The sequence below is a fragment of the Taudactylus pleione genome, unplaced genomic scaffold (genome assembly GCF_031769625.1).
Source record: "Taudactylus pleione unplaced genomic scaffold, aTauple2 ptg000122l, whole genome shotgun sequence".
Classification (NCBI taxonomy): Eukaryota; Metazoa; Chordata; class Amphibia; order Anura; family Myobatrachidae; genus Taudactylus; species Taudactylus pleione.
In genome coordinates this window covers 12693987-12969752 of record NW_028284524.1, presented here as the reverse complement: position 1 = coordinate 12969752, position 275766 = coordinate 12693987, and the positions used below count along the sequence as shown (strand labels likewise).

General features: G+C 45.2%; 1 protein-coding gene across 1 annotated transcript; it reads right to left on the bottom strand.

The window, feature by feature from the left end:
* Window positions 1-46589: 46589 nt before the first annotated feature.
* Window positions 46590-169422, bottom strand: LOC148524073 (sterol 26-hydroxylase, mitochondrial-like). Its single transcript, XM_088472355.1, has 9 exons — window positions 169118-169422; window positions 155715-155905; window positions 143159-143358; window positions 88202-88399; window positions 83881-84044; window positions 61945-62111; window positions 60943-61024; window positions 60307-60507; window positions 46590-50255 (listed from the first exon to the last, which is right to left on the bottom strand). Exons 1-9 carry the CDS (start codon window positions 169352-169354, stop codon window positions 50124-50126), a joined length of 1572 nt encoding a protein of 523 aa, XP_088328481.1. The 5' UTR covers window positions 169355-169422; the 3' UTR covers window positions 46590-50123.
* Window positions 169423-275766: the final 106344 nt, after the last annotated feature.

The following is a 275766-nucleotide window of genomic DNA, read 5'->3' as shown; positions in this document are numbered from 1 at the left end:
TATAGCTCTGTGGCTGATTAAAACCAGGTGAAATGGTGACTTGAAGTCAGCCATCCACAGAATCTGTGTAACTCATATGTGTCCCGAATTAAAGGGATGACATGGCAAGCCTATGGTAGTTCCGAAGGAATCCTCTCTTGGTAAATTTTGTGAAGTATAGCCTATAGGCTACAATGGCTAATGCTATCTTCAGATGAGGTTAGCTGCGGGGGCCAAACTCGGGAATGCTCCATGTTATGTTCCGGAGCTTGGTGAATCTGACAGCTTTGCAACCATGGGGTTGCGACTGCTGTCGGAAATGGAAGGACCACATCAGACATCTCTGATATCCGCTACAATCCCTCCTTAGTACATCTGGGGGTTACTTAATATTTGTAGGTATTCCCCGAAAATGGGTGTTTTCTGGGAATATGCTGCAGATATTTAATGATAAATAGATACCACAATGTGATATAACTGTTAACTGCAATTAATCCATTGTTACCAATTAATTAGGGTTGCTATACGTACCGGGTTTTCGGGTGCCCCGGCATCCCAAAGACAGTTTTTGGGGCACCCATTTATCCCAGTTTCATGTGGAGGGTGGCTGGAGGCTGTCAATGTCACTGGAAGGGCAGCCGCTGTCATAGTGAGGGCGGAAGAGACCACGTAGGAGCTTAGGATGCTATTGCCAAGTCAGATGTTGTGCTCTTGGTCCCTGGCGGCCGGCTGCATGTTATGATGTCATGACGTCAATGGTAGCCATTTGTCTTTTCCTTCCCACCAGCTACAAGCCATAGGGGATGCACCGATGAACTGACCAATTCCGAGAGGAACCAACGAATTACAGGACCAGCCAGGAGAGGATAGACTCACTGCAGAGAGAATACTCCAGTCAACAGGAAGCATTGTTTTCAAGGCAGATCAGTTAAGGTATGTTTGCCATTTTGTATTTTTATAGGGGCACTGGCATGTGGAGCATTATTGTGGGGGCATATCTATGTGCACTACAATATGGGGGCCATACAAGGTGCCACAATGCTTTACTGGCATTTGTGGCACTATTTGTAGAACATATCTATGTGGCGCTAGACAATGGGGCTCTTATGGGGTATTTATGTGGGGCACTATTGTGGAGGCATATCTAAAGTGGCACTACAGTATGGGGCCCATAAAGGGCTTTTCTATAGGGTCATGTGGGGACTAATGGTGGGACATATCTATGTGGCACTGCACAATGGGGTCCTTATGGGGTATTTATGTTGGGCACTATTGTGGGGACAAATGTATGTGGTACTACAGTATGGAACACATATGGGGTAGTACTGTAGGGGAGAGAAGGAGGGAGACTCACAGTGATACTAATGAATATGCCGCTGATATTTAACATAACTTACTTGTCCAGCGACATCCCCCTACTCAGCAGCATCCCCTCCTTCTATTACTGGCCGCCGTCGGACTTCCAGTGGGAACTCAGCATTGCCATCTATAGATAGCATAATAAATGGTACAGTCACAAAGAGTGGTAAGCTAAGCATACTGTGTTTGTTCGATACTCAACAATGAACAGATCTCCCTCAATCTGGCTACTAATAATTAAGGGACACCCATTTTAGAAAGAGGGTGTCTGGTCAAATTTATTTATTTATTATTTATTTATTACCAGTTATTTATATAGCGCACACATATTCCGCAGCGCTTTACAGAGAATAGTTGGCCATTCACATCAGTCCCTGCCCCAGTGGAGCTTACAATCTATGGGCCTGATTCAGAGCCGGACACTCTGAACGAGCGCCCGCTCTGAATCAGGGCGTTTTTGGGTTTTTTTGTGAGTCCTCCTGGATGCTCGTATAGCTGTGGGTTACCACCCACAGCTTATGCGAGCGTCCATGATGATGGACGCTCGCATAAGTGATGTCAGTGGGGCCGGACCCACTAGTGATGTCAGTGGGGCCGGACCCAGACGGTAGGCGTTCCCATGGGAACGCGTCTGTCTGGGCAGCCACGCCCCCGGCACGCCCACCAAAGGGGACGTGCTGTCACTCACCATCGACAGCATGCCCCCTTTGGTGCGAGACCTGGAGCGACGGCTTCCCCGTCACTCGCCGGGTCTCGCGCATGCGCACGATGTAGCTCCCTCCGTCGTGCGCATGTGCACTTGGGCACCATCGACCCGCTTGTGAGCGTACAGCGCTCGCGAGCGGGTCTGAATGAGACCCTATGTTCCCTATCACATGCTCACACACATACACACTAGGGTTATTTTTTGTTGGGAGCCAATCGTCCTACCAGTATATTTTTTTGGAGTGTGGGAGGAAACTGGAGCACCCAGAGGAAACCCACGCAGGCACAGGGAGAATATACAAACGTCCGGCGTCGGATTCTCGCGAGAGCCGGGTGACGTTCGGCCTCTATAAAAAGGAGCGGCGCCCGGCAGTCGGCGCCATTTCGCGTGTGACGCCGCGTAGTTAGGTAGTTAGGTAGTGCGCTGTCTGTGCTAGTGTTAGATAGATTAGAGTAGGCAGTGTTCTTGCCGCTGTGACTTTACTGGGCATAAGCCCTTTGTGTGTGCTCCGTGACTGGGCATAATAAGCCCACTGTGTGTATGTGTAGTGTACTCACTGTATTATACAAGCTCCGTGACAACTGACAGGGCATAGCCCACTGAGTGTATTATTATACAAGCTCCATGACTGGGCTTAGCCCACTGAGTGTATACAAGCTCCGTGACAGGGCATAGCCCACTGAGTGTATTATACAAGCTCCGTGACAGGGCATAAGCCCACTGAGTATTATACAAGCTCCATGACAGGGCATAGCCCACTGTGTCTGTTATACAAGCTCCGTGACAGGACATAAGCCCACTGTGTCTATTATACAAGCTCTGTGACAGGGCATAGCCCACTGAGTATTATACAAGCTCCGTGACAGGGCATAGCCCACTGAGTGTATTATACAAGCTCCATGACAGGGCATAGCCCACTGAGTGTATTATACAAGCTCCGTGACAGGGCATAAGCCCACTGTGTCTATTATACAAGCTCCGTGACAGGGCATAAGCCCACTGTGTCTATTATACAAGCTCTGTGACAGGGCATAAGCCCACTGAGTATTATACAAGCTCCGTGACAGGGCATAAGCCCACTGTGTCTATTATACAAGCTCCATGAAAGGGCATAAGCCCACTGAGTATTATACAAGCACCGTGACAGGGCATAGCCCACTGTGTGTATTATACAAGCTCCGTGACAGGGCATAGCCCACTGAGTGTATACAAGCTCCGTGACAGGGCATAACCCACTGAGTGTATACAAGCTCCGTGACAGGGCATAAGCCCACTGAGTATTATACAAGCTCCGTGACAGGGCATAGCCCACTGTGTCTATTATACAAGCTCCGTGACAGGGCATAGCCCACTGAGTGTATTATACAAGCTCCGTGACAGGGCATAAGGCCACTGAGTATTATACAAGCTCCGTGACAGGGCATAGCCCACTGTGTCTATTATACAAGCTCCGTGACAGGGCATAAGCCCACTGTGTCTATTATACAAGCTCCGTGACAGGGCATAAGTCCACTGAGTATTATACAAGCTCCGTGACAGGGCATAGCCCACTGAGTGTATTATACAAGCTCCGTGACAGGGCATAGCCCACTGAGTGTATTATACAAGCTCCGTGACAGGGCATAAGCTCACTGTGTCTATTATACAAGCTCTGTGACAGGGCATAAGCCCACTGTGTCTATTATACAAGCTCTGTGACAGGGCATAAGCCCACTGAGTATTATACAAGCTCCGTGACAGGGCATAAGCCCACTGTGTCTATTATACAAGCTCTGTGAAAGGGCATAAGCCCACTGAGTATTATACAAGCACGTGACAGGGCATAGCCCACTGTGTGTATTATACAAGCTCCGTGACAGGGCATAGCCCACTGAGTGTATACAAGCTCCGTGACAGGGCATAAGCCACTGAGTGTATACAAGCTCCGTGACAGGGCATAAGCCCACTGTGTCTATTATACAAGCTCCGTGACAGGGCATAAGCCCACTGAGTATTATACAAGCTCCGTGACAGGGCATAGCCCACTGTGTCTATTATACAAGCTCCGTGACAGGGCATAGCCCACTGAGTGTATTATACAAGCTCCGTGACAGGGCATAAGCCCACTGAGTATTATACAAGCTCCGTGACAGGGCATAGCCCACTGTGTCTATTATACAAGCTCCGTGACAGGGCATAGCCCACTGAGTGTATTATACAAGCTCCGTGACAGGGCATAAGCCCACTGTGTCTATTATACAAGCTCCGTGACAGGGCATAAGCCCACTGTGTCTATTATACAAGCTCCGTGACAGGGCATAGCCCACTGTGTCTATTATACAAGCTCCGTGATAGGGCATAAGCCCACTGTGTCTATTATACAAGCTCCGTGAAAGGGCATAGCCCACTTTGTGTATACAAGCTCCGTGACTCCAGTTCATAGTGATAAAGTAATATGGATCACGAGAATGAACCGAGAGGAGAGCAGAAACAACATGTAAATGCTAGCATTGCAGCGGCTGGAAGTCCATCACTTTCATCTAAAGCTGATGCTCAAGGGCATAGAGGCTTTAAAAACTTAGGGAACCTGAAATCAAAAAATGTAGATTTCACAGGGGTAAAGACAAAAAAAAAACCTCTAAAGACTACTACAATTACAGAGAAACAGAAAATTGGCAACATACCATTCACCACACGTAGCGGCAAGGAAAGACTCAGGCTTTGCCCTTTATTTCTGAGTGGTGGTTCTGCAACTGTCAGTGAGGCATCTTGTGCCTCTCGTGATGATAAAAGACCTTTTCAATCAGACTATAGAAGTGTGAAAAAATTTAAAACCAATAAGGCAGTAGAACAAACTGTGTTTTTTGAAACACAAATGTCAGAAATCCCTGAGGAGAGTCTAAGTGGGTCCTCGAGTGGCATTTCTATGTGTAAGCCTGACCTTTCAGAGAAGCAGCCCTCCACAGTTTCTTTTCCATCTGTAGTTGTGGGGATGAGTAGTATTGCCGAGGACATAGAAATTGAGGATGCCACCGTGGAATTGCAAGAGGATGAGAGGAATATATGTGCAGCTGACGCTGGCACTAATGAGGATGTTGAGGATGAGGATATTATTTGTATAAGTCAGGCACCAGTGGAAGCAGCTCTTGGCCAAGATAAGAAGGCCATTGCCATGCCTGGGCATAGAACCAACAAATCCACATCTTTTGTGTGGAATTACTTTTACCCAAACCCTGACAACGTTTGTCAAGCCATTTGTAGCCTCTGTGAGACCACAGTTAGTAGAGGTAGGGACATTAAGCATCTAGGAACCTCTACGCTATTACGTCATCTGCAGCGAGCTCATGACAGGTGTTTGATAACAGAAACTACTGCAAAAAAAATAACAACAAGCAGTCCAGCATTAGCTAGATGCCTTCTCTCTACTAAATCCCAGCACCTGCAATCTCTGCCGACAACACCTTCCTCCTCAATATCCTCAGGAATGATCAGTGGTAGTACAACATCCAATTTGTTAGTGCTAAGTCACGGTGACTCCTCCAATTTCCAGGACACCTCAGAAGAAACTGAATCTTTGAGCACTAGGCCTGCTGCTGCTGCTGCTGGTGGATCTTCATCCCAGAAGTGGACCAAGAAGACTACTAGTAGTATACCAAAAAAACAATTGACTGTTAAAGAATCTCTTGCAAGGGGAAGCAAGTATGACAGCTCTCACCCTGTCGCACAGCGGATCACTGATGCCATGACAGCTATGCTAATATTAGATCTGCGTCCAATAGCCTCAATTAATGCAGTGGGATTTACACAGCTTATTGAGGTCATGTGTCCCCGGTACCAAATTCCATCTCGGTTTCATTTTACCCGAAAAGCCATTCCTCGGCTGTACCAGGACGTTAAACAGAACCTAATTATTGGTCTGCAAAATGCTATTGTACCCACTGTCCACTTAACCACAGATATGTGGACAAGCGGTAGTGGACAAACTAAAGATTACATGACTGTGACGGCCCACTGGGTGGGTGAATCGCCTTCAGCAGCAGCAGTATCTAACAAACAACACCAGCTCATTCAGAGGCAGGCAACTCTGTGCATCACCGGATTCAATAAGAGGCATACCGCTGACAACCTCTTAGAAAAACTAAGAGATGTCATAGAAACATGGCTTACCCCACTTGGACTCTCCTCAGGATTTGTGATTTCTGACAATGCTACAAATATAGTGAAAGCATTACAGCTGGGTGAATTAAAACACATCCCCTGTGCTGACACTGCTAGCTTGAGTAAGGTGATTCCCCTGATTTCGCTTTTGGAAAAGCAGCTGGAGAAATTGAAGGATGAGATTAAACAAAGTGATTCCGCAAAGTATGCTGGACTGATAGATCAAGTCCTTTGTTCGCTTCGCCAGGATCCACGGGTGGCCAAGATCTTGAAATCTGATCATTATATTTTAGCAACCATTCTTGATCCTAGGTTCAAGTCATATGCTGTGTCTTTCTTTACAACTGACCCAGATCTTAAAAGAACCAAAGCGCTCCTGGTGAGCAAGTTGGCAGCTGAAGTGACACATGGCACTACGATGACGTCTCCTCCTTCGGTTTCTCCAGCAGCAGCCAGAAAAAAATGCACCTTTTCTAAAAGACCCAGTGGTGATACAGATAAGTCAAGTCAACATTTTGACATCTGGTCGGGTCTAAAAGATTTGCCCAACACCAGTGACACCTCTACCGCAACTCCATCTAATACGATTACCATCCAAAGAATGGTGGAGGATTATTTTCAGGACACCATACACATAGACATGTCACAGAGTCCCTTCGAATATTGGAAGAAAAAAAAGGCAATTTGGAGACCCTTGTATAAACTGGCTTTGCATTATTTAAGCTGCCCACCCTCCAGTGTGTACGCGGAGAGAGTTTTCAGTACAGCCGGGAACCTTGTGAGCGAACGACGAAGGAGGCTACTTCCACAAAATGTAGAAAAAATGATGTTCATTAAAATGAACTGGAAATTTCACGAGGAAAACCTTTCCCACCCATCACGTCACAGTACAGATACTTCTGTAATGGTGGATTCCAGCGGGGATGAACTGATATTGTGTGAGGAATCGGATGATGTACACTCTGATGAGGGTGAGGATGGCAATGATGGTGACATCATGCCACTGTAGACCTGTTGCCTTTAGTAGATTGGAAGATTTTTTTGTGGGGGCCCAAACAAACCAAGCACTTCAGCCACAAAGTGGCAGTACCTGTCGCTGAAATGCTTCGTTTGTTAAAGTGTGCATGTCCTTTTTAAGAGCCAACATAAAGGGTGGGTGGGAGGGCCCAAGGACAATTCCATCTAGCACTACCTTTCATTTCTGCCACTGCTGTGTGGCATAGTTTCATAGATGTGCTTTAAACTGTGGTGTCTGTGCCACTGCGCCGCTGCTCTGACGCTTGGTCACCAGTCAGCTCACTGCAACCTTTGGCCAATAATGGTGAAAACAATAATTGAAGCTGTGAGGTGGTCTAAATTGACTGTAAATGACTGGAAATTAATGTTATTGAGGTAAATAACACTCTAGGAAGAAAAAAAAGCCCAATTTATGTAATTTTAGCTTTTTTTGCCAATTTTGGCAAAAAATCCAAATCCGAATCCAAAGCCAGTCACCGCAGTTTGGCAAATCCAAATCCAAAGCCGGACGACGAATTAGAACCAAATCCGGCAAAAATGGTCCGGCGCACATCCCTACTTGTATATACACAGTGGGCTACGGCCCAAGGAGTCACAGTGCTTGTATACACAGTCGGGTATGGCCAGCAGAGTCACAGTACTAGTTTAGACAGTGGGCTACAGCCCAAGGAGTCGTGGTGCTTTTAATTTATACACAGAGGGCTACTGTCCAAGGAGTCATGATGCTTTTATACACAGAGGGCTAAGGACCTGATTCAGACCCGGACGCTAAGCCGCGGGCGCTCGCTATGTGTGATTGTCGCTCGTCTGTGTCACAGTGCGCATGCACAAGCCAGTCACTGAGATCAGGAATCGTGCGCTCGTTGTACACAGACTGGACACTACTTTGAGTGACAGAATGAGCCGTTTGTGGGTGGTAACAGGGGAAGGTGCTTGTGAACGGGGGAGTGGTGGTGCGAACGCTGGCGTGTCTGGGCATCAAAACAGAGTTTAATTGGCATCCATAATTAGCATGAGGGCGTCATTGTAAACGTCACTTGGTTGTATTTCAGCCTGCAGTGAACACAGTGCTTGCGGCGAAATTTGCATACCCGGCCCCTGACTGCTGCGAGAGAGCGCAGCTTTGCATCCGGGTCTGAATCGACCCCTAAGGCCCAAGGAGTCACGGTGCTTGTATACACAGAGGGCTACAGCCCAAGGAGTCGCAGTACTTACATACGCAGTGGGCTACGTCCAACAGAGTCACAATACTTGTATACACAGTGGGGTACAGCCCAAGGAGTCACGGTGCCTGTATACACAGCACCAAAAAACAAGTGTTTTTTTATTTATTTTTTACTTTTTAAACTTTTGACTTTCCTGAAAGTTTTTTTTACTTTTTGAAACTTTTTTTTTTTTGTACACACAGCCACTTGTGAGTTTCGACACTTTAATTGGCAGAGTATAGCGCAGCATATGGCAGTGTGCCCCCTATACACAGTCACTTTACAAATACAGCCACTTGTGAGTCTCTGGACACAGCCACTTAGGCCCTGTTTCAGACCCGGACGCAAGTGGGCGTACGTACGTTCGGCGTACGTAAAAAAATATTTAAATTCAAGCACTCGCTCGTATTTTTGTACGCAGATAAAAATCCGCCCCAAACTCAACAGACCCCTCCTCTAACTAACGAGCGTGCCAAATAGCGAGCGTACATCCCCGAAATGGCTTGAAGGGAACGCACGCACAAGTACAAACCGGAAGTGGGCCTGTCAGATTCCGATTACCTGCTCGTTTATTCTGCCTACCTCCCTCAATCGTATCCTGACAATCAATGTATCAATTAGCTTAATTTTTATTTTTTTTTCAACACAATGCAATAAACTTTAATCTTGTCCGTGTTTGTGTTTACCCGCAGAATACGTACGGCTTAAACATTCGCTTTTATTGGTCAAAATACATGTTAGCCCCAATTAAACAATTGTTCTATTTGTTTGGATCCCCGCATATTTTCCGGGGTTCATTTCTTTATTTAAATTTGCTTACGCATGTCACTGCATCAAGCCTATCATAACTCTCAAGAGATTTCTGGCCCTGTCGAACACATGACTCATACACTAACCTATAGAATTGGTCCTGTTAATTTCCAAAATACATTAGCCAATCAAATTTTTTTTTGGTGCTTTATTAAAATTAATTTTTAAAAAATACACCATTGCCATCATGAGAGCCGCCGCATTCACCAGGCGCGAGCTGCTGGTGCTCACGGAGGTGATGGACAGGCGGATCACCAGGCAGCCTCCACCCATCACAAATCGCAGAAAGCGTTCCGCATATGCGGAGGTACATCGCCGCCTGCGCTCCTTCGGCTCACGCCGACATATCGGCCAGCTGGAGCGCAGGTGGTCGGACCTGCACCAGCGGACGCCCCGCTTGCTGGCATGCTTTCGCATGCAGATCGCGGAAAGTAAGTTTTATGGACTGTGGTTTTCATGTTTATCTTGTGGGCCCTAACTGCGTGTGCATGTTTTCATGTATGTCCTATTTATTCATTGTACTCATATCTGCATGTGCATGTTTTCATGTCTGTCCGATTTATTCATTGTACTCATATCTGCATGTGCATGTTTTCATGTCTGTCCAATTTATTCATTGTACTCATATCTGCATGTGCATGTTTTCATGTCTGTCCAATTTATTCATTGTACTCATATCTGCATGTGCATGTTTTCATGTCTGTCCAATTTATTCATTGTACTCATATCTGCATGTGCATGTTTTCATGTCTGTCCAATTTATTCATTGTACTCATATCTGCATGTGCATGTTTTCATGTCTGTCCTATTTATTCATTGTACTCATATCTGCATGGCCATGTTTTCATGTCTGTCCGATTTATTCATTGTACTCATATCTGCATGGCCATGTTTTCCTATTTGTGTTGTCTTAAATTTTTTATTTTTTTTGATTCATGTTGAAACTAACCACAATTTTCTTAACATCTTTTAGGGGCACAGCAAAGACTACGGCATCATCGGCAGACAAGACGCCGGTCACGGCCCCTCTCGCCAACCCCCAATTCCTCAATTACCCCCTCCTCCCCAGACCCTGTGGCCGAGATTTCGGGGCTACTTCCCCTCCAGCCCAATTCCCCCTCTCCTCCAACCGCCCCTCCTCCAAATACCCCCTCCCAGGATTCAGCCAACACCCTGCCCCTAGGTTTGGGGAATGTAGCAACCTCCGAGGAGGTCGAGGGAGTGGCTTCTCGCTCTGGCGTTTTGGCGAACGGTATGGTTTTTTGGGGTTTTTTTTGGCACCACAAACTGTTTGTATGTAATCATGTGTCGTCCCCTTTTTTGTGGGCTTTTTGTCGCCTTTTTGTATTTTTTGGGGTTGTCTTAACCTGTTCCTGCTGATTTCATCATACACATATCACACCTGTGGGCATTTTTTTTGGGCCCTTGTATTTTTGGCCGACAACATTTTGGGGTGCTGGGTTTTATCCGTGTAATGATGGTTTTTTTCACAAGCTTTTAAGTTTTGGTTTGCTTGTTTTTTGTTGTTTTTGAATGTGGCTTCATTATTGATGTATTAATCCCCAAACTTTTGTCACCCACAGAGGAACAGAGGCGTCGGGCTGAAATATGTCAGTGTATGGCCCGTATGCGGGAGCAAGTCACCGGGCTGCTGCAGGGCCTTGACCATCTGGCGGTCCTCCTTAGGAATTAGTTTTTTTTTGTTTTTTTTTTAAATTTGTTTAAAAATAAATCAGTTTTAATTAACGCTCTGTCTCATGCGTTTTTTGTAAATCAAAGATTCTTTACACTGACATAAGTAGACTCTTCAAGCAAGGATTGCAAATTATTCTCACTAAAGATTGTGTGTTGTATTTTGAAGGCAAACAGGCACAAGAAACACCTACCAGTACCAATGTCATTTTCCTTTTTTGGGGTGGGCAACATTATAGTTTACAACATTTTTACAGGTTCCTATTTGGTGTGCAAGCTGCTTAGGCCAATCTTACGAAGCCAACTGATTGTACAGGATTCCTTGGTGTGTTGGTTTGTACCCCGAAAACATATTACATTTTAGCTCAACTTGCTTCATTACTGGGTTACCCCTTAGGCAAATGTAACGTTTGTGAGCCTGGTTACACTTGCTTCTAACGTGCCCAAAAAGGAACCAAATTACACTCTCAAAAAATTTATTCACAACATAAAGCAAAAAACAAAGTGGTCACTCACAAACAAAACACACAGTGATAATCAGAAATACACCACATACCAAAAACAGGAAAGAAACACACAACAAATCAAGAACTGGTTGACGAAGGTCCATGCCCACATGATTCCACAAATATGGCGTTGCAATATGGGTTACATAATATATTCCACAAGTTTCCACATAAAGGTTTTTGAAGGGTAGCAAGAAGTAGTCATCGTGGGAGTGCCAAAGATTATGCAAACAAACAGAAGATGGGGAAAAAATGAATAAAAAAAAAGATGAACGCAAACAAATCGTAACACATTGGGTATAAACACTGTTGTTTAGTCAATAATTACCTAAAAATCTGGCCACCACATCATCGCGTGTGGCCCCCCCACATACTGACCTCCGACCAACCTCGGGGGGGCCATCCTCAGGTAAGGCATCCTCTGGCTGCATTGGGACACCACTCCTTATGGCGATGTTGTGAAATATCCCACACAGGACCACAATTTTCGGAACCATATCCGGCAAATACATGAGCTCGCCACCAGAGCGGTGGAGGCATCTGAATCGGCCTTTTAAAAGGCCGATACAGCGCTCCACCACTTGCCTGGTGGCTGTAAGTGCGGTATTAAACTCACTTTGTGGGCCTGGTGTGGGAGCCAAATAAGGAGTGAGCAGCCAGGGCATGCAAGGGTATCCACTGTCTCCTGTGAAAAAGAATAGACAACATCAGGATCACTGTGTATCAAGCTTAACATTGTTATGTACTAAAGGTCTCCACTTACCCAGAAGCCACACATCACCAGCTTGTAGGTTGGTTAATTTGTGCCATATCCCTGAATGCCGGATGACGAAGGAGTCATGTGCACTTCCTGGTAATTTTGCATTCAGGGACAGGATCTGGAGGGAGGCATCACATACCACCATTACATTCAGGGAGTGATAGTGTTTACGGTTGCGAAATATGGCCTCCAGCCGTGCTGGAGGCTGAAGTGGTATGTGAGTACCATCCACAACCCCTATGATGTGTGGGAAGCCAGCTATTTGGTAAAAATTGGCCTTGGCCACACTAAGGGCACCCATATCCAAAGGCATTTTAATAAAATGATGGAGGTGCTTGAAAAGTGCCTCCATCACTGCCCTCAGGATCCTGGAAAAGGAGGATTGTGAGATGCCCGCCACTATTCCCACCGTTGTTTGAAACGATCCTGAGGCACAGAAATGTAACACCGCCATAAATTGCGTAAGTGGTGGTATTGCTGTAGGACTGTCAATTTGCCGCTCAAGATCACTCTCTATTAATGAGAGAGTGTCTATGATGAATTTGGGAGGAAGACGGTAGCGTCTTAAAACCTCATCATTGGGCATTCCAAAAAGGGTGACACGTGTTCAAAATATCTGGGGCCTTGCACGCCTACGATGCCTACGCCTGGGACGAGATTGAGGTTGGTCGGCTTCCGGGAGCATGGCCAGAACAATCCGACCCAGATCAACCTGAAATGGCAAGATTTGAATGTAAGGCTTTTTACCCACCCCAAAATAATATTAAAACAACTTAGCTTGATGATACCATCCATTGCTGCTTACATGCCGGGGTATTGTCATGATACGTCCAAACTGTAAATATTCCCAAAATTTTAAAAAATCTGTTTAGTCTGTGCATTTATGTTTGTAAATTTGGTGCAAGACAAAACATAAAATAGGCGAAACACACATTTGGCCAACGAGCAAAACGACATTGCACACAGTACGTCAAATTGGGTTCAAATGTAAGCAAAAAATGCTAAAGGGAAAACACAAACAAATTTACAGGATGAATAAGCATTTAAAAATGCGCTAATTAGTTCGCCAATACAAGTCACTATACAAACAGATAAAAATGCGCTAATTAGTTCGCAAATACAAGTCACTATACAAACAGATAAAAATGCGCTAATTAGTTCGCAAATACAAGTCCCTATACAAACAGATAAAAATGCGCTAATTAGTTCGCAAATACAAGTTAAAAAATGGACTTACCAAGAGCTAATATATAAGATTCCCGATCAAAAGGTCTTTGGGGCCGAAACAAATAAAAACCTAACAGAGAGGAAATTAGGAAAAAAAAACTCTAGAAAAATATGAAAAAGAAGGAGACACAAATTGAACCAAAGTTAGACTTCCCAAAACTTACCAAATCAAGAAACGAGGCCAAAAAAAACACCAACAAAAAAGCGTCTGGAAAATAAAAACGCAACTATAGCAAACAAAATAAACTCCCAAAAACGCCAACTCCAAAATCCGCAAACAAGAAACTCCGACCAAGGTAACCTCCAACAATCCAAAAACGCCACCTCGACTCGAGACACACCAAGCCATAAATAGTGTTTAGTTTCCCGCACAAATTAAGGAGGGATCATAGGAACGCACAATCAATGATGCGGCCGCAAAATAAGGGCGCATGTATAAATACGTCACGAAACACAATTAAAATTCTGGTGTATTTCTTGTTTGGAGCTCAGACATGGCTACAGACCAGGGAAACAATGGCCAACAGTCAGGCGGTAAGTATTTCATGCATTTTGTCTCAATGATTAATTTGAAACATAATATTGGGCAAGTTGTGAAGTAGAAAATTCTGCATATTTACACAAATAGGTGAGGAGGATGACATGGAAGAGGCTGCTGGGCCCAGTATTCCGGGCAAAGCTGCCAAAAAGAAAAGGCAGCCACAATTCACAAGAAAGGAGATGGAGGTTTTGATACAGAAGTGTGTGGACATCCTGCCACAGGCAGACAGGAATATGAGTACAAGCCAGAAGTGGAGAATGTGGGAAGAGGTAGCCGTTGCTGTCAATAGGGTGGGTGATTATGTCCGTCTAGCCCGGGATGTCAAACGGCGGTAAGTAAACACTTGCCCCCCCTAAAAACAAACCCCATTTTAAACAAAAGGATAATGGTTCCAATTTTATCCCACAGATGGGGCGACTTCAAATATCGCCTAAAGCAAAAACTGGCGGACAGGGCTAGGCATGCAAGGGGGACAGGTGGGGGTCCCACCCCTGTGTCATTGGAGTTGAACGATTTAGAAGAGCTGGCACAGGTGTGTGTGCAGCCTGTGGAGGTGTTTGGCGTGTCCAACATGGATACGGACATGCCAGACTTTGCGGCTCCTCATGTTGTCCCAGGTAAATATTGTGATGTCACCAACTCTGAAATGTTATTGTGCCAATATGTAGATTATAATGTGAGTCTTTTCTCATTTTTCCAACAGAGACACAGGCGGATGAGTCTGCTCCAGAGGGGAGCCTTGGCCGCAGAATTTCTGCTGGCTCTGCAGGGGAGGAACCAGTACATCCAGCTGAGGACCCTGCAGAAGCCAGTCCAGGGCAATCCCCCTCGCAGGCAGTGGCCCTCCTCACAGAACTCAATTTCAAATCGGATTTCCATACGGAGATTCTGCAGAGGATGGACGCCAGTCTGATACGGGTGGCTGAGGCCCTGGAGCAAAATGCGGCGGCCAACGTGACCATTGGTCAGGCCCTGGCGGAAAATACCAGGGCCAACATCCGCATCGCCAATGCCCTGGAGCAGCTCATTCGCCAGCACATGGTGGAGCCGACCTCCCTTCCTGCCGGAACATCAGGATCCTCCACCTCTGGCACAACATCAGCCAATCCTCCAAATGTGCCTAGCCCTGTGCCTAGTCCAGAGGCCACAACATCTGCCTCTGGACAGGCCAGCCCGATGACATCCCGAACCCGGTCTGGCGCCCTCCCTCCCCCAGCCAAACGGGTGAAAAAACGGTGACAGCAATGGCTACTTTTCCCACACTCCTTCTGTGCTTGGCTCATATTCCTTTCTGGACAAAACTTCCCTCTCCTTTCTTGTGAATTGTTTTTAATTTTGTGTTTTACGTTTCATCAAACTTTTCTGTTGGCCCAATTATTGTAACTTTGGGAATGAACCCTGCAAAAAATCTTTTTCTACAATCTGTTTTTTATTTTAGTTTTTGCTTGAGCAATAAAATAAAAAAAAAAGTCTGAAATTGTATTCTCACATTATTGTCAAAATGGGTTACATTTAATCCTGGGCCAAAAGGCAAAAACGTGCAAAAGCCACATTTTACATGAATTAATAAAAAGGGCTCTTTAAGGAACGTTTAAAAATTTACATAACGATGCAAATTCACCAGGCCAAAAGAAAAAGGTAAAAACAAAAAAAACATGATGACATTATTGTTACAATAGGCCCAAACCAACAAATTGAGGCCAAAATAAACCCCCCAAAATGTACGCAAATTGATTGTGTAATCCTGACATTAGCAGCTATGATTTCCACCTGCGTACGCTTTGTGCTAACCCAAAAAACTGCTTTCAAAACACATACCAAGCCGGTTTTCAATCCAACACTAATTGCTGTTCTGACCACCCGCGATTAATCGCTGCAACATCGTGGAGTGCCGGGACGGAGGAGAAGGCCATCGTCAATGTGGTCGAGTAATCCAGATCCGGATCATCCAGTGACGTATGAGTCGGTCCGAACACATTTTACGTTCGCATCTGCTAATGTATGTACGCCCCAAAAACGCCTCGCCACGCCTGCGTTTTTCCATCTCCACCCCCGTCAACACCCAAAAACGCCCTGTTCTGTCAATCACATTGGACATGTCACTTCCTGGATGCTATTGTACGAACGAGTCAAAATAAGCTCGCAATCTGCCGTACGCACATGCGCAGTGTTACATCGACGCATGCGCGGTTAGTCAACATCGGAACGCAACGAGCGTACTGCTGTTAACGAGCGGCTCTGAATGAGGGCCTTAATCAGCAGAGTATAGCGCAGCATACATCAGCGTGCAGTGTGCCCCCTATACAGCCACTTTACCAGCACAGCCACTTGTGAGTCTCTGGAGACAGCCACTTAATCAGCAGAGTATAACGCAGCATACATCAGCATGCAGTGTGCCCCCTTACACAGTCACTTTGCCAGCACAGCCACTTGTGAGTCTCTGTACACAGCCACTTTCAGTAGAGCAGTGCGCAGTGGACCTGATTCAGACCTGCTCGCTAGCAAGCGGCTGCTCGCTGCAGACGATCTTCACTAATGTGCTCGTGACAGGAGAGGCCGTTTGTGGGTGGTAACAGGGGCAGGCCAGTAGTAACGGGGAAGTGGAGTTGCGGATGCAGGAGTGCCAGAGTGTTTTCACGCCATTTCTGGGGCGTGCATACTTAACAGGCAGCGTCCTAGTAGAGATGAGCGGTTCAGATTCTGTGGAATCCGAACCACTCCGAACATAGGGGATCGGAGTCCACCCGAACGCTGTTCGGGTGTTCCCCGCCTCACTCGGATCCCCGTTTGGGGCCGAACGGTGGCCGCCTGATGTCGGATTCTCGCTAGAGAATCCAACATCAGGGCTCCTATTGTGTAGGGCAGAACGCTGTGAGAGCGGTCTGCCCTACACAGATACAAACACACAGCCGCCAGCGGCAGCTGTGTGTTTGTTACAGCAGCCAATGAGAGTCACACAGACTCTCATTGGCTGCTGCACGGAGGATGCCGGCTGGAGCTCACTCATGAGCTCCATCTTCTGGCTCCCTCCTCGGCGCGTGGATGCAGAGCGGACGGCGCAGGAGCGGGGATTTACGTAAGTTTTTTATTTTTTTTATGTGTGTAAGGGTCGGGGGCACAGCTACTGGGGGGCACAACTACTGGGGGGCATACTAATGGGGGGCCTGCTACTGGGGGGCATACTACTGGGGGGGCCTGCTACTGGGGGGGGCCATACTACTGGGGGGCCTACTACTGGGGGGCCATACTACTGGGGGGGCCTGCTACTGGTGGGGGGGCATACTACTGGGGGGCCTGCTACTGGGGAAGGTCTGCTACTTGGGGGGGGCATACTACTGGGGGGGGCCTAATACTGGGGGCCTGCTACTGGGGAGCCTCTACTGAGGGGCCTACTACTGGGAGCCATACTCCTGGGGGGCCATACTACTGGGGGGCCATACAACTGGGGGGGCATACTACTGGGGGGGCATACTACTGTGGGCATTGTGTAAAAGGGGCACTACTGTGTGTCGTAACATAAATAAGAGACACTACTTTATGATGTAATGTGAATCAGGGGTACTATGTGTGGTGTAATGTGAATAAGATTGTGCACTGTGACTCCTAGGGCCGTAGCCCACTTTGTAAACAAGTACTCTGATTCTGCTGGCCATACCCCACTGGGTGGGTGCACTACTTTTCATTTCTGCCACTGCTGTGTGGCAATGTGTCATAGATGTGCTTTATACTGTGGTGTCTGTGTCGTTGTGCCGCTGCTCTGTCACTTGGTAACCAGTCAGCTCACTGCAACCTTTGGCCAATAATGTTGAAAACAATATTATAAGTTGTGAGGTGGTCTAAATTGACTGGAAATTAATGTTATTGAGGTTAATAATACTCTAGGAAGAAAAAAAAGACCAATTTATGTGATTTTAGCTTTTATTGTCAATTTTTGTAAAAAAATCCAAATCCGCATCCAAATCCAAAGCCAGTCACCGCAGTTTGGCAAATCCAAATCCAAAGTCGGACGACGAATTAGAACCAAATCCAAATCCGGCAAAAATGGTCCGGCGCACATCCCTACGTCATAGTACACGTCACCTTGTTTTAAAAAAAACACTGAAGTACTCGCAGTGCTTGCGGTAGGGTACAGTCAAGCACTGTGGTCAGATCCAATGGAACCCGATGTTTCGATGGTTGTATATACTTCCAGGAGATGACGTACGCTAGTGGGCGGCTAAAGACAGGCTGGTGGGCGTCTATAAACACAAAGTGATCGCTCGCCAAGACATAGTGGGCGTGCTTATGCGTTGCTGTGTGAGCAGCTGCCTTGACGTCAATTAACTCCCATACGCTGGGAGCGAGCAGCCGCAGCTAGCGAACGGGTCTGAATCAGGTCCAGTGTGCGGAGTGAAATGGCGCCGAGTCCCAATCTCGGTGCCTTATGTAGAGGCGAAATCTCGCGAGAATCCGACATCAGGAGAATGGCATTCGGCCTCGAAGTGGGATCCGAGTCAGGTGGGAACACCCGAGCCGCAGCTTGGGTGGATTCGGATCCCCGCTATTCGGAGTGGTTCGGATGCCACAGAATCCGAACTGCTTATCCCTACTTAATGTTAGTGCCACTTTCATTTTTAACTAAAACCCGCCTAGAAGCAGCAGCTTATAAAAGTCTCTGCTTCGTAAATGTAGCTCTACATGCCATATCATGTCCATATTTACATCTGTAGACATGGAAGCACCCACATATGAAAGCAGATGGTTCATAGACCCGTAAATCCCTCATTTGCAAAATACAGTTCTTATCGAGAGTGCTGTCCTTTATGATTTTCTGCATACATACCAGCGTTAATTAAACACCGGCATGCGAAGAATGGTGGGATGCATTGCATCCCAAATGCGATGCGTCGTGCATCCCACCCAGTGTCTGGGTAAGTGATGATGGTCTGAAGATCACGGGTCCCTATAGTAACTTGCTCGATATCGAGCAAGTTGATCGGCATGCACGGACGATATCGCTATCGTCCATACGTGACCGCACATCGCTGGTCGATGGTGAGTTGGTAGGGTCATTTTAAATGAGAAATTTTAACACTATCGTTAACGTTCAAATCATTCTTTAAAATCGCTACGTGCGTACGTACCATAACATCTAGATCAGTGGTTCTCAAACTCTGTCCTCAGTTCACGTTTTCCAGGTCACCCAGCAGGTGCACAGGTGCATTAATTATTCAATGACACATTTTAAAAGATCCACAAATGGAGCTAATTATTTCACTTGTGTTTCTTTGAAGACACCTGGAAAACATGTAGGGGTAAATTTACTAAAGTGAGAGTTTTAGAAGTGAGTTTTAGAAGAGATGTTGCCCATAGCAACCAACCAGATTCTACTTAACATTTAACTAGCACCTTCTAGAAGATAATACCTGGAATCTGATTGGTTGCTATGGACAACATCACTTTTAAAACTCAGTTCTAAAAACTCTCACTTTAGTAAATTTACCCCGTAATGGTTGGGATCCTCAGGACTGAGTTTGAGAACCTGTGATCTGATAATCAAGGCTGGCCATTAGTGACAGTAACAGGCTATAGTTCAATCTTACATTTTGGCTTAAAGAAACAGAGTATTAGTACCCATGGTCAGTGATGTCAAATGTGTTTCATGTGCTTAGATTAACCGTATTAATTATATAAATATTCAATTTGTTATTTAATGTTGTCTAATCCATCTGTATTATTGTAGATTGATTCTAATGGCACAATCTCCGCTGAATGAATGAGGGATGTAAGTACAGGTTGAGTCTCCCATATCCAAATATTTCAAAATACAGAATATTCCGAAATACGGAATATTTTTAGCATGACTGAGATATACAGTAGATACCTTTGCTTTTTGATGGTTCAATGTACACAACCGTTGTTTAAGGCACAAAATTATAAAATTATTAAAAATATTGTATAAAATGACCTTTAGGCTTTGTGTATAAGGTGTATATGAAACATAAATTAATTTCATGTATGTACACAAACTTTGAGCAACAAAATTATTGAAAATATTATATAAAATTACCTGCAGGCTGTGTGTATAAGGTGTATATAAAACATAAATGCATTCTGTGTTCAGATTTGGGTCCCATTCCCAAGATATCTCATTATGGTATGCATATATTCCAAAATATGGAATATTCCGATATCCAAAATACCCCTGGCCCCAAGCATTTTGGATATGGGAGACTCTACCTGTAGTGGGGTAAATATCTTCCCAGTGCTCAAAGTATCCCACTAGAGCACTGTGCATGTATATTCCAACCAATCAACTAGTTGGATGGTTGGATGAAAGTTGGTCTACTATATGGCCAGCTTTACAGTACCTCTGTCTGTGCTGCCGGCCATTAGAGTCAACTGAGGACAATGACAATGCGCTGCACACAACCTGACCTGTGTGCACCATCAGGGTGAAAGTTACTGTGATCAACTGATGATCTGCGTGGGAGAGGGTTGTTGTACCATTGATGTTTCCGTTTCGATGGAAGTACTTTTTCCATCGAATACCGGGAATTCAATGGTTGCCAGCCATCGGATGCTGCTTTCCGATGCCCATCCGATGGCTGGCTGTTGGGGGAGCACAAACCGCTGCTCTGCATAGCAGCGGATGAGCATCAGGAGAATAGATGCTGTGCGCATGCACACAGCATCTATTCTCTGTGTAGGGGGAGCCTGGGGCAGCCCAGCATCTTGAAGAGTCTGGGCACGTCCCCACAGTGACGTGGAAGGAGGTGTCACGAGGCTCTGCTCCCTTTTCGTCTGCGAGTATATCCATTGCGATGGTTATACTATCTAATGGTTGCCATTGCACTGTAGGATTTAATGTTGAAACAATGCCTCGCTTCCAATGTCCATCTCTACTGCCTAGTGGTCTGCTTAACTGGTAATCCAAATTCTGGCAGCCCCTATGGACAACAGCAGCACAACACAGCCCAGCCAGCCCTAGCTCCCACCCTCCCTCTTCACTGTCCACAGCCGGAGTGAGAAATGGCGCAGATGCGGGGACCTTTTATAGAATCCAAAACCTGCGAGATCCGGAAGGCGGGATGATGATGTTTTGCCTCGATTTCAGTTCCGAGTCAGACGGGAAAACCCGAGCCGGACTCGGTTCCCGACTCGGATCGGGGGGGTTCGGATTTCAGAAATCCGAACCCGCTCATCCCTAATATATAAATATACACACACATAGATCCGATTACGGAGATGATGGCACTCTCAAGACTAGTTTGTAAAGCATAAACACAGTGCATTTAATATCCAAAAGAATAGAAACCAAAAGTAAGCATATACATATCAGCAATGTTTCAGTCCCACCTGGCAGTAACATCTAGGCACATCAACAAAGCTGCATAAATTCAGCACAAGATTAGCACAAAGAAAATAAACAAAGCACTGGAAATTGTTATTTTCTTTGTGTTAAGCTTATGCTGGGCATATGCAGCATGTCGATGTGCCTAGATGTCACTGCCTTGATAAAGGTCCCGTGTGGGACCGAAATGGTGGTATGTATACAGTATGCTTAGTTTTGGTTTGTATTCTATTGGACATTAAATGCACTGTGTTTATGCTTTACAAACTATTCTGGAGAGTTCTATCATTTCCATAATAGGATCTATGGGCCTAATTAAGCGGCCGCTCGTTCGCTGTGAGCGATGTTCGCACAACTGCGCATGCGTAAACCAGTCATTGCGGTCGGAAATTGAGCGCTCGCAAAACAGCGAGGGGCTGCTAATTTGATTGACAGAATGTACCGTTTGTGGGTGGTAACGGGAAGGTGCTTGAAAACGGGGGAGTGGAGATCCGAATGCAGGTGTGCCTAATGGTAAAAAGGTCGTTTAATGGGAGTGCATAATTAGTAAAGGAGCGTCATCGACCACGTCACTTGGTTGTCTTTTAGTCTGAACTGCTCGCAGTGATTGCGGTAGGATAAACCTACCACAAGCACTGCGAGCAGTTCAGATGCCTTTCGATGTACCCGATTAAGCAAATAAATACCGGAGATGACGTGTGATGCGAACGGCAAAGGGGCGTCTTTACAAAATAGTGAGTGCATTTTTCGTTCGCTCGCTCGCTCAGACATAGAGGCGTCAACAAACTGCAATGAGCGAGCGCTCAATTTAAATAGCTGGCCCCTATTTAGGAACGACCGTCTGCAAATAGCGTCCGGCTCTGAATTAGGCCCAATGTGTGTACATTTTGGGTCTGTTTTATACACTAGAACACTAGCCCCTCATGAGCACCCCAGCAGATGTCTGTATTTGAGATGTGAGTGCATGACCTTTTTCTATTATATATAAGGAACGCATGGCCCTGCATTGTCAGACATAAGTATGGCAATAGAGGGCAAAGACATTGATCAGCCAGTGGCCAGACATTTCAAATCCACCAGTCATACACTAGCCACATTAATATAAGATCATAGATCATGTCCCTCCTAAACCCAGAGGTGGTGACAGAAACTTGGGACTAGCGAGATTAGAGACCCATTGGATTCCCTCCAAACGAAAGTGCTCAATGAGAACATTTATTGGAGAACATTATAAATACATCAAGGACATATTTTAGACCCGTGCTCCTACCCTTCTATACTCATAATATGGTCATATACAGTATAACAGCTTCATGAACTTTTATTACAGAATTTAGTGTCTGTTTTCTTTTCTCTTATCATGCTCCGTAGTATGTCTTTGTATTAGACTATTGCTATCTGTTATATGGCTCCAACTCTGAGTAGCATTTTTTGAAATACTGTAGGTTTAAGCTATCATTTACCATTCTCATGTTAGAGTGACTTTATATACTATAGTCAGTTTTCACTTAGTGATCAGTGCTGCTGCAAGAATAAATCCTTTTTACTCTGTTCGCACATGGGACTTATGTATGTTTTGTTTCCTTTCAGCTTGTGGCTGGAGAAGGGGAAAGCGTCCCGGGTTGGCTTGGCAACAGCAGGACGCGCGGTAGTGACGCCATCGGGGAGCGCTTTCTGGATGGACAGACACACCGCTCGCATCTCCGGCTCCAGCTGACATGAATCAAGCAGGGGATTTAAGGTAAGCATGTTTAGTGTTTCTGTATCTTGCTGTATTCCTGAGAACAGGGCTCTGTGCAGCCCAGAAACATCGATATAACCCAGCTTATGAGCTTCTAAAAGCCTGGTATTGATTCCTACAAGTCGCTATTCGCTATTTAGCGCTGCAAGTCGCTTAAGAAAGAATTGCTTTCCAGTCCAATTGTGTGGTTCCAAAGCACAAAAAGTTATTTATGTAATGAAAAAGTAACACGATGAAAGATTTAACACTTAGAGTAAGAAGCGATAAAATAGTACAAGCCGATACATACGCGTGCGCACTGGTCCCAGTATACAGTCATCAATCCAGAAACCTGTGGTCATCCAAGAGAATGGCTGCCCACTGGGACCGGGACACCGCTTATATACCTTACAGAGTTCGATGTTAACAAAAGAACTAGTTTACAGGTTTCCATTGGTTCTTGCTTCTGGATACTCTGGACCTGATTCAGAGCCGCTCGTAAGCGGCCGCTCGTTCACTCCGAGCGATGTTCGCACATCTGCACATGTGTATGGGTTTTAGTTAGGGGTGTGCACCGGCCACTTTTCGTGTTTTGTGTTTTGGTTTTGGATCTGGATCTTTCTTCGTGTTTTGGATCTGGATTGGTTTTGCCAAAACCACCCTTCCGTGTTTTGGGTTCTGGGTTTTGTGTTTTGGATCTGTATTTTTTTTAAAAAAAGCATAAAAACAGCTAAAATCACAGAATTTGTTGGTTTCTCTGCTCCTATGCTATTATTAACCTCAATAACCTTAATTTCCACTCATTTCCAGTCTATTCTGAACACCTCACACCTCACAATAGTGTTTTCATGTCCAAAAGGTTGCACCGAGGTAGCTGGATGACTATGCTAAGCGACACGAGTGGGCGGCACAAACACGTGACCCATCTAGGAGTGACACTGCAGTGGCAGACAGGATGGCAGTTAGAAAAACTAGGCCCCAAACTGTACATAATGCAAAGAAAAAAAAGAAGTGCAAGATGGAATTGTCCTTGGGCCCTCCCACCCACCCTTATGTTGTATAAACAGGACATGCACACTTTAACAAATCAATCATTTCAGCGCCAGGGTCTGCCACACAACTGTGGCTGAAATGATTGGTTCGTTTGGGCCCCCACAAAACAAGCTGGCAATTAATGTGTCCCTGCACAAACTGGCTCTACGGAGGCAAGATGTCATCCTCATCCTCCTCATCCACCGATTCCTCACCCTCTTCAGTGTGTACATCCTCATCCTCACAAAGTATTAACTCGTCCCCACTTGAATCCACCACCACAGGTCCCTCTGTACCTTCTGGAGGCTGGTCTCCCTGGAAGAGCTGATAATTCATTTTGATGAACATCATCTTCTCCACATTCTGTGGAAGCAACCTCCTACGCCTTTCGCTGACAAGGTTCCCGGCTGCACTAAACACTCTTTCGGAGTACACACTGGAGGGGGGGCAACTCAGGTAAAATAGAGCCAGCTTGTACAGGGGCCTCCAAATTGCCTCTTTTTCCTGCCAGTACAGGTATGGACTGTCTGACATGCCTACTTGGATGCTGTCACCGATGTAATCCTCCACCATTCTGTCAATGGTGACAGTATCATATGCAGTGACAGTAGACATGTCAGAAATTGTTGCCAGGTCCTTCAGTCCGGACCAGATGTCCAAACTTGGTCCTGCCTGCCCTGCATCACCGCCAGCGGGTTGCTTAGGATACCTAAGTTTTTTCCTGGCAGCCCCAGTTGCGGGAGAAAATGAAGAAGGAGCCGTTGACGTGTCACGTTCCGCTTCAGCTGACAGTGTGTTCACCAGCAGGTCTTTGCACCTCTGCAGGCTTGTGTCGGCCGGAAAGAGAGACACCACATAGGCTTTAAACCTAGGATCAAGCACGGTGGCCAAAATGTAGTGGTCTGATTTCAACAGATTGACCACCCTGGAATCCTGGCAAAGCGAATGAAGGGCTTCATCCACAAGTCCCACATGCCGAGCGGAATCGCTCCGTCTTAGCTCCTCCTTCACTTTCTCCAGCTGCTTCTGCAAAAGCCTGATGAGGGGAATGACCTGACTCAAGCTGGCTGTGTCTGAACTGACTTCACGTGTGGCAAGTTCGAAGGGCTGGAGAACCTTGCACAACACGGAAATCATTCTCCACTGCGCTTGAGTCAGGTGCATACCCCCTCCTTTGCCTATGTCATAGGTGGATGTATAGGCTTGTATGGCCTTTTGCTGCTCCTCCATCCTCTGAAGCATATAGAGGGTTGAGTTCCACCGCGTCACAACCTCTTGCTTCAGGTGATGGCGGGGTAGGTTCAAGAGTGTTTGCTGGCGCTCCAGTCTTCGGCACGCAGTCGCTGAATGGCGAAAGTGGCCAGAAATTTTTCGGGCCACCCAAAGCGTCTCCTGCACGCCCCTGTCGCTTTTCAGAAAATTCTGCACCACCAAGTTTATTGTGTGAGCAAAACATGGGACGTGCTGGAATTTGCCCAGATGTAATGCCCACACAATATTGGTGGCGTTGTCAGATATCACAAATCCCCAGGAGAGTCTAAGTGGGGTAAGCCACTGGGCGATGATTTCCCTCAGTTTCTCTAAGAGGTTGTCGGCGGTGTGCCTCTTACTGAAACCGGTGATACACAGCGTAGCCTGCCTTGTAACGAGCTGGCGTTTCTGAGATGCTGCTACTGGTGACGCTGCTGCTGTTGCTGCGTAAGGTGATACATCTACCCAGTGGGCTGTCACAGTCATATAGTCCTTAGTCTGCCCTGTTCCACTTGTCCACATGTCCGTGGTTAAGTGGACATTGTGTACAACGGCATTTTTCAGGACACTGAGGACACTTTTTCTGACGTTTCTGTACAGTCTCGGTATCGCCTGCCTAGTGAAGTGGAATCTAGACGGGATTTGGAACCGGGGACACACTACCTCCATCAATTGTCTAAATCCCACTGCACTAATGGCGGATACCGGACGCACGTCTAACACCAACATAGCAGTCAAGGCCTCAGTTATACGTTTTGCTTCAGGATGACTGCTGTCGTACTTCATCCTCCTCGCTAAGGACTGTTGGAGGGTCAATTGTTTAGTAAAAGTAGTGGTGTTCCTACTTCCTCTCTGGGATGATGAACGACTCCCAGCAGCAGCAACAGCAGCAGCGGCAGCAGTAGGCGTAGCAATGCAGGATCCTCCAGAGGAATCCCGGATAGGAGAGTCAGTCATGCCAGTGACATGGCCTGCAGGACTACTTCCAATCCTGACTAAGGAGGAAATTGACGAGGAGGGAGTTGACGGTGTGGTTTGCAGGCGCTTGGATACAACAGGACAACGGGATTTAGGTGTCCCTGGACTGCTTACGGTCTTAGCCAAAGTTTCTGAACTTGACAGTAACTTTTTATGAACGCGCTGCAGGTGCCGTATAAGGGAGGATGTTCCTAGGTGGTTGACGTCCCTACCCCTACTTATTTCACCTTTACATATGGTACATATGGCAAGACAGTTGTTGTCCGGATTTGGATAGAAATATTGCCAGACCAAAGAGGTGGAATGTTTGGTCTTCTGCCCAGGCATGACCGTGATGGGCTTTTTCATCCCACGGACAACAACTGTCTCCCCCGGAGCCTGATTTAAACAAACCACATCACCATCAGAATCCTCCTCGCCAACTTCCTCCTCAGCGCCAGCTACACCAGTATCCTCATCCTGTTGTACTTCAACAGTGACATCTTCAATTTGCATATCAGCAAGTGGACTGTGGGTGCTCCTTTCAGCACTTGCAGGGGGCGTGCAAATGGTGGAAAGAGCCACCTCTTCCCGTCCAGTGCTGGGAAGGTCAGGCATCGCAACCACCACCACACTTGGACTCTCCTTGGGGATTTGTGATATCTTCTTAGAAAGCACAGTTCTTCGCTGTGCTTTTGCCAGCTTAACTCTTTTGATTTTTTTAGTGGGAGGAGGGCTTCCATCGTCATGTGAAGCTGAACCACTAGTCATGAACATACTAGGGATCGACCTTAACCGTTCCTTGCCACTCCGTGTCGTAAATGGCATATTGGCAAGTTTACGTTTCTCTTCAGCTGATTTAAATGTCTTTTTCAAGGTCATTTTCCTGAACTTTGCCATTTGGGATTGTATGTGCCCTCTACTATGACATTGGGCATCGGCCTTGGCAGACGACGTTGATGGCATGTTATCGTCTATGTCATGACTAGTGGCAGCAGCTTCAGCACTAGGAGGAAGTGGTTCTTGATCTTTCTCTATTTTATTTTTATCGGAGAAAGTTTGGTCCTCCATTTATGTTATATCGATTTGATATATACGTGCGGCTAAACACAGAAAATAATTTTTTTTTTGGTTTGGACTGGAGTGTACTTTCGGGGGTTACAGCACCCTTAACGGTCAAGCCAGCCGGCCCTTTACTTATGACACAGGCGCACGCTTGGCACTACTTTGTTGATGCACGTGCGGCTACTGCGCACACAATTCACAAACACAGAAAATAATTTTTTTTTTGGTTTGGACTGGAGTGTACTTTCGGGGGTTACAGCACCCTTAACGGTCAAGCCAGCCGGCCCTTTACTTATGACACAGGCGCACGCTTGGCACTACTTTGTTGATGCACGTGCGGCTACTGCGCACACAATTCACAAACACAGAAAATAATTTTTTTTTTGGTTTGGACTGGAGTGTACTTTCGGGGGTTACAGCACCCTTAACGGTCAAGCCAGCCGGCCCTTTACTTATGACACAGGCGCACGCTTGGCACTACTTTGTTGATGCACGTGCGGCTACTGCGCACACAATTCACAAACACAGAAAATAATTTTTTTTTTGGTTTGGACTGGAGTGTACTTTCGGGGGTTACAGCACCCTTAACGGTCAAGCCAGCCGGCCCTTTACTTATGACACAGGCGCACGCTTGGCACTACTTTGTTGATGCACGTGCGGCTACTGCGCACACAATTCACAAACACAGAAAATAATTTTTTTTTTGGTTTGGACTGGAGTGTACTTTCGGGGGTTACAGCACCCTTAACGGTCAAGCCAGCCGGCCCTTTACTTATGACACAGGCGCACGCTTGGCACTACTTTGTTGATGCACGTGCGGCTACTGCGCACACAATTCACAAACACAGAAAATAATTTTTTTTTTGGTTTGGACTGGAGTGTACTTTCGGGGGTTACAGCACCCTTAACGGTCAAGCCAGCCGGCCCTTTACTTATGACACAGGCGCACGCTTGGCACTACTTTGTTGATGCACGTGCGGCTACTGCGCACACAATTCACAAACACAGAAAATAATTTTTTTTTTGGTTTGGACTGGAGTGTACTTTCGGGGGTTACAGCACCCTTAACGGTCAAGCCAGCCGGCCCTTTACTTATGACACAGGCGCACGCTTGGCACTACTTTGTTGATGCACGTGCGGCTACTGCGCACACAATTCACAAACACAGAAAATAATTTTTTTTTTGGTTTGGACTGGAGTGTACTTTCGGGGGTTACAGCACCCTTAACGGTCAAGCCAGCCGGCCCTTTACTTATGACACAGGCGCACGCTTGGCACTACTTTGTTGATGCACGTGCGGCTACTGCGCACACAATTCACAAACACAGAAAATAATTTTTTTTTGGTTTGGACTGGAGTGTACTTTCGGGGGTTACAGCACCCTTAACGGTCAAGCCAGCCGGCCCTTTACTTATGACACAGGCGCACGCTTGGCACTACTTTGTTGATGCACGTGCGGCTACTGCGCACACAATTCACAAACACAGAAAATAATTTTTTTTTTGGTTTGGACTGGAGTGTACTTTCGGGGGTTACAGCACCCTTAACGGTCAAGCCAGCCGGCCCTTTACTTATGACACAGGCGCACGCTTGGCACTACTTTGTTGATGCACGTGCGGCTACTGCGCACACAATTCACAAACACAGAAAATAATTTTTTTTTTGGTTTGGACTGGAGTGTACTTTCGGGGGTTACAGCACCCTTAACGGTCAAGCCAGCCGGCCCTTTACTTATGACACAGGCGCACGCTTGGCACTACTTTGTTGATGCACGTGCGGCTACTGCGCACACAATTCACAAACACAGAAAATGATTTTTTTTGGGGTTTGGACTGGAGTGTACTTTCGGGGGTTACAGCACCCTTAACGGTCAAGCCAGCCGGCCCTTTACTTATGACACAGGCGCACGCTTGGCACTACTTTGTTGATGCACGTGCGGCTACTGCGCACACAATTCACAAACACAGAAAATAATTTTTTTTTGGTTTGGACTGGAGTGTACTTTCGGGGGTTACAGCACCCTTTAACGGTCAAGCCAGCCGGCCCTTTACTTATGACACAGGCGCACGCTTGGCACTACTTTGTTGATGCACGTGCGGCTACTGCGCACACAATTCACAAACACAGAAAATATATTATTTTTTTAGCACTTGGGGGGAGCACCCCTGATGGACAGAGCACCCCCTGGACAACACTACAGCACTCCTTTAGGACTGGGACACTGCACAGGACTTTGGAGTGGACACAGCCCCTATGGAGAACTGACTGCACAACACAGTCCAGCCAGCCCCTATGGACTTTGAAGTAGTGGACACAGCCCCTATTAACAACAGCAGCACAGCACAACACAGCCAGCCCCTATGGACTTTGAAGTAGTGGACAACAGCAGCACTACACTACACTACACTACACAGCCCTAACTCCCACCCTCCCTCTTCACTGTCCACAGCCGAGTGAGAAAATGGCGCCGACGCGGGTACCTTATATAGGATCCAAAACCCGCGAGACTCGGAAGGCGGGATGATGACGTTTTGCCTCGATTTCAGATCCGAGTCAGACGGGAAAAGTCGAGCCTGACTCGGATCAGACTCGGATCGGGGGGGTTCGGGGGGGTTTGGATTTCAGAAATCCGAACCCGCTCACCCCTAGTTTTAGTACGCATGCGCAAACCAGTCAGTGCGGTCCAAAATCGTGTGCTCGCAAAATAGCGAATGCCTGCTAATTTGAGTGACAGAATGAGGCGTTTGTGGGTGGTAACAGGGGAAGGTGCTTGAAAACGGGGAGTGGAGATCCGAACGCAGGCGTGCCAAACGGTCAAAACGGGCGTTTAATGGGAGTGCATAATTAACAAAGCAGCGTCATTGACCACGTCACTTGGTTGTCTTTTAGCCTGAACTGCTCGCATGATTGCGGTAGGAAAATCCAACCACAAGCACTGCGAGCAGTTCATACGCCTTACGATGTACTCGATTAATCAAATAAATAGCGGAGATGACGTATGATGCAAGCGGCCAGGGGCCGTTTTTTCAAAAATAGTGAGCGCATGTTTTGTTCGCTCGTTCAGACATAGAGGCGTCAACAGACCGCAAAGAGCGAGCGCTTAATTTAAATAGCCAGCCCCTTTTTCTGAACGAGCGTCCGCAAATAGCGTCCGGCTCTGAATCAGGTCCTCTGGTCATTGGTCGATTCATACGGTGTCATCAGGGGCATGGCTCAGTCCTCAAACGGTTACATTGTGTAGTTTCCCGCCGATCAACTGGTTAACTCTAGCTACAACACTGCATATAGATTATAACATTCTATGCAATAACTCCCTATCATCCATAACTAGCGGACGCAAGATGCGACTTCTTTGCCGATAGGAACGGAAGTCTGCAAATAAACAGGGATTTAGTATGATACCAAACATGACTTGTCTACTACATTCTAAACCTTAGATCTTATTTACGTACATATTTCATCATAATTACTTGTTAAAAAGACCCTTAATAACTCTAGTTATTACCTATTGTGGATAGGAACCATTTTATACATATGCGTTCGCATATGTGCGTCTGTGAATTGAGATAGGAAATGTTCGTATGTATGTATGTGATTGTGAATACACATGTGAGCGTCTATGTGTACGCATGTGCATACACATACGAACATCTATGTGAATGCATATAAGTCTATGTGTGAGCGTTATGTGCATCAGTGTATGTGTGTGATGGGTTCGCATCTGTGCGCATTGGATTGCGCCAACACAGAGTAGCGTACGATTTACTCTTTATCAGACCATAGACTAGATCGTCAGATAATAATTGCAAGCGATCATATCCAATTATTTGACTTCGACACTGGGTTGTACATTGTAGATACCACAGGATTATATATATATATATATATATATATATATATATATATATATATATATATATATCTCTCTATACCACTATTCATTATGACTCCCTATATGCTGCTAATCCCCCACCACCGCTTCGACCTGGGGCTGGAATTATGTTATCTGGGTTGGCAATACTGAGTGTCTGAATTAAGACGCAGGTACTGCGAGTCCATCTACCTCCACTGAGCCGCAACACCCGTAACAGGGCTGGTGATTTCGGTGGATCTCGGCTGAGCTTGCTACCAGCGACGCTGAGACCTGGACTGCAACCGGACACATGGAGATGTTAGGTAAGGCGATTCCTCACTTACGGGGAATCGCGCGGAAGCTGTCTCAGGAGGGTTTGGGTCAGTTTCCCTGTATTACTCTCCCTTGGTTAAGGTATATGGTGCTCTAATATCCTACCATTCCTTTGTGTTTTGTGTAGTTGATTTAGAGTCTATTGTAATTATATTACATATGCATTGTATGTGACTGTTTGCTATCTGCTGTATTGATATCTTTTATTTCTGTCTGTCAATTATAACTATCACTGTTTTTTCTCTCCATACCTATGGGGTGGAGGTTTCTCTTTGGGTACTTCACATTCACTAAGTATTTGTGAAGGCTGTCACATAAAATTGCGTTTATTGCCTTTATTTTAAACATGTCAAAAGATAAAGGGACACAGGAGGGGGAGACACCTGTGCTGGTTTCATGTAAATCCTGTATGGCATGTGTGTCTCCTCAGGACATAAGGGATGGTTTGTGTGTTGTCTGTTATAAATAACCACATCACCAGTCCAGTTTACCTGTCCCTGGACAAGACCCATCGTGGCTGTCTTCTTTGTCCAAGGTAATGAAACAGTTTGTGGATCATATGGCTGCTCCCACTATGCCTCCTTTGGATGAGGTGTCCACAGCATGCCATATTTACACCTCCTATGCAACGTTCATGGAAGGATGTTTATTGACATTCTAGTCAGAGTATGGCACAATTTAATGTTAAAAGCAGACCGGTAGTTACTAAGGCGCCTAAGCGCAAGTTATCTTTTATTAGCCCAAGAAAAACCAACAAGTAAGGGCGCTAACTTCTAAAGAGGGTGTGAAGACCTTACACAAAATCAAATTGTGTTATAGACACATATATGACAGCAGCCTCTATATTGATGGGAAATTAGCTGGATTCCCGTAAAATACAAAACAATATAAGAACAAAAATATATAGGCCCTCATCAAATGAATGTATCAATAAGTAGTTAGAGTACAGTAATGACAAATGTTCAAATAAAAAACAATATTGCTAAAGAACTTAAAACCATTGATATCGGTGTGGAAAAATGCCTTTGGGATGTTAAACCCACATCAGGGATTGCTTACGTTGTTATAAAAGACCGTTAAGACAAAATATCCAGCAAGTTGTGCTGAGAACCACAGATATTATTAACGTTTCATAAAATTTAGTTAGAACGTTTTTCTTAGTCCAGAAAAAATTGTGTAAAAACAAATATATACATATGGTCCAGTGTATATAGTTCCAGCATTCGTCACAATTAATATTGTGATTCCATATTACACAGAAAAAAGATTATACCCCATATGTTTTTTGGGGATATTGGTATGGTGAATGGTGATTATATTCCAATAGTGGAGAAAAGGAGCAACATGCATACATGCAATAAGAAGGTTATAACCTGTGTCCTTCTCTTGATTTAGTTTGAAGGCTTACGTGATCCAAAGTGCATCCACCTTGTCAGCGTGCAACTCATAGGTTGGCTCGCGGCTCTGCTCCTTGCCATATCTAGCGGCTTCTTGACCTCAGTGCTTGGGGTGTTTATCAATAGTAGTAAATCCACCTCACCTCACTCAGCAGGCAGCAGATGTCTGTCTATTCCTGCGTGTCACCTCCTATGCCGCGATCATAAGTTATAATGTTGCAGTGATATTATTGAATATATATACAGAGTAACTCCTTTTCCTGGCTTGTTTTGCTCACCACACCGATAAAGTTTGTTAACGCGTTTCTCTGCCTCTTTCAATCCTTCAGCGGCTTCCTCAGAACAGTGTATGATACATTCACAGTCTTTATGTCATTGTCATTGTAATTTATGTTTTTTAATTTTATATATTTTTATACATACCATATTTTTTCTTTTTTTTCTATTTTATCTCTGTGTATTATGTTATATTAAATTTATTTATCTTTTATTAGTCTACTCATCATATGGATTCAGACGCATCATCAGGAATCAGATGATGTGCAAGGGTTCCTCTCCTGGGTCTAGTTTGGGGGAGGAAGACCATCCGTCCACAGTGGATGTTCCTTCTTTGGTGATGGCGGTTAAATCTATTCTAAATATTCAGGATGATGAACCAGCTCATAGTAAGAAGGCTCCAGTGTTTAAACACCACCAGAAGATGGCTAAAATGGAGTTCCCTATATCTGAACAGCTCACTGAACTTATGGATGAGGCATGGGGTAACCTGGACAAACTGTTTTATGTGAAGCCTTTCCCAGCTTCTGAATGTACTAATTGGGAGGTACGGCCTACTGTGGATGCTCATGTGACACATTTGGTTGGAAATTCTACATTGCCTATTCCGTCAGCATCTTCTCTGAAGAATTCCACAGATAAAAAAATTAAAGCATGTCTTAATGCAATATTTTCATCATCTGGATCTGTTACTCGTCCAGTTATGGCTGGAGCCTGGGTAGCCAAAGCTGTGGAAGAATGGATAGGGGCATTGGAAGACTCTCTACCAGATGCTACCAGAGAACAGATGATATACATATCCCACATACAGGAAGCGGCTTCCTATCTGGGAGGGCTGCAGTAGATGCTGGAATTTTAGCTTCTAAGGCCTCAGCAGCTTCAATAGTGGCACGCAGGGCCATTGGGTTAAGATCCTGGAAAGCTGATACAGGATCAGATAAGGCTCTGGAAGTCTTACCTTTTGATGGAAGAGTACTTTTTGGAGCAGAGTTACATAAGATAATAGCTACTTTGGCGGCTTCAAAGTCAGCAGGTCTGCCATCTACAGCTACAATAAAGTCTAGGCAGGTTTCTTTTTGGTCCTTCCGTTCTCAGGGACGAGCAAGGGAACAGTCTTCCTCTAAGCCGTCTACTTTTCGCAGGAAAGCAAAGCGACAAACTATGAAGTCTGGGCTGGCTAAATGTTCAGCTTCTAGACCGGACGGCAAACCCTCGGCCTGATGGGGCGGCCTCCTCCTGGGGATCCCAGGGTGGGAGGCTGACTTCTTTAGTTTGCGGATTATTGCCATCAAACAACAACAGATGCCTGGGTCCAAGAAATGGTCTCTCAGGTGTATGCCCTTACTTTCAGGGGGCATCCTCTACAGAAGTTTTTTTGCAACAGGTTTATCCATGTACTGAAGTTTCGTATCGAAACTCTCCGGTCAATTATATTGGCAATGGAGCCTGGTGACTATATGGTTTCCATGGACATTCCAGATGCATGTCTGCATGTTCCCATTACACCATCCCACCAACAAGTTTTACGGTTTGCTGTCCATCAGCAACATTACCAATATCAGGCACTACCCTTTGGCCTATCTACGGCTCCCAGGGTATTTACCAAAATAATGGCAGTAATGACGGCCTATTTCAGGCATCAGGGAGTCAGAATGCTACCATATCTGGACGACCTTCTGATATTGGCGCAGACTCCAGTTGTTGTTTTACAGAACCATCTTCAGCTGACCATAACCTGCCTACAAAAGCACGGCTGGATCATCAATTGGAAGAAATCATCGCTTTCTTCATCACAGCAGATGGTACATCTGGGAGTTCTACTAGATTCTCGGGCACAAAGGGTGTTTCTGCCAGAGGACAAGATTGCGGCCCTATCATTGCGAATACGCAAGCTGCTACACAAGAGAAGGGTATCCATTCTATCAGCGATGCGGGTCCTGGGATTAATGGTATCCACCTTCGACATAGTGGAGTATGCTCAGTTACATTCCAGGCCTCTGCAAAAATTGATTCTCTCCAGGTGGAAAGGACAGTATCATCTAATAAGGTCCCAGAGGATCCTTCTAACTCCAGAGGTTCGTCACTCCCTTCTGTGGTGGCTGAGAAAGGATCATCTGAACAAAGCACGACCATTCTGGATTCCAAGTAGGGCGCTTCTCACCACATACGCAAGTGTTTGCGGATGGGGGGCAGTGACAGGTCATCACACCTTTCAGGGAAGATGGACAAATTCGAGAAGGTAATCTGCCAATAAACATTCTGGAACTATGAGCAGAGTACAAAGCACTTGTCATGGCACAGGACCTGCTCCAGGGCAGGCCGGTCCAGATCCAGTCCATCAATGCAGCTACAGTGGCCTACCTCAAACATCAGGGAGGCACGAAAAGTTATGCAGCCATAAAAGAAGTGACAAAGGTTCTGATATGGGCAGAACGTCATCTTCAGCCCATCTTGGCAATATTCATACCGGGAGTACTCAATTGGGAAGCAGACTTCCTAAGTCTCCAGAACATACATGCCGGAGAGTGGTCTCTACATCCCAGAGTGTTTCAGCTCCTGGTAAATAAATAGGGTCTACCAGAAATAGATCTCATGGCATCACGTCACAACCACAAGGTCCCCAGGTATGGGTCCAGCTCCAGAGACCCATCAAAAATTATTAAAAAACAGAGCGCTATCGACACAGTCCAAATCAATGGATATGTATGCACAGTATTACGTATTCCTAGCGCTGCAAGGTCAAAAAGAACCTACTGTGAGGGTTCTATATCAAAACAGAAAAAACACACAAAGGTCTTGCGCTGCTAGAAATAGTATTCAAAATTTAACATGAAAAATATATATGATAAAAAAATAATTAAATGTAAAAAACGGGTAAGGCATACATATAAATGAAATAAAATATAGTAAGGATATCGATATCATTAATCTAAAAAATACTTCAGAACATATAAAAAACACAATAACATGACATTAAATTTTGAATACTATTTTGAGCAGCGCAAGACCTTTGTGTGTTTTTTCCAGAGACCCATCAGCAGCCTTTGTGGATGCACTGGCAGTAAGATGGGACTTCAAGCTGTCAAATCTTTTTCCTCTGATTTCCCTCCTCCCAAGAGTTCTCAGGAAATTCAAGCAGGAAGGCGGAACAGTAATACTGGTTGCTCCGGCTTGGCCCAGACGTCATTGGTTCACCGACAAACAGAGTCTATTCATAGACAGTCTGTATCCTCTTCCTCTATGGCAGGATTTGCTAATGCAGGGTCCCTGTTGGCATCCGGACTTACCTCATCTGGCTTTGATGGCGTGGCTCTTGAATTTTCCATCTTAAGAGTGATGGAGAAGAATTCTTAGACCATCAGTTTGTGATAAAACAGATATATGTTTTATTAAAGCGATACCTCAACTATTCTGAGCAGAGTAACGTGGAGCATAGCTTAAGGAGAATCAGTCAGATCTCTCTGGCAATCTACCAGAGAGTAAGGGATTTTATACACAATAGTTACATAAATTACAAAATCATTGACAAGAGGGTGTTTACATGTGTATTACAATTGAGATATTTGATTGGTTGATGCATAGGAAAGGATTGTGACATATACAATAATGCATGAAACGGGGTTGAGTTTGTTAGTGAATAAGTAATTAATATCAGATGATGCGTCAAAGATCTTTGACATCGTATGCCCTGGTCATCATGACATCATGTGATATTGGCGTCCCACTTGATAGAAAGTTAGATAGTTACTAAACTTCGAAATGGCGCCAAAATCATGCAAAACCCCGTAAGCATACTGGGGGTCAGTATAAATGTTAACAACCTTGTCTGCAGCTAACTGACATGCCTTGCCTAATGCTACAAGTTCTGCTTTATGTGCTGAGTGTGTTAGAATTTTTTTGCAAGGAGTTCTGCAAGTTCCGCCTCCTTTCATTCCACCGGTAGCACCTTGGGATTTGTCTTTGGGTCTTAAGGGGCTAAGGTTTCCCCCATTTGAACCGCTGAACTCTGTAGATTTGAAATGGTTGACAGCGAAGACACTTTTTCTCCTCGCTATCTCCTCTGCACGCAGAGTCTCGGATTTGGCAGCGCTTTCTTTGTCGCTCCCCATTTTTGATTTTTCACAGGATAGAGCTGTTCTTCGTACAAGGGAGGGTTACCTTCCTAAGGTAGTGTCCTGTTTTCATGTAAATGAAGAAATTGTAGTTCCAGCTTTTCAGGTTCCAGACCTCTCTGTAGGTGAAGCCTCCCTGTGTGTGGTTCGTGCTCTCCCTGTATCTATGTGGTGCGTACAAACGCTGTTAGAAAATCAGATGCTCTTTTTGTATTATATGGTTTTCACAAACAAGGATGGCCTGCTAACAAGCAAACTCTGGCTAGATGGCTATGCATGACATTCTCTCAGGTGTACACACAGGCTGATCTCCCTGTCCCAAACACGGTGACAGCACATTCTACTCGGTCTGTAGGGCCATCGTGGGCGTTTAGTCATGGTGCCTCTACTGAACAGTTGTGCAAGGCAACCACCCCCCTTTTTTTCGAGGTCCATAGGGTCCACAGGACACCCATCTTGACGCACCTGGCTGCATGGGTAATTTTTCTTTTGGTCACGGATTCCCTCATTTTGTGTGACAGTGTTTCTGATGTATGATTGCTCTTCCTTCTCCTCTTTCCTTCCCGTGCCTTGAGGTTTGTTAACACAACTGAAGGCCTGTGGCTAGAGGCGGGGTATATATGGAGGACCCAAGGCAACCTGGGAGCTGGAAGCTTTAACTGTTTGGTGCCTGGATCTCTCCAACCACATTATCCCTGTGGACCTTATGGACCTTGAACAAAAGGAGTTATCTAGGTAAGTGTTACAAGTCGCGTTCACGACTCATTTTCTGCTAGCAGTTTACCTCTTACTGATGCTGATGTTTCGGCACCGTCGGTTGCCAGGTGATCAGCACGCCTCAAGAAGTCACAAGCTATCCATAGCACAGCACGATTGGATAGTATTCTTATTTCTTCACACTGGACTTTTTCCGCCTCGCCGACTATAGCGTTCCTGTAGGTTCTCCCGGCTCGGCTGCATGGTCAGCGTTCTGAACCTCCTCGTGGTAAAGATTCTGATATTCCCGCAGTAGTTCCATATTGTCTCGGGCAATCCAACGTCTCCAAGGGTTCCCTAGCCGCACCAGTACTTCCGTGCTGCCTTCGGCTCTCAAGGCCGCAGCACTTGCTACCAGCATTCTACCATTGGCTCTTGCCGCATCATTGTCACCCAAGCCGCACCAGCAGCTTCCGTTTTGTCTCCGGCTCTCCAGCTTCTGCAACGGCTTCCTAGCTGCACCAACACTGCCGAGCTGCCATCGCTCTCAAAGCCGCAGCACTTACTACAAACTTTCTACTATCAGGATCCCTAGCTGCATCAATAGTTTCCGTGCTGTAATTGGCTCTCAAAGCCGCAGCACTTGTTTCCAGCTTTTTACCATCGGTTCTTGCCACACCATCTCTACTCAAGCCGCACCATTGGCACATTAGCCGCACCTTCGGCTCTCAAAGCCGCATTACTGCTACCAGTTTTGTGTCATCGGCTATTGCCACACCATCGGCACACAAGCTGCATCATCGGCATATTTACTGCACCATCGGCTCTCAAAGCCGCAGCACTTTTTACCAGCTTTTTACCATCTGCATACAAGCTGTAACATCGGCTCTCAAAGCCATACACCGGTTTCTAAGCCAATTCTCAAACTGTTTTTTTCTTGTTGTCCCACTCACCACTAGATTCCATTGTACCTTCGCGTGAACCACTACCACCCCGAGTATTAAGACCAGATGGCCGCCTAAGTACTGCTGAATATGACCAGTTCTAAGGGAACAGCGGGCTATTGTTATTGGCGGAAGACCTTGTCAGCTGGGTTCTAGTTGGTTCACACGGGGCAGGCTTTGGCAATCATAACAGTAACTGTACCATTGTGTTTAGAAACAAAAGTTTTCTCTAGTACATAAATAACTTTTATTCCATTTTTGATAATTTTATTAGGATATGTCACCCAATCATTCTGTCCTGTCCATCTATTCATTGATTGCAGGGTATGAAAATTGTTCTAAAGTTCTTTAAAACGCTGTTCCTGAAAATAATTTGTTAGAGAGTCCGGCGCTCCCTGGCCAAAACAGGTTCCTTGAAAAAGACATTATTTGTTGAAACGTGTTGGAGCCATATGCAGCATCTTACCACCACTCTCTCTGCATTCACTGTTCCAGTGATGGCAGGAGGTCGATGCTCTGCATGCCCGCTGAAGCACTTTCCCTGCCTCGGCTACAGGAGTGAGCTGTTTTGGCCATGCCAGACTTGGTGCTTCTTAGCACAGGGAGTTATTCCCATATATCTACGATGACTACACTCTGATGACTGGCTGGAGACAAGCAGAGGTAAGTGGAGGACTGCACAGAACATGTTAGGGAGCGGGTTGCATGATGTAACGCATTCAGGATGTGTTGCATTCGGCCTCCCTTCGAATTCATGTTGCCGTTTATTACCTCGGTATGCATGAACAAAAATGCAAATGACTGTTCTCTCGGTAAAAGCCATCCTTTTCGAATGAGGGAGCTCCAGGTCTATGACCCAGAAGTCCCTTTGGCGTACTTCACGAGCCGTGGGAGGTGCTGGGAGGGATCCAATTGGATCCCTCTCACAGCATTCTGCGGAGAGAAGCCCATAGGCTTCTATAGGGTAACGCCATCACTAGATGGCATTACCCACCGCATCCAAGCCCCGGAATGCATCGCATTCCCAGGCTTGGTGCATATGGGAAATGCGGTCAAACACGCATTTTCGGGGTTGACCGCATTTCTCACGTTGCTGCATCCCTCATGGCGCAACACATTCCGGAAGTGATGCATCCCGCCACTCTTTGCATGCAGGCAGACGTTTTTTATGCATTAACAAAATCACAAAAGACAGCTTTCTCGTTAAGATCTGTCCTTTGTGAATGAGGGACTTCCATATTCCGAATGCGATGTGTCATGTATCCCGCCCATGGTTAAGATGGGGAAAGTAAAGTTCCATTGTCCTGCAACAAGTAGCAGGACTAATCACATACCCTAAAAAGATCTCTAAACATTGTGTTTGGAGCAGACACACTGCTACATGTCGGGACTGACATTGTTTAACATTTTTATGATTGTCACATATTTCATTCACAAATTTTGAACACTTTGCCACTTAACAGAAAATACTCCATTACACAACTAGCTTTTTCATTATACTGTATATATTTTTTATACAATGTATATTAAATAAAGAGCAGCCCATAACCTGATTGCCATGCAAAGTAATTAGGAATTGTGGCAGACTTTTTGTTCATCCTGTCCAATCTGGTGTAGTGTTAATATCCCAACCACCATGGAAAAAATTTTGTCTGCTAGTTTTCAACTTTTCTTTTAAAACAACAGTCTATTCAGTTCATTTAATCTCTAAAAACATAAATTGTAATAGAAAGTACACTAAGGGCCATATTCAATATGGGGCGAAACGTCCATTATCGGCGATAATTCATCGCCGATGACGTCATTTTCGCCTATTTCCAATATCCCAGTATTCAATTTAATTGTCTTTCGCCGGTGTCGAAAAGTCAATGTAAAAAAAACGGGAATCATTTTTCGCTTGCATTTAGCAGGCGAAAAAAAGTGCAGAATTGGGGTTTAGGGGTGCAGGCTTAAAAAAAAATATAGCCTGCACCCTTGGGAATGCCCCCTTAAAACGATCAGTGTTAAAAAAAAGTAAGAAAAAAAAAATTTATTACAATTTTTGGGTTTAAAAAAAAGAAATAAATTAGGGAACACACTTCTAAATTAGCGGAATTGAGTCTAGAGGGGTTCCCTTTTATGCGGCAGGTGTCTTCTTCATTGCAGGAGTAGCGGCAGGTGCATGTTTGCTGAATTTTTATAAATCATTTCTGGGACTTAAAAATATGCTTGCACCCATTTTCAAGTACCCCAAATTTAATGGCCATAGTTATTTTCCCCCCAAAAAACGAAATGCTCTTCTGCATCACCTTCTTCAAAGCCGCATTTATGCACCTGCCGCGGCTATTTAAAAACCTGAATTTCTTCTGCAGGCAAAAACGGGGGTACCCATAGTGACCCACCATGTCTGGACATCTTTAGGTGGGTCCTAGGATTTCCCAAAAATTGCAAAATTTTTTGGCCAATCCAAGTTTCGCCGGTTCCCGATTTCCCTACTTTGGAATTGAATACGTGGGATAGCGGCACGCGCGCGATACTTTTCCTCCTGGAAAACAGGCGAAGGAGGTGAAAAGTCCAGCTGCGAAAAGTCTGGATTTCTCGCCTCAAATTGAATATGGGCCTAAACCCTCTACCCATCTGACTTTTCCATTGAAGTTTACTCTTCCTTATACTACATGAACATTGGCTGGACAAAATATAATTTTATATTTATATTTGCAAACATACACTGCTTAATTTAAACAGAATGTAGACAAACACACATTATATGGAAAATATTTTATTGTTCTTATGTATGTCATTTTTAACGGGAACATTTACATTAAATTGAAACATAATCACAATGGACACACCAAATCACATGACCATGCATTATCTACCAGTGTGACCGCATGCCTGAACTACTTCCCACTGTTACCAAAACCTAATCACAAAGGGCTCTATTTATCAACATTATTTTTACTAAAATAATGTGAAAAAGGGTGTTTTCACACCCTTTTCACATTATTTTAGTATCACCTATAGTTATTACAGGGCAATTGGAGTAGAATTCGTAAAATTCTACTCCAACCCCTAAGTATCACTTATTTTTAGTAAAGCAGATCGCATTTCCCATAACTGTAATGGGAAATGTGATCCGACCAAAGTTACTAAAAATAAATGTGAAAAAATACCTGAGAAAGCCCTATGATAATAACGCCACCTGGAGGTGGCGTTATCCAGGGTCTCCCCCGGTTACCGGACTCCTGCTCTGCTCTAACGGGGAGAGCAGAGCCGGGAGTCGGTCCCTGTAATCAGCTGTGTGGTCTAAACAGACCGCAAGCTGATTACTGTAAAAAAAAGAAAAAAAAAATAGAAAAAAAAAAAATTACTTACCTGACTCCAGGGACCGGTGATCGGGCCTCCGGTGATGTCTCCCCTCCGGTCAGCTGGTCTCCCACAGTGCACTGCGACCCGGTCATCAGGTGATCGGGCCCCAGTGCAGTATGGGAGATCACCTGACCGGAGGAATGGAGACCATCACCGGAGGCCCGGAGCATGCAGGTAAGTGTAATTAAGGGAGGGGGGGTTGCGGGCAGTGGGGGTCCGTGATCGCGGGGGGCGGGGCTTAGCGGCGGGGGGTGGGGCTTAGCGCCGGAGGAGGGGTAGCAGTTTGTGAAAATACCGTGATAAGGCTCCGAGGGGGATTTGCAGGAACAGAGCTTTATCGCAAGCTCTGTCCCTGCAAGGGATTTGTAGTAAATCCCTGTGATATTGCCTGAATTTGCAATGCGAATTCAGTCGGTAATATCACACTACAATCTGCATTACAAATGCGGATTGTAGTAAATAGAGCCCTTTGTCACAGCTGTAACACTCCACAAGTGTAAACAATGCCATCACTCACGGAGAGACTACTCAAAGAAAAGCAGCACATACTGTAACGACTTTATTCTGACAGAAATACTGTACAAATATATGTCAGAAAAATTTAAAAAATTGGCAGAATTACCACACACCTCAAAAGATCTGACATTAATCCTCACCAAAGATGACTGGTACAATGATGATCTCTTCAAAGAACTTGAACATGACTATTTTTTAAGATAGCTATACCACTCTTGGCTGTGCGTCGTGCTCTGATTTATGCACACCTTGGGTGGTTGAATGCACACCAAGGTGTTTGTATAAAAGAGCATGACCGAACACCCAAGAGTGATATATCTATTACATAATCAAACCTTCAGAGGAAAGATGTAGCAGCTCTTAATGGGTGGTGGGGATGGGTACATTGCATCATTAGGCCATGCCCCTCACAGCATAATGCTGTGATTCACGGGTGTATGGGAGGGGCTGGAGCCAAAATTAAAAGTATTGCATTATATTGGCCCTGCAATCATTACGCTGCAAAGGGGTGAGGCTCCAATTGTGGTCAGCCAGGGGGAGTTCCTGCATGCGCTACAGTCCTTCCCAGTAGGGGCCCCCTGTCAGTGTAGGTACTCAGAGCATGAATTCCTCATTGAGAGTCTGTGACTGCTGCTCTGCCGGCTGCCTGTGGATGCTGCTGGTGAGCACACTGTGTGGGGACTAGAGGTGGCATAATGTGTGGGGACTACAGGTGGCATAATGTGTGGGCACTACAGTGTAGCATTATGTGTGGGCACAACAGGTGGCATAATGTACTACAGTGTGATATAATGTGGGGGGTACTACAGTGTGGAATAATGTGTCGGGCACCCACTGCATCTCCCTGTCACTCAGTGCCTCTCCTCTCTCCTTGTCACCCTCTCCCTCTCACCCACTGCTTTTCCCTGTCACCTCTACCTATCACTCTCTCCCTGTCACACATTGCCCATCAACTATCCCTGTCACCCTCTCCCCCTCTGTCACTCACTGCTTCTCCCTGTCACCTCTCACCCTCTCCCCTGTCACCCACTGCCTCTTCCCTCTCCCTGTCATCCACTGCTTCTCCCTGTAACCCATGGCCTGTCATCTCCCTCTATCACCCTCTCCCTGTGACCCACTGAATCTTCCCTCTGCCTGTTATCTCTCCCTGTCACCCTCTCCTGGTCACTCTCTTTGTCTAACTCTTGCCTCTCTCTGTCAACCACTGCACTTTGAACTTGGATTAGGGCAGAGGAGGGGGGCCCATGGCAAATTTTTGCACCTGGGCCCACCACAAGTTCCGCCACTGGCGTGTCACATTAAATATTTTGTTTTCTCATACTGTTTATCATACGTTGAGAAATGTTTTTGCTCTTATTGTCTTCTCCCAGGCAACCAACCGTAAAGCATCTTGAGACCATTCATGTGTGGGGTTGCTTCCCAGCCAAGGGAGTGGGCTCACTCACCATTTTGCCTAAGAACAAAGCCATGAATAAAGAATGGTACCAAACATCCTCCAAGAGCAACTTCTCCCAACCATCCAAGAACAGTTTGGTGATGAACAATGCCTTTTCCAGCGTGATGGAGCACCTTGCCATGAAGCAAAAGTGATAACTAAGTGGCTCGGGGAACAAACCATCGAAATTTTGGGTCCATGGCCAGGAAACTCCTCAGACCTTAATCCCATTGAGAACTTGTGGTCAAACCTTAAGAGGCAGGTGGACAAACAAAAACCAACAAATTCTGACAAACTCCCAGCATTGATTAGGCAAGAATGGGCGGTCATCATTCAGTATGTGGCCCAGAAGTTGATTGACAGCATGCCAGAGCGAATTGCAGAGGTCTTGAATAAGAAGGGTCAACACTGCAAATATTGACTCTTTGCATAAACTTAATGTAATTGTCAATAAAAGCCTTTCACACTTATGAAATGCTTGTAATATTACTTCAGTATACCATAGTAACATCTTACAAAAAGGTCTAAAAACACTGAAGCAGAAAACTTTGTGAAAACCAAAACATTTGGCCATATCTGTACAAAGTGCGAACTCAAGGAAAATGTAAAATGTGAGCTTGGATACAATTTTTAACCGTATAAGTAGCTTTTTTATATCAAACAGATTTTATTGTAGGTGTAGTAGTCCTTTAAGTTAAATATCCAATTTACTTCTACAGGTTGAGTATCCCATATCCAAATATTCCGAAATACGGAATATTCCGAAATACGGAATATTTTTAGCATGACTGATATAGTGAAAACTTTGATTTTTGATGGTTCAATGTACACAAACTTTGTTTAAGGCACAAAATTATTAAAAATAAAGTATAAAATGACCTATAAGCTGTGTGTATAAGGTGTATATGACACATAAATAAATTTCATGTATGTACACAAACTTTGTTTGAGCCACAAAATTATTGAAAATATTGTATAAAATTACCTGCAGGCTGTGTGTATAAGGTGTATATAAATCATAAATGCATTCTGTGTTTAGATTTGGGCCCTATACCTTAGACATTTTAATATAATATGCAATTATTCCAAAATACGGAATATTCCGATATCCAAAATACCCCTGGTCCCAAGCATTTTGGATATGGGAGACTCAACCTGTATTTGGCGTCAATGCAAAGTGCTAAGCAAAGTGTGGTATATCAGTGACATAATATGATCTGTAAGTACTGTTTAATATTATTCTGCAATGTTTTCACCCAAGTGAAGCAAAGTGAATCCATGTTACAAATAACACCTGTAGCCTACTCCACCTGAAGATCGCTATTATAGGTCGAACCAATCTTTTAGAGAATGCAATGATATCACTGAGAATTGAGCTTAGAGATTCACTAGAGACCAGTGCCATCACTTATGGCGTGAATAGGCTGTATTCTGATTAATATTGGTTCAGCACTCAAAATAGTTTGTTTTAAAAATACAGAAATTTCCACCCAGGGCCATAACTAGGGCTGTGCGACTGGTGCCACCACACAGAGCGCAGGGCTCTGTGAGCACGGGCTGTGTCACCGACATCAGGGAATAGTCATGATGAGTCCCCCCTCTGAAGGTACTGTCAGGCGAGTACCAAGAGACTGTTATGAAATTTTGGGGCCAGTGTTGTTGGGACTGATATCAATGCGTAAAAAGATCTATCAGATCTTTGTTGCCTATTGCTTAAACGGCAGTGTTCAGTGTATTATGGGCACTGCCTGAACAGGGGGCGGAGCGACTAATGAGGGGGCAGATTGAACTGCTGTCAGAGAAGGGGGCGGGGAGAGCAGGTTGACAGCTGTCTTCCCTGCATTCTCCCCTCCAGAGACACATCATGCCATGCTGAGATGGAGAAAAAAATGTTAGAAGCGAAACGGAAAGCTGAGCTTTCCGTGCTTGTATGAATCACTCTCCCCATACTACTGTATGGGGAAATTATGTCTATACTAATCAGGGGCAACGCTAGTGAAATCTGAGATTTCTCTATGGTGACCCCTTCTGTGAATGGGGTGTAGCAGTAAAAAGCCCTTTTATCACTGTTAAAGGACTTTTCACTGCTACATGAATAGACCCCTTAGCGACTTTTAATATCTCCTCTCCGGGAGATGCCCAGGGAGGAGAGACAGCTGGACACTTCAGGGGGTGAAGCTGGGTTCTTATGTCATTAGGCCCCATTATAATCAGGTGATTATAAGAAATATGGTTAGGTAAATCATACTTTAGAAAAACTACTGTTTAAACATTAGCTGTATAAATAAAGGTAGACCCTGATTTCACTACGGGGAAACGGGGATATAATTACTATGATAATCTTTGGTTAAATACTTGGATAAAGAAACAGAAATCTTATAGTCAACTAGCATTATTTTATTGGATTCAACAATACAGTATGCTTATACACTTTTTATTGCAATATATTTATTTTACACGTGGACTTATATATTGATATTCATCTGTACACTTAAATTTTGAATTTCTACACAAGCTCTATTATGGTTAGGGCAAATCTGTCATTTAACCTTAGTAAATATTAATATTATAAGAAGGGTTTATGACCATATATTTGTAAGGTTGTGCATAATGAACTACTAACACACCAATCAAATAACTATTACATTTTAACAATATTTTGCCCAGAAACCGAACATATTATTTTAATGAAATAATTAATAAAGATTTAAGATTTTTTTATTATTTTTCCAGGGAATGAGAGACAATGGATAGATTAACCCAATAAGTACACCAGATTAAATCATTTTCTTGTCTTTTTGTGCTGTGAACTGAAGAGTTGGTGTTCAAGAATTAACGGTAGCGCCTCTATGAAAAACTATTGATAATAGATACAGTAAATATCTATATTCTTCTACCATATACAAGAGTTTGGGTCAATAATAGTTATTTCTCTGGATGGCAAAGTCAATTTACATTATTACTGGTGCAGGACCACAATTGCTTTATTAAGGACTGAAGGGGTGTGCACTTTATACTGGGCTTGGAGAAGTGACAGTATTATGGTTGGATCAGAGAAGTTGAGGAGTGTGGATTTTACAGGTGTCTTGAAAGAGATGAAGTAGTGAGGAAATAACAGTTGGCTTGCAGAAGTGGGGTTTAGTTTTATAAAGTGGGTTTAACAAGACTGGGATATTAGTGGGCTGAAAAATTTTGCTGGAATGGGTAGGGTGGGATATTGCAGTGGGATGAAAGCAGTGCAGAAGAGGGCTATATCAGTGGGTATATTACTATGCACTAAGAGCAATGAGAATGTTGCACTTGACTAAGAGATGGGGACATTACAGTGGGCTGGGGGAGTGGAGTTTTACAGTGGACTAAAAGTTGTGGATCCATGGGGATATTACAGTGGGCTTGGAAAAGATGGAGCGGTAAGTGTACCTTTAAAATAGGTAACATGAAGTATAGAAACTCTTAGAAACAAGCAGTGGTGCTGTATATAGGTTCAAGCTGTCTGCAACTTTTTGAATGGTATCAATTTTATGTCTGGGGTGGCTGCAGGTAGGATGGTCTATTTATACATAACATAGGTGCTATTGCTTTAACATAGGTGCTGGTTTTGAGGAGAAAGACTCATAGTCGTCCTTGCTAGAATTTCTATATTTTGTTGGAATATATGTGTACAGGTAGCGGTGGTTTGACATAGTGAGTGTACACACCAGCTGATATCCTGAGACGAACAAACAGCCCAGTACTAAACCATTGGGGTGGTTTATTTAGTAGAAATGTGATTGTACAGCCATATTCACAGTTATGCATACATATCACTTGTTGCATGGAGCAGATCTTGAGCTGAGTATATGTATCACCAGTCGGTGACTGTATCAGCAGCAGGTAGTGAAAACTGTAGGAACAGGTAGGAGAGAGCAGGGCAGTCTGCCAACTGTCCTGATTTTGCTGAGGCAGTCTCAGTTTTGGGTGATTGCTCTGCTCATTTAGGACTTTGTTCTCACTGCAAGTACAGTTGGAAGGTATAATCCACTTACACTGCTATTCTTGTGAAGGGCAAGCTGCATGCACCTAGCAGTAGTGCATAGAGCATTGCTGATGTATTTCTAGTGAATGGGAAGGGGTCAGAGAGCAGCCACTCACTGGCTAAATGATACCAATGGCCCTTTTACTGTGCCAAAAGGAAAATAAATGTACTCAAGTGAGGAGACCAGGGCAGTTATTCTTCTCTCCTTTTACCCCTCTAGTGGTTGGCCACACCTCCTCAAGTGGTTGGCCACACCCCTTCAGAATTCATATTATCAAAAACCTTAAAACTTCTGGGTCCTAGACAGCCACCAGCCATTCACTTAATTCTATGTTGCATAGGCCGGAATGTACTAAAGGAAAAAGCAGTCTTTACCACATTTTCGTATGTACTAAGGGCCTGATTCAGACCCACTCGCGAGCGGCTGTCCGCTCGCAAGTGGGTCGATGGTCTGCACTGCGCATGCGCACGACGGAGGGAGCTCCGTCGTGCGCATGCGCGAGACGCGACAAGCGAAGGACTTTCCTTCGCTCGGTGTGTCTGATCAAAGGGGGCGTGCTGTCAAAGTTGATTGACAGCACACCCCCTTTGGTGGGCGTGCCGGGGGAGTGCCTCCCAGACGGGGGCGTTCCCAAGGGAACGCCTACCGTCAGAAGCCGGCCCCACTGACATCACTAGTGATGTCAGTGGGAGTGATTTTGAGCCAAAATCACTCCGGGCCTTGCGGTTGAGAAACTCAACCGCAGGCTTCGGCTCGCAGTGGTGATGGTCGCGATGGCCAAGACCATCGCGACCATCATCCTGCACGCTCGTATATGCTGTGGGTGGTGACCCACAGCTATACGAGCGTCCAGGAGGACGCTCCATAATTATGGAGGTGGGCCCTGATTTAGAGCGAGCGCTCTGGTCAGAGCGTCCGGCTCTGAATCAGGGCCTAAGCCCCGGCCGCCCTATTATCGGTGCGGAGGGTAATGGCAGAAAAACCCGGCATTACCCTATAGAAGCCTTTGGGCTCCTTACCGCATCCTGCACCTGACACTTCGCCGCCGCCTCACCGCCCCGCAGACGCCCAGCACTGGCCCCCACTCATCTTAGTCTCTTGGTCGCTGGCCCGTGCTCCTCCTGGGTCCTCTGTGTCCTTCTCCTCCTAATCTTCCGGGTGCAAGGAGGAGGAGGAGCCTGGGACATCCTGCACAGGTCACCAGCAGGAAGTTCCCGGGGCTTGGAGGGGGTGGAGTCCCATGGAGACCCCCACACCCGGCGTCTGCTGCTTCGCAAAGGGCACCTCTTATCGCAAAAGCTGGCCTTTGCGATACTAAGCGCATATGTAAGTACATATGCGATTAGTATGGTTGCGGTGACTGGCAGAATGTACACCGCAACCTAAGTACACCCCGCCCATAATTTGAACTAACTCAGGTTGGAAAAAAAAAACATTAGCCAGAAATCATGACCTGAGTATACAGATAAAGATATAAAGGTTTACTATGTAACTAACTGTCCTGAGTAGCAAACTGTCAATGTGACACATGTTCTGGTGAGGTATTTAAAATTGGGACCACCAACTACCAAATGAGTAGTTTTGCCTATACTTGGACCATTCTCAAGCCATGTACAGAGTGGCACCTGGTTCCACATAGTAAGCTACAATGAGCAAACAAGCGTTCGAGGTGAAATTGAATACTTTCAAAGGACTGTGAAAGGCAGCAGAGGTACGTACTGTTTTTTGCTACAAACTGTAGTAAGGTAGTGTGTAAATGTTTTTAGGTGGAGGAATAAAAAAAGTTTTTTTTTCTTTTAAAGTTGTCAAAATACACGATACAGTAGTGTGTTCATTTTGCTGGCTTTCAGTTGATTTACAGTATGCCACAACACTCTATTGCTGGGGAGTTTGCTACAAATCAAATCGTCTTGGCAGAATTTCTTTCCACAAACTCGAGATTTATCGGGCGGCTGGGAGCCAAAACAATTCTGGCCATTGAAGTAACTTCTCCACCTTGAGGATCTGGTCTGACATTGTACTTCCTAATTATCTGAGGACAGAAGTGGACATCAAAGAGGAGACAGAGATGTATGCAAAATCATTATTTACATTTTCTTCCTAAATAAAATAAAATAAATAAATATATGTATATATATATATATATATATATATATATATATATATATCGATTTAGGTTACAAAAGTATTTCATCATAAAAATAACATTTACATAACCTACAGTAAAATTAAAACAATTTGCTCTTTTATGCTGTTTTTTTTTTTTTAAATGTAAATTAAGTATAAAAAAAGGTGATATTTAAAGGAAAACTTATCTTGAGAGTGAATTTTGCTAAGGACAGCATTGCTGTATCTGCCACTAAAACCAAATTTTGATATCCAGCTCCACCAAAACTGTTTTTTTATTTTGTCTCCTTCATATCCTAGTTACCTGCATGTTGGTTGTTTCCTGAAATCTGCAGAACAATGCCCAAAGCAATCCTTCACCATGCTTATCATACCTAAAGTGTTGGTGAATGCTGCAATAGCCTCCTATTTAGGGAGACATCCTCACCTACAGCTTCTCCTTATTCCAGCTGCAGTCTACCTGCATTCAACTAGGCAAGGAGCGATCTTGCAGAGGATATGGGAAGGGACAGTAAAACACCTACATTATGGGGATGGTGCAGAATTGAATGCAGGTCAGCTAACTGTTCAGTGTTTTTGTGCTGCGCATGTTCCAGAGCCGAGTGCATGCATATCTGGGCGATGATGAGTTGTACGCAACTCGTCACATCTCCGCTTGTGGTTGAAATGGCATAAAGGTGCGTTTTCATGATGTAGGTTCAGTGACGGTGTGTCCACACAACTTTGGGCTATGTTCAAATGGGTAAATCAATCTGTTTAAGATGCATAATTTATACCAAGATAGGGTTAATGCAAGTGCGCTATGATGATGACTGGTATCACACTAGGTGTATGGAGAGGGGCAGTGCGGGTGCATAGATGCATACAGTCAAATAAACGCATTTTGTTCCATGCATACATGCAAAAGCAAGTGCAGCTGGCATGTGTTCATCTCTGCATAGGCCCTTATGTATTTAGAGAAAACAGCTCTTGAACAGAAGCCATAGGTAATTGAGGAGCTTCGTATTCTATTCTTCCTATTCTCGTACAATAACTAAGAGGGGTGGTGCCCTGTCCTCCCGTAAATGTCTGCACTAGTGATGTATGGCTGCAATCCCATAGCAACTGACCTGACTCATAACTTAAATGAAGGATAGGATTTCTACACTATGGGGCATATTCAATTGGGCGCAAGGTTTAACGAGGAAAAAAACTTGCGCCCAATTTTGGATTACCACGGGTATGCGTGCTCCCGCTAACCGCGGTATTCAATTAAAAGTGGTTATGGTGTTTTCAGAGCTGTGAAAACCCTGCACCACGTAAAAAAAACAAAACACCTGCCCGTTGGTTTCTGTGGCCTCCCCTCCATCTTCTCACTGGAGAGGAGGCTGCTGGGAGGCTCCAGGGGCTGGAGGGAGGCACAAGGCCTGCTGGGAGATGCAGTTCTCCCAGCACCAATTACGGGGGGGCACACTGGGACACACACTCCCCGGGGGTCACACACACACACTCAAACACTCAACACTCACAAACACTCACACACACAGACATATCGCTGCTGCAGGAGACCGGGTCCTGACACTGGATGCAGAAGACAGCACTTCGGAAGGTATTACTGACTAAGCTAATTGGAAACTTCCATTAAGAGGGGTGCCGCTGGGGTCCCAGAGCATTTCCCGATCTTATTTCCTAAAATTGTGAATTTTAGGAAAAATCGGTCCTGCTCTGGATGTGTGCAAAAAAAATAAAAAAACCTCCCGGCGCTCAAAATAGGAAAAAACACGCACCTAATTGAATAGCAAAACACCTGCACCTGCAGGAAAAACGTCGCAGGTGCGGGATTTTTGCTATTCTCGCCCCCAATTGACTATGCCCCTATATGTAGCTGATGCAGAGTTGTACAAAAGAGAGCTGCACTCATCCATGTGGCAGCATTGCCCCTATGAATCCGCTTCTTAAAATAACCATCATTATTATCAGCACACATTTGCTCCAGCCCTATACCTGGTGCAAGAGATCCATCTGCCTACATGCCCTCAGCAATCTTAGCCAACGTACAAATGTCCCTCTACCACCCAGTTACACCCATTCAACCGCAAGTGGAGTCCCGATTGCGATGTCGACAACTCTGAATCACCGGTAGATACATGCACTCAGCTTTCGGATCATGGGGGTCATTCAGACCCGCTCGTGAGTGGCAGTACGCTCGCAAGCGGGTCGATGTTCCCCCACTGCGCATGCGCACGACGGAGGGAGCGGCGAGCGACGGGCTCTCCATCGCTCCGGGTCTCGGACCAAAGGGGGCGTGCTGTCGATGTTGATTGACAGCACGCCCCCTTTGGTGGGCGTGCCGGGGGCGTGGCTGCCAGACGGAGGCGTTCCCATGGGAACGCCTACCGTCTGAAGCCGGCCCCACTGACATCAGTAATGATGTCGGTGGGAGTGATTTTGGCTCTGATAGAGCCAAAATCATTCCTGGGCTTGCGGCAGCGAGACCCTACCGCAGGGTCTCATCGCAAGCCCGATGGTCGCGATGGTCAAAGACCATCGCGACCATCATCATGGACGCTCGCTATAGCTGTGGGTGGTCACCCACAGCTATACGAGCGTCCAGGGGGACGCTCCATTTTCATGGAGGAGGGCCCTGATTCAGAGCGAGCGCTCTGGTCAGAGCGTTCAGCTCTGAATCAGGCCCCATGTTCAGTGCTAAAATTCACAAGATCCATCTGCAAAATGGACTGGGATGTAAGCAGAGGCATAGCAAGACCTATAAGGGTCCCATAGCAAAATTTCCAAAGACCCCCCCACTCCTCAGGGCAGGACCTGCACTCACCTTCCTGAGCCCAGTGGACAGCTTTTCATTTCTTACCAGTGTGCTGCTGTAGGGCAGCTCCTTCTCGCTCGCTCCTCACTGATGCTTCCCCCTGCAGCAGCACACTGGTAAGAAATGAAAAGACCCCCATGGGGCTCAAGAAGTGAATGCCCGTCCGCCGGCAGCATAACTGGGTAGCAGCCGCGGGAAGCAATTGGGAAGCCGACTGCCTAAGTACCGGCAGCCGGCTTCCCGACTGTCTTATCCCGGTAAGGGTGAAATGCCGGGCGTCTAGATGTAGACGCCCGCATTTCCCCGACGCCGGGAGACCGGCGCCCGGCATCACGATCATAGTGATGCCGGGCGCCGCGAGCGGACAGCCGCAGGGGGGGAGGGTTAGGTTTAGGGCTCCCGGGGGGGACTTAGGGTTAGGCTAGGGGGAGGGAGGGTTAGGGTTAGGCACCCCCGGGGGGGACTTAGGGTTAGGCACCCCCCCGGGGGACTTAGGTTTAGGCAGCGGGGAAGGGGGTGGTTAGGGTTAGGCACTTAGAGGGGGGATTAGGGTTAGGCACTTGGGGGGGAAGTTAGGGTTAGGCACCCCTAAGGAGGGTTAGGGTTAGGGGGGTTAGGTTAGTGGATACATACCTATCCACGATCGGGATTTTCAGCGCTGTCGGTCTTCCGCTGCTTCGCACTCTGCTCCTGTCGGGCTGACGCTGACGGGAATCGAACCGCCGGCCAAGCGGCCGGTGGTATTTCATACCCATTCCGCAGCCGCACCCCTGCACCTACTATAGCTACATCCTTGGAAGTAACTGTATATTAGGGCCTATGGGGCTGATTCTGAGTTGGGAGTAAAGCAAGAAAAAAGCAAGAAACTTTGCACCTTGGCAATACTATGTTGCATTACAAGTAGGACAGATTTAAAATGTGCTGAGCGATTTTGAGAGGGGGGTGTTCAAAGTTAAATCTACAGTAAATTGCAGGGTAAAAATAAATCTATCTGGTATTTGTGCGTTATAGATACTGTATGTCCTTCCTCATCTATCATCCGAGGGTTATAAGACACATTACACAGTGCGCATGATATTCGCCGGCTCCCATGTGACTGGGTTTGCAATGCGATGTGAATAAGACGCACAAGGAGACTACGCTGATTAATATGATATGCAACATGTGTATGTACGTGATGTGGAAACAGCCACTGACACTGTAACGCAGCATCTTGTATGCAGATACAGCTGCAGTCGCACACAGAACGTACACATGCCGCATATCATTTTAATCAGCATAGTCTGCTTGTGCATAAAAAAGACTCACGAAAAGACGCTTGGCACTACCGTAGTAAACTCGCATGGGACTTGTTTAACGTGACAGCAGCAACAACGGCAGAAGACACATCTGTACCATACTTGGTCGGGAGCCTCCCGAAAATCGGGTGCCGCTCCCGACCTCCCGGGAAGGCAGGCTATCCTCCAGGCCCCGGCGATGTGCCCGCACCCCCCTGCACTTTTAAGTAAAAACACCGGCAGCAGGGGGGCCGGCTGCACGATGCCATTAATCACGGCATTGTGCAGAGGGGGCGGAGTCACGATGACGCGATCGCGCTGTCACGCCCCATGCTAAACCCCAAACGCCACGTCAGGTGCCGGGCCCTGCCCCCTTTGGCCACATCACGCCCCCAGCCCTGTAAGCCCGACAGCTCCCTCCCGGAAGGAGGGAGCTAAATGTCGGCAAGCCTGATCTGTACATGCAAAAGCAGCAAGTATTTAGCCTGCAAGCAAAAATAATACATTAATGGCCCTTTCACATCGCCAAAATAACCCGGGTTATTCCCGTGTCGATGTGATTTCTAAATGCACCAAAATGAATAACCCGGGTCGACCGACCTGGTATTTCAACTCGGGTTAAAACTTAAAAGGAGGGTTAAACACGGGTCTGACTCTGGTTATTTGGCTCTTAAATGGTACAGACTCGGGATATTCGACACGGGTCTGAGAAAATAGTGCTGATTGGCTTTTTACAGTCAGCTGACCAGCCTGCACACAGAGCACATGTCTCTGTATTTACATTACTGTCCTGCACTGCGCACTTTGGGGAAAAGGCAGCTAATAATAAGCTATATACAGACAGCACAGTGTACTATACTGTACTTTACTTTCACTGGAGGAATCATGGCAAACTGGAGTGATGAAGAAGTAATGGAGTTACTGTGGATCAGGCATGAGTAAGAAATATGTAGATACTGTAATTGGCACTGTCAAGGATGTGATAACTTATCGCCACATCAGCAAAATGTAGGCTGCATCTGTGACATGTGCTCTGTCGGCCATGATTGCTGCACTGCAAGCATTCCCCAGCCCCTCCTTTTTCTTTATTGAAAACGTCATCATAATTGTGAGCCAATAAAATCCTTTAAAAATTACATCACACTTTTTTAACATGGGCAACCCGGGTTGTGTTAAAAGGCACCAAATCTGCAATAACCCGGGAATAACCTGGGTTATTAAGGCGATGTGAAAGGCCCTGACCTGGGTCCGACCCGTGTTTGCGATGTGAAAGGGGTATTATATTGTAACCCTGGTTAAGAGTTGAAGACCATGCTATAGTAATAAGTACATCTATGAGGTAAATATATATGTATTGTAGTCACAATTCATGAGGTAAAATGTATAAATGTGTCATGTATTTATAATGGTGTATTGTAGTTCATGATATGTATATATTTGATGCATTTAAAAATCGGCTTATGCTGTACTTTTTTCTCTGTCAAAAAGATGTGCCCCAGTGTGGGCTGCACATGCACAGGAGAAGAAGGGGGTAGAGTGATATGGATGGGCAGGGGCGTATCTAGGTGTCTGAGCGGTCCTGGCACGCTAAGGGACAGCGCCCCCCCCTCTCTTTTGCATTTTCCCCTACCACACAGTAGGGCCGGGGGTGGCTTAAGAATGAACCCTGACTCCTCCCATCTCTACTTATTACTCCTTCTCCATACATACACACAAAACATACACGCACAACATACTTACAAACAAACACACATTACCAATTGACTGACCTGTTAACACACACACACACATACTAACAAGAGACTGACCTGTTAACACACACACATACTAACAAGAGACTGACCTGTTAACACACACACATACTAACAAGAGACTGACCAGTTAACACACACACATACTAACAAGAGACTGACCTGTTAACACACACTAACAGGAGACTGACCAGTTAACACACACACACACATACTAACAAGAGACTGACCTGACACACACACACAAACCCCACCCCCTACCCGGCCAACACTAACAAGAGACTTAACTATTAACCTCTCAGTGCCGTGCCGCCTTCCCGTGCCACGCCGAACAGCTCCGAACAGCTCCTCGATCCCTTGCACTGGGAGTTCTATCACTGAAGTGACGTCATGACATCTCAAGCCAGTGCGCCATGTGGGAGGCGGGGGAGGCAGAGCTCACAGCAGGGTTGTGGATAGATCCCCTTCCGTAGATGTACCTACTGAAGGGGATCTATACACAACCCTCACAGCAGTCAAGGAAGCAGCTAGATCCTCTTCAACCAGGTGTACCACTGATATACACAGCAGCAGGCACCCGACAAACAGAAATGGCATTCTCCGCTCTGTGTGGCCACTAGCTATGATGGCACTGCCGGGTGGTGCGCCCCAGGTGACTGGTGCCCCTGGCAAGTGCCATCCTGGCCAAAGTATAGATACGCCCCTGTGGCTGGGAGTGGTTGTGTTCCCTTCAGGGAAAGAAGGGCAGGGACAGAGAGACATATAAAAGGAGCTGCCAGCAGACTGAGAGTCTGTTGATCCCTCCCTTCAGTGCCCACCCCCTTCCGTCCCGAGTGGCAGCTTAGCGATGGAGGCTGCTGGGCGCAGGTGGGTGGAGCCGGAGAGGGAGCTTGTGGGTTTGGCGGCCGGCTTCTGCTCTCATTGGCGATGGGGCAGAGGAGTCGCCTGCGGCTGCCTGGGAGCAAGGGACTGGAGAGTGAGGCATTCAGTGAGCGGACGACTCCTGATCAGCTGTCAGCAGCCAGGGAGCTGTAAGTGTCTGCAGCAGTAGTGGCCAGCAGCGGTGGTGGGAGCCAGACATTATCTGTGTCAGCTGTAGGATGGAAGCAGAGCTGCTGTCAGACAGGCCAGTGCACAGTCGCCCTTAATGATTCAGGCAGGTGGTCAGTAATACACATTCGGGCAACAGGTCAGCACACAGACAGCGGAGGTCCCTAGCCATTCAAGGAGGTGGTGAGCATAAGAGTTGTAGTGAGTAGTACAACTGCACCACTCCACAGACGTCTCTCACCGAGGAGAGTATTACAGCTTACACTGACAGATTCAGTGAAGATAGAGGAGATGGATAAGTGCAGGTTCAGTGTAACCAGGAAGTAGGGGTGAGCGGGTTCGGTTCTACTCGGTTCTGTTCGGTTTTAAAAACCGAATCTTATTGGCTATCCAATACTCGCAACAGCTGATAGCCAATAAGATTTGGTTTTTAAATCCGAACGGAACCGAGTAGAACCGAATCCGCTCACCCCTACCAGGAAGTGGTGGGCACTAAAGGCTTATCTGAGAAGTAAGCCCCCTGCGACATGCAGTTTGAGCAGAGCTACCTCGAAGAAGCCAACTAGGGGTAATGAGACAGGCAGCTAGCTGAAGGGGCCCAGAGCTGCAGCAGTTGGCAGAATCTTATATTCAGCAGCAGCAGCGCCTGCCAGCAGATGTGAGTGACTTATTACGCTGCACATACACACAGTGTCATCCTGTAATAGGGCAGACTGTAGTCCTATACCTATTTCACAGAAGCAAACAGGAAGAAGGGACTTATAAAAGGGATTGGAATCTGGATAACCTAGGGCTGTTTAGTTTTCCATCACCCAGCTCTTTTACTAATAATAGCGAATCGGTGAAAGTTTGGGGGAGTGGGGTGTTAGACCCTCACTGTGAAGCAAGATAGATAGACCAAGCCGCTTGGAGTTTTATTTACTGAAACAAAAGTAACTTGTTAACATAGACACTTTCAGTGACCATAGTTGGTAAGAAAGTACTGTATCCGGTAACAGTTACAGAGAACTTCTTACATCCTCTCTAATTGAAGGATGTTCCCAAAATACTGTGAGAGCAAAAGAAACATTCTACAAATTGCAAATCCAGAACTTTTGTCTGATGTTGGGACTCTCTAATTAAACAGGGGACTTCGCTAGTGTACTATTGCATGACATGCGAGTTTACATTTATTTAAGTTATCGGACCGTATATATGTTTTTATCTGATATGCCTAATTTGTTCAGTTAACATATAAACACTAGGGGGGGGTATTCAATTTGGAGCGAAAAGTCCGTGCTGGACTTTTCACTCCACATCGGAGGATTGATGGAGATAAAGAATCGGGCGCGTGCCCGCTTTATCCCCGTATTCAATTAGGAATCAGCGAAAACAGGAGCCGGCGGAAAGGTAAGTATCGAAAAAAATCGGGAATTTTCGGGAAATGTTCCTGGGACCTCCCTAAAGATGTCTAGACATGGGGAATCACTATGGGTACCCCCATTTTTGTCTGCTGAAGGAAGTCGGGGTTTGTAATAGCTGCAGCAGGTGCATAAATGCGTCTTAAGAAGAAGGGGTGAAGAATAGCACTTAGATTTTTTTTTTTTTTTAACTATTTCCATCAAATTTGGGGTACATGAAAATGGGCGCAAGCATATTTTTAAGTCCCTAAAGTTACTTTTAAAATTTCTTAAAAATTGCACCTGCTGCTACTTCCCCACAATGAAGAAAACACCCGCCGCACACATGGGGACCCCTGTGGAGTCTATTTAGCTACTTTAGGATTTTGTCCCTCATATTATTTTTTTTTCCTAAAATTCAAGTTAATTTTTCAGGTGTCCCGATTTTTAAAAAAAACTTTTTTTGACACACATTAATTTTAGGGGCCATTCCCAGGAGTGCAAGCTTTTTTTTAAAGCCTGCACCCCTAAACCCCAATGCTGCACTTTTTTTCACCATGTAAAACATGGTGAAAAGTTATCCCCGTCTTTGTAATTGTATACGGGGATAATTAAAATAGGCGAAACTGACAGCTTGTCGCAGCCAAATTGAATACCTCGCTATATGTACAATGCTTGGAATGAAAAAGTTTTGAATTTGTGTTAACATATTAATTTACAACCATCTTACTAAAGTATAATTATAACTATGGCCCTCATTCAGAGCCGTTCGCTATTTGCGGTCGTTCGTTTAAAAACAAGGGGTGGCTATTCAAATGATCCGTACGCACATTGCAGTCTGTTCACACCTCTAAGTCTGAACGAACGAGCAAAACATACGCTCGTTTATTTGTTAAAAACGCCCCCTGGCCGCTCGCACCATACGTCATGTCCGCTATTTATTAGATTAATCGAGTACATCGACCAGCGTATGAACTGCTCGCTATTCTTGTGGTTGGTGTTTGCTACCACAAATTTGCGAGCAGTTCTGGCTCTAAAATAACCCAGTGACGTGGTCATTGACGCTGCTGTTTTAAATATACACACCCATAAAACGCCCGTTTTGACCTTTAAGCACGCCTGCGTTTGGATCTCCACTCCCCATTTTCAAGCACCTTCCCCTGTTACCACCCACATACGCCTCATTCTGTCACTCAAAATAGCAGGCACTTGCTATATAGCGTACAAACGATTTTCGGCCGCACTGACTGGTTCGCGCATGCGTACTAAAAAGCGTGCGCATGCGCAGATGTGCAAACATCGCTCGGAACGAGCGTACTGCCGCTAACGAGCGGCTCTGAATGAGGGCCTATATCTTGTGTGTCACTTTCCTGGAGGGGCATTGGAGGAAAGAAGTAGATAATTACTGCATTCTTGTAAAATGTATATTCATTGTGTGAAACAATGTTACATGACACATCTATAATTCAACACTTAAATTAGGGTTTTCCCAAGTAGGCCCATACTACTTACTAATACTTGGGTGGAGGGACTGATTTAAAAAGGAGTTACACCATTAGTGGGAGGTAAAGGGTGGGTACAGTAGACTATATGGGATTTAGTAACCTGGTGTTCCTTTAGAGAGTGAAGGGGGGTTACAATATGATCCCCTTGCATTGCAAAATGGTTTGGACTGAGATAGAGCAATATAACTTACCCGAGATAAGGCCAGATACATTTCTAGCTCTGCAATCCGCCGCCCAACACATGCTCGAGTGCCATACCCAAAGGGGATGGAACTAAATGGGTTGTTCTTGATCTTGTGCTCCCGAAACCATCGCCGTGGGTTGAATGTATTTGCTTCTGGGAAATTGCTCTCCTCCCGGGACATGACATAATTAGTCAATACAAACAATGTCTACATGAGAAGAGAAAAAAACAATTCACAGTAAAATTGGGGTTTCATTAACCATCAATAGGCTTATATATAAAATCCCATTATTTCGGCTCCACCTAATATATAGATCTACAGTCATGGGGCAACACAGTTTTTTGGATTTTACAGATCTCATCATTTTTTTAAATTGAGCTGAAGAACTAGCTCCCAAATGCTAAAAGTATTGTGGTTGGCCAGTACATTAATTTTAATTAGTGCCATGAAGGAAACATTTTCTAGCGCACATTAGGAGACTTACTTTCACTAACACAAGGCATGATCACAGAGACATAAAAATGGGCTTATTGTTACATGATTTTATGTTTGAAATGTTGGAAGGTAAACACGGCTAAGAAGTTATAAATTCATGGTCTGTAAGCATCTGAGCACTCCCTTTTGCGGTCCTGATCCACTTACATCTTTAGGAAAGAAAAAGTCTCCAATGACTACATCCTTCTCAGCAGCCACTCTGGCATTTGTTGGCACAACTGGGTACATCCTGAATAAAACAAGCCATGGATGGTTATAGATAAGGAGCAGGTACATATGCTATTTTCCATGATTGTATAGTGATAAATAAAATACACCAAAGACTCTTCCACCAACCAGATGAGTATTCCTTAGTAGCTTCACCCAGCGTTTCTATAGATGGCTGACAGTGCCTGAGAGTTACCTCATTTGGAAGTGACATTCCCTAAGCATACCCTCACCACCACTGGCCTCCCATGCCAGTTATGTAACTATCAAAATATTCTTTATAATATGTAAACAGAGGTGGATGCAGTTGCAGCAGCGACTGTCTTTTTATGCAGCAACGACTGCATGTTTATTCAAATGCAGCAGCCGATGGGCTTCATCCTGAGACTCTTGCTGGCTGCAGCGCTAATCCGCCACTGTGCATATTAAGACACACCATCAGTCACACCATCTGCCCTATGGAGGCGCAGAATCGCTATCTGAACATGGCTGCCTGTGTAAGTCAACTTTGTAGACACAGCCGCTGGCTGCAAAATGCCGAAAACACACCTGCATCTGGCTAGTCACCCCATGTTATCACCCAGAAATGCCCACCGAAACTGCCTATCTCTGTCTCCAAATTGGCTCTGCGTCTCCCGGGAGTAACTATCAGGACGCCTGCGCCGTGTGAATCGGACGCATTCGCAGTACTTCCAACATTGGCCAATTGCGTGAATATCGGTATTGCGAGCAGTTAGCGTGCACCTCTTAATCAGGCCCTACCTGTATATCTGTGAGCACTTATGAATACCGATCTCCAAACTAGGGTGGTTGTGTGTGTGCTACCATGCATAGGACAAAGATATGTGGACCCCTTAAATGCTGCCTGAGTGAAAATACATAAGGATATAAACTTGGTCTCCTTATACACACAATCATATGATATTACTAATAACCCCCTACCGCAGTGTTTCCTTAATCACAGCCTTCAACAGAGGCATTTTAGAGAGATCTTCTGCAATGGGAATTTTTTCTCCTGGTATAACTGTGATCACCTCCTGGTAAAGCGATTCCTGAAGGTCCGGGTCTCGTGCAAGGTGATATAAGGACCAAGATAAGGTGTTGGATGTCTAAAATGAAAGAAAGTAGGATATTATTACATGTCTTTAGAAGTGAGAGAGCCAAAATACCACCTGCTAAACTATGATTACACAATAGCTGCTTATATACCAATATAGCTCAGATAAGCCCACATAAACCATAGCACAAAAGATTAAGTACATTCCAGTAATTTAATATGCAGTCATCAGTTGCTCGACCGGTTTATGATTTGAGCACCTGCATTACTGTCAGTAAAACATTCCTGTTATTGTTTCTATAGAATACAGTAGTGCATTGCTTCACAAACATTTTTATACTATGACATGTTTTCCAACATGCTACTCCTTTTTATTTATTATTTTTTGGGGACACCATTTTTAAGTCCCCATAATGAATAAAATGTAAAACTGAAATATTAGAGGTACATTTACAAAGCGAGTGATAGATGATCCACCGCACTGATTAAATGGAACGAAAGGATCAATGCTCCCTAAGGATCAGCCGTTTGCGAGTCCCACAATGGTTGATCCTTATGGAGTATTACAGCAGCAAGTAGTTCCCAATCTACTGACTGTTTCATCTACCTTCCATTTGCTGCATTCTAACACCAGGTGTAATTGTGTGACACACTAACACCTACTTCTACTGCTTTATTTACAATTAACTTTGGGCTTGATTCATTAGCTGATGCAAATGCAATCACAACCGCAATCACTTACAGATCGCAGTTGCTAAACTGTGCTAATGCCTGTCATAGCACATCCGACATTAAGATGCACCATCGGTTGCACATTGGTCGCATCATCAAACATTGCACGTGCCCTATATCCAGCTGAATGTGGTCATCGAAATCAGTGCAACTGCGGTAAAACTCCAACTACACGCCCGTATCTGGCTAACCACATCCTTGTTACCACCCAGGAACAAAAACACCAACTGAAATTGCCTTTCTCTACATCCAAGTTTGCTCTGTGTCCCCCACCGATAATGATCAGGACACATGCGCAGACTGAAAAAATCGTCTGCTTGCGTCCAACATCGACAAGGCTTTCAACTCTGAATCAGGCCCTAAGTGTCAATTTCCATATAAATGCAGGAATTTGTTGTTTTCCAGCGGTAAACCTTTTTGTGTTTATGGGTTTCTATCGGGAGAGTGCTGTGAGCGGGATTCCAATCAAATCCTTCCAAGCACCCCCCACGATGCGTGTGTCATTCTGCGCATGCGCAGAATGACAACAGAGAGGCTTCTGGGTCATAGACGTCCCTCATTTACAAAGGACAGCTCCTACCGAGAGAGCTCTCCTTTGTGATTTTCTTCATGCATACCAGCGTAACTAACGCTAGTATGCATGCAAAGGGTTGCGGAATGCATTGCATCCCACGAAAGCGATGCGTTGTGCATCCCACTCATTGTGAGATAGGCAGATTATCTTTTCAATTAATAATTTATATTTTATATCTGACAAGCTGAAGTACCCGGGGTTGCCTGGGTTTAAATCTTCAAGTTATTAAGTTTTATTATGTGATGTCGCCCAAATCCATCCAGTGGAAGGCACAGAACAGGCTCCCAGGGTCAAAGTTCTGCCTGGTGCGCTCCACCGTGAGGTCCGACCGGGACCTTAACCACTCCATTAGGCATCCCTGAACAATTGCCACCCCTCTGTGAAGTTTTCATCCAAATCCACCAATGGAGGTCCGACCGGAACCTCCACCACCTGGTATGTCTTCTAGTATCCAGTTTTACCACTCTGTGAAATTTTCATCCAAATTATGTGATGTCGTCCACATCCATCCAGTGAAAGGCCCAGAACAGGCTCCCTGGGTCAAAGGGCATGATTCAGAGACACTCGCTAGATGCGATCGCTCGCACAGTGTGTATGCAAATTGCGTAGGCATTGCTACCGCATAGCAATGCATTAGCACGACCAGCATTTCTTAGACAGCGATCACATAGTGTATGCAGACACCCACCAGCCTGTTTTAAGACACCCACTTGTACACGTTACGTTCAGTAAGTGTATGCAACCATCGGTACATCGGATGCTATCGCAGCCCTTGAGGTTGACCATACCCTGCCTCAAGCACTGCGAGCACTTCAGTGTAAAAACAAGCCAGCTGACGTGTACTATGATGCTGTCTTATAATTATGCACACCTCTAAAACGCCGTTGAGATGCTCAGGCATGCCTGCGTTTGTACCTCCACTCCCCCGTTTTTAATGGCCAGCTCCTGTTACCACCTACAAACAGCTTCCCCTGTCACTCACTCTGCTGGGCTGTCTATGTGCAGCGAGCGAATGCATTGTGAACTTTCGCTAAGCTATGCACATGCGCACTGTGAAGCATGCGCACAATGTATACACACATACCATCAACAGCAGCGAGAGTATGCATCTTAAGGTGCCCACACATATAGCGACAGTTTACACGATCTGGCCGATTTCGACGAATCGTGACGACGAATCGGGTAAAAAAAAGTACAAATCATGAGTTTATACTCACGAGCACGATGCCGATGCGTGTCCCCGCTCGTCGTACATCGCATTTTCTGATCTGCCGTGCTGTAGGGCAGATTAGCCAACCATGAACACGATGGAAGCAGATCGTGAGGGTTTTTTCCCTCATGATGAATCGTACGATTCATCACACAATGCGGAATTTGACTGACAGAAGCCTGGACACGGCCCATCGCCATCTTGTGCAGCATCGTGTATGGAGCAAGACAGTCGCACATTGAGGAATCTGCACACTGGATTCTTGTTTTGGACAAGTTTTGGTGAGTATTGGTACAGTTTAAATACAACCACACTGCCCACCAATATGTGTCCCCCACTGCCCACCAATGTGTGCCCCCAGGTAATAAATGCATGGCCCAGCCACCGCCCGCCATATCGAGGCGGGCAGTGGCTGGGTCATGCATTAAGCTCCCACTGCCCACCAATGTGTGCCCCAGGTAATAAATGCATGACCCAGCCACCGCCCGCCGTATTGAGGCGGGCGGTGGCTGGGTCATGCATTAAGCTCCCACTGCCCACCAATGTGTGCCCCAGGTAATAAATGCATGACCCAGCCACCGCCCGCCGTATTGAGGCGGGCGGTGGCTGGGTCATGCATTAAGCTCCCACCGCCCACCAATGTGTGCCCCAGGTAATAAATGCATGACCCAGCCACCCCCCGCCGTATTGAGGCGGGCGGTGGCTGGGTCATGCATTAAGCTCCCACTGCCCACCAATGTGTGCCCCCAGGTAATAAATGCATGAACCAGCCACCGCCCGCCGTATTGAGGTGGGCGGTGGCTGGGTCATGCATTAAGCTCCCCACTGCCCACCAATGTGTGCCCCAGGTAATAAATGCATTACCCAGCCACCGCCCGCCGTATTGAGGCGGGCGGTGGCTGGGTCATGCATTATGCTCCCACTGCCCATCAATGTGTGTAATATAACAAAAAAATAAATAAATAAACACGTATTTTACAAAAAAATCACCATACATTACATTTAAAAACACACATTATTTAAAGCTGGGGGTCTTCTACCTTACGGTCTCCAGCTGTTGTGGAACTACAGATCCCAGGATGACCTGCCACCCACCTTTGAAACTGTTTTTAGGGCATCCTGGGATCTGTAGTTCTACCACAACGACAGGCCCAAAGGTGGAAAACCCCCTCTCTGAGTCCCCGCCCCTTCCTGCTTTGCCCGTCCTCCCCAGAAAGCTGAGTGTGAAACCCCGTCTCCCTGCACCCTTCAAGTCCCTATCCCGAGTCCCCGCCCCTTCCCTGAGTCCCCGCCCCTTCCTGCTCTGCCTGGACTGGCTCTCTCTCCTGCAGGCAGCATGTGAGGGAAGACACTGAAGGTGCCCACACATATAGCGACATTTTACACGATCTGGACGATTTCGACGAATCGTGATGACGAATCGGGTAAAAAAAGTACAAATCGTGAGTTTATATTATACTCACGAGCACGATGCCGATGCGCGTCCCCGCTCGTCGTACATCGCATTTTCTGATCTGCCGTGCTGTAGGGCAGATTAGCCAACCATGAACACGATGGAAGCATATCGTGAGGGTTTTTTCCCTCATGATGAATCGTACGATTCATCACACAATGCGGAATTTGACTGACAGAAGCCTAGACACGACCCATCGCCATCTTGTGCAGCATCGTGTATGGAGCAAGACAGTCGCACATTGAGGAGCCTGCACACTGGATTCTTGTTTTGGACAAGTTTTGGTGAGTATTGGTACAGTTGAAATACAACCACACTGACCACCAATATGTGCTCCCCACTGCCCACCAATGTGTGCCCCCAAGTAATAAATGCATGATCCAGCCACCGCCCGCCGTATTGAGGCGGGCGGTGGCTGGGTCATGCATTTAAGCTCCCACTGCACACCAATGTGTGTAATATAACAAAAAAATAAATAAATAAACACGTATTTTACAAAATAATCACCATACATTACATTTAAAAACACACATTATTTAAAGCTGGGAGTCTTCTACCTTTCGGTCTCCAGCTGTTGCGGAACTACAGATCCCAGGATGACCTGCCACCCACCTTTGAAACTGTTTTTAGGGCATCCTGGGATCTGTAGTTCTACCACAACGACAGGCCCAAAGGTGGAAAACCCATACTGTCAAACAAAGAAAAACAATAAACACATGACATTCCTGTAAAAGAAAGCATGATTAGAATACCATAACAAACCTTTAAAAACCTGTAAAAAAATAATATTAAAACATTAAAAATGTGAACTATAACAACATTACATTTAACAAAACTATATACACAAATATTTAAATGTCCTTTTTTTTCTTATTCATAGATAATGTCCATGGATTCTGAACGTGAATTCATTACAGGATTCATTGAAATCCTGCACTCGAAAGAGTGTCTGTGGAAGATCAGTTCTCGGAAGTACCACAATAAGTCGCACAAGTTGGCCGCACTAGAGGAACTTTTGGTGTATACGAAAAAATACATATCTGATGCAGACCTGAAAACTGTACGGCAAAAGATTCAAAATCTCAGGACAGTGTACACCAAAGAAAAAAGGTGGATGACTCAAAAAAATCAGGAGCGGGCACAGATGAAATATATACTCCTGCACTGTGGTACTGCCATATGATGTCATTCATCAGTGAACAAGAGCCTCAAAGGGAATCAATCATCTTGATGTCTGAGCGTGAGGGAGAAGAGGAGGTTGCAGAAGTCTTGGTAAGTAGTGACACAGTTTAAACCAAAATCCTTAATGTTTTTGTTGTTAAAAAATCCCAAATGTCCAATTTAGTCAGTAGTTCACAGACAGTCCTCCTGCCATGGTACAGCACCTGGTCCATTGAAATAGGTGGATGTTGTTGTAATTGGTGGTGCAGACACAGATGTCAAATGTTCAATGTCCTCCAGGGTTTCTACATCTTCTGCTCTAGCTGGGACAGGTCCTCGTTGAGTAGATTTTCTTCGCAGAAAGTTGTGCAGCACATAGCACGCCACCACGACCCAGTCTATCTTCTCCACATGTAGATTGATGGTGGTGTGGAAAATGAGGAAGCAGTTGCTCATTATTCCAAACGCATTTTCCACAATGCGCCGTGCCCGGGATAGACGGTAGTTGTAGATCCTTTTCTCTCTGGTCAGGCCCCTGTGTGCAAATGGCTTCATCACATGTTCATGTAATGCAAAAGCCTCGTCTGCAACGAAAACGTAATTTAGGCCGTGCTTTGTCTGGTCCAGTGAGGGCAAGTTGAGGGTTTTGTTGGCGACTCCCTGGTAGAAAGCCGTCTTTTTGAAGGACCCACCATCCGAAGCACGGCCATTCTTGCCGACATCCACAAACAGAAATTCGTAGTTGGCATTCACCACTGCCATGAGAACGATGCTGAAGAATCCTTTGTAGTTGTAGTAGTATGATCCGGTGTTGGCAGGTGGCTTGATGCGGATGTGTTTCCCATCGATGGCTCCTCCGCAGTTAGGGAAATTCCAACGTTGTTCAAAATCTTCCGCGATGCTGGTCCATTCCTTCACGGTGTTAGGAAACTGTAAAAATAGTAAAAAAGGGGTTAAAACATGACTATAATTTTTTTTTGTATCTTTTTTTTCTATGTAGACTCCCACCCAACACCCTGATTTAGCATCCACACCGGACCTCAGTCTGCTCGGTGGTGACAGTGATCCGGAGAATAGCACACAAGTGGAAACTCCACTTTCACCTGGACCCTCATCTTCTCAACAACCCCATAAAAAGAAAAAAAAACAATGGAGAAAGGAGAATCTTACTGAATGTGAGGACCATTTTTTACAAAACGCAGAACGGCTGCTGCAGAAACCCCCAGATGCAATAAATGATTTCACAGCTCATGTGAACAGCTCATTGAGAAATATGGATACAGATATCCAAAGAAATTTTGTAAGGTTAACCCACGACCTATTGAGTCGCTGTATGAGCAAAAATCTCACAAATTCTACATACATTGCAGATCCAATGCTATTTTCCCCTGCCCCAAATAGGTATGTCCCCCCCCCCCTGCCCAGTTAGATATTACTCCCCCACCAAGCACCCCAAGCACCAGCACGACCTTGTATAATGCTCTGCTGGATGCAGCAGATGAGTCGCCCCAATATACAGAGATGTAAATTTATTTGATATTTAAATTTGGTTGTTTTTTGTCTTGCTTTTAATGTCACCAAATTTAATGAATTCTAATAGGTGCTTGCTGCATGGGATAGGGTGGTGATGACGCCATTTGGACAAGGTCACTATGCACATGGCACAAGTACACATTGCTGGAAGCCGGGGCCACAATGTATACTTGTGCCATATGTGTATTGGCTTGTTCAAACTGGCGTCTGACCCACCCTATCACATACAGCCGGCTACCAATTGGGATTCATAAAATTTGGTGATAATGTTCTTTTGTGAACTTGTTACAAAAAAAGTATATTGCACACAGTTTAGTGCACACTTTCAGTTGCCTGCAGGTCAGTGCACATTGTACTAAATGAAGGCAATTTTTTGCTTCATGTTGAGTAAAAAATAAAAAAAATGTTTTTCTTTACACAAGAAAACAATGTGTGGTGTTTTTTTTTAACTTACCTTGCAATAATGGTACTGTAGCACTTTTACGATGGCTTTGCAATGATGACGCCCAAGGACTGAGGTGAGATGAGTGTCCCAAACTTCCTGTAGCCAGGTACCTTAGGGTAGCCACCAGTCTGTCTTCAGCAGGGATTGCCCTCCGCCACCTTGTGTCCTGTCTCTGAATGTGGGGGGTCAACAGATGCAGCAATTCTTGGAAGGTGGCGTCATCCATGCGCAGGTAGTTTCGATAGTCCTCCGGGTTGTTCTCCTTGATCTCCATCAGCAGGGACATGTGAGAGCGGGTATCCCTTTGTAGCAGCCACTCCTTGGTCCAGCATGCTCTCGTCCTTCTTCGCTGGGCCCTCTTCCTAATCTCCCGGACCCCAGCTTCAGCGACCAACACTCTATACTGATAGGGACGCATCAGTACAGAATTCAGGAACAGGATAGAATGCAGGTAGGTAGCACACACTTGCAGGTAGAATAAACTTTGTAAAAGGCAAGCCAAATACAAAGAGCACAGTAGCAATGTACAGGATTCAGCAGGAATACACCTAGCCTCATCTAATAGCAGAGCAGAATGTACACAGTTTAAAGGGTTCCTGCTGTTTATACTCCCTAGATAGCCCCTCCCATTGTTATGGCTATTTAAATTTCCCACCAATAGTCAAGAGCCTGTTTTATTTTTTTTTAAAACTCACGATTTGTTATGGCCAATCTCACGATGCGTACGATCCGATAGATCGTGAGATCGTAAGACAGATTGGGTGTCTTTTTTCCAAAATCGTGATCACGATGGCAAGGGAGCTCCCGTAAAAGTTCATGAGGAAATTGGCCATAAAATCGTATCGCGAGGACATCAGTATGTGTGTGGGCACCTTTAGCGAGCGGGTCTGAATCAGGCCTAAAGTTCTATCCTGCTCACTCCGCTGTGAGGTCTGACCGGGACCCCAAACACTCCATTAGGCATCACAGACTAATTGCCACCCCACTGCGAAGTTTTCATCCAAATCCATCCAGCGGAAGGCTCAGAACAGGCTCCCCAGTTCAAAGTTCTGCCCAGCATACATCAACTGGAGGTCCGAACAGGGCCTCAACCCCCTAGTATGTCTTCTGGGATCCAATGTTACCACTCTGTGAGGTTTTTGTCGACATTCATCCAGTGGAAGGCTCAAAAGAGGTTCTGCCCAGTGTACACCAAAGGGAGGTCCGACTGGGACCCTAACCCCCCTACAACCTGGCAATGATCCAACTGAACCACCTTGCATTGGTTTCATCCAAAACGAGACAGAAAACAAACAGACCAATTAATTTTATATATAACATATTATTTACCAGCATGATTGACCAATGTTTAATGTACAAATTAACTAAGAAGTGTGTACTGTTTGGACAATTTGGCAAGTTAGCTTTGAAATTCACAATGTTTTCACCGTATTTCAGTTACTTTGGCTGAACTAATGAATGATTTTGTAAATCTGTGAATGTACAACTCCTGGAAAAATCAACAGAAAAATAAGAGCAGGATTCTATGTACTGGTTGTATTGACCAGCTGGGCACTTCTGTTTTATCAGCATACATTTGTTTGATCTGTTTTGACTGAATGTGTTTCACATTAACAAATGCAATGTTCACTAGACACAGTAAAGGAAGTTGTTATTATTTTGGATAAACTGCATTGTGTTATTTTTCCTGGTTATCAGAACACCCTAAATTGTAACTTTTGTATCTACTGTTAAATCCCATTCTTAAGGTGCCTACACACTAGATGACTCGCAAACGATGCAATGTCGTCAGTGATTTCCCTTGAACTCCCCGGCAGCTCCCCGGCACACAATATCCAGAATAAGACAGTGAAATTTGACATACAACCTAACGATATATCGTGCGTCGTTAACTATTTCCAAATCGTTACATCTTGCATGATATACATCGTTTGCAGCCCAAAACCCCTGACGATCATCTTAAGGTGTCTGCCCAAATTTAAATAAGGGGCTGTACTATCTCGACACAGAATCATGCACAGATCAGTGAGATCCGTGCATGCATCTGTTTAGAAATTTATTAAAGTGTAAAAAAAAACATGGAGTCCCCCCCCAAAAGCACAACTAGGCCCGGACTTTTGAGAGCCAGGCCCGATTGTGAAAGTACAAGGGTCAAAAGATGTAGGGGTCCCCTGTATTTAGTACAACCAGCACTGGGCTCAGCTTGCCGGTCCTGGTTTTGGAAATACAAGGGACACAATGAGTAGGGGACCCCTGTATTTTCCATAACCAGCACTGTACTCAGGAGTGTAATGCCACAGCCAGGGGAACCCTTTCACTGGGTCCCACGCCAAAGCATCATGCCTGACTGCTAGTCAGCCCAGGCCGGGGATCCCTGGGGAGGTGGGGACCCTCCAATAAAGGGGTCCCCCTCTCCAGGGCACCCCAGGCCTGGACTGAAAGCCTGGGGCTATCCCTGGCACCACCGGGTGGTAGGTGCAGGGTTGATTGTGTAAAAACTATCACTGCTGTTGCCACAATTAACCATCCATTTTGGGCGGGGATGTCAATTAGTCTTCTACTGCAGGTTAATCAGAAAGCACTGCACTGATTTAATGGGTGGGGTACTGGGTTACACAGATGCAGCTGCAGCACAGGTAAATCAGTACAATGCGTTCTGATTGGTGCTTGGGGTGGGATTATCTGCCACACAAAATCTTGCCTAAGGCACCAAATTAGTTGGGGGCCGGCTCTGTGCACACTGATTTAAAAAATCTATACACAGAACAGAGTACTTCTTTGTCTGCAGTTTGGCCTCAAAAGTTGGCTCAGCAAGAATGTTATACTCAAGACCATGGCTTCAAGAACCATAACATCAATGTCTGATCTTATAGGCGCCGACCTCCAAAATGGAGGAGCCACAGAAGAGAAATTTGTTCAGGATAACAAATCAAGAGACGAATAACATTTGCACTAACAATGCCAGCTCCCATTTTTGTCTGACATTATTTAGAATCCAAGAAATAAGTGCTGTTGGGTAAACAAACTCAAACAGGCTCAACCATCAGCTCGTCTATGAGAAACACCCCTATGAGTGGTGATGTTGAGGGGCAGCTTATGACTTAGCAACAATGCCAATATCTATTTCTGGGGTCCCAAAGATCTGCACATAAAAAATTGGAGAGATTAATCTCTTGCATACAGGCATTGACCTCTTTGGAAGTCTCTTTGGAATGTAAGTTACTGATAACATCTGAACAAAATGTTCTGCCCACTGCAACATGCTTCCCTCAGACCTGGGGGCTATAAATGCCCACCGAATGATCCAGATAATCCACTACTGTAGTACAGTCCATCTGGACCCTGACTGCTTTGTTCTTGAGAAGTGATTAAGCCCAGTTACATAACCCAAATTCAAGAATACTGATCAGTAAGATGTACTCTTGAGGGCACAACATCTGGTGAAAACAACTTCCCATCACAGGAGACTAGTTCTCTATAGTGACAACCTTCCATAATAGAGTAGAAAATAGCAACCCTACTATGAAATGTCCACCTATAAAAAGGAAACCACCTTGTGAGATATGCTTGAGACCCCTTACAATGAAGCGCATGTTGAGTTGTGCACAATATACGCTTCCAGGGTAAAGACTTTGGTCTCATCCACCCTTGTACAGTAACAGGTAGTCTATGGGTTTGAAATAAGTATGTGAACACTCTCTGAAGTACTGTACCATGTCAAAAACTGAGGCCATGGAAGATCATGGAGGTCAACCCAGCCATGCAGTTCCAGCATCTGGTCAGTTAGCTGAAGTGAACTGCCAGTGCCCTGGCATGGGCCTTCCTTAGTGACCAACACAGAAAGTGACCAACACAGAAAGTGAATCGCTATCATAGAGGCAATGACCTTGGTAATGACCCATAGTGTTGAGACCAGGCAAAAAGTTATTACCTGTAACTGCATGTAACCTGTTTGGAAAGGAATGCTGAGGAAGCGCTGCCTATCCTGCCTTAAGAGACTATGGGCCTGATTCAGACCCACTCGCGAGCGGCTGTCCGCTCGCAAGTGGGTCGATGTTATGCACTGAGCATGCGCACGACGGAGGGAGCTCCGTCGTGCGCATGCGCCAGACGCGACGAGCGAAGGAAAGTCTTTCGCTCGTTGTGTCCGATCAAAGGGGGCGTGCTGTCAATGTTGATTGACAGCACGCCCCCTTTGGTGGGCGTGCCGGGGGCGTGCCTCCCTGATGGGGGCGTTCCCACGGGAACGCCTCCCGTCAGAAGCCGGCCCACTGACATCACTAGTGATGTCAGTGGGAGTGATTTTGGCTCTGATAGAGCCAAAATCACTCCGGAGCTTGCGGTTGAAAACCTCAACCGCAGGCTCCGGCTCGCAATTTCGATGGTCGCGATGGTCTCGACCATCGCGGCCATCACAAAGCACGCTCGTATAGCCTGTGGGTGGTGACCCACAGCTATACGAGCGTCCAGGAGGACGCTCCATGAAAATGGAGCCCGGCCCTCATTCAGAGCGTGCGCTCTGCTCAGCTGGGCCGGCTTCTGTCAGTGGGCCGGCTTCTGACGGGAGGCGTTCCCGTGGGAACGCCCCCGGCACGCCCACCAAAGGGGGCGTGCTGTCAATCAACATTGACAGCACGCCCCCTTTGATCGGACACAACGAGCGAAGGACTTTCCTTCGCTCGTCGCGTCTGGCGCATGCGCACGACGGAGCTCCCTCCGTCGTGCGCATGCTCAGTGCATAACATCGACCCACTTGCGAGCGGACAGCCGCTCGCGAGTGGGTCTGAATCAGGCCCTATGAACATAGACATCCTTGATATCCAGAACTGACACTTCCCTCATGCCCTGAATCACTAACCAAAAGCTGATTCTGAATTGCTCCTTAAGATGACACACACATACACCAGTCATTGAATGACTAACTGTAAAGGGTTTCTGCACTCTGTGCCTCTGGAAACCTGTGATGGGGAGGGGGAGGGGGGGAAGGGTAGGAGGTTGGTAGAGAGCTCAGAAAAGGTTACCTAATATCAGCAATTAAGAACTCTGAGTACCCAGATGTCAGAAGTGGTGCCATCAAAAATTGCTGAAAAATAGACATGCACCTATGTCCAAGCCAGTTACATAATTTACTACCAGCATTGGTGTGGCACCATCTAGATGTCCAGATGACTTCTTTTTTTCAGATGTGCTGCCCCTCCTTCAGGTGGCAATCTGGGGCACAGAGATACTGTACAATTTTTTTTTTTCACCCAGAGAAAAAAGAGCTACTACTGCAGAAATTAACTTATTTTAGCCGGTAAGTCCTTCCAGAAAAAGGCAGCCCTGGGGTCTAAGTATCACCAGATAAACTTAAAAAGGAGTCATCAGATTCTGGAGTGGCTATTGCATTGTCTAGTAGTCTTACATAGCTTTGCCTTCTTCAGTAATGGTCTGATTCAGAGGTGCACGCAGACGTGGCTGCATGTTTATGCTAATGCCGCAATCGATAATCTTCCATACTGAGATGCTCACTCAGTGGCGCTAATCCACCTTGGTGTGTCTTATATTCACCATTGGTGCACCATCGGTGGAAACATTGAAACTTGCACCACCCCTATGGTGTGCACAGATTCTCAGTCTTCGTCCTGCATACAAATTAGTTCTAGATTTCCAAGGGCTAACCATCAGGATGCATGCGCCGTGTGACCTGGACGTATGCGAAGCCATAAAAAATTGGCCACTTGCATGCAACATGGCCACTGCGTGCACCTATGAATCAGGCCTTAATTGACGAAAGGACAACACTTACTAGTCCAAAACATTTCCTAGGAGCCCAATTGGCAGGGAAAGAGGACCTTTGTGCACCCGAAATTCAACTTTCCTCAAAAAGTCCATAACATACTAAGGGCCTGATTCAGTTATGTATGTATGTATGGTTTACATACAAATCTGATTTCAATGGGTCTGCGCATGTGCAGAAATAGTCCTGTGTATTAGTACGCAGTGTCCCCAAGCCGTTTTCTTGGACTGGTTTTGCGTCATAGTTGGGATCGAGCCCACGTTTCTAAGATATCACCTTAAAGGTACAGGAGGTAAAGGATAGGGGCAAAACTGACATACAAATAATTTAATCTGGTATTTGACACAGAGAAGTTTGAGGGCCTAATGTTATTTTTTTTTTGGACTCAAATTCTGATGCCAGTGTGTCATTAAAAAACAAGGGCAATAGCTCTGTGCCCACCTCGTATGTAGGACGGGTTCCCGGACTGTAGATAGACAGTAATTAGATCGACAATGTCTAGGTAGACACCAGATGTTAGACAAAAGTTCGACAGGGACAACAGATCGACGCACAAAAGGTCAACATATAAGAAAGATGACAGGGTCAAAATGTCGACACAAAAATGGTCGACACATGCCTTTTTTTTTCCAGGGTCAGGGTTAGGCACTAGAAGGGATGGTTAGGATCAGGCACCTACCCCAACTGTTAGGGTTAGGCACCAGGAGGGAGAGTTAGGCTTAGGCACAGCGGGGAGGGATAGGGTGAAGATTAGGGCTAGAAAACAAGAAAATCATGCATCGACCTTTTGACCCTACCGACCATTTGTACACGTCAACCTTCTTACATGTCGACATTTTGTGTGTCAATCTTTTGTCCCTGTTGACCTATGTCTTTCTAACATCTGGTGTCTACCTAGACATTGTCTATCTAATTACTGTCTATCTCTTATACCACATCCATGCAGGGCACTAGTTAAAGTGAGACAGAAGAGGGAAGCCCACTCTGGGACTGATTCAGAAGTGGATGCAATGCGGAGTTAAGTGATTTTTGCAAATGCGTCTGAGTCACATTGCGCATGCACCGCGATCGAATTCTGATGGCGGTCGCAATGAGAAGGGAACTAGGACGCAGAGTGTTTTACAGTTAGTGTGGGTTTCTGGGAGGTAACGGGGTGGTGGCTACTGAAACGTGGGTGTGTCATGAATGTTTTCTGGGCATGTCGCAGCCAGTGACTGCATTTGTGTTTGCAGCTGCATTGGCCCCAGCGTCTTAGGGCCTGATTCAGAGCCGCTCGTAAGCGGCAGCTCATTCGCTCCAAGCGATGTTCGCACAACTGCACATGCGTATGGGTTGTAATACGCATGCGCGAACCAGTCATTGTGGTCGGAAATTGTGTGCTCGCAAAATAGCAAATGCCTGCTAAGTTGAGTGACAGAATGAGGCGTTTGTGGGTGGTAACAGGGGAAGGGCGTTTTAAGGGTGTGCATAATTAACAAAGCAGCGTCATCGACCACGTCACTTGGTTGTCTTTTAGCCGAACTGCTCGCATGATTGCGGTAGGAAAATGCTACCACAAGCACTGCGAGCAGTTCAGATGCCTTTCGATATACTCGATTAATCTAATAAATAGCGGAGATGACGTATGATGCGAGCGGCCAGGGGGCGTTTTTTTTAAAAATAGCGAGCGCATGTTTCGTTTGCTCGTTCAGACATAGAGGCGTCAACAGACCGCAAAGAGCGAGCGCTCTATTTAAATATCCGGCCCCTTTTTCTGAAAGAGCGAGCGCAAATAGCGTCCGGCTCTGAATCAGGCCCATAGTTCTGACAGAGCAACATTCAGAGGTGAACGCTAATCCATATGGTTGCTATGCATGGCCATCAGAAGTAAACCGCTGGAGCTTCTGCAACTGAGTACACAGACCAAATCACAGGCTGAGACAAGCCACCTGCAATGGTCACGACACGCCTGCATTTGTATCGCCACCCCCCGTTATCTCCCACAAATGGTCACTGACAGTCAATCACTCTGTGGCCAAATCCTCACTGTGACCGCCATCGCTAATCAAATTTGGCGTCTGCGCAGTACAAAAAAATCACTCAGCTCCGCAAACATCAGCATTACATCCACTTATGAATCAGGCCCTGTCTGTCTGGTTGCTATGAAAGTGCAATTTTGGATCTCAAATGCAATCTCATTAAATGTCTAATGCAAATAGTATATTTATAGCTTGCTCTGGTTCAGTGCAAATGTCTGTAGAACTGCTTCATAGTAAGCTATATAGGTCTGTGCTATTATTTATAACTCTGAAATGCTGAGAATGGTCATACAGCCAGGACATAAAATGTTGCGTAACAGTCATAGGACAGTATGACTTTTATGGCTTAATGTAGCTTTAATAAATATTATTACTATATTTATTTTTTTAAGCCTATCTATGAAACTTTAAGAGAAACAGCTATATTGCACATAAATTATTTTAATGAAGCTGCAACTTTTGCTATACTTTTGTTACAGCAAAGAGTAAACAAAGTAAAATTAGACTTAATTTTCTATAAAGAAAAGATTACAGTACTAAAGACAAAATCAATTTGATGTGTTTTAACTAGGGGTGTGCACCGGCCACTTTTCGTGTTTTGTGTTTTGGTTTTGGATCTGGATCTTTCTTCGTGTTTTGGATCTGGATTGGTTTTGCCAAAACCACCCTTCCGTGTTTTGGGTTCTGGGTTTTGTGTTTTGGATCTGTATTTTTTTGAAAAAAAGCATAAAAACAGCTAAAATCACAGAATTTGTAGGTTTTTCTGCTCCTATGCTATTATTAACCTCAATAACCTTAATTTCCACTCATTTCCAGTCTATTCTGAACACCTCACACCTCACAATAGTGCTTTTATGTCCAAAAGGTTGCACTGAGGTAGCTGGATGACTATGCTAAGCGACACGAGTGAGCGGTACAAACACGTGACCCATCTAGGAGTGATACTGCAGTGGCAGACAGGATGGCAGTTTGAAAAACTAGGCCCCAAACTGTACATAATGCAAAGAAAAAAAAGAGGTGCAAGATGGAATTGTCCTTGGGCCCTCCCACCCACCCTTATGTTGTATAAACAGGACATGCACACTTTAACAAACCAATCATTTCAGCGCCAGGGTCTGCCACACAACTGTGGCTGAAATGATTGGTTCGTTTGGGCCCCCACAAAACAAGCTGGCAATTAATCTGTCCCTGCACAAACTGGCTCTACGGAGGCAAGATGTCATCCTCATCCTCCTCATCCACCGATTCCTCACCCTCTTCAGTGTGTACATCCTCATCCTCACAGAGTATTAACTCGTCCCCACTGGAATCCACCACCACAGGTCCCTCTGTACGTTCTGGAGGCTGGTCTCCCTGGAAGAGCAGATAATTCATTTTGATGAACATCATCTTCTCCACATACTGTGGAAGCAACCTCCTACGCCTTTCGCTGACAAGGTTCCCGGCTGCACTAAACACTCTTTCGGAGTACACACTGGAGTGGGGGCAACTCAGGTAAAATAGAGCCAGTTTGTACAGGGGCCTCCAAATTGCCTCTTTTTCCTGCCCGTACAGGTATGGACTGTCTGACATGCCTACTTGGATGCTGTCACCGATGTAATCCTCCACCATTCTGTCAATGGTGACAGTATCATAAGCAGTGACAGTAGACATGTCAGAAATTGTTGCCAGGTCCTTCAGTCCGGACCAGATGTCCAAACTTGGTTCTGCCTGCCCTGCATCACCGCCAGCGGGTTGCTTAGGATAGCTAAGTTTTTTCCTGGCAGCCCCAGTTGCGGGAGAAAATGAAGAAGGAGCTGTTGACGTGTCACGTTCCGCTTCAGCTGACAGTGTGTTCACCAGCAGGTCTTTGCACCTCTGCAGGCTTGTGTCGGCCGGAAAGAGAGACACCACATAGGCTTTAAACCTAGGATCGAGCACGGTGGCCAAAATGTAGTGGTCTGATTTCAACAGATTGACCACCCTGGAATCCTGTCAAAGCGAATGAAGGGCTTCATCCACAAGTCCCACATGCCGAGCGGAATCGCTCCGTCTTAGCTCCTCCTTCACTTTCTCCAGCTGCTTCTGCAAAAGCCTGATGAGGGGAATGACCTGACTCAAGCTGGCAGTGTCTGAACTGGCTTCACGTGTGGCAAGTTCGAAGGGCTGGAGAACCTTGCACAACACGGAAATCATTCTCCACTGCACTTGAGTCAGGTGCATACCCCCTCCTTTGCCTATGTCATAGGTGGATGTATGGGCTTGTATGGCCTTTTGCTGCTCCTCCATCCTCTGAAGCATATAGAGGGTTGAATTCCACCGCGTCACAACCTCTTGCTTCAGGTGATGGCGGGGCAGGTTCAAGAGTGTTTGCTGGCGCTCCAGTCTTCGGCACGCAGTCGCTGAATGGCGAAAGTGGCCAGAAATTTTTCGGGCCACCCAAAGCGTCTCCGGCACGCCCCTGTCGCTTTTCAGAAAATTCTGCACCACCAAGTTTATTGTGTGAGCAAAACATGGGACGTGCTGGAATTTGCCCAGATGTAATGCCCGCACAATATTGGTGGCGTTGTCAGATATCACAAATCCCCAGGAGAGTCTAAGTGGGGTAAGCCACTGGGCGATGATATCCCTCAGTTTCTCTAAGAGGTTGTCGGCGGTGTGCCTCTTACTGAAACCGGTGATACACAGCGTAGCCTGCCTTGGAACGAGCTGGCATTTCTGAGATGCTGCTACTGGTGACGCTGCTGCTGTTGCTGCGTAAGGTGATACATCTACCCAGTGGGCTGTCACAGTCATATAGTCCTTAGTCTGCCCTGTTCCACTTGTCCACATGTCCGTGGTTAAGTGGACATTGGGTACAACGGCATTTTTCAGGACACTGAGGACACTTTTTCTGACGTTTCTGTACAGTCTCGGTATCACCTGCCTAGTGAAGTGGAATCTAGACGGGATTTGGAACCGGGGACACACTACCTCCATCAATTGTCTAAATCCCACTGCACTAATGGCGGATACCGGACGCACGTCTAACACCAACATAGCAGTCAAGGCCTCAGTTATACGTTTTGCTTCAGGATGACTGCTGTCGTACTTCGTCCTCCTCGCTAAGGACTGTTGGAGGGTCAATTGTTTAGTAAAAGTAGTGGTGATCCTACTTCCTCTCTGGGATGATGAACGACTCCCAGCAGCAGCAACAGCAGCAGCGGCAGCAGGAGGCGTAGCAATGCAGGATCCTCCGGAGGAATCCCGGATAGGAGAGTCAGTCATGCCAGTGACATGGCCTGCAGGACTACTTCCGATCCTGACTAAGGAGGAAATTGACGAGGAGGGAGTTGACGGTGTGGTTTGCAGGCGCTTGGATACAACAGGACAACAGTATTTAGGTGTCCCTGGACTGCTTACGGTCTTAGCCAAAGTTTCTGAACTTGACAGTAACTTATTATGAACGCGCTGCAGGTGCCGTATATGGGAGGATGTTCCTAGGTGGTTAATGTCCCTACCCCTACTTATTCCACCTTTACATATGGTACATATGGCAAGACAGTTGTTGTCCGGATTTGGATAGAAATATTGCCAGACCAAAGAGGTGGAATGTTTGGTCTTCTGCCCAGGCATGACCGTGATGGGCTCCCCCGGAGCCTGATTTAAACAAACCACATCACCATCAGAATCCTCCTCGCCAACTTCCTCCTCAGCGCCAGCTACATCAGTATCCTCATCCTGTTGTACTTCAACAGTGACATCTTCAATTTGCATATCAGCAAGTGGACTGTGGGTGCTCCTTTCAGCACTTGCAGGGGGTGTGCAAATGGTGGAAAGAGCCACCTCTTCCCGTCCAGTGCTGGGAAGGTCAGGCATCGCAACCGCCACCACACTTGGACTCTCCTTGGGGATTTGTGATATCTTCTTAGAAAGCACAGTTCTTCGCTGTGCTTTTGCCAGCTTAACTCTATTGATTTTTTTAGTGGGAGGAGGGCTTCCATCGTCATGTGAAGCTGAACCACTAGTCATGAACATACTAGGGATCGACCTTAGCCGTTCCTTGCCACTCCGTGTTGTAAATGGCATATTGGCAAGTTTACGTTTCTCTTCAGATGATTTAAATGTTTTTTTCAAGGTCATTTTCCTGAACTTTGTCATTTGGGATTGTATGTGCCCTCTACTATGACATTGGGCATCGGCCTTGGCAGACGACGTTGATAGCATGTTATCGTCTATGTCACGACTAGTGGCAGCAGCTTCAGCACTAGGAGGAAGTGGTTCTTGATCTTTCTCTATTTTATTTTTATCGGAGAAAGTTTGGTCCTCCATTTATGTTATATCGATTTGATATATACGTGCGGCTAAACACAGAAAATATTTTTTTATTTTTACTGGAGAGTAGTGCACTTTGTGGGTTACACCACCCTTTAAGAAATGAGCCAGCCGGCTGTTTACTTATGGGACACAGGCGCACGCTTGGCACTACTTTGTTGATGCACGTGCGGCTACTGCGCACACAATTCACAAACACAGAAAATATATATTTTTTTGGTTTGGACTGGAGTGTACTTTGGGGGTTACAGCAGCCTTTAACGGTCAAGCCAGCCGGCCCTTTACTTATGACACAGGCGCACGCTTGGTACTACTTTGTTGATGCACGTGCGGCTACTGCGCACACAATTCACAAACACAGAAAAAATATTTTGTTATTTGGTTTGGAGTGTACTTTGGGGATTACAGCACCCTTTGACGGTCAAGCCAGCTGGCCCTTTACTTATGACACAGGCGCACGCTTGGCACTACTTTGTTGATGCACGTGCGGCTACTGCGCACACAATTCACAAACACAGAAAATATTTTTTTTTTGGTTTGGACTGGAGTGTACTTTGGGGGTTACAGCACCCTTTAACAGTCAAGCCAGCCAGCCCTTTACTTATGACACAGGCGCACGCTTGGCACTACTTTGTTGATGCACGTGCGGCTACTGCGCACACAATTCACAAACACAGAAAAAATATTTTGTTATTTGGTTTGGAGTGTACTTTGGAGGTTACAGCACCCTTTAACGGTCAAGCCAGCCGGCCCTTTACTTATGACACAGGCGCACGCTTGGCACTACTTTGTTGATGCACGTGCGGCTACTGCGCACACAATTCACAAACACAGAAAATATATATTTTTTTGGTTTGGACTGGAGTGTACTTTTGGGGTTACAGCACCCTTTAACGGTCAAGCCAGCCGGCCCTTTACTTATGACACAGGTGCACGCTTGGCACTACTTTGTTGATGCACGTGCGGCTACTGCGCACACAATTCACAAACACAGAAAATATATATTTTTTGGTTTGGACTGGAGTGTACTTTGGGGGTTACAGCACCCTTTAACGGTCAAGCCAGCCGGCCCTTTACTTATGACACAGGCGCACGCTTGGCACTACTTTGTTGATGCACTTGCGGCTACTGCGCACACAATTCACAAACACAGAAAAAATATTTTGTTATTTGGTTTGGAGTGTACTTTGGGGGTTACAGCACGCTTTGACGGTCAAGCCAGCTGGCCCTTTACTTATGACACAGGCGCACACTTGGCACTACTTTGTTGATGCATGTGCGGCTACTGCGCACACAATTCACAAACACAGAAAATATTTTTTTTTTTATTTGGACTGGAGTGTACTTTGGGGGTTACAGCACCCTTTAATGGTCAAGCCAGCCGGCCCTTTACTTATGACACAGGCGCACGCTTGGCACTACTTTGTTGATGCACGTGCGGCTACTGTGCACACAATTCACAAACACAGAAAAAATATTATTATTTTAGCACTTGGGGGGAGCACCCCTGATGGACAGAGCACCCCCTGGACAACACTCCAGCACCCCTTTAGGACTGGGACACTGCACAGGACTTTGGAGTGGACACAGCCCCTATGGAGAACTGACTGCACAACACAGTCCAGCCAGCCCCTATGGACTTTGAAGTAGTGGACACAGCCCCTATTAACAACAGCAGCACAGCACAACACAGCCAGCCCCTATGGACTTTGAAGTAGTGGACAACAGCAGCACAGCACAGCACAGCACAGCACAACACTACTCTGCACTACACTACACTACACTACACAGCCCAGCCAGCCCTAACTCCCCCCCTCCCTCTTCACTGTCCACAGCCGAGTGAGAAAATGGCGCCGACGCGGGTACCTTATATAGGATCCAAAACCCGCGAGACCCGGAAGGCGGGATGATGACGTTTTGCCTCGATTTCAGATCCGAGTCAGGCGGGAAAAGTCGAGCCTGACTCGGATCTGACTCGGATCGGGGGGGTTCGGATATCAGAAATCCGAACCCGCTCACCCCTAGTTTTAACTATGTGCAATCTTTAGAGTACCGTTTGTGCTTTCTCACTACTTCGAGATCACTTTATGTTAAGCAGAGAGAGGAAACGCTACAAACAAACGTTTTTTCCAAAAATATCTAAAACTGGGCAATGGTAAGTAGGTGCATTAAACACTGAAAGCTAGTGAGATGCTGGGAGCGTGATACGGGGCTATGATCTCACAGCCAAGGGCTGCAAATAACCTGATGATATAACCATATTCCAGAGAATACAGCCTATCACTAGAAACCAGTATGAATGAAAAGCCTTATAGCACATATCGGTGGAGAGCTTATAAAATAGCTGTCTGACCTCTGTGTTGTGAATGCACCATTCACATTCTAAGCAGGACTCAATTCTACTGAATAAGAAAATGGAGCATTGCAGTTTGAAGGCGGGAAGGCCAACGCAACACACTGTTACTGTAAGTATGTTAACTGTCCATTAGAAAGCAATGCCTTGTCTTCATTTCTGTAATATTGTAGCATCTAGTAGGTGAAAACTACCAAACAAGTGGAGAGCTATGGAGGAAATGCATACATCAACAACATTTTAATGATAAGAGGTTTACTATATAATTACCGTATCCACTCCAGCCAGCAGCAGCTCAGCCACACTACCATACACCTCCTTATTGGTCAGTTTGCCACTGGACAGTAGATATGTCAGGTACTCTCCCTGTATCTCCTCACCACGCTCCAAGCGAGCTTGTATCTTCTCCATCTTTTCGTCTATCAACTTGTTTCCTAGAAGGTTCATACAAAGGTGTCCTCATTAAATAGTAAACTATCATCACCTAATAAGTAGAAACACGGGTTGATATCTGTCAGTTTTCTACAGCAGGAATTACTGTATTTTCTTATTTACCAATAAAGTCTTCAAAATCTCTGAGAGGAAAATGCTGCAACTTGTAGTGGATATTTGATGCCAACAACCAATACGTATATGCATAGACGTGTGCAGCACATTGTATTAGGGTGGGTATTGATGAAGCAGTGTCTCTAGCACCAGCTATTGGTTGTGTCTAGCACCGCCTATTGAGCATGTCTAGCACGATTGTACAATTAGAGGGAGAGAGTAAGGGGTCCATTTATCAACAAGTTTTATCATGCGTAACAAGTATTAAAACTCATTGCGTATGATAAATGGTGCTCAAACCAATCAGCTTCCAACTGTCATTTTTCAAACAGATGACAGTTGGGGAGCTGATTGATTGGAGCACCATTATCATATGCAATCAGTTTTAAAACTCATTGCGTATGATAAAACTCGACGATAAATGGGCCTCTAAGAATGAGAAAAAGAGGAAGGAGCACTGAATGGGATGGGTACGTAGGATCACCTCTATTTCAACCCCAGAATGCAGGCGCTGGCATGTGAATTAGGTTACCATGTTACTTAGAGCATGTTAACCAGATCGCCACAACAAATGTAACTGCTTGTTAGGCAGCATGTTTAAAGTAGTTCTCACAATCTGGTTAACGTGCAGTAAGTACTATATTGACATACCTTCCAACATAACTCATTCCAGGAGGGACAAAATGCTCTGTTCCTGGACTTCACTCGTAATTTAGGATTGCGTCACCTAAGTTGAAACACCTTTCTTATTAATGAATCAGTTCAACACAGGTGATGGCACCAGGAGAAGAGTATTTTGTCCCTCCTGGAATGGGTCATGTTGGGAGGTATGTGTTAATATTGTTAACAATAGGTTGTCAATAGGTACTATAAATATAAAGCTTCTAGAAAAAAGAAACACTTTAATAAAAAATAGGTACTTTAAATATAAAGCTTCTAGAAAAAATAAACTCTTTAATATTCTCAATTATACAATTATATTGGTAACTTGTTATTAATCAAAAGTCTGCGACCGCGTGTTGGTCGTGGCATCCTCCTCCTCAGTCCTGGCTGGTGGAAATGTGCGCTGCTGCTTCTCTTTCTGTTTAATGGCCCCGACATGACGCCAGGTTGCGGCTTATATTGCCCGCCAAGAGACGGACCTGCTCAGCAGCCGGTAGAACTATGATGATGATTCATAGACTGCAGCTGCCTCTCTATGAACAGTGGTACAGCTGCGAGTGCCGACCCTGCGTTTGGGGATGCACGATTGTCGCGGCCCATGCTGCCTACGGAGCAGAGTGCCAGGGTGCAGACCTGCTTGGCACTCGCAGCTGTAAATCATCTGCCTACCTGGTGTGTGGGGGGAGCATGAGATTAGGGTTTGCCTGTGCACAGAAGGCATCCCCCGTGTGCACACACCTATGCTTATGTGGAAAATTAGCTACTAAGTTTTTTTTCAAATAAGGTCTGAGAACCTTTTTATCTTAATTTTTATCTCATTTGTGTTTTTTTCTTGTCTCTTAAACCTAAAATTTGGCATCCCATGCGTCCACGTCGGTTAAGTTAAATGAAAATTGATGCTAGGACAGACTTTGCTTTGAGATCAGCCTCTGAACAGTGAAGTTGATCTCCAATGCGCCAGCTGCTGCGCTGTCTACCGTCCTGGCTAACACCCTTTAGGTATCCAGTGGCAGATCTGGGGGGAAGGGGGGATCAGTGCGATGGCTTATCCTCTTCCTGTATAGCAGGGAGAGAGAGAGGACTGCTACTACTGCCTAGCTTCTCTCACCTCTGTGGTGGGCTACGGATGGTTCAGCTGTCTCCTCTCTCTCCTTCCATGATGTGCTGCAGTTGGCAGGTTAACCGAAATGGTAATGTCTAAATCCCCTTCACCGAGAGGACCCTGACGTCATCAGCCAGTGTCCAGCGTCATTCCCTGCCATCCAAGTGGGCATAGAGGGGGAATATAACCCAGGGTTGCCTACCTTTAATATTCTCTTCCCGGGAGAAGCCCGGGTAAGAGAAGCAGCAGGGGGCCGACGGGGGCGGGGCTTGACGATTCACGTCATTAAGCCCCGCCCCCTCGCAGTAAAATTTCCGCGATTGGGCACAATTTACATAGGGGGCGGGGCCAAATGCTGTGATTCATGCAGAATCACAGCTTAAGCCCTGCCCCCTTCACGGAGACCCGCGATTGCCGCGGGTATTCTCCTAATTCTGCCCACTTCACTAGGAAGTGGGCAGAATGCGGGAGAAATGCCTACCCTTCCGGGGGTGCGGGGGGTTACCCGAAAAATCGGGAGCCTCCCGCGAAAACTGGGAGGGTAGATCATGTATGATATAACCATGTGGCGTGCGTAGTGAGCCACCGTGCCTGAAGTGTGGCGAGCGCAGCAAGCCCGCGAGAGGACAAACAAACTTGTGTAAGTGGGGACAAAGTACTTCTTTAGCTGGCTGTCATGGGCAGGAACTGTACTTCCGCCCTCATTCACGTCACTTCCAGGTCCCTAGCACGAAGGGTAAATACAGCCTACCTAACTGAAATGTTACTGGGGGGGGGGTTGCTGATCGCACCACCCTCTTCAGTAGTCCCCATCCCCTCCCATGTTATCTACCGCTCCCCATTCTCAGTCCTCTTTAGTCCCACACCTAATGTGCAGGGGGCGCAGTGATAGCCAAGGTCTGCACTGTGCACGTTTTCCACCCGCTGCATGATCAAAATTATGTTTTGGAAAAGAGAAGATGTTCTCTTCTCCATGTAAGTGATCATCCCCCACTGAGACCTATGGGGGCTGTATAATTGAGAGAAAATATAAGAATCAGTGAAATTGGAGATTTCACTGCAGTGTTCTCTTCTATAACTAAGGAGAAGAGAGAAGAGAAAAAATGTCTTCTCTCCAGCTAAATGGTGAAGAAAAGACATTGTTATGTTTACTAAATAGAGCCCAGAGTTTGATAGTAGAAGAAGCAGGGTCTTCCAACTGCACAGGGCAGTGATACAAGTGTCCTTTTCAAGCTGATAATGGAAAATTGTGACCTCATACAAAACCCAGATAATTAGCATTGTAACTTGCTGTGGAATCCGGAGCAATTCATCATTGCTCTGGCGCGGTGACAGCTGATGCGAAATTCACTGCTCCTTTTGGACCAGTGAAAGGAGTGTACATGTGCGACATATAGGTTATGTATGCGCACAAGACCCTCCACGTCTGACGGAAGGAGCCGGACAGGGGCGGAGGGATCCCTCTTCAAAACCCGGACCTCTTTCCCTTATTTCAATGTTATATTTTCGGAGCTTGGTGAATTCTGTCCCCATACTAGTGTATTGGGAGAGCGGGCAGGAGGAAGGTAAGTAGGGGATATCTGTGATACAGTAGCTCTTGTTTTACCTTCTTGATGAATGGTCCAAAAACTTAATTTTTACAATTACAGTTGAAAATATTCATTTTCATCTGCTTTTATAAAAATTAAGTGATGATGAATAGGCCCCTTAGTATTTAAAGGCCACAAACAAGGCAATATGTAGTACTTGTGCAGTTCTAAGGCATTATCCTAAATTTATCCTATATTTATAATTATGCACCCTACAATGTCTTGTTGCCTCTTACTGAAGCCTGACCAGCATCATAATCATACCCCTAAATGTGCAATTTGCCCCGGCAGCCTCTACCTATAGCTATATTTGTTGTCAGACTCCCTAAAGCCAAAAACTAATTATTATAGAAGTCACAGACAAAGGCTTAGCTTTAGTAGATGCAGGGGGTGCAGCTGCTACAGATAAGAGCATAGCTATAGTAGGTGCAGCAACTACAGGGCCCGGGCTGCCCTCCCCTGCAGCATACTACTAGTAAATGCGGGGTGGGCGCTCACCTCCTGAGCCCTGTGTCGGCTTCTCCTTAGCAGTGGCTGCAGGCACATATGCAGTCCCGGCGTGCTCTGCCTCCGTCTCTCCTCACTCACTGCTTATTAAGGAGAAGCCACTGCCCATGGGGCTGAGGAGGTAAGCGACTGCCCACTCTGTGTAGTACACATTGGTCTAGCTACGGCCCTTTTACATACTTACCAAATTCAAATATGTTGTCCCAGTTTTTAATGTAGAGGTTGTAGAAGGGTAATATATTATTGGTCCATGCAGGAAAAATGCTGACTAAAATAGAATATTTCATCATGGTACCTATTGAATCAATAAACTTTTTTGTTTCGGGTGGAATGTTCTTCTCCAAACAGCCAATACGGGTTTCAAAGAGAATGTATGAAATTCCTAAAAGATAATGAAAGAGAATATGATATAAACATGCAGGAGAAGGATTGCCATTAGTCTTGTTTGCATTATAATTGTACAACTGTCCTCTCTGTCCCAACACACACAAGTGGGCATTTACACCATCAACTGTATAAATGAAGTGTGTGTGTGTGTAATATACACTGTCATTGTCGGACTGGAGCCTGAAGGGCCCACCGGGGGAATGCAGTGGAAAGGGCCCATGCTTTGGGGTGTTGACAATTACCACAGGGGATGAGGCCAGCCCCTACAGATGCTTGGACAGACATTAGAGACCATGTAACTGACCCTATAATAGAGTAATAATGTATAAGTCGAGTGCACAGTCTGAAACCTGACATTAGAGCAAGTGGTGGGGCCCAACGGGGATTTCCCGTGTACTCCTGTGGGCCAGTCCAACCCGGCACACTGTGTAGAAAATAGGTGCACTTTATGCTGGTTACACACTGAAACAATGGAGCTATACAAATTTACCAATCGGCCACTGACCTGACATCACTACTGAGTGGGCATTTAAATTTGCCTGCCCAGTTGTGATGTCAGTGGCGATGGTCCCTGCAGCCAGGGGCAGGGCTGCCGACAGCTCTGCCAGGCCCAGGTACAGGGAGGGGCAAGGCCAATCGGGGAGGTGTGGCTAGACCCCTCCTTCCGAAAAAAAAAAAAACTATGTTCGCGGCCGCGTAAGGGGCGCTGGTGTCAGGGAGTGGTGGCGCAATCGCTCTCCCTCTCGCATATAATGCAGGGAGAGACGTCTGACTGCTGCTGCAGCAGCCTCTCTCCCTAGCCCAGCACACAGCATGACAGCAACGTCTTCTCTCCCTGCTGCCCGAACTTGACGGGGATGGCAGCAACAGGCCCGGGTAAATAGCAACATCCCGACGGATTTTGGTAAATATTCTAACCCCAATCCTAACCCACCCCTCCCACAGCCTTACTGTCCCCTCCCATAGCCTAACCCTAAACATCCCCTCCCACAGCCTAACCTTCCCCTAGTGCCTAACCTTAAACCTAACCCTAATACTCTGCATCAGAATGTCAGGATTGTGACCATTGGTATGCCGCTGTCGGTATTCTGACCATCTGTATTCTGACCATCGGGATCCTGACTACATCGCACATGAATACAAGTCCCGGATTTATTAAGCATTGTGTTAGTAAACACAATAGAAACATCACAGCTGAACAGTAAAAAAAAAAAAATCTAGGTGTGAGCAGCTTGTTTGCCCAAAGCACTGCACAGATCAGTATGATGTGTGCAGGCTTTTTTTTTTTTTCTTAAATTCCCCCCTCCCAAAAAGAACCCCAACAACTGAAAAACAGCCCCGGACTTCTCAGACTGGTCCGGTATTGGAAAATCGTGGGGAAACCATTGTGGGGTCCCCCAATTTTCCAATAACCAACACTGGGCTGAACCAGCTGGGAGACACACAGCAAGAAGTTTGTACTCTGGAGAGGTGAGCATCCACCATACACAGTAGTGAATTTTACAGTCTGCAGCAGCTCACTGTGGCAAGGGTGCCCTGACACAAGTATATAATAATACCATATATCTGTACACTGCCAAGAAAAGTAAAATCTCATATCCCTTTGTACAAAATTTTTTTTTTTTTACTAATGCTTATGCTCCTAAACACTGTAAGTCAAGTGGCTGTAGGTACAGGGAATTGCTGTTTCCTTTATTCTTTACTGGCTAAAGGGTAAGTGTGTGCACTTTGAAAGGGAACCCTTCAAAATATAGCTATGGGCCCCAAGATGGTAGTTACACCCAGGGGCGGTTTAAGGGAGTAGTTGGCTGTGTGCCCCCCCCCCCCCTTCTTCAACGGCACAGTAGTCCCTGCTTTGAGCCAGAGTCTATTGTACACACGCAGCTCTCTGGTTATATAGCACCCCCACTATGTTCCTGGAGACTTCTCTATTGCTCATGTGCAAGTCTCTGGGAAAATGGCTGCAGTGCATTTTTCTGGTGATTTCTGTCTTCAGGGCCGACCGATGCATGACTACAGAGAGGTAAGTATAATATAATATGGGTGCAGGGTGTGTGGTGTGGACCCACACACACAGTGGGCACAGCCAGGGAGCGGTGCTGACAAGAGGGGGGGGGGCTCTCTGTCTTAAGTGCCCCGGGTACCCCTAAGCTCTAACCGTCCATGACTCTCCTACAGGTAAGAGCAGTCTCTACATACACCCTGTACTTCTGTCTGAGTGTGACTGCCTATCTCTCTTCTGGTTTGCGTGTAACTGACCCACAAGGGGACTAATAGGGGCTGAGCCATCTGCATATTAATCTATTATTATAAAATCTATTATTTCAGGTGACAAAATGTATTCTTCAATTGCTCTTTTGACCATTTCAGGTACTTCTATTTAGAGTATAGTGTATAACAATGCCTAAGGCTAGGATTATACAGTTGCTGACATGGAAGTGTAAGGTATGTGTACATTGTGTCATAAAGATGATAAAACTTTTTTTTCTATTATTTTTTTTAGCAATAAACTCATTGTTGTCAGGTCAGTGTCCACTCCATGTACTCCCAAAACAAGTTTTCATTTTGATTTGAGGCCCTGCAATGCAGAGAAAGGAAGAGACAGCAGGGTGGGGAAGACAAATAACATGGAGTGGGCAGGACTCATGTTATTAATTATTACTGAGAGACAGGTGAACCAGACCCACTTGAACTTCGTGATACGAGGCGAAATCCGAGTCCGGCTCGGGTTTCTCACGTGACTCGGATCTGAAAACGAGGCAAAACGTCATCCTGTCGGATTCCCGCGGGATTTGGATTCTATAAAGGTCCCGGTGATCTGTGCTATTTTCACTCCAGCTGTAGAGAGTGTGCAGAACAGACGTGCTCTGTCTGTGCTGCTGTTGTTCAAGGGTGCAGTGTTGTCGGGCTGGGGGTCTGTGCTGCTGTTGTTCAAGGGTGCAGTGTTGTCGAGCTGGGGATGCAGTACATAAAGGGGGCTGCAGTACATAAAGGGGTGCTGCTGTGTTGTCCATAAAGGGGCTGAGGCTGCCGTACATAAAGGGGGGCTGCTGTATTGTCCTGTCCATCAAGGGGCTAGGGCTGCAGTACATAAAGGGGTGCTGTGTCGTCCAGGGGTGCTCTGTCAATCCAGGGGTGCTCCTCCCCAGTTTAAAAAAAATACAAGTTAAAATTAAAATCTTATTTTTTTATTTTTTTTGTGTGTTTGCTAGGTAGTTACTAGTCAGTAACTAGTTATGCTATTATTGTTCAGTGACAATGCCAACCAGACTGCAGTTTATCATCCACGTATTTGTGACTCTGCAGGTGGTCAGTCCGCACTCTGTAGGGGTGCTTTGTTGTCCATAAAAGGGTGCTATGTTGTTCATCAAGGGGCTGCTGCCTCGTCCAGGGGTGCTTTTCCCCAGTGTATAAAAAATAAAAGTGAAATAAAATCATTCCTCAAAATATTAAAAAAAATATATTTTTTTCCTTTTTTTTGTGTGTGTGTTAGCAACTTAGCTGCACTATTGTTCAGTGACACTGCCAGCCAGACCGCATTTTATCATCCACGTATTGTGACACTATAAGTCGTAGCGCAGTGTATTATTATTCTTATTCATAAATATCTTGTAACACTGTAAGTACTAGCGCAGTGTTTTACTCATAAAAAATCTTGTTACATTGTAAGTTGTGGAGCTTCATCTGTCATACTCCTGAGATATGATATAAAAATAATTGGAATAATGCAAAGAATATATTTATAACTTACAAACATTTTCTTCGTGTATTGTAATCATTTTTATAGTTAACACTCACCAGCTTTGTGAAGCTCCCTGGGACTGCAGGGAGATGAGAGATGAGGCAGCAACAGCTCAGCCTCACTTCTGTATAGTCAGACTCAGAACTTGCAGAGCTAGCGGTGGTGCCACACCACAGGCTGCAAGCTGCACAGAAAGAAAGCTAATAGAGACATGCCTCTGAGTATGGGGGGGGGGGTGCCTTGAGCACTGATAGACACCTTGGATGTGTCATGTGACCAGGAAGTGCACTGCAGCATTTAGAGATTGGAGATCAGTCAGCAGCAGCAAGAGAACACACAGTGATTCAGGTACGAGAATCAATGGACACTGAAGCTTAGTGTGATGATAGGAGTGTTACAGTCACTAGGGGGTGAGACAGGTTCCCAGCACTCAGACCCAACTCCATGTGTGCCTACCCAGCCATTGACCTCACCACACGTCACTGTAGTGCAGTGTTTTACTCATAAAAAATCTTGTGACACTAAGTGGTAGCGCAGTGTTATTCTTTTCTTATTCATAAAAAATCTTGTGATACTGTAAGTGGTAGCACAGTATGTTATTCTTTTCTTATTCATGAAAAATCTTGTGACACTGTGGTTCATTGATACCACAGTATGATATTTAAAATTGGTACACATTGACGTGTGTGCTGTACCCCACTTCATTCGTGTTTGTTGATATGGAGAACGATCAGTTGAGAGGAGAGAACCACATACTAGTGCTGGAGCTGCTGCCAGTGCCACCAGTCATGATGATACTAGTCCATCTACATCATCTACTAAAGCCAATGCGCATGGGCATACAGGGCTTAAGTCAGGGCATCTAAAATCAAAGAACCAATCTTTTAAGTGGTAAAGAAGAAAAATCAAAGGGAAAGTTAGTTGCAGAAAGTCATAAAATTGACAATATGCCTTTCACCACACAAAGTGGCAAGGAAAAGCTAAGGCCTTGGCCTTTATTTTTGACTGATGGTTCTGCCTCTTATGATGATGTAAGCCCTTCTACCAGTAGACTGTTCAAACAGATGAAACTAGTTAAGGCAGAGGAACCAACTGTGTGCTCAGAAATGTCACAAATCCCTGAGGAGAGTCTAAGTTTGTCGACGGGTGCCATGTGTGAGCAAGGCCTTTCCCAAACTGTACTTGAAGATGAGCCTCCTTCCACCACTTATGCATCCTCTGCAAATGTGGGGAATGAGCAGCACAAGTCAACATGCTGACATAGAAATCGAGGATGCTTCTGTGGTAGTGCACCAGGATGGGGAGGATATTTGTGTACCTGACACTAATAAGAATGTTGTTGATGAGGATGTTGTTGATGAGGATGTTGTTTGTGTAAATCAGGCACCAGTGGAAACAGTTGTTGCCCATGATAAGGGAAAGCCCATTGTCATGCCTGGGCATAAGACAAAAAAAATCCACTTCTTATGTGTGGAATAATTTCTACCCAAATCTGGACAACAATTGTCAAGCCATCTGTAACGTTTGCAAAGCAAGAGTGAGTAGAGGTAAGGACCTTAACCATCTAGGAACCTCCTCCCTGTTATGTCACTTGCAGCGTATTCATCAAATTCAAAAGTGTTTTTCAAATTCAGAAAATTTGGCTAAAAAAACAGTAACAATCAGTCGAGCATCACCTAGCTCCTCCCTTTTCTCTGTTAGATCTAAGAGCCTGCAATCTCCACCACCAACACCTGCATCATCAACATCCTCAATCATGATCAGAAGTAGTCCTGCCGCATCCAATTTCATAAGCATGACTGACTCCTCTCCTATCTGTGATTCATCAGAAGGATCCTTGAGTGCTACACCTGTTGTTGCTGCTCCTGCTGCTGTGAGTATCTCTTCATCCCAGAAGGGGACCTAGAAGAAGACAACTTTTAGTAGTTTAACAAAACAATTGACTGTCAAACAATCCTTTGCAAGGGCTAACAAGTATGACAGCAGTCACCCAGTTGCACAGCGAATTACTGATGCCATAACAGCTATGCTGGTAGCAGATGTGCGTCCAGTATCTGCCATTAATGCAGTGAGTTTCAGACAGTTAATTGAGGTCCTGTGTCCCTGTTACCATGTCCCTGCTAGATTTCACTTCACTAGAACAGCAATTCCCAGTCTGTACAATGACATTAAGAAAAATCTCACTAGTGTACTCCGAAATGCCATTATTCCCACTGTCCACGTAACCACAGATATGTGGAACAGCGGGATTACATGACTGTGACAGCCCACTGGGTAGTTGTATTGTCTCCAACTGTGCAAATATCAACAGCATCAGCATCTAACAAATGCCAGCTCATTCAGAGGCAGTCTACTCTGTGTATCACCGGTTTCACTGAGAGGCATACCACTGAGAACCTCAAGGAAATCATTGCAAAATGGCTTACCCCGCTTGGACTCTCCTCGGGAATTCGAACATGCCCCATGTTTTGCTCACACAATTAATTTGGTGGTGCAACATTTTTTTTAAATGACATTAAAAGATTGCAGCACCAACAAGTACTGTTGAATTTGCCCTGTCATCATCTGAAGCAAGAGGTAGTAACTAAGTGGAATTCTACCCTCTATATGCTTCAACGGATGGAGGAGCAGCAAAAGGCCACCCAAGGCTACACAACGGCCTATGACATAGGGAAAGGAGCGGGAATGCACCTTATTCAAGCGCAGTGGAGAATCATTTCCATATTGTGCAAGATTCATATGGAGCGTACACACGGTCAGATTTGTCAGACTTGTCAGATTTGTCAGATGAACGACTGAACGATTAAACGATTTGAACGATTTGGACGATTTGACCAAAGTTTTGAACGATTTGAACGATTTTTAACTGCATTAAAATGAATGGAATCGTCCAAGTCTGACTGCAAACCCATCAGATGTCAGATATCGTTATCTGACAAACGGGAACGCGCATCGTTGATCGTCCATCGTTCAGGCATGTCAGATATGAACGATTTTTCATCAGATATGAACGACTGAACGATTTTTAAATCGTTATCGTCCATATCTGAAGAAAAAATCTGATCGTGTGTATGCACCATTAGACCTTTTGAAATTGCCACATGTGAAGTTAGTTCAGACACTGACAGCTTGAGTCAGGTCATTCCCCTAATCAGACTTTTGCAAAAGCAGCTGGAGAAACTGAAGGAGGAGCTGAAACGGAGCGATTCTGCTAAGTATGTCGGACTTGTAGATCAAGCCCTTCATTCGCTTCCCCAGGATCCAATGGTCGTCAATTTCTTAAAATCATATCACTTTATTGTGGTGACTATACTTGATCCTATGTTTAAGTCATACATTGTGTCTGTCTTTCCAATGGACACAAATTTGAAAAGATGCATAGAGCTGACGGTGAAAAAATTGTCAGCTCAAACAGCATCTCAAACAGCATGTGACATGGCCATTAGTTGGCAGTTGAGCTTTAAACCAGTTAACATTTTTTCAGTTTAAACTCTGTGATAGCAGCTACCAGGTTTCCATAAGTATGACAGATAGTGTAGGACCTGCAGAGAAGTGGGGCCCCCATTATGTGGGCTGCAGGCTTTAATGCATTGATCAATCCATGAACCAAAACGCCATTATTTATTTATATATTACTGTGAGTGATTTAACAATGGTGAGTGCTGAGTTTTCTGTTTTTATTTATTTAAGCAATGTGGTCACAAGCCACTTGCACCCCATGCCTGGGAATGGCGAGTGCAGGTCTGCACCCCAAATATTTTTTATATTTTTCTTACTTGATGTTGTACCATTACACACTTGTCCTTATTCTGGATTTCGGGGACTCCCCACCCCATTACGGTTTTATTTACATGCTGTTGGAATATCATATCGCCATGAATATCTTTTCCTAGTTCTAACTATGTTGCCCTCTAGTTGACTACATCTCAGATACTTAATTTACAAATGTTCTAAATATTATATTACTTACCTATGTTGGTTTACGTAGTTTGTCGGTAGACACAAACTTAAAGAATTCATGCTTTCTGTGCCAACCTTTATTGCACAATTACTGTTGTAATCTTGAAATAAATTGTATACCCTTTTTTAGTAATATCAGCACGTCATTATGATTTTTATATATGCAGTTATGCACCAATGACACTTTAAATGCATCAGAACACTTTATATTGCTATTAGTATTAATTCTTATTTTTAATATGTGTTTTATGAAACTTCCACGGATTATTGCACATATACACTGCAACTTGCATTGTGAGAGTGTTTGAAATATACCCTCAATTACTTAATTAATTATTTGCACAAGGCACTCAGCACTTTCAGGCGCTCCATATCAAATCCATTTAATGATATAGGGCCTGATTCAGAGCCGCTCGTAAGCGGCAGTACGCTCGTTCCGAGCGATGTTCGCACTTCTGCGCATGCGTACGGTTTATAATACGCATGCGCGAACCAGTCAGTGTGGCCGTAAATCGTTTGTTCGCTATATAGCGAATGCCTGCTACTTTGAGTGACAGGATGAGGCGTATGTGGGTCATAACAGGGGAAGGTGCTTGAAAACGGGGAGTGGAATTAAGAACGCAGGCGTGCTTAAAGGTCAAAACGGGCATTTTATGGGTGTGCATAATTACAACAGCAGCGTCATTGACCACGTCACCTGGTTGTTTTATAGTCAAAACTGCTCGCAATATAGTGGTAGGAAAAACCAACCACAACAATAGTGAGCAGTTCATACGCTGTTCGATGTATTTTTCAAATAGACGTCCGCAAGTTTTGTTCGCTCGTTCAGATATGGAGGCGTCAACAGACCGCAAAGAGCGAATGGATCATTTGAATAGCCACCCCCTTTTTCCGAACGAGCGAGCGCTAATTGCGTCCGGCTCTGAATCAGGCCCATAGTCTCTAGGTGTCAGAATCCAACTGACACCATTTTTCTGATAGAGCTGACACCCTTTTGAAAGAAGGGGAGTGCATCAAGTTCATTATTGATTCATCTCTGTTCAAAAGTGTCTTTCTTACCTATCTCCTATATATCCTGTTGTGGTTTTTAATTGGCGCCGAATTTTCATCTATTTATATATATATACTCTAATGGAATGTTATATATGAGTGCCGGTCTAAACGTTGTTTTTATATATATACGGTATATATATATATATATATATATATATATTGTGACACAGTTAGGTTAGGGGGTCCCTCTCCTGGGTAGAGGACTCCTTCCTTACACACACACACAGCAGCAGGGAAGCAGCACACCAGTCTGGATGCAAGTACAAGCTGGTCGGCGCCAGTCTTTATTGTAAAATGTCAGAAACATAAAGAAAACATAAATATAAATCCTAGCCCTGTTGGGGCACTAACTTCACAGGTAGTTCCCTCACTACCAGAACCTGGCAGGGCCTAATGCCCTCGCCAGCAACAAAAGCACAGCACACACTCACAGTTAGGTATCCAAGTGTCTCTGAGCAAACTCCCTGTCTGCTCTTCCAGGTGAGACAATCAGCCCTAAACAAACTAGGCTTATATTGGCCACTCTCAGGTGGAAAACTAACAATCCTGTTACCAGGCTGCGAGAACCAAAACCTGGAGTGGCTGTGGGTGGAGCCCTCCCTCTCCTTTCACCCACAACCCCCAGGTCCCAAACCAGCTTTTCAAAAAGCCGAAACTCAAGCCTGCTACACTGCAGACTTTCTCCTGGGGGTTTAAAACACAAAAGACAGGAATCTGGGACAAATGTACCTGTCACAGACCACTTTACCAGTGATCCTGTCACATATCCTCCCCCTTTGTTTCGACCTGTGAGTCGGAACAACTGAAGCCTCCAAACAATGAACGCGTGACAACGCGTCAGCATTGGCCAGCTGGCTTCCTGGCCTGTGTTCCACTGAAAATTTAAAAGTTTGTAACGCCAAGAACCATCTTGTAATTCTCGCATTACTGTCCTTATTTTCAGACATCCATTTCAGAGGGGCATGGTCAGTGATCAATTTGAACTTTCTTCCGACCAAGTAGTATCTGAGAGCCTCTAACGCCCACTTTATGGCCAACGCCTCCTTCTCCACTGTGGCATAGTTTCTCTCATGTACATTCAACTTTCTGCTAAGATAGAAAATAGGGTGTTCCTCACCCTCCTTGTTCTGGGACAGGACCGCTTCTATACCTACTTCTGATGCATCAGTTTGTACCATGAATTCCCTTTCAAAATTAGGAGTCATCACGACTGGTTGGGAACACAACGCTACTTTCAACTCCTGAAAAGCTTTCTCTGCCTCAGGACTCCATTCTACCATGACTTTTTGTTTGCCTTTGGTCAGGTCTGTCAGTGGGACTGCCATGGTGGCAAAGTTGGGTATAAACCTCCTGTAGTACCCCGTAATTCCCAAGAAGGCTCTCACCTGCTTCTTATTCAGAGGCCGTGGCCAGTTTTGTATGGCATCAACTTTATTGAGCTGAGGCTTTATCAGGCCTCTGCCATTGGTGTATCCCAGATATTTTACTTCCTCCATGCCTAGACAACACTTTTTTGGGTTGGCTGTCAAACCTGCCTTATAGATGGAGTCCAACACTGCTTGCACCCTGGGTAAGTGAGACTGCCAATCAGGACTATGAACGACCACGTCATCCAGATAAGCAGCCGCATACCGTCTATGGGGCCTTAGAATCCTGTCCATCATTCTTTGGAAGGTAGCAGGTGCCCCATGTAGCCCGAAGGGCAACATCTTGTACTGAAACAAGCCCTCTGGCGCTGAAAAAGCTGTCTTTTGTTTGGCGCTCTCGGTTAACGGTACTTGCCAATACCCTTTGGTTAGGTCAAGAGTGGTTAAATACCTTGCCGTCCCTAGTCTCTCAATCAGTTCATCCACTCTTGGCATCGGGTAGGCATCGAATTTTGAAACACTGTTCAACTTTTGGAAGTCATTGCAGAAACGCACACTCCCGTCGGGCTTTGGAATCAACACAATGGGACTTGACCATTCACTATGTGATTTTTCAATAACCCCTAACTCTAGCATATTTTTAATTTCTTTCAACACCGATTCTCTTTGTGCTTCTGGTAACCTATAGGGCTTTAGATTAACTTTAACCCCTGGGTCAGTGATGATGTCATGTTTAATGACTGAGGTTTTCCCAGGTACGTCAGAGAACAGCACCCTATTTCTAATCAGAAACTCCTTGACCTCTTGTTGTTGAATTGCCGACAGGGTTTTTGCCACTGTCACTTCAGGAACTAAGGGCCCTGGACTTACTGGAGGGTCTCGGACGGCCGACAGTACCGTTCTATCTTTCCAGGGCTTTAACAGATTTATATGGTATATCTGTTCCGGCTTTCTTTTCCCCGGCTGGTAAACTTTGTAATTGACCTGCCCCACTCTTTGTAAGATTTCAAAGGGCCCTTGCCATTTAGCCAAAAGTTTATTTTCCACAGTGGGAACCAATACTAACACTCTGTCCCCAGGAGCAAAGCTGCGTAACCGAGCATTGCTGTTGTATACCCTCTGCTGTGCCTGTTGAGCCTGTTCCAGGTGCTCTCTCACTATCGGCACTACGGCAGCAATTCTCTCTTGCATTTGAGAAACATACTCAATCACCGTTTTGTAAGGACTAGACTGCCCCTCCCATGTCTCTTTGGCAATGTCTAGTAACCCCCTTGGGTGTCTCCCATACAACAAGTCGAAGGGTGAAAACCCGGTGGAGGACTGGGGAACTTCTCTTATGGCCAACAATAAATACGGCAATAAGTAGTCCCAATCCCTACCATCCTTGTCGACCACTTTCCTAAGCATGTGTTTTAACGTCTTGTTAAACCTCTCGACCAGCCCATCGGTTTGGGGGTGATAAACCGAAGTTCTTAACTGTTCGATTTTGAACAGGCGGCATAACTCTTTCATGACTTTGGACATAAACGTTGTACCCTGGTCAGTTAGTATCTCCGTAGGTATACCCAGCCTGCTAAAGACATGAACTAGCTCTCTGGCAATGGTCTTGGTTGACGTATTGCGCAACGGGATCGCTTCCGGGTACCTGGTAGCGTAATCCATTATGACCAGAATATACTGGTGTCCCCTGGCAGACTTCATTAAGGGTCCAACCAAATCCATCGCTATTTCAAACGGCACCTCTATGATAGGCAATGGAACTAGTGGACCCTTAAAATGTGGCCTGGGAGCATGATACTAACACTCAGGGCAGGATGCGCAAAAGTCAGATACCTCTTTATGAAGCCCGGGCCAGAAAAACCTCTGCATTATTCGCTCAGTGGTTTTCTCTACCCCTAGATGGCCTGCTGTTATACGACCATGGGCCAGATCCAACACTGTTCTTCTGTAGGCTTTGGGAACTATTAGTTGTTCCACAACATCTTCCCCCTTCTTAGTCACCTGATATAACAAATCCTGACACATTGCCATGTGGGGATAGGACAAAGGACTATCAGGGTCTACGGGTTTACCATCAACTACTTTTACATTCTCCCTGGCTTTTACCAAAGTAGGGTCATTCAACTGCTCGACGGCAAAGACCTCTCTTCTGACCTCTAAATCAGGCAGACGATCACCTGGCCCAACAACACTTCCCACCTCAATGGGAGGCACATCAGTTGGCGGGCCACCGTCACGTTCCGCATTCTCTAGTTCGCCAACCATAGTAAAAAAAGGGAATAACTCTGACTCAGAAGAAACTCCCTCCTCCACTACATCGACAACCTTCTCAAATGGATCGGGGTTGTTCACCTTTGGAACAAAACGGCTTTCCCACAACTTCCAGAAGTGAGCAAAGTCTCTCCCCAATATTGCATCATACACCAGACCATGCACCAAACCCACAGAAACTATAGCAGAGCCACATGGTGTCTCGATGTTCACCTCGGCCGTAACATAATATCGAGTATCCCCATGTATGCAGGTCACACCAACAGTTTTCCCTGTATGCCTCAAGGGGTTCACCAGCTCAGCTTTTATAAGTGTCACCAAGCTACCAGAGTCTAACAGTGCCTCTACTCGGTTGCCATCTACAGTGAGTACACACATGTGCTTATCAGTCTCAGCCTGCCGGTCAGCCGTACAGGCTATCTGTGCAAAGAAAGACCCCCTGCGGTAGACATGAGCAGTATCACATTGCATAGGTTCAGTTGTAAGTGCACAATTAGCGGCAATATGGCCGAAGCCACCACATCGGAAACACTGAGTCATATTAATGTCTAGTCGTTTACGGGGCAAGAACCTTCCTGGCCTGGCAGGCCTGTCTCCAGGTTCTACACCCTCAGTCTTAGGTACATCCCACCGTCCAGCACCCTTCTCCCCTGGAACAGTCTTACCAGTGTCTGTGGGAGTTCGCCGGTGCGCCATCGGGGCTCGGTGGGGCATACTCATCAGCTCCTCTGCCGCCACGTACCTCTCCACCAGCTCGACCAACTGGTCCGCGGACTTAGGGTCTGCATGGCTCACCCACTTGCGCTGAGTCACAGGTAATGATCGCAGGTACCGGTCCATCACGACCCTTTCCACGATCTGTGGTCCCGTCAGCGTCTCGGGCTGTAGCCATTTTGAGGACAGATGGACGAGATCATGCATCTGTGAACGTGGAGGCTTGTCCTTATGGAACTCCCAGCGGTGGACCCGTTGGGCACGAACAAAGGTGGTGACTCCCAAGCGAGTTAGGATCTCCTGTTTTAGTTTTTTATAGTCCTTGGCATCAGCCAGGCATAAATCGAAATATGCTTTTTGTGGCTCCCCAGACAAAAAAGGTGCCACCAGACTTGCCCACTGCTCCTGGGGCCAACTCTCCCTTTCGGCCGTTCTTTCAAATGCGGCGAGATAGGCCTCCACATCATCGCCCGAAGTCATCTTTTGGAGGAAGTGACTGGCTCGTACGGAGTGAGTGGTGGTGGGAGGACCAGTATTAACATCTCTGGGCCGGGCGACCAGGTGCTGTACCACCTCTCTTATGGCCTGGCTGTTTTCCGCTAAGGCCTGGCGGGTTTCCTCAATGGCGACCTGTTGAAGTCTGTTAGTCTCCTGCTGAGCTCTGGTAGATTCCTGCTGAAGTTTGTTTGTCTCCTGCTGAGCTGCTGTAGCTTGAAGCAAGGCCTTAATAATGTCCTCCATTTTGTCCTGGGGTGTAGGTTGGAAGCTGAACCTTGCCTCTCTGAGCATTTGGCTGACGCCTCCTCTATGGGACTCCAAGGACACAAGGTTATTTCCACACTCACAAATTGGGTGTCTGTCCCTTTAATTTTTAAACGGAAAGTTTTCCTCTCGCTGCAACTTCAGTGTGTGTGGGTGCCCGCATTCTCCACCATATTGTGACACAGTTAGGTTAGGGGGTCCCTTTCCTGGGTAGAGGACTCCTTCCTTACACACACACAGCAGCAGGGAAGCAGCACACCAGTCTGGATGCAAGTACAAGCTTGTCGGCGCCAGTCTTTATTGTACAATGTCAGAAACATAAAGAAAACATAAATATAAATCCTAGCCCAGTCGGGGCACTAACTTCACAGGTAGTTCCCTCACTACCAGAACCTGGCAGGGCCTAATGCCCTCGCCAGCAACAAAAGCACAGCACAACACTCACAGTTAGGTATCCAAGTGTCTCTGAGCAAACTCCCTGTCTGCTCTCCCAGGTGAGACAATCAGCCCTAAACAAACTAGGCTTATATTGGCCACTCTCAGGTGGAAAACTAACAATCCTGTTACCAGGCTGCGAGAACCAAAACCTGGAGTGGCCGTGGGTGGAGCCCTCCCTCTCCTCTCACCCACAACCCCCAGGTCTCAAACCGGCTTTTCAAAAAGCCGAAACTCAAGCCTGCTACACTGCAGACTTTCTCCTGGGGGTTTAAAACACAAAAGACAGGAATCTGGGACAAATGTACCTGCCACAGACCACTTTACCAGTGATCCTATCACAATATATATATATATACACATATATATTACATAGGCAAAAAACCTTACGGTTTCACAAGTCCCTTTAAGGCTTCCTAGACATGATGAAATTTCACAATACCTATTGAATTTCTGACACTCAAACTTAAAAAAGCTATGAAATTCTGATAATTAAGGCTGATGCCTTAATGGACATGTTCCTTGCGCAATACAGATATGGTATGCCATCACATCCTGTGTTTAACTGCAGATTCAGCACTGCTAACAGAATTGTTTGCTCATTGGAATACACACATTCAGTCTATACAACTGAGGTCTGAGCAGAAGCTAGAGATGTGCAGAAGGGATAACAGTGGTGTGGATAGGTGAGGAGACAGAAAGGCTTGTAGAGGGGGGAAGATTAAGCAGTACAGGGGGGGAGCAAAAGTGATGCAGATGGGTGGAAAACAGTGGTGCGGATAGGGGGGAGGAACAAAGTGATGTACACACCAACGTTTCAGAGCACCATTGTCAAGGTAATATATATATATAGAGAGAGAGAGATATTTGTAATGTGGCAGTCCTCAAGATGTGCAAAACAAACAGCAATGAATAGTTACAGTCTGGTGCCCTCCGCACCATGCCTGTAATTCATGTGGCCTCATACAAAATTCCAAATCGGTGCTACTCAGCAGTAATGAACACACACATATACCATACTTGCCAACTTTTAAAAACTAGTTTCAGGGAGATTATATTCAATAGTAGAATGCGCTGTGCCATTCAGGGGGCGTGTCATTCTCCACCAAAAAGGAGTATCTAGCTCCACCTATGGGCATATCTTTTCACTCAAGGGTGTATCCTGCAGTGGCAGGTGAAAACTGTAGTACTAATAGCAGCACGGGCAGGGTAAAGGAGTATGGAGGGGCAGGATAATGCTTGGTGGGAAGGGGGAATAGGGGTGCAGTCACACACATACAGTCCACACATATACACATACATGCAGTCCCACATATACACCCATAGATGCAGTCCCACACATATACATAGTCCCACATATATACACATAGATACAGTCCCACATATATACACATACATACAGTCCCACACCCACACAGTCGTATACATACAATATAGCACACATACACTGTCACACACATACAGTCACACACTTATACACATAGATATAGTCATACACATAATTACAGTCTCACGTTTATACACAGTCACACATACACACACATACATACTGTCACATACAAATGCACAAACATATGTACAGATGTGTCCACTGAGCCTGCCAAGACCATTCATGGCATCAGATAACCAGCCCTGCCAAGATATACATGTCAGGACATGTGCAAGGAGGCTGAAATATAGTGTAGTACCACTTTTCAGATAGCAGGTGGCATTTTTAGAAAAGTATACTGTGGCTGCCTAAGTAAAAAGCTGGAGAGGAAGATCCAATACAGTAAGCTGCTTCCCATTGCAGTGCCAGACAGGCTTACAAAATTTCCTGCATACTTTGGCTACATATACAGTAAAAAGTCCTACAGAATAGAAAATAGCACTTGGAAATATAGCACCATATTTCATATACTAAAAAAAAAAACTATTGCTATATTTCTAGCTGGATATAGAACAGAAGCTGTCAGTTTCAGTTCATTTTCACTTTGTAAGAGGTAAAAGACTTCAGTATTTGCCTGTAGGTGTTATAGCGTAGTGGTAAGGTGACTGCACATCACACCAGGTTTAGGGTTTGAATCTCAGTGTAAACCTATTTTTTTATCCAAAAATAAATTTTTATGATTCAATATATATAGTATAATTCAAAAACTGACCATCAGTAATATACTATATGTTTATGTCCTTCTCCAGGTAAACCCTTTGCTTTTCTCAACACAGAGGGGAGGGGGGAGGAATTCATTTTGTAAAGGCTGCATATTTTCCACAGACAGACAACAAACCACATTTTCATGAGACACTTTTGTACATTGACACAGAAGCACGGATGGGATCAGTGAGACCCCTCTGTGTGGCTATGTATTTCAATGACATAGATGCATGTATGGACCAGGAGATCCATGCTACATGCATCTGGGTCATTGACACAGAGCATAGACGGGATCAGAGAGACCCGTCTGTGTTGCTGTGGTTAAAAAAAAAAACCTGTGAAAATAAATAAATAAATAAAAAATGGCATGCCCCCCCTCCACAAAAGGGCCCTGAGTTTTTAGTGACCCAGTGCTGGTTTTGATTAAATACAGGGGACAAATGACATAGGGGTCCCCTGTACTTAAGCACAACACGCACTGGGCTAGTCAGAACCAGCTCTGGTTGCAAAAATATGGGGGACAAACGACATAGTGACAGTGCCCAACTAGCACTGGGCACTCTTCTGATTTTGGAAATACAGGGGGAAAAAATGAGTAGGGTCTCCCTGAAAAATTCAGAACCAGCACCAGACTTTTTCTAGTGAGGGGGCTAATGCCACAGCCAGGGGAGCCCTTTCACTGGGCCCCCCAGTCAAAGCATTAAACCTGACCGCTAATCAGCCCAGGCCAGGGATCCCTTGGGAGCTAAGGACCCCTTAATCAGAGCCAACTCTTGGGATGTTCGACCAGTGTGGTCGAACAAGGGCACCGACCCATAGAGAGTGCTCGGATCTCTCTGCTTGCCCCAGATCCCTAACCCGAGGCAAAACCTCACGATCCCACTTTTGGGTCGCGAGGTTGTGGGGTCACGAGGTTTTGTATTGACTGGGCTTAACGCTGATTGGCTGAGAGAGCCTTCAATCACGGCTCTCTGCCAATCAGCGTTAAGCGCATTTAATATGCACACAGGAAGCAAAAGAAGATGGCGCCCACCATCCCCTTCTGCCCTACACCGCCTGCACCACCGCTGCCGACACTGCCAGCACCCCACTGGCAGCATCCCCCGCTGCTGACACCACCAATGCCGACACTCCTGCACTGCTGCCCCATGTACTGAGGATACAGTCAGCAACCCCCACACTGCCGACACTGCCGGCACTCCCACACTGTGGACACCACCAACAGCCCTGCACTGCCGACACTGTCAGCACTCATGCACTGAGGACACCGCTGGCACCCCTGCTCTGCCGAAATTGCCATCACCCTGCATTGAGAACACCCCTACACTGCCAACAGAGTCAGCAAACCTGCACTGAGGACACTGCTGGCACCCTTGCACTGCTGACATCGCCAGGACCCTTCACTGAGGACACTGCCAGCACCACAGCACTGCCATTCCATGTACTGAGGACATCGCCAGCAACCCCCGCACTGCCAAAACAGCCAGCAAATCTACACTGAGGACACTACTGGCACCCCCACTCTACTGACATCGTCGGCACCCTGCATTAAGAACACCCCTGTACTGCCAACACAGTCAGCAAACCTGCACTGAGGACACTGCTGACACCCCCGCACTGTCAGCATCGCTGGTACCCTACACTGAGGACACTGTCAGCACCACAGCATGGCCAAACCACATGCTGAGGACACTGTCAGCAACCCCTACAATGCTGATGCAGCCAGCAACCTGCACTAAAGACACCACTGGCACTGCCGACATCGTCAGTACCCTTCACTGAGGACACTGCCAACACCAATGCACTGCCATTCCATGTACTGAGGACACCGTCAGCAACCCTGCTATGCCAACACTGCTGTCACAGTATGTGCACTATTGGTGTATCCAACCCACACTGTATAACACACTGTATCCATGTTGGAAATTGGAAGATGAACTGCCACATGTTAGTGTCGCCCACTGTGTCACTTAGCTTAGTCAGCCAGCTAGCTGGACGCAACCTTTTGGCCTTAACAAGATGAATAATATAATATTGTGAGGTGGTCAAAATTGATTGGAAATGACTGTAAATAAATGTTATTGAGGTTAATAATACTGTAGGAACAAAAACAAGCCCATATTGTGATTTTAACTGTTTTTATGATATTTTAAGAAAATATCCAGATCCAAAACCAAAACACAAAACACCAAGGAAAAAAATCCAAAACCAGATTCGGATCCAAAACCAGGGGAGATCCAGATCCAAAACCAAAACACGATGGTGAGCGCACATCTCTCTCTCTCTCTCTCTCTCTATATATATATATATATAGCAACTGACATACTGTGTATACTTTACTGTAATAACAAAGTAGAAAACAAAACATTGTGCTTCCAGCTACATTACTGGTCTATGAATGTACTATATAACCATGGAAAGTGAGTATTGTTTTGGGAGGAAGGGAGGGACTGAAAGTACAAAAGTGTCTCTAGACACAAAGGGCAACATTAATGAGTAGTAACAACACACAGGGGGAGGGCTAATGAAAACTTGATTTGTTGTCTGTGTAAAAAGTGCAGCCTTTACAAATTAATTCCTCCTCCCTCCCACTCTGTGTTGAGGCAAACAATGGGCAGGGTTATTCTGAAAAAGGACATGAACACACTGTAAATTACTGATGGGCAGTATTTAGAATTATAATGTATATCTAGAACCAGTACTGTATATGAATACTGGGATGGCAGTGTCATCAGTGACAGGTAACGGAGGTGTCGGTAGTGTGGGGGTGCCAGCAGTATCTTCATTGCAAGTTTGCTGGCTGTGACGGCAGTGTGGGGGTTGCTGACGGTGTCCTCGGTACATGGAATGGCAGTGCTGTGGTGCTGGCAGTGTCCTCAGTGAAGGGTACTGGCGGTGTTGGCATTGCAGGGTGCCAGCGGTGTCTTCAGTGCAGGTTTTCTGGCTGTGTCGGCAGTGCAGGGGTAGCTGAGGGTGTCCTTGGTACATGGAATGGCAGTGCTGTAGTGCTGGCAGTGTCCTCAGTGACAGGTAATGGAGGTGTTGGTAGTGTGGGGGTGCCAGCAGTATCTTCAGTGCAGGTTTGCTGGCTGTGTCGGCAGTGCAGGGGTTGCTGACAGTGTCCTCGGTACATGGAATGGCAGTGCTGCAGTGCTGGCAGTGTCCTCAGTGACAGGTAATGGAGGTGTCGGTAGTTTATATTTAATTTATGAGGGCTTACAGTATGTATAGTCCCACATACTGTATATCACTACCTTGAAATGGCGCTCTTTGGGCCTGATTCAGAGATGTACACTAACCCAATGGCTAGGGCACATCTCCGATGGTGGGAGGACTGCGCATGTGCAGCCCTCTGGCTCTGAGTCCACTTGCAGTGTCTCCCGGCTGCAGCCTGATTGACAGGCTGTGGCGTTTTGGAGGCGGAGCGGGGGTGGTCCCTGGCAGTGGGATGGTAGGCATCCTCATCTAAACGAGTCTTAGTGTTTTTTATTTTCAGGACTTGTTATTAAATATAGAGGTCCTGTTTTTTATCTGTAATATTTTTAATAAAATAGCTGTTTGAAGCAGTATTATGCTACAGTGCATCCGGAAAGTATTCACAGCGCATCACTTTTTCCACATTTTGTTATGTTACAGCCTTACTTCAAAATGGAATAAATTCATTTTTGTCCTCAAAATTCTACACACAATACCCCATAATGACAACATGTAAAAAGTTTTTTTGAAATTTTTGCAAATTTAATTTAAAAAAACCCCACTAAGATATCACATGTATATAAGTATTCATGGCCTTTGTCATGAAGCTCAAAATTGAGCTCACATGCATCCTCTTTCCACTGATCATCCTTGAGATGTTCCTACAGCTTAATTGGAGTCCACCTGTTGTAAATTCATTTGATTGGACATGATTTTGAAAGGCATACACCTGTCTATATAAGGTCCCACACTTGACAGTGCATATCAGAGCACAAAACAAACATGAAGTCCAAGGAATTGTCTGTAGACCTCCGAGACAGGATTGTCTCAAGGCACAAATCTGGTGAAGAGTACAGAAAAATATCTGCTGCTTAGAAGGTCCCAATGAGCACAGTGGCCTCCATCATCCGTAAATGGAAGAAGTTCGGAACCACCAGGACTCTTCCTAGAGTTGGCCGTCCATCTAAACTGAGCGATCGAGGGAGAAGGGCCCTAGTCAGGAAGGTGACCAAGAACCCGATGGTCACTCTGTCAAAGCTACAGCATTCCTCTGTGGAGAGACAAGAACCTTCCAGAAGGACAACCATCTCTGCAGCAATCCACCAATCAGGCCTGTATGGTAGAGTGGCCAGATGGAAACCACTCCTTAGTAAAATGCACATGGCTGTCCACCTGGAATTTTCCAAAATGCACCTGAAGGACTCTCAGACCATGAGAGACAAAGATTGAACTCGCAGCGGACTCGCAGTCAGAGGGCTGCACATGCTCAGTACACCTCCTGCACATGCGCAGTCCTACCACTATCGGAGATGTGCGCTAACCATCGGGTTTCAGAACCAATGTTTAGGTCTAAACAATGTTTTGTAATTAATGTTAAAAACATTGGTGCAGTACTTTCAATGTTGTCTTTTTATGTCCTATCCATAGTGCACACACTCCAAGCAGCTCTGCACCTCCCCCCATCCCTGATAACAGCATCACTGCCTCTGTGTGCCCCCCTCCCCCACCCACAACAGTGTAACAGCAACAGCTCACCTCCTTCTCCTCCTTTCCCCTCTATGAACACCGCAGTGGTGGGTCAGTGTGCACCCTCACACGGGGCCAAATTTAGGTCTGTACTTTACTGTAATAACAAAGTGGAAAACAAAACATTGAGCTACATTGCTGGTCAATGAATGTACAATATAACCATGGAAAATTAGTACTATTTTAGGAGGATGGTAGGGATCGAAAGTACAAAAGTGTCTCAATACACAAAGGGCAACATTAATGAGTAGTAACAACACACAGGGGGAGGGCTAATGAAAACTTGATTTGTTGTCTGTGTAAAAAGTGCAGTCTTTACAAATGAATTCCTCTTCCCTCCCCCTCTGTGTTGAGACAAACAATGGGCAGGGTTATTCTGAAAAAGGACATGAACACACTGTAAATTACTGATGGTCAGTTTTTGAATTATAATGTATATCTAGAACCAGTACTGTATATGAAATATCGAGCCATATTTTCAGGGGGAAATTTCTACACTAAGAAATCACTACACACACATGCTGTCCTCACTGACTCAGATCCCCACATAGTGTACACAGTGTTCACAGCCTCTAGATGAAATATGATATTGTTCTAAAAAGTTTTATTATCATTACAATAATATTATTGAATTATACAAATTTATTTTTGGAGCAAAATAAAAATGTTTACACTGGGATTCAAACCCTAACTGCCAAGTGTGATGTACAGTGACTTTACCACTATGCCACAATACTGGTGGATGGGAAGTACAGAATCTGTCTTTTCAGGAACTGATGACAGTTTCCTAGTGACAGTTTTTGTGGTGCTAGTACAGTGTTTCAGTGGCTAGTACAGTGATATAGCCGCAAATGCATATAAGCCCATTTAATATACACACAGGAAGCAAAAGAAGATGGCGCCCGTCACCACCCGCTGCATAACACCGCCTGCACCCTCGCTGCTGACACAACCGGCACCCCACTGGCAGAATCCCCCGCTGCTGACACCACCACTGCCGACACTGCCAGCACCCCTGCACTGCTGCCTCATGTACTGAGGACACTGTTAGTGACCCCCACACTGCCGACACTGCTGGCACTCCCACACTGAGGACACCACCAGCACCCCTGCACTGCCGACACTGTCAGCACACATGCACTGAGGACACTGCTGGCTCCCCTGCTCTGCCGACACCACCGGAACCCTGCATTGAGAACACCTCTGCACTGCCAACACAGTCAGCAAACCTGCACTGAGGACACTGCAGGCACCCTTGCACTCCCGACATCGCCGGTACCCTTCACTGAGGACACTGCCAGCACCACAGCACTGCCATTCCATGTACTGAGGACATCGCCAGCAACCCCTGCACTGCCGACACAGCTAGCAAAACTACACTGAGGCCACCGCTGGCACCACTGCTCTGCCAACATTGCCAGCACCCTGCATCGAGAACACCCCTGCACTGCCAACACAGTCAGCAAACCAGCATTGAGGACACCACTGGCACCCCTGCACTGCCGACATCGCCGGTACCCTTCACTGAGGACACTGCCAGCACCACAGCACTGCCATTCCATGTACTTAGGGCACTGCCAGCAACCCCTGTACTGCCAACACAGCCAGCAAACCTGCATAAAAGACACCACTGACACTGCCTACATCGCCAGTACCCTACACTGAGGACACTGCCAGCACCGCAGCACTGCCATTCCATGTACTGAGGACACCATCAGCAACTCCTGCACTGCCGACACAGCCAGCAAAACCTGCACCGAAGATACAACTGGCACCCCAGCACTGCCAACATCGCCCGTACCCTTCACTGAGGACACTGCCAACACCGCAGCACTGCCATTCCATGTACTGAGGACACCGTCAGCAACCCCTGCACTGCCAACACAGCCAGCAAACCTGCACTGAAGATACTGCTGGCAGCCCCACACTACTGACACCTCTGTTACCTATCACTGAGGACACTGCCAGCACCGCAGCACTGCCATTCCATGTACTGACGACACCGTCAGCATCCCCTGCACTGCCGACACAACCAGCAAACCTGCACTAAAGACACCACTGGCACTGCCAACATTGCCCGTACCCTACACTGAGGACACTGCCAGCACCGCAGCACTGTCATTCCATGTACTGAGGACCATCAGCAACCCTGCACTGCCGACACAGCCAGCAAACCTGCACTAAAGACACCGCTGGCACCCCCGCTCTGCTTACAATGCCAGTACCCTACACTGAGGATACTGCCAGCACCACAGCACTGCCATTCCATATACTGAGGACACCGTCAGCAACCCTGCTCTGCCGACACTGCTGTCATAGTAAGGGCACTATTGGTGTATCCAACCCCCACTGTATAACACACTGCATCCATGTTGGAAATTGGAAGCTGAACTGCCACATGTTAGTGCCGTCCACTGTATCACTTAGCGTAGTCAGCCAGCTAGCTGGATGCAACCTTTTGGCTTTAACTAGATGAAAAAAATAATATTGTGAGGTGGTCAAAATTGATTGGAAATTACTGGAAATAAATGTTATTGAGGTTAATAATACTGTAGGAACAAAAACAGGCCCATTTTACGTGATTTTAACTGTTTTTATGAGATTTTAATAAAAAATCCAAAACCAAAACACGAGGGTCAGCACACATGAGAGAGAGAGAGAGAGAGAGAGAGAGAGAAAGAGAGAGCACAACTGACATACTGTGTATACTTCTTCTAGCTACATTATTGGTCAAATAATGTACAATATAACCATGGAAAATGAGTACTATTTTGGGAGGAAGGGATGGGCCAAAAGTACAAAAGTGTCTCAATACAAAAAGGGCAACATTAATGAGTAGTAACAAAACAAAACACAGGGGGAGGGCTAATGAAAACTTGATTTGTTGTCTGTGGAAAATGTGCAGCCTTTACAAATGAATTCCTCCTCCCCCCTGTGTTGAGACAAGCAATGGGTTAATATGAAAAAGGACATTAACATACTGTAAATTGCTGCTGGCCAGTTTTTGAATTATAATGTATATCTATAACCAGTACTGTATATGAAATATTGAGCCATATTTTCAGGAGGAAATTTCTACACTAAGAAATCACTACACACACATGTCGTCCTCACTGACTCAGATCCCCACAGCCTCTAGATGAAATATGATATTATTCTAAAAAGTTTTATTGTTATTACAATATTATTGATATTTTTCTATTATTGAATTATATAAATTTATTTTTGGAGCAAAAAAAAAAAATGTTTACACTGGGATTCAAACCCTAACTGCCAAGTGTGATGTGCAGTGACTTTACCACTACGCCACAATACTGGTTGAGGGAAGTACAGAATCAGTCTTTTGAGGAACTGATGACAGTTTCCTAGTGAGTTTTTTTAGTGCTAGTACAGTGTTTCAGCGGCTAGTACAGTGATTTAGATGCAAATGCATATTGCACCTTAACATAAACACTCCTCACAACTCCTTGTTTGCCCTCTATTAAAATCCAAAGGAGACCACTACTGTATCTTTACTACATAGGCTGAACACTATTAAGTGCTACATTACATGATACACTGGCCACCCAGTGGTGAAAGTATGAATTGCACCTTTGCTGCACCGCAGATAGCACGGCACGACAATATATGAGAATTTATGTCATGGCACAGTTTTCAGAAAGGTGTATGTGGTCACATCTGTACTGTACTGTCACATACATAGATATAGTCATAATTATACAGTGTCCCCACTCCTTGTTACTACAGTACATCTGAAGTTCCCCTCTCCCTCATGCTGATTGCATCCTGCTGTATACGGGTCCATGTAGCCCCGCCCCCTTACCCTTGCACGGACTTCTCCCTTCCTCTTCTCTTCACTGTTAGTTCCTACAGCACGCAGTGCACTTTTGCACTACACAGCTGTAAAATCAAAGGCAAGGGGCCCCGATAGAGGGGGATCCGGAGCACTTACCCCCTGTGCCCCCCTTAATTCCAGCTTTGGACCCGTTGTTACTACACTACTGCTCTCATGCCTCCTCCACATCTCTGCCCCTCCCGGTTATCTCTGCCCGCATCGCAGCTCACATCACAGGGCACCCCCACCCTGAGCAGTAAACACTCCTATGTCCTACCTACAGTATTACATACTTACTTAGGCAGGGGGGTAGAAGAAGCCGATGCTGCCGATGAAGCAAGAGAGAACAACTCTCGTCTCTGCCTGCACACTGACAACTCAGGCTCTGTTGGCTTCTGCTTCCTTCCTGGGCAAGGTGTCCGACGCAACCCACAACCCCGCGCTCCATGGCCAGCCTGTTTTACATACCAATGTCAGTCGGTGACCTGGCCTCTGTCATGTCCGGACTTGCGCATGCGCATTCCGGATTTCAAACGTGGCTGTGGGGAATGTGGGGGATTTTATAAGTGTTGTAGGGGAGCAGGAGGCTTGTAAAGAAAACGGGAGCCTCATGCAAGAATCAGGAGGGTTGACAAGTATGACATATACTACCTGAAAGGAGGCCATCTGAGCAACGTCACCCACTGCACAGTGTTAGTGTCAAACAACATATGCTCTTGCTCTCTTTCTCTTTCTCTCTATGTGTGAAGTTTGGCACTCTGGAAAAGAAACAGTATGCCCGGGTGCTCTCTTACTTTAGTACAAGCATATAGGTATCCTGTAGAAAGTAAGAGGCATCCCTCCATATAGTTTTAAATTAGTGTCTGCTGTAACAGAATCGCTGTCTGTGGATGGCATAATCTGTACGTTCCTATGTTAAAGAAGTAAGGCAGATGTGGAATCCAAGGTCACCAAATACTTCAGATGTTTGCAGATGGCCAGGGGATGTTAAAGAGAGGAGAGGACTTGTGTGCTGCCACTGTGTGGGCTCCCTCCTCTCTGGCAGCGCAGTAGACCCTGGCATGGTGCCACAGGACCATACACAGGTCTTTGGGAGAATGGTGCTCCCGCATTATTCCCTGGAACATCTCTAGTGCGCATGCGCCAATCCCCGGGAAAATGGCCTCCACTGACAGACACAGAACTCCGGAGACTGCAGAGAGATAAGTATAAATGTACGTAAGGGTTCACCCTGCACCCATTATAGATACGCCATTATGGATGGCAGAAAATGTATCACTGCCATCCACTTTTTGTTCAGGAAGTGCCTCTGTGCAGGGGCATTTTAAGAGAGGAGGGGGCCCATGTGCACTCACCGTGCGGGGCCCCCTCCTCTCACCCTAGTGGCTGGCCAGCTAGAGCGTGCCCGGACTCTACTACGCATGCGCAGAACGCTGGTAAATGGCCGTGGTGGCCATTTTCTGGTGTTCTACGCATGCGCAGTAGACTCCGGGCACACTCTACCTTGGATTCCGCGGCGGCCATTTTCCGGTGTTCTGAGCAGCGCTGAGACCTGACACGGGACCACGGACAGGTAAGTTTTAAAAAAAAATGGGTGCAGTGTGTGCGGTGCGGGGCCCCCCTGGACTCGGGGGCCCGTGTGCCCCGCAGACACTGCACCCATTATAGATACGCCACTGCCTCTGTGGCCATTGTTCAGTATGTATATAGCTAGTAAAGACACACTTCTGCAGCTCTCCTGTGTCCTGTGGTGATTTGCACACAGACCTCTATAGCTAGTAAAGACACACTTCTGCAGCTCTCCTGTGTCCTATGGTGATTTGCACACAGACCTCTATAGCTAGTAAAGACATACGTCTGCAGCTCTCCAGTGTCCTATGGTGATTTGCGCACAGACCTCTATAGCTAGTAAAGACATATGTCTGCAGCAGGCTTGCTGACTTTCTGGCTGCCCCTTCCGGGAGCGGACAGATCGGCATGACAGGGGGCGTGGCCATCGTGAGGAGGCGGGGCTGGCCAGACGATGTTATTTGTGGGCGGGGCCATATGATCGCGTCATTTTGGCTCCGCCCTGCTACACAATGCCGATATTACAAGTGTGGGCCCCCCAAATATGTTCCCAAATAGGGGTCCCCCAATATTTTTTTTTTTTATGTATGTACACATAGATATACTGCAGCCCCATTCCATATAATAGGCAGGTATAGTGAACTTTGACTGACCTTGCTCTCCCTGAACCCCACTGAGCATGTGCAGACAGGGAGGTAGAAAGTGCCCCTTGGTCAGCGACCCATTTTAGGAGGGAAAATCCTGCCCCATTGATTGGTAGCCTGGGTATCCAGGCGAGATCCCTGTAGGTGGCCTGTTGCTGGGTCCCCTCTGTCCACTCATAGATGCTGGACCGACAGGGAGGAGAGTGAGGGAAAGCTTATATAATACCTTTCTCAGGGCTGTCAGTGCTGAGTCTGGGGATAATTTCTGAAGAATGATTGTCTGTGAGGAGTCTGGGAGGAATTTCTGGAAAAGGAGTCAGGGAGGATTTGTCTGTGGAGTTCCCCTGGATTTATAAAATAGGGGTACAGAAACCCCTCTCATTTACCCTGGATTACAAATACTGCACCTGGTATACTGTCTGTAAGGAATCAGTGGACTGCCCTTGGAGCTGTAAACATAAGGATGCTATAACTTTAATGTTGCCCTGGATTACAATTACCAGACTTCATAGTAGCCCGGAAGGCTACCTAGCCAATCTGCATGGGGAGGTGCTCTGATGCTGGATGTGAGTCCCTGGAGGAAGCTTGCCTGGGGATTTGCATAGAGCACCCTGCTTTGGAAGAAGCCCCCTCTGAATAAAGGACTGCCTCCCTAAGTGCCTGTTATCAGGAGTCATTGCATATGGTAGTCTGCGCATGCTGGGGGAGAAGAAGAGCTCCCTGGGAAGGAGGTCTAATCGCTCCATCGTCGCAGATGAAGCCCCAGCTGAGGAAAAGGTCCCGCCAGTGACGAAAACCCTGCTGACACCTGCACAGGCAGAAGAAAAGACAGCCCCAGAGGAAGAGTGCTTCAGGACCCCTCCTGTTGCTGTGTGTGTTTTCTGGACAGAGCCCCTGTGGAAAAGGATTTTGCACCTGTTGCCCCTTGTAAAATACCTGCCGGAGGTCTGCAACTGGGAGCTCTGGTGCGGTGCTGTGCATCCCAGAGTTGCCCTGGACATCGGAGGAGGCTGAATAGCCACTACCAGGGGTGAGATCATACCAGAACCTCCCTATACTCTGTCCCTCCACAGCTCCTATCTTCCCTCCATTAAGGCCCTGCCCCTCTGTACACCTATCCTACCTGGGTCCCCTGGGTCTATTGCATTATCCTTTACCTTGTGGCTAACCATGATTAGATTGGGAGACTAGGTTTTGTGTTAAAGCTGGGACCAGTTAGTCTCCTACACAACTGGGTATAGAAAGGGGTCATAGTGTTTTAAATTAGGTAAAGTGTGTGTGCAATGTTGAAATAGGGGGGAAGTAAAAGATAGGTCACCCCCTCTTTTCCCCAAGTATTGTATTGGTGGTCATTTTCTTTCCTGTGAACCTCTGGCTCATGTCCAGGAGGGGACCTGCCTTATGGGTGTCGGCTCATGTCCGATGCCACTGTGGGTGATGTACAAAGTATTTTATGTCTAGCTTTAAAGTAAATGTAATGCCATGTGATATGTATTTGGCTCTGTTTACTGTTTGACTCATGTGTTAGCTAAAGTGGTTGATAGCGGTCCTCCGTGGCCCTTTATCTGTTATAGCACTCTGTAAAGCTGTTCACTGCTCGCTGTGTTATTATGGTAAATGCTGACTAATATTTTGCTTGTATGAAATGTTTAAATCTTTACTGATATTGGGGTTACTGCTGGAGAACTACAAGTACCAGCCTAACTTGCAGGTGCTTTATTGAGCTTGGGCCATTTACTCTGCATGAACTGTTAGCCATTACAGCTGGAGAACTACAAGTAGCAGCCTAACTTGCAAGTATTTTATTGAGCTTGGGCCATTTACTCTGCATGAACTGTTAGCCATTACAGCTGGAGAACTACAAGTAGCAGCCTAACTTGCAAGTATTTTATTGAGCTTGGGCCATTTACTCTGCATGAACTGTTAGCCATTACAGCTGGAGAACTACAAGTACAAGCTTGGCCTGCATGTGTTTTTTCCATGTTATTCCTCAGCAAAAAGGGAGCGTTAAAACAGACTGTATTTTTAAACTAAAGGCTGCTGGTGCACTACTGATATAAGCCTAACCTGCATGTGTTTTTCCCACGTTATTCTCAGCAAAAAGGGAGCGTTAACACAGACTGTATTTCACAGCTATAGACTGCCGGAGCACCATTGATTCAAGCTAGACCAGCAGGTTTCATATTTAGGTCTCTCATTTTTTTTGGTAAAGTAAAGTTCTGCAGGAACTGTGGTTCTTGTTGGTTTCACATGCTTGCCAGCTGGGGTCACCGGTAGATGACGGGGAGGTAATAAATAAATACCTTGTCATTGAATAGTGCAATTAATTTCATTCCATCTGTATATGGTAAATATCTCCTGTCATTTGTTGTTAAATATTAACCAATAATAAAACTGCGTTGCACCTTCCCTCCTGACTGGTCATTGTGTCTGCAAAAAGGGAATTCAGGCTTGCCTCTCTGTCACGGTGTGTCCTATCTGAACACGGGGATATCGGCCACTGAAGCAATCCGAACACACCTGAACCTGGTGCTACTGGTGCAGCACTGTACAAACCAGTCAGTACATCACACAAGCATTGTGAAGCAGGGGGCGGAGCAAAAATTGCATCACCGGCCCCCCCTGCTGCGGGGGTTTCTAAGGTAAATGCAGGAGGGATAGGAGGGGTGGACGGCAGCCGGGAGGAGGCGCCTTCCTGGGAGGTTGGGAGCGCCACCCGATTTTCAGGAAGCTCCACACCAAATCTGGAGGGTTGGCAAGTATGGTCTGCAGCTCTCCAGTGTCCTGTGGTGATTTACACACAGACCTCTATAGCTAGTAAAGACACACTTCTGCAGCTCTCCTGTGTCCTGTGGTGATTTGCACACAGACCTCTATAGCTAATAAAGACACACTTCTGCAGCTCTCCAGTGTCCTGTGGTGATTTGCACTCAGACATCTGTACAGGGTCTCAGAAGTCTGGCTGTGAAGGTCTCAGACGCATAGATCCACTGTATTTAAATGACACCATCATGGACGCATGGCTCCAGTTCAAAAAGGAATTGTGCGTAAAATTCTGTACTGGCCTCTCAGACAAATCAAAAAAGGTACAGGCATTTACCCTGCTCGACCCAGTGGGTGCGGATTTTGCTGATGAAGCAGACACATTTATCTATTCGGTGGGGAAATCAGAGAATTCGGAGGGGGAATCACGAGGATCAAGAATCACTAATAAAAAAGATTGATGAGATATGCTTACCGGTGAAAAATGTTATAATGGACAGACATGCTTTTAACACTGCTGTGCAGAGTCCCCCTGAGAGTAACCTGTCCAGTAATATGCTGCCAGATTACTAGCAAAAAATGTGATTATGGTGCAAGTGAGGTCACCAGGGACAGGATTGTTGGGTGCTACTGACACAGCCACTGCATCTTTGAATATAGCGGCTGTGCCAATAGCCTCAGGAGCCATTTTGCGTAAAAAGAAACCCACAGACGCACCATTAGATCACCACTGTGAACATTGGGCAGGCAACTGCCATCTGTGTAACCCTAGGGTTACAGAAACAGACAAAATCTCAGGTGCACAACTCCAAATCATCAATAATATATATAAATGAAATAAAATTTTGCAATCAATAGAGGTTTTTAGCATAATCATGGCCAAGCTTATGGGCCTACCCATCATATCCAGGTAACCTCTTTCGGGTAGGTCCCTAACATACTAAGGTTCAAATCCAGAGCGCAGGACCCCCCAAAACCGGCCAGGCTAAGCCGCCCCAGGGCACCACCATAGTAAGAAAAGTGCAGTGTAAAGAGATAGTTAGGAGCAGCTGCTGCTGCATATAAAGAATGAAAATAAAAAAGTGAAGTACATATATATTAGACATACAGTGAAGGGTTAAAATGTGTTATAAAGGAAAATGTGTTATACTGCAGTGCCCTGAGCCAGATCAACCAACGCAATCCAGGGGGACCCACGCCCCAAAAATGAACCAAAATTGCACTACAGTATATAACTTGTAGGACTTACCTAGAATTGTGCCTAATACAGTGTGCATATACATTACCATACTCCATGCTTTTAAACCAATAATGAAGGGTGCCAGTCCAGAATGAGGGCGTCTCCTTTCCATCAGATGTGCAACAAAGCACATTAAATGGAGTATATGGAAAAGATTTCTGGACTGCACAACCTGACTATATATACAATGGGAGGTGCTACCTGATGAGACTAATTGCAGGCACAGAAACAGACAAAATCTCAGGTGCACAACTCCAAATTATCAATAATATATATAAATGCAATAAAATTTTGCAATCAATAGAGGTTTTTAGCATAATCATGGCCAAGCTTATGGGCCTACCCACCATATCCAGGTAACCTCTTTCGGGTAGGTCCCTAGCATACTAAGGTTCAAATCCAGAGCGCAGGACCCCCCAAAACCGGCCAGGCTAAGCCGCCCCAGGGCACCACCATAGTAAGAAAAGTGCAGTGTATAGAGATAGTCAGGTTGTGCACTTTTTTATTTTCATTCTTTATATGCAGCAGCAGCTGCTCCTAACTATCTCTTTACACTGCACTTTTCTTACTATGGTGGTGCCGGTAAATCTGCATCGAAAGACGCAGTCATTGATGATACACCTCCGTTTTGTGCAGTGGTCCCATCTCCTAATCCAAATCACTGCAGTCGATCAAACAGGCTTCGGCTTCCCATACACTACGTCCGGAGGCGCAGCAGTGTCGCGATTCAGGCGCAATGTGGCTCCGCCGCAGTTAAAAAAAATCCCTGACAGCAGCAATCGAATCGGTCCAGCATCCATTTCTGAATGAGCTCCTGTGTGTGGGATTTATAATGATGTAGCTTGTGTACACTGCTATACACTTATACATGCTGTATGAGCAGTCCAATAAAGTGCAATGGCGTTTAAAGGAGAGTCTGATGTATGCAACATGTGCAGCAACAAACACACTGTGTGAATTGCAGCGGCCGCCATTTCTATTAATGCCACAAATGTCCTGCTTTCAACAAACGCTGCAAACGCAATCATTTTGCACTCTAGTACAGGTTAAAGCCAGAAGCTGATGACAGGCAACCAGACACTGCATGTCCCGGCAGCCCACCGCACCAGGGGTCTCATTCAGACCCGTTTACAAGCACCGATGCGCTTGCAAGTGGGTCGATGTAGAGGCCCTGCGCACGCGCAGCACCGCACTGTGCGTGCGCAAGTCCCGGAGTGAGAGAGAAATTCTCTCGCTCCGGGGCTTACTACAAAAGGGGCGACTGTAAATGGTGATCGACAGCTCGCACCGTTTTGTAGGCGGGGCAGGGTGGCTTGCCAAATGGAGGCGTTCCCGACGGAACGCATACCGTTTGGGTGCGGCCCCACTGACATCACTCGTGATGTCAATGGTGAGCTTCCGGCTCTAATAGAGCCGAAAGCTCACTGGGGCTTGCGGCAGACGAGACCTTACCACAAGGGTCTCGTCGCAAGCCCCGTGGGTCGCGATGGTCTTGACCATCGCGACCATCAACCTGGCTGCTCGCTAAAGCTGTGGCCGCCCTCATTCAGAGCGAGCACTCGCATTTGCGAGCGCCTCTGAATGAGGTCCCAGATTCACACTGTAGTGAGAAAACACCCCAGACAGTGGTATCCACTTTGAGAGTATTGACCTCAGGGACGAAAAGGGTGAAATATTTACCACCATAGCTAAGGAGAAAAATAATGCCATCAAAATAAAAATTGACACTGGTGCCAAAAGTAACATCATGTCATGTGAACTCCTCCAGCGCACAACTCCAAAACAAATATTGACTGCACTCACACTGTGAACCTAATTGTTACGGTGTCCAGGTAATCAAGACCATGGCCGTGGCCACGCTGTAATCCAGAAACTTCCCACTGCAGTTTCATATAGTGGACAGTAATGTCATAGATGCTGACATTCTAGTTGCCCCTTCCGGGAGGGGGCAGCCAGATCAGCAAAATTGGGGTGCGTGGCTGGCGTTTGTGCGTGGAGCGGGGGGCAATAGCCATACAATGCCCCCCCACTGCGGGGGATTCTCATTCACTCGCGGGGGGACAAAAGGGGTCGGCGGCTGCCGGGAGGCTTGCCTGATTTTTGGGAGGCTCCCGGCCAAAATCCGGAGGGTAGGTAAGTATGAGTAATGTCAAACCGCTCCTAGCTTTGCCTGACAGCATAAAACTGGGGTTCGCTCCTAGCTTTGCCTGACAGCATAAAACTGGGGTTAATAACTTTAGGTGCTGATGTTCATGTAATTTAACAGAATATTCCAGAGTTAAAAGAATTTGCTGATCTATTCAATTGTATTACCATTGGGAAACCCCAGTCACCTATCACATGTGTTTAGACGGGGCTGTTTCTCGCACAGTATGTGGTCCCAGACGTGTGCCTCTGACCATGAAGGACAAAGTGACAGCGGAGTTAAATTGCATGACAACATTGGGTATTATAGCTCCTGTGGTAAAAGCCACCCCGAGGGTATCTGCTATGGTTGCTGCAGTGATGGTTCTATATGCATTTGCATTGATACTGTGCATCTGAATAAAGCTCTGATGAGAACACATCACCCCCTCAGAATTGTGAATCAAGTAATAGCCATACTTGCCTACCCTCAAAATTCGGCCAGGAGCCTCCCGATCCCCCGGAAAGGCAGGCAAGCCTCCCGGTCCACGGCGACCCCTCTGGCCCCCCTCACGATTGCCATACAAACCCCAGCAGCGGAATCGCTGAATTGCGTCATCATGGCCCCGCCCCCTGCTTCACAATGGCATTATTTTCAGCATTGTGAAGAGGGGGCAGGGCACCGATGATGCAATCACGCTGTCACACTGGAAGGAGAGAGCTAAAAGTGGGCAACCGTGATAATAGCTCATATGCCTAATGCAAATATATTTACCACCCTGGATGCCAAATATCGATTCTGGCAGATCTCATTGGACAATAAATCTTCCATGCTCATGACAACTGTGGGCAGGTACGCCTTTCTCTGAATGACCTACAGCATATGCACTGGCAGTTAAATATTTAAATGCTTAATGGAGCATCTCTTCAAGGAACCCCCTTCAAAGATCACTGATCATTGTGGATGACATCCTAGTGTTGGGCCACATCATGGAAAAACACAACAGGCACCTCCGCAAGGTTCTCCAAAGAATCTGTGAAATCAACATGCAGTTAAATCCTGATAAGTGTTGTTTCAGAGTAACTGAGGTTCCATATGGTGGCCATCTCCTAACTTCAGAAGATGTCAAGTCAGATCCTGCAAAGACACAGGCTATCCAACACATGCCTACCCCCTCAGAAAAGTTATACTGCAGCACTTTTTGGGTATGACCAACTACCATTCAAATTTTCTGTCACACTATAGTGAGGTCACAGCATGGCTTTGCCAGCTTTTGCAGAACGTCGTTGAGTAGTGTTGATTGGACTGCCATGCTGCTGCTATTTCTCGCCTCAAAGCTATGCTTACTTCCAGGCTGGTGCTGCAGTTTTTCATGTGCATGTTCTTGTTGAGATTTCTGTCGATGCCTGTTCTCTACTATGCTGTCGGCCTGCAGCATAACAAACCCATTTATTTTGCTACGGGGGCCCTCATGGAAACTCGAACAAATCATCACGGTCAAATTGAAAAGGAACTGTTTTTTGCTTGTCAAAAGTTTCAACTTCAGGCACCCAGTGCTTATTGAGACATACCTATCCCTGATTCTCCACAAACCCCTGTATACTGATAACGTTTCATGCTCAAGCTCCATAGGAACCACCTGGATGTGGTATGCAAATGTGGCAAGGGCCTCCATGTTACTGACATCTTATCACGTGCTCACCTTCCAGACTCAGGTGTCTCTGATGATGACCTGGATGTCATGGAGTGTGATGCTGTCTCCTCCAGGCACTTGGAGGAGCTCTGTGATGCAACGCTCAGGGATGACCTTTTCCTATGGTTGTCAAATGTTGTTCTGCATGGTTGGCCTTCTTCCTTCAAGAAACTGTCACATGATCTCATGTCTTGTCGCTGAACTGACCCTCTCAGATGACACCCTCCTGCGTGGTCAGCATTTGTGTTAGGGCTCACTTAGGAAAAGACAAATTCTTAGAACCACACAGAGATGTCTTCACCTATAACATCAACCATTTTCCCATAGAGAAATATGTTCTCACTTAACTCAGGATTGTAGGAATTTATGCAAGCAAGCAGGTGGATACAGGGTAAAATGCCGGAGTAGGAGACAAGTACCTAGGTAACTGGAGCCAGGTAGAATATAAGTAACTGAAAACAAAGGCTGAGGCCAGGGTAAAGCATCGGGCAGGAAGATCTGGAGCCAGGGACAAGATGCTTGGAGCACTGGACATCAGCAAGCCACAGGGGTATACCACAGTGACAGGGACTGAATCTGAAGATAACCAAAAAGCAGGAACCAACAGGAGGCTTCAGGGAGCAGGTCAGTTCATGCAGGACATGGACGCTATAACCGGAAGGGAGGCAAAGTCCTCCCTGCCTTTAATCAGATACAGGAGCCAATCAGCTAGTCCCAATCAGAGACAGGCCCCCCAAATTCAATCATGCTACGGCTGTGTGGCTGCATGTTACATAGCAGCCAGGGAAGCATCCTAGTTGCTTAGTTACAGCCAGAACCATCAGCCAGTGCGGCCGGGACCCGTCGGAGATATTTGTGCCACCACGGCTAGCGCAGTGGCTAACAACAATTTGTGATACATTACGGACTTCAAGGCATCTATGCTCAGCAATGCCAACAGGGGCAACAGGGGTGTGAGGCCACCATATAGCGAGCTAAGGATGCCCTGATTTGGCCCTCTATGGCTCCTGACATTGATCGAGCTGTTTCTGCCTGTGCTCCTGCAATGCTTTATAAGTGTGATCAAGCTATTGGCAAAACAGCCATCCACTGTTCTGGGAGCTCCCTCTGTGCACAGGGAGTCCCCCACACCTACTCACATCGTCTTTCTGGGTCCTGGCTCCACAGGTATGCCCTCAACATCACTATCATTGGTAGTCCCTGCATTGTGCTGTCCTGTGTTGCAGTAGCTTCTGTCTATTTTCTGAGAGTCATTGTGTCTGCTCTCTCACATTTCCTTTGTATAACAGGGAACAGCAGCGACTTATAAGTGATCCACTCTTTTACCTACAGTATACCACTATGTTGACACAAGGCTAAACATGCTATCTATTAAGCACTATTAAATGTGATAAGTGTTCCTTGGCCGCGATTTAATTCAAGGCAATGCTGAACAGCCCCAGGAGGGAGCTCCCAGAGCTATTCAATTCAGTGTGCTGTTAAGTCAGAGAATGCTGGTTCTGGCAACTTAACCTGGGTGTTTAGTCGCAAGAACTGGCATTCTCCGACTAAAGTGCCGGCCGTGAGGCTGTTAGCACCGCGCTAAGCTGGCAAACAGCCGCGCGGCCGGCACTTTTGTCGGATTTCTCCTTGCACCCTCAGGAAGGTGCGAGAAGAAATCCTTTAGTCAGACAAAACATTGCGCTGAATTGAATAGCCCCGGTAGCTCCCTCTTGGGGCTATTCAGCTCGCATTGAATTAAATAGCGGCCTATGGGTCTCATTCAGACCCGCTCGCGAGCGCTGTACGCTCGCAAGCGGGTCGATGTTACCCAAATGCGCATGCGCTCGACGGAGGCGCCTCCGTTGTGCACATGCGCAAGACCCGGCGAGTGACGGGGAAGCCGTCGCTCGGGGTCTCGCACCAAAGGGGGCGTGCTGTGGATGGTGATTGACAGCACGCCCCCTTTGGTGGGCGTGCCGGGGGCGTGGCTGCCCAGACGGAGGCGTTCCCATGGAAACTCCTACCGTCTGGGTCCGGCCCCACTGACATCACTAGTGATGTCAGTGGGAGTGTTTTTGGCTCTGATAGAGCCAAAAGCACTCCGGGCTTGCGGCTGACGAGACCCTACCACAAGGGTCTTGTCGCAAGCCCGATGGTCGCGATGGTCTTGACCATCGCGACCATCTTTTTGGCCGTTCGCATAAGCTGTGGGTGGTCCAATTTTAGGTAGGCCGGCCCTGATTCAGAGCGAGCGCTCTGGTCAGAGTGTCCGGCTCTGAATCAGGCCTTATGAGCCATATTCAATTTGAAGCAGCGTTTTCACCTCTACCAGCGAAATCCCGTTTTCGCCTACATCGCCAGTTTGGAGGCGAAAACTTTTTGCGCGCGTGCCCGCTATATCCCCGTATTCAATTTAAAAGTAGGCAAAATCAGTAACCGACGAAACTTGGATCGGCGAAAAAAAATGGAAATTTTCGGGAAATAATTGTAGGACCCTCCTAAAGATGTTCAGACCAGGGGGATCACTATGGGTACCCCCGTTTTTGCCTGCAAAAGAAAGTCGGGTTTTTAAATAGCCGCAGCATGTGTTTTTTTTCCCGAGATTAAAGAAGTGATGCAGAAGAGCACTTAGCTTTTTTTTTAAAAGTGGTCCCATCAAATTTGGGGTACATGAAAATGGGTACTAGCATATTTTTAAGTCCCTAAACGTATTTTTTTAAAATTCAGCAAAAATGCATCTAACCCTGACTTCCTTCAGGAGATAAAAATGGGGGTACCCATAGTGATCCCCTATGTCTACACATCTTTAGGGGGGTCCCTGTAATATTTCTCGAAAATTCCCGTTGTGTTTTACCTGTAAAAAAAGGGTTAACATTTTTTTTTTAAAATTACATAGGGTCCCCCCCCAAAAGCCAAACCAGCCCCAGGCTTGCCAGCCAGTCCTGGTTTCTAAAAATATGGGGAACAAAATGTGTAGGGTTCCACCGTATTTTAGAAACCAACACCACGCTGCAGGGACCAGTCCTGGTTTTAAATATAGGGGGGAAAAAAGACGTGGGGATCCTCCTATATTTAAGACCAGCACCAGACCCAACCGACTGGGGTGTAATGCCACAGCCCGGAGACCCAATCACTGGGGCTCCAGGTCCAAAGTATTAGCACCCCAAGTCGGTCAGCGCAAGCCGGTGATCTCGGGGGAGTCAGGGACCCCCCAAAGAAGGTAGGAACTGTCTAGTATGAACTGTCACGTGGGAACTGTCAGTAGCCGGAGCCAATCAGTGGCCGCTCTAAAGTCAGCTCGGCCGCTGATTGGCTGACGGGACGTGCAAGCCCCGTGCAGTCCCATCAGCTGCCATTTTTTTTTGACACAGACTACCTTTGGAGGACTGTCTGAAGGCTGCACGGGGCTTCCCGCAACGTTGCACCCCATAAACCCAATTCGCCACTTTTTTCCGCCTGCTATTCATAGGCGATACTTTTTTGCCTATTACATTGCATTGACTTTCCGCTTAGGCGGAAAGTCTTCCAAATTGAATACGGGGTTTCGCAGATGACGTCATCTGCGAAAACAGGCGAAAACTGACTTTTCGACTCAAATTGAAGACAGCCCTATATTTGTTAGCAAATGTAAATATACTGATTAAGCATCACTGTATAAAAAATAGATCCTGATAATAGACTACCTGGGATATACTGAATATATGCTTGTGATTTACCTCTGACTCACTATTGAAATATGGAGCCAAATGTAATAGGGTGAGAGTTTAGAAAATGTGAGAGTTTAGCAGTAAACTCTCACATTGGTTGAGTTTTATCTTTAAAATGGAAAACATCTGGATGAGAGTTTAAATCGTTAGAGTTTTTTGAGTTTAAAAACATACTAGTTAGCATGTTCTTGGACTCAATTACATTGGCCAAGGTTAAAAAGAGTGATAGTTTACTGATACACTCGCACATTTTCTAAACTCTCATCCTATTACATTTGGCCCATGGCATGCACAAACCAGGTATATACTGAACGCATGCTTTATTTGCATACATTTGGTCCTATGTGGTTTAGGAGTACCTAATAAGTACTCTATTTAGATATAGACCCTCATTACATATGCTTTGGTATGCTTAAACTTGGGATATACTGAACACATACTTGGGATATACTGAAAACATACATGTGGTTTCCTGTGATTCTCTTATGATTCACATGATGTAATATGCTATGCTTAGATCTGGGATATACTGAATACATGCCTTATGGTTTTCCTATGATTCACAGGACTAAATATGCTATTCTAAAACCTGGGATATAGTGATTACTAGAGATGTGCGCCGACTCTCGTGTTTTGGTTTTGGATCTGGATCCCCCCCCTGGTTTTGGATCTGGATTGGTTTTGCCAAAACCTCACCTACGTGTTTTGTTTTCGCGTTTTGGTTTTGGATCTGGATTTTTTCTTAAAAAATCATAAAAACAGCTAAAATCACATAAAATGGGCCTGTTTTTGTTCCTACAGTATAATTAACCTCAATAACATTTATTTCCAGTCATTTCCAATCAATTTTGACCACCTCACAATATTATTTTTGCTTCATCTAGTTAAGGCCAAAAGGTTGCATCCAGCTAGGTTAAGTGACACAGTGGGCGGCACTAACATGTGGCAGTTCAGCTTCTAATTTCCAACACGGATACAGGGCCTGATTCAGAGCCGGACGCTATTAGCGCTCGCTCGTTCAGAAAAAGGGCTGGCAATTTAAATTGAGCGCTCGCTCTTTGCGGTCTGTTGACACCTCTATTTCTGAGCGAGCGTCCGAAACATGCGCTCGCTATTTTGTAAAGACGCCCCCTGGCCGTTCGCATCATACGTCATCTCCGCTATTTATTAGATTAATCGAGTACATTGAAAGGCGTATGAACTGCTCGCTATTCTTGTGGTAACATTTTCCTACCGCAATCATGCGAGCAGTTCAGGCTAAAAGACAACCAAGTGACGTGGTCGATGACGCTGCTTTGTTAATTATGCACACCCTTAAAAACTGTTTTGACCGTTTGGCACGCCTGCGTTCGGATCTCCACTCCCCGTTTTCAAGCACCTTCCCCTGTTACCACCCACAAACGCCTCATCCTGTCACTCAAATTAGCAGGCATTTGCTATTTTGCGAGCATACGATTTCCGACCGCACTGACTGGTTGGCGCATGCGCATTACAACCCATACGCATACGCAGATGTGCGAACATCGCTCGGAGCGAACGAGCGGCCGCTTACGAGCGGCTCTGAATCAGGCCCACAGTGTGTTATACAGTTTGGGTTGGATACATCAATAGTGCACTTACTGCGACAGCAGAGTCGGCAGAGCGGTGTTGCTGATGGTGTCCTCAGTACATGGAATGGCAGTGCTGCGGTGCTGGCAGTGCCCTCAGTTAAGGGTACTGGCGGTGTTGGCATTGCAGGGTGCCAGCAGTGTCTTCAGTGCAGGTTTTCTGGCTGTGTCGGCAGTGCAGGGGTTGCTGACGGTGTCCTTGGTACATGGAATGGCAGTCGATGGTGAGTGACAGCACGCCCCCTTTGGTGGGCGTGCCGGGGGCGTGGCTGCCAGACGGAGGCGTTCCCATGGGAACGCCTACCGTCTGAGTCCGGCCCCACTGACATCAGTAGTGATGTCAGTGGGAGTGATTTTGGCTCTGATAGAGCCAAAATCACTCCTGGGCTTGCGGCAGGGTCTCATCGCAAGCCTGATGGTCGCGATGGTCTTGACCATCGCGACCATCATCATGGATGCTCGCTATAGCTGTGGGTGGTGACCCACAGCTATGCGAGCGTCCAAGAGGCCGCTCCATTTTAAGGTAGGAGGGCCCTGATTCAGAGCCAGCGCTCTGGTCAGAGCGTTCGGCTCTGAATCAGGCCCTGTGTCGGCAGTGCAGGGGTGTTCTCAATGCAAGGTATCGGCAGAGCGGGGGTGCCAGCGGTGTCCTCAGTGCATGTGTGCGACAGTGTCGGCAGTGCATTGGTGCTGGTGGTGTCCTCAGTGTGGGAGTGTCGGCAGTGTGGGGTTCCTGACAGTGTCCTCAGTACGTGGGGCAAGAGTGCCGGCAGTGTCGGCAGCGGTGGTGTCGGCAGCGGTGGATGCTGCCAGTGTGGGTGCCGGTGGTGTCGGCAGCGGGCGCCATCTTCTTTTTCTTCTGTGTGCATTTTCAATGGGCTTAACGCTGATTGGCTGAGAGCCGTGACAGACAGCTCTCTCAGCAAATCAGTGTTAAGCACGCTCAATACAAAACCTTGCGACCCGACAGCGGGGTCGCAAGGTTTTGCCTCGGGTGAGGGATATGGGGCAGGCACGGAGATCCGAAATTCGGGTGGGTTCGGATCTCTGAGATCCGAACACGCTCATCTCTACTGATTACATACTCTATTTGCAATATGTGGTTTACTGATGACCCCACACTTCCGATTAACGTTCTTATGCATATTCATTGAACAACCGAAACCTTGTAGACTCTAATGCCGCATACACACTGAGCGATATTTTGAATGACTGAACGATAATGATATCGTTATCGTTCAGTTGTTCACTATATCGGCCAGTGTATACGCTTGAATGATGAACAATAATGACCAAAGATGCGCGTTCCCACGGAACATTAGCCATTGTCGTTCATTGTCTGAACATGCAGGCCAACCTGATGATATTGTCAGGTTGTGCATGTTCAGGGGATGGAAGGGGGTCCCGGCACTGAACGATATCATTCAGTGTGTTTGCTCAACGTCGTTAACGACATTGAGCACACCCCTGCCGGGGATACACTAGACAATATTGCTCATGGAGCGAATTGTCTAGTGTGTACGCACCTTAAGGCAGTGTTTAACGCAGATATTTTGTTTTTGTTACTGCTCATTTGATACCTACAATAGTATCATTAATTTGTAAATTTATTGCACAATCATTGACCCTGAGAGACAGATTGTCAGGGTTCAGCCTAGGATCGGCCGTCTCTACCTGCGGCTGATTCGCTGCATATTCTGCCTTAGGCGCTTGCGGACTTCCATGGTCGGTCTTGTGTCTTGGGGATCGTGGTTCCCATCATGGGCGCCGCCATGACAGTCCTTCTCATGACAGTATTTCCAACCAATGGTAGCATGGTCTCTGTCAGCTGATGCAGTTCTCCTATCAACTATTACCCCTGGGTATGTATCTGGCTACAGGACTCCAGGCAGTTGCCTGAACAACATTTGTCATTCCTAGTATATGCTAGCTGTGTACTCGTTCCAGGTTCCTCTGAGATTACTTCCGTGTCTTCTCTAGTGTGTCTGACCATCTCTGCCAGAGTGCTAACTCTGTGCTATCTTCAGTGCAACAGTGCGTCATTTCATCTCAGCCTGTGTGCAACTTAGCATTATCTTCAGGAGCAGCAGTGCGTCATACTACCTCAGCCTGTGTGCAAGTTAGCTGTACCTTCCGGAGCAGCAGTTCGTCATACCACCTCTGCCTGTGTTCAATACCAAGGAACCATCTTTCAGCGCAATAGTGCATCTAAACACCTCTACCTGTGGGTACCTCAATGTAGCTGAGGCATATTCCTCGGGCCACCATCTGTGTGTATCTCTATTCCCACAGGGTTTGGATACCAGATCAAAAGACCGCGACCTGCTAGCTGGGTGCAGCTAAAACCCATATCCCGATTGGTAGGGGTCACTGGTGAATACCTCCCAGCAGGTTAGACTCCGCACCATTGTTAGGGTCTCATTAAAATCCAAACTCTGTGGATGAGGAGATCATACATTCAGGCCCCTCGCCTCCGATTTCTCCCCCAACCTCGGACCTCTGCTTTCAACCCCTCAGTGGCAAACGTGACACAGGTTACTTGCCAATTTTTATATATATTGTTCAATTCGTGAGTAGGTGTCTTTTCTTTTAATCTGAGTGTCTTTTGACTTTCTATATATTCGTATTTCATACACATATTTTCGCTGTCTTTCACATATCTCATATTGTAAGATTGCTCTGGCATTTAGATAATCTTTTTGATTTTACCAATAGGACAACTAGCCCAGGGTTTTATCTGGATTAATTGATAACCCACTAGGACTTTGTCCTTTCTTCTCTGTTTGTCTGTTATAAGTGTACTATAGGTCAGAACAATTTCTTAATGAAATGTAATGTGATAGTGTGTGCCCTGCTTTAGAGCCACTTGTCACACTTATGTGTGTTTCTGTGTAGAAAGAGAATAGATTAGAATTCCTACCAAATCTAAATTTTAAGAATGGGCTTTAGCTCAGAGGAAATGGGCAGGCTTCTAATTGACATGGCCAAATGTAGGCTCAAACAATATTTGAAATATAATTTCATAATAAAAAAAACTGAGTATTTTTTTGTAGTGGAACTGCAGGAAATTATAGGCTTCCTGCTTCTATAACCAAAGCTTTGTAGTGCTGTAGAAACCAAATAAGGATCCCAATTCCAACAGACCATGGCCGGATGTAATAGGGTGCGAGTGTTCAGGAAAAAAACAACTCGCACCTTCTCCCGTTTTTTTGAAGGTGCGAGCTGGAGCCGAGACTCGCAAATGTAATAGCCTGTGAACTTTTGAGCTCACATAGCCTTTGATGGTAACCGCAAGATTAATTGAGGTGAACCTTGCAGTTAACTTCATAGGCTACAATATAGTGGTTCCCACCATAGACTTCAATGGAGCTTTCACACCATTGAAGTCTATGAGGGACAGACTGACAGGCAGCCTGACCGCATAAAGCCAATCAGCGGGCAGCTCCTACAATGACAGTAGACATGTGGGTCCCTGTCATTCGTGCGGAGGAAGGGTATGTGTAAACACATACCCTTCCTCCTGTCCATACTGGTATCGGGTATTCGTTTTTTAGTTTTAACCCCCTGAATGCCTACATGGACCGAAGAGGACATGATCTACACAAGGTATAGGTGAGTTTTTTTGCCATGGATTTCTACTTGGCAAGTGGATGTGAATGGCTTCAGCAATACTAGGTGAATATGTGAGATTGTGAGTGTGAATATGCATGTATGTATTAATAAAATTGTACTATCACAGTGTGTGTCTTGTGTTTTTTTTACTATTTCTTTTGCAGATGAACTACAGGTTCCAGCGTGCCCATAATGCCTCAAATGCTGGTATTTGTGGTTCTCCAAGTACCAGCATGCAGGGGAGACTTGCTGGGACCTGTAGTTCACCAGACAATATTAGCTCATCTTTTTTTTAAACCACACTACACACTTATCCCGGCACCCACCGCCGCAGTGGTGCCGGGGATAGTCCCGGGCTATCAGCCCAGGCCTGGGGTGCCCTGGAGAGGGGAATCCCTTTATTGGGGGTCCCCACCTCCCTAGGGATGCCCAGCCTGGGCTGACTAGCGGTCAGGGTTAATGTTATGGCCGGGACGACCCCATGAAAGAGTTCCCCTTGCTGTGGCATTAATTCCCTCGCTAGAAAGAGCCCAATGCTGGTTATGAAAAATACAGGGGGCCCCTACTCATTTTGTCCCCTGTATTTCCACAACCAGGACCGGCTCTGCAAGTATTGACATGCACTTCCACATTTGTGGTAAATATTATTATTTGCCCATGTGGCCTTTACTACGTGGACAAAACGACAAGATCTTTCAGAGAACGCATAGCCCTGCATCAATCTTTTATCAAGAAGGCCGTTATAGAAAAAAGCGGACCAACCGGTAGCTAGACATTTTCTTCAGCAGAATCACACATTGACCTCTTTAAGACACATAGGGGCCTATTTACTAAACAGTGTTAGGAGACAGAGTGAAAAGTGATAAGAAAGTGGTAAGGTGCCAGCCAATCAGCTCCCAACTGTCATCTCACAGGCTGTGTTTGAAAAATGACAGTTGGGAGCTGATTGGCTGGCACCTTATTACTTTATCACTTTTCACTCGGTCTCCTAACACTGCTTAGTATATAGACCCCATAGTTATCGATCATGTACCACTCTCTATTAGAGGGGATGACAGAGGGGGTCGTTTGCTAAGGGTTGGGATAACCTGGATACATCAACTCAACACCATTCACCATGGACCGTAATGGACTTAATGAGAAACTTCCGTTGAATGTATTTGACTAATCCTACTTGCCACTTATCCACAATCCCCCTTGTTGAGGTATTATTACTACAAATTGTTAATTCCTAATACTAGCAGGTCAAATCTTCTTCTTATGAACAGTGTGAAACCAGCAACCATTTTGTTGTTTTTTGTATATTATTATTATTGGGGAATCACCCTCGATCTAGGTTTACCATCCTTGCAAATACAGTGTTTTATAAACCTTTTGTTTGTTTGTCTCCAGAGGTGTTGCTTACAGGTGGCCAGGTAGACAGATCACCGGCATATGCCGGTTTCCATGGAAACCGGGCGCGCTGTGTTGACGTCACCCTCTGGGGACTCCCGAGCAGCTGCTCGGTGTGGTGGCCCTTCCGGCCCAGTCTGCTGCAGCTAAGTGGACACAACACCTTATTTAAGGTAAGGACATTCATCCAACAAACTTTATTATGTATTATTTGATGTCTGTAATGCTTGCCTTGAGGAAAGGGCCAACTGGGCTCTGAAACGTCGGCTGTACTTTATGTGTTAAATATAAGCATGCAGTATATTGACATAAAAATGTATTGACTTCATTTGGGAGTGCTGCAGTTTCTTGGAATTGCTTTAGTATACATACTACACTTGTATAGATACTGTCCTAATCACTTTCAGTGCCGATCCATATCTCTTCTACATATATATATATATATATATATATATATATATATATATAATATACACACACATTATATACTGTATATATATATATATATACATATTGTGATAGGATCACTGGTAAAGTGGTCTGTGGCAGGGACATTTATCCCAGATTCCTGTCCTATGTGTTTTAAAATCCCCAGGAGAAAGTCTGCAGTGTAGCAGGCTTGAGTTTCAGCTTTTTGAAAAGCCGGTTTGGGACCTGGGTGTTGTGGGTGAGAGGAGAGGGAGGGCTCCACCACGGCCACTCTAGGTTTTGGTTCTCGCAGCCTGGTAACAGGTTGTTAGTTTTCCACCTGAGAGTGGCCAATATAAGCCTAGTGTGTTGAGGGCTGATTGTCTCACCTGGGAGAGCAGACAGGGAGTTTGCTCAGAGACACTTGGATACCTAACTGTGAGTACTGTGCTGTGCTTTGTTGCTGGCGAGGGCATTAGGCCCTGCCAGGTTCTGGTAGTGAGGGAACTACCTGTGAAGTTAGTGCCCCGACAGGGCTAGGATTTACGTTTATGTTTTCTTTGTGTTATTTCTGACATTGTACAATAAAGACTGGCGCCGACCAGCTTGTACTTGCATCCAGACTGGTGTGCTGCTTCCCTGCTGCTGTGTGTGTGAGTAAGGAAGGAGTCCTCTACCCAGGAGAGGGACCCCCTAACCTAACTGTGTCACAATATGGTGGAGAATGCGGGCAACCACACACTGAAGTTGCAGCGAGAGGAAAACTTTCCATTTAAAAATTAAAGGGACAGACACCCAATTGGTGAGTGTGGAAATAACACTGTGTCCTTGGAGTCCCATAGAGGAGGCGTCAGCCAATGCTCAGAGAGGCAAGGTTCAGCTTCCAACCTACACCCCAGGACAAAATGGAGGACATTATTAAGGCCTTGCTCCAAGCTACAGCAGCTCAGCAGGAGACAAACAAACTTCAGCAGGAATCTACCAGAGCTCAGCAGGAGATGAACAAACTTCAGCAGGAATCTACCTGGGCACAGCAGGAATCCACCAGGGTGCAACTGTTGGCCTTGGAGACAGCCCAGAGGCAACAACAGGTCGCCATCGAGGAAACCTGCCAGGCATAAAAGAGGTGCTACAGCACCTGGTCGCCCGGCCCAGAGATGTTGCTACTGGTCCTCCCACCCCCACTCACTCCGTACGAGCCAGTCACTTCCTTCAAAAGATGACTTCGGGCAATGATGTGGAGGCCAATCTCGCCGCATTTGAAAGAACGGCCGAAAGGGAGAGTTGGCCCCAGGAGCAGTGGGCAAGTCTGGTGGCACCTTTTTTGTCTGGGGAGCCACAAAAAGCATATTTCGATTTATGCCTGGCTGATGCCAAGGACTATAAAAAACTAAAACAGGAGATCCTAACTCGCTTGGGAGTCACCACCTTTGTTCGTGCCCAACGGGTCCACCGCTGGGAGTTCCATATGGACAAGCCTCCACGTTCACAGATGCATGACCTCATCCATCTGTCCTCAAAATGGCTACAGCCCGAGACGCTGACGGGACCACAGATCGTGGAAAGGGTCGTGATGGACCATTACCTGCGATCATTACCCGCGACTCTGCGCAAGTGGGTGAGCCATGCAGACCCTAAGACCGCGGACCAGTTGGTTGAGCTAGTGGAGAGGTACGTGGCGGCTGAGGAGCTGAGGAGTATGCCCCACCAAGCCCCGATGGCGCACCGGCGAACTCCCACAGACACTGGTAAGACTGTTCCAGGGGAGAAGGGTGCTGGGCGGTGGGATGTACCTAAGACTGAGGGTGTAGAACCTGGAGACAGGCCTGCCAGGCCAGGAAGGTTCTTGCCCCGTAAACGACTAGACATTAATATGATTCAGTGTTTCCGGTGTGGTGACTTCGGCCATATTTCCGGTAATTGTTCACTTACAACTGAACCTATGCAATGTGATACTGCTCACGTCTACCACAGGGGGTCTTTCTTTGCACAGACAGCCTGTACGGCTGACCGGCAGGCTGAGACTGATAAGCACATGTGTGTACTCACTGTAGATGGCAACCGAGTAGAGGCACTGTTAGACTCTGGTAGCTTGGTGACACTTATAAAAGCTGAGCTGGTGAACCCCTTGAGGCATAAGGGGAAAACTGTTGGTGTGACCTGCATACATGGGGATAATCGATATTATGTTACTGCCGAGGTGAACATCGAGACACCATGTGGCTCTGCTATAGTTTCTGTGGGTTTGTTGCCTGGTCTGATGTACGATGCATTTTTGGGGAGAGACTTTGCTCACTTCTGGAAATTGTGGGAAAGCCGTTTTGTTCCAGAAGTGAACAACCCCGGTCCACTTGAGAAGGTTGTCGATATAGTGGAGGAGGGAGTTTCTTCTGAGTCAGAGTTATTCCCTTTTTCTACTATGATTGGCGAACTAGAGAATGCAGAGCATGACGGTGGCCCGCCAACTGATGTGCCTCCCATTGAGGTGGGAAGTGTTGTTGGGCCAGTTGATCGTCTGCCTGATTTAGAGGTCAGAAGAGAGGTCTTTGCCGTGGAGCAGTTGAAAGACCCTACTTTGGTAAAAGCCAGGAAGAATGTAAAGGTAGTTGATGGTAAACCCGTAGACCCTGATAGTCCTTTGTCCTATCCCCACATGGCAATGTGTCAGGATTTATCCTGCCCTGAGTGTCAGTATCATGCTCCCAGACCACGTTTTAAGGGTCCACTAGTTCCATTGCCTATTGTAGAGGTGCCAATAGTGAGAGAGCACCTGAAACAGGCTCAACAGGCACAGCAGAGGGTATACAACAGCAATGCTCGGTTACGCAGCTTTGCTCCTGGGGACAGAGTGTTAGTGTTGGTTCCCATTGTGGAAAATAAACTTTTGGCTAAATGGCAAGGGCCCTTTGAAATCTTAGAAAGAGTGGGACAGGTCAATTACAAAGTTTACCAGCCGGGGAAAAGAAAGCCGGAACAGATATACCATATAAATCTGTTAAAGCCCTGGAAAGATAGAATGGTACTGTCGGCCGTCCGAGCCCCTCCAGTAAGTCCAGGGCCCTTAGTTCCCGAAGTGACAGTGGCAAAAACCCTGTCGGCAATTCAACAACGAGAGGTCAAGGAGTTTCTGGTTAGAAATAGGGTGCTGTTCTCTGACGTACCTGGGAAAACCTCGGTCGTTAAACATGACATCATCACTGACCCAGGGGTTAAAGTTAATCTAAAGCCCTATAGGTTACCAGAAGCACCAAGAGCATCGGTGTCGAAAGAAATTAAAAATATGCTAGAGTTAGGGGTTATTGAAGTATCACATAGTGAATGGTCAAATACCATTGTGTTGATTCCAAAGCCCGACGGGAGTGTGCGTTTCTGCAATGACTTCTGAAAGTTGAACAGTGTTTCAAAATTCGATGCCTACCCGGTGCCACAGTGGAGAAGGAGGCGTTGGCCATAAAGTGGGCATTACAAACTTTTAAATTTTTGGTGGAACACAGGCCAGGGGGCCTGTTGTTTAAAGCAGACGCGTTGTCACGCGTTCATTGTTTGGGGGCTTCAGTTGTTCCGCCCCATAGGTCGAAACAAAGAGGGGGGATATGTGATAGGATCACTGGTAAAGTGGTCTGTGGCAGGGACATTTATCCCAGATTCCTGTCCTATGTGTTTTAAAATCCCCAGGAGAAAGTCTGCAGTGTAGCAGGCTTGAGTTTCGGCATTTTGAAAAGCCGGTTTGGGACCTGGGGGTTGTGGGTGAGAGGAGAAGGAGGGCTCCACCCACGGCCACTCCAGGTTTTGGTTCTCGCAGCCTGGTAACAGGTTGTTAGTTTTCCACCTGAGAGTGGCCAATATAAGCCTAGTGTGTTGAGGGCTGATTGTCTCACCTGGGAGAGCAGACAGGGAGTTTGCTCAGAGACACTTGGAAAACCTATCTGTGAGTACTGTGCTGTGCTTTGTTGCTGGCGAGGGCATTAGGCCCTGCCAGGTTCTGGTAGTGAGGGAACTACCTGTGAAGTTAGTGCCCCGACAGGGCTAGGATTTACGTTTATGTTTTCTTTGTGTTATTTCTGACATTGTACAATAAAGACTGGCGCCGACCAGCTTGTACTTGCATCCAGACTGGTGTGCTGCTTCCCTGCTGCTGTGTGTGTGAGTAAGGAAGGAGTCCTCTACCCAGGAGAGGGACCCCCTAACCTAACTGTGTCACAATATATATATATATATATATATATATATATACACACACATATAAAATAGATGCAATAATCGGCATGCCACAAGATATGCAATGAACCAATACGATCAATAGTCGGCACTCATGCCTCTTCATATAAAGAAATCACACTGACAAACTTGACACAGTTTGTCAGTGTAATTTCTTTACATGAACACCCATGAGTGCCACAAATTGATATGCTTTTCAAAAGTCCAACCTTTGGATGAAAAGTGTCAGAAAATCTCCGACCCCATAGTGGGTATAATATAACTCGTGCAACTAACATCACCATGCCCCGGCAGTCCACGATCTAGGGAGGAATGCATGACGCAACGCATTCGGGATGCGTGCTGGAGTTAATTACACTGGTATGTATGTAGAAAATCACAAAGGACAGCTCTCTCGGTAAGAGCTGTCCTTTGCGAATGAGGGACTTCCGGGTCTATGACTCAGAAGTCTCTCTGGTGTTCTTCTGCGCATGCGAAGAATGATACACGTGCCACAGGGGGTGCTGAGAGGGCTTCTATAGGGTAACACGTCAGAAGATAGCGTTACCCAATGCATCCAAGCCCCAATTCATTGCATTCATTGCATTCTGGGGCTTGGTGCATATTAGAAATGCGGTTAAACCTGCATTTTCGGGGTTTGACCATATTTCTCACATTGCTGCATCCTGCCCCTGGAATTGAGTACCCAGGGGAAGTGAAGAGTTGGTCTCCTAACTCCTGAGTTCAGCTGGTAAAGCCGTCAAAATAACAGTTCAAGTCCATGAGAACCCGGCAGCTTCGGTTTCAATCTGGGCATTTACGAGCAGCAGCTAGCTGGTCCCTCACCTGTGTTACCAGCAGGCACCCCGGCTTCCTAGTGGGGTGTGAATACACACAGAGTCCGGCACCCTCCTACTGCCAGGTACCAGCCTTTTTCGGTCAAGCTACTAAGCAGCCAGGACATCAACCATGCGTAATCACCTGCTGCTCACTATAGCTTACTTGCATGTCTCACGGAGGATATTTTAATTCGGGATGGCCACCCTTGGAAATGGTAATCTATGCAAGTTTTATTTAATTACTAAACAGTGAAAAACTTTTACGAGCTGTCATTTTTTCCTAACGCTACTAATTCACTTAGTTGCTGCACGCATACTGTACCTGTATACTGATCAAGTTATATTTGTCTCTATACGGTATGTGAAAAATAAGATTGCTCAAATATCCATGTGTTTGCATTACATATTAACACAGGATGCCGATGGTCTAAATGCTGACAGGTGTCTAATGACCGGCGTCGAAATCCTGACGCCAGTCATTAGACCTACATCAGAAGCCTGACACCCGGTTTACCGATCGAATGTAAGCTGGGCGCCGGGTGCGAACAGCCGCGGGGGGGGGTTAGGATCAGGGTTCCCGGGGGGACTTTGGGTTAGGCACCCCCCTGGGAGGTTAGGTTTAGGCTAGGGGAAGGGTGGGTTAGGGCTAGGCACCCCCGGGGGAGGTTAGGGTTAGGCACCTCCCCGGGGGACTTAGGTTTAAGTGGTGGGGAAGGGGGGTTAGGTTTAGGCACTTAGAGGGGGGATTAGGGTTAGGCACTTGGGGGGGTTAGCGATAGGCACGCCTAAGGGAGGGTTAGGGTTAGGGGGTAAAATTAAGTTAGAAAATACTTACCTAGGACGATCTGGATTTTCACCCCTGCCGGGCTCACGCTGTTGGGATTTGAACCGCCGGCCATGCCGCCGGTGGTAAATCGTATATATTCAATTAACACTCACCTGTATCCTCAAGTGGAGTCACTTGCAAGGACTAACTCCAGATATCTTAGGCGGGTTATCTTAACTTAAATAATTTACTGCAGCCCACTTTGAGTGGATATTACTTCATTACTTATTTCCTGTTTTATACTACTTGTATGGTTGTACCACATGGGTTCTGAACTATAGATAGACAGTAAAAAGGTTGCCAGTGTCTAGATAGACACCAGATGTTAGAGAGTCAATAAGCCGACTGGGACAAAAGGTGGACAGGGACAAAATGTCGACATGTAAGAAGGTTGACAGGTACAAATGGTTGATGACAGGGTCAAAAGGACGACACAAGAATGGTCGACACGTGATTTGTTTTTTTTAAGGTTAGGCACTTATTGGAGGGTTAGGGTTAGGCACTTATCCTGACGGTTAGGGTTAGGCACCAGGAGGGAGGATTAGGGTTAGGCACTTAACGGAGGGTTAGGGTTAGGCACTAAAAGGGACGGTTAGGGTCAGGCACCTACCCCGATGGCTAGGTATAGGCACCAGGAGGGAGGGATAGGGTTAGGCACCAAGGGGAGGGTTAGGGTGAATATTAGGACTAGAAAACAAAATAATGTGTTGACCATTTTTGTGTCAACCTTTTGACCCTGTCAACCATTTGTACCTGTTGACCTTCTTATTGTCGACATTTAGTGTGTCGACCCTTTGTCCCTGTCAACCTTTTGTCCTAGTTGACCTATTGACTGTCTAACATCTGGTATCTATCTAGACACTGTCAACCTTTTCCTGTCTAACTGTTAATCCACAACCATACCACATATACTTGTTAGATTGCCCTGATGTTTTTGTGTGGGTTTTAATAAGCTGGAGTCTGTCAATTAGTGTTTGCTATTTGTTTGATTGGATAAGGCTGCAATTGCGCCCCAGTGGGGCAGTTATTTATTTTCTATTGTCCAACTGATATGGAGATTGAGCAACTACCTCCAGAATAATACTGCAGCAGGGACATAGTTGTAGTTACATTGTTCAGGAAAGAAACTATTCTTTTTAGGTATTTGTGATAGTAGCACCTCATGATCCTTTGTATTCTTTGTGTGTTCCTAATTCATTAATAAGCATTAAAAAAAAAAACATTTGGAAGACATGCATGACAATTAATAAAATCTAGACTTAGTAGAATCAAAATGTGAGTCAGGAAACTCCAGTTTTTTTTAATGATCCATAAAACCATATCAGTTCCAGTCAATGCCTCCAATTCTCAAAAGTCCATATTATGGTTAGAAGGTACAGTAGCTATACCCATTGCCATAGCTGGCTTCAGTGGGACTTTCCAGGAAAAGAAAAAACAGGGATGTAATTTATTAGAATATTGAGAACTTAGAAAGTACCACTGCATCAGGATGGATGCAGGCATAGCTAATGGCCATTCTTAAAATCCCCTAAATGCCTAGAAAGGCTACCGCGCGAAACAATCTGTAACTTTTCTTTTGTACCACTTTAGGCAACACTGTGATGGCAAAGACTATGGAAAACCTTTAATAGTTTGCAAAGCCTAGAAATCTCAATTGATTTAAAAGTACTCAACTACAATGGCCTGCACCCTTGTATACGGTATTAAAAACCCCTTTTCATAAATAATGTGCTTTAAGAAAGAAATCAGTAGAGTGAAGGCATTCCCCTGATGTAAAAACTAAATTTTATTTTACTCAGTAAAATTATTGTAGTGAGATAAGGGTGAAGAGGGTGTATTTTCTGGTGCGTTCCAAGCCATGCATGGCCATTCCCACTCTGCAAAAGAATGCCAATTCTGCACCAGCTCATAGTAGACAGAGATTGTGTTTCATCCTATACTTTTAATTAGAGATGAGTGATTTGGTTCTGCTCGGTTCTTTTTGCCAAAGTAGCACAAGTTTGGAGTTATTGGCTATCCAAAACACATGGTAGCCAGATAGCCAATAATATGCCACTTTTGAGATCTGAACATAACCAAGTAAAACATAACTGCTGATCTGTGCTTTTAATGAGATAAAATGCTTGTACTCTCTATAGTGCATAGTAAAAGAAAATGCATTTAGTGAGTCCTGACTACTTTGCTAAAGAATGTACACTGTCTTCCTGAGCACAAAAACAATTCCATTTGCACAAATCAATTTAAGTGAGGGTTATTACATTTTAGTCTAAATAACAAGATCAGATAAACAATCATTTTTGACTGAGGATAACATTAGACCTTGAACCAGATTTAGAGATGTGCGGTTCGGTTCTCCAGAAATCCTAATCCATCCGAATTTCGTGAATCCGGATAAATAAAAGTCACGGTTCTGATCTTTTCACGGTTCGGAATTTGGATTTTAAATCCGAAATTTCAGTTTTTGCATAAATTACATGATTTTGTCTCTTTTTAAAAAACTTTTTATACATTTAAAAAAAAAAAACCACCCAGATCCAAAACCAAAACACTTGAGGGTGGTTTTGCAAAATCAAAACACGAAAATGAATCCAGATTCAAACCAAAGCACGGGGATCAGCGCACATCTCTAGTTAGATCACACCCCAGATTAAGGAATTGGGCTTATAAAAGGGCAATGTGAATCTGCATTTAGATAATAAAGTTCATGCTATTATTTAGGGTTTTTAAAAAAAACAAACAAACAATAAAATTTAAACTTAGTTTCATTTGAAGAAGGGAACTTTAGCCTTTGAAACAGTCTTTCTACAAGACCTGGGGGCTAACATATGAGTTCATAATCCACAACTGGTAAGTGTAATTGTGGGCCATGTTCCTGGTAGACCTTTTTTGTCTTTTATTAAAATGGTCCTGTTTTGCTTTCAAGAATCATTTCCACCATAGAGTTGGGAGAATGTTCATGTACAGGTAAGGGAATGGATCTATTATGGAACCAAGGAAGGAAACTCCTGTAGAGGTTTGTAGAACCCAGTTTTGTGGGATTCAGCTCATTGTGAACCTTTTTATTTAACAATCCATATTAATTAGATGAAAACAGATGCTGCTTCATGGTCTAAAATATGTAATTCACTAGAAAGCAAGATCTATAACCGACTCACCTTCAAAAGCGAATCTATACAGGGTGTTTGCTACATCATTCAGCATGACTCCAGATGGTGATGCCTTTATTAAGTCATCCAGTGTGATAAAAAAATCTGTCACTACTTCATTGACCACCCCAGTGTACAGCATGGCCTCTGCTGGCTTCAGCATCCTCTTGTTGAGCACAGAACGCAGGGTATACCAGCGGTGACCATCCCTGTAGAAACAGGTTAACAGGTTTTCACAGTTTGCTGCAGAACAACAGACAGATAGACATTAAGGGCTATTCTCACTATTGTGCTATTTATTTAGACCAAAATTTATTTATTTAAACTAGGGGCCGTATTCAATCAGAAGCGAAAAGCCGAGATCCGCAAAAAAGTATCGCCGATTGCAACTTTTCGCCAGGTGGAAACTTATCTCCATATTCAATTTTATCCGCTTTTCGCATATGCGAAAACGCGATGCAATGTAATAGGCGAAAAAGATTTGCCTATGTATACAGTAGGTGGTGGAAAAAGTGCAAAGTCGCTATTTAGGGGTGCAAAGGTGGGGAAACCACTCAGCACCATTGGGACAGCCCCCCAAAGGATAACTGCGTAAAAAATAAAACTAAAAAAAAAAGTGAGGAACATCCCAAAAAAGCTCTTTGAAAAAGGGGGTGAAAAAGTGCAAAGAGGGGGTACAAACATAAAAAGTAGCAAAATAGACTTTTGGGGAGTCTGCAAGTATGGGTGAGGTGTTTTTTTGATTGCAGAAGGTGCGTTTTTTTATGTTTCAAATAACTTCACTTTAGCAACTTTTAAAAATACTAGCACCCATTTTTAAGTACCCCAAATTTGACAGGACTACTTATTTTCTCCTAAACATACTGCTTTTTGTCATTCTTCACCACTTGTGCAAAGACACTAATTAGTGGCAATTGTGCGAACTTAAGTAACCCAAACAGTTTCCTTAGGGCTAATCGGGCACTACTACATTCCGCATCTTTTTGGGGGGGTTCAGCCTGATTTCCCCGTTTTTTACACTTTTCACCTGTTCTGACATCGCATATCTCCGTTTTCGCATCTTTTGTAATTGAATATGGCGAATCGCGCGTATGCCCCTGATAAGTTTCCATGGCTAAAATACATGATGTAGACGAAAAGTCCGGCAGGCGAAAAAGCATTGCGGGTGCAAAACTAATTGAATACGGCCCTATCTCTCTCTCTTCATTTCCTGTCATCACGCAGAGTCTTTCCACAGACAATTCAAAATTCCCAGTACACGTAGTTATCTCAGTACATACACTTAACCTTTCAAAGTCCCACCTTTGGAGAAACCTAAGGTTGTGTTCCCTATTTAGCAGTTACTATAAATAACTGTATTGTGGATGTTAAAACCCACTGTTGGTGCCATCAGTCAAGAAGAGTTCTCAAGCTCTGTGGGCATTGTCTGTGGAGAAACATAGAAGCTGACTCTCCCGCAATGATCTTTATTCACCACATACAAAATGCTCTGCTTCTGATTTACACTGACTTGCTGCAATATTCTGGGCTACATTAGTTAATTGAAGAGAGAGGTGTTTGTTTTTTCAAACATCAACCAAATATCTTAGGTCATTAGAACAAAAGAACAATAAGAACTACAACATAACAATAAGTGGAAGAAACAGGAGTAGATTATTTTGTACTGGGTAAGCCATGCAGGAAGGTCAATAAAGTAATCCTCTGCTTGAGGGGGAAAGCCATGGTTAAGTTCCAAAGGAGTCACAACTCTCGGGTAGATAATGGATGCAACCCGTATTAGGGAATTGGCGTGACCTACTTCTGAGGCGCGGAGTCTAACGTGCTGGCTGTGTTCACCAGGGACCCTCGCAAGAAGGAATGGAATTGGCTGCATCCGACACACAGGTCGCGGTCCACAGAATAGGTTCCCCTATACAGGTGCTGGTGAACTCTGGATAGAGCGTAGAAGACTTTCAGCGTAGTCGACAGGCGGGTCAAAAACAAACGGTGAAGACGGTACCAGGGAGCAGATGTATGCAGGCCATGGAGGATAGCCAAGATCAGAACCAGATTACCAACGCAGTGCCAGGGGTCAGACGAGATCGGAGTCACGAACAACGCCAAGGTCAGGAACAAGTGACAAGGTAAACACAGGAACGCTGGAGTAAGGTAATGGAGCCTATACTCTGGCACCAGAGTGTCCTCAGTGGCTTACTATATATAGGAGGATGCTAATTTGGCATCCCAGTGGCGTACCTAGCCCTTTAAGACTGACACTGAGCAGTGCGTGCGGCCCTATTGGAGCTGCTGCCGCTCACTAACAGAAGGAGAGACCTCCCACAGGGACTGCACACAGCATGTTCCGATCGGTAGTCAGCATTTGGGGGAGTTAAAGGGGGGTGGTTAGAAAACACAGGCATGTTGGACCTCTTTAAACACTGTTTGCAATGCGTGCACGCACAGCAGGAGAGCCCTCTGAGTGTCTGGAGACCCGCTGTGCCTGCCGCATGTTAGACATACTCAGAAGGCTGATCTGTGTTTGATGTTTTCAAAGTTTCTGGTTTTGTGAATGAGTACCGGATGGGAGATGCTTTCAGTGGGCGTCTCTAAGCACTGGACGGTGAGTGAGTCATTAGCATATTTTCACAATTGTAATTTGCAAGAGATTGCAGCAATTGTATTAGTGACCATCTCTGAATCAGGCCCAGAGACAATATTATAATCTTGTCCTCCTGACCTCCATTTTGCCTCTTCACCCCCTCTGCTACTTAACCATGGACTGCAGGATGAAGCGCAGTGCGACACCAATCCCCTGCACTAAGGCTGAGTAAGCTGCCTTAGATGAAATATTTGGGTATTATCAGAGAGGACACATGAAAGTGCTCTTCTTAGAGGGAATTGTCAACACCTTGTTGCGATACCTACCTCCTGGTAGCCAAACAACATTAGCCCAGCTCAGGCTGGAACTATGACTGCCAACCACTGGCACTTGAGACAGATACAGGGACTACTGTCAAATGAGGGCGGCACTCTGTTAACAATCTGCCTCCCAGAGAGTCACAATTAGCGAGTCCCAAGGAGATGGGAAGATAGTACAATCCAAGTATTAAAGTTGAAAAATGGAAACACCCAGCACAAACAAATCAGGTTAACTCATCAGTAAACATAAAGAACATATAATAGAAGAAAATGTTCAATGTATAGAGTAAAACTTAAAATCTTGTTGTAACAGAGGTTTAAAATATTCTTAGGTATCCTTGCTTAAATCCCAAGTGGATATCCTATAAACGTCTTCTTCCAGTTAGAAGGATCTAACGATCTCAAAATTCATAAAGTTCCACAAATCTTAGTGGTTAGACAGAATGGATAATCCCTTGTCCTCTCCAGGTTAAAATTTCACATGTAATAAAAGAAGAGAAGGGACCAACATAGCTTAATCCAGAATATTTAATAGAATTCTTTACATCAAAATACAGAGATACTAATCAACCACCAATGAGTGGAAAACAAACGTACCAGAGAGTGTGGGTGTAAGCAGAATACGCCTAATCTTGCACAAAACATGCACTCCCTGGGGCCAGGAATCTGGAGTCCTGTGTTGGCCTGGAGTAACTCCTGCTAGTGTCCCAACCTCCAATTAGGGCAGCTTGAAGTCCTTAAAATCAACGCGTTTCAACTTATAAGAAAGTCTTCTTCAAGGTATGGTCAGTAGGTAGGACTTAAATACCAGTCACTCATCCCCCATTGGTTAATTGTTTCTCTCACATCCAAACATAACAGTAATGTATATCAGCATTAACCATCCCTTATTATACACTGATACAAGCAAGTAAATACACATCATATAAATAAAACCTTTAATAATATCCATAAAACTGATAAACGCTATCTTGGAGCGCGTAAGAGCCACTTCCGATGGCTTGATGTAACGCGCACGTCACTTCCGGAATCGATCTATCTTATAAGTTTTAGCCATCTTGGAATGTCTAGCCGGGAGTCTCATAGCTAAAAAGAGGATCACCCATATAGTAAATAAACATCCAAGAAGGTACTAGTTTGCAGTATATTTAAGAAAGGTTTCACACAATGAAATATCTGAATGAGAATTTAAAAACCACAAAACAAACTTTATAAAAACCATTTCAGCTCGAAATCCCCATTGAGTCCATTTGGTATCAGAGTCTTTAAATCATATAAATGTTTAATTTCAGTTTGTGCTAAGCGGGTCTCAACATCTTTTGTTCTCCAGTGGCTTTCTACTATCTTTATACCAATCATACTCTTAATAAAATTACTAGAATTGTTATGATGTTCTTTAAAATGGAAATATAGAGAATGTTTCTCAAAGCCTTTTTTAACATTTCTTAAATGATCGGCCCATCTGTCCTTTAATGACCTCGATGTTTGTCCAATAATTTGCAGACCACACGTGCACTCTATAAGATAAATACAGTTTTTGCTGTTGCACGTGATAAAGTCTAATATCTGGTGGCTCATCCCTATACTGAAGGACTTGTATTCTTCAGTCTTCGGGGATTGTTTAGTAAAATTCCTACAAACAAGACAGGTCCCACAACGATGGAAGCCCTTGGTCCCAGTTCTTCCTGTTCTCTTCAGGGGGATACTACTCTTGCCTATCTTATTTTTAAGATTCGGAGCCCTTCTATACACAAATTTCGGTCTTGTTGGAATAATAGATTTGAGAACAGGGTCTCTTGTTAATAAGTTCCAGTGTCTTCTAATCAGTTTTTCAACTTCTTTGTGCTGACCACTAAAAGGTGTCATAAAGGAAAGTGTGAACTCATAAGAGGGGACTTCTGAATGTAATTTTGGTTTCAAAAGATCCTCTCTTTCATGGGTAATCATTTCATTAATAGGAACATCAATATACGTTCCTGTATAACCCTTGGGGGTGAGTCTTTTTTTGAAGATTTTAACTTGTTCCTCAAAAATACCCACATCTGTACAATTCCTTCGAATATGTCTAATTTGACCTTTCGGGATATTTCTTAACCAAACGGGATGATGGTTACTAGTGATATCAATATAGGCGTTACAGTCTGTATGTTTGCAATAGTTTCTAGTTTTCAACAGATTGTTTTCTATATAGAATGTCAGATAAAGGAAATGTACCTCCTTCTTACTGGAACTATAAGTTAACTGTATGTGGAAGGGATTCTTTTCTAGGATCTTCTTAAATTCTTCGAGTGTATTCTCCCCACCTTTCCATACAAGCCAAATATCATCTATATACCTATACCAATGTATAATATTATTGCGGAATTTGTTATTGTTCAAAATGGTTGTAAATTTCCAATATCCCATAAATAAATTTGCGTAGGCCAGCGCAAATAGTGTGCCCATTGCCATTCCTCTTTGTTGAAGAAAGTATTTGCCTAAAAACCAAAAAATGGTTATTTTCTAAAATAAATTTTATTCCCTCTTATAAAAATTGTTTTTTTTCTCTTGTAAGCCACTTTCATCCAGGTAAAATTTGACCGCCTCTACACCTTTAGAGTGTTCTATAATTGTGTATAGACTACTTACGTCTGCGATCATTAGAATAAAATCCACTTTCCATTTAAGATTAACAGTTTTATTTAGAAGATCAGTGGTATCTTTAATTTAAGGCCCTACGGTTGTAGATGATGGTCCAACAAATTAGATAAATTAGCTGTTAATGAATTTGTGCCAGCCACAATGGGGCATCCAGGAGGGTTAGTGGAATCCTTATGGATTTTGGAGTATAAAAAACTGGTATAGAAGGTGAAGGATTGATAATATATTTTACCTAATTTTCTGAAAGGGTTCCTAAGTTTTTATATTTAGATAGTAGGGTAACCAAGTTCTTTTCTAATTTATCACTAGGATTACATTTTAGAGTCACATATGTATCTTTATATTCAATTGTCTCATAATTTCTATAGTATCGTTCTTAGTATCCATAATCACGATACCCCCGCCTTCATCGGCCGGTTTTGTCGTGATATCATGATTCTCCCCCAAGTTTTTTAATGCCACTCTCTTTATAGGTCAGGTTATTTTTCTGATGTATATTTCTTTGTTTATTGATCTTTTCTAAATCTGAACTGGCAGTTTTAAGGAAGCTGACAATAAAACAGCCCCTATTGAAGGTGAGATTAAAAATAGATTGTGGTTTAGACCTTCTTTTTTACAACTTAAAAAAATATTTCTTCAAAGACACATTCCTCACAAATTTCTGTAAGTCTAATAAGTGTCAAACTTATTCAGTTTATTACTTTCGTAAAACTGAACTTTCATCCTCTGTTAATAAATGGCTATTAAGATTGAAGACCTTTGTATCTTTCTCCTCGTCATCTGAATTATCTACCCTGGTTTGTATGGGATTAATTTTTAGTTTCCTTTTTCCACCCCTACAGCCCCTTCTCTTTTGCTTATTATTTATTCTTGTATTTAATTCCAGTTGTTCCTACTCCTGTTCTTGTCTAAAAAATGTTGTCCCTCATTATCTGGAATCTAAGAGGGCTGTTATAACTTCTCTCCTCATTTATATGCCATTCATCTTTAATTAGGAACATATCTCTGGATAGACTACGTGGTCGACGTCTAACATTATACATATTGGGGGGGGTTCTCCTTTCAAAATGTCTTGTTCTTGGTCCATGGTCATCTCTTCTTGGTTTCCTTGGATATTTCCATCCATCTTCCCTAAAATTACCTCTCTTATATATGTGATTATTCATTTGGTCATTTCTATGGTCTCTTCTTCTAATATACAGGGTTTCTTGAATCTCCAGATCAGTTTCCTCGCAAATCCAAGAGCAATCTTCCTCATAGGAATTGTGTCTCCTGATTGGGGTCATCACTGTACATGGACTCCTATTGATTTCAAAAGGCTTATTTCTTTCCCTTTTATCCTTTAGATCTCTTTTGAATTCTCTTTGTTTTTTTAATATTATTTCTTTCTTTTCTTTTTTCAGGATTTTACTTTCCATGTATTTTTCCATCATGTGATATTCTTCCAATTCTCTAGATGATAGTATAGTGGTGGTAAGGGTATTGATTTGTTATTTTATTTTTGTTAAATCCTTTTTACTTTGTTGGACAATTAATTCCATCAGAGATATTGGGCATTCTTGTAAGATCTTATTCCATCTCTCGTAAAATTTACTATCTTCCTCTTCTTCCTTTTCCAACTAAAAATCAATTGGTACCCAAGCACTGGTCTTGTAGTTGTAAGGACAGAAGACCGTGGGTACCACAGGAAACAATTTATCCAGCAACACAACTGTTTGGGCTTCTTATTGCAATTTATGTGACTGACAGAGTGAATGAAAGTACTAAGGATCCTTCCATTAACTCTATTCACTGTCACCACACTACTAACAAGAGGATGGGCAGATGCTCAATGACACTGCAATAAATTAATCTTTAGTCTAATGACTGGAGGAAGTGTATTTATCCTTTATTTAATTCTAAAGGAGACTCTTGCCTTGATCTCAAATTGCAAAATGTATACAGTATATTTCAGAGTACTGTACAATGGGGTCTATTTAGAAGAACATGAAGTGGCTACTGAAAAATATCACTATATGCTGCATCACATCGATACGATATATAGTGATGTTTAGTAGCCATTCATGTACACTTACCTGTCCGACGTCTTCATGCGCTATCCGGCCCCACCGTGATGCTTGGAAGCAGTGAGAAGATAAACATATCAGGTGCTCGATATATCTGCTTCTCACTGCACAAATGCGTCGGCGTCTGATAGCAGCAGGTCAGACCTGGTGCAATGGACGCTGGGTAACAGGGGTCAGAGCCAGCACCAGGTGCCAGACAGACAGCAGGGAAGTATGTAAGTTTCCTGCTCTGTTCGGTTCGCAGTACAAATTACACCACCCTGAGATGGCAAATCTGTACACAGCAGAGAAACGGAAAGCTGAGCTTTACATTCCTTTATAAATTGCATGCACCATACAAAAGTATGGTGATGCAATTCATACACGAAGCGCGGGTGCTGCTGGAGAAGGAATAACTTTCTCCACGGTAACCCCCTCTATGAATTGATGAAGGCAATGAAAGGCCCTGTTTTCAGCTAACCAGGACTTTCACATCTATGAATAGACCCCAATATATAAAGTATGATGATCTAGGAAATGTGGTACAGTATAGCATGAGAGTTATACTGTACATAGGGCCTGATTCAGATGTGGACGCTATTGTGATGTTCATGCAGTTGAGCAATTATCGGTGGACTGCGCCTGCATCTTAGACACAATGCGCACAAGTGATGATTGAGTTGCATTAAAATGTGACTATGGTTGTAGTGAGGATTTAATCGCTAGTAACTTACAGACAGGGGCTGTGTGGGAGGTAACGGAGTGGCAGCAAAACCACAGACGTGACCATTTTTGGAGCGTGTATCTGCCTATATATGCCATCCATACGCAGAAAATATGGAGCTAGCATCTCAGTTCCCTTGGCCATTCTACACGACAATAGGGTTACTCAGATGGTCGATTATCAAAGGATCTGTGACCGCCGCAGTCGCTTGGATCTGTAAAGCCGCCAGACGGCTGTAGCATTAGCATATTTGCATATAGTGTACAAAATCGCAGCTGCTAATGCACGAGTCCACATCAGAATCATGTAATTTGTCCTCCATTTGAAGGAATGTTATTTATTCCACAGTAGTATTATTTATTGACTTATATTTTTCAAAGCTGTTCTTATGTTTGTATTTTCAGGACATAGCTAAGGATGTAAGACCTTTTGCTAGCGAATACTGGTGTTTTCACCAGTGATGCTTATTTTGGTTTCACTCTGTATATTACTGGGGTCACTGCAGAAAATAACCCATGATCAGGCATCTTATTTATCAATTATCTGATAATCCAGATAGCAGTTGCTCTGTAAATCTGAGCCACATCTTCCTCTTGAAGCTTCATGGATGTAATGACGTTTTAATGCTTAGGGCCGTATACAATTAGGTGCGAAAAGCCGTTATCGACAAAAAAGTTTCGCCGGTGACGTCATTTCGCCTGCGGAAACTTATCCCCGTATTCAATCGTGGCGACTTTTCCCCGGTGCGGAAACTCAGTGCATTGAACCCGGCGAAATAGTTTTGCCTATGAATAGCAGTCGAAAAAAAAGTGCAGAATTGCGGTTTTGGAGTGCAAAGGGGGGGAAACCACCCTGCACCCTTAGGACAGGTCCCCAAAGATAAACTGCTTTAAAAAAAACCCTAAAAATGTTAAAAGTACATCCCAAAAAATTACTTTGAAAAAGGGGGTAAAAAAGTTCAAAGTTGGGGTACAAACTTAAAAACTAGCGATATAGACCTTGAGGGTGTCTACAAGTATGGGGGAGGTGTTTTTTTTTTATTGCAGGTGCTTGCTGAAGGTGCGTTTTTCACGTTTTTTAAACCTCACTTTTCCCATTTTTAACCATGCTTGCACCCATTTTCATGTACCCCAAATTTACTGGAACTAGTTATTTTCACCCCAAAAATTTCCTAAATGCTAATCTTCAAAGACACAAATTAGCAGCTAATGAGAGCATTTAAGAACTCCAAATAACTTCAGCAGGGCTATACAGGGGCATCAACAATGATCCCCAATGTTAGTGCATCTTTTGGGGGGGTGTCAGGCTGATTTCCCCAAATCTGACAGCACTTTTCGCCTGTTTACATTTCACCGGGTGCCGTTTTCAACGATTTCTAATTGAATACGGGGATAAGCAGGGATGCGCGCAATACTTTTCCGCATGGAAACCCAGCGATGACGGCGAAAAGTCCGGCATGCGAAAAGTCCGGGACTTTTTGCACCTAATTGAATATGCCCCATTAAAGTGGAAATGTTGGCTCTAAATTGCTTTTCTTTTTATTATGGTTAGTCCAAGATATTTGCATAATGCCAGCAGCACCATGGGGCCATTGGAATCACTGGAGCTGATAAGTGTCCAGTGCAGTGGGATCATCATTTAATGTGGGAGCAGCAGCGGGGCATACGCAGTATTTCCTCCTGCCTTCCCCAGCACAACCTGCCCATTCCAGGACTACAGTACTGAAGACTGTTAATTATAGCAATGTTGAATTCACTCATACATTTGTAGATGAGTTGTAAATAATCGGTACACGGTAAATAATGCGATGTGAGTGAGGGGCTTGGCATGCTGGATACTACACCTTCAATATTAAGGGGTATATTTATCATGCAGGCGATAACCCCCTTCTTCTTGCAGAAATTCTAAAAAAGGGTTATTACCACTTCTGTCCATGTATCAAAAAACATTCCATAGAGAAATCAGAGTTTTCTATAATATACACATATCTCACACAACACACTACAAACTTTAATTCATGCACTCATTATCTCCTGCATTGATAATTGCAGTAGTCTCTTTACCGATCTTCCTCGCAAAACGCTTCACTCTGTCAGCCCCTACATTGGTTGCCTGTATTTTTCCAAATTAAATATAAAATACTTCTGCTTCCATATAAGGGTATGTAGCCAGGATCCCAACGGTCCTCAGAATACCGACTCCGGAATCCAGGCGGTCAGAATCCCAACGGTGAGTATTAGGGGTAAATTTACTAAGATTCGAGATGGTCCCGATTTTCAAAGTGATTTATCTTGCTGGAATTTGCCAAAATTCTGGTGATTTAATCTTTTTTCTTTTACCAAATTTACCAACAGGCGATTTGAGGCTAAACGAGTTTGCCGATGGTGAAGCAGAACGAGATATCTCTCCCGAGTAACTCGTTTTGCAGGAGATTACTCACCCGAGATTGAAGTGTTTTCTCTCTGCAAATTTCTCCCGAGCTAGCAGCCAGCACATATCTGTGAGATATGTGCTTGCTGCTTGTGTGTTAAGCCTTGTAAAAATTAGAAAAATGTCTTAAAAAAAATGACGTGAGGTCCCCCCACCAAAACACTAACCAGCCTTGTGCTTGCCAGCCTGTCCTGGTTCTTAACATTACAGGGAAAAAAAATGTGTAGGGATCCCCTGTAATGTAATGTAGTTCCACTGTAAAGACAATGATGATAAATCTATTTTTTACACTACACCAAACACAATCAACCCGCCACCCACCACCCAGTGGTGGCGGGGATAGCCCCGGGCTTATCAGCCTAGGCCAGGGGTGCCCTGGAGAGGGTGACCCCTTTATTGGGGAGGGTCACCAACTCCCCAGGGATCCCTGGCCTGGGCTGACTAACGGTCAGAGCTGATGCTGCGGCTGGGGGGCACGGTGACCGGGCACCCCTGGCTGTGGCATCAGTCCCCCGTTAGAAAGGGTCCAGGGCTGGTTTTAAATATATGGTGGAACTCACATAATTTTTTTTTTACGTATATATGAAACCAGCTCTGTCCCTGCTGCCTTGTGCTGGTTCTTACATCACAGGGGATCCCTACACATTTTTTCCCTGTAATGTTAAGAACCTGGACAGGCTGGCAAGCCCGAGGCTGGTTAGTGTTTTAAGGGGGGTTCTCACGTTTTGTTTTTTTTACAAATTATTCTTATTTTTTCCAGTTACAGAAAGAAACATACACAAATCACAATGTTTTGTGTATGTTTCTGACCATCTCGCAGCTCAGGGGGTTGAGAGTTTGAAAAGTGATTTTGACAGAGAGTTTGCTCCTATCTCACCCGAGCTTGTCATCCTGATTTTTGGTAAATTTGAGAGATGTATGTCTTAGGTGAAAAGTACTTCCGATTTGGCCCGATGGTTATAAGATTAGAGATTGCTATCTCACCTGAGTTTTACGAGTGAGATGAGAGAAATCTCTCTCTAACTCACCCGACTTTGCCTTTAGTAAATTTGCAAGCAGGGAAAAAAATCAATAACTCACCCGAGATGGTCATCTCGACCTATCTCAATTCTTAGTAAATTTACCCCTTAGAGTTAGGGTCAGGAGTTGGGTCTAGGGTTAGAGTCAGGCAGCCAAATGGGATGGTTAGGATTAAAACTGATGCCAACATGCGTCTGAATTTTTGACCATCGGGATTCCGGAGCCAGCATTGTGTCAGTTGTGATTCTGACCACCAACCCTATATAAGTTTATCAAGCAAACTATACCAAAATACAAGCTACAAAATACAAAATACAAGCTCCTTACTTAATGACTACCAGCTCTGCTCTGTGCAACTGTATCTCTCATCCACACTCATTCCCTGCTCCCATTGTCTGTCACAGGGGCCAGGGCTTTATTTTGGCTGCACCCACTCTGTGAAATGCCCTCCCTCTCACTACAAGCCTTACTCTGATTTGATATAAAAGAACACAGATTACCACACCTCTCTGGCGACTGATATATTGATTCATTGCAACATAAAGTCATCTTGCATCGTGGCCATAGACAATGTGTCCTAGCACATATAAAAAAACAAAATATTGATAAATGTACTAAGTGCAGAAAGATGATTGTGTGGCTGACATGAAACCACTGCAATCCATGAAAATAGTGCTCCAGAATCCTATTCATGCTCCCTCTTCCCCACCACCTTCTGGTGTAATGCTACATTTCAACCTGCAGCTGACTGGTACAAGGTGAAAGAGCCATGCTGTAACAATGTACAATACTTTGTCTGACAACGCACTCTGTAAACGGGCCGTAGGCCAGGTCTCTGAGACGCCGGTGTATTTTCCAGAGTTCCATGTCACTTCTCATAGGATATTTTCCCTCCTGCCGCAGTAAAGTCTCTAAAAGATCGACATCAGCAACATACACAGTTTTGTATCGGCCAAAAGAGGATTTCCACAAGGAACCATACTTCTTCTTGTATATACCCTGAAAGACAGAAGAGAGATAGTAAATGCTCATCACTATGCGGGCTTCCTGAATATTTGTATATTGCATTCAACGGTCCCTCTCTTAACACAGCTCATAATCAGTTAGAGTTAAGAATCAGGACCATTACTCGCCCATTAACCACCTAAGTGCCATTCCTCAACCCATCACCAGGGGGAGTGCTGCAGCATTGTATTAGCAAACACTCATCTCCTTGTTTTAAATACGTTCCCCAGATGTCGTCCACCTCCATACCTGACAAGAGGAAGCAGACTACGGCAATTACTCAGCTTATCACTGCACACCTTTGCCTGTCAGAAACAATACACTGATAGAGAGAAATGGGTATGAAATGCCGGCGGCTGAATAACCGCCGGTTGAAATACCGACGCTGGAAGCTCACCTCAGTTCCCCTGTGACTAGCAGGACCCTGCACTGTGAATATTCATACCAGGTTTCTAGTCTTAGCTGCAGTAGATAACAGCAAAAACAACACACTTTACCAAATTTCCATCTGTAATGCCAGCAGCCATTCTCTCATCACTCATTCAGTTCTTTTTGCAAACAAGTGAAAGCAAAAGTGACACTGGATTACCACTACAGTTCTTTTGTATTCAAGCTGGTTAATACTAATTCTTTCTTTTAAAAACTGCATATTTTTCTCATGTTATCTAGCAGCTGTTTAATTTCAAATACATTGCATTTGTTTGCTGGGTATTCCCGGACTAGCACTTTTATAAACTATTGCATTGATGCAGTTTTGCTCCACATAATAAATTCATGTGGACTCGCAGATTGACTACAGCTTCTAAAAAACAAAAGGTGTTGTCCTTAACAAATAGCAACCGATCAGTTTCTACCTAATATTTCTCTATTGCATCCTAGAAAATGAAAGATAGAATCAGATTGGTTGCTATAGGCAACACCTACACTTGTCTGTTCTAGAAGCTGTAGCAAATCCAAAGGTGTGGATTACCCTCAAAATTACCACTACCATCACTAGGCTTTGCAATATATATATATATATATAGCAGCCATGGCCAAAAGTTTTGAGAATGACGCAGGTATTTGTTTTCACAAAGTCTGCTGCTTCAGTTTTTATGATGGCAATTTGCATAAACTCCAGAGTGTCATGAAGAGTGATCAGATGAATTTCAATTAATTGCAAAGTCCCTCTTTACCACGACAATTAACTTTATCCCAAAAACATTTCCTCTGCATTTCAGACCACAGCAAAATGTAAGCAGTACGCTAATTGAAAGATGACAACAAAAATAGTAAATAAATAATAATTAATAAATAAAAAATAGCAGCACACACCTGTAGGTTGGTGTAAACCTACTAAATACCAACTATCCGAAGATAGTCGTAAAAAAAAAAACTTATGCTAAGTGATGTTGCGGTAATGTTCATTGGAATCAAAATATAGAATTATAATAACTTGACATGTCAGAAATAAATACCAAGATGCCAATAATACAATCAAATAATAATTTATAAAAGACACAATCTCAATAACACTATAACACATATATATATATATATATATATATATATATATATATATATATATATATTATATAATCATGCATACAACGTATATCTCATCTGAAGACCACTCCAGAAATCCCTATATCCTGGAACTGTATAGATGTAATAAATCCACAATCGGGGGATTCCTTCATATGCTATCAATTAAGGTTGTAATTTTGTAACACAGTCATATAACTCTCACTGGACTTGTATATAAGGTCCTTTTTTAAGGCTTCATGAACCAGACCTCTCAAGTTGTAACAATCGGAGGCTCACTGTCCAGTAGCGGTGTTTGCCATGTATAGAGTGTGACTAAATTCTTGCCTCCAAAAGCCTCATAAGTCGAGACCATCGGGATGTTCGCTCCCCACAAGCCGGGACTCCACACTCTATTCATGGCAATCACCGCTATCGGACAGTGAGCCTCCGATTGTTATTGGATTTGAGAGGATTTCTTCTTTAGATTTCTATAATGAGACCATCATACCAGAGTCCACCCAAAAGACAGAATCAATTCTTGTATATATCATTTAAAATGATTTTATTCATAAACGTTTTAAAAGGATCTTACATAGCAAATACAGAGTTATTTCGGCGGGCCACCTTCTTAACATTAGACAAATATAGGACTCCAATTCAACTATAATTACTTATAGGTACTTACTAGATAATTAGTAGAATAATCTTCCCTTCATAAAATAGTTACTTCTTAGGATCACCTAAAATCACATTTCAATTAATATTGCTAACCCACTTTTCAGTATATAATATATAACAGTGCTCCCATAGGTACTTACTCTATCCAAATACTGCAGCTGTCTCCTATGTATGTTCTGTTTCTCAGTCAAATGATGAATGACCCATAGTGTCCAGGGTTCTCCTTTTATCCCCTAATTGTGTCACTTCCTGTTTGTGTTAATTAAATATAAAGTTCCAAAATTCTATTTTTGTTTCTACCAGTACAAACTTTACTTGCTGTCCTTAATGATGCATTCAGAACTCTAATCATAAAGTTAAAAAAAAAAAAAAATAGTTATTCTATTTCTCTGATTTTGAATATTATTTTCCGTAATTACTATTTTGATGATGATAAACTATTTCCTGGTAGTGTTTCAAGCCTCATCATGGATTAGTGCATTAGTTTATTAGGAGTGATTTCAATCACTTCCTGTTTGTGTTTCAAGCCTCTCTCCCAATTCCTGCTCTTTTACAAGAGCCATGTGTTCCAAGCCTCAATGTGAATGTGTATCAGAAGTGATTACACTTCCTGTTTGTGTTCCAAGCCTTTTTCATGTGAACCATCCATACTGTGTAATATTACACTAAATGTGTATTTTTACTCTTACCCTTAATGTGTATTTCTTTTAGTGTTTTATAATATACATTTTTTTTAATCCTAATATTTGTTGTTATTTATTTATTTTTCTCTATTCTGATAAAGATATGTATATACAATAGATGAGCTCCATGGACACCACAAAGATAATTTTAACTCTGTGTTCCCCACAGAACACCCCCCACCCCCACATTTAATTAAAACTAAAACTACTAAAAGCAACTACTGTAAAAAATATCTTAGCCCCTAGTATGTTGAGATCAGTAAACAGGGATATACAAAACAGTGTAACGACAGTTTCTTAAATAAGAAACCGGGGTGTTACCCTTGTAACAAATGTATTTGTTGTAAACACAAGGAAAGACATTCTTGCACTATAGATGAAGAGACTAAAAAAACTCTAAAACTTAAAGATACAATAACGTGTAATTCAAGCTATGTTGTATATAGGATTGCCTGTGGACTCCACTATGTGGGGAAAACAAAAATAAGTATAAAACTCTGTATACAAGAACATCTTAGAAATATTAAAAACAAGATGAGAACACATAGCCTTCCAAGGCATTTTCTAGAATATCATAATTCAGATATTAAAGATCTAAAATTTACGGTTCTAGAGCACAATAAAGCAGACCCCAGAAGGGGAAGTAGAGACTTAAAATTATCTAGACAGTAGTCCTACTGGATCTACACCCTTAATTGATTGGTTCCAAGAGATCTGAATGAAGGAATAGATATTGTATCATTTATTGATAAATAACTATCAGATTAATGTTCCTGGTGAATTGGTGATCATTTGCTGTAAAATATAATTTTGTTTTGCTATTAAACAATATACCCATATGTGTATGTGAACTATCTGTATTTAAATTCTATTTAAATTGTATATGAACAATGTAGAAAATTGTATCTTTATGTATTAATGCAAATATGTACATTTGATAGAAAAGGCCAATTTGTATTGTACATTGTACCCATATATGTTTACAAGCTGTTTATATAATAGTGCAAAATATACTTATATGTAATTATACAAATATATACACTCAAGCTTTTATTATTGTTTTTGTGAATTAATATTGTAAAATGTTGGATAATTATGGGACTCCAAAGTTGTAATTAAATGGGGGAGGGGGGAGAGTTCTGTGGGGAACACAGAGTTTAAATTATCTTTTTGGTGTCCATGGAGCTAATCTCACCTATATACATATCTTTATTAGAATAGAGCAAAAAAAAAAAAAAATAACAAATATTATGGTGCATACACATGGTCAGATATTACTGGTCAATTTGTACGATAACGATATCAATCATATCATTATCGTTAAAATCGTCCAGTTTTTGGCCCCTTCAAACGATGGTCGATGCGCTGGCATGGATGGTCGATATCGACCGTCGCCCGTGCGTGCAGGCCAACCTGGTCAATATCGACCAGGTTGGCCTGGTTACTATAGGGTCATTATAGTCGTTGGGGGGTTGGTGCATGTGCTGGATGTTCGATATCAAACATCTAGCACATGCAGGATGATCAGACAACGATCATCTGATTGAAATACACATTATTCGTAAAAGTAAAATTACACATTAAGGGTAATATTACACAGTATGGAATGGCTCACATGAAAGAGGCTTGGAACACAAACAGGAAGTGATTGTATTCACTCCTGAAACACATTCACATTGAGGCTTGGAACACATGGCTCTCATAAAAGAGCGGGAACTGGGGGAGAGGCTTGAAACACAAACAGGAAGTGATTGAAATCACTCCTAATTAGGGATGTGCAGGATCGGATAGGTTTGAGTTTGCACGTTGAGTTCGGATTTTTCCCTCCAAAAAAACGGAACTCAGAAAAGAGGCAAAATGTCATCTTGCATGGACGAACATCATCATTCCTGGACAAAAGTCCAGGAATGATGATGTTCGTCCATGCAAGATGACGTTTTGCCTCTTTCTGAGTTCTGTCAGTGAGGGGCATGCCCAGCATCTCCGAGATGCTGGGCTGCCCCCGGGCTTTCCCCCGTAATGTGAATAGATGCATGCGGACAGCATCTATTCTCCCTCTGCATACACAACTTCCCCCCCCCACCGCGGGACACTGCAGGGAGGTTGTTCCAAACATCTTGGAGAACTAACCACAGATCTTCTGTGGATGTAGGCTTGCTCATATTCTCCTGACTCTTCATGTAATCCCAGAAAGCCTCGATGTTGAGAACAGGGCTCTGTGGGGGCCATATCATCACTTCCAGGACTCCTTGTTCTTCATGCTGATGATGGTTCTTAATAAGACTGGCTGTATGTTTGGGGTCGTTGTCCTGCTTCAGAATGCCTCCCTGACGGTATTGCCTGATAGATAAGTACCTGCCTGTATTTCTCAATATTGAGAAGTACAGCATTACTCCTGACCAAATCTCCAACTCCATTTGCTGAAATGCAGTCCCAAACTTGCAAGGAACCTCCACCATGCTTCACTGTTCCCTGCAGACATTCATTATTGTACTGCAGGGGTGTATCTAGGGATCCGAGCGCCCCTGGCAATGTAATGGACTGGCGGCCCCCTCCCCCCATAATTTCTGAATAATGACACTATACATTAAATAAGTACTTAAAATGTTTCCTCCAGCTACCCCTCTTCTGTCTCCCCAGCCAGCCCACATGTTTCATCAGCCAGCGCTTCCGTCTGTCTCCCCAGCCATCCCACTATACAGTGCCCCCTGTAGTACTCCCCCCTATACAGTGCCCCCAGTAGTAGTCCCCTTTACACAGTGCCCCCAGTAGCAGCCCCCCCTATACAGTGCCCCATAGTAGCCACACACCCCCCATGTGCCATTCTTACACACATAGAAAAAAATAACAACACAACTTACCCGAATCCCCACTCCTTCCGACGACTGCCGCTATCCGCTCCTTCCAGCCTGCTCTGCACTATGGGAAAGATGTCATGAAGGCAGAGCTCATGAGTGAGCTCCAGCCGGCTCCCTCCGTGGATGCAGCAGCCATTGAGAGTCTGTCTGACTCTCATTGGCTGCGATAACAAACACACAGCCGCTGCTGGCAGCTGTGTGTTTGTAAACTGTGTAGGGCTGACCGCTACTCACTGCGGTCTGCCCTACACTTGTGGGGCCCGGGGGACTAACGGTGGCTGCACTGCCGCTAGTTCCGGTCCTGGTAATCCCAGCCTGATTCCACCTCTTGGCTGCTGGTGGCACTGCTGGACGGTGCCCCTCTTTGGCTGGCGCCCCTGGCGAGTGCCATCCTGGCAATGGGTAAATACGCCCCTATTGTACTGCTCTTCAGCCCTTCGGCGAACAAACTGCCTTCTGTTACAGCCAAATATTTCACATTTTGACTCATAGCACCTGCTGCCATTTTTATGCACCCCAGTTCCTATGCTTTGTGCATAGTTTAGTCGCTTGGCCTTGATTCCACACCGAAGGTGTGGCTTTTTTGCCGCAATTCTTACATAAGGACCACTTCTGGCAAGACTTCTCCGAACAGTAGATGGGTGTACCTGGGTCCCACTGGTATCTGCCAGTTCTGAGCTGATGGCAATGCTGGACATCTTCCAATTTCGAAGGGAAGTAAGCATGATGGGGTATATTTATCAAAGTTCGATTTTACATTCTATTTGATGTTCGATTTAGTTCACTTCAAATTGAGTCAAATTGAATGTAGAAATCCCACATTTACTAAACTTATATTTTAGAAGCCTTTGCTAGACCGAAAGTGATTTGGTTCGATTTTTAACAGTGATTTGATGATCAATTTTGCATGCCCATGTCCAAATCGAACCCCAAACCCTACTCAAAATCGAACTTCAAATACCCAAATGAATAGACCTGCTTCATGCTTTCAATTTTAGCATGAGCAGGTCTGATTGACACAGATGCATGCACAGATCAGGGAGATCCGTGCATGCAACTGTCTGTAAAAATCATCTAAAGTGTTAAAATAAAAATAACAAAATGACATGGGGTCCCCCCTAAAATCACAACCAGCCACAGGCTTTCCATAGCCAGTCCTGGTTGTGTAAATACAGGGGACAAAATAAGTAGGGGTCCCTTTCCATGACCAGCACCAGACTCTTTCTAGTTTCTGTAATGCCACAGCTAGGGGAACCCTTTCAACTGGTCCCCAAGCCAAAGCATTACACCTGACCACTAGTAAGCCCAGGCCAGAAATCCCTGGGGAGGGGGGACCCCCCAATAAAGAAGTCCCCCTCTCCAGGGCACCCCATGCCTGGGCTGCTAGCCCAGGGCTATCCCCGTAACACCCCTGGCTGGTCGGTGCTAGGCTGATAGTGTAAAGTGTGTAAGAAAAAAAAAAAGGATTATCTTTTACAGTCCAACTACAGGTCCCAGCAAGCCTCCCTTTCATGCTGGTACTTGGAGAACCACAAGTACCAGCATGCAGGGCATTAAGGGCCTGCTGGTACCAGTTCACCTGTAAAAGAAAAGTTAATATAAAGACAACACTCATACACTGAATGTATACGTTTATAACACACCCACCTACAATACCTTGACCGGTCCTCTTGTCCATGTAGGCATCCACCATTTTCTTAAATACAAAAATAAATAGTAGACACGAACTGTAGCATCCTCTAAGGATGGTACTTCCCAAATGACGGGCTCAATGCCGAGGCTGAGCGTTTATTGGCTGAGAGGTGAGCCTCTGCCTCTCTCAGCCAATGAACGGTTCCCACCATTGACTTCAATGGTGAGAACCGTAAGTTACTAAAGGTTACCTAGCAGTTCTCACCATTGAAGTCAAAGGTGGGAACCGTTCATTGGCTGAAAGGCGGAGGCTTACCTCTCTCAGCCAATAAACGCTCAACCCAGGCATTTCTAAGAGAAATGCCATGGCTGAGCCCTCTCATTCGCGATGTCCTGTCCTTAGAGGGCGGGACATGTTCGTGGATCCGGGTTGCCGTGTTTTGTTTTTTCTGAAGACATTGCCTGTTTCTTTGTGCTTCTTCAAAAGAGCTTGAATAGCACATTTTGAAACCTCAGTCTGCTTTGAAATCTCTGCCTGGGAGAGACCTTGCTGATGTAGTATAACTACTCTGTTCTTGTTTCTGTGATCACTCTTCTCATGGTGTATGACCTGTGACATGAACCTGTCTTCCTCAACCTCACCTTTGTAGCAGAGTTTGGCTGTTCCTCACCCAGTTTAAGCCTCCTACACAGCTGTGTCTGTATTAGTTAATGACTGTGTTTTCAACCTACATATAAAAACGATGATCATTATCACCTGTTTGGAATGACTGGTTAATTATACACCTGACTATATTACTACAATATACCTGACTTGTGCAAGTGTACCTACAAGAATTGATGTTGTTTTGAAGGCAAAGGGTGGTCACACCAAATATTGATTTGATTTAGATTTCTCTTCTGTTCATTCACTTTGCATCTTGTTAATTGATAGCTAATTTTTAACACCTGTTTTTTAAATAGATTTCCTGAGGAAGCCACTGAGAAAGTAGGTGGAGAAACGCGTAGAAAGACCTCACACAGTGAAGACAAACAGACCGGTCACCAGAGAACTACAGCGCTGAAGCCGCAAGAAGCAGTAAGGAATTAGCAGTGAGCGATACAACTGACCTGGCAATAGTGCTAAGGGTCTGGACTCACATACCTGGGGAAAAGTACATAATTGTACATGCTGCCGAGGGATACTGTACATATCGCTTATCTTACCTAAGCTCTCCCCCTCCTACAAAAGGATCTACGAGCGGCTTTTATATACACATATACCATAACAACTAAAGGTACCACGCTGGTGATCAGAGACTGTTAGTCTGTCTTCACAATTGTAAACCTGTGCTAATATACACTGTAAAAGGTAAGGACTTTTTATTTCTTCCAATCAAACTGTTGGGCTCAACGCTATTTCTCCTACATAGGATTATTTGTGGTTGCACATAAGTATTGTATACGGGGAAACAGAGACTGCTGTAAAACAGCTTATATCCATGTCTCTTATCTGGATATCATGTGCACTTCAATAAATGGACTTTGTTACAATTTGTATGAAATAATTCATGCTATAAAAATAAGTCTCTACAAAAAGTGAATTGCTACAAAACTCCAGAGACTGGATATTAATAAACCAAATTGCTCTTGTTGGCTGAAATCATTACATAGTAACACAAGCTATATTAGAAGGTTTTATTAGTATTATATGACCTTTGAATAAGAATTGATTTAAAAAAAAAAAAAAACACAAACCCCCCCCAAATTTTTAAAGTACATTTATAAGAAATAAAAGCACCCCCACACAACCCACTTTCTCCAATTTACTGCTCACCTAAGTCTATGTGCCAAACTTTGTAACTGCTTTGGGGCTCATGTACAGTTGGATGTAAGTCAGTTTCATGACATACCTCTCATATGGAGCCGCACACCCCCTTCAGCGTCATACGCCTCTGTTTCTTTCACAATCTCCCGGAAATGCTTTTTGAAAAGTAGGCAAGTATGATCCAGACCCAACAGGTATTATCTTGCATTAAAAGGGGACACAAGTACAATTCTGTCCCTTTATAAGGATCTCAGTTGTGGGAAAATACTGCAATGATTGTTTATTTGAACTCGCAAAGGAAAGAAACATTTAAAGGAAGAAAAACACCTCTTGACAAGAAAACAATTTGTTTAGTATGAGCACCATCTTCTGGAGAAAAAAAAAACTAAATTGAAAATGCATGGCTACTGGCATTGACTTTCACATGTTTACAGTGTGTTTTCATTCTGGGCGTACTCTGATTGTCAAGTTCTCCATTTCCTGTTTTACAGTAAACTCTAGCTAGCAGCTGAGAAATGACAGTCCTGGTATATACAATATCTTTACATCAGACGCCAGGGGTTGAATTCAGAATGCTGTAGTCACTTATTCTGGGATAGCACATCATTTAGCCAGCAATTTTTAAAGCAGCAACATCATGAACAATTAGGAATGTTATTTCATCATAAATAAATGTGGCAGGCTACAAGAATCATTTTCCATAGTTTTTATATTTTCAAGCTTCTTAATAATTTAATAGCCACTGGAAAAGTAGAAAGTACAGGGTATAGAGGTCTGTAAATACACAAATCCCACCACACACAGGTTGCATGATGCTAACAGCTCCCAGAAGTGCCATAGCATCTCCCTTTGGGTTCAATGACCCATATCCATTCCTATATTTATATAAGTAGCAGACATTGGTGTGTCTCCCATTGGTAGGGAAGGGCAGGCTCTTAGTAATTATAGTGTGCACTACTGTTTGGTGTGCAGAAACACTAGTATAATCAAAAAACATTTTGACCATAAATACAGTATTTAGGAGCCCATTTATCAACAAGTTTTATATGCAACAAGTTTTAAAACTCAATGCGTATGATAAATGGCACTCAAGCCAATCAGCTCCCAACTGTCATTTTTTAAACAGTGGACAGATGGAAGCTGATTGGCTGTAGCACCATTATCATACGCAACGAGTTTTAAAACTCGTTGCATTTAAATAAACTCGTGGATAAATGAGCCCCTTAGTTTGCAAGCAAGCATACATCATGGAACCCCCAGAGCTGATGGCCATATTATTTGGTTGATATGCTGAAATTTGTAGATTTCCCTGCGTTGCCTATAAAGGAACTTACACAGCACACAGGATTGGTTTTACATGATTTCCCTGCGTTGCCCTGTGTCGTGGATTTTCACAGCACATGGTTGGTTTACATGACACCATAAACTTTTTGAGGTGGGAATGAATGATTCTCATTAGTTCAATATGAAGGTGGTTAGTTTGTTCACTATAGAAAGTGCAGACCTAGTGGTATATAAAGTGCGGGTTTTTAGAAGTGGAGATGTTTCCTATAGCAACTAATCAGATTCAAGCTATTATCTTCTAGAAGGTGCTAGATAAATTATAAGTAGAATCTGATTGGTTGCTATGGGCAACACCTCCACTTCTAAAATCCCGCACTTTAGTAAATATACCCCTTAGTGCTGAACCAAAAGTAATTTTTAGTGTTGGTGCCTAGTGGTAGTGTTGGATGTGCAGGCAGGTGAGAATTGCACTTAGGAGTGCCTGGTGCTGGTCAGTACACATCTTCATCTACCATTGGCGCATGCACACTGCCACATTTTTCAAAGCTACTAGGAAAAGTTTCAAAAAGCGTACAGTTAAAGAATTACTTTTACACAGTTACCCCAGTAGGAGGCTCTTTTTGCAAATTTTAATGGTAATTTGTTTTCTCCCACTGCGGTATGAAACATTAGTTGCCACTGCATTAAGTTAATGTACAGAGATATACCTCTAAGAATGGGTGGCTAACTCATACAGCCAGGGGCGTTTTAAGAGAGGAGGGGGCCCGTGTGCACTCCTCATGCGGGCCCCCTCCTCTCTCCCTGGTGGCTGGCAGCCGACTGACGCGGCTGGCCAGCCATCAGAGCATTAGTAGACTCCGGGCACTAGAATGTGCCCAGAGTCTACTGCGCATGCACAGAACGCCAGAAAAATTGCCGCGGCGGCCATTTTTCCGGTGTTCTGAGCAGCAGTGACACCCGACGCGGAACCTCGGACAGGTAAGTTTTAAAAAAATAAGGGTACAGTGTGTGCAGTGCGGGGCCCCCCTGGACTCGGGGGCCCGTGTGCCCCGCACACACTGCACCCATAATAGATACACCACTGCATACAGCAGGTAACCGTATATCATTGTACCAATGTATCAATCATCTGATTTAACTAGTATGGTTTGTAGGCGCTGAAAAATTATTAAGGGTTAACCAACAACAACAACCCCTCATAAATGTTTCTTACTGATAAAAGGCAATGCAACATAGACTAAACAGCAAATAGATTATTGTACTTAAACAGGCCTATGCTTTGGCCTATATGGCAGATACAGCTCAGGCACTGAGACCTGCACAATAGGGATAGATATGGAATTTGTTTCATATTAGTTTAGTCACAGTGTGAATTTACTTACAATAAGCATTTATACAGGGGTCCAGCTCTACTGTCCGATCCCAAGGATCAACCATCGGTACATGATTATTTAACATTTAGGGGCATATGTATCAAATCTTGATGTGAAATAAAAATGTGAAATATATATCACCAACCAATCAGCTCCAGACTATCATTTCTTAAACACAGCCTGCAAAATGTAAGTTAGAAGCTCATTGGTTGGTGACATATATCTCACATCGAGCTTTGATACATATGCCCCTTATTTGGCAAAAAAAATCACTTAGTTATATGTAGAAAATGTGCTTAGCGCTGCACCTGTGTGTGATAAGCAATGAGTGACATGGGGAAAAAGAACACTGCAATCTAAGGTAGTTTTACCTACGTGTCCCTTAGTTACATACGGAAAGAGACCCCCTAAAAGGGCACTTTTATATCCCAGAGTCACCAAAGAACTGTCATATTAGAGGTTTAGTAAGGAATACGTAGGTAAAACATACACTACGGTAGGAGGCACCCTAAAGGAGCCTTCTTACCTCCCAATTAATACACATCCATCATCAACAAGACAGAGGGTTTTTACCCTAAAATATTTTTCTTATTTATTCTTTTTAAACCACAAGCATTCTACCGGTGCATTGTGTCTCCAATTTATTACACTAGAATCAATATGACTTTAGATTGCTGAGTTCTTTTGCTTTTCCCCTTTCCCCCACACATTGCATACTAGGCACAAATTCTACATATACAGTAACTACGTCTAATTGTGCAACATTGGACTACTCGTGTGCCTAGCTGTTCCCGTCCACACCCACAAATAAATCCAGTAGAACGCTACTACAGATACCCCAAACTATACAACAAATTCACTTGTCAGTAACAAAAAATCCATGTCAGTAAAACATCACACGTGTAATACAAGTCATTATCACAGAAATATCACAGTAATGATTTTGAGATTGTGTAGAATTGTGAACCCTTTTCAAGTCCTTGATAAACATTTTGTTTCTCATGTAAATAATGTTTAACAAAGCATGGTAATATGTCAGTAAAAAATAACTCTGTCATTATTTAGTAAATATAATGATAATAAAATAAAATAAAGTATCCTGGCAACACGGATGGCTATATTTAAACTCCTTTTAGTTATTTTCAATAAAATAAAGAGAGGAAATGTGTTAAACAATTTCTCAAACGCTGCACTTTATTACTGTAGGTAATACTTCTTGAATTCACATACAATGAAAATACTTCAGGAGATTAGAGGTTGAAATAATTAGTTTGGTATTTGTTGAATTGTTGTTATTAATATATTACCAGAACAAATTATTTCCTGAGTTGTTCTCCTGCAACTTTAAGTTGAAATATTCATTTTAAAGCACATATGGGACTGACCTGTAATTCATGGCTATAGAGCAAGTATCCCCTCAGGAAGACCCAGTACAGGTCAGTGAACACTGAAGGACCCGACAGATCTTCTACTGTTTTCATCTTCTTGTCACCTTCTGCTACTCCAGCTGCTGCTGTCCCTGTCACTGCTCTGCTCTGAGTTCCACCAGTTCTGCATGTCTGCAGCAGCAGGGAGCCCCTACCCACTGCCTGGAAGCAGCGCCCGAGAAAAGGGGTCACCATGGCTGGAAGGAAAGGGGCGAGATGTTTATGTGCAGTGTGTAATGCTTGAGGCCTCGGTACTGTGTTACTGTATGTACTGCTGCCTCTTACACCATGTACACCCGCCCCGGGAACACCCACCTCCAGCCCTGTCATGCTACAGGGCTGGAGACAGAGATATCTCTTTCTAGTGGGACGTACTAAAAGAAATGACAGTCTGGTCTGCAGAAAAGGAATGCCAACTGACTATAATGGGAGCAAACTGAACTTTTATGTATATTTTAAAAAATCTTAAACCTATGTACTATATCTTCAGCACACTTCTTGCTAAGATGATTTCACATATTTTACATGTGGAATGATATGGAATGACGGCCGTTTACTATGGAATGACGGCCGTTTACTACGGAATGACAACTGTTTTATTTGCCATCCCTATGCAAAAATGGCATCAAAACAGTGCATATATCCCACATTTAAACTCCGATTTTTCTATGTTCCCTTAAGCGCACACACTTTTCCCTTTCTATATGCATCCCCCTATACCTGTACCCTTCTATAAATGTCACATAATGCGAAATGACCACCGCTTACTACGGAATGACAGCTGTTTTTTTCGCCATCTCTAAGCAAAAATGGCATCAAAACAGTTGATATGTTCTATTATAGATGCCGTTTTTTCTATGTTCCCCTAAGTGCACACACTTTTCCCTTTCCATATGCATCCACCTATACCTGTACCCTACTATACATGTCACATAATGTAGAATGACGGCCATTTACTACGGAATGGCAGCTGTTTTATTCGCTATCCCTATGCAAAAATGGCATCAAAACAGTGCATGCCCCAAATTTAGATGGTGATTTTTTGATGATCCCCTAAGCGCACACACTTTTCCCTTTGCATATGCGTCCCCCTATACCTGCTCTCTACTATACATGTCGCATAATGTGGAATGACAGCCATTTACTCTGGAATGACAGCTGTTTTATTCGCCATACCCAGGCAAAAAGTAATTAAAACAGTGCATATAGTATGTCCCATATAAATATATCGATTTTTCTATGTTCCCTTAAGCGCTCACACTTTTCCCTTTCCATATGCGTCACCCTATACCTGTAAATTTAGGGAGCGGGGGCGAGTTTAGGGTTAGGCACTCCATGGTGGAGGGCTCCCGGGAGGGTTTGGTTTAGGGTGTAGTAAGGAGGGGTTAGGGTTAGACACTCCCTGGGAGAGGTTAGGGTTAGGCACTATGAGTGGAGGTTAGGGTTAAGCACCACTAAGGGAGGGTTAGGGGGGGAGAGGGGTAGGGATATCGGGCCTGATTCAGAGCCGGACGCTATTTGCGGACGGTCGTTCAGGAAAAGGGAGTGGCTATCCAAATGAACCATTCGCTCTTTGCGGTCTGTTGACGCCTCCATGTCTAAACGAGCGAACAAAACTTGCAGTCGTTTTTTGGATAACTACGCCCCCTGGCCGCTCGCATCCTACGTCATGTCCGCTATTTATTAGATTAATCGAGTACATCGACCAGCGTATGAACTGCTCGCTATTCTTGTGGTTGGTTTTTCCTACCACAATCTTGCGAGCAGTTCTGACTATAAAATAACCCAGTGACGTGGTCAATGACGCTGCTGGATTAATTATGCACACCCATAATACGCCCGTTTTGACCTTTAAGCACGCCTGCGTTCTGATCTCCACTCCCCGTTTTCAAGCACCTTCCCCTGTTACCACCCACATACGCCTCCTCCTGTCACTCAAAATAGCAGGCATTCGCTATTCAGCGAACAAACGATTTTCAGCCGCAATGACTGGTTCACGCATGCGTATTAAAATCCGTACGCATGCGCAGTTGGGCAAACATCGCTCGGAACGAACGAGCGGCCGCTTGCGAGCGGCTTTGAATCACTCCCATAGTACTACCTGCCCAGTCGGGATCTTCTCCCTTCAGTCTGCCGGCGTTGGTATATGAACCTTTTCAGCCGCCGGGACTTCATACCCATTCCAGTCACACGTGGTTAATGGTGGCCACGGCACTGAAGGGGTAACCCATGGCGCAATGCCATATTTAAAATGTATAGGAGTTAGGCCACAGAGGGCTCCATGCTTGGGTCCAGGAGCATTGCTCCCGGTGCCCCAGCTCCATAGGACTAGTTGCAGGAAGCCACTGAGAGCTCCACACTGGGGAATGGGAGCATGGCTCCCGGCACCCCAGCTCCATAGGACTAGGTGCAGGGAGCCACTGAGTTCTCCATACTGGGGACCAAGAGCTTTGCTCCTGGCTCCCCAGCACTCCGAGGGTTACAGGAAGCCATTGCATCCAGGTCCACGGTCCCGGACTGCAGGGCTGAAAGGCCACACACTGGGAGACCAGGAAAGCCAGCTCCCAATGCATCGGCCAGAAGGGACTGTGGGCCTAATTCAGACCCGCTCGCGAGCGCTGAGGTCGATGTTGCCCAAGTGCACATGCGCACGATGGAGGCGGCTCTGTCGTGCGCATGTGCGAGACCCGAATAACGACGGCCAAGCCGTCGTTATGGGTTTCACACCAAAGGGGGCATGCTGTCGATGGTGATTGACAGCACGTCCCCTTTGGTGGGCGTGCCAGGCGGCATGGCTGCCCAGATGGAGGCGTACCCATGGGAACGCCTACTGTCTGGGGCCGGCCCCACTGACATCACTAGTGATGTCAGTGGGAGTGCTTTTCGCTCTGATAGAGCCAAAAGCACTCCAGGGCTTGCGGCAGCGAGACCCTACTGCAGGGTCTCGTCGCAAGCCCGATGGTCTTGACCATCGCGACCATTATTTTGGCCGCTCGCTATAGCTGTGGGTGGTCACCCACAGCTATGCGAGTGGCCTGGAGGCCGCTCCAAAAACTAGGAGGGACGGCCCTGATTCAGAGCAAGCGCTCTGTCAGAGCGTCCGGCTCTGAATCAGGGCCTGTGACCTGACCGCTGGGGACCGGCACCCAGCACTTCAAAGTTAAATAGCCACACGCGGGGAGGGGGGGTGTCGCAAATCCGGTTCTCTGTACCCCTGTGCAGAGAAAGGGGACCATGCGGAGCACAGCACCGGGGGAGGGGGTGACCGTTGGGGCCTGGGAGCTTAGCTCCCTGTGCCCCATTATTAACAGGCAGCCGGAATGAGTGCTGCATGCATGCAGGGGGACTGAGCTAGTTAGCTCCCTGTGCTCTACATGTTAAGGGTGTGGAGAGTGTAGCTGCACACTGGGGGACAGGGAGACTTTCAATTATTTTATTTTTTTATTTCAACTCATTGAGGACACAGGCAGACAGTTAGCCAGCCGGAGGCACCTGCCGCCACTGCCTGCAGTGTGCGTCTGGGACCCAGGTCTTAGCACATCAGTGCTGAGGGAACCCGCCGCAGCTGCTCGCGGCAGGGTCTGAGTCCCCACTGACCGCCGCACAGTCCGGTGGCACAGCTGGGGAGTATGGCCAGCCTTACTGGTCACAACAAGCAGCAGGGGAAGGCTGGCACTGCGGCTTCTCAAAGCTTCGTGCTGTGTGTTACGGGCAGCCATATCTTGCTGGACGTTAATCAGAATGGGGGCGGAGATTCCCCTTCAATACGGAGATGGGGACTACATCTTGAATTACAGATTCAAGATGGAGTCCCTGCATTCAGTGATTGCAAGTCTGGAACCGGGAGAATTTCTGGTGTCCTTGGATATCAAGGACGCATATTTACACATTCCCACATCAGGCATTTCTCAGGATCACCATTCGAGAGTCTCACTATCAGTTTTGGGCTCTCCCATTCTGACTTTCTTCGGCTCCCAGAGTCTTCACGAAAGTTATGGCGGTCATGGTTGCTCTACTTCATCTTCAAGGTGTAACGATAGTACCAAACTTGGGTGATCTTCTACTCAAAGCTCTGTCTCCGGAAAAGCTCCTTCAGGATGTCTTAACCTCCTACAACCTGCTGTTAAAACACAGTTGGTTTATCAATTTCCCAAAGTCTCAGTGGGTTCCTTTTCAACACCTCCAGTTTCTGGGGATGATTTTAGACACTTCGGTACAAAGAGTGTTACTTCCAAGGGACAAATCTTCGTCAATCCAGGAGTTGGTTCGGCTTGTCCTCTGGCCTCGGTGTGTGTCAGTGCATCTTTGTATATGTCTACTGGGAAGGATAGTGGCAGCTTTCGAGGCTTTGGAGTTTGGTTATTTTCACTCCAGGACCTTTCAACTAGATCTCCAGTCCCGGTGGTCAGATTCCCATCTTCACATGCACAGCCTAGACCGACTCCAGTCATATCTTGGCGGGACAACGTTTTGGGATTTGGGACTGGGTCCTTCTAACGACAGATGACAGTCTTTGGGGTCGGGGAGCAGTGGTTCTAGATCATAATTACCAAGGACGTTGGTCAAGGCAGGAGGCTCTTCTTCTGATAAACATTCTGGAGCTTCAGGTGGTTTACAACACACTGCGGGAGTCATTCCCTCTTCCACGAGGACTGGCCATCAGGATCCACTCAGATAATGCAACTACAGTGGCCTACATCAATCATCAGGGTGGAACAGAAGCCGATGTGCCATGCAGGAGGCCTCTCTTATTCTTCATTGGGCAGAGAGACGTGGAAGCTCTGTCAGCGGTTTTCATCCCAGGAGTGGACCACTGTGAAGTGGATTACCTCAGCTGTCAGTACTTGCATCCGGGGGAATGGGCTCTTCATCCTCAGGTTTTTCAACAGTTGGTTCAGCACTGGAGCAGACCCCAGACAGATCTCATGGTGTCCAGACTCAACCATCAGCTTCTGCTCTACTGTTTCCGCATCCAGGATCCGGCAGCGGTGGCAGTGGATGCACTGACAGCACCGTGGCAGTTACAGTTTGCTTATCGGTCTCCACCTTTTTCCCCTACTGCCTTGAGTTATCAAACCATCAAGAGAGAGAAGGTTGTTTGCATTCTGATAGCTCCGAACTGGCCTCGCAAGGCTTGGTTCTCAGACCTATGATTACTCCTAGCAGACGATCCGTGGATTCTTCTGCTATGCCCAGACCTCCTCCAGGATCCTTTTCTTTATCTAGACTTACGCTGTCTGTGTTTGATGGTGTGGCTATTGAAACCATGCTGTTAAGACGTAAGGGCATCCCAAGAACTGTTATTTCTACCATACTTCGAGCTAGGAAACCAGTGACTTCAGCCCACTATCATCGGATCTGGAAGTCTTATGTGGCATGGTGTGAAAGGTGGAGTGGCCCTACTTCGTCCTTTTGTTTAGGTCATCTCTTGTGTTTTCTGCAGACAGGCTTGAATGCTAGGCTGCATCTGGGGTCTTTGAAGTTGCAGGTTATGGCCCTATGTATTTTTTTCCAATGTAAGTTGGCCTTATTTCCTGAGGTTCAGACTTTTTTGCAAGGGGTTATTTCTATTCAGCCTCCTTTTGTACCCCCAACAGCTCCTTGGGATTTCACCCTGGTACTCTCTTTTTTCCAATCTTTCAGTGTTTGAACCTTTAGAGACAGTGGACTTGAAATACCTTACCTGGAAGACAGCTCTCTTGATGGCCTTGGCTTCTGCCAGATGGGTTTCTGAGCTGGGTGCTCTATCTTGTTGCTCTCCTTACCTAGTCTTCCATGAGGATCGTGCGGTGCTCTGTACTCGCTCCATGTTTTTGCCGAAGGTGTTTTCTTCCTTCCATATTATCTAGTCTATTGTTGTACCAGTACTATCTGGGGATCAGCCATTTTCCCAAAATATTTGGACGTGGTGCATGCTTTGTGTATCTATGTGGATCGGACAGCTTCCTTGCGAAAGTCTGACTCATTATTCGTGCTTGATGTGCTAAGCGTGGTTGGCCTGCTTCTAAGCAGACCTTGTCACATTGGATCCGAATGACTGTACATCAGGCTTATTTGTTTGCTTCTCTACCTCTGCCTCTTTCCATTTTGGCGCATTCTACGCACTCGTTTGGCCCTTCCTGGGAGGCAGCCACGGGCATTTCTCTTTCCCAGCTTTGCCTAGGGGCCACCTGGTTTCTCAATTCAGCCATTCGATTCTACAGGTGTCACAGCACTCTCCCACCAGGGAGGTTAGATCTGGGACATCCCCACAGTACTGAGTTTCCAGTATTCCCTGTGGTTGTGGATGAAAACAAGATTTTGGTATTCACTGATAAATCTGTTTCTGGCACACAGGGGACACTGGACGCCCATCCTTCGCTGCTCTCTGGTTATTTTTGGTGTGACTGTCAGATTCCAGGCTATCTATTGCTGTTCCTGTTTCCATTTTCTGTTCCTCCTCCTCGCCTAGAGTTGTTTTCTTCTAACAGTCTCCTCTCGACTCAGTTCTTGACTGGGGATTAGGGGTATAGAGGGGGGAGGAGCCAGTCACACTTATTCAATTCTTAAAGTGCCAGCTCCTCTCTACACTCTGTCTATACCCCACAGTTTCCAGTGTCCCCTGTGGCCTCAAAAAAACAGATTTATCAGTGAGTACCAAAATCTTGTTATTTTCAATGTATATTTTTAAAAGTAATAATGCACTTACCTTGGTTTCCCTGGAAGTCCCAGGGGATCCAGGGCTCTGTGTGGGCTGCTGGATCCCCCAGCCTCCTTCCAGGGAAACATGCAACCTCATGCCTGAAAGTCGTTTGAGGAGTTGAATGTGAAGCTGGTCAATGCAGCAAGCGAAGTGTTTTCATGGAGCTCCAAAGGACTCCCACTCGTTGGGCAGGAGATGCTGCCAGGGGACCCATCTCTGGAGCTTGGATTCAGTCTAGAGGTGGTGAGCTGGGTCTCTGGGCAGATTTCTGGAAGTATTATTTTGGAGGGAAACTTCCCCCATGGGACCCTAGATGAGCTGACTCCTGGGTGACGACTATAACACCAAGTGGGCTCAGGCACCACTCCTCACTGTCCATAGGAAACAGGTGAGAATGCAAGGCACATGCACTTAAGTTGATTAGTTAAAAACCACAGGGCTTATTTATCCCCCATGACGACACTTTTAATAAATGGTTATATCAGCACCCCAATAGAGATGTTTAGGGGTACAAGACAGGGGTGCCCCTTTCACCCCTTTTATTCGATTTGGCCATAGACCCGTTAATAAGAATATTAGAAAAAGATAGTATTTTTAAGGGGATTAATATAGGCTCCAGAACAATAAAACTAACAGCATTCGCTGATGATATAATGCTCTATATCGCTAATCCTCATGAAAGTATGATCCACATATTTGAAGTGTTAAAAAGTTTTGAAGAAATTTCAGGATTTGCAGTTAATATAAGTAAATCGGAAGCGCTCTATCTCGGTACGCGCAATACAATACCACATTTACCAGAAAACATATCACTTAGGTGGGCTAGTGACAGGATCACATATTTGGGTATTATACTTCCTAAGAACTTAGCAAATTTATATTCCTTTAACTACAGACCCATTATAAAAAAAATCTCGGACGAGCTAGAGGGATGGAGGGACCTCTGCCTATCATATATGGGACGTGCATGTCTAATTAAAATGATCTCATTCCCGAGACTGATGTACCTGCTTCAGGCCTTGCCTTTGTTTGTTACAGCAAAAGATTTGCAACTCCTGAATAAGATTTTTCGATCTTTTGTTTGGAATGGTAAGCGACCTAAGATAAGCCTCTTAAAATTACAACAATCTAAATTAAATGGGGGAATAGGCTTTCCAGATATCAAGTTATATAATAAAGCAGTTATGTTTCGCTATTTGTCCAATTGGATAAACGAAACAGAAAACTATGCCAACACGTCACTTGAGCGGGAGTTTCTCGAACAAAGGGACCTAATTACATTTTTGCATCTTCACGATCAAGAACTTTCTGCCTCTGTGAGGGATAACCCACTATTGTGGAATACAAAACGACTATGGCATCAATTGAGACATGAGGCAGGTCTAAATTCACATAAATCATTATTTCTTCCGTTTGTAAGAAACCCCGATTTTCAAAATGGACAGGAAACATACCCATTTACACTATGGCAAGTAGGAGGTATACAGAGAATAGGATGTTTGGTAGATAGAGAGGCACATAGGACTCTGACATATTGTGAAGCCTTGGAAAAATATAATACTTTATCAGGATACCCTGTGGCCTTCCTACAGGCAAAACATTATGTTAATTCTGTGATACAGGTGTTTGCAGAGGGAGATTGGAACAATCCAATAGATAGTCTTCTTTCCAAACCACCAATTTTGAGGAAAGCCATTTCTAACTATTATATGTGTTTTAAAACAAACATGGATCATGCATCCAATACTAGGGGAATGTCACAGTGGATTCAGAAATTTCCTACGTACACAATAGAAGATTTAATGGCTGCCCTTAATTACTCTTGTAAAACTCTAACATCAACAATCTATGTGGAGATGTTCTTAAACATTTTCCACAGAGCTTATTTATCACCGCACAGAAGTTACTTAATGGGACGCACGACTTCTCATTGCTGCTATAGGTGTGGGGAAAGTAATGCCGATTTATATCATTGTTTTTGGTCGTGCCCATTGGTTAGAGGATTCTGGTTACAAATAAAAAGATATGCGGAATCATCAATGCTTAATTATGTCCCTTTAATGGCAGAGTGGGCAATCTTTGGCATTATTCCCACAGATATGAGGGCGAGTAAGGGGAGTAGGAGAATGCTCTTAGCAATCAGTGCGGCATCACGCAAGACGACACTACAAGAGTGGATCTCGTCTACTGCCCCATCTTTTGCATTATTTAAGATAAAATTATTTAATGTTTTTCGAATGGATTGGGTAGAGGTAATATAAGAAAAAGAAATCAAAGTGGAGAAAATTTTTTAACACATGGGAATCATTTATATCTACTCTGTCCCTGGAAATGTGACGGCAAATTTATAATAGTGTGAAGGATACCTCATGGTACACACTTCAAACCATTGGAAACAACCCTCCAATAGATGTCACTTCGGTTGGTCACTAAACATACTGAATATGGAGGGAATCTGGACTCTTCTGGTTTTGGTTGGGGGGGGAGGGCGAGAGAGAGTTTCTATTTATTTATTTTTCTTTATTTTCTTTAGTTAATGTTCATTATTGACTGTATTTGTATGCATATTAAGAATTTCTTATGTTATATGAAAAATTGTGATGTGACAAGATTGAACATTACAATATACTATTACGAAGTCTGTATTATGTAACATCTGACAGAGCAATACGGCTATAAGATTTATATGATCTCAAAAATTTATGAACATAGTGACAATACTATGTAATTGTGTTACATTTCTGATGTCTTTAAATGCTCTGTACCGATCTGATTGAAATTCTTGAATGTGAATATGTGCAGTGTTTCAATAAAAATTATTTTGAAAAAAAAAAAAAACCACAGGGCTGTCAGCCTGGTTTGGTGTATATCATCTTGATCATCAAGAATTGTACTGCTGTTTGACATCTGTATGCTGACCCTCCTTTAAGATGAGGGGATGAGTCATCTTAAAGATTACTGAACCATAAACATCTTTGACTTTACAACGACTGCATCTGAATCCTGCTAGTCCCCAGTCAAGCCATGGCTCCCAACCTCCTACCACATGGTAATGGTGACCGTGGCATTGAAGGGGTAAAACCCCCATGCTGCAGTGCCATTTTTAAAGAACAATATGCGCTAGGTGCCCTGGTTTAAAATGTATTAACGGTGCTAGGTGCCGGATGTTTTAAAAAATTTATTTTTTTGTATTCTGCAGCAGCCCAGACCCTCTCCAGCGGCCGCTGAAAAGTGTTATGCCACACCCAGGCTGCATCTAAGTGCTGCTGCCCCGGTTCATCTCTGGTGGCTGCGGCGAGTGCTGATGTAAGGAGCAGCTGAGTGCTCCAAGCTGGGGACTGGGAACTTGGCCCCCGGCACCCAAGTTACACAGGACTGAGTACCGCATGCAGGGTTACTGGCTAGCCGGCTCCTTGTGCAGTGGCTGCATGCAGGGAGCCGCTGCATACAGACAGCTGCCAGATGCTGGGGATTGGGAGCTTAACCCCAGCACAGCAGCGAGGTGATGCCACTGTTAACCCCCCGGTGCAAGGCACAGGGGGACGGTCCACATAGAGCTGCTGCAGTCGGGACATGGTCCTGGGCTGTGTGCTGACTGCTGGAGACTGGGAGCAGAGCTTCTGGCTCCCACTTGCTGGACCCCAGCGTTGAGAAAGACAGTAGGTTTAACCCTCGGTGTGCCACGCTGCACCGAGGGAGAGCCCAAGCAGTCCCAGACTGCAGGGCTAAGGGAGCTCGGCACTGAGCACCAGGCACTGTGTGTGCTGGGGTCCAGGAGAGCAGCTCCTGGTACCGCCAGCAGTAAAATGGGTAAAAGCCCAGCACTTAGCGAAAGCAGGTCCTGGGCTGCAGTGCTGCAGTGTGTAAAAGTCTGATACTGTGCACAGGCACAAAGATTTATTATATACATATATTTTATATATATTTAATATGATTAAAAGTGCACTTACCTTTGATTCCTCTGGAAGATCAGGGGATCCCGAGTCCTCAGTGGGCTACTGGATCCTCCAGCCCCTTCCAAAGAAATAAACTGCCCTTCTATGCAGCTTCATGCCTGAAAATGGTTTTAGGAGGTGCATATTAAGCTGGCCAATGCAGCTAGCTGATTATTTTCAGGGAGCTAAAAAGAAACCCCCTGAGTTGAAAGGCACAATATACTTTTTTTAGGGAAGGCAAATAAAACATAGTAAACAGTTACCTTTTCACATTAGGGACATAGAGGTAAATTTACTAAGATTCATGTTGGTGCCGTGTCTGTCTGTTTTTAAACACGAGTAGGAACGATCAAAATCGGCAGTTATTTTTTTAATTAAAGTGGGGTATTTGCCAAGCTCCCGAGTTTGTCAGGATCGTGTTTTCCGATGGTCTATATGATCGTTCCTACCCGTGTTTAATTCCTGAGTTACTGCCAGTGTTTCCTTCCCAAACAATGAGCCTAAAAATAGGGAAAAAAAACGCGAGGGGTTCCCTCTATTTTAAAACCACACCGGACTCAATTCTAGACAGGGTGTAATGCTATAGCCAGGGAACCCTATAAACCGATTCACCCCGGCCAAAGCTTTAACACCCTCAGCTAGTCAGTGCAAGCCGGGGATCTCAGGGGAGGTGGGGACCCCCCTCTCCCGAGCACCCCAGGTTTACGCTGAAGACCGGGGCTCTTCCCTGCACCCCTGGCTGCTGGGTGCAGGGGTAATAGTGGTGAAATTAGATGTAAACTATTGTTTTTTACAGTGGAACTACCGGTGCCAGTGTGCCTGCCCTTTGGCACTTGTGGAACTACAAGTGCTAACAGGCGGCCGGCCCCAGTGCCCCCATTGTTAAAAAGATAGTTAAAAAAAACACAGTACACACACCATTGATTGTACAAGTTTATTACACACCTAACACACACATACCTACTGACAGATGTTCACGTCCCCTAGTCCAGGTAGAATTCCCACGGTTTACCTGTGATAAAAAATCCAATACTCACCTCCTGGTGCAGGTCAGTCCTGCCACAAAATAAAATGACTACCGATCCATCGGACATGTATAGATATATGCGTTATCACATATATTTATACAACATGGAATGACAGAAGATGCGAGTCTTCTGTCATTGTCACTTTCCACCAGCCAATCAGAGGCTGCTCTACATTTGGCAGCCGCTGATTGGCTGTGACCCTTCTGGCTGTCATTCACAGCTGGCGGACTAGGACAATGACAGGAGACTTGTGTCTTCTGTCATTCCTCGGTGTACAGGTGTACGTCATCAGACATACGTCTATGAATGTCAGATGGTTTTTGTAGTAATTTTCTTTTGTTACCAAGACCCCGGGACACTGCTAGAGAAGGGGACCGATCTGCTCCAGGAGGCAGGTGAGTATTGGAATTTTTTATCACAGGCAGGGCCGTTTCTAGGGCCGGGCAACCCGTGCAATCGCACGGGGCGCGCCTCCTCCGACCCCTGCTGTAGAAAGCCTGTGAACTGCCGGGCGCCTGCTGAGATTCAGTTACCAGCGGGCGCCCGGCAGGGCAGAGCAGAGCAGCCGGAGACGGAAGCTCCGGCTTCCGACTCCCCCAGTGTGCACTATGGGAAAGACGTCATGACTCATGACGTCTTTCCCATAGTGCAGAGAAGCAGCCAAGCGGAGCGGACGCCGGAGCGGGGCTTATGGTAAGTATTAGTGTTTTGTTTTTTTTGTGTGTGCACGCGGCTTTTACTAGGGACAATACTTGGAGGGGGGGCATGTCTGCTGGGGGAGGCACTACTACTGGGGGCACCCGGGCACTACTACTGGGGACATTACTCTGGGGGCACTTCTGCTGGGGGAAACACTACCACTGGGGGCACCTGGGCACTACTACTGGGGACATTACTCTGGGGGCACTTCTGCTGGGGGAAACACTACCACTGGGGGCACCTGGGCACTACTACTGGGGACATCACTGTTGGGGACATTACTAATGTGGACATGACTACAGGGGGCACAAGACTATAGGGGGCACTACTAATGGGGTCATGGCATAGGGGGCACCACTCCGGGGGGCGCTACTACTGGGTGCACTGCACTACCACTGTGGGCACTGCATAAGGGGCATAAATACAGGGGGCACGTGTGGTTTTAAAACATAGTTTGTGGTTCTGGCTTTTCCAATATATTTTATGTGGAAGTGGTTTGTTGCAGTGTAATCCCTAAGTGGCCTTTTCAGTGTATTTTATGTGGACCTGGCTTATTACAGTGTATTGTATGTGGATCTGGCTTGTATCTTCAATGTGCTGGGCTCGACCCCCAACCTTTCTAAAAACGGGTGTGATACAAGGTCATACTTCTGCAAATGTCACACCAAAGGCATGCACACACAAGTGCGGCGTGGGTTTGTGACAGCTAGGCCACACCCCAATTCGGCGCGCGCATGATGTCTGTCTTTCTGTTAGCTACATATATTTTTCAGCGCTTTGCCTCTGACAGGTTAGCCACCCCTGGGCTCAGTAGTCACAGCAGCTGACATTCTGTGGTCTTTCAAGTCAACGCTCCCTTACTGTGGTACCACACCGCCCAAGATTAGGCCACGCCCACAATATTACTGCTTCTTGAGGGAAGGGGGGGGGTGCATTTTGACTGCTCACACTGGGAGCCTCAGACCCTAGAAACTGCCCTGATCACAGGTAAACCATGGGAATTCTACCTGGACAAGGGGACGTGAACATCCGGCAGTAGGTAAGTATGTGTGTGTTAGGTGTGTAATAAGCTTGTACAATCTACGGTGTGTTTGTACTATTTTTTTTAACAGTGGGGGTACGGGTGCCGGCTGGCACTTGCAGTTCAACAAGTGCCAAAGGACAGGCACGCTGGCACCTGTAGTTCCACTGTAAATAAAGTTTACATCTTATTTCACAACTATTAGCCCTGCACCCACTGGCCTGGAGTGCAGGAAAGAGCCCCAGGCTTCAGAGTAAGCCCGGATGCTTGGGAGAGGGGGGACCCCTTTATTGGGGGAGTCCCCACCTCCCCTGAAATCCCCGCTTGCACTGACAAGCTTGGGGTGTTAATGCTTTGGCCGGGGTGACCCCGTGAAAGGGTCCCCTGGCTGTGGCATTACATCCCAGCTAGAATTGAGTCTGGGTGCTGCTTTTAAATATAGGGGGAACCCCACATATTTTTTCCCCCTATTTTTAAAACCAGGAGTGGCTCAGGAGCTCGGGACCGGTTATGCTTTGTGGGGGGGCATCATATCATTTATTTATTTTTTTAAATCAACCACTTAAGTAGTACAAAAAAAAGCAGAAACGAACACAGACCACAAATATGTGTATGTTTCTGCTAGACAAGCTACTCAAGAGGAGGTCTATTTGAAAATTCTATTTTGACACCGAGTTTGGTTTTATTACACCCGTGATTTTAATCACAATTTCTGGTAATTTCCCATTTTGTATTCCTGTCTTTGAAAAAGTACTGCCGTGTTCAGACGATGGTGTATTCATTTCTATTTGTAATTCCGGGTGCATTTTAACTAGAGATGTGCACTGACCCCCGTGTTTTGGTTTTGGATCTGGATCTCCCCTGGTTTTGGATCTGGATTGGTTTTGTCAAAACCTCACCTCTTTGTTTAGTTTTTCGGTTTAGGTTTTGGATCTGGATTTTTTCTTAAAAAATCATAAAAACATCTAAAATCACATAAAATAGGCCTTTTTTGTTCCTACGGTATTTTTAACCTCAATAACATTTATTTCCACTCGTTTCTAGTCAATTTTGACCACCTCACAGCTCACAATATTGATTTTTTTCATCTAGTTAAGGGCCAAAAGGTTGTATCCAGCTAGCTGGCTCAAAACTGATTGATGAATAGAGTTGAGGACTGTGCAAAGATGATGGTTAGGGTACCCCTTGATGATTGAAGAATTGATAGTTGATAGTTGGCGCAGCCACTGACTGAAGTAAGAAGAGTTGATACTTGATAATTGGTGCAGCCACTGGCTGAAGAATTGATAGTTGGTGCAGACACTGGCTGAAGAATTGCTAATTGATGCAGCCCCTAGCTGAAGAATTGATAATTGGTGCAGCCCCTGGCTGAAGAATTGATAATTGGTGCAGCCCCTGGCTGAAGAATTGATAATTGGTGCAGCCACTGGCTGAATTGATAATTATTGCAGCCTCTGGCTGAAGAATTGATAATTGGTGCAGCCCCTGGCTGAAGAATTGATAATTGGTGCAGCCCCTGGCTGAAGAATTGATAATTGGTGCAGCCCCTGGCTGAAGAATTGATAATTGGTGCAGCCCCTGGCTGAAGAATTCATAGTTGATAGTTAATTGTTGATGCAGCCTCCAGGCTGAGTAGTAGTGGAATACAGAGCTATGACTAGTCCTGCAACAGCCTTGAGGCCTGGAACTCTTGGCAAGTTGCGGCCATTACAGCCTTGAGGGCTGGTGAGGAGTGACGACAGGTGGCCTTTGGGCCGTGAGCAGGATGCGGCAACCTTAAGGGCTGAGAACCCTTGTCTGAATGTCACTGTTGTGTGACTTGTGCCATCGGGTCGACACAACAAGCAGCAATTGGTTCAGAATTTTCCTTAAAAAAAATGAAAGGGGCATGCAGGAGATGCTGGCTGTGGCCATTACAATTTCTGGACATTCATAAGCCATAACATTAAAATGTCAGTGTCACAGACGAAGGATTTAGAGGCTGTGTCCCCTGCTGGGTCTTGAATCTGTTTCGTTAGATCCGGATGCTCTTTGAAGGAGACTGGGTTTAATGAAATTCCTACGCATGAAAAGAGTACTTGATAAAATAGATAGTTGAGAGAATGTAGATAGTGGAGAGAATGTGGAAGAACGATTAGTTAACCGGTTAGGACCGGGAGATAGCTGGACTCCAGATAATTGGAAGACGGCTGGTTCGCCGGTTAGGACCGGGAGGTGACTGGATTCCAGATAATTGGAGGATGGCTGGTTCACCGGTTAGGACCGGTAGGTGACTGGACTCCAGATAATTGGATGTCAGCTGCTTCACCGGTTAGATGATGTACCCCAAAAATGGAATGCTTGACACTTCAAAAAGGCATTTCTCCAGCTTGTAGAAGAGTTGGTTGGAGCGTAACCTCAAAAGGACCTCTTTGACTTGATTCTGATGACTCTCTAGGTTCTGAGAGAAAATCAAGGTATCGTCCAAATAGACGACCACACTCTTGTACAGAAGATCCCAGAAAGTCTCATTGACAAAGAATTGAAAAACAGCTGGGGCATTACAGAGACCCACTATGAACTAATAAAGATAAAGGAGACTTCTTTTTTGGGGGCACTGCTTTATATGATTAATGATTATTTTAAAAATTAGCTTTTAATAAATTGCTCCTAAAAAAGAAGATAGACTTTACATACAAACATACATAAAACACATATTTAACCTTTACAATTAAGGGGAAATGCATATAGGAAAAAATAACCTATATGAAATCAATACCCTGATTGGCATCATATTATTTACAAAGTGATCTCTCTGCGATTTAATTGACCACAAGCATAATAGCAATAATGTGTCTGATGAATGTAACACCACACAAAAAAAATCAAGGATCAAGCTGACAACAATAAATAAATAAATAATATCTTAATCTATTGTCTATTGAATTAGTGATAATCACCTGTCATAAATCAATTAATCAGCAAAAGATACATATAAATCAATGCATTAGCCATATATGTCAAAGAATGTGGTCCATCTGAACATAGGACTGTAGCTATCTCAAATCAATCTTTTAGGTATTAATTGAAAAACAGTCTCCTATCTCATTGGTAGTAGTCTCCTGCCATTGATACATTACTGAGCAAAAAATACACATTAATTAACGCCCATTGTGTGTTGCACATATAAGAAGTAACCCATTCAATCATAGGACGCTAAATGTCTCAAATATATCCCTCAATAGCTGATTAGAGAAAATACTCTCTTTATATAACCCAATATGTGATCGGTATATTACCAAATCAATACTTTTGTTGTGATATTGTTAATAATCTAGGCAATAGGAGTGCCAATTCATAAGCATAGTGTTTGAGGTATATATATATATATATATATATATATATACACACGCATCACCATACTTGTATATCTGGGATATTATAGAGGAATATAGCTAGTTCAAACATATATAGGCTGCTTCTCATCAGAGACTCAGCAACAGCAGTGTGCTACAAGTGAAGGAAAGGCATACACAGTTTAATGTATCAGACCAAAAGCGTAACTTAGCTTATGGTGAATTCATGACGATATCCCATAGACATGCTGCTGTACCCTATAGCTGAAATGTGGCTGTGTATACGCACAGAAGGCACAGATTTCGGAGTTGACGGCAGCGGGAATCCCCCTCCACGCGGCTTCACAGGATAATGCCTGGCCGTTCCAATAGCTTGCCTCATATGGGAACAGATGAGGCCGCAAGCTTCAGCAGTCACGGCAGTGTCAGCGGGAATCCCCCTCCGCAGTGCCTCACAGGATGGTACCTGACTGCTCCGACAGTCTGCCTCATTCAAAGTCAGATGATGTACGTTTCGCCGGGGGTGGGGCTTGATCACATCAGAGTCACATTACAGAGACCGAAGGGCATAACGAGATACTCGTAATGCCCATCTCTGGTGTTGAAGGCTGTTTCCTTTCATCTCCAGGGTGAATACGGATTAAATTGTAGGCCCCTCTTAAGTCCAGCTTGGTGAAAACTGTGGCTCCTTTGACCTTGTCAAACAATTCAGTTATGAGGGGAAGAGGATAGCAGTTCTTGATGGTTATGTCGTTGAAGCCTCGGTAGTCAATACATGGGCGCAAGCCACCATCTTTTTTTTGACAAAGAAAAATCCAGCCCTGGCTGGAGACGTGGAGGGTCGAATTAAACCTTTACTTAAATTTTCCTCTATATATTCTGACATGGCTTGAGTCTCAGGAAGAGATAGAGGATATGTTTGTCCTCTGGGAGGATTCTTCCCAGGGATCAGGTCTATGGGACAATCCCATTTGCGATGGGGAGGTAACAAATCTGCGTTCTGTTTGCTGAAGACGTCTAGGAATTCAGAGTAAAATTTGAGTAGGCCTGCAGGAAGCTGTAGATCAGAGGATCAAACAGGTACTACCTGATGAAGGCAGTTTTTAAAACAATCAGAACTCCAGGAGATGATCTGCATTGCTGATCAGTCAATTTGTGGAGAATGTCTCTGTAGCCAGGGTAATCCAAGAACTAGAGAGTGAGAGGCTTTGGGAATCACTAGGAAGGACAACTCCTCAGAATGGAGCACCCCTATGGTAAGTTTAAGTGGCTTGGTTCAATGAGTGACGGTACCACTGGTGATGCGACTACCATCAATGGCAGTTAAAGTGATCACTCGAGGTAAAGCTTCAACGGGAATCCGATGTTTATGGACAAAGTCCGTAGTCACAAAATTTTCTGCAGCTCCGGAGTCCAAAAGAACTAGGACAACTTTAGAACCTTGTGGAAGCTTCAACTGAGCCTGGATGGTGGAATCTGACTTCATAAGTGAGTCAATGGCAACTCCTAACTTAACCTCTCTGTCATAAGTTAGGAGGAGGCATTTCCCAGATGGATGGGACAAGTTTTGACTAGATGTTGAGATGATCCACAATACATACAGAGATTCTGTCTCTGTCTTTTCTGACGTTCTTCGGCAGATAGACAGGAGCGGTTGACCTGCATGGGTTCTTCACCCACAGGAGGTGAATGTAGTCGAGTAACTGGACGTGGACTTCCACAGTCGAATCTGCCCCTCTCCAAGGCACTCTCTCTGTGTCGTAGGTCCACTTTGTTGCAGAGAGAAATTAAATCATTCAGTCTGGAAGGAAGGTCACGGGAAGCCGGATCGTTTTTGAGTCTCTCGGAGAGCCCACTCCAAAAGGCTGCTATGAGGCCATCCTCATTCAAATTGAGTTCTGACATCAAGGTCTGGAACAAAATTACATACTGTCCTACAGTTTTGCTGCCTTGCCGAAGGCGTAGAATGTCTGCTGAGGCAGAAGTGGTTCTCCCAGGTTCATCAAAGATCCTGCGAAAGGTGGAAACAAATTCTGGGTAATTAGAAAGCAGGAGATCCGATTTTTCTCAAAGGGGTGATGCCCAATCGAGTGCTTGCTCAGAGAGCAAAGAGATTATGTAGGCTACTCGGGTCCTGGCTGTCCGGAGATTGGTTGGTTGAAGCTCAAAATTAATCTCGGTACTGGTTTAAGAAACCCATGCATAGTTTGGGATTACCATTGAACTTGCTTGGAGATGTGAGTTGGAGTCGAGCAGCGGGTGGTGCTAAGGGGAAATATGACACAGAGGAGGAAGCTGCAACTTGAGCATTTACTGGAACGGGGTTAGATAATCAAGCCTGAATGCTATCAAAGCGAGATGACATATCCTGAATGAATTGAATAAGTTGTATTTGAGAAGTCTCCTGTCTTTCCAGATGAGATAGAACATCCTGAGAAGAATCCACTCCAGAACCTTGACCACTTGCCGAGTCCATCGGGCCAGTGCAAACTGTCACAGATGAAGAATTTAGAGGCTGTGTCCCCAGGCTGGGTCGTGTATCTGTTTCATTAGACCTGGATGCTCTCTGAAGGAGACTGGGTTTAATGAAATTCCTATGCATGAAAAGAGTACTTGATAAAATAGATAGTTGAGAGAATGTAGAAGAACGATTGGTTCACTGGTTAGGACCGGTAGATAACTAAACTCCAGATAATTGGAGGACAGCTGGTTCGCCGGTTAGGACCGGGAGGTGACTGGACTCCAGATAATCGGAGGATGGCTTGTTCACCAGTTAGGACCGGGAGGTGACTGGACTCCAGGTAATTGGAGGACGGCTGGTTCACTGGTTAGGACTGGGAGGTGACTGAACTCCAGATCATTGGGGGACGGCTGGTTCACCAGTTAGGACTGGGAGGTGACTGGACTCCAGAGAATTGGAGGATGGCTAGTTCACCGGTTAGGACCAGGAGGTGAATATACTGTAACGTAGTATATATATCTTAGGGAGTGCAGTGAGGAGGCTCACTTAGACAGGCTACGGGACTTGTTGCACTGGCAATTTGAAAGTGTAGCAGAATATCTTTTTATAGAGGCTGGAGGAGTCCCATTGGCAGAGGATTGAGAAGAGATTATCCTATTGGCGGAAGAAGTGTCACATGTCCAGATCCAAGATGGGCACGCCCATGGTTCCCGGAGAGCGGCTGTCAGTACACATGGAATGCCAACCCTGCCATTGCAGAGAGAGGGCAGGCACCGGCATGAAGAGGCAAGACCAGCGAGACCTGACAGAGAGGAGAAAGCCACTGCTGCACAGCATGGGAGCCAAAGAATGCAGCGGGACAGAACCCGTAGAGGTAAGTAACGGGGTCTGATTCTGGGGTCTTGTACATGGCTTGTGACAGTCAGGCAGCAATGCCCCAACGAGCACATAATGGAAAGGAAAAAGGTGCAAGATGGAATTATCCTTGGGCCCTCCAACCCACCCTTATGTTGTGTACAGTATATGATACAAGACATTCACAGTTTAACAAACCAATCACTTCAGCGACAGGGACTGCCACTTGTGGCTGAAATGATTGGTTTGTTTGGACCCCCCACAAAATAAGTTGCCAATGTGCAGTGGACATTGGTGGCAATGATTCCATACACAAACTGGCTTTACAATACATTAGATTAGATGTCGTCATCGTCATCCCCATCAGTGTATGCATCCTCCTCTTCTTCACACAATATGAATTCGTCCCTGCTGGAATCCATCATTACAGAGTCAGACGCTTCTATATTATTTGTACGTAAGTGCTGGTAAAGGTCTTCATCGTGGAATTTGTCATTCATTTTGATGAACATCATCTTTTCCACATTTTGGGTAAGTAACCTCCTATGACGATCACTGACAAGGTTCCCGACTGCACTGAAAACTCTTTCAGAGTAAACACTGGAGGGTGGGCAACTTAAGTAGAGCAAAGCCAGTTTGTGTAAGGGACTCAAAATTGCCTCTGTTTCCTGCCAGTAGTGAAACGGACTGTCTGACATCCCTAAAATAGTCATCCACAATTCTCTGAATGGTGATCGTATCAGACAAAGTCACGGTAGACATGTCACTCTTAGGCAGTTCTTTAAGACCCAACCAGATGTCATTAGATTTTGCTGACTGATTTGCATCACCACCAGCAATGTGTCTCTTAGGAAAATTTTGTTTTTTTCTGGCAGCTGTAGAAAATGAAGGAGATGCTGCCATGTCACGTTCCGCTTAAGCTGACAATTTTTTCACCACCAGCTCTTTGCATCTTTTCAGATTTATGTCCGTTGAAAAGAAAGACACAAGGTATGCCTTAACCCTAGGATCAAGTATGGTCGCCAAAATATAGTGATCTGATTTCAAGAGATTGACGACCCTTGGATCCTGTTGAAGCGAATGAAGGGCTTGATCTACAAGTCCCACATACTTAGCGGAATCACACCATTTCAGCTCCTCCTTCAGTTTCTCCAGCTGTTTTTGCAAAAGTCTGATTAGGGGAATGACCTGACTCAAGCTGGCAGTGTTTGAACTAACTTCACGTGTGGCAAGTTCAAAGGGTTTGGACAACACGGAAATTATTCTCCACTGCGCTTGACTAAGGTGCATTCCCGCTCCCCTCCCTATGTCATAGGCCATAGTGTAGCCTTGGATGGCCTTTTTCTGCTCCTCCATCCGCTGAAACATATAGAGGGTAGATATCCACCAAGTTACTACCTCTTGCTTCAGCTGATAGCAGGGCAAATTCAACAGTTCTTGCTGGTGCTGCAATCTTCGACATGCAGTTGTTGAATGTCAAAAATGTCCAGAAATATTTTGTTCCCCCGAGAGCATCTCCTTCATGCCCCTGTCATTTTAAATAAAATGTTGCACCACCAGATTAATTGTGTAAGCAAAACATGGGATGTGATCGAATTTGCCCACATGTAATGCTCACACAATATTGCTGGCATTGTCAGAAATCACAAATCCAGAGGAGAGATCAAGTGGGGTAAGCCATTTTGCAATGATTTCCCTGTTTCTCTAAGAGGTTGTCAGTGGCATGCCTCTTACTGAAACTGGTGATACACAGAGTAGCTTTCCTCTGAATGAGCTGGCATTTGTTAGCTGCTACTGTTTGCACTGTTGGAGGCAATACACCTACCCAGTGGGCTGTCACAGTCATGTTATCTTTAGTTTGCCCTGTTCCACTTGTCCACATATCTGTGGCTAAGTGGACAGTGGGCACAACGGCAATTCGGAGGGCATTAATAAGTTTTTTTTAATGCCCTTGTACAGATTGGGAATTGCTATTCTAGAGAAGTGGAATCTAGAAAGCACATTGTAGCGGGGACACAGGACCTCCATTAACTGGGTAAAACCCACTGCATTAATGGCTGTCGCTGAATGCACATCTATTACCAGCATAGCTGTCATGGCATCAGTAATCCGCTGTGCAGCTGGGTGTTTGCTGTCATACTTGTTCGCCAATGCAAAGGACTGTGTGACAATCAATTGTTTGGTTGAACTTCCTGAACTACTAAAAGTACTCTTCTTCCTGGTCCCCTTCTGGGATGAAGATCCACTTATAGCAACAGCAGCAGCAGCAAGCGTAACACTCAAGGTTCCTTCTGTGTAACAACGGATAGGAGAGGAGCAGGGGCTGGCTGGAAACTTTCAGCCTGGGGGGAAAACACAAATCAAGTGGCACTGGATTTTCTACCAGCATATTGTAAAGCATTTAGGAGCTTGGCCCAATAGGGTAATGCCATCTCCAGACTGCACACGCTATGAGACCTCAGGAGGCGTCAGGTGTCGCAGTGGCTAATTTATGGACGCCCATGTAACGGTGTTGAAACGCACTGGCACGTCTGCGTTTGCCCGACTACCCCCCATCACCACCCACAAACGACACTTCCTGTCATCACTCTGCTCTGGGTCTGAATAGCCTCTGCAAACGCAGTTTCCATCTCAATTGCTAGTTCATGCATAGGCATGCGCAGAACGCAAAATTGACCTATTGCGTGCGTCTTTGCAAATGTGTTCCTTGCTGAATCAGGCCCATTATCCTATAGTAGCTTATGGGCTACTATTTAGCAAATTCTTCCAGAGAGGGGTGCTCTGGATCCCTCTCAGTCAGCCACCAGTGACATATGCACCGACCAACAGCCGTGCATGCACAACGTGCACCGAGGACCCAAACCAGAAAGCAGTGTAATAGCGTTATGCCTTCCGCCCATGGCTTACACTGGGGGAAGCCATACCCACCTGCTAAGGTGGTTCCCTCTGTAAAAAAGCACTACAGATCACCTGATTATGTACGTGTTCTAAGCAAGACATGGGCATCGGCAATAACTTATGGCATTGTTGACATAGCGGCGCTGATGAAATGGATCATCAGCACCAGGACAGCCAGAGTAAGGGGATAGGCACATTCCTCTGCCCCCCTCTCTCAGTTGTTCTTATTAGGCCAGTATGCAGTCACACTGCCTGTGCATTAAAGCACTCCTGAATAGAGATTTTTTTCTTTAAACAGCTCCTTTAGCAGCGGGACCGTATGTGGTTAAGGGATTCAGTTTAGTTAAGGGCACACAGTGTACATGTATATCCCTACACTACATTTATTTCAACCCTGCTTACTCTGTTTGGCTGCACCCAATCTGCAAGCAAAGGCCACAACTCCAAATAGAGAAATAGGATCTGGGGAGCACATAGATCTCAAACTCGGTCCTCAGGACCCCAAACAGTGCATGTTTTCAGGTCTCCTCACAGAATCGCAATTTAAATAATTAGCTCCACTTGTGGATCTTTTAAAATGTGTCAGTGAGTAACGACTACACCTGTGTACCTGCTGGGTGACCTGGAAAACGTGACCTGTGTGGGGTCCCGTGGGCCAAGTTTGAAAACCACTGACAGAGGAAGGAAAGGAAGAAATGGAGCAGGTAACACATTTCGGGGGTAGGGAGACTGTGGATACATAGCATTATTTTATTTTTTATATATATAATATCATCTCAGCTGATAGAGACAGAAGGGGGATAGAAATTAGAGAGACAGGAGGGAGGGAAGACACACACAGACGTGAGGAAGATGACTGCTGCTGCCAGTGCTACTGTAAGGACTTAAGCTGGCCACACACACAGTGATTTTTTTACCCGATTTGGCCGATGTCGACGAATTCTGAGGACAAATAGTGTAAAATATGCCCAAATCGTGAGTTTCTACTCACGATCACGATGCCGATGCATGTCCTCACTCGTCGTACATCGCATCTTCAGATCTGCCGTGCTGTAGGGCAGATCTGCCAATCTGGGACACAATGCACTGGATGCACGATGGATCTTAAGTCAGATTGGACATTTTTTACTCCAAATCGTGACCATGACTGCCTGGGGAGAGTTCAGGGGAAATCTTACACATCGTGGGATTGAGAACACATCACTATGTGTGTGGGCACCTTTAGTAAATGCCATGGCCTCACATGCGCAGCCCACCCCTATAGCAGCCAGCGACAACACCCTTGCCTCTCTTCCAGCTGTCCTGCTAACAGTGTTACTGCGTTCCTACCAGCATCTGACTGCTGCGCTGTGTGTCGCTGGCTGCAGCTCCTCAGCTTCCTCACCGGATCCTCTTCGCACTGGCAAACTGCGATTGCGTCATACAACATCCAACCACCGCACCCAGCTGCGTAAGTTCATCCCATTCACCCGGAGATAAGTTACAGTTTGGCATGGTGCATATACTGTATATCCATTTATATACACACACACGTGCAATATTTGCAACAAGACATTATAACCTCCCCTCAATCACTGAGATCACCTTCTCACACAGGTACAGCGCTGCACCCATACAGATCCCCCTCACTCAGATCCCCCACCTCACAAAGATCTTCCCCTTAGATTCCCCCCTCACACACTCTCCCCACACAGCTCTACCCCCACCATGCTGACACAGTGCTTCATCCACACATAGATCCCCCCCTCCCATAACACAGAACACACAGGAGGGAGGGGGGGGGAGATCACCTGCTGAGCCTGCATTACATTGAGAGATCATCACCAGTGCCTCCATACTGGGGGTGTGGTGTGGGTGTGGCGGGACTAGCGAGTGCCCACACCACGCCCCCCTGGCTGAATGCAAAGATCTCTCAATGTTTCAGGCTCAACAGGTGGTCCCCTAAGGCCCCTCCCACCCCCCGTCCCCTCCCTTTTTCCAGCAGATTCAGAGCCACTAGTGTATGTGCTGAGTCACATATGTAGTCTGCACATACCTCCGGGGGACCACCCTGTAGTTTCCCCAGTGCCCGTCTGTGTCTGCTGGGCTCCTTCTTGATCTAGTTGCACTGCTGCAGCCTGAGAGTGACAGCTGGGAGGCAGGCACAGGAGCCTCCCTGGCTGTCACTGGTATATGCTCATAGAGCGCAGTGGCGGCCCTAGTGCTGCACTATTGTACCGGCCCGGGGGGCAGATGGCACCCTGCCCCCCGGCCCAGCCCGCCACTGGAGAGGAGTCAGTCCTTATGATATTGGATGCAGGACTACTTCCAATCACGAATGAGGATGTTGATGATGATGCAGGTGTTGGTGGTGGATATTGCAGGCGCTTGGATCCAGATAGAAGGGAGCAGATTGGTGACACTGGACTGATTGTTGTTTGTTTTTTTGTCCCCAAAGTTTCAATACCCTTTCCAATTTGATGAATGCGCTGCAAGTGACGTAACAGGGAAGAGGTTCCAAGATGGTTAAGATCCTTACCTCTACTCACTGGTACTTCGCAATTGTCACAAATGGCTTGGGAAAGGTTGTCCAGATTTGGGTGGAAATGATTCCACACATGAGAAGTGGATTTTTTGGTCCTTTGCCCAGGCATGGCAACAATAGGATTTTTCCCACCATGGGCAACAACTGTTGCCTGATTTACAGTTTTTACACAAACATCCTCGCCATCAACATCCTCATCATCATCAACATCCTCATCATCTTTGTTGTTATCGCCAACTAGATAAATATCCTCCTCATCTTCCTCGTGCAATTCCACAGAAGCATCCTCAATTTCTACATCAGAAGGCACACAAATGGTGGAAGGAGTATCCTTTTCAAGTACAGTATTACTAGAATGGTCAGGCTCACACATGGCAACAGCGGACATACTTGGACTCTCCTCTGGGATTTGTGATTTTTCAGAGCACATAGTTGGTTAGGGTGTCTTACTCGTCTTAACAATTTTAATTTTTTTTGTACCTCTCCTACAAGCAGAGGGGCTTAAATTATCATAAGAACGATCAGTCATCATAAATATAGGCCAATGCCTTATCCTTTCCTTGCCACTTCATGTAGTGAATGGCATATTGCCAATGTTTTGTTTCTCTAAAGCTGACTTAGCTTTAATTTTATTTTGCTTTAAAAGTGTAAAAGTAGATTTTTTTTAGCCTGACTTTTTGGCCTGACTTAAGCCCTGGTACATCGGCCTTCATAGATGACGTTGACGGCCTTGCATCGCCATCATGACTGGTGCCGGCGGCTACAAGACTGGTATGTGGATCCTGCTCTCTGGTCATGTGACTGTCCTCCATACTCACTACGGACACAACCACACACAAAAAAATGTATCATTATTTTTTTTTTGGAACACTGGGGTGAACCCCTGAAAGAGGCAGCAACCCCTTGACAGACAGCAGCACAGCACCCCTGCGCACCTACACCGATGACAGGTGTGGCTAACATGCACACCAAAAAAAACTTTTTTTTTAACACTGGGGTGAACCCCTGAAAGAAGCAGCAGCCCCTTAACAGACAGCAGCACAGCACCCCTGTGCTGATGACAAGTGTGGCTAACATACACAAGATGTATTTGTTTATTTTCACACTGGGGGTGGGTAAAGAGCACCCCTGAAGGACGAAGGACCCCCTGGACAACACAGCACTACAATCAGCCCCTATGGACAGGACAACAGCCAGCCCCTATGGACAGGACAACAGCCAGCCAGCCCCTATGGACAGGACAACAGCCAGCCCCTCTATAGACAACAGCCAGCCAGCACTTATGGACAGGACAACAGCCAGCCCCTCTATAGACAACAGCCAGCCCTTATGGACAGGACAACAGCCAGCCCATATATGGACAACATTAGCCAGCTGCTATGCACAGCATCAGCGTGCAACAGCACAGATCCCAGATCCCTACCTCTTCATTCCCACAGCTGGAATGAAACTATGGCGGCGATCACAGGACCTTTATAGAATCCAAAACCCTCGAGAATCCGGGATGATCACATTTTGCCTCGTTTTTAGATCCGAGTCAGGCGGTAAAACTCAAGCCAACTCGGATCTGCCTCAGATCCATCTCAGAGATCCGAACCAGCTCATCCCTAATTTTAACTGTAAATCATCTGTGGTCAGCTTTAAAGATACAGAAAATACTCCTGTTTTTGCCATAGTAAATTCCTATGTTTGCAAAAATGGCAAATTTGGAACCGCTTCTGCTGCGTATGCGTCGATGAGCTGCGGCCTCACCTTCTGATTAGTGTCAGCTGATTCCTCCTGATCCCTTGCAATGGACCAGGCTCTGCAGGCTCTGGCAGAGGGCTTGAGCTTGGAGATGCTGGGCTCAATCCAGAACAGCCTAAGAACAGAATAGCGTTTTGCACAATTCTGATGTTGCAGGACTCTGATGCAGTTATTGTAAAGACAAAGATGTTTATTGCTCAATAGTCTTAAAAGGGACTCCCCCAGATTTAAGGGGGTTAGCATACAAAGATGTTATAGCAGTCCTTGATGTTCAAAAGATACATCCATAAAGGGTTCACATGCCTTCTTTTATCCTACTCCAATACACATTACCACAGGGAGTAAGTCTGCCCTGTAGTTTTCAGCCAACAAGTTAAGTGCACATGCTGTCAACATGTACATTTAACATTGTCCCCTATGGGCAGTGGGGAGTGGTCACTCCCCTGTGCCTGAGTCCACCTGGTGTTTTAGTTGCCACCCAGGAGTTGGCTCGTCTAGGGCTGGGAGAAGTTTCCCCCCAAAAGTACTTCCAGGAATCTCCTAAGGGACCAAGCCTGAATCTTAGCTTCAGTGGTCAGCAACCAAGGTGCCCGGGCAGGGTTTCCTGGCCATGGAGAGGGAGCTCCCTGAAACAACTTAGCTGGCTGCATTAGCCAGCTGTCCATGCACCTTCTCATACCACTTTCAGGCATGAGGTTGCGTAAAAAAGCAGTCCATCTCCCTGGAAGTGGCTAGGGGATCCAGCAACACACACAGAGCCTTGGATTCCCTGGGACTTCCATGGGAAACAAAGGTGAGTTCACTTTTAATTTACATTACACATTTAAGATACTATAAATCAAATATACACACTTAAAATACATGCTGTATGCCTGGTGCCCAGCTGCACATACATTTTTAAACATTTTATTTTAAACCCATGTGTTTTTATTTACTGTATATACTCGAGTATAAGCCGACTTTTTCAGCACATTTTTTGTGCTGAAAAAGTACCCCCTCGGCTTATACTCGAGTGAAGTGTAGCGCTGACCGGACGGAGTTCGGTCAGCGCTACACATCACAAACACACAGCCGCCGGATCCGGCAGCTGCGTGTTTGCTGTAATCAGCAGCCGCTGAGAGTCTGTCAGACAAGGAGCGGGAGTTTCAGGTAAGTGATTTTTTTTATTATTATCACTCTCTCTACTGGGGGGGACTACAGAGGGCACTACCAGGGGGCGATTACTACAGGGGCCACTACCAGGGGCACTAAAAGGGGGGATTACCACTGGGGGAACTACCAGGGGAGGATTACTACAGGGGGAACTACCAGGGGGGGATTACTACAGGGGGCACTAAAAGGGGGGATCACCACTGGGGGTACTACCAGGGGGGGATTACTACTGGAGGCACTGAAAGGGGGGATTACCACTGGAGGCACTGAAAGGGGGGATTACCACTGGGTGCACTACCAGGAGGGATTACTACTGGGGGCACAACCAGGGAGAATTACTACTGGGGGCACTACCAGCTGCTGCCATTTCCCACACTAGGCTTATACTCGAGTCAATAAGTTTTCCCAGTTTTTTGGGGTAAAAGTAGGTACCTTGGCTTATATTCGGGTCGGTTTATACTCGAGTATATACGGTACTTTGCCCAGTGCTCAGTGCTGGACTTGTTATCCTTGCTGGCGGCACCAGGAGCTACTCTTTTGGTCCCCAGCACTCTGCAGCACAAGCAATGCCCGGCACTCGGAGCCGGGCACCCCCTGCTGCCATCTACCTTTTTACCTCTCTGGGGTATCAGGGGAATTCACTCCTGACCCCCAGCGTGTGCCTCTGTGCACACTCTCAGTGCTGGAGGTACAGGGAGTTAGCTCGCCCTGTCCCCCACCAGGCAGCTACTCTGCCCTGCAGTCCAGAACAAGCATCCCGGCTGCAGCGTCTCCCTGCCACCCTGTAGAGCTGGGGCACCCCAGAAGTCAACCCACATACTGTCCTGCAGCCATGAAACTATGGGCCTGATTCAGACCCGCTTGCAGGCTGTTGATGTTGATTGACAGCTTGCCCCATTTTGTAGGTGGGGAGGGGGTGTGGCTGCACAAACGCAGACGTTCCCTTAGGAACGCCTGCTGTTTGTGGGCGGCCCTACTGACATCACTTGTGATGTCAGTAGTGGACTTCCTGCTCTATTAGAGCAGGAAGTCCACTCGGACTTGCGAGAGCCGAGACCCAAACCACAGGGACAATGGTATAAAATACACTTTAACGCACCCAGCGCCTAGCATGTAAAATGGGCACCTAGTACCTACTGTTCTGTTTAAAAATGGTGCTGCAGCACGAGGGGTTAACCCCTTCAGTTCCGCAGCCACCATTAGCCATGTGTGGCCAGCCTCCGGCCACAGAACATATGCACTGTTTTAATTACATTTTTGCATGGGGATGGCGAATAAAACAACTGTCATTCCATAGTAAGCGGCCATCATTCCACATTATGTTACCTGTATAGTAGGGTACAGGCATAGATGGATGCATATGGAAAGGGAAAAGTGTGTACGCTTAGGGGAACATAGAAAAATCGGTGTCTAAATGTGGGACATATGCACTGTTTTAATTACATTTTTGCCTGGGGATGGCGAATACAACAGCTGTCATTCCGTAGTAAGCGGCTGTCATTCCGCATTATGTGACATGTATAGTAGGGTACAGGTCTAGGCGGAAGCATATGGAAAGGGAAAAGTGTGTGCGCTTAGGAGAACTTAGAAAAATCTGCATTTAAATGTGGGACATATTCACTGTTTTGATGTCATTTTTGCATAGGTCTGGCAAATAAAACAGCTGTCATTCCGTAGTAAACGACCATCATTCCGCATTATGTGACATGTATAGTAGGGTACAGCAGTGTTCGCAAATACGCGCTATAGCATGTATTTTACCCGATGTCGGCACACGCTGGGGGTCAGGAGTGGATTCTCCTGATACCCCAGAGAGGTAAAAAGGTAGATGGCAGCAGGGGGTGCCCGGCTCCGAGTGCCGGGCATTGCTTGTGCTGCAGAGTGCTGGGGACCAAAAGAGTAGCTCCTGGTGCCGCCAGCAATGGGATAACAAGTCCAGCACTGAGCACTGGGCAAAGTAAATAAAAACACATGGGTTTAAAAATGTTTAAAAATGTATGTGCAGCAACTCTTTCCCTTGGTGCCTGATTTAAACAAACCACATCACCATCAGAATCCTCCTCGTCAACTTCCTCCTCAGTGCCAGCTACACCAATATCCTCATCCTGTTGTACTTCAACAGTGACATCTTCAATTTGAATATCAACAACTGGACTGTGGGTGCTCCTTCCAGCATATGCAGAGGGCGTGCAAATAGTGGAAGGAGCCACCTCTTCCCGTCCAGTGTTGGGAAGGTCAGGCATCGCAACCGCCGCCAGACTTGGACTCTCCTTGGGGATTTGTGATATCTTCTTAGAATGCATAGTCATTTGCTGTTCTTTTGCCAGCTTAAATCTTTTCATTTTTCTAGCAGGAGGAGGGCTTCCATCGTTGTTTGAAGCTGAACCACTGGGGCAGCGTACACTACACAGGACAGCCCCTGTAAAAATGATTTGGATGAAGGGCAGCGTACACCACACAGGACAGCCCCTGTAAAAATGATTTGGATGAAGGGCAGCGTACACCACACAGGACAGCCCCTGTAAAAATGATTTGGATGAAGGGCAGCGTACACCACACAGGACAGCCCCTGTAAACATTATTTGGATGAAGTAGGGCAGCTTACACCACACCACACAGGGCAGCCCCTGTAAAAATGATTTGGATGAAGGGCAGCATACACCACAAAACACAGGGCAGCCCCTGTAAACATTATTTGGATTAAGGGCAGCTTACACCACACCACACAGGGCAGCCCCTGTAAAAAATAGTTGGATGAAGGGCAATTTACACCACACAACACAGTGCAACCCCTGTAAACATTATTTGGATGAAGGGCAGAATACCAATAACACCACATAGGGCAGTCCCTGTAAATATTATTTGGACTCAGCACCACTGGACTGGACTGGACTGATACAGCAGAGCAGGTCACCTCCAGACTGATACAGCAGCACAGCACCACTGGCCTGGACTGATACAGCAGAGCAGGTCACCCCCAGCCCAGACTGATACAGCAGCACAGGACCGCTGGACTGGACTGATACAGCACAGCAGGTCACCCCCAGCCCAGACTGATACAGCAGCACAGCACCACTGGACTGGACTGATACAGCAGAGCAGGTCACCCCCAGCCCAGACTGATACAGTAGCACAGCACCACTGGACTGGACTGATACAGCAGAGCAGGTCACCCCCAGCCCAGACTGATACAGCAGCACAGCACCACTGGACTGGATTGATACAGCAGAGCAGGTTGATACAGCAGAGCCACTTTCCCACAGACACTACACTACACTAGTACACTACACGTCCTCTCACTACACTCTCCAGGAATGGAGTGAAGATGGCGGGCGGGAGTCGCGAAATGTGCAAAGGCCGGGTCTCGTGAGAATCCGACACCAGGGTGATGACGTTTTGCCTTGTTCCGGGAACCGAGTCTGGCCGGAAAACCCGAGCCGTAATCGGTTCCCAGCTCGGATCGGGGGGGTTCGGATTTCGAAAATCCGAACCCGCTCATCCCTAATATACATATATACAAAAAAAATCTATTTATGCTGCCCATTTTTTTTTCTTTTGCTGGAGATAAGGCTTAAACTGTGGGGCCTATTTTTAGAAGGGTAAAAAGCCTTTTCCTAGCTAAAATGGCATTTTGTGTTTAAGATAAAGCTTATTGTTGCCTCTCCCTAACAAATGTATTATGGGTATACTGCCTGCAATAATTTCATTTTCACTGGCAATCGTCCTCATGGAGCTGAATGGAGTGAGGCAAAAATAATAAATTCCATAGAACAGGGGCTGGAATCTGGGATGCTTGCCAGACAGGAGAGATTGTTTAGGAATACTTGGTGAAAATATCTATATTTCCTGCCAAATACAAGACAAAGTATATTCAAAGTACATTCTTTAGTGGCCTATGCAGTTCTGGTAGGCAGCACAGCACAATCTAAGAAGGAACATATAAAAAATATACCATGTTATCTTTCTTCATCTTATTTTCTTTCTTTTTTTTTAAATACATTATTAGTTCAATGATAAAGACAACATACAGCATATGTGCATGCCAGCACAATGGAAAACAAGGTACAATTGTGGTGGCAAACGAGGGGCACATAGTCAATTTTTACATAAGATAATATATTGAAAAGCAAAGTTGTATCAAAGCAAAACTTGTACGGAAACACAACAGTTAATGTAGTGAGATGGAAAGAAAGGAAAGAAGGCCTCTTCCAGTTCCAATTTGTCTGCCTACTTGTAAAAGTAATCAAGTGACAGTCCCATAAGGAAGTACCATGGGTTTTTAGAAGGGGTGTGCACCGGCCACTTTCGTGTTTTGTGTTTTGGATCTGGATCTTTCTTCGTGTTTTGGATCTGGATTGGTTTTGTCAAAACCACCCTTCCGTGTTTTGGGTTCTGGGTTTTGTGTTTTGGATCTGTATTTTTTTTTTTAAAAAGCATAAATACAGCTAAAATCACATAATTTGTGGGTTTTTCTGCTCCTATGCTATTATTAACCTCAATAACCTTCATTTCCACTCATTTCCAGTCTATTCTGAACACCTCACACCTCACAATATTGTTTTTATGGCCAAAAGGTTGCACCGAGGTAGCTGGATGACTATGCTAAGCGACACGAGTGGGCGGCACAAACACGTGGCCCATCTAGGAGTGACACTGCAGTGGCAGACAGGATGGCAGTTTGAAAAACTAGGCCCCAAACAGTACATACTGCAAAGAAAAAAAAGAGGTGCAAGATGGAATTGTCCTTGGGCCCTCCCACCCACCCTTATGTTGTATAAATAGGACATGCACACTTTAACAAACCAATTATTTCAGCGCCAGGGTCTGCCACATGACTGTGGCTGAAATGATTGGTTCGTTTGGGCCCCCACAAAACAAGCTGGCAATTAATGTGCCTGCACAAACTGGCTCTAAGGAGGCAAGATGTCGTCCTCATCCTCCTCATCCACCGATTCCTTGGAAATAACAGGAAAAAGGGATTTAGGTGTCCCTGGACTGCTTACGGTCTTACCGAAAGTTTCTGAACTTGACAGTAACTTTTTATGAATGCACTGCAGGTGACGTATAAGGGAGGATGTTCCTAGATGGTTAACGTCCCTACCCCTACTTATTTCACCTTTACATATGGTACATATGGCAAGACAGTTGTTGTCCGGATTTGGATAGAAATATTGCCAGACCAAAGAGGTGGAATGTTTGGTCTTCTGCCCAGGCATGACCGTGATGGGCTTTTACATCCCACGGACAACAACTGTCTCCCCTGGAGCCTGATTTAAACAAACCACATCACCATCAGAATCCTCCTCGCCAACTTCCTCCTCAGCGCCAGCTACACCAGTATCCTCATCCTGTTGTACTTCAACAGTGACATCTTCAATTTGCATATCAGCAAGTGGACTGTGGGTGCTCCTTTCAGCACTTGCAGAGGGCGTGCAAATGGTGGAAAGAGCCACCTCTTCCCGTCCAGTGCTGGGAAGGTCAGGCGTCGCAACCGCCACCACACTTGGACTCTCCTTGGGGATTTGTGATATCTTCTTAGAACAAAACATAGTTCTTCGCTGTGCTTTTGCCAGCTTAACTCGTTTTTTTAGCGGGAGGAGGGCTTCCATCGTCATGTGAAGCTGAACCACTAGTCATGAACATAGGGAAAGACCTTAGCCGTTCCTTGCCACTCCGTGTCGTAAATGGCATATTGGCAAGTTTACGTTTCTCTTCAGATGATTTAAATGTTTTTTTTAAGGTCATTTTCCTGAACTTTGTCATTTGGGATTGTATGTGCCCTCTACTATGACATTGGGCATCGGCCTTGGCAGATGACGTTGATGGCATGTTATCGTCTATGTCATGACTAGTGGCAGCAGCTTCAGCACTAGGAGGAAGTGGTTCTTGATCTTTCCCTATTTTATTTTTATCGGAGAAAGTTTGGTCCTCCATTTATTTTATATTGATATATACGTGCGGCTAAGGCGCACACAAAGGCGCACAGAAAATAATTTTTTATTTTTGTTGGAGACTAGTGCACTTTGTGGGTTACACCACCCTTTAAGAAATGAGCCAGCCATCTCTTTACTTATGGGACACAGGCGCACGCTTGGCGCTGCTCCTTTGTTGATGCACGTGCAGCCACAGTGCACACAATTCACAAACACAGAAAAAATATATTTTTTTTGTTTGGAGTGTACTTTGGGGGTTACAGCACCCTTTAACGGACAAGCCAGCCGGCCCTTTACTTATGGGACACAGGCGCACGCTTGGCGCTGCTCCTTTGTTGATCCACGTGCAGCCACAGTGCACACAATTCACAAACACAGAAAATATATAATTTTTTTGTTTGGAGTGTACTTTGGGGGTTACAGCACCCTTTAACGGACAAGCCAGCCGGCCCTTTACTTATGGGACACAGGCGCACGCTTGGCGCTGCTCCTTTGTTGATGCACGTGCAGCCACAGTGCACACAATTCACGAACACAGAAAATATATATTTTTTTTGTTTGGAGTGTACTTTGGGGGTTACAGCACCCTTTAACGGACAAGCCAGCCGGCCCTTTACTTATGGGACACAGGCGCACGCTTGGCGCTGCTCCTTTGTTGATGCACGTGCAGCCACAGTGCACATAATTCACAAACACAGAAAATATATATTTTTTTTGTTTGGAGTGTACTTTGGGGGTTACAGCACCTTTAACGGACAAGCCAGCCGGCCCTTTACTTATGGGACACAGGCACACGCTTGGCGCTGCTCCTTTGTTGATGCACGTGCAGCCACAGTGCACACAATTCACAAACACAGAAAAAATATTTATTTTTTTTGCACTTGGGGGGAGCACCCCTGATGGATTGAGCACCCCCTGGACAACACTACAGCACCCCTTTAGGACTGGGACACTGCACAGGACTTTGGAGTGGACACAGCCCCTATGGACAACTGACTGCACAACACAGTCCAGCCAGCCCCTATGGACTTTGGAGGAGTGGACACAGCCCCTATGGACAACAGCAGCACAGCGCAGCACAGCACAACACTACACTGCACTACACTACAGTACACTACACAGCCCAGCCAGCCCTTACTCCCACCCTCCCTCTTCACTGTCCACAGCCGAGTGAGAAAATGGCGCTGACGCGGGTACCTTATATAGGATCCAAAACCCGCGAGACCCGGAAGGCGGGATGATGACGTTTTGCCTCGATTTCAGATCCGAGTCAGGCGGGAAAAGTCGAGCCTGACTTGGATCGGCCTCGGATCGGGGAGGCTCGGGGGGGTTCGGATTTCAGAAATCTGAACCCTCTCACCACTAGTTTTTAGTAATTAGAGAATTCAATACTGTACACAAAAAGCAAGGAACCTTCTCTCATAAGGACACAAGCTTTGGATAGGTCCACAAGATGTGAAGTAAGATAAACAGGATCCCGCAGCCTCTCCAACAATATGGTAATATGGTAAGTTAGAGTCATGTATCCTATGCAATCTATTGGGAACCAGATGCCACCAATAGTACATTTTTATCAGTTCTCCTTGACTAATGTAAAGATTGAGGATTTAGCAATACTCTCCCATCCTCCTCAGGTGGATCACCCTGGTCCACCTGCCACTGGAGCTCACATCGAGGCTTTGTGCCTGAGTGTACTGCGCATTTGCAAATATCTGTGAAAATGGCTGCAGCACCATTTTGACACTGACTTCTGCTGCCTTGCAGCACCAGCCTATGTGGGACTCCGGAGAGGTAAGTCTAATTATATGGGTGCTGAATGTGTGGTGTGGGTATTTAGAGGGCAAGGTGACATTGTGCACAACAGGGAATTAACAAAGTGGCACAACTGGAGATATGTAAGTACACACCCCTGTGAAGAAGAATTTAGATTGTGTCACCTAATGAGAAGTATCACCATCCATGATATCCACCATAAACCTGACACCCTTGGAAATCCAAGATGTAGAACAAGAGAAAGACAAGCCAGGAAAAAAATTGAGAAGTGAGGGGGAAGGGTGGGTTGTCAATATAAAGCATCTGGTACAATATCCCAAATTCTGGGAAGTAACATTATCAACCAGATGGTTAGAGCCTAACAGAGGCTACATTTGAGGGGGGTTATCCACTAGTGAGGGTAAAAAAGCTACTCTACTGACTGAGGCCTCCAGGTCTATCCAGTCATAGCATGACATAAATCATTAGGGATGTAGTTGCCGACAGCCGGCTTCCTGACTGTGAAATCCCGGCATGGGACTGATGATAGGCGTCGAAATATTGACGCCTATCAGCCCCACGCCGAAATCCCGATGCCCGGCATAGGGTGCTGGAAGGGGGAGTTAGGTTTAGGCACCCCTGGGGGGAGGTTAGGGTTAGGCACCCCTAAAGGAGGGTTAGTTAAGATGGGGAAAAGGTTAGGGATAGTTAACTTACCTTCCCCGTCGGGATCTACATCTGACGGCCTTCCGGCGTCGGTATTTCATCTGCTGGGCTTAGGTCCGGTGGTGATTCATACCGTTTCCATCATTAGAACTGGTTCTTTGGAGTTTATCCCTCCATATAAACTACCAAAACCATGTATGGATCTGAGCAAGGACATTATCAGGGACCATAACCAGCAGTGTCTGGAACAGGACTGGAGCTACTCTGTTGCCGGGGACTGGAGGAGGAGCTACTACTCTGCTGCCAGGGACTGGAGCTGCTCTGCTGTTGGGACTAGGAGCTAAAGGTCACCAGCAGCAGCGGAGGAAGAAGATCAGATCACCACCTGAATAGTACACAGAACCTGCAACCCACCGCCCGGATTCAACTTGTCTGTATATGAGCTGTACTCCTGGGTGAGTGGCGCTGATGTACCTGTAACTCTCTGTCCTGTCTGATCCCAGGGGTCACTGGCTGCAATGGTCACACACAGGGTACATAATTCATACCTGGGGTATATTTGCTAAAGTGAGAGATTTTAGAACTGGAGATGTTGCCCACAGCAACCAATCAGATTTGTGTTGTTATCTTCTAGAAGGTGCTAGATAAATGTTAAGTAGAATCTAATTGGTTGCTATGGGCAACATCTCCACTTCTAAAAACTCTCACTTTAATAAATATACCCCCTAGTGTTGAAAACATTATTCATCTGAAGGAACCAGGACTGGATTTATTGTTTAAGTTAACAATATTTGCATATGAGACTTCATGGACTTTTGTGGACCAGATTGATTACCATCAGTGTGAGGAGGAACCGCTCCTCAAGTACGTGATTATTATATTATTTTATATATTCGGTTATATATTTTATATACTTTATACATTTTTATTATTGCATCCTCTTGATGATTGATCCCCTGTTACACTTGTTCAGAGGGTTGATTATAGGGAAGTACTACCCTCCTGTATCAGAATACCTCAAAAAAGTAGTGCTTACTACCATTTTTTAATTTAAAAAATACATTCTCTCCCATTTATTTGGAACTTATATACGTTTGTGGAAGAACACTTTAACCTCTATACATTATAAATAATACACAGCACTTGAGTATACTGATGATCCCATACTGGCATCACCAGGGCCGGATTAAGGTCTGTGGGGGCCCCTGGGCAACAAACTTGTGGGGCCCCTATATACCACCATTTCTCGTCACCCTAGGATTTTGTTTTCTTTCTATTCACCTTAATGCCCCTCTTGCAATGCCCACTGTAGAAGTGCCCCTTATGCAGTGTCCCCAGTAATGGTCCCCCCTATACAGTGCTCCTTATGCAGTGCCCCCTGTAGTAGTGCCCCTTATGCAGTGCCCCCAGTATTGGTCTTCCCTATGCAGTGCCCCTTATATAATGCCCACAGTAGTGGTCCCACCTATACAGTGCCCCCAGTAGTTGCCCCCACTATGCATTGCCCTCAATAATAGTTCCCCCTATGCATTGCCCTCAGTAGTAGTTCCTCCATATGCATTGCCTGAAGTAGTAGTCCACCCCTATATAGTGCCCCCAGTAGTAGTCCCTCCATGCTCTGCCCCCTGTAGTAGTCCCCCCTATACAGTGCCCCCAGTAGTAATCCCCCCTATGTAGTGTCCGTTATATGGTGCCCTCGTTAGTGTTCCCCCAAAAGCATTGCCCCCAGTAGTAGTCCCCCCTATACAGTGCCCCCAGTAGAAGCCCCCCCTATACTGTGCCCCCAGTAGTAGTCCCCCCATGCTCTGCCCCCAGTAGTAGTCCCCCCTATACAGTGCCCCCAGTAGTAGTCCCTCCATGCTCTGGCCCCAGTAGTAGTCCCCCATGCTCTGCCCCCAGTAGTAGTCCCCTCCTATACAGTGTCCCCAGTAGTAGTCCCTCCATGCTCTGCCCCCAGTAGTAGCCCCCTCTATACAGTGCCCCAGTAGTAGTCCCCCCCTATGCATTGCCCCCTGTAGCAAACACTCCCCCTATACAGTGCCCCCATGGCGTGGCCCCCCTATACAGTGACCCTTGTAGCTGCCCCCCTATACAGGGACGCCTGTAGTGCTCCCCTCCTATGCAGTGACAGTGCCCCACACACACACAAAAAATAACAAAAAAAAAACTTACCTGAATCCTCGCTCCTGATGCGAGCCCGGTTCTTCTGTTGCACAGTTGGGAGAGACGTCAGCGTTATGACGTCTCTCCTATCATCACCAGCTGCGGGGGGGGGAGCCGACTCCCTCAGTTGACGAAGCAGCCAATGAGAGTCTGTCTGACTCTCATCGGCTGCTGTAATATACACAGCTGCCGCCGGGCGGCTGTGTGTATGTCACTGTGTAGTGTGGACTGCGCTCACTGGGGGTCATTCAGACCCGCTCGTGAGCGGCAGTACGCTCGCAAGCAGGTTGATGTTCCCCCACTGCGCATGCGCACGACAGAGGGAGCTCTGTCGTGCGCATGCGCAAGACCCGGCAAGCGACGGGCTCTCCATCGCTCCGGGTCTCGCACCAAAGGGGGCGTGCTGTCGATGTTGATTGACAGCACACCCCCTTTGGTGGGCGTGCCGGGGGCGTGCCTGCCAGACTGAGGCGTTCCCATGGGAACGCCTACCGTCTGAAGCCGGCCCCACTGACATCGCTAGTGATGTCAGTGGGAGTGATTTTGGCTCTGATAGAGCCAAAATCACTCCAGGGCTTGCGGCAGCGAGACCCTACCGCAGGGTCTCCGTCGCAAGCCCGTTGGTCGCGATGGTCTTGACCATCGCGACCATCATCATGGACGCTCGCATAAGCTGTGGGAGGTAACCCACAGCTATGCGAGTGTCCATGAGGACGCTCCTAAAACAGGTAGGAGGGCCCTGATTCAGAGCGAGTGCTCTGGTCAGAGCGTTCAGCTCTGAATCAGGCCCACTACGCGGTCTACACTACACATTAGCGGAGGGGACACCAGCGGCGGGTGCAGACAGTGCACCGCTGCTAGTGGGGGCCCCTCCTGTCGCCCCCCCCTTAATCCGGCCCTGGGCATCACTAACACATAACACCTGTCTATACTGGTCACATACTGGGGACACTAATGCACAGCACCTGTCTGTACTAATCACACAGCATCTGTCTATGCTAGTCACATACTGGACTCAGTAAGACACCACACCTGTCACATACTGGAGTAATGGTGCGTAAACACGTAGCGATCTGCCAGCGATACGGTATCGCTGGCAGATCGTTATGCACCCTCCCTGGTATGCTGGATGATCAATATTGATCAACCAGCACACCACCAACTTACCGATGACTATAGCGATCGCGGGTCCCTATAGTAACTTGCTCGATATCGAGCAAGTTGACCGGCATGCATGGCCGATGGACAATATCGCTATCGTCCATACGTTGCCGCGCATCGCTGGTCGATGCTAAGTTGGTAGGGTCCATTTAAAAGAACAATGTGAAAGAACGGTAACGATAACGAAATCATTCTTTTAAGTTGCTACATGTGTATGCACCATAAGTAATACACAGCACCCATGAGTGGATTGGCCATAGATTCACAAGGATTTCTCAGAGCGTTGCTTTGTGTTTTCATTTTGTATATACTGTAAATAATATATTTACACTGCTCAGTGGCACTCCTCCCCTATGTGTAGCCATTTAAATAGACATTTAAACAGGAGATGGTGTTGGGGAGACAAAGGAGGATTGCACTGGGGAGATGCAAAAGGATGGCACTGGAGAGACACATGGGAGGAGGGAGATGATGCTGGAGACACACAGGTAGGACTACTGGTACTATTAGAAGAAAAGGCTGGGGGACAGTAATCTTCAGTAATACACCAATTCTAATTAAACCATTTTATTTATTCAAATGGTACCGTACCACATATGAGGAAATATATTTTCTTAATATAAAATTTTTGATCAGGGAAACTTGTTAGACCGCTGTTGTATAGTGATGACATCGGCTTTATTGCTACAGAAACAGACAGCTACAAGAATGGTGAATACCGACTCAAGACGCTGCTTGATCAGGGAGGATAAGTTTCTTCAGTGGTTCTCCGTTACAGAGAAATCATATAGGTAAGAAACTCATTCACAGGGAATACTGTACATAGGGGTTGCAAAAAAAAAAAACATGGGGCAGCCAAGTAACAAGGCAGCATATTTACTAATTATCGGGTTTTAGACCTGATAATTATAATTTCTTAATTATAATTACCCTCTCCTGGTAAATTTTGCAGAATGTAGCCCATTGGCTATAACGGGTAACATCATCTTCATATGGCATTTCTGACAGTTTTGCAGCCTCCATAGAAACCAAATTGAAATTGGACAGCTGCAGGAATGGAAATATCTTCTGTGCTCCCTCCTTAATACATTTGGGTGATCCTTAATATTTGTGGGTATGCCAAAAGTCAAATATTATTTGATATATATGCCACTTGTTTGTAGGGACCTTTTTTAAAAAAAATAACTCTGTTAGGTGGCAGACAAATCACAAGAGTATCACTAATTACACTGATTTAATAGAATACATTTTTTTAAAGTTATCTAACATTTAAGTCTCAGCTGGTGGCAGGAATGATGATTAAAAACAAACAAAAAAACTAAAACAACGTATCTACACTAAAATGCATTTCACACTATCATAGTCCCTACAGCTTTGGGGCACTAAGCGGCCACCATGCCCCTGGCTGGTTAACTTCATAATTCCTATTCACAACAATGTATGTGAGCATCCCTATCATAGTAATGTTTTGCCTTGCTCTTACACCTCCTCAATATTGCTTAATATTGATTTCCGTGTGTGTATGAGTACCATTATAGGCATGCACTAGAATTTAAAAGAACATATTTCAAGGGGATCCATTTTCATTCATTTATTATGGACACCATCAACTCCCAGAGCACTGAGCATAGCCCCAGCATGACGAAAACGGGGGGAGGGGGGGTGGCACACGGGCACGGCATTTGTTTTTTGGATGAACGCCAATGGACCCAATCTCCACTACAGAAAGATGAGAGGTATGCTGTATGGAAGGGGTCTTCAACCCATGGCCCAAGGGCCATGAGTGGCCCACAGAGCTCTGTCAGGTGGCCCGCCAACCAGGGGGACCTGTTCCCCGTGGTCAGCCAGGAGGCTCCATTTGCCAGGCGCCCGCTGCGATTTTGTTACCAGCGGGCACCCGGCTCCCTACCTGCACCGCACCGCCACCCGGAGACTGGAGCTCGCTCCTGAGCTCCGGCTCCGGGAGTGTGTGCAGTGCACCATGGGAGAGATGTCATGACGTCTCTCCCATAGTTCAGACAGAAGAGCAGCCAGACGGACCAGAGGCAGCAGACGCGGGAGTGGGGTTTAAGGTAAGTGGTAGTATTTTTTTTTGTAGCGACTTCACTACTGAGGGCACTACTACTAGGGGGCATTACTATTAGGGGCACTACTACTAGGGGGCATTTTTACTATGGGCACTACTACTAGGGGACATTTCTATTATGGGCACTACTACTAGGAGACATTTCTATTATCGGCACTACTACTGGGGGGTATTTCTATTAGGGGCACTAGTACTGAGAGCATTACTACTGGGGGAACTAATACTGGGGCACCACTAATGGGGCATTGCATAGGGGGCACTGCATAAGGGGCACTACTACTACTGGGGACACTGCATAAGGGGAATTACCACTGTGGGCTCTTCATAAGGGGCAGCACTACTGGGGGCACTGAATAAGGGGTACACTACTGGTGGCAGTACATAAGAGGCATTACTACTGTGAGCACGGCATAATGGGCAGCACTAGTGGGGGCACTGAATAAGGGGTACTACCACTACTGGGGGCACTACATAAGAGGCATTACCACTGTGGGCACTGCAGAAGGGGCACTGCCCTACCACTGCTGGGGGCATGGCATATGGGGCACTACCACTACTGGGGGCACTGCACATGAGGCACCACCATTAATGAGGGCACAGCATAAGGGACAACACCACTACTGGGGGCACTGCATAAGGGGCACTACTACAGTGGGCATTGCATTAGGGGCACTACTGCTGTGGGCATTATGTCTAAGGGGCACTACTGCTGTGGGCATTGTATAAGGGGCACTACTACTATGGGCATTGTGTATAAGGGGCACAAATTGGGCATTATGTAAAAGGGACACTGCTGTGTGTCATACATGAATAAGGGGCACGACTGGTGTAATGTGAATTGGGTGAATCAAGATTGTGCTACTGTGTGGCATATAGCTTAGTGGCCCTCGGGCTTCGTTGAATTTTTTTAAATTGGCCCACACTGTGTAAAAGGTTGAAAACCCTTACTGTTGGCATTCACTGGGAGAATACTGTCAGTACTAGGGCTAATGGTCCGCTAACCTCACCAATGTTTGCTTTTGGCCATGCCTAAATAGGGTCACTTTGGGAAATTTTCTCAGGACCGCTTTAAATTCCTAATCCGCCCCTGGCTATGGGTCAGAAAAACTTGTTGTTCTCCATGCAAACTTATTATTCAGTTTTAGCAGATCTATATAGGGACAGGGATATACAGGGGGAAAGCTTCAATTTTACGGAGAGATTTATCAAGGCCTGGAGAGAGATAAAGTGGAGGGAGATAAAGTAAAAACCAATCAACTTCTGTCATTTTACAATCTGTGTTTGAAAAATGACAGTTAAGAGCTGATTGGTTGGTACTTTACCTCTCCTCTTTATCTCTCTGCAAGGTTTGATAAATCTCCACTATAGTGTAATTTATTTTATACCCTGGGATATTCCCATATGTTGACAGAATTTCAAAAAGGTTTGGGAAGAATATGTGAGGGGACGTAAGAGTGAGCAAATCATCTTCTGCAAATAGGGACATTTTAAATTCTTTAGGGCCTCAGTCAGGACCTTAACTCCGGCTATGTCTTGAGAGTGGGGAATTGTAGCGCAGAGTATCTTTTTTTGCTTCTTTCACCCGCAAATGCATCTTAGTCGCAATGAGATGCAAATAGGATGCACCAGGAGACTGCACTGATTTAATCTGATATGTGATACTTATATATGTGTGTGTGTGTGACGGAGTCTAATTCTGTATACAAAATTATATGATGCTGCAGCCGTGGCTTTTTTCCATGCCAAGGGGTCTATTCATCATCACTTAATTTATACAAAAGCATGTTAAAATTAACACTTTCACATTCTTTTGTATAAATTAAGAGTCAGGGCTATTCATCAAGTTCTGAAAAAACATTTTTTTTTCGGAACTTGGTAGTGTTACTGTACATCATCCTTAGATGGCGTATAGCCTCAGATAATATTCACAGGCTGACATTTTCACAACTTCCTGTGAAGATTTACATAGCAGACACTGCAGTCAGCAGAGGGATCTATTCAGATCCCTCCCTGCTGTGTCTGCACTGCAGAGCCCTGGGAGCTGACAGTTCCGGGGCACCGCAGCCCGCACTGCTTCTGCTCTGACTCACCAGCAGAAGACAGAAGGCTCCTGTTCAGGCTCCCGGTGGAGGAGCCAAGGGAGAGGGAGCAGAAGGGAGAGTGGATGCAGCGGCGGCAGGTGAGAGGGAGTGCGTGGAGAGAGGGTGCTCCTGTCTAGGCTCCCGGTGGAGGAGAGAAGAAACAGGGAGCAGAGGGGAGAGTGGATGCAGCGGCAGCAGGTGAGAGGGAGTGCGTGGAGAGAGGGTGCTCCTGTCTAGGCTCCCGGTGGAGGAGAGAAGAAAGAGGGATAAGAGGGGAGAGAGGATGCAGCAGCGGTGGGGGGCAGCAGGCGGCGGACGATAGAGCACACGGGGAGACAGAGCAGACACTGGAGAAAAGATGGGAGGGGGTTTACACATAGTAGCATAGTGGGGGGGGGGGCACTGGCCATGGGGAATCCATAGGAACACTGCAGGTGTGGGAGGAAAAGTAACACTTTTCTGAAAAGCTGACTTCGCAAAAAGAGAAGCTTTCCGGAAGTGATACTTTTGTTAATGAGGCACGATGAATGCCTCTAGACAGTTTTTTAAACTTGCAGCGAGTTTAAAACTTAATTATCACAAGTGATAATTATGTAATGATGAATAGACCCCCAAGTCCATTGTGCTTCATTTACAGACTCAGATGTACACAATTAAACAAGTGTTGGATATCAAATTAATCACATCGCATTGTGCTCAGCACAAGCAGGGTCACATGGGACACCAGGGCTCATTCACGTCAGGTGTCTCGTGCCACATGGAATACTGAAAGCTATATGCAAAGTATGCAGCTAAACGTCCATATTTAACAGTTAAATGGCCAGTAATGGCACAGCAAGCAGGGTCCTTACCCTATGTATCAGAGGCGGATTTAGACCTCATGGGGCCCTAAGCAAGACACAGATTTGGGGCCCCCCTTCCTTAAACAATCCTGAACACAATATTTATATTTTTTCTGATTTATTCCCCTTACATTATTTGTCATATTTCCACCTTATATTTAACTTTGTAAAACATTAGTGGTGCCGTGAAAAAAATTCTGATACTCTAGGATGCCATGATTCCGGGAACTGCCCGATAGGCAAAATCTGACTGCTGGCTGCAGGTACATAAGGCCTGATTCTGAGATGGACGGAATTACAAAGCTGTACACAAGCAGCTGTGCAATTCCATCCATCTCAAAAGCAAATGCAGCAGGAGGTGTCTGTGGGAAATGGAGAGATTGCAGCAGGTTTCGGAGGTATCTGCTGCAGTCCCTCTGTGATAGATGTGGGAGAAACTTAAGATATGCGGTTAACACCCGAAAACTGTTGTTTTTGGGGGTTATGCCACAAATATACAATGATAAATGGGCCCCAATGTGACACTATATTGCTGCCTGGATAGAAATACTGTATATTCATAAAAGGCACAGCAGAGGCATAGACAAATGACAAATTCTATTGAAGATGTAAAGATATAGGTGAAATGCACAGAAGGACTCAAGAAAGATTAAGCAATATATTTAGTAGAAGCCAATATGTTTAATTGATATGAAAATTAAAAAGTTTCGCTATTACATATGAATGAAGATGGAGGAATCTGTCAGATTGTATATCCATAGCCAGTAATACGCATCAGCAGCTTCACTACCAGGCGGCAGAGTGACATCATTCTGTTCATCACTCTTTAAGACATTTATTAAACAGCAGGACTACAAATAATCACCCCCCCTCCCCCGTGACCCACCCCTCCCGCAAATGTATTTAACAGCAGGACTTCTAATAATAAATACACCCCACACCCTCTCCCCAACCCCTCGGCCATAGGTGAAACTAGACATTTGATAATGGGTGGTCCCAGCAGGGCTGCAAGACATTGGGCGGGCCCTATTATGGTGGATCTGCGGGATCAAATGGGTGGGTATGGACTCCATGAATATAGTGTGAGTCGCCACAAAGTGAGGGCATGAGCTGAGGAGGTGTGTTCAGGGACAGACAGACCTGATAACAGCTGGGAAGCTGCACATTTTTCGTGTGCCTCCCCATTTCTCCCTCCCCTTACTTAAGGTCGATCTGGATGTAAGGCAGATGGGCGGGATTTTATGCTCTATGATTTTCAGGGTGCCTGGTACCCTACACAACAGCGTACCATGCTTAATGGTTGGGCCCAAGCTGGATGTGGTCATGGCAACTTGGGGGTCGTGGTACCTTGGCGCATGTGCACTGTAATGCATGTGCAATCTACTGATAATCGCTCAACTGGGTAAATATATCGTCATTTCGTACATATCTGAATCAGGCAAAATGCTCTGGGGGTGTGATCTATTTATTTCAAATTACTTTTATCATTGGGCTGTTTTCACTAAAAAAGAACAGGTCCAGTAATCATTTCTCATGGAATGGTACTGAAATCCTGATGGTTCAAATACCGACTGCAGAAGCCCGATGGAGGACATCCCGACTGGGGCTGGTAAGTATTGTAATTCTGCCCTCACCCCCCTAACCCTCCCTTAGTGATGCCTAACCATTAACACTCCCGGGGTGGTGCCTAAACCTAACCCCCCAATCCCTGGGCTAAGTAGTATATTTACCCAGGTGTTGATGATCGGGATGGCGGGGGTCAGGTTTTCGGCCGTCAGGATTAAGATAGGCATCGGTATTTCGACGCCTATTTTAAGTCCTATGCCAGCGCTTGTGCAGTTAAGATGTAAATTATTGCAGCAAACAAGGTGGTTCTCCACTTAGGGTCCCATTTAATGTGACATAACCCCTATAGCACTGGCTAAAGGGGTTATGTCATCCTGTCAGTACTTAATAAACAGCAGTAAACTTAGTTTGCCGCTGTTTGTCACCCGAATCCCCGCCAGGTGAAAGTGTAATGCACATGCGCAGACTGGCCACCTGGCATGTGCAATAGACAACAGCCCATCGCTGGCAGCTATAGGCAACAGTATGGAGGACATCGCTGGACCTCGCCGGAGGGGTAAGTAATGTTAAATACCAATTGCATATTCGCTAGTATCACAGCAATACTACATTAATATGCCGCTGGTAATATGGATTGTTGTTAAATTGAGCCCTTATTACTTGTCTAGGCTTCACACCAAAAGGTAAATCCCTTTTGTTAGTATAATGGTGGCAGTCATCAATCAATAAAGCAGGGGAAGTGAAGAGAATGGGAAGTAGAAGGGGTGTGACGGAGAGGAGATGAGGGGGCAGGTCTCAGGTCAGTAACCTCCATATATATACAGACAGCATAGCAGAACCTTATCACTACCTTTTGCATAGATGAATGCCTTTGTGTAGCTTTCCCTGCTGTAGAGATATAATTATATCAGAGCAGTGATAAGCACACTGCTATACAGCTACATATACGGTGGGGAAGCAGGTCATATGCTAATACTACTCAATAAATCCACCCCCCTCTCTCTTACTATATAACAGTGCACAGTCAAAAGTTCATCAAGCATACTCAGTTTTACACAGCAAAGCCCTAATCCCGGTGAGCACAGGAAAAGGGAAGGTGAGCAGTTCAGTCACACACACACTGTTCAATAGCCCCCCCCAGTTAGGCAGCGTAGAGGAAGGAGAGGCAGAGGCGGATTTACCACGAGGCAACGCAGGCGCGCACCTAGGGCCCGGCGGAGATGTATAATAAAGCAGGGCAAAGGGAATGTTGCTTGCTAGCACCAGCCCACACCACTCTCTTCAAGTTCCCAGTCAGTGACGTGTTTCCTCCTCCCCTGCACTGTGTACACGTGACACGCACAGAGAGGGGGGAGAGGAGCGAGAGGAGCAGACACTCAGCACAGGAAGAACTGAGAGGACATCGCTGAGCGCGCTGCTCAGCTGCTGAATCTAAGGTGAGGTGACTGCACTGCCAGTGCCTTTAGTTTACTATCTGAAGCAAGAGAGCTCACTGTGGGGGGTGCAGTGGAGTAACTAGGGTATTTGGAGCCCAGGGCAAATGTGAAAAGGGAGCCCCCCCCCAACATCCCGATATGTGCGCGCACCGAAGGCGTGCGTGGAAAAAAAATGGGCGTCGTCACTTAAAATGGGGCGTGTCAACATGACACACCCCTTTATTTTCACGCTGAACATTCCTATCCATATGCACCTTAACCCCAGTAGTACCCCTTATACAGTACCCCCAGTATGCAGTTGTGGTCCCTCTTATGCAGGCTCATAGTAGTGCCCCTTATACAGTATCCCCAGCAGTGGTCCCCTTTATACAGCCCCCAATTAGTTCCCCTTACTCAGTGCCCCCAGTAGTGGTCCCCCCAAATGCAGTGCCCTATGTAGTGTTCCCCCTTATGCAGTGCCCCCAGTAGCAGTCCCTACAATGCAGTGCACCCAGTAGTGGTATCCCCTTATGCAGTGCCCTTTATATAGTGCCCCCAGCAGTAGTCCCCCCCCTCCCATGCAGTGCCACCAGTAGTGGTCCCCCTGATGCAGGCCCCCAGTAGTGATCCCTCCTATCCAGTGGTCCCTGTAGTGGTCCTTCCTGTTATTGCCCCCAGTGCAGTGCCCCTAGTAGTAGGCCCCTTTTATAATGCCCCCAGTAGTAGTTCCCCCCCCCAACTAGTGGTCCTAAGTTGACATTCCCCATCCCGATTAAGTGCCCCCTGTAATAGCCCTCCCCAGTAGAGGTCCTTCCAATAATGGTGCCCCCAGTAATAGCCCCCCCCAGTAGAGGTCCTCCCAATAATGGTGCCCCCAGTAGTAGCCACCAGCCCCCGTTGTGCCCCCACCCCAGTAGAGGTCCCCCCAGTAGTAGCCACCCCACTCCCCCATTGTGCCCCCAGTAGTGCTGACAGGTTTTAAAAAATATATATATAAAAACATACTTACCTGAATCCACGCTGCTGCTCCGGACCGTGACACCGCTGCCGCCAGTCCTCCCGGCTGGCGCGCTCAGCATAATGGGAGAGACGTCATGATGTCACATGACGTCTGTCCCATTACCCACTGCAGGAGCCGGACTGCTGCAGCAGTCAATGAGAGTCTATCTGACTCTCATTGGCTGCTGTTTAACACACGCATCGCCGCCAGCGCTGGCGGCGATGTGTGTGTTATGCACAGCCTGAGCCCGCCTCCTAGCGCTATTGGGCAAGCACTCAGGGGGAGGGAGGGCTCAGGTGTCCAGCACAGGACCGGCGCTGGAAGCCTAGTGCCGGTCCTGTGTAAATGTGCAGCGCTGACCGCACTCATTGCGGTCAGCGCTACACTGGCTAACTAGGGCGGGTGGGCCGGTACCGTGGCCGGCGGCGCCCCCTCCCCCCCCCCCCCCCCCGCGCTGCCGGTCCAACGGCACCCAGGGCACGCACCCCACTCGCCCTACCCTAGTTACGCCTCTGGGGGGTGTAATTATTATTATTGTTATTATTAATAGTCCTGGGGCGGGATGCACTAATACTTACCGCCTAACACCGCCGCACATCGCAATTGTACAGATCGCATATGCAGTAACATATGCGATCTGTACAGCAAAGGACAGCTCTTCCGATAAGAGCTGTCCTTTGCGATCTCTCCTGCACAGTGGACTTCCGGGTTAATGACCCAGGAGTCCATATGCGCATGCGCAGTGACGGGACGGCTGCTGGGCATGCTGGGAGGGATCCGATCGGATCCCTCATACCAGTGCGATGCGGTAGAAGCCCATAGGCTTCTATAGGGTAACGCCAGCAATAGCTGGCGTTACCCTCCACATTGCAGCCCGGCGGCCAGGAGATTGCTACATACGGAAAATGCGGTAAACAGGGGTTTTACCGCATTTTCCGTTTGGTGCATCCCGCCCCTGCAGTTTAACAAATTCCCCAGGGGAAACTGCCTTCAGACCCAGCTGTAGCAGGGGCATGGCATGCTACCTATTAGTTAGATATAGTGCATTCACGAGCCCTACTGTTTTCCCGCATGGTGGGAGCCAGATAGTGTCATAGATACTCTCTTTCCTCTGCACAGCAAGCATGTCCCTCTCCTTCCTCCACGCTGCCTAACTGCACTGTGTGTGTGACTGAACTGCTCACCTTCCCTTTTCCTGTGCTCACTGGGATTAGGGCTTTGCTGTGTAAAACTGAGTATGCTTGATGAACTTTTGACTGTGCACTGTTATATAGTAAGAGAGAGGGGGGTGGATTTATTGAGCAGTATTAGCATATGACCTGCTTCCCCACCGTATATATAGCTGTATAGCAGTGTACTTATCACTGCTCTGATATAATTATATCTCTACAGCAGGGAAAGCTACACAAAGGCATTCATCTATGCAAAAGCTAGTGATAAGGTTCTGCTATGCTGTCTGTGTATATATGGAGGTTACTGACCTGAGACCTGCCCCCTCATCTCCTCTCCATCACACCCCTTCTACTTCCCTTTTCTCCACTTCCCCTGCTTTATTGATTGATGACTGCCACCATTATATTAACAAAAGGGATTTACTTTAGTATCGCTGTGATACTAGCGAATATGCAATTGGTATTTAACATTACTTAGACCTCCGGCGAGGTCCAACGATGTCCTCCATACTGTTGCTGGCAGCCTATAGCTGCCAGCGATGGGCTGTTGTCTATTGCACATGCCAGGTGGCCAGTCTGCGCATGTGCATTACACTTTCACCTGGTGGGGATTCGGGTGACAAACATCGGCAAACTAAGGGTCTCATTCAGACCCGCTCGCGAGCGCAGGACGCTCACAAGCGGGTCGATGGTACCCAAATGCGCATGCACACGACGAAGGGAGCTCCGTCATGCGCATGCGCGAGACCCTGCGAGCGACGGGGTAGCTGTCGCTCAGGGTCTCGCACCAAAGAGGACGTGCTGTCGATGGTGAGTGACAGCACGCCCCCTTTAGTGGGCGTGCCAGGGGCGTGGCTGCCAGATGGAGGCGTTTCCATGGGAACGCCTACCGTCTGGGTCCGGCCCCACTGACATCACTAGTGATGTCAGTGGGAGTGATTTTGCCTCTGATAGAGCCAAAATCACTCCAGGGCTTGCGGCAGCGAGACCCTACTGCAGGGTCTCGTCGCAAGCCCGATGGTCGCGATGGTCATGACCATCACGACCATCATCATGGACGCTCGCATAAGCTGTGGGTGGTAACCCACAGCTATGCGAGCGTCCAAGAGGCCGCTCCAAGTTGAGGTAGGAGGGCCCTGATTCAGAGCGAGCGCTCTGGTCAGAGCGTCCGGCTCTGAATCAGGCCCAAAGTTTACTGTTGTTTATTAAGTATTGACAGGATGACATATCCCCTTTAGCCAGTGCTATAGGGGTTATGTCACATTAAATGGGACCCTAAGTGGAGAACCACCTTGTTTGCTGCAATAATTTACATTAAATCTAGACAAACCGAGAAAGGAATGCAGTCAATAGACCGGCGGACGCAATGCCGCAGGTCTATATCTTAACTGCACAAGCGCTGGAATAGGACTTAAAATAGGCGTCGAAATACCGACGCCTATCTTGATCCTGACGCCGGAAGCCTGACCCCCGCCATCCCGATCGTCAACACCTGGGTAAGCCCAGGGATTGGGGGGTTAGGTTTAGGCACCACCCCGGGAGTGTTAATGGTTAGGCATCACTAATGGAGGGTTAGGGGGGGTGAGGGGAGAATTACAATACTTACCAGCCCCAGTCGGGATGTCCTCCATCGGGCTTCTGCAGTCGGTATTTGAACCATCAGGATTTCAGTACCATTCCATGAGAAATGATTACTGGACCTGTTCTTTTTTAGTGAATTCAGCCCAATGATAAAAGTAATTTGAAATAAATAGATCACAGCCTGATTCAGATATGTACGAAATGCCGATATATTTACCCAGTTGAGCGATTATCAGTAGATTGCGCATGCATCACAGTGCACATGCGCCAAGGTACCACGACCCCCAAAATGCCATGACCACATCCAGCATGGGCCCAACCAGGGGCTGGCTGGCAACTTTTAGCCTGGGGGGCAAATGCATGCATGCGGCCCTGGCAGAGGAGTAGCGTGTAGCCAAGGTGCCCGAAAGAACGTGCGTGCTACGGCACCCCCCCTTCAAGTGTTCTAGGGAGGAGGCGGGTCCATATGGGATTAATGTAAGGTAAAAATAAAGATTAGGGGCAGCCCCCTGTCGTAGTGCCCATATGCAGTGCCACCCTGTGCCACAGGAGGACACCCTTATGCAGGCCTCGAGTAGTGCCCCCAGTAGTGCCCTATGCAGTGCCCCTTGTGCCCCCAGTAGTAAGCCCCTTATATAGTGCCCCCAGTAGTGGTAACCCTTATGCAGTGCCCCTTAAATAGTGGCCCCAGTTGTAGTCTTCCCCCTATGCAGTACCCCCACTATTGCCCTATATATAGAGCCCCCAGCAGTGGTCCCTCGATGCAGTGCCCCCAGTGGTAGTCCCCTCCCCCCTATGTAGTGCCCCTAGTAGTAGTCCCCTCCCCCCTATGCAATACCCCTAGTAGTAGTCCCCTCCCCTTGTAGTGCCCCTAGTAGTAGTCCCCCCCAGTAGTAGTACCCCCCTTGTAGTGCTCCCAGTAGAAGTCCCCCCCTTGTAGTGCCCCCAGTAGTAGTAGTCCTGCCCTTGTAGTGCCCCGAGTAGTATTCCTCCCCTGTAGTGCTCCCAGTAGTCCCCCCCATGTAGTGCTCCCAGGAGTCCCCCCCTTGTAGTGCCCCCAGTAGTATTCCCCCCTTGTAGTGCTCCCAGTAGTCCCCCCCTTGTAGTGCTCCCAGTAGTCCCCCCTTGTAGTGCTCCCAGGAGTCCCCCCTTGTAGTGTCCCCAGTAGTATTCCCCCCTGTAGTGCTCCAAGTAGTCCCCCCCTTGTAGTGCTCCCAGTAGTCCCCCCCTTGTAGTGCTCCCAGTAGTCCCCCCTCCCCGCAGTAGAGACATAATAATAATAAAAAAAAAAAAAAAACACACTTACCTGACACCAGCTCCTGGTCCCGCCGCCGAGATCAGCTCCTCCGTCCGCCGCTTTGCATTATGGGAGTGACGCATCATGGGAGTGACGCGTCACTCCCATTACCCACTGCGGGAGCCGGAAGATGTCCGGCTCTGGCAGTGGGAGCAGCAGCCGATGAGAGTCTGTCTGACTCTCATCAGCTGCTAAAGCAAACACACAGCTGCCGGCGCCGGCGGCTGTGTGTTTGTGCTGTGTAGCGCTGACCGAACTCCGTCCGGTCAGCGCTACACACGCGGTGCAGTCTGTATCACAGTGACACAGTCTGCACCGCGGCCCGCATGACGCTGCGGCCCGGGGGGCACATGGCACCCTGCCCCCCGGCCCAGCCCGCCACTGGGCCCAACCATTAAGCATGGTACGCTGTTGTGTACGGTGCCAAGCACCCTGAAAAGCATAGAGCATAAAATCCTGCCCATCTGCCTCGCCTCCAGATCGACCTGAAGTAAGGGGAGGGAGAAATGGGGAGGCACACGAAGAATGTGCAGCTTCCCAGCTGTAATCCTGTCTGTCTGTCCCTGAACACACCTCCTCAGCTCATACCCTCACTTCGTGGCGACTCACACTATATTCATGGAGTCCATGAAGGGGAGGTGACATGCCCACCCATTTGATCCCACACATCCACCATAATAGGGCCCGCCCAATGTCTTGCAGCCCTGCTGGGACCACCCATTATCAAATGTCTAGTTTCACCTATGGCCGAGGGGTTGGGATGAGGGTGTGGGGGTGTATTTATTATTAGAAGTCCTGCTGTTAAATACATTTGCGGGAAGGGTGGGTCACAGGGGAGAGGGGTGATTATTAGTAGTCCTGCTGTTTAAGACATTTATTAAAGAGTGATGAACAGAATGATGTCACTCTGCCGCCTGGTAGTGAAGCTGCTGATGCGTATTACTGGCTATGGATATACAATCTGCCAGATTCCTCCATCTTCATTCATATGTAATAGCGAAACTTTTTAATTTTCATATCAATTAAACATATTGGCTTCTACTAAATATATTGCTTAATCTTTCTTGAGTCCTTTTGTGCATTTCACCTATATCTTTACATCTTCAATAGAATTTGTCATTTGTCTATGCCTCTGCTGTGCCTTTTATGAATATACAGTATTTCTCTCCAGGCAGCAATATAGTGTCACATTGGGGCCCATTTATCATTGTATATTTGTGGCATAACCCCCAAAAACAACAGTTTTCGGGTGTTAACCACAAATATTAAGTTTCTCCCACATCTATCACAGAGGGACTGCAGCAGATACCTCCGAAACCTGCTGCAATCCTTCCATTTCCCACAGACACCTCCTACTGCATTTGCTTTTGAGATGGATGGAATTGCACAGCTGCTTGTGTACAGCTTTGTAATTCCGTCCATCTCAGAATCAGGCCTTATGTACCTGCAGCCAGCAGTCAGATTTTGCCTATCGGGCAGTTCCCGGAATCATGGCATCCTAGAGTATCAGAATTTTTTTCACGGCACCACTAATGTTTTACAAAGTTGAATATAAGGTGGAAATATGACAAATAATGTAAGGGGAATAAATCAGGAAAAATATAAATATTGTGTTCAGGATTGTTTAAGGAAAGGGGGGCCCAAATCTGTGTCTTGCTTAGGGTCCCATGAGGTCTAAATCCGCCTCTGAGGAGAGGGACATGCTTGCTGTGCAGAGGAAGGAGAGTATCCATGACACTGTCTGGCTCCCACCGTGCGGGAAAACAGTAGGGCTCGTGAATGCACTATATCTAACTAATAAGGAGCATGCCAAGCCCCTGCTATAGCTGGGTCTGAAGGCAGTTACCCCCGGGAATTTGTTAAGCTGCAGGACTATTAATAATAACAATAATAATATAATTGCACCCCCCACAGTGAGCTCTCTTGCTTCAGATAGTAAACTAAAGGCACTGGCAGTGCAGTCACCTCACTTTAGATTCAGCAGCTGAGCAGCGCGCTCAGCGATGTCGTCTCAGTTCTTCCTGTGCTGAGTGTCTGCTCCTCTCGCTCCTCTCCCCCCTCTCTGTGCGTGTCACGTGTACACAGTGCAGGGGAGGAGGAAACATGTCACTGACTAGGAACTTGAAGAGAGTGGTGTGTGCTGGTGCTAGCCAGCAACATTCCCTCTGCCCTGCTTTATTATACATCTCCATTGGCGGCCGCAAACGGGCCCCCTGGGACCCGCCAGGCCCTAGGCGCGTGCCTGCGTTGCCTAGCGGTAAATCCGCCTCTGCTATGTATGTATACCTATAATATTAGTTTCTAGAGCCCGTTTTGAGAAAGGGTTGTCTTTTAGGATACTATTGAATAAATATGAAAGATGGAGATAAGCACATTTTTAAATGTTTAATACAGGAAGCTGTAAAGCTATCCGGTCCTGGAGTTTTGTTGGACTTCATTGAAGAAGCAATCTCTAAATCTTTGATCTCAGCAAAGCCTAGTGCTTTGCAGTTCGTAGATGCAGCACGGGCAAGTGAAGCGGGCAGGGGTTTGGACCTATCCAGATGGCTATCAGTTTCCTGCCAATATCACCCAGCCCCTCCTGTGCTGAGTAAGTAATCATTAAGGGAGTGAAAAAAACAGAATTGGTTCTGATTTAAGGCATATACATTGACAAATGTGTAGGGTTTATTATTTAGCTTCCCACCAAGATCAGATATCGCCCCTCATGATCGCAAATAATATAAGTGGGATCAATTGTAAAATGGCTAGCAATTGCCACATCTTTCTGCTTATGAACAAGGTCACAGGTATGTTGATGTACACCTGAAAAGTGTGTATCCTGCAAGAACACAACATCGCCCTGCATCTATTTCGAAATAAGAAATAAGGTGGACCTCTTTTGGGGACTATTCAGAACTTTTGTGTTCAGGGAAAAAAGTGTAAGACCCATAGGTAACAAAAGAAAGTATTCAAGAACAAATGGCAGGGTCTTACCGGGCTACTCCGGACAAGGTAAGGTGCAGGTCAAGAAAGGGGAGCAGAAGTACGCATAACATACAGTAGCTTCTAACTCATTGAGGGTTAAGGCCAGGAGGCCCATAGAATCCATTGTCAGTCATAGCAACCATGTAGTGGGACAGGCAATATAAGAACCAGAGGCAGACTTCGGAAATATGGGAACTATGAAAACCTGAGAAGCCATTGGCATAACCCAAGGATTACATGGGATAGGAGGGGGGGAACTAAAAAACATCAAAAGGAGAAGAATAATTTAAGTGGAACTGTCATATTATGGGGGAAAAGGGCCTAAATAGAGTGGAAGGCAAACACACTGTCCTAAGAGATATGACCCTTCTGAAAAATACAGAATACACATAGCAATATCAAAACAGTGGACATAGCAGTATCAGTGTAAAATGAACAATAACAAACTAACAAAAGAGGTAGTAATAGAGCAGTTAGAACAAATTCTTAATGGATACATAGTCAAGGAGCATGCCGACTACGTGGATGGCCAAACCCTTCACCCTAGGCAGATACAGAAAGACCGTTCAAAACCAAAACAAGGCACCAAGATGTGGCCAGGGCCCAAGAGAAATGATGTAAAGGTGCTGTATAAGAGAGAGCATCAAGTCCCTGCTAGAGCCCTGGTCTTGGGAGTAGTGGCGTGCCAAACATTTCCTGGTGATTTTTGTGCCAGCGGGGCAGTCCCATTAGACAAAGATGAAGTCTATGGCAAAGAGGGGCTCTCAGGCCCTGGTGTTGATTGTCCTCGGTTGTGGGTACATTGGCCAGTGGGCTTGGGTGAGTTGATGGTAAAAGACGAGGGGGCAATATATAAGTCTTCCTCATAGGCTATTCTCAGATGTTGATGAGACCTACTCCGAGGTGCGGAGTCTAATCCACTTGATGGTATTCACCAGTGACCTCTCCAAGCGGGATATGGGTTTCGCTGCACCAAGTGAACAAGTCGCGGCCCCCAGAGTACAGTAGGTATCTGAGAGAAGCGAGAAGACATGGGACAGAACTAGAAATGTAGGAACTGGTACTGGCAGAATTGAGGAGTAATTGAGAAGTGATGGTGAAATTACTGGAGGAATATCTGCTACGATGATTCAGACACTGATTAGCAATGGGGACAACTCCGGATATCAAGATACTGTTTTGTCACGAGTAGCTGTACTGGGTATCCAGACGCTGAATAGTGATGGGTAACAGCTCTGGTGATCCTGACGCTGTATAGCAAAGGATAGGTAACTGGGTATCCAGATGCTGAATAGCGATGGGTAACACAAGGAATGATTTCTTGATAGAGAACACTAAAGAATAGTGTAGAGCCTAGGACGCAGTCTCAGCAAATAATCACTAGAGAAGCAAAGTTGCACACGCAATTTCCTGTTCACGAAGCCAGACTTAAATACCCTTAGGTAGCTAGTCATTGGATGCAGAGATCAGCTGAGTGACAGCAAGACTACCATTGGAGGGGGCCAGATCAGATGACACAGACCAACATGGCTGCGCCCAAGAACGTGATCACAACATGGAGACACAGCATGGAAGTCCTAGCAGACCCTGGGGAGAATACTCAGTCCACTACTCACCTGCGCTCCTGGCATCTGACCACCTCAGAGATCGAACACGCCGGTACATAAGTGAGAGGTGGCCGATCTCAGACCACAACCTGACAGGTGCCCAAAAGTTTCAAACATTGAATTAGGGTAAGACCCTCAACTTGGAGTATTAGCTGTAAGGACTTTACCATATGACGAGACTTGAAGGCTTTAGGGGATGCCCCATTTATATTGTGGTCTCACCAAGCTTCAGTTATATCCACTGTCTCCCTTCTTCTAGCGAAGGTGATAGAAGATAGGTCTTTGAATATTACAATGTTGGAACATTCAAAAGTGATAGATGAGAATGTCCAAGACTGTAAGTAAATTTAGTCCTTTGCCTTGTAGTAGTGTAATCAAAGGATAACATCCCACGGCACAGCAGGATCCACTGATTTGGGGCGGAGTGCACAATGTGCTCTGTCCAGCAACATGGATGGATGAGAACATGTAAAAGATGAAAGATAGAGTTCTCTGAATGGGAAAAGTTCTTCAGTCTCAGATATTTCAGATTCTCAGGTTATTTTTCTCCTCCCCGTTATCAAGATCTCCCTGCTTATCAGATATCAAAAGAATATCAGTGTGTTGCCCTTGTTCCCAGATACTTTTGTGTATTATGAGGTCTCCAATGTCCAATGTCATTTGTCTGTATTTTGCGATTATAAATAAAGCCTAATATAATTGCGGATTTGGTTGGTATGCTGTACTTACATTTGTTGGTAATTGATCATCTCCTCTTGTTTTCTTTCCAAGTTATCAACAAAGGTATCTAGTGATGTCCTTCTGGAGTCCAGGTCCAGAAAGAGTATTGTGGACATCTTTCTGGATAACCTGTTTTGAAGTTTTTCTGAGGATAGTGCAGATATCTGCCTTGATAGATGGAGTATTCAAATCTCCCCATCATATTTTTCATCAGAGGCACAGCTCAGTGATGGAGTCGAGGTAGGGTATTGAGAATCAGCAGACTGTGTAGCTTCAAAGTAGGATACCAGGTTTTGGAAGCCGAATTTCTTGTCTTTAGATATATTAATCCAAGTTATATAGAGGAAGAGAGGTGGACAGTGGTTGGAGAGGTGCAACAATAGCTATGTGGGAGATCAGGAAACACTCGGGACTATACCACATAGGATCACTCCATAATCAGGATATGAGGATTAAGTCCTGATGTGGAAAAATGGGGTGCCACTGGATGCAATATATAAATAAAGGTATGCAATGTCCTAAGAATCCTATGCAATCTGTGATTCAGCAGGTTGTGAAATTCAGAATACAGGAGGGAACATTAAATGCTACCCTGATAATCAGGGCTTGGGAATGTGGCAGAGCAGATGGAGCAAATACTGTATATAGGTGGAGAGGAAGCCCAGGACTGGAACAGTCACTATGGGGACTGAACAGAAAGTCCGGGACCAGGGAAGGAATTGTGGTCACTGAGGGAGCGGAGAGCTGACCTAAAGATATCTAAAGGCAGCAGTGCAGTCCAACAAGTCACTTGGCACGATACAAAGAGGTGAGAGATCACAGGGCAGAGTCACCGGAGTGCAGGTAATGCAAAGGCATGTGTGGAGCAACTCTGTGATCACAAGACGTGGGCCGTGGCAGCCACAATCCGCAACTTCATGCCGCAGCTGCAGCCGGAAGAGCATGCCACAAGCTTTAGGTACTGTGGCTTGTCAACAGAGCCATCCCCGAGCACAGAAGATGGTCCCTGGGGCATAGAGAATCAGGTCTAATGTCAAGTGGGCCAACATGAGCAAAAACATCCCATAATAGAGGTCAGATGGCCAGAGCCCGAAGCTGCACATTCACCTCATGCCACGTCCTCTCTCTTCATCTTATTTTCAATCAATGACCATAAATATTTTATGACCATCAGTGGCATAATTAGAATTTTGTGGGCCCCATAGCAATAATTTGAAGGTTTCCAATGTGTTTAGACTTTAGAGGCATACTTACTGCCGCCTATCATTGCAATGCATTTATATTCTCAAGTCTCATCATGTTTGTGACCGGATGACCTCACTTGCCGGCCGATCACAGATTGGGTTGTGAACCCACTGGATCTTGGGGTATCAGGGATTTCCTCTTACTGTCAGTAACCGCCTGTTACTGACTCCGGCCACTGCACAATGGGCATGTAACGTTGCTGTCACCACCAAACTCCTTCAATCAGCATTTGGAACCGCTTACTGCTGTATATGCATCGATGAGCTGTGGCCACACCTCCTGATTGGTGTCGGCTGATACCCCTGATCCCTCGCAATGGACCAGGCTCTGCACGGTAGCTGGTAGAGGGCTTGAGCTTGGAGACACCTGGGCTCAATCCAGAACAGGCAGAGAACGGCATAGCATTTGGCGCAATTCTGTTGTTGCAGGACTCAGATGCAGTCATTGTAAAGGTAAATATGTTTATTGCTCAATAGTCTTAAAAAAGACTCTTCCCTCAGCTTTAAGAGGGTCAGCATACAAAGATGTTACAGCGGTTCAATCATTAATGTTCAAGAAGATTCACAACAAACCAGGCTCACAGGCCTTCTTTTATGACACTCCAATACACACCTATGGTTTTTAACAATCAACTTAAGTGCATGTACTATGCATGTTCTGTCCACATGCATGTTTAACATTGTCCCCTTTGGACAGTGGGGATGGTTCACTCCCCTGTGACTAAGCCCACCTGGTGTGTTAGTCACCACCCAGGAGTCGGCTCATCTAGGGCTGGGGGAAGTTTCCCTCCAAAACATACTTCCAGGAATCTGCTAAGGGACCAAGCTTCCCACCTCTGCCTGAATCTGAGCTCCAGAGGTGGGTAGCAAGGTCCTTGGGCAGGGTTTCCTGGCCACGGAGAGGAAGCTCTTTGGGAGCTCCCTGAAACAATTAGCTGGTTGCATTGGGCAGCTCTCTATGCACCTCCTCATACCACTTTCAGGCATGAGGCTGCATAGGAGGACAGTTTATTTCTCTTGAAGGAGGTGGACTCTGGATCTCTGGCCGTCCAGAGAAATCAAGGTAAGTGCACTTTTACTTTAAATTATACATTTAAAATACATACATTGACTATATACATTTAAACATATGTCTGCACTATATACATTATGTGCCTGTGCACAGTATCAGGATTTACACACAGCACAGCACTGCAGCTCGGGATCTGTGTGTCCTGGCTCAGTGCTGCACAAATATGGTTATACACTTTTATATCTTTTATTTAACATTATTTTTATTTGTGTGTTTGTGTTTTCCCCCTGACCCCTCTCAGCACCGGGTGGCACCAGGAGCTGGTCTCCTGCACCCCCAGCACTATGGACTTCTGCTGCAGAGTTACAGCAGCTGGGGACCTTTATCCCAGGAGCTGCCGCTCTATGTGCTCTGCCCACATTGCAGGCTGCCGGGAGGCTGCCCCTGAGCATGCGGCCAGTCTACCTGGGGCATCGGGAACTAGCACTCCCAAACCCCCAGCGTTCAGCACACAGCCCCCTCCTGCCACCATACACTGGGAGCCGCCTGACATGGTCTCCCAGCGGATGACCACTCAACCCTGCAGTCTTGGACAAAGTCCCGACTGCAGCGACTCCTTGCTGCCCTGTGCACTGGGGCACCGGTAGTTCTGCTTCCGGTCCCCAGCAGTCGGCACATAGCCCTGCACCTCGGGACTATGGCCTGGCAGCAGTGGCTCTGGGGAAGTAATCCAGTGCAACACTGTGTAGCTGGGATGCCGGGAGCTAGGCTCCCGGTCCCCAGCGTGAAGCACTCAGTGGCTCCTTACAGCCCGTCCCCCCTGGTGCATTGCACCAGAGGTTAAAACCATTGCCGCGGCTGCCGGAGGGGGTCTGGGCCAAGGCATACAAAATATTTACAAATACGGCCTTACACACCCAGCGCCTAGCGCCAGTAACGTACTGCAAAATATGGCGCCTAGCACCTATAACATGTTAAAATGGGTGCCTAGCACCTATTGTCCTATTTAAAAATGATGCCGCAGCATGGGGGGTTAACCCCTTCAGCAGGGGTGTTTCTAGAGAGGTGGGGGCCCGTGTGCAGTCTCCGACACGGACCCCCTCCTCTCTGTCCGGCGGCCGGCAGTGCACTGAGTTGTGCGCGGCTAGCGCCGGAGTTATAGACTCTGGGCACTAGAGTGCGCCCAGAGTCAGAGTATGCGCAGGTCAATGGGAAAATGGCCATGGCGGCCATTTTCCCTGCATTGCGCATGCGCAAACGTTGGGAAAATGCCCATGGCGGCCAGTTTCCAGTTGTCTTTACAATGCCGGACCCCCGCGCTGACGTGGACTCCGCAGAGGTAAGTAATACTATGGGTGCAGGGTGTCCCTTGTGCCCGGCACACCCTGCACCCATTATAGATATGCCCCTGCCCTTCAGTGCCATTTTAACCATGTGTGGTCAGGCGTGGGTCACAATCTTAATTTCCACTCATATCACCATCATCTTCTTCCATCATAATCATTACCATATATTTTAAATATGCAACAACCACATAATGCTCCCTGTGTATTATAAAATTGGTCTGGGGCACTACTGTGGTGCATACTATAAAAACCATAGTACTACTGTGCAGAGCTGTAACTAGACTTTTTGGTGCCCTGTGCCAGAAAGAGCATCAGAGCCCCCCCCCCTATATTTCAAACAGGAATATAACACACCCAAAAAGGGGCATGGCCACATGGGGAAGAGATAGGGGAGGCCAGAAGATGTTGGGGATAAAATAAGAGGAAGCTACACGTGAGAATGATAATAAATAGAAAACTGACAGGCCCAAAAAGCGACCCCCTGTCCTGCAATGCCCTGTGCCATGGTACAGGTCGCACCACCCTAGTTATGGCCCTGCTGCTGTGCCGCAGTTTGTAGCAAACAACCCCCCCACTCCTTCCTTTTATCTCCATGCCTGCATGGGCTCCATTTGTCCCCCATTTTTAACTTACCTTTAAGGTGCCTTCTACAGGCAGTGGCTCCTCCATACATCTCCTTATGGGCTCTACTGTAATCACGCCAGCTTCAGTGGAGATCCACATAGTGGAGCTGCAGCAGGGCATGTCAGTGGAACACTGGAAGTATCGCCCCCAGCAGCATTGCTACAGGTCATATTTTTTCACTGATGCCAAAGTGAGCTGGGTGCAGGGGAGGTGGGCCCCAAAGGTGGTTCCTGGAGGATGGCCACCTAAGCCTCCAGGCCTCATAGCACCCTGCACCCACTACAGTTATGCCCTTGGATTTTGTCCTACTATTGTATTAGATTACTTGTAATAGATGGACCACATGAAAACATCAATGTTGGAAAATGACTTTACAGTGAACAGGTTATGGTTAACGGAAATCCAGACTCTGTGCAGAATATTTACATTCAGTTACTGGAGTAGATGCAGTTATATCCAGTGCTGGATTTACCATATAGAGCAATTAGACACTTGTATATGACGGCTCTGGTAGTTTGGCAGCATGTCATTGGCTTATTTAACTGCAAAAGTATAAAGTGTTGGATAGAGGGAGCAGAACAACAATAGCTAATTAGGGTGTTTTCTAATTCATACCTAGTGGCAATCCTCCTGAAAAACAAAATAGTATTTTCTGTCCTGTGAAGCAGATCAGTAGCAGCAGCCTCCCTGGTCCCACCGCAGCCAGCACACAGCAGTGTGTGCTGGGCTGGGGAGACACAGGCTGCTGCTACTGACAGGTACATGCCTACCCTCCTGGAATTCGCAGGAGGCTCACGATTTTTCGGGTAACCCCCCCCTCAAACCCGGAAGGGTAGGCACTCCTCCTGCACTAGGAAGTGGGCAGAATGGGGAGAACTTCTGTGGCAAGGTCCCTTCTCGGGTCCCTGTGTATGGGGAGGGGCTTAATGAAGCGATTCTTCATGAATCACATCATTTTGCCCGCCTCCTATTTAAATTTGCGCCAATTGCAGAAATTTACCGTGAAAAGAGCAGGACTTAATGACGCGACCTGTCAGGCCCTGCCCCCTTTGCAGCCCACCTGCTTCTCTTCTCTGGGCTTTTCCCGGGGAGGAGAAAATAAAAGTAGGCAAGTATGCCCGGGACTCCATCAATCACGGGCCTGGGTAATTAGTATCTGCTTTCCCTCCCTCTCGATGCCCCGTGCCTAGGGCAACACCACCTCTAAATATTTATCTGATGATAGACCCATTGTTTATTAAAGATTAATACAATATTTTCCATAGCATTATCCATTGCATATAATGGAACAGTGACCCTGATAGGGCAAATGTTTAAGCTTGGTATTGCTAATCACAAACCTTTCATCACAGTATTCCTAGAGACTGGAATACCAATAATTTATTCAGTTGCTATGGGCCTGATTCAGAAATGCACGGAAATCTCATCACAACTGCAAATTATTTATGCAGCGGATCTGCGAAAGTATATAAATGTCGCAGCTGCAGAAATTTGAACTGAGATGCCCACTAGTGCTGCCTCAAATGTATCGACTCCATACAAAGACGCACCATCTGATGCACATTGATCGCAGTATATATTTTCTGAGCACCACTACAATGGCTCAGAATGTCAATCGCAAGTAAGCAGCCAAAACCATCAACACTGCCTACGTATTTGTATTTGCAGACTGAGACACACAGCCAAAATGGTCTCAACATGCCTGTGTTAGCCTCACCATCTCCATAACATTGATTCCTACCTATCTATACACTCTGAATGTCGCTATTTAGCGTAACCTGTAGCACAAGAAATAATTGCTTTCCAGACTTTGATTGTATTTCCAAAGCACAAAAAGATATTATTCTCCAAAAAGCAGATAGTTACACGCTGTGATCTAAAACACAATTAGCGCAAAAGATTATACATAAACAAGGTACAGTCAATACATTACGCAGGCGCTCTGGATCCAGATTTCCAGCATCAAAGGTGAAGCCTCCTTCAACAGAAAGAATATGATGACTAACTAACAGGTCCAGGGTGCTTGCATATAAACCCATACAGAGATTAGGCAATACAATAGAAACGAGTTGGCATAACCCTATTGGTCCTTCTTCTTGTTTCTTCTGTCATAGGTCAGTTGGTACAATGGTAGTTCAGCCCTCCAATGGCTCTTTGTGTGTGTTTTAACTAATCAATAGACACTACATACAAAGTACATTCTGACACGTAATTCTCTATAATCCATAACTTGCAGACGCATGTTGCGATCTCCTTGCCGATGGAACCAGAGATCTGCAAATAAAATGTGGTTTAGAATAGCACCAAACACAATGTGGGTACTACATACTAAACCTTAGATATCAAGTACATGCGTTTTATAACATTATACAATAATGAATAAACCTTCTAATATTAGCCTTTATACAAAGGAACCTTTTAGGAAATTTGTGTATGTGTAAGAGAATCTTGCATAAAGTTGCTAATATGCGTGGTGCGTTTATGTGTAGAGTGCTTATGATAAAGTTTATGTGTGTGTTATGCAATTCAGTGTATTTATGATGGATTAATATTTATTTTTTATCCCTTTCTAACATATTTTAAAACTACAGTGCAAGGTGTTACAAGCAGCTAGGTTCACTTTCGAGCAGGGTAGACACCCCCAGCTGACTGCCGTTGCCACTTCGTCTAATAGCTAATTCAAAGGTTTTTCCTCTGCCTATTTAGAATACACTTGTCAGTACTTCTTAAGCAAACCTCCGACCATTGTTTCTAACTTCTCATTCAAACAAATTCAATTGTGCATATCAGTGTCTGGGTTATATTTCAATTGCCACAGCCATACTTGTCTGTATGCGGGGCTTCTCAATTTATATGTAAAACACTCACAGTATCCTGGTGTATATATTTTTTAATTACTTTTCTCAGACATGTATACAGAAGCTGTTTTTCGTTACTAACTAAACCCTGCATGAATATTGTGTTTGTCAGTGTGAGAGTGTTGTATATTATTCGCTATTAGTGTTGTGCGAATGTGTGGATACGTGCGCACACTGGGTGCGTGCGCATGCAATGGTGCGTCATGGATTGTACCAACATAAATCGGACAGCGGATGACCAAATCGTCTGATAACAGTTGAATTGCGGTCGCATGCAATTATTCGACTTTGACAATAATCTCCCACAAACGCACCCTGACTGTCAAGATCTACTTGTTGATGAAAACACACTGATACTTTTTCAGAAAATACATGTAGCCATAGGGATCATTGTGCCTTATAACCAATGCAGGGAAATTATACTAATGATCCCATTTGAATGTATATATCTCTGGGGTTTTTATATAACAGCTCCATAATGGGTGTAAGGTGCAATATACTTATATATTAGTATATTTACTAAAGTGCGGGTTTTTAGAAGTGGAGATGTTGCCCATAGCAACCAATCAGATTCTACTTAACATTTATCTAGCACCTTCTAGAAAATAATAGCTAGATTCTGATTGGTTGGTAATGGACCTTACACACGGTCAGATCAGACAACGATCAGATATCGTTGTCTGATCGACCAGCAAATGCTGGATGATCGTTATCGAACATCCAGCACATGCTCCATTCCTCCAACTACTATAACAACCCTCGATCAGCAATCGAGGGTCCCTAGAGTAACCAGGCTAACTTGGTCGATATCGACAAGGTTGGCCTGCATGCACAGGCGATGGTCGATATCGACTATCCGTGCCCGCGCATCCTTTGAAGAGGCAAAAAAGGTAAATTTAAATGATCAAACGATAAACTATAGCGTTATCTTTTAAATTGACCAAGAAATCTGACAGTGTGTATGCACCATCAGGGCAACATCTCCACTTCTAAAAACCTACACTTTAGTAAATATACCCCATAGACTCTTTAGGGAGTCAGGGAGATTTCAGGGAGTCTCCATGACAATCAGGGAGAGTTGGCAAGTATAACCTATATAAAGTTACATTTTGAGTATAATATACATCTAATATAGGCTTAAGGGTACAGGTATTGAAAAATAAATTGAAAGCACTAAAGGTTTTCTGACATAAAATTACCAATTATCTGTATCTAGTTTATTCCTCAACAGCAGATATTGTAATGGCTCAATGCCATGTACTTTGTCCTGATTTCATGGTTATCTTTGAACCAATGTCCTCACAATGATAGCAGTTAGGCTAAGGTAAGACTGCTGTCAATCTATTTACATATTATTTGCGGATGTGGATTGAACGTAAACTTGATATCACCTTCAGATAAGCTTGCTTTGATATTTTGTTAAAGTAATTTTCCACCTTTATGCGTGTTTGTCTGTGAAACTGAAATAAACTCTACTAACTACACTATGAGAGCATCCTCTTTCACTTTCTTTTTTGGTTACTGGAGCTAAAAGGCTTTATACCTACTGCAGTGGATGTTGTACTGGTGTGGACACAGGGGCAATACGGTACGCATTTATTTATTGTAAAGTGTGCCAAGCTTGCTGATCATATTACACTATAAGGCGCTTGGTCTCACTCTCTTTTTTCATAAATTTTCGGGATCGTGCAACAACAGTCCAATTGGAGAACGTTAAGCTGTCACCAGGACTCCAGGATTATAGTTAAACAGACTGACACTTAAAGAGATATTGCATATACAGAAATCCAGAGGACTGAGCGCTGTTTAGTACCATATTTGTAATTATATATATATATATATATATATATATATATAAAAACCATAAGAAATAGGCGGCACTCCAGGACTGGTAAGGAGGTCTCTGCCTTACCAGTCCCGGAGTGCCGCCTATTTCTTATGGTTTATGTGGAGGGGGCCAAGCACATCAGGGTGAGCACCCTGGCAAGTTATTTGTGAGCTTGATTTAATGAGTGCTGGAAATTTGGAATTATATATCTATTATTTGTATTATTATTATATATCTTAAATTATTATTATATATCTATTAAATCTAGGCTAGATTGTTTAAATTTTACTAACTGTGTGACGCAGTCAGAACAGCAGTGCCAGTGGAGGAGAGTAGCCTCCTACATCTGGAAATAAATATTGTGTAATCATCTACTAGGTGTATTCATTAATAGAATAAAAAACTGGAGAAACTGCGCTCACTGGTGTCAAGGGGTGGTCCAACGTGTAGCTGCTAAGGGTGTGCATGTACTACAGGACTCCACTTAAAGATAGCAGTAGAGAATAAAGCAAATACCTCAGCATATACTACGTAGGTACAAAGAATGGCAATGACACTGACCCAGTATAATCAATTGTAAATACTAGTTTATTGACCATTAGTTAAAATCATGAAAAGAATTGAGTAACCGTAAATATATATGGTAAAAATATATAAATATATATAGCAAAAATTGTGTATGTGCCTAATACCGGTATACATACAATTGTACAGTACAATACAACATATATTTATATATCATAAATTATTATCAATTTGGACAAGGTATGTCCAAGGATGTCTCTTTTTACAGTCCAATTAAATTAATCAATAAATCAGAGGGTAAAACTGTCCTCACAAAGAAAATAGTGAAGAGACACGGGACACGCCAAAGCGTTTTACTCTCCCTGTAAAAGCAGCTGGTCCCATGGATTGAACAAATAAATAATTTCAGGCAAATGCCTAATGTTGTCAGTGCAGAAAAGGACCATCCAAGTAAATTGTGGATATTGGATAGTCAACTGTAATGTGAACGGATACCTCTTAAACAGTAATCTCCGTTACAGTGAATCTCTAAGCCGTCTTACACATATGAATGTGTGCCTGCTGCTCCGGTGATGAGGTCCGATCAACCGCAGTGACTGGGTAGATAATTCACCTGATTTCTTTTAAAGGTAAGGTAACATAACACCTCCATAGGGGGGTCCCATTGTGATCTGAAGATCTGCCGGCAGACTCTCGGTGTGTCTGTATCTGTAGCTATAGTACGGCTCCACACAGGATCGATGTCTTCTGCGATCAACGCATTTCACCTTCACAGGCGTCCTCAGGATAGCAGATAACTTGATCTACAGCTTAGACCTGTTTTTGTTTTTAATATTTGGTTTTGTTCTTCAATCAATGGAGGGAAACCATCTGGTTCTCCCGCATCGATGAGAAAAACATTTGACATCAGCCATAGCCCATCGATGATTATGAATTAGCTGCTACGGCTCAGCAGGCACAGTAGCTCCCTTGTGCCCATTGCAAGATCACCGTGTAGTCAGCTTCTGCATCATGATCCTGCAAGAGCCAAGGGGCAGGCTTGCTGGGACCTGTAGTCCCACTGTAAAGAACAATATTATTTCTTTCTCTTACATCATTACTCCAGCATCCACAGCCTCCAGGGAAGAACTCTGGGCTGCTGATTGCCTGCCCTGGGTTGACCAGTCTGGGGCTGGTTTACATTATGGCAGGGAGACCCCACGCTGTGTAAGTCCATGCTATAGTGAATGCAATCTCAGCCAGACATGATTCTTAGTAAATTTTATCCCTTAGAATCCTGCAATTACAAGACCAGGAAATCACATCACTCTAAAGCATGGATACACTCTGTACTTGTAAAATGAATAGGTAATGGTGTCCTACTGCCACAACATAGCTATAACTCTGCCAATACATGGCATGTATGTACTGTAAGGCCAGCAGAGCAGGATTATTAGAGGGGCGACTGGGGTGATCATCCCAGGGCTTCTACACCTAGAGGGCCCCCACACAGCAGAAGCAGCTGCACCAGCACAGTCACCATATTATAAGCCCCACCCATCTTGTGTCAAAATGCTGCGATTCGCAGGTCAATCGCTTGGAGGCGGAGCCAATATGATGCAATTCTATTAAAATTATGTCATTTGGCCCCACCCTTTTCCAATTGACCCAAGAATCGTGGCATCTTTCCGCAGGGGTGTGCCTTTTTGCCAGGTCCTGTCCCCATCCCATCCACAACATGCAGTGCAGATGGTAACTGTGTGTGTGACTTGTGTGTATATATGCATGTATGTGTGTGTATAATGTATGTGTTACACATGCATTTGTGGCATATATTTTCTTTTCTGTGTGAATGTATGTATGTGTGTGTATATCTATATGTATGTGTGTGTAAGTATATAAATATATGCATGTGTGGTGTGTGTGTATGTATGTGTGTATACTGTATGTATATATTAGGGATGTGCGCCGACCCCCATGTTTAGATTTTGCACCTGTATCTCCTCATGGTTTGGATCTGGATTTGGTTTTGCCAAATCCGCCCCTTTTTTTTTGTTGTTTTGGATCTGTATTTTTTCTTTAAAAAATCATAAAAACATCTAAAATCACATAATTTGGGCCTGTTTTTGTTCCAACAGTATTATTAACATCAATAACATTTATTTCCAGTCATTTCCAGTCAATTGTGACCACCTCACATCTCACAATATTGATTTTTTCATCTAGTTTAGGGCCAAAAGGTTGCATCCAGCTAGCTGGCTGACTAAGCTAAGCGACAGCAGTGGGTGGCACTAACATGTGGCAGTTCAGCTTCCAACATGGCACAGAGTGGCATTGCAGTGGTATACAGGATGGCAGTTTAATAAACTATACGACCCCTAGGAATTTTAAATACCAAGATTGTTTTCCTTAACTAGGTCAGAGACCCGACGGAGTTTCAATGTGTTTATGGACTGAAGAAAGGGAAAGAACGGGAGGACTGATTAGTTTTAATTTATTTATTTTAATGTTTTGATTCTTAAAAAAATGTATGAGGGAAGATCAATCTTGGATCAAGATCTTCAGTTCCTAAAAGACATCTTTGATCTGGAGGAGGTTTTCTAATTTTTTATACATCTAATAGAAATGAGGTGGCCTTGCTTGTGGAGGTGCTGCTAGAACATACTATAAACAGACGTTTACTTTGTACTCAGGAAGGTTGTTAGGGATAATGGGACCAAGACTTCCTATTTACAGCAGCCTTTAGATCTCCGGCTGAACTAGAACTCCCAACATCTGTGATGTTTGCTGGGGCTACTGGAATTTATTTGTCAACAACAGGTGGCGTGCTTCAGGTTACCTTAGCCTGCTTTACGCACTGTATGTACCATGTAAATATGTATGTATGTGACCATTATACACAACTATTTTTTGTATTAACTGTATTTGCACTTTACTGCACACATCCTGGCAGGAAGATGATCTGTGCTGCTGCTCAAATTTGCCCACCCCATCAACTTGGTGGTTAAGAGTTTTTTTCTTTTTAAATGAAAGGGGCATACAGTCTGTGGCAATTACAATTTCTGGACATTCATAAACCATAAAATTAAAAATGTCAGGCAGCAATGCCCCAAACAGCACATAATGCAAAGAAAAGAGATGCAAAATTGAATTTTCCTTGGGCCCTCACACTCCCCCTTATGTTGTATATATGAAACAGGACATTCACAGTTTAACAAACCAATCACTTCAGCGACAGGGACTGCCACTTGTGACTGAAATTATTGGTTTGTTTGGACCCCCACAAAACAAGCTGCCAATGAGCAGTGGACATTGGTGGCAATGATCCCATACACAAATTGGCTTTATAACACAGGCAAGATCAGATATCGTCATCATCCTCATCAGTGTGTACATCCTCTTCTTCACACAATATTAATTCGTACCCGCTACAATCCACCATCACAGGCGCCTCTGTATTTTTTTTTTACTAAATTGCCGGTAAAGGTCTTCCTCGTGGAATTTGTAATTAATTTTGATGAACATCATCTTTTCCACATTTGGGGAAGCAACCTCCTACACCGATCACTGACAAGGTTCCCGTCTACACTGAAAACTCTTTCAGAGTACACACCGAGGGTGGGAAATTTAAGTAAAGCAAAGCCAGTTTGTGTAAGGGACTCCAAATTGCCTCTTTATCCTGCCATTAGTGAAACGGACTGTCTGACATGCCTATTTGGATGCTATCCCTAAACTAATCATCCACCATTCTCTGAATGGTGACCATATCAGACAAAGTCATGGTAGATATGTCACTAATTGTAGGCAGTTCTTTCAGACCCAACCAGATGTCATTAAGTTTTGCTGACTGTTCTGCATCACCAGCAGTGGGTTTCTTAGGAAAATGTTGTTTTTTCCTGGCAGCCACAGAAACTGAAGGAAGAGATGCTGCCATGTCATGTGCCGCTTGAGCTGACAATTTTTTTTACCAACAGGTCTTTGCATCTCTTCAGATTTATGTCCATCGGAAAGGAAGACAAGGTATGACTTAAACCTTGGATCAAGTATGGTCCCCAAAATATAGTGATCTGATTTCAAGAGATTGATGACCCTTGGATCCTGGTGAAGGGAATGAAGGGCTTGATCTACAAGTCCGACATAATTAGCAGGATCACTCTGTTTCAGCACCTCCTTCAGTTTCTCCAGCTGCTTTTGCAAAAGTCTGATTAGGGAAATTACCTGAATGCTGGCAGTGTCTGAAGTAACTTCACATGTGGCAAGTTCAAAGGGTTTGATAACCTAGCACAACACAGGAATTATTCTCCACTGCGCTTGACTATGGTGCATTTATGCTCCTTTCCCTGTGTCATAGGCCGTTGTGTAGCTTGGATGGCCTTTTGCTGCTCCTCCATCCGCTGAAGCATATAGAGGGTAGAAATCCACCTAGTTATTACCTCTTGCTTAAGCTGATGGCAGAGCAAATTCAACAGTACTTGCTGGTGCTGCAATCTTTGACACACATTTGCTAAATGTCGAAAATGTCCCGAAAACTTTCGGGCCACCGAGAGCATCTCCTGCAGTGCAGCTGCCCATACGGGCCACCATATGTAACATGGTGTATAGAAATGAGGACTCCATATAGGCAGGTACTTGGTGAAGCAGTGGCATTTAATGGCAGCAAACACTGCACCTTAGCATACGTGAGCATAGGCCTGGATACACACAGTCACATAACTGAAAATACGCAAATAAACATAAAAGTAAAAGTTCCAGCAATCCCCCCTCTCCCGTGCATCCCAAACTTAGGCTGAAACCCAGGGCTCTTCCCCACACACCTGGGTACGGGGGTAATAGTAGTGAAAATAGTGATAAACTATTGTTTTTTGCAGTGGAACTACAGCTGCCAGCATGCCTGCCCTTTGGCTCTTGTGGAAATACAAGTACCAGCAGGCGCCTGGCACACGTACCCATGCTGTAAGTATAATGGTGAAAAAATCACAAGACACACACACCATAGTAAGTACAAGTTTATTACATACACCTACCACACTCACACATGTTTACCTGCTGCCACATGTTCTGTCCACTTCTCCAAGTATAATTCCAATGGGTGTACCTGTAAAAAAATCCTATACGTACCTCTGTCCTGAGCTCCATAGCGTACCCGGTCTTGGCAAAACAAAAAATGACACCCGGACCAGAACTGACATGTATAGGTATATGTGTGACCACATATACCTATACAGAGCAGAATGCCAGAAGATGTGACTCTTCTGGAATTCACACGCCCCACCAGCAATCAGAGTCCACTCTACATGTAGCGGCCGCTGATTGGCAGTGACCCACGTGCTGGAGAGTGACAGGCACGTGGGTCACAGCTAATCAGCGGCCACTACATGTAGTGATTATCTCTATTTCTTCTAATATTACCCCCATACCCACAGCCCAGGAGTGTGGGGAAGAGCTCCGAGCTTCAGCTAAAGGTGCTTCGGCGAGGGGGTCCATTTTATTGGGGGAGTCCCCACCTCCCATGAGATCCCTGGCTTGGGGTGATAATGCTTTGGCTGGGAGACTCAGTGAAAGGGTCCCCTGGCTGTGACATTCACCTGTCACAACTCTCGGGTAGATAATGGATGCAACCCATATTCGGGCCCTATTTCTGAGGCACGGAGTCTAATGTGCCGGCGGTGTTCACTGGGGACCCTTGTAAGAAGCTATAGACTTGGCTGCGTCTGACACACAGGTCGCGGCCTTCAGAATAGGTTCCCCTGTACAGGTGCTGGTGAACTCTGGGTAGAGTGTAGAAGACTTTTAGCTTAGTCGACAGGCTGGATCAGAACCAAATAGACAGGAGGGCACCAGGGAGCAGACATATGCAGGTCACAGAGGATAGCAAAGGTCAGAACCAGATTACCAAACGCAGTACCAGGGGTCAGATAAATATCAGAGTCACGAACAAAGCTAAGCTCAGGAACAAGTAACTAGATATACACAGGAACATTGGAGTAATGTAATGGAGCCTATACTCTGGCACAGGTGTGCTCCCAGGGACTTCCTTTTATAGGCAGGACTTGAATTAGTGACATCACCAAAGGAGTGTACTGGCCCTTTAAATCAATTACAGGTTGGTGCGTGCACCCGCCGGGAGCCACGGCCTCCTACATCATGCCGCCGGAGAGAAGGAGCACTGTTTAGCAGCGATCACCGGGGACTGCAGACCAGAGCCGCTGGGCTCAGTAAGTGTGTCCCAGTGTCCAGCGTGCTGTGACATTACCCCCCCTCTAGAGGTGTGCACCAAACACCCCACAAATGGCTTGCCGGGGAACTTCTGAAGGAAACTCCAAAGAAGTTGGGGTGAATGAATATCTGCGGCATTGACCCAGTAGCTTTCTTCAGGATATCCTTTCCAGTCCACCAAGAATTGGGCTGTGCCTCGAGATATTCTGGAGTCCAAAATCTGCATTACCTCGTACTTCTCCTGATGGTCTACTGGAATAGCTGAAGAGGGTCACAGGACTTTGAAAACCTATTCAGGACCAGTGGTTTCAAAAGGGAGATGTGAAAGACATTCGGAACCCTGAGCGTGCCAGGAAGCTTTAGACGATATGCCACCTGGTTTATCACTTGGAGAATCTGGAATGGTCCAATGAATCTAGGGGCAAACTTCAGTGTAGGCACCCTCAGATGTAGATTTTTCGTTGACAGCCAAACTCTGTCACCAGCACATAGTAAGGAACCTTTTTCCTTCTGTCTGCAACCATCTTATACCATGAAGATGCTCTGCACAGGTTCTTCTATACTTCTCTCCAGATACTGATGAACCGCTTAACTGTTAACAGATGACAGGAAGTGATATCAACCCAAAGACTGGCAATTCCGGTAACACAGGGTTTAACCAATACTGTATAAAGAATGGAGAATGGCCTGCTTTCTCAAGGAAGTAAGAAAATTAAATAGTCCTGATTGGCCGACACATACATTTGAATTAATATTTCCAAATCTTGATTCACCCGCTCCATCTGACCATTACACTGAGGATGAAAGCCCAATGAAAAATTTAGTTTGACCCCAAAACATTTACATAGTGCCTTCCAAAATTTGGAGGTAAATTGCACCCCACCATCCGACACAATGTCCTTGGGAAACCCATGCAACCGGAAAATATCTCTTATAAAAGCCCCTGCTAAATTTGGAGCTGAAGGTAGTCCTTTTACTGGAACAAAGTGTGCATTTGGAAAACCTGTCCACTACTACCCAGATGGTATTAAACCATTGACAAGGAGGCGGTAGCGTAAATTCATCACAGACGCCCGGAGGCAAGTTATGATTTGGTGCCCCCCGTAACAGACACTGACACAGTAATGTAGTAAATCACATGCAGACAGGACATAGATAGAAGAAGGTGGCAGCGGATGGTCTGAAATGGAGCTCTCCACAGCTTCCCAGGTGCCGGTAACGGGTGCCATGTATTGGACGGCCATGAGGGTACACTCTGGGTACATAGTTACAGCCCTAAGTGGGGAGAATATGTTGTGAACAATGGAGGAGGTGCCCCCTTTAGAGCTGGAGTCCAGTGGCAGGCGCCTCCATTGTCTCCCATAGTTCTAACCCTGCAAGGAGGTAGATTTGTCACAAAGTCCATAGAAATATGGGTCCAAGTACAATCAGGCACTGGAAGTGGAAGCAGAGGCCCTGATGGAGAATGCAGCGGGACCTTATGTTGAGCACAAGTGTAACAAGCTGCCACAAAGTCCTTAACATCCTGACAAACTGTCGGCCACCAATAATTCCTGAGGATTAGCTCCAATATCTTCCTTATGCCTGCATGACCAGTGAAGCATGATGAATGGGCCCATTGAAGTAACTTAGACTGGAACTCAGGTGCTATAAATGTCTTTCCTGGCAGGATCTTGACCCTGTTGGTAAGAGCCACAAAGCAAGCAGGGTTCAGAATCGGCTTGTCTTCCCTTACTTCCTCTACTTCAGCAGTACTGAATGCTCGTTAGAGAACATCGGCTGGTAGGTTATCACCAAATTGAACCGATCGAAAAATAATGACCACCTGGATTGACGTAATTTAAGCAGTGGGCTGTTTTAAGATACGTCAGATTCTTATGGTCAGTATAGACTGTCACCGGAAATTTAGCTCCCTCTAACAAGTAACGCTATTTCTGAAGAACCAACTTGATGGCTAGAAGATCTTGATCCCCAACAGCATAATTCTTCTCTGGCACAAAGAACTATTGGGAGAAGAACCCACAGGAATACCACTTTCCTTCTTCATCCTTCTATAACAGCACACCAACCATGGAGGCATCCACCTCAAGGAAAAAAGGTTGATTACAATTTTGTTGCCTCGGAATGGGTGCTGAAAGGTAACACTGCTTTAAACTGAAGAAATCTTCTTCTGCCTTAGGAGGCCACACATGAGTGTGTTGACCCTTTCTGGTAAGAGCAGTAATGGGAGCTGCGATGGACGAGTAGTTCCTGATGAATTGGGTGTAAAAATTGCAAAAACCCTGAAGATATTGTATTGCTTTCAACTCGACTGGATGGGGCCAATTGACTATTGCAGTAAGCTTTTCTGGGTCCGTCCAAAGGCAAGAACCCGAAATGATGTACCCTAGATATGTTAGTTATTTTTGCTCAAAGGAGCATTTCTCAAGCTTACAAAAAAGCTGGTTGGCCCGGAGTCATGACAGTACTTCACATACATGTTGGTGATGACTCGTTACTGTGATGTTCTGGGTTGTTTGTGGACCCGGGGTAGTAGCAGGAGCGATCACAGAAGCAGATTTGAAAATAAAACTAGGATTTTTAATAAGTGCTTGAGTAGACATATAATGGCAGTAAATAAAAGTCCAGGAATATATAAATGTGCACAAGAGTTCTGTGGTGGGAGTAAAAGGGTTAATGTCCAAGTAGAAACAATTAGAGCTGTCCAGGTGTGCAGGTAGTGAAACTGAAAATAATCAAACCAGGTATGCAGGTAGTGAACTGAAAATAAACAAGCCAGGTATACAGGTAGTGAACTGAAGCGCAGGATGTCAGCAGGCTCAGGCACTCAGGTATGGGCAAGGGTGATGGAGGAAGCGGGGTAGTCCAGTGGGAGCTAGGAGCTGACAGGCAGACTGGCAGACAGAATTCACAGGAACAGGAAAGCACAGAGAACTCACTCTCAGCTAGGCTGAGATACACGTTGCACTGGCAAAGAAGGAAGGCACTGACCCTTCCTAAATACCCCATGCCGTGCTGTTACTAGCCGGAGGGAACATGTGACTCACCAGGATTGGCCAGCCACATCACATGGCCAGAAGGCAAGATGGCGGCGCCCATGCCAAACGGAATGAAGACGCCGCCAGGCCTTACCAGTGCAGAGTGACAACAGGCCCGCACAACAACGTGCGCAGCCAAAGCCCCCCGCCAGACACCAGCTCCGCCACCAGACAGCCCGTGCCACAATGACCTCACAGGTAACACTCGCCTAGCGCCATGCTGAAATACCCTGGCCGTGACAGTTACATCTTCAGAGAATATCAGGATGTCATCCAGGTATACCACTATGTATTTATATAGTAGGTCCCGGAAGATATGATTGATATATTTTTGGAAAACAGCTGGGGCATTGCTTAATCCAAAAGGCATGATCAAGTATTCTTAGTGGCCATCACGAGTGTTAAAGGCCATCTTCCACTCGTCCCCGGATCTGATTCTTATCAGATTGTAGGCCCCACGAAGATCTAGTTTAGTGAAAATCTTTGCCCCTTTTATCTGGTTGAAGAGCTCAGAAATCAAGGGTAGAGGAAACCGTCCTTGGTGGTAATGGCGTTCAGACCCTGGTAATCAATGCATGGTCTCAACCCCCTGTCCTTCTTTTTCACGAAAAACAGACCAGCTCCATAGAGTGATTTGGACTTCCTGATGAACCCACATTCCAGATTATCTGCTTGGGACTCTGGAAGCGAAAGAGGGAAGACTCTTCCATGAGGATGCATTTTCCCGGGTAACAAGTCTATGGCGCAGTCCCACTCTGTGTGAGTGGGAAGCGATTCAGCTGCCTTTTTACTAAATAAATTCCTGAAGGACTTGTATGGAGCTGGAAGAGGATATTCTGAAGAAATAACCAAACTCAGGATGACAAAATGTGGAGGTTTGACAGACGACAATCATGCCGCATGGCATTGAGAACCCCATAACAGGATTTGAGGTCCTTTCCAGTCTAAAATGGGAGCATGCTTGCAGAGCCAAGGATGACCAGACTTTCGGCTGATGGGAGTATATAAAATGCTATCAACTCCTGATGGAGAGCGCTCACTAGCATGGTAATCTCTGTTGGATATTAGCTGTGTGTCACGGCTGCCGACACTTGAGACTCCTGGAAGGAGTCAGGCCTACTGGGCACTATAAACTGAGGTGGTTTTAGGAATGACCTTTTCATGAAATCTCGGTAACACAGAATAAAAGTAAATAAAATTTATTCATAGGCAAAATATTATAGCAAGGTTTCACATAAAGTCCCAACAACACAGGAGTTCTGCTATGCAGTAATCAATATAGGAGTAAACCCCTATATGTAAATAAAGTCTCTGATACCAATATGGTAGGGAACCCCGAGTCCAATATGAGGCAAAGGCCTCAGTATGGTATAATGGACCTTACTAGGGTTGAGCCCTGTAGCGTGATGTAAATCCAGAACAGGGTTGAGCTCTGCAATGTAGTGAAGATCCGGAACAGGGTTGAGCCCTGAGACGTGGTGAAAATCCAGAACACGGTTGAATCCTGTAATGTACTAAAAAGTCAGAGCAGGGTTGAGCCCTGTGGAGCAGTGAAGATCCATGACAGAGTTGAGCCCGGCAATGCAGTGAAGATCCGGAGCAGGGTTAAGCCCTGTGATGTAGTGAAGATCCAGACCAGGGTTGAGCCCTGTGATATAGTGAAGATCTGGAGCAGGGTTGAGCCCTGTGATGTAGTGAAGATCCGGGACAGGGTTGAGCCCTGAGATGTGGTGATGGTCCGGAGCAGGGTTGAGCCCTGCGGCGTGACGGGGATCCAAAGCGGGGTTGAGCCCCATGATGCACTAAGGGTCCGGCGATGATAACTGTAACGGTGCAGTTGACAACTGTAGTAAAGGTAGCAAAGTCCACAGCAAACCACAGGCACAGCAGGGATCTGGCAGGAGTCCAAGAAAGACCTGAATGTAATGTTGCACAGACACTGAGACACAGTTAGTAATATTTATACTAGAGGTCTGTGATCCATAGGAAGTTCAGAACATGTAACCCAAATGGAATCAGGTTTGAAATAATAGGCAATCAGAAATCCCACAACCTGACAACATCTTTGAGACAGATGATCATTTTAACTCTCTATCCCCTGTATGTGGAGAACGCCAGCAACCAGGATAGCTCCTCCAACGACCACAATGGAACTTTGGCAAATGTAGTTTGTCTTTACGTTCTGAAATAGTCACAGTCCTGACACTGTGGGAAGAATATTACCATCCACACCAATGACACAAAGGGGTGTTTGTAGCAACACACTCAAAATTCCTAATTCTTGAACCTTCTTAGCAGAAATGAAGTTGCCATCGGGACCCGAGTCTAAAAAGACCTTAACGACTTCAGAGGAATCTCCCAGGACCAGAGTTACGTCAACGGAGAACTGAGAAGCAATATTGTCTTTTGGGGTGTGTTGAAATGCACCTAATCTGACCACCCCTCGATCAGTTAGGACTTCTCATTTCCTGGACATTTTGAACAACCAGTGAGAAAATGACCTGGTTCACCACAGTACACACAGTGGACCTCATTCAGAGTCGGTCGTTGCGGCCGCACGGTCGTACGCCACCGATGTTCGCTAAACTGCGCATGCATAAAGTTCGCAATGCGCGTGCGCAAACTAGCGGCTACGATCAGAAATTTCTCTCTCCTTGAACACAGCCAGGTCGTTAGTTTGAGTGACAGATTGAGGCGTTTGTGGGTGGTAACAGGGGAAGGTGCTTGAAAACGGGGGAGTGGAGATCCGAATGCAGGCGTGCCTAATTATGCAAACGGCGTTTTATGGGAGTGCATAATTAACAAAGTAGTGTCATGGCAAACGTGACATGGGAGGTTTTTACACTGACCTGATCGTGGAGCTTAAGAGAGGGTATGGTCAACCTTAAGCTCAACGACCAGTTCCGATGGTTCCCGATGCTCGCGATTAATCCTTATATGGCCGGAGATGACGTGTAATGGTTACGAGAAGTGGGCGTATTTTTTGTCATCTGACCACTTCCTCCCCTTGGTCGGCCAGCTAACGATCCGACCTTAGGGACGCAACATGCGAGTGCATCATTTGCATATCCGGCCCCTTTTCCCGTACGACCGTGCGGCCGCAACGACTGACTCTGAATGAGGTCCAGAGTGTATTCTTGAACCTCCTTTCCCTCTCTGCAGCAGGAAGGCAAGAGTTTCCATCAGCATGGGCTCTCTAGAGGCTCAACTGGTGCCATGAACCATAGAGCGAGCTTGAAGGTAAAGCGACAAGACTGTTCCTTTGATCGTGCTCTCTCCCTGTGGTGAAGATCTGCCCGGATACACAATGAGATCAAGTCATCCAAGGAAGTTGGCAATTCCCTGAATGCGAGTACATCTTTAAATTTGATCTGACAGCCCCTGCATAAATGCTGCGAACAAAGATTCATTATTCCACCCTAACTCTGAAGCAAGAGTTTGAAACTGCAGAGCATACTGTCCTGCTGATTGGTTGCCTTGTTTCAACTGCAGGATAGCTGACCCTGTGCAGGATACTTGCCCGGGCTCATCAAAGACCCTTTTAGGCAATGCAGAAAATAAAAATGCGTACCAGAAAGCACTTGAAAATCAGCATGTAGTCATAAATTCCTGAGTACTCCTCCATTATCCCTTGGTAACCCCAGGAATTTTCACACATATAGGTTATATGCTTTAACCCAAGTAGAAACAACCCATCGTCAGTGATAAGGGGAAACAGGTTGAAACGCATCAGGTCCACCATTCCAGCCTCTCCCAAAGACTTTGGCTTTTTGCAGATAAGGACTTTTTTCTTTATTTTATTTTAATTCTTGTGTCTATTTCCTGTATTCCATAATCCTCTGTGAATTGTAATAAGCCCCTTTTGGAAAACTATCACTGATGATGGGTTGTTTCTGTGGCTGGAATCTGGGATGCTTGCCAGACAGGAAAGATTGTTTAGGAATTCTGGGTAAAAACATCAATATTTCCTGCCAAATACAAGACAAAGTATATTCAAAGTACATTCTTTAGTGGCAGTTCTTGCATGTAGATTTTAGAGGCACAGCCCAATCTAAGAAGGTGCATACTAGTAGTATAGTGTTTAATATTTCTTCATTTTTTTAAATACTTTATTGTTTCAAAGATAAACACAACATACAGCATATGTGCATGCTAGCGCATTGGCAAAGAAGGCACAATTATGGCGGAAAACACTGAGCGGCACAAGGTTAGTTTTGATACAATTTAACATTTTGACAAATAAAAATATGGAAATTAGACTGAACAGCAAAGTTCTATCAAAGTAAACGTGGACAGAAACACAACATGTAATATAAGGAGAGGAAGAGGGAGAGAAAGGAAAGAAGGCCTCCTCCAGTTCAAGGTAATCAGTAATCTGGCCGCATTGCGGATATGAGTAAACAATTTGTCTGCATATTTGTAAAAGGAATCAGAGGAAAATCCCATAAGGAAGTACCATGAGTTTGTAGTAGATATGTGCGCGGACCCCCGTGTTATGGTTTTGGCAAAACCACCCTCAAGTGTTTTGGTTTGGATTTGGTTTTGGATTTCTTTAAAATTGCTAAAAAATGCTGAAATCATGTAATTTGGACCTGTTTACATGCAATCCACAACCGAGATTCAGTTTTTAAATCCGAGTTCCGAACTTACAGTATACCTGAGCCATCGCTGCATCACGTGCCACTTGAGCTGACAATTTGCTTACCAACAGCTCTTTGCATCTCTTCAGATCTGTGTCCATTGGGAAGAAAGACACGATGTATAACTTAAAACTATAAAGCAATATGGTCGCCAAAATTTATTGATCCGATTGTAAGATCCTGACAACCCTTGGATCCTGGCAAAGCAAATAAAGGACTTGATCTACAAATCTGACAGACTTAGCACAATCGCTTAATTCAGCCCCTCCTTCAGTTTCTCTTCCTTCAGTCTAATTAGGTGAATTACCTGACTTAAGCTGGCAATGTCTGAACTCACTTCACAGGTTACTTCGAAGGGTTTCAGCACTTGCACAACACGGAAAGTGTTTTCCACTGAGCTTGAGTAAGGTACATTCCCCCTCCTCTTCCTATGTCATAATTCGCTGTGTACTTTTGGATGGCTTTTTGCTGTTCCTCCATCCACTGAAGCATTTAAAGGGGGGAGTTCCACCTTGTAACTACCTCTTGCTTTAGCTGGTGGCAGAGCAAAATTCAACATTTCTTGCAGGTGCTGCAATCTACTACCTGCACCTGCTGAATGGCAAAAATGGCCAGAAATTTTTCGGGCCATAGAGCATCTCCTGCATGGCCCTATCATTTTAAAAAAAAATTTGCACCACCAAGTTGTTTGCATGAGCAAAACATGGGATGTGTTGGAATTCACCCAGCTTTGATGCTCTCACAATATTAGTGGCATTGTCAAAAATCACAAATCCTGAGGAGAGTCCAAGCGAGGTAAGTCATTTTGCAATGACTTTCCTGAGTTTTTCTAAAAGGTTGTCAGTGGTATGCCTCTTAGTGAAACCAGTGATACACAAAGTAGCCTGTCTTTGAATGAGTTTCTTAGATGCTGCTGCTGTTGGTGCCACTGAAGGCTATACACCCACCCAGTAGACTGTTACAGTCATGTAATCTTGCATTTGCTCTGTTCGGCTTGTCCACATATCTGTGGTTAAGTGGATAGTGGGTACAACGGCATTTTGGAGGACACAAATTAAGTTTTTTCAACGTCCCTGTACAGGCTGGGAATTGCTTTTCTAGTGAAGTGGAGTCTAGATGAGATTTGGTAGTGGGGACACAGGACCTCAATTAACTGTCTAAAACCCACTGCATTATTGGCGGATATTGGATCCACATTTAATACCAGCATACTGTAGATATTATGGTGTCAGTGATCCGCTGCACAACTGGGTGACTGCTGTCATGATTGCTCCCCCTTGCAAAGGATTGTTTACCAATCAATTGTTTTTTTAAACTACTACTAGTAGTCTTTCTGGTCTCCTTGTGGGATGAAGATCCACTCCTTCCAACAGCAGCAAGCGTAGCGCTCAAGGATTCTCCTGGGCAAGGACTGATGTGAATGATTTAAATATTTTTTGTAAATGCCTCCCCTCCCCTCTGCCCTCATAAATTTTCTTCAGAATCAAAAAATTAATATAAATTTACTATGAATCAACCCTTCCTTTCCCTGCCTTCAACTACATACATACTAAAACTCCCTCAGGCCTCTTGAATAATAAAAACATTTGATTCCTGATGTGCCATGTTGGAAGTTGAACTACCACAGCTGCTGCAATCTTTGACATGCAGTTGCTGAATGCCGAAAATGTCCTGAAATGTTTATGGCCACACCCAGCATCTCCTGCATGCCCCTTTCATTTTCAAAAATATTTTGAACCACCAAGTTGATTTTGTAGGCAAAACATGGGACATATTGTTCACCCATGCTCTCCCCTCCTTCCTCATAAATTTGCTTCGGAATCAAAAAAAAATTAAATTTACTATGAATCAATCCTTTCTTTCCCTGCCTTCAACTATATACATACTCCATCTCCATCAGGCCTCTTGATTAATGTAAACATATGTTTCCTTATGTGCCATGTTGGAAGTTGAAATGCCATGTGTTTGTGCCACCCACTGCTGCCGCTTAGTTAGCTGTTTTTGTGATTTTTTAGAAACAATACAGATCCAAAACGAAAATCAAAACACGGGGTCGGCACACATCTCTATTTCTTACTCCCCACTAGGGCACCTAACACTTGGTTACTTATGCTATGTTGCTTATTTGGGTGTTATGGTCGCTAATGTAGCAATGTATATTATCCATGTCCTTGTCCTGCATTGTATTGTATTGTACTGTAAGTCACTGGTCACCTATTTGTTTATGTACTCTGTGAGGCACTGCGGAACACTTGTGGTGCTATATAAATAAATGATAATAATAATAATAATACTAGCCAACTCTAACTAAAATAGTAGCAATCTCCCTGATTCCCTACATAATCTAGCAATTTCCCTGATTTCTCCTTACCAACATTATGTAGCTTTTAGGTACTTGGAGAAAAAAGGAAATCAAATATATATTCAAATAGGATGATCAGTGCCATTTCTCTGTATTTAATAGTGGAATAAATACTTAATAAGGCACAATGGGGCTGATTCAGTACGGATTGCAACTGCAAACATATGCAATCGATCTGCAATCGCAATTGCTAAATTGCGTACCAAAATCCACACCCCCGATTGCAACTGCGTGACACACTGTGCAACCTATGCTCTTGCAATCACAATAGTTCTTTAGCAAACATGCTCAAAGCATGGTTAAGGAGTGTAGCAATTGTGATAAAGTGGTATTGATTGACTATTGCTCAATCGCACACTGCGAGCGCCCGTGACTGCTAAGTGTTCAAGTGCAATGCATGATGCATTGCATAGATGTTTTGCATCATAAGTACTGTAGTTTAAAATGTCGCCACTGCAATCATATTTAGAAACAGAAGCACACGTTACAATTATTTCAGTATATATATATACACAAACTATAAATGTGATTTTTCCATTTCATCGAAATATGAACACATTACACCATATATATATTATATATTATTATTGATTTATGTACATTTTACTATCTGTTTATTATGTAATGTATGTTTTTACATAAGGATTTACAGGCATATAACACACACAGAGTCACATAACAACAAACATTAGGCAATATTAATATAAGTTGTGTGTCCCCTTTGGCTCTGTTATGATAGTTGAGTTAACAACAGGTGCTTAAGGCCGTCAGCCATTTTGTGGAAGTCCGCAATGTGATCCGCGGAGCAGAGGCATGTACACGCTCGCTGTCATGGACCAATCAACAGCGTTCTTACTACAAGCTTACTTTGTCTCTGTCACTTCCAAAATGTGGGCAGCCACTTTTACCTGTAGGGAGCTGCTGATCCTGACCACAGTCATGGATCACAGGTTGGGATTGGCAGTTCCCTACATAACTAATTGGGTGAAGGTGGCTGCATATAGAGAGGTGCGGTGCCACATTCGCATTGCAGCGGGGATCCAACGCACTGTCTTCCAGCTTGAGAGGAGGTGGAGCGATCTGTGGAGGAGGTAGCCAGAGCTCCTTTTACAGTTACATGGTGCTATCAGCAGAAGAAGTTATTTCGTGTGTGCTGAAGAATGCACACAGTATACCTGCGATCATACACCTAAGTTTTTTGTTTTTATAAATATGTATATGTTTGTGTGTGTGTGTGTGTGTGTGTACATGTCCACAATATCTCACATTTACTTACATAACATATAAGTAAAATTACTTAATTCTGCTATATTATTAATAATTTCAATTAATATTGTAATAGTGTCCTATTGTCATAATATTTATTATTTTTAATACTTCATAAGTCTTACTGCAATCATATTCATAATGGCATATTATATTAATATTGTAATATTATTTGCAAGATGCAGACGACAGAGGCAAAGTACACCTCATTCTCCTCCACAAGATGTGGCAGCACAGGAGAGACAGGCCGCAAGCCCACCAGCATCCATGCCACCTTCCTCATCCTCACCTGCCTCACCCCCACCTCCCAGTGTTCATCACTCCAGCCCACCAGAGAGCCCAGTGTCGCCCCCACCAGTTCTAGCTGTGGAAAGCCCACAGTGTTCTCTGGTGAGTCTGGAGGATGATGCCTCTCCTCTCTCTTTCTCCCCCTACCTACTTTCACCTCCTGGACCCTCTCCCTCACTTTCCCACCTCTGCTTAGCCCAAGATCCCTTTTGGAAATTCTGGAAGGTGAAGAGGAAGAAGGATCCATTGAAGGTATGTTTTTAAAATATTTTGGGAAAGGTTTATGTTTAATACTCTTACAGTATATTACATGTGCCCTTATATTTCTATCCACAGCATCTCCATGTTCCAGAAATTTGGAGGTCTTGGCCAGGATGGTGGCCACAGTGGCTGATGCTCTCTTCACAGCACATGAGGGCCGCAAAAATATAGAGGCCTTCATCCTAAAGATGGGCCAAGCTAATATATAATTATTGTTTTTAAAATTAACACATTTAGTTAAGAAAAAATTATATAAAAACCCCAAAGTTAAAACACTTTATACTTTTTTGTAACGGTATATGTGTATACACACAAACACACACACACACACACACACACACACACACATAATGTTATTTCACTGTTATATAAATAAGATCCTTTATAAATCTACCAACAGAAGAGGTGGAATGAAACAAAATAAAGTATTTTCATTTTATATAATACTTTGTCAAATTTTGCACATTGTAAACACATTTCTTTGATGGATCCTTCTAAAACAGGTTTCTTAATCATTCCTCCTTGAAATGTTGAAAAAAAAATATTGACAAAATCCAATATACATGTTAATAACATTACAAATGTACATATTCTAACATAAAGATCATTTAATTTTTGGATCATTTCTATAGCAATAAATGTTGTACATAATGATAATGTACATAATGTAATAATGAACAGAGGAAAATGCACCATTTCAGTTTAAGGGGTCTATTTACTAAGCACTGTTAGGAGACAGAGTGAAAAGTGATAAGGTGCCAGCCAATCAGCTCCTAACTGCCATGTCACAGGCTGTGTTTGAAAAATGTTTGTAATACTAGAGAAGGGAAAAGGGGATACTCTGAGCACTGGCGCTAAATTAATTAAGATGAAGATAGAATTACTCCAAATAAATAAATATGCAAATGCAAATATTAGTATCAGGGATATATTAGCCTTATGGAGGTGCACCCATTAGAGTAAGAACAGCATTCAGAAAAGGGAAAGAAAGTACTCTCTTTTTTTTTACTTGTATAGTAAAATTTAACTTTTAATGTTATGTCATAAAAGAATCATAGGAAATGAAAAACTTAAATTATAAACATACAATAATATACATACAATAATTACACAATGTTAGATTAAAAAAGCTAACACTTTTATCATATCAAACAGCACATCAGGGAGTGGTCAAGATCTAAATAGATAGATTCAATAATCCAAGGTACCAATACCACAATACAAAATGTAAGGGAACAACCCTAATTGGTTCTGATGCAGCTGTAGCCAAGGTGAAGTTTTTAAGTTTGTATATGTATTTTTTATACAAGGGAAAAATATCCCAATATCTGTAAGACAAGCACAATCCAACCGCATATGAATAAATAGCAGATGATTAACAGTTAGTAATCTATAATCTTCTGAGGAGGAAAAAAGCAAGCAAATGAACATTCAGATCCCAATTTAAGACAGCATTACAAGTAAGTATATTTTTGGACAGACATCTTCGACACATGTCACTAGTCTCCCATCTTACCTACAAGATACCTCGGATATTCTGAGGAAACTGAATGATGTCCAACTAGATGACTGTCATTTCCTGGTCACACTAGATGTAGAATCCCTAAATACTAGTATTGAACATCGCCAGGGTATTTCGGCCGCGAGATATTTCCTCAATATGGAAGGTATGACCACATTCCACAAGTTCACATTAGAACTTTTGGAATTCATCTTATATAAAAACTATTTCACCTTCAATAACAATTTTTTTCAGCAATTATGAGGTACAGCGATGGGCGCGGCATGTGTGCCAATTTACGCCAACCTATTTCTAGGTTAGTGGGAGAAGGAATACATCTTTAATGCTGTCAAAGAAGAATTTACTAGCCACATTGTAACATGTCAACATTATATCGATGATATTTTCATGATATGGCATGGAACTGAGATGGAATTACATCAATTCATCAATATCCTAAATCACAATGATCTAAACTTGAGACTGACCCAATGACAGCAATTACGAGGTACAGCGATGGGTGCGGCATGTGTGCCAACTTACGCCAACCGATTTCTAGGTTGGTGGGAGAAGGAATACATCTTTAATGATGTCAATGAAGAATTTACTAGCCACATTGTAACATGGCAACATTATATCGATGATATTTTCATGATATGGCATAGAACAGAGATGGAATTACATCAATTCATCAATATCCTAAATCACAATTATCTAAACTTGAGACTGACCCAATGTATCAGCAAGAGGATAGTTAATTTCTTAGATCTCAATATCTTACTGAATGATAGTGGTCACATTATAACTGAATTGTACAGGAAGGAAACTGCTACAAACAGTGTTCTTCATCACGATAGCTCACACTTTCCTCCAACAGTTGAAAATATCCCCAAAGGGGAATTCTTGAGATTACGGAAAAACTGTTCAAGAATGGAAACATACAAAGAAAAAAGCGCAGAACTATCTCAAAGACTCAGCAACAGAGGATATAGCAAACTCTCTATCAAATGGGCACAATATACTGTATCAAAACTTAATAGGGAAACCCTAATTTTCCCTGACAAAAAGAATAATCCAAATACAAACAAAATAAGATTTGTAGGGAACTTCTGCCAAGAGTGGCGACAAATGCAGGAAATCATAACTAAACACTGGCATATTCTCTTACTGGACGCAGACTTGAAGAATTCTCTTGATCAAAAAGCAGCATTAAGTTGGCGTAGATCAAACAATCTCTGAGACAATCTGTCATGAACCTGTCTAGTTTTCACCTTTTACCTGTTGACTTACCATTGCCAGCTGTCTCCATGGATCTGTATGTGTAATTTGCCTGGAGGACCTGTTCTGATCATGCTGCTGCAGCACTTCTCTATGCATTCCTTCCACAGTGATTATTTCACCTGGGTCCTTTCCTGTCTGTGAACACTGCTAGCCCTGATTGGAATCACAGGTGTAGTTCTGACTCATACTCCCTCTGCATGTTGTGCCTTCTACCACTCAGAATGCTACTGCAGACCACCTGTCCATATCCACCAATTGCAGCCAGAACCAGGGTATATATATCCTCCCCTGACAGCATTCTGGGCCTGAACATCTTGTTACTTCCGTGGTGTATGGTTTGTGCTGTTTCTGTATTCTAAGTGTATCCCTGACTCCTGCTGACAGCAACCCCTGGTGCAATCCAGAAAACCTGCTACAGCAACCCCTGGTGCAATCCAGAAAACCTGCTACAGCAACCCCTGGTGCAATCCAGAAAACCTGCTACAGCAACCCCTGGTGCAATCCAGAAAACCTGCTACAGCAACCACTGGTGCAATCCAGAAAACCTGCTAAAGCAATCCCTGGTGCATCTAGAAAACCTGCTACAGCAATACCTGTCAATCCTGATGTCCTGCTAGCATCAGCTAATAGTGAGTTCCTGTGCACCTGACCTTAGTCCTGTGCTCTGCTAGCCCTACTCCTGGTTGATCCATGGCACCCTGCAAACCTGCATCATGCTTCCTATAGTGGATCAACTCCTGCTCCTCCTACCTACCCACTCCCTCCCTGAACCTAAGTCCCAAACCTACCCATTCCTTCCTGAACCTGTAATTCCCAATTATCCAATCCAGCCTGCACCTGAGTTCCAACCTTTGTCACAGCATTTCTGGATCACCCTGTTTAACCCTCATCTCAGCATTACCTGATTTCCCTTCAGCCATTGTCATGTTATTCCAGTCCAGAGTCAAGTTCCTGTCGTATCAGTTCTATCCACATTGTTTCAGTCCAGAGTCAAGTTCCAAGCTCATCAGTTCAAGCCACATTGTTCCAGTCCAGAGTCAAGTTCCTAGTTCATCAGTTCAACTCAACAAGTCTTCCTGCTGGTCCCAGTCTGGTTCCTCCTAGTTCCTGTAATTTATCATCAAAGGCAGTTTTCACTGCTACACAAATCTTGCAAATAGAGCTATCTACGTCATCTGTGGTTCCAGTCATGCCGGTCTCTGTTGAATCCCGATCACCACCTGAGAAAGGTAACTCGCAGACACCATTTGTGACACAATCTAACCAGAAGCCATTTTAATCCAAACCCAAAGAAAATGAGTAAGATTAAAGGTACCTACCCATGTGGCAACTGCAAAGCCTGCAAATATATGGACAAGAGATTGAAGATAATGGACAGATTCAATAAGGTGGTTGAGATCAGACAGTTTTTTAACTGCAATGCCATGGGAGTGATATACTGCTTGGAATATTCATGCCAGAAGAAATATGTAGGCATGACTACACGATCCTTCAAACAAAGGCTTCTGGAACACGTCAGGAATATCAGAAATGCATCAGCAGATAGTCTTAAAATGAAGAAACTTACATCTGTTGCCAGGCATTTCCTTGTAAAACATGAGGGTTCTCCTAAAGATCTTAAAGCATATGATTTGGAACACATTAAACTAGGGATCAGAGAAGGTGATCTGACTTAAGGCCCCCATACATCAGAGATTGATTGCAGCAATCGTGCAATTTGCAATCGATTGTGTATAAAAATCTTTCCCTTTTTCAATCGGTTGTGGCAAGTCTGCAATCTGCAATCGATTGAAAAAGGTAAATATTTTTATACACAATCGATTGCAAATTGCAAGATTGCTGCAATCAATCTCTGATGTATGGGGGCCTTAAGGGACTGCTTCAGAAAGAGAGCGAATGGACTTTCAGATTAAAAACTGTAAATCCCTTTGGACTAAATGAATACATCAATTACAGTGCATTCCTCTAAATACCCTACCCCCTTTAATACGGCAATGATTTAAACTCTCTGTATATTCATATATGCTGCAAGATTTGATGTATTTTGACATAAAAAATAGACTTTACTCAAATGTTAAATTTTATTTATTTTTTACCATATCACTACCTGTCACTTTATTGGACATTATTAATAAGTTATGTAGACATATGTTAATTCATTAATTTAATTTTTGGCTATGTTGTAATTTACACCTAATATATAAATTCTAATAGTTCTCCCCCTCCCCTTATTTCACCTCACATTATTATTCCCTCCTTAGATGTCTGAGAATCTTTCATGGCACATACTTGATCAGATACATTCATTATAGCAACCTTGTTATATTCACACTTTCAAACTTAACACATATATTTACCAACTATCACACACTTTTATTTCATATTCACTACCATGTCATACAATATTTATATCAACAATAAGTCGATTACTATATCACAATTACATATATGTGTATGTATAATATATATATATATATATATATATATATATGTATTTGGATGTTTTGACATGTGTTTACACCCCTTATCACCTCTTTACTCTTTCTATAACCATTATAATCACACTTTCGGAATCCCTGTTAAACAACTTTGTTTATCTGTGTATATGCTGGAAGATGCCCCAAGCATATCAGATCCGCAATATACCTTGCCAAATCCATTTTTATTCTGTATCATCCTACCCGGTTTTTTAACTAATAATCAATACACTGTTTTTATGACATTTATTATATCATTTGGTATGTATATTCTAATCGCTATGTTCTCTAACTGAATCATTATATCTATTGTGATAAGAATATCACATTCATTTACTAGGGCAACAACCTCAGTGACCCTTAATACCTGCCTTGTTTCCTCCTATCCTAGCTTACTACTTGCTATACCAGTAACAAGATAACTAGTCTAATCAATGATAATGATTTTGATTATGCTCATGTGAGCCAAACTAGGGCAACAACCTTAGTGATCCATTACACCTGCCCCATTTTCTCCTATCCTAGCTTATTACTTGCTATACCAGTAACAAGGTAACCAATCTACTTAATGATTTTGATTATGCTCATGTGAGCCAAACTAGGGCAAAAACCTCAGTGATCCTTAGCACCTGCCCTGTTTTCTTTTATCATAGCTTACTACTTGCTATACCAGTAATAAAGTAACTAGCCTATTTAATTATGCTCATGTGAGCCAAACTAGCAGATGTGGATGCTCAAGCTGACCACACATCTACAGATTATCTGTCCAACCAGCCAACTAGTTGATTGGTTGGAATGAAAATCTGGTAAGGTATGGGAGTAAATGATGATCAGCAATTTGCTCCTAAATGCCAGAAAACAGATGAAAATGGTCATTCAGACTAGTTTGTTAAGCGTTTGATCTAGGGCAGCACAGATGGTGTAATGGTTAGCATTACTGCCTCACAGCACTGAGGTCATGGGTTCGATACCCACTACTGCCCTAACTGTGTTGAGTTTGTAAATTCTTCCTGTGCTCGCGTGGGTTTCCTCCGGGTGCTCCGGTTTCCTCCCACACTCCAAAAATATACTGGTAGTTTAATTGGCTCCCAACAAAATTACCCCTAGTGTGTATGTGTGTGAGCATGTGGTAGGGAATATAGATTGTAAGCTCCACTGGGGCAGGGACGGATGTGAATGGCCAAAAATATTCTCTGTAAAGCGCTGCGGAATTTGTGTGCGCTATATAAGTAACTGGTAATAAATAAATCTAAACAATTTGTTCAAACAACAGTTTTTGTCCATTTTCCAGAATTTGGGAGCAAATTTCTGATTGTAATTTACTTTCATACCTTACCAGATTTTCATTCCAACCAATCAGCTAGTTGGCAGGTTGGGCAGATAATCTTTAGATGTGTGGCCAGCTTCAGCCTATGACAGGCAATTAGCTACATTGTAATTCCTTACATGTGCTGGAGGCTAGTCCCGCCTTTAGTGGCACATGATTGGCCACCTGCTACTTGCTCTCACCTATCACTGGCCGGACATACACATATATACCCGACCAGTTCTGAGCTCATACAGACTTCAATTGACAAAGCCACTCTCTGGTGAAACGTACGTCCTGACCACGGAGCCCCCGCTGTGCACATGGGGACTCAACTGAGCACACCACTGCTATAGCAGACTCAACATAAGGTACCTTTTTCTTTTCAGGGATTTGCTGGGTGGTATCACCTTACTAATTTTGGGCCACCCACTGCGCTGTCTCAGACAACAGTGGGGTGAGAGTGACCTATACACACCAGCTCTCTCCCTGTATCTTTCTTCTTTTGGGATTGGAGCTTCCTGAACCGCTCACCTCATATTCTCTGAGATTATAACTCAAATATACGGCAGCAGCATTCAGGATTTCCTCCTTCTCATGATTTTCTGTTTATTTCTTATATATATGGCACTCTCAGTTACTGGACACTGCACCAGGGAGCCTGTGCTGATTTCACCAGACTCCCCGTGAGTTAGACTGGATAAACTGCAGATGCCAATATCTTTCTTCATACTGCCAGGGTATAGGAGGCAGGTCCGCTCATGACCCATTAACTACACGTGTATATGGGATACAGCAGCCACTTGCACCATACTATACTGAACAGTATTTTTTCACTATCCTTTTTAGCACTCACCTGATACTAATCACTGTGGTATTTAATTATGTGCTTTACCACACCTTAAATTAATCCAGACTAGTGAAACTACATTGATCCACAATTTGATTCCTACAAGAATATTTTTGCACCTAGTCTGGAAAAATATTTACCTTACAGATGCATAAAAAAGATACTATGTTGAGATGATTGATATATAAGGAAAAATGCTGTCTTAAATTTGGATCTGAATATTCATTTGCTTGCTTTTTTTCCTCCTCAGAAGATTATAGATTACTGTTAATCATCTGCTCTTTATTCATATGTGGTTGGATTGTGCTTGTCTTACAGATATTGGGATATTTTTCCATTATTTAAAAAATACATATACAAACTAAAAAACTTCACCTTGGCTACAGCTGCATCAGAACCAATTAGGGGTGGTTTCCCTTACATTTTGTATTGTGGTATTGGTACCTTGGATTATTGAATCTATCTATATAGATCTTGACCACTCCCTGATGTGCTGTTTTAATCTAACATTGTGTAATTATTGTATGTATATTATTGTATGTTTGAAAAATGTCAGTTGGGAGCTGATTGGATGGCACCTTATCACTTTTTGCTCTGGGCCTGATTCAGACCCGCTCGCGAGCGCTGAGCGCTCGCAAGCGGGTCAATGTTGCCCAAATGCGCATGCGCACAATGGAGGCGGCTCCGTCGTGTGCATGCGCGGGATCCGAATAACGACGGCCAAGCCGTCATTATGGGTCTCGCACCAAAGGGGGCGTGCTGTCGATGGTGATTGACAGCACGCCCCCTTTGGGGGCGTGGCTGCCCAGACGGAGGCGTTCCCATGGGAACGCCTACCGTCTGGGGCCGGCCCCTCTGACATCACTAGTGATGTCAGTGGGAGTGCTTTTGGCTCTGATAAAGCCAAAAGCACTCCAGAGCTTGCGGCAGCGAGACCCTACCACAAGGGTCTCGTCGCAAGCCCGATGGTCGCAATGGTCTTGACCATCGAGACCATCATTTTGGCCGCTCGCTATGGTCACCCACAGCTATGCGAGCGGCCAGGAGGCCGCTCCAAACAGTAAGAGGGACGGCCCTGATTCAGAGCGTGCGCTCTGTCAGAGCGTCCGGCTCTGAATCAGGGCCACTGTCTCCTATCACTGCTTAGTAAATAGACCCCTAAGAATCATTAACAATCTAAACAAGTATAGAATATATAATGTGAAAATGTTTAGAGAAATCTGAAACATGGGGCCAAATGTAATAAGGGGAGAGTCAGGGACATATCTAAAATGGGTGCAGAATGTGCACACGGCCAAGACCCGGATTAAGGGGGGGACGACAGGGGTGACACCTGAACACCTGAAGGGCCCCCACACCCATCGGGGTTAATGTGAACCGGAGGAGATGGAACCAGTTCCGCCTCCTCTGGCCAATCTAACCCCGGCGCTGCAGGGAGGCATTATTTGTCAGATGCCCGCTGATTGTAACCAGCGGGCGCCCGGCTCCCTCCCCGCAGTGTCAGCCGGAGCTGGAGACTGGAGCTCATATGTGAGCTCAGGCTTCCGGCTCACGCAGTGCACTATGGGAGAGACGTCATGACGTGTCTCCCATAGTGCAGAGGAGCAGGCGGGAGGAATGGACGTGCACGGCAGCGGGAGCGGGGCTTAAGGTAAGTATTAACTTTTTTTTTTCAAGTGCAATTGGCTTTTCTACTGGGGGCATTACTCGGGGGGATTACTACTGGGGGCATTACTCAGGGGGGGACATTACTACTGGGGCCATTACTCGGGGGGGTATTACTACTGCTGCCATTACTCGGGGGGGATTACTACGGGGGGCATTACTCGGGGGGGACATTACTATTGGGGGCATTACTCAGGGGGCATTAATATTGGGGGCCTCTACTCTTGTGGGCTTTACTACTTGAAGGCGGGGCATTACTACAGGGGGCACTACTACAGGGGGCACTACTACTGGGGCACTACTACAGGAGGCATTACTACTGGGGGCACAACTATAGGGGTATTACTACTGAGGGTATTTATACAGGGGGCATTACTACTAGGGCATTACTATTGGGCACACACAGGGGGCAGGACTACTGGGGGGCATTACTATTGTGGGCACAGCTACAGGGGTATTACTACTGGGGGTAGTTATACAGGGGGCATTACTATTGGGGACACAACCACAGGGGGCATTACTACAGGGGGCATAACTACAGGGGGCATGACTACTGGGGGCACTACTAATGGGAGTATTGCATAGGGGCACTGCATAAGGGGCACCACTCCTGGGGGCACTGCATAAATGCCACCACTACTGTGGGCTCTGCATATGGGGCACTACCACTGTGGGCACTGACACTACTGGGGTCCCCATTGCACATACCCCCAGTTTGTCACATTTAATAGGGGCTCCCACATGTTTGTTGCCCAGGGGCCCCATCACAGACCTTAATTCGGCCCTGCACATGGCCCCTGTGCCATTTTTCCGGCATTTAGCACATACGCAGTGAGGAAATTGCGCATGCGCAGTTCTCTGGTGGCCAGAGGCTACTGATGCTGCGTTCGCTGGTCAGCCGCATCAGTCTGCTGCCGGCTGCCGGAGAGAGAGGAGGGGCCCCGGATGGGGAATGCACACGGGCCCCCTCCTCTCTTAATACACTCCAGGAGAGCTTTGAAAATGTGCGAGTATACCAGTAAACTCTCACACTTTTTAAACTTGACCAATGTAACATTCAGATGTTTCCCATTTTTAAGATATAATTCGACCAATAAGAGAGTTTACTGCTAAACTCTCACATTTTCTAAACTCTCACCCTATTACATTTGGCCCATTGTATGATGTTCATCAGAAGATTGTCTCATATTGTCAGTCTGCATGACCCTCATCACAAATGTGTACTACACATGGTAAAAATTACATTGAATCAGGCTCCAAGTTGTCCTAATTCCTGACCAATGTAAAGAAAATGGTTATGGCCTAGGTTTCCTGTATAAATATTCACAGTTTTAAAAAATAAAACACACTTGGTGGAGCCTGTCTAAATTAATAGCTCAGCTTCATGGGTCAATTCAATTAGGTGCAAATTGCGAGGTGCGAGTTACTGTTTTCTCTTAGAATCTGCATAGCAAATTAATTTTTGCAATCCAGTTAGCAACTCGCACTGAACCAGTCAGAGTGAATTCACATTTGTCTATACTCACCTCCCTGAGGGTGTAAGATGGAAAGTAAATTTTTTATTTTAAGGTCAAAATGTCGGGACACCGTGCTAAACCCCTTGGACACCCCCCCCCCCAATGACTAATTAGGCAATTGGAAGTTTCAAATGAGCTTAATTAGTCCAATAATTAATTTTTGGGGCTAGAAAAATGGCCTCAAATTACCCCAAAATCAACTTTTTCGTTTAGGCATCTCAAATTTAATTACAGTATTTTTTTTATTGAAAATTAATTGTTTTTCAGAATTTTTTTTACAATTGTTCAAAGTGCCCTCAAAGTACCCCAAATCACCTTTTTCCTACTTTTTTTTGCTTTTTTCGCTCTATTTGACATTAAAAAAAAAGTTTACTTTTTATCATGCTTTAACCCGGAGGCAAGGGAGACACACACACACTCTTATTTACCTGGAGGCAAGGGAGACACATACACGCACACTTATTTACCTGGAGACAAGGGAGACACACATACACACACACACACACTTATTTACCTGGAGGCAAGGGAGGCACACACACACTTATTTACCTGGAGGCAAGGGAGACACACACACACTTATTTACCTGGAGGCAAGGGAGACACACACACACTTATTTACCTAGAGGCAAGGGAGACACGCACACACTTATTTACCTGGAGGCAAGGGAGACACACACACTTATTTACCTGGAGGCAAGGGAGACACATATACACACACTTATTTACCTGGAGGCAAGGGAGAAACACACACACTTATTTACCTGGAGGCAAGGGAGACACACACACACTTATTTACCTGGAGGCAAGGGAGACACACACACACTTATTTACCTGGAGGCAAGGGAGACACACACACTTATTTACCTAGAGGCAACGGAGACACACACACACTTATTTACCCGGAGGCAAGGGAGACACACACACACACTTATTTACCTGGAGGCAAAGGAGACACACACACACTCTTATTTACCTGGAGGCAAGGGAGACACATACACTTATTTACCTGGAGGCAAGGGAGACACACACACACACACTTATTTACCTGGAGGCAAGGGAGACACACACACACACTTAGTTACTGGGAGGCAAGGGGCAGAGTTGCCTACCCTCACGATTTTAGCGGAAGGCTCCTGGTTTTTAATGAAGCCTCCCGCTTCCCCGCAATGTTTACTTGATGATCGCACTGCGCATGCGCGATTCCGGCATGTTGAGGGACGGGGCCTGCAGGGGAACGTCATGATGTCACGACGTACGTTGCCATGTTATTTGAAGGCCGGCCACTGTGGGGTTGTGGGTAGCGGTGGCCGCCGCTAGTCAGCAGTGTGGCTGAGTATGCACGGGCGCAGCAGCTGTGGTTTTATCGGGCAGAGTGGAGCCTAGTAACTGTAAGTAACAGCAGCGCTGCACTGATCCGCAGTGCTGCACTGTTTGAGACATCAGCACATCAGTTAGTGATGTGAAGTGGCATTGTCTCCTAAGTGCACTTTGAAAGGGCACTCACTGACAGCCAATAAATGGATGGCTGTCAGTGAGTGCCCTTTCAGAGTGCAGTTAATGCCTGTGACTGACTGGATATCTGGATATATCAAGGAGTAACTACTATTGTGTGAGGACAATTTATGGAGATATATATATATATATATATATATCTGTATATCTATATATAAAAACAGAAAACTCAGCACTCACCATTGTTAAATCACTCACAATAATACATAAATAATGGGGTTTTGGTTCATGGATTGATCAATGCATTTAAGCCTGCAGTCCTCATCACGGGACTTATGGAAACCTGGTAGCTGCTATCACAGAGTTTAAACTGAAAAAATGTTAACTGGTTTAAAGTGAGACCATCCATAAAATCTCTACATGCACAATAATCACTGGATTCTGGTAGGAGGCCACCTTCATCATTTTTAAAAGTTATTTCTGGATGTACCAGCTATGGAAATTGCTATATGTATCTGACATTGAGGATCTTACCATTTGGAAAATACTCATTAAAATATTCCTTCTTTGGAAATTATTTTGAGCCCAATTGTGACATTTTTACTATTGTGGACATTTATATTCTATATGTTTTAAGGTGTCTGCACTAGAATTCTTTTGTTTTTCATTTTTACATGTTCATTATCACTGGAGCACACATCTCCCATTGAGGATTTATTGTGAAGAGGTTCTCCAGTTATCACATAAGATAAGTTATATTATACTATTACATCTAAAAGCGCAAAGTGGTATTCTCCAATTATTTCTTCTTTTGGTTTAAAGCTTACCTGCCACTTATGGCTTTTAAAGGCAAGAAAGTCACCAAACATAGCTTCTATCATACTATCAAAAAGGCAGCTGACACAGGTTATTATAAATGAGCTTGCACAGGGGTGCATGAGACAGCTGTGATCACAAAAAGGCTAATTAAAAATTAGCCAAATAAACAAAGTCAGAAATCCACTGCAGTCGCAATCCAGATTTGGGGTGCAAACCTGCACTCACCATTCCCAGGACTGGGGTGCAAGTGGCTTGTGACCACATTGCTTAAATAAATAAAAACAGAAAACTCAGCACTCACCATTGTTAAATCACTCACAATAATAAATAAATAATGGGGTTTTGGTTCATGGATTGATATATATGTACTTTCAGGAGCCTCCTGCTAAAGTTGGGAGGGTAACCAAGCCTGATATTAACCATAAAATGCCCTGCCAATAGTATCCAATGATTAGTGTTTGTAGAAAAGTGCTGAGAGGGGGCCGGATTTACAGTTTCCACCTGCCACTGCAGAACACACCCCTGATTGACTATAGACACACCCATAGGTGGAGCTAGACATGCCCTTTGGGCGGACCATGACACGCCCCCTCAGCGGTGTGGCGCTCGTCACGCTGCATATTCTACTATCGCCTTCAACCTCCCTGAAAATAGTTTTCAAAAGTAGGCAATATATGGGCAAGGGAGACACACACACACACACACTTATTTACCTGGAGGCAAGGGAGACACACACACACACACACACACACACACTTATTTACCTGGAGGCAAGGGAGACACACACACACTTTCCTGCTGGAAAACAAATTTACTTTTCTGAATGAAAAAATCTCTAAAGAAGAAATAAAATGAAGCAAACTCTATGAAAGGAAAACATACAGAAACACATCAAGGTAAACCTATGTTGTGCTGAGAAAATAGAAGTGGAGGCTTGGAAGACACACACACACACTTACCTGCTAACAAAAATGCCAAGGAATGAGCCAAATTATCCTGCAATCTAGCAACTTGAATCCTGGTAGCTTAATCATGGAAACAAACATGTACAATGCAGAAAAACATCTTAAATACATCCACTGAGGGGGAGGGGGGGGGCTGGGGTTGTGTCACGTGGAACGAACTGTGCAATCTGATTTGCTGCATATGGATGTAATTGTGTCAGAAAACAATTAGCGGGAAAGCGTATAAAACTCCGCACACATGCACCATGCTATCATTCCTTCATGGATTCCATTGAGGCACACCTTACCGGGGTCACTGCATAACTAAGACTATGCTATAAATAGAGGAGGCTGCAGGGCCCAGCTATGCCATTACCCATGACCCACCTGCAGTGGCAGGCCCTAGCATTGCACACATACTGTAGAGCCTGTAGTTGCAGAGCCCAGCACAGAGCCTCCTACTTCAAGAGGAAGAGGCAGAAGTATACAGCCCCACTTCATTACGAAGGAACTAAACATCCTTGTGAACAATGCTATGGAGAAAATTCATCATGGGTACATGTATGAAAGCCCAGATCTGGCAAGAGATTGCAGTCAGCATGGAGGCGTCCATCGGCCATACACCATATGAAGTTAAAATATGGTAAAATATATTAAAATATTAAAATACATCAATAATGTACAACATTTTTGTAAAGGGGAGAAAAAAAAAACAATATAGGTCATCATTGTTGTGATGCAGTGTGTATTATGTGGTGTAAATCATCATTGTTGTGATGCAGTGTGTATTATGTGGTGTAAATCATCATTGTTGTGATGCAGTGTGTATTATGTGGTGTACCAGCCAATCAACTCCTAACTGTCATTTTTCAAACAGCCTGTGACATGGCAGTTAGGAGCTGATTGGCTGGTACCTTATCACCGTTCACTTTATCTCCTAACACAGCTTAGTATATAGTGTGTAGGAAAGCAGTAATGGTATTTGTTGCTATTGGTGTGCATTGTTACATTCAGGTGCAGCATAACCATATGGTGTCTGCATCACAGTTTCTGTTGTCTTCTCTTGAATGAACCTCACTTCATCACACAGTTCTGCACGATTTCTAACTCTACTGGTGCAGATAATAAAGGGGTGCTATATGTTTATCTGTATAATAACTGAACAAAGCTATAACATGGATCCTAATGCATGAATGTATATTAAACAAAGTTAAATTTACAATGTATGAATTGTTCTGACATCAACCACAATATTTGGTTACTTATAGTATTTTCTGTTAACATGGTCTTAGAATAAAAAAAATGTACAAACCAATAATGCTGAAAAAAAAAATGTCTATTAGATATAATTTATAGAAGATTTCTTTAAATTGTTTAGTATTATAGTACTTCATTTTTGTTTTATTATCTTTCTTGACAGATGGGCAGACTTCCGTTGCAGGCTGAAGGCCAAAATGTCAGCTTGCTGGAAACATGCGAGGGGGCAGGTGGTGGAGGACCCTCTCAATCCTTGGGATCATTGGAATAAATGGCTCTGGGGTGTATTGAAGAGGAGGTGGTAGGCGTGTGTAATATTGATACATAAATTACATTATTTGATACTTAAATTTTTTTTACATTGTAGATGTGGATGATGCTCCTCAAGGCCTTGATGCTGCTGCTCAAGGGGCTCAGTCCTGGAAGGGAGCGGCAGTATCAACACCACCCCAGATGCACCAACTGATCCTCTCCTCCTCCTTAGCAATGATGACCTACTCTGAGAAATGCATGCAGAAAGCATAGACAATGCACGCATCTTCTCTGAGATGGTGTCATTATTGCCGAAACAGAATGAGCTCAAACGGAAGCTCGTCCAGGTTGAACTGGAGTATAACATCATATTCCAGGAGGGCATGCGGGAGCACTCCTCTCTTCATTTCCAAAAATTGAGTTCCACCACCTCATTTGTTCCAGCCCCCAGCCCTGTCCATGAGCAGTCCACCTCTGGCCAGGGCACTTGCAGATCCAGTCAGTGGGTGGCATCAGCTGCATCTCGGCCTCAGCCTGCAACAAAGTGTAGGTGTAAAAAATTACTGCATCAGCAATCTTTTGTTGCCCCATATTCCTAAGTGCCAGCTCCATGGGAGCAATGATGTTTAGTCCTTCCTACTGATTTTAGCAGTTTTTATTTTGATTTACGGGAGTTTGTTTTTCCCTAATTATTAAGTTGTAATAAGTGTGGATTTGATTTATATTTTCTTTATGTAGCTGAAAATTAAAGCTAAAAAAAGTGCATAAAACATTAATTTATGAAAATATTACTAAGCAGTATGTATGATATGATTTGAAAAAAAAGTGTGTTGTGCTATGTTTATTAAATACTGATTAGTTAAAGACATGCTGTGGATTGGTAAGATTTGGCAGCATTAACGTAGCTGTGTTACATACTGTATGTTTCAAAACTAACATTATTGCACTGCCCAGATACAGTGCTGTGATAGTTTGCTTCTTATAGTATTTAGAGAAATACTATTAAGGGTTTTGCACAAAACTTTCATGTAACATCATATGTTACATTGTTTCAAAACTAACATTATTGCACTGCTCAGATACAGTGCTGTGATTGTTTGCTTCTTAGGGGTAAAGTTACTAAGATTCGAGATGGTCCCAATTTTCAAAGTTATTTTTCTCGCTAGTACTCGCCAAAATTCGGGTGATCACTTTTTTTTTTTTTTTACCAAATTTACCAACAGGCGATTTGAGGCTAAACAAGTTTGCCGATGGTGAAGCAGAACGAGATATCTCTCCCGAGTAACTTGTTTTGCAGGAGATTACTCACCCTGAGATTGCAGTGTTTTCTCTCTGCAAATCTCTCCCAAGCTAGCAGCCAGCACATATCAGTGAGATATGTGCATGCTGCTTGTGTGTTTAGACTTGTAAAAAATAGATAAATGTTTTTTTTTTATTTGTTTTATTTTAATGATGTGAGGTTCCCCCCAAAAACACTAACCAGCCTTGGGCTTGCCAGCCTGTCCTATTCTTAATTTACAGGGAAAAAATGTGTAAGGTTCCACTGTAAATTACGAACCAGCAACAGGCAGCATGGTCAGAGCTGGTTTTAAATATACTGAGTAAAAAAATGACATAAGGTTCCCCCGTATATTTAAAACCAGCCCTAACGGGGGACTGATGCCACAGCCAGGGGTGCCCTTTCAGCAATTTACAGTGGAACCATACACATTTTTTTCCCTGTAAATTAAGAACCAGGACAGGCTGGCAAGTCCAGGGCTGGTTAGTCTTTTTGCGGGGGGGGGGACTTCACATCATTTTTTTTAAACAAATTAACCCTTTTTTAACCATTTACAGAAATAAACATACACAAATCACAATGATTTGTGTATGTTTCTGACCATCTCGCAGCTCAGGGGGTTGAGAGTTTGAAAAGTGATTTTGACAGAGAGTTTGCTCCTATCTCACCCGAGCTTGTCATCCCGATTCTTGGTAAATGTGAGAGATGTATGTTTTAGGTGAAAAGTACTTCCGATTTGGCCCGATGGTGATTTGATTCGAGTTTGCTATCTCACCCGAGTTTTATGAGTGAGATGAGAGAAATCTCTCTCTAAAGGGGGGTATCCACTAGACGATAAAGTTGGACGATTGAACGATAATGATAAAATCGTTCGATAATCGTTCGAACATCGTTCGAACATCGTTTGAACATCGTTTGCAAATCGTGCAGTAATTGTTTCTAACGATGTACGATGCGCGCTCCCGCTGGTCGTTTGATCGTCTCCTCCATCGACTGAACATGCAGGTCAATTTCACTTGATTGCTTACAAATCGTTTACACATCGTTTACACATCGTTCATGCTGAACGATCAAACGATGAACCACTGTCTGCCCACTATAGTTGAAAGCTCTCATAACTCACCCGACTTTGCCTTTAGTAAATTTGCAAGCAGTGAAAAAATCAATAAATCACCCGAGATGGTCATCTCGACCTATCTCCATTCTTAGTAAATTTACCCTTTATAGTCAACCCACATATCAACATACATACTTAAACATAAATGTGAAGTACTTCTTTCAACAGAAAATATGCATGCAGCACACAAAAAAGTTTACCTGCAAAGAGCACACACTACTCTGATCTACTACACCTGCATGTGCTTTTACAAATATTAGCTTGGACATCGGAACTTCTGCTCCTGCCATCATTCATTGCATGCTTTGTGTGACTCCCATGCTACTCAGAAAATGTTGTTGCATTCGCAGTTCCTGCAATCAGGCTCGCATATATACCGTAGGTGACGCCCACTTCACGCCCTTTACACACCCTCCATCGCAAAAATTGCATACCCCTCCCACTGCCACGCCTCCACTATTGCTATTTTTTAATTTTAAGATGCCACTGGTTAGAGCCAAAACTAGACTTTTTGGTGCCCTATGCTAGCGAGAGCATCGGCAACCCACCCCATTTTTTAAATAGGGATATAAGATAGCGCACCTGAAAAAGGGCCATGGTTTCATGGGGAACGGCTAGGGAAGACATAGGAACACTCCGGGGGCAGCCAGGATATGCTGGGGATAAAAGAAGAGGAAGCTACAAGTGAAAATGATAATAAACAGGAAAATTTAGAGGACCAAACAACGCCCCCTGCCCTGCGGTGCCCTGTGCCATGGCACTGGTTGCACTACCCTAGTTACGACCCTGTGACTGATGTTGTGTGCGCAGATCTCTACGTGCGATCACGCAATTTAGATTTTGCGCTTGTGCCTTTTCATGTCTTCGACACGCATGCACAGTTTGCCGACAATCGCTCATTACGTGCATTCTCGCAGTTGTGATCACTGCTGAATCAGCCCCAATAATCCCTATGGTTACATACATTTTCATATATGGTTTCTCTTGGTCTCTTAAATGGAATCACATGTGAGTAGAACACAATACATGACCAAGCCCTGAAAGTATCTATGTGTTTTTTTCAACAAGTAGATTATACTGAGCAATAATGCTCAGGCTCTGCACTGCGCTGCTTTTACAGTCTCCCTGAAATGCTTTTTCAAAAATAGGCAAGTATGGTTCACTCTATAGCATCCACCTCTGAATCAGGTGTAGAACAACTAGACACTTTACCCCTTTCACATCTAATTACTGGGTCGCACCAGGAATTTTTTTCACAAATTCATCCCGGGTGCGACCCGGCTCAGACCCCTTTCAGACTGGCGGCCCGACCTGGCACTAATGTCGAGTCCATGACGTCACCACCATCACGTGATGAGTCGGTGCTTGAAGATGAGATCATCTCCAAATGCCGGCTCTTCCTATGTAGTGAACGGGACCCTGGTCGCATTGACCTTGGTTACCAGATCACACTGCCCCGAGAGCCGGGTTGAACCCGTGTTAAACCCTTCTCGTGACAAAGGTTGAAATCCCGGGTCACTCCACCCGGCTTATTTCAACCTGACCCTTTCACACAGCACAGTAACCCGGGTTGCTGCGTGTTCACCTGAAATAACCCGGGTTATTGCTTGTAGTGTGAAGGGGTATTTTATACAACAGCTCTGGTGGTTGGGCGGCATGTCAATGGCTTATGTTAACTGCAGAAGGATAAGGTATTGGATAGAGGCCCTGATTCAGCAAGGATCACAACGCTGCTTTTGCACGCACCTGGCCGATGTTTGCAATCTGCGCAAGCGTATGCATCACAGTGCGCGTTTGCAAACCGGCCACTGCGATCGGGAAGCGATCACAGTGAGCACGCAGAGTCAACACACAGTGATTGACAAGAAGAGTCCGTTTGTGGGTGGCAGTGGCGGAACTAGAGAGTGGTGGGCCCAAGTGCAAGAATATGCTTTGGGGCCCCCTATGCAGTGCCCTTAGTAGTGGTCCCCCCTATGCATTTCCCCCAGCAGTAATCCAATTCTATGCAGTGCCCCCAGTAGTAGACCCCCCAGTACTCCCCCCTATGCAGTGCCCCTAATAGTAGTCCCCCTATTCAGTGCCCCAGTAGTAGTCCCCCTATGCATTTCCCCCAGTAGTAATCCCCTCTATGCATTGCCCCAGTAGTAATCCCCCTATGCATTGCCCCCAGTAGTAATCCCCCTATGCTGTGGCCCCAGTAGTAATCCCCCCTAAGCAGTGCCTCCAGTAGTAATCCCCCTATGCACTGCCCCCAGTAGTAGTCCCACCATTTAGTGCCCCCCTATACAGTGCACCTAGTAGCGCTTCCCCATATACAGTGCCGCGAAGCCGCCGCTGGCGGCTGTGTGTTTGTATATACACAAAAAGAAACACAGGTGCTCAACTCCAAATTAACTGATTGTATATAAATAAATAAATTTTTGCAGTGAATCAGTTAATTTGGAGTTGAGCACCTGTATTTCTTTTTGTGTATATATCAGTTGTCTCCACAGGTAGCACCCCCAAATATATATATATATATATATATATATATATGTGCATGTTCAGGGCGTGCAGTCTGAGGCCCATTTCCTTATGAATCCAATCAGTGCATTGCTTTGCACATCTGGAAAGCCTGAGACACTTTCCACTCAGACTAGCATCCCTACTACATTGGTTTAGAGCATGGAGTGTGGCATTGTATTGTGCATACCAGTCAGAGGCACAATATAGGTAAGTCCTGCAAATATGTAGACTGTGTAGTGCAGCTTTGGTTCATTTTTGGGGCGTGGGTCCCCCTGGATTGCTTTGGTTGATCTGCCTCAGTACACCGCAGTATAACACGTTTTTCCTTCAACACATTTTAGCACTTAAACTGTGTAGGGCAGACCTCTCTCACTGCGGTCTGCCCTACACTTGGGGCCCGGCTGCACCACTGCTAGTTCCGCCCCTGGTAGGTGGTGATGGGGGAGTGGTCAGAGAAACGCAGGCGTGCCTGTGCTTTTGAACGCCTAATTATGCCCCCGCGATGGTATACGCAGCCTGAGCTGCAGATACCAACAGTAAGTTTATCAGTTTG

Excerpts from the sequence above, each read along its gene's own strand:
- LOC148524073 (XM_088472355.1), bottom strand. The coding sequence starts at position 169,354 with ATGGTGACCCCTTTTCTCGGGCGCTGCTTCCAGGCAGTGGGTAGGGGC. Across the intron at positions 155,906-169,117 it reads TCTATAGCCATGAATTACAG|GGTATATACAAGAAGAAGTA; the intron begins GTCAGTCCCATA and ends TCTGTCTTTCAG. Across the intron at positions 84,045-88,201 it reads GGACAACATATTTGAATTTG|GAAACAAGTTGATAGACGAA; the intron begins GTAAGTATGTAA and ends TGAACCTTCTAG.